Below are 271,687 nucleotides of genomic sequence, written 5' to 3'. Positions count from 1 at the left end.
CTGTTGTATCGTTCTCCTCATTGGCATAACTGATGTTATAGGAAGAAGGAAGTGCTAAGATTGTGTTTGCTGATCATCAATATGTTCGCACTTTCATTGTGAGTATGGCTTAATCGTTTAGCTCAAAATTCTGCTCGATCTCAGCCAACACACCAGTGCATGATGTCTGTGGACTGTGCAGCCCTAAAAATGCAAATACCAGCAAGTAGGATTCGTGGGACGATAGATTCATGGAATTAAACAAATCCTTAAAGTGGAGTATGATGGTGTAAAAAGTCTATGGACTGTTTTGTAAGATGCAGTAAACAATTATCTACAAGACTGTCCCACGGATATGGATATACTTCTTTGTGGAATATAAGGTGCATTGAAAATTCACACTCTACAACTCAACCTATATTCAGCATCACAGAGGCTTAGCTAGATTCGTGTGCTTTTTTTACCCCCAGGAAACCCCTTCACCATTCATTCAGTTGCCATTTTAAGCTAGTGCATGTGTGTCCTGGTTCCATAAGCCGTGGTTCCTCTATCTTTACATGCTGGGTCTATTTTTGCTGGATAGGTTTGCATCTCTGTAAATGAATAGCATGCTTTTGGAGCTCATCCAGAATATGACATACTGAAACCTGCAGATAGAAATGGTTTAATACTTATCCTGGACAAGTTGTACTAGGGGTAACACAATGAGGTAGAACCACAGATTTTCCCATCCCCATATACAATTGAATCACCAATTAACGTGAAAAGCATATCTTGTGCTGTGTGGAAAAAAAAACAACCCATGCAGGCACAGGTAGAACATACAGGCCCAACACAGAGAGGCATCAGCTGACTAAGAGATCCAATTGTACCTACTACTAACTCCTAGGAACCTTTGGATCATCTTTCATTTGTTGATAGTACTATAAACATCTCCGGTGGTCCTAATTTACAAAGAATAAGGACTAGAGCATGACACTGGATTTGGAATCAGCCATATTTTCCGAATGGGTTAAAATAAAATTATAGTCTATTAGTCAGTCTGCTTTTTCTAATCTTACTCACTGCTGTCTCCTTGCCTTTTCTGAATTGCAGCTGGTTGGATGGTAAAGGCCTGGCTGTCATCCCACTGTCCTCTAATGCAATATGTGGCAGCAGCTGATGCCAGTGTTACTAGGCCGGCTGAGTGGGGGATTGCCCTGTGCAAGTCGGGTGGACTTCTGAGGGTGCGCAGCCATGGCTGGCATGCATTTTTGCCCCAGTGGGGGTCCTAGAAGGCCCCGTCCTATGCCCTGCAGGGCTTAAAATAAACCCTAAATATAGCCGCGGCAATGTTCAGTCAACCAATTAAACTGTTATTTTTGGCCAGCTTGATTAGTTGCTATGGGTAATTTAAATTGCAGTTTCTCTTTGGCTGAAAAGTATCAAACAGTTGTGAATTATTAAGTAGTACTTTATTTTTCCCATACATATCATGGAGATGACTTTACAGTGCAGACATGCAGCATATGTCTTTAAGAATGACTGCAGCAAATTCTATTTCCAGTATGCATGACGTGAGAAGCAGTATGGGAAGTGGTTTGTCACATACACGTTTGTGATGAATGAAGTCTTTAAAAAACCAAATGACAAATTGGTGTGTGATTTTTTTTTTTTTTATTTATTTATTTATTTTTTTTTAAATGCTGTGCAACATTTAGTCAACCTGTGCTATGGTTACATACCTTTCTGCTTAACATTGGTTCACCATTGAGTCCCAGTCATTGATTTTCGTAGAATTCTTTTCATCACAACCCTGATTTGAAACAAAATGGACAAAACAGGGCAGAATGAGACTCGCCACGTCTTCACTTTAGCTTAATTTTCTCAGTTTTCAGCTGTTGGTTCTGAAATTTGCACAAGAGTAGATACTGATATCTCTGTTTTATTTATGGAGGATTTGCATCTCTTTCAACTGCCAGGTATTATCTCTGCACTTAGTCTACAGCCACGCCAGCTGCTCTGTGAGACTGTACTAATTACGAGTTCAGGTCACGTTGGATGTTTTGGAAAGGGTAGAGAGATTCTTTTGTAATTGAGTTTGGCTGTGCAAGCATTGCAATTAAAAGTACTATGCAAAAAATACTATACTATATATTTAAAGGATATAAAAGGACATTTAAAAATCCTAAACAAGTAAAAAAAAAGTTTAACTTAAAATAAATGAATGAAGCATAGCTGTTAGCATGCTAACCTACCAACAGTGTTTGTTTTAAGTTACTGAAATAGGGAATTGACATTTAATAATTAGCACTAAACACAAAGAGCAACTGAAGCAGGAACCTCTAGGGCAAAAACTAAGCAAAAGTACTTCTTTGAATGGCCACTTGAGGCTGCTTCAAAAGCATGTTTAAAGACTGGTACAGAAACTAAGCTAGCTAGCAAATGCTAGGTTGGGTTGACGACAACTCCCCAAGCAATACTCTGTCATATCAATATGTTCACGTCCAGTGTCCATCATGGCAACTGTTAAAATGCCAAAAAGTCAATATGCTCCTTGCGCTAGCCTTGTGAAGACATCTCCATGGCTACATCTTTTATCGAGCGATGTCATTGTCATTGACCCTATTCCGTTGATCATTTTGAACTAGCTTCATGAAAACTTCATTCAGTATCAGTTTTTGAGTCATTCATTCAATTCTAGAACAGAATTGAATAGAAATATCCTTTATTTTCTGTCACTGGGGAAATTTAGGTATTCTAGCATCAAAGTGACAGATTCATTTACTCATTCATTCACCCAGACAGGCACAACTTTGCAGTTCCCAAAGTTAGAATGCTGTCTCACATGATTTAACCTACCTTCTGCCACACATGAGACAACTTTTAGAATCTTAAATAATTATGACATCAGTTATATGGTATTCTGGGCTAGCGGTAACATCAAATATGGGCAATTTATTTTCCTTCTCTTGATGCAGTTGGCTGTCTTTTCACTGGAAACTACTCTGGCTACCACTTCTACAAACAGAAAGTGCTGAATTCCTTTTGAGGTCAGCCATACGCAGATGTCAGTGCCAGGTGAAGTGCTTGTGGAAAATGGACCGTTGGTATAAAATCTGTGGATCTGGCTTTTTTTTATGTGTGTCCGTTTACAAATGTATGACATTTTAGGGCTTTCCTCTAATATCAGTGTAGCCAAATGGAGCCCTTTTAGTGCTTTCAGTTGCCAATTATCCACCAATGAAACCAAAAGGAAAAATCTAGGTCATGGAACTTTACTGTTACTGTATTTCCACTCAACCGATGCAGGGCGTGACATTGTTTAGCATGAGGGTCACAAAGGCCCTTTAGCTAAGCTGCTGTGAGAATTGCTACATTTGGGTGGGTTTTTCCTTTTCTTTTTTTAGTTATTATATTTTTCGTGTGTGTCAGCTTCCTGTTGCTTGGGATAGATCAGCAGTGACACACAACTCAATTGAGAAGTTACTTTGGGGCAGATCTTGATAAGTAAAACTCTGCTGGGATCCCTTTAGGGCCTTTTAAGGGAGAGAGTGAGAAGCTTCAGAGGGATGTTTCCCCAGTCTGTCGACCTTCCTGTCAAATAGTCAACAGTTTTCCAGAACAGAAGCTGCTGTTCTTTTATGCCTGAATCTCTTGTGTTTTTTGCCTGTCTGTGTGTGTGTGTGAAGTAATGAGAGCAGTACATAGAGAGACAGAAAGGAGAACAATTAAAAGAAAGTATGTTTACAAGAGGCAGGGAGTGCAATTGGATGCTAATATTTACAGCGATACAATGTCATTTGATCTGTTTATTTATGCTGAATGGGATGGGTGTTTTGCTTTGTAGAAAATCATTTAGAATGATGTTAGCCTTCATGAACTCTTGGTTGAATGTTTGTGGGTTTGGCAGTCACTTCTGTGAGTAATATTAAAACTCTGAAAAATAAATGAGATGATTAAGAAACATGAATTCAGTTCAATTATACAGCGCCAAATCACAACAACTATCGCCTCAAGGCACTTTATATTGTAAGGTAGACTACAAACTGTAGGGAACCATAGAGTATTTACACAAACCTCTGGATTGGCTACACTTGAACTGTAAGAGAGATAGAGAGTTTCTGTCTATTAATTTGGGTTTTACCTTGAAATTAACTGGTTTCGGTAATCAGGGTATACTGTAACTTTGTTTTCACACTATCTAATCATTTAACTTTTATTACTTGGGAAAGAAGAGGGGAATGTCTGGCAAGGCCAGTGACTGTGTAGCCTTGAAATGTTGCATCTGTTAAAGTTTTTGGGACCTTGAAAGTGTCAGCATCCTGACAGATTGGTCTACCCTTGGCTTCAGCTGCAGGTGCATGATATGCACCTAATTTTCTTTTGCTTGTTCTCCAGTTGCACTCATGACTTGTGATTTTTTTTTTTCACTGTGTAGTATTAATTCACAAGAAAATCATGGCTAAAGCTATAAAATGAAGTCAAAAATTGCAGTAAACTGGAATTTCTTTTTGACATCCTAATCATTCAAGGCTCTACAACCATTAATACATTTAGTGTCTCTCCACCTTTCTATAGTGCATGTTTACGGTCTGGTGCAAAAAATGGTTTGGGTTTCTATAGGTTTTTATTGTCTTCTTGGCAACTGTAGTTAATAAATAAATAAATAAATAAATAAAAAAAAAAATATATATATATATATATATATATATATATATATATATATATATATATATATATATATATATATATATATATATATATATATATATATATATATATATATATATATATATATATATATATATATATATATATATATATATATATATATATATATATAAAAATAAATAATAATTTATGAATTCCAAATATGATGACTTCTTGCTTAAACGGAATTATGGTGACCTTCAAACTTCAAGCTTCTAAATAGGACTAACTAGGTCACACAGATCTTTCTTGTGGGTCGGACTGAGGTTCACGTGGTACTGAAGGTCACCTGTTGATCAGAAGGTCGGTGAGTCGACATCCGATACACTCAGGGTTCGATATCCTTGGACAAGATACTGAACCCTGACTGGAATAACAGCGCTGTATGATTGCGTGTGTGAGATTGGGTTAATGAGAAACTTAGGAAGATACATTTTTAGTGCCCAGTTAGAGTAGAAAAGCACTATATGTTAGTAAATTACCAATCCAGAAAAGTTATGCATTAGTGGAATTCTTTGAACAACAGGTGGGTGGCAGCTAGGATGCTAGTTAGTTTTGTGGAAAATTGTACTAACAACCCAGCCAAGAAGTCAGTGATTCAGTTTTAGTGTGTGAAACTGTAATATTTTATTACTCTGACACTTTATTCTATCCAGGTAAAATCTCTTTGCCAAGAGTGACCTGGCAGCAAAGACAAGGGAAAAAAAACACAGCATCCAAATTAGAGTGAAACTTCATTAACACTATATTCTTAATCCTTTGAAATTGACTTAAACTCCCCAATTGTAACCTCTTCTGTCAGTTTCACGCAGGTGTTTCTTACTGTGACTTCACCTTGCTACCGTCTCATCCAAATATGGTCACTTCTTGTCTAAAATTCAAATGGCAGCAGCAATAGTGCTAAACCTGACGCTCCAAATGAGACTTTGGACGACCTTTAGCTTCAAAAGTTAAAATGATGCCTCTGGATAAATGCGTTACATGCATTTGGTCAAAACCCAGTTAGATTCCACCTTTCAAAGTCATTCTCCTCTTTGAATGTCTGACATGCTGAGTCAGACAGATGTGGATGTGCTGTGCAGCAGTTCAGTAGACAGATGATTGTGGCTTTTAACTGTCCTGATGATCCTATTTAATCTGACATCTTGTTTGTTTTTAGACGACGTGAGATCTGCTTGAACAGCAGATTGAGTGGCAAATGTCAGCTCACTCTGTCTTCTCATATACTGGAGCTCCAGACCTTTCAGCTCACAGCTTACCAGGGTTGGACGGCTTTACTGCTTCTCTTTTTAAACAAATAAGGAGTCCTGTGGTATTTAAGCATTTATAGCTCCTCCATGATTTTTACAAGGACTTTGAAACACATGGTTTTGCGGCTTGAGAGGGAAAAGTCAGTGTGGAAAACACATTTGTGTGGAAAATAATAACGTTCTAACACCTGGGTTGTGTCTGACACAAAGAGACTTTGTCTCTGCTGCTTTATAACGGACGGCAGGGCTGTGAGGCTTTATTAAGTCCAGTATTAGTTTGGGACTGTAGCTTCAAGGCTCCAATGAGCTGTGAAAAACTTAATGAGAAGAACAAAACATCCTGGAGCACTGTGCTGCAGCTTACCTGACGCAGTGTTGTGCAAGCATACCACGGCTACACCATATTGTACACATAGTGTAGATGGAAAAATGGCTTTAAAAGCAGAGCCTCCACTTCCAGAAAGAACAGGGAGAACCATCCCTCCCCCTCATTTCCCAACCTTCCCCTCTGGAAAAAAGAAAGAATGAAACTGGATTTTTTTTTTTTTTTGCATAATTGTGCATTTTGTTGTGTTTTAGCAACATTTTTCCCTTTCTTTAAGCATTCACTTTGACCGTGTTGCTAGTTCTGTTATGTGTCTTCATTTTGGATGTTACCATTCAGAGCACAGTTACATATTTCACTTCAGGCCCTGAATCCACCTTGTTACTGCAAACGTAGGCTGAAAGAAAGCAGAGAAAAAACAGAACTGAAAGCTGAGAGCATACACAGAAACCAAAGTCCCATCTGTTTCACCGTGGCTGGAGTTAACAGAAATCTCTGTGCCCAGCGTGAAGGAGCACTCTGTTGAGGGAAGACAAGAACTTTTTGATAGCCCGGAGCAATTACGTTCACATTGAACTCTGTCCAGATTTTTTCTGAGTAAGTGGAAAAAACTCCTTTTTTTGCCAAGCAGACTTCAGGCTTATTATGTTCCAAGTGACTAATAATAAAAATAGTCCTTAGCACATGATCTGATACCTGTTAATTCATATTACCAAGTAATGATGTTTGTGAGCAATCATTTGTGAACGTGTATAACTTTCCATCATTTCCTGACACTCAAAGGCAGTGAGTTTATTGCTGGTCAGTGGTATTCAGAGCAACTGGAGCTGGGTTGTGTGACAGTCACCAACACAAGCCAGGAATGTCACAGCAGGTCACCCCACACAGCTGACAGTGGGGGGAATGTGTCCCACGTGTGCACACACTGTCATTGCACATTAGGTTTCTCACTGATCTTTCCACATGCACACGCTCTCCCTCTGGGACTGCAAGCATACCACAACGAGTAACTCGTTGCATTTTCCTCTGTTAGCGGCTGACTTAATCTCCTCCTGGTCGAAGACACCAAAGATGGAGGAGTGGAGCTTGTTAGCCTTCCACAGTCAGATTCTGTGAGGCTTTGACAGAATATGCAAAAAAACTACCCTAAATGGCAAACTCGACTCCTCCGTTCCACTGAAAAAGGAGCTACACAGACTGGACTTACGTAAAAGGCACGACTTGCTTCATAGATAAAGATGCTTCTCAGATGATAGACTGCTGTAAAACTAAACACGGCCTCTCATGCTTTTGTGTGTCTCCTGCCCGCTGGCTCTCTGAGGGGCGTGTCTGCCCTCCCAGGGACCACAGGTCAACAGCAACCCTGGAAAAAACTGCCTGTTGTTTGTTTTCTTATCTGAAAGTTCAAATTACTGCCAATTCTGGCCTTCCTGTTGGGCTGTAGCTACACTTTGACACGGCTTAGACGCTCCAGTTGCTCCAGGGCAACTTCGAGCATGGTGAGGGCTGCGTTTGAAATGTTTGGAAAGTGCATTTGGAATGAGCTCTGTGCGCAATAATTTAGCCTTAGTTAAGTTGTTACAGCTGTTGACATTGTTAAAAGAAGGACTACAGCCGATTCCATGACCTCCTGCTTACATTATTTATGTTTGGCCTTTACCATCATACCATGAATTCACAGCTGAAGGCCAGGAGAGATGTTAGAGCACATTAACATAGCCAACCGACATACTGCATATAATGTGCTTAAATTCGTGGTAAAATTAAAATTGCAGCATTTTAATTCTACTTTCAACTGATAGAACTGATTAATTTCAACTGATTGTGAACTTTACAGTATTACATTTAATAATTTGTGATAACCTGAATTTCATAGGGGGGGGACACAACTGACATATAAGGGTGTTTTCAACAGGAAGTGCACTTCACATGCAATCAGAACCAGTGTCTTGTATTACCAAACAGCACAGAAGGACACATAAATCAAGTTTAAGGAAACTGAATTAACATGTGAAACATAGCCAAGGAACAGTCAGAAGCACTACTTTTTTCTCTGGTCATGAGACAGAGATCTGCTAAGTTATAGTCATGGTAAAAGGTTGTTAGTGGCCCAAACTACAAGGATTCTCTGTGGCTTCCAGTAGGAGGCAGTGGGCTGCTGGCATCGGTCATGGAATAGAGACAGACTCACTGGTGTCAGTTTTAGGAGAGCTGAAAGCAGCTCTGGACGAATCGATTTAAATCTGTCAGACATGCGGCGAAAGTCCCACCATCCATCCTGGGAGAGGAGCATTACGGGCAGTAGCCAGAGAGACGCCTCAAGCAGAAACTCCCTGTCATGTGTGGCGAAGACAGAAAAAGATGATGAGGCACTCCGAGAGTGTGGGAGAGCAGCAGGACAGGAAGGAGAGAGACAAAGTGCTGAAAGACAAATCAGTTTTCACAAGCAGAAATTAAGATGCAGATAAAGTAGAGGGTAAGGGGAGAGGAGGATTGGATTCTCTCTCCTCTCACTTGGCATCGATCAGTCGTGGTTGGGTTCACGCTCGGCAGCAATTTGTTTAGATGAAGCGGCGTGTAAGGTGGGACCTGTTGTTGCAGCAGGCCTCTGGTTTTAATTTTTGGCCTTTAAAAAGGCTGTTTCTGCCAATTCACCGACATGATGCATGAGCCAATTTATACTCACATTGTTTGGAGAGAAACATATGTGTCACGGTATTAATATCCTCGAGCTAGATATTGTTTCCCTCACTGTTGCTTCTCTGCTTATGTTGGCTGACTGCATCATAGCTTTACAGAGTAAGCACAGCCCCTGGTGGATCATTGTTCTCATAACAACAGACCTGATGATCAAAAAAGCTGACAAATGGACTTTTAAGGAAATCCCCAAGGATGTAAAAAAAAGCTTTGGGTTGACATCAGGAACAGTAGCTGAAATAGATTTCGATTGTATTCCAGAGTGGAGATCAGTGTGTGGATTCCAGGCTTTGGATTAATGTCTTCTGTCTCAATAGCTGATGGGTTTGTTTAAACAAAACTAAAATGACTGCATCGCTCCAGTGACGCTACTTAGTCCAGTTCCAACATAGTGAATCTCAGTGGAAGCCAGTGAGTCAGAGCGTGGGTGGGGTGGAGTGGGGGGGCAGGGGGGGACCTTTGGGGACCCATTTTGCTCCATGTCAACCACTTATACTTTTTCATTTAAATGACTCCCTCTTTTCCTCCTTTCTGTGAATAGAATGTGACTCAGAGATAACGTTCCTGTGCTCGCCTCTCCATCAATTATATTTCCAAATCTCAAGGAGGTAGAAATTTATAAAGGGAGCCACCTGCTGCAGCCGAAGGTCGACACGAGAACTGATCTCTGGTCTTTAGCTGCCTTGTTTTTAAGGTCGTGTTGTCTCAATTCTTCGAATTCCTCAGGAGTCTTGTGTGTAGCAGTATGGTAGGAAAAATCACCCTCCCTGAAGACATTTGCAGGCTGCTTGCTGTTTGCCTGTCAACATTAATGATAAAAAGAAAGCCTCCCGTTTATGCATTTTTCTGCGTTATATACATAGCCTGTGAAATCACAAAAAATAATGATGAGATGGTTTTTAATCAAATTAAAATAACAGCAAACTTGTGATTAACTATGGAAAACAAAATCTGCTGAGATCACACTGGCACGGTTGACAGGCTGTGTTTTGTCAGGTTCAGTCCATTGGCTTAACTATTTTATCACAGACTAACACGCGGACGATCTCTCTTGATGGGGAGCCCGGTCTCCTGCTGACTGCTGCCTTGTGCTCTAAGCCGGTATATTGGGCCGGAGGTCTGAGTGGCTGGGTGACCTCAGACAGTAGGAATGTTTTGTCTGGATTGTCCACAGCAGGGCTACCGGTCTGATGTCGGTGGAGCAGCAGAGCTGAGAGCCAGCGGGACTTTGAAACACTCAAAGGGTGAAAGTATCAAAAATTGTGGTTGGGAAAGTTGTATGGAACAATAAGAGGCCACATAGGAAATAAACAAACTATCAAAGTGGTATCACTGAAAAACAGCTGTCCACGTGCTGCTTTGTAGCCACACAGTTGCACCTAATTTTGTTGCTGAGAAACAAGTGTTTGCTTACCCAGATAGGCAATGAAATTTCAACTGCATCACTACAGGGGAGGCAAAGCTGTCTGTTGTGTTTTTGTAGCTTATTGCTCATGGAGCAAGCACAAGAGTCTTTACCTATAGTAAACATTTATGTAGCACAATCAAATCTAATCCTATTGGTTCAGAGGAAATATTTTCCATTAGTGATCATTCAGAGTGACTTTGGTCTATATGAGATTTTCAGGATACTGAAAACATTACATGTATAGCAGAAATGCCATGGCAGAAAAAAGTAATATTTATGAGGTCTTTGGAAAGGATCATCTTTATCATGTTCATGAGAACTTTTATGACCTCAGAAATGAAAATATTTTGAAAGCTCAGGGTTATGAATGTTTTCAGAAATAGCAGAAGCCACTAAAGTTAATTTTTGGTCCAGCAGCAGAGGTGATCCAGCGTAGCACCAACGACTTACCTTCCATGACATCTATCACAAGATCCAATTGAAGGCAGCTTTACACAACTTTTTATGACCACAATGGCCAGTCTGTGTGTGTCTGTGTGTCAGGAGTTACTTGACCAAAAGCTATTTAAAAGCGACTGTATTGTATTACTATTAATGTAGTCTTAAGTAGTTCTTGAAATCGTTGTCTCCAGCTCTTCTGAAAAAGGAAAGGTTTAAAGGCAGCAGAAGTAATCTGGAAGGCATGCATTGCAATGATAAACTCATCACAGATGGATAGATAAAGCCAACAAGTGACTGTGACTGTTAGCGAAAGGTCAAGAGAAATTTCCCTTACCAGGCCTTGACAAATAAATCTTAGCAATTTACAGGCTGCCCTGTGGCTAATAAATGCTTGTGTAGCTTGGCAGGATACTTCTAAAGCCAGAGCAGCACAAACTGAACAGGAGCTCTGCCTGGACATTACAAAAGTCCTGCTCCTCATAACTCTCATTCCTTTTCGAAACAAGTTATGAAACACTGCTAGGGGCTGAGAGATTCATCCTTGTGTAACCTTGAAAAGCCGAAGAGTGTGCGTTTGACATTGTAGCCTGTATTTGTTCTAGTATGTAACCGCATGAGCAGCTGCAGGCCTTTTTTCTTTTTTTACATTTCTCTAAAATATTTGAAAATATAACATAGGAAACTGCACTGATCCAAATGCCAGGAACTAAATGCTTAACATGCTTGAACCTCTGAACAGTATGTGTTTTATGTTTTTATGTATTGTATTTAGTTAAAGTCCAAAGCAGGTATTCCTTAGACAACAACCTTAGACAACATTTTCTAGATTTAATATAACAAAATCTTCAACCTGACTACAAACCTCTGGCTCATTTTTAATCATACTGGTAACACACGGACACTTTTTGCTCATTTTCTTGTTTATTTTCTGAACTTAACCAAGATTATGTTCTGACTTAAAATATTGTAGCTAAGCTTAAATGCAGGCAGAATCGCGTGGAGGTGTAGACATTAGTCTAAGAAATATGCTTTCTCTTAGAATTTTAGGACAAATGTCCAGTTACTGCTAGTAGTTAGCTTACTTTGATTAGATGTGGATCTGACATCTTCACAGTGATGGTGAGGTTTCAAACTAAGAAAAGAACTTCTTGTATTCTCATCTGTCTAGAAACACAACATATTTTGATTCTGGCTAGCTCGTCCTTTTTTTTTTTTTTGCTCCTACTTGTACTAAGCTAACTATCCTGATGTTGTGTCTGTCACCAAGAGTTTGCCAAAACTATGAAGCCAAGTATTATGAAACTTATTGGAGGAAGAACCTATAAAATGTTGGTGTGAATACCAATCACCTCTTGTACTCTTACTCTTACTCTTAGAGTATCTTCCTTCCTTTCGTATTGTCACAATGTGTGCAATATTTATGTTTAACTTTAATGTTACTTGTTTTAAAAACTAAAGGTTTCATAACTGTAACAAATAACTCTTTCGCAGCTTAATTGAGTGCAGCTGTGGATTAATTTAATCCATATTGACTTTGACATGGTTGCCCATTGCAACTAGTGCAAAAACAGGCTGCACTGATGAGCTGGGTCGTGCTCATCAGTGCAGCCTGACTCAGTCTGACTAGGACGTATTGACTGTTTGCTGTTTATAAATTAGACTGCAAACGTCTCTGTGGATAATTGCAGTGACTCTGAGCTGGACCTCCAGCCAGGTGACCAGTGCAATCACCTTCTCGTGCCCTGGAAGTTGGAGGTATTGCACATTTGACCTCTTGCTGACCAGTTGATCACAGCAACTACTTGCAGTCAGTCACCAAATGTAAAAAAACAAAAAAACAAAAAACCCTGTTAATCTCATTGACAGAATTATAGCAAAGCATGTACTGTGCCTTTCTGTGTGGAGTTTCCCTGGTCTTCCTCAGTACCCCATCAAGAATCTACTGCACCTTTCATTGTGTCAGCTGGAATATATTCTAGCCCATCCACAAACATAAGTTTTATAAGTGGTTAAGAAAAAAGATGAATAGGTCGAAAGCTGATGTAGTGTATTAGTATATATACCTAGAAGTATCTGTAGGGTCCTCTGTTTAAAGGTCCTTGTAAACATCCTTTAGTTGCAATGCCTGGCTTTTCTTAAGGGAACATGTCATAGTCACAAGTGATGGGAGTGGAAAGAGTTTGATGGGCACAGATCCAGAGGGCTACTGATGTCAGCCAAAGCAAGCAGTCAAACACTTTATACGCAAGAAAAACTCAGCTGTGCCCTTCTGTAAATTCACAAAACATGCTTGCATGGGTCTTTTTTCTTGTAAGACAAGTATGGAAACAAATTCTCTAGAAGTACTCCGAAATCTCCTTCAACTGCTTCCAAGAGCTGCACACTCTTGAACACACTCTGAAAAAACACACACACTCGAATATACACACATGATTGAATTCTCCTTGACAGTAAAGAACAGCAAGACTCCCATTTCCCCTGCTGCCAAAAATGTGTCAGTCATTTCCTCCAGACGTCCTTTATTATGTACAAGAGGCCATACAAGAGCTGAATCAAATAATAGCGCTGCAACAAGGCCACCCACTGTCTGAGCGGAGATGGAGGCTAACTGATTACTAGTGGGTGGATTGATTTGCCATCATTTATTTTGTTTAATTTCTCTTTGGTAAACTCCATTTCCTGTGGCTTTTACCACAGCCTGTTCTACTGGGTATCGGCAGGGCTTCTTTAGTGAGGCTTGATCAGTAGTTGATGTTTAAGCTTACGACAGAAGTCAGTGCGGTTTATTGACTAAGGATGGCTATTGATTTAGTCGCATGAGGCACTGATTATGTAGTGACTTAGCCAAGTTAGTCTCTCATCAGTTTCATTCTGATATTAAAGCTTTTCAGCAGATTTTAGGAAGTAATTAATACTGTGAGTTCATTATCTTTGGGGAAGTAGATGTTTGATTTGGGACACAGCACTGGGAGTGTCTTTTGCTTTTTGTTTTCCCTCAATTTGGCAGACTAGCAGCTGTTATTTTTCACTTGTGCTGTGTCTCTGTTGCTTGTGCCCACTGAAGGAGAAAGCACAGGTTTATTGCATTTTTAGAGTGCCTGCAGATATGAAATAGCACATCCAGTAATCATTCCTCTTCCTGTGGTGCAAGCTTTAGCACGCTGGGCAAACAACTTCAGTTTACATGGATAAGGTAGCCAGGATTTTTATTTGTTTTTTTATAAATTGGACAGTTTTGAAAGCACTTCAGCTACTTCATTTTTTCCCTAGCCTAGCTTGTCATACTGGGAGGGCTCTGTTTACAAATTAGATTAGTGTTTTAATGTACTTAGCTAATCAAATACATTTTCTTTAAGGTAAACAGGTATGAAAGAGCAAATTTTGCTGATGGGGACCTACACTCAGGGTACGTGAAAGTCTTTACCCTAGCACAGGGGTCAGCAACCTTTAACACCCAAAGAGCCATTTGGACCCGGTTTCCACGCAAAAGAAAACACTGGGAGCCGCAAATACTTTTTGACATCTAAAATGAAGATAACACTGTATATATTGTTTTTTACCTTTATGCTTTGTGTGAACAACTAAGGTGTGTTGCTTATGAAATCCATGAAGTGCTACAGAGAAAATTACATTTTATTTATGTAATTAACACATTTTGAACTCTTAAAGAAATATAACAAAAGGAACTAAAATGATCCATGTAGCAAACAAAAACTGCTGTGAGCCACCACCCTTATATCGCCTTTGGGCTTTTGGAGCCTTGACCTGGCTTTTAAAAAATAATTGGAAAAAAGCACTATGCTGCTAAAAAGAAAAAAAAATATTTGCAAAATTCTGCCTAAATATGTATTTTACCTGGTTAATGTGTGTGGCGAGGCGTGGTCTGCAGCGCCGCTGCAGGGGAGGCGGACTGAGCGCACCTGCAATCACGCCTCGCTGCCTTAACGTCTGTGCTATCTGTGCTGTTGTGTTGGTGTGTGTCGGGCTGTGAGCTGCAAAGCTACAGCCGGCTGTATGCGTACAGCAACCGTGTGTGAAAAGTGGTCAATAAAGAGATGCTGAAAAGCATGTTCATGGAAACATTGTCAGGTCTGCCATGATATGTTTACAATGGGACTTCTGTTCCTGAACCTCTGCGCATATCCCATATGTGCACAGCGTCTGCAAATCGGGGCTTTACAAAGTCACTTTCATCTTTACGCAGGACTGAAAGCTGTCATCTGTGAGGCGTGAGCGGTGTTTGTTTATAACATAGTTCACGGTGGAGAATAGCTGCTGACATAATGTGGATCCGAAGATCCATAATTGGCCTACCTGGGGTTGAAAGTCTCGATAAATTCACGGTGTTTCAGCGGGTACACCGGCTTCTGCGAGTGTGACGCTTATTTTGAGCGATGAAAAAGAATAGAATATATATATTTTTTGTATTTCAATATCACAATAATCTTCCAATTTAGAACTACAAGTTAAAAAAGAACTAACATAAATAAAATACACTTCAGCTACATACTTCTAATTTATTTTCCCAAACCACGCAGAGCCGCACTATAAGGACTAAAGAGCTAAAGAGCTCTGGAGCCGGTTGCCGACCCCTGCCCTAGAAGGAGTTTTTCAGAAGACTGTATAAAAGATGGACGTAGTTACCACAATTTCACCCATTGGTTTTAGGAGCTTCAGTGTTTTAGTTGCTGTCAAGTCAGTTTTTTGGAGCCGGAAATATCTGGGCAAGAGGGTGGAGTGCAAAGTTATCCGCTAACGCTAGCTAGCTTAGTTAGCAGCTACATCCACAAACTGTAAAGGTGCAAATGGTAAATGGTAAATGGCCTGCATTTGTATAGCACTTTTCTAGTCCCTAAGGACCCCAAAGCGCTTTACACTACATTCAGTCATTCATCCATTCACACACACATTCACACACTGGCACACTCATTCACACACTGACACACATGTCTGCTGGCTGGGGCTAAGAAACAAAATAAAATATTAAAATTTCCCTCACAAACTTCTTGGATGGCCATCTTTATAGTAATTGCTATATATAGGTTTGCATGTATACATACCTCATCTCCTCCTTAAAGGGTTGGACAATCTAAATGAAACTTTGCATGAACATATCACACATTTAACCATTATTGGTTAAAAAATACAATTTTACAAAATATTTATTAGAAATCCCAATTCCCATGATATGCGTTAATCCAGATCATAAAAGGTATAAAAAAAGTTTTGATAGAGGCCAAAACTGTTTGTTTGTTTTTTTGTACCAGGCTCTAAAATATGCTTTTTCATCTTTTTTATGCTGTGAAGCTTAACATGGGAGTGGGTGGGGATTGACTCTCCTTTGAAGCCAGCCTTTTGTGGCCCCTGCAGTCTGTTAGCGTTTCCTGTAATGGTCTCCTTTTATTTTAGCTCCGGAAATTGTTCCTTAATAAACAATAACAACTATGTTCTAACGTGACTGTTTTTGACTGCCCCCTGGTGATTAAAAAAAAAAGAAGTTTACTTACAGTCACAGTAATTTTAGTAGTTTTTGGTGACTTAAAATTCCAGATTTATGTTTCTTTGTTCTGCTAAAATTACACAACTTGTAAAATACTTTCCCATCTATTTCAGAAGAATATCCCTTTGTACTCCAGCTACAGTGTGTTGCTGGAGCATTACGCTCACAGAAAAACCCTTGTTTTCATACAGCTGCTACATGTGCAATTAGTACAAAGCTAGTTTGTTTAGGATTTAGAGCAAGAGTTGTTTTATCCCCTTATGTATTTATGGATGCTCTGAGTGAGCACTGGCTAAACTTGGGAATTACTACAGGGATCTGGGGGTGGTGCTGGGATTCTGTGTCACTACATGGGCATGCACACGCATATACATGTTAAACGTTCACTTGCTTCTACTCCTGCTCTCTTGTCTGTATCATCTGTACAAACTACTTCCTAATGTCAACCTTGTGGAGCAGGCTGATTGACAGATACTCTACTCTGTGTCACGATTCGCTGGTTTGTGACCAAAGTCTTTGTGGCAGATTGTTCACTCAGTCTTGGGCAAAAGAGAAGGTGGAGGAAGAAAAGGAGGGGCCAAGGGAGGGGTTTTGCACGAACAGATGCCGGCACACACAGGATGTTTGTGCGTGTGTGTAAATGAGTATGTGTGCGTGCACATGGTGTGTCACAGGAACCAAAACAGAGGAGAGTCCCGGTCAGCAGACCTGCAGTAGCAAGAGGAAAGTGATCAAAGTAAGCCAGAAAAGACTCTGTACTACTCAGACTTCAGTCACAGGAATTTAGTCAGAGACACCATTAATCCTGTCGTCATTTGAGGGGAAGGAGTCCAAGCTCTTGAATCAGCATCAGCATTGCCAGTATCTGTTATCATCACCATTCAAAAGGAGGCCTAACAGTGACAATGAACAACCCTAGGTCTATCCAGAATGAGATTACGTCTCTAAAAGGTATTTAACATTCAGTTTTTGATTTACAGAAAAAGTGCCTATCGACAGGCTAACATACCAGACAGCAAAGAATGAGGGTCACATTTGATTGTGTCAGTCTGTCTATAGGAAGGGAGGGGTGTCCGACAAAGTCATTGTTTGAAGAGCAGTGGAAGCTCAGGCATGTTTAACTAGCCGCTCGCAATTGTATTTTAAACTGAGAGATACCATTTTACCGTTATAATAATCTTACCTGTGTTCGGCTGTTTTAATATCTGCCTGTCTGTGCTCCAAAATGTGTGCCATTGTTTCACCGTCTGTTAAACAGATAAATACTGAAGGAGTAAAGCAGGCTGGTATTTTGATAGACACACTTGGACCTCACATTTGCCATGCAAACCCTCTATGCAAACCTGGAATATCCATTTTCTTGGCTTATCTAAAATTAATGGTGAAACTGTGCTTAATGATTACACAGGCTAGGCTTTATTTTTGTACAGTAGCTCCGTGAAAGAGTGATGGAAAATGTAGCACAGCATTCTTTGACTATCACGTAAACCAGGGAATGGGAGGAATGTTGTCCACCTTTTCTTTCGCCATGCTTCTTGCTTGTTTTCAGTGTTTGCTTCCTTCCATCACAGTAAATTTTTCATAGTTGCATCATTTCAGCATGTGACCTGTTAGGTTTTACCTTTCTGAACCATTTATTCACACGTGCTGCGTGTCGTTTCTGTTGATGAATGACTTAGAGTTAGCGTAAACTATGAATGGCCATATGCTTGGTAAACTGATAGTAACAATGAAGAGGAAGACAGTGACTAGAAAGATAATAGAGAAGAGTTTTGCAATTTCTTAGCTCAGCATGTTAAGTATAACCTAAAAAACAAGTGCATTTCTTATCTGTCTTTAAACAGAGCTTTATATACGCAAATGCTTCATTAGACAGCTAATAGCAGACAGATAGGTGCAGTAAGTCACCTTCTGTTTATTTGCTTAGAACACAGTCTTTTTTTCTTTATAGGCTTGGATGAAAACTAGAGCACAACCACAAGAGAGGCAGTTCAAACAAACATGAGTGCTGCCTGGCCTGATGTGGTGGCAAATAGAAACGGTGTATGAATATTTTTGTATGCAGAACAAATGCAAAATGCAGAATTCTAGCAGTTAGCTTTTCTTCTTTAGATTATAGTTTTGAGTTTTCGTTTGTGTCAAGCTGTTAGGGTTGGAAAAAATGGTAGGGGACTGAGGTGTTCAGCATTGATTTTCTGTTGTAAAAGGAGCACCATGCTGACTAAAAAATATATCTAATTATATCTAATAAAAAACAGGAATGGTTCCAGACATCCCTCTCCTGTTCAAGTTTTTTAAAGAAAGTGTCTTTAAGCGTGATTTTACCAAATTGCCAACAGTATGTATGATCAGAGCTTTACACATTCTTCCCAGCTCTCAGCTCTTTCAGCTTCTCCCATAATAAATACTTTTGTAATTACAGCTGTGCCACTGTCTGACACTTTGGTTCTTTCTTTAGAAGCTTTCACACAGTCACACTAATAGGAAACTACTGGATCCCGCTGCAATGCAGAAATTGCTTCCACTTATGTGGACAGAGTATCTCAGTGTGTGACGCTCAATCATCAGACTTTTTTATCTGCGGCATTAAGACACTTGGAACAGTAATGTCACACTGCTGCACAGAAAACAGGCCCGTTCATGCACAGTACGCTACCAGGAGAGATCAGTGCAAATGAGAGCTACAATTCCAAGAAGCTGTCATAGGTTCAGGCAGTGTGATTAATGTGATCTCAACGGTAGGCTTTCTCTCTCTGCGCGTCTGTGTCTCTCCATCTCATCTCTAGATTGATTTCGGCCTTAGTTTGCATTTCCTGAAGGAGTCATGCAGCCATAAATTTCCCCGTTTTACTTCATGACACATAGCCACAGACGGCTAGTGTGCTTATGAGGATGAGAGCCGTGGGGCTGTCTCTGCTGGGGCTTGTGTGGGGCTCTGATAAATTATTTTCAAGTCTTGTCTCTTTTGTTTTTGGTTGTATTGTATTTCTTTTGGGGTCAGATCTTGCAAGCATAGGTAAAACCAGAACACTGTGCGTGCAGCTGCACTGCTCTGTCTGGCTTTTTAAGCGGATATGCAGTTCTGTATGAATTGGTAGTAGCGTGACTTTACAGGGTTGCCAGCTTTCAAGTATCAGATTGGGCGGGTGGCATGGTTAACCTCAGCAGGTTATGAAACAGCTAAATGTACTGCCGTTGTTACCAGGAAACCTATTGCAATGCTGTTTTAGTTGCTAAAAAACACAAGCAAACGCTTATAGAAGTGTAGTGTATAACAAATATATGCCAGCCATATAAGGAATGTCTACACAGGAAGCGACTCACTTGTTGTCTTGTAGCCATTTGTATTGGACATTCCAGGGTCTGGTTGCCTAGGTTACCCTCTAATGTATTTACCCCCGTTTCATATGCCAGCATACATCAGCCATTCATCTAGAAGCTGAAAGTTTAACTCAGGACACCCAGTTCACATTGCCCACAGTCTTTTCTCCCGTTGCGTGAAGTCACTGACTCTCTGTGGTCTCTGCTCGTTTTCTGTGTCGACGCTTAATGTATTTTTCTCTTATACACCTCTAAAGACCATAAAATTTACATACTAACGATTTTAGACATCATGATAGTTAAGGTAGACATGCACGCTCACTCTGTAGTAGTCACTGCTACAAATACTGTCTTTGAATTTAGGCATGAAAACTGAAAAAAACAGAAATATAAGAAGAAAAATTGACCAGACTTACTGAGAGGGACTGTGGACTCATCAAACTTTATTCGAAATATGCTCACAACCACCCAGCATATGCTTTCCTTGGGGATCTGCCAAACCTGGTTGTCTCCACCGATCCACAGTGAGGCCTTTCCCAACCCACAGACTCTGGCCTAGCATGCTACTACATTATCAATAAATGTTTGTGTTTTTGTTTGAGGTGCTTGCTCATTTTAACCTGTCTAACCTAACCTATTTAACCTATTTAACCTTTTTTTTTACAAAGTACTGGCTTTCATCTTTATTTATTAGTATTTATTTGGCATGAAATTTGTGTGGAAGCATGAGAGTAGTCAACCCTGCTAATTAGCATAAGCCACAAAACATTGCTAACTCACATATCATCCTATATGTAGTTATCAAAGCTATTTTTAGCCTATATTTACATACATGTTCTTTACACCAACATTAAATATACTCTTTATTTTACAAAAAAGTTCACATAAGCTGTGTGTATTCCATCTAATGCTAGGCTAACAGGACAGTAGTGTTGATGCTGTAAGCTACTGCGATGATACAAAGCCCAGTTTCTCCACCATGGCTGTCATATAATAATATATATAAAAACTGGGTTCTCCTCTCTTTTCAGTAACACACATATTCATATTCGTCACGTGAAACCTTCTGTTTACCAAAATAGCAACAAATAGCAGCAAATAAAAGAAGACAAACAAGGTGATTGCATATCAGTAATGTAATCAGATTCAAGTTAGTCGTTATCTGAAATGTGCTGTTTCAATTAAGAGAACTAAAAATGTTTGATTAAATCTCGACGTTCCCTTATAAAGTGCAATGACACATATGTATAGCGATGCCAAAGTGCAAATTAACAACTGTTAAATTGGTATTCATGGCATGTCTGATGGTGACCTCAGTCTATTTTAACCCATCATAATACTTTTAATAATATCATATCTTAATGCTGCAGTTAACACTGATTGTTTCACCAGCCAATCTGGTCACACATCACATATTTATGAATACAGAAAGCTTTTATGACATTTAGTTGAATACAAATGTTACACAATAATCTCAAGTTGAGCAACAATTTCTTAAATGTCTGCTATGCTCAATCTGTGACAACAAAATACAATAACTGTTTCATTCAAGTATACTTATGCAACATTGGTCTCACTGCTAAGTTTACACTCCAGTCATCTGAGAAAAAGTGAGAATCAGCACAAGGTCCCTGCATCCTGCAACCCCCTGTCCTCTATTGTCTGAAGGAAATACCTTTTGTAATGCAGGAAATGTTCTTAGTATTGCAAATCTGCTTGCATTTCCAACGTGTTTCAAGAAAAAAGATTGAAACTTTTTTTATTTCAAGCTTTGTCTACCAGCCGGCTAAAACACCAGAAGAGTCTGCGCACAGTCGTTCAGAGATGAAATGTTTATTTTACTTTGTTCTTGTCTGTAGAGACTGACTGAAAATATTAGGGGTAAGCTTATAGAGGGATTGAACAGATCCCTTCCTTCCCCTTGTTCTAAAAGCAGTATGGTCTTTATAGTGTCTGGACGGGCCATGCTCCACACTGTACACACATGAATCGGTTAGAGGAAATTCCATGACCTGCTCGTAGGTATTTTGGGAATTACTTCTCACTCATAACCTTGCGTTTATTTCTTTAATTTCCTTTTCTTTTGCCCCTGACCCTTCTGGACAGATTGCATCTGCATTTCTGAAATGTAGCGTATGCTTACGTACACTGATTTTCCTTCTGCTCCACTCTGCAGTTTCTCTGTTTTGATGAAAAAAAAAAACAGTGGCAAAAGATGACATTCAGCGTTCTTTGTCATGAGGTAAAATTAACAGAGAAGCAGCGCAAGTAGGTTTCCACATTATAGTGTAATTAATGAGTGGCAAATGTGAGCATTGGGAGGTTCTCCAGGCTTCCTTCACTTGTTTACCTCAGGCCTCTGAGAGTTAACCTTCTTTGTTCCCTTGGATTTGTCTCCTTTACAAAAAACATTACACAAAGATGTGCAACATTTTATGGGAAATGTAGCTCACAACATGGGAACGACAGAGTGACAGGTATAAACTGGCTGGTCACTCTGTCACCACTTTGCTGATTGCTGAGAACACTGTTTGCATTCAGGATGGTTTCAGGCCTGTCATGAGTGCGGCGCCACAGCGTGGGGTAATGATGAATATATTCCCATTTAACAGCAGAGTGAGAGGTAGTACATCCTCTCAGTATGTTTACCCTGGAGTGTTGCGTTGTAGTGCGTGCATGTCGGATGCATACTCGAGGCTCTGCAGCTGTGTGCTTGTCTGTGTTTTTCTCATGTGGATCATGCCCTTACTTTTGATAACACTGTAGTGATACTTTCCATCTATTCATCCCTCATCACAGATTCTGGTTCTAGCCTCATGAGATTCACTCTAAGAGATGCTTTTATTATCAGGCAGCTCATGGTTAAGATGTTGGATACCAGAGAAATGGGAACACCTATTCAAATTTAAAAGGGGAAATGTCTTAGATTACTGAAATATCATGTCTTAATATTTTTCTTCCTGTTATTGGTGTATGAATGGGGTAGTTTAGATTGAAAAGAACATGTTAGAATGTAAAAGTCACACAAAGTAGACCAGCCAGTCCTGGTTTCTCTGAGGTAAAATCACTGTTTTATCTTATCTCATATCTCTTCTTTGTTCTAGAAGAACGTGTTCTCCCTGTGTGGTTCACTCTAGTATAGTCCAACTATTTGTTGACTTGATATACACTTTTTTCTTTGAGATGCAGAAAGCATAAAGAGTTCAGTTATAAGTCTGTTATAAAAAGGTCACTATAAAAGTAGATATCGATATCGGCAGCACTGATACATGGGTTAGACTTTATTCTCTATTGATATGTGTTGGCTGTAGATGTGGAAGAGGGTGAGGGTGATTATCTCTATGTGTGTGGCTTGTTCATGATGTGCCTTTTACTATATGATAGCCTCCAGTTGCCCGCACAGCCCTGATGCAGGCAAGTAGTTAAGAAAACAGATAGTATCATATACTGACCTAACATTCAGCAGTAGTCGATACCTATCTGCGGTGGTCTGATGAAAGGGAAGAGGAGGAACATCTGATTGTAGCTGTTCCACCTGGCAGCTGGAACCTTGCTTTAAAATATCCTGATGACATAGCACACCTTCAGAGCCCCTGTAGTTTTCCTGCTTGTGCAGTTTGCACTTTTTGGCAGAACAAGAAAGACCAACAGGATATTATCCAGAGGCGTAACATTTTGGCACATGCGTGTTGGCAGATCAGTTTCGTCTTTGTATTACATCAATCGACCACTATCACAAAGCTGTGGCATAGTGGGTTTTTAAAAATCTGTTAAATGACACCCTTTTTTTCCTGTAAGTCTATAGTTTTATTTGTCTCTATCAGTGTAGCTGGTGTTTGAACAAAACAGGTTCTAGATACTGTTTTAAAATCTGATGTTTGGCGTTCTTGTCTTGTTTTATTAACAGTTGTTATTAAGTCTCATTTTCTGGGACCATGATCATAGAACTGAAGACTGAGCACAAAGACAGGAAATGAAAATTACAAATGGTTTTCTTCAAGTTTCAGGAAATCGTAGCCACTTTAAAGCTTACTGTTGATATAATGTTTAAACAATTCTTTTTTTCTTGCTATTGTTCTGCTGTGTTGAAATTGGAATATTTGCTTGTTCAGTATTACAGTAGCTAAGATGAAATCATTGTAACCCATCTTAGCTGCAATTCTTAAGTCAGGAATGATGTTTCTTTGGCCACAGGCATTCGGTCTTTGATCAGAGACAGCTAGCTGCCAAAAAAGGCAGCAAACTGTCTGATAAGTGCTTCGTGTCAGAGGAATGGAATGAGACATCTCTGAAAAGAAGAGATTGAAAACAGTGTAGGATTTCCAGAAATTTGGCAAACAAATGATTCTCATGGACTTAATGATCAGCAACAAGGCCCTTGAACTTGAAGTAAGGACAAGTCTTTACACAGCTCGAGTGTTTTCTCCCATCCACATCCATTCAGTCACCTGTGTTTCATTTTCCTTCAACTGACGATGGCACAGAGAATGACAGCTGAACAACAGCTTCTTAAACTGTATGTAGAGTGCAGAAAGGAAGTGACTCATCTAGTTACTTGCCAATCTGTGTTTTGTTTGCTTTAATTTCTATGTCAACAGAAGATGTCTGATCAAGAAATGACTCACAGTATCATAGGCCACAGTTCTGACCACAAGCAAATGACTTATCTTTTGGGACCGCGTGCTAACTGGCTGCACGATGTCCTCGTGAATTCTCCTAAAATGATAACAAACCTCCTGCAAGATTATCAGTCATGGTAGCTGATAAGCAAAACTTTTTAGCTTCCTGGTGTTAAATTATTTTGCCTTTTGACAGAGAAATAACAAAAATGTCAGCTTATTGGTGACTTAAGACAGACAGAAAATAATGAATAGCTAAATCCTCACTGTCCCATCCAATGAAACAGAACTTCTAAACTACAGTTAACTTTAATTATCCTTTAGTTTTGCTCCAATCACAAACTTCAAACACAGTCTGTTCACAATATATAATACTAACAGGGGATTTTTCTCTTTATCTGTGACACCATGCTTTTGCCATGCTGTAAATCAGGAGTGGCTGCTTGCCTCAAATGTTGTGGCTACACATAAATGTCCCAATGAAGCTGGTCAGTAAATTCCACTCAAATAAAGTTTGCTCCATCGACCGCTGTTGATCTCTTTCGACATCTCCGCACGCCCCAACATTAAGAACAAGCCAAAACAATGCAGATACAAAGACAGACTGATTTATTATCACCCCCTTCTCCCCATTGTGATGGGCGAATTCAGCAGCCAAGGCCTAAATTTGTTTACAATCTTTCAGTCCGCTTCACACAGGAGGGTAATTTGATGTGAAACCCAACTGTGCAGGCGATGGTTTCTGTGTGGTCCGAACCATGTGGTCTGTTTTAGAAGATATGACAGGACAATTGTTTTTATGTGTTTACTTATAACCGTTCCATTCTTTTCTCCCATTTTTTCCTTTTTTAAAATACCATATGGGAGTTATCAAATTCCTGAACTGTTTTCTGCGCGGCATCTTCCAGCTGTCGACCCGGCCCTGAATTCAGAAACACAAGCAGTATTTGTTATGATTTATGCTTTATGCTGTTTGCAAACCCTCCATGCTCCTATTGTCGCTTGTGTCATCTGGGACATCTGCACTGTTTGAAGCAGGCGCTCTGTGGAATCATTTCACACTCATGTCCACAATGTTTTACAGCAATTTGCACACAATTCAAGACATTCCTGTCGTATAGTTAACCCTGCTTCCCTGTAAGGAAATGCATCATGGGGTAGTTTCCCTTCTCTGTTATTGAGCTATTTTTAGTTATGGCTTTCTAGCGCTATGGGGAAAGACCTTATAGTATACTTAAGGAGAGCAACAGCTGTGAAATGACTTAGTGTCTCCCTCATGGTAAACAAACAGAAGCCAGGGGACAGAACCAGCGCTCTCTGCTCTATTTACTTTCTTATCTGAATTAGGCTTAAATATTTCCTTTTTGACAAAGGTTATATTTAGGGATGGATTACACGACCCTGAATCCTCCCTTTAGCTATGCTGCAATATACCTAGGCTGTTAAGGGCTTTCCATGATGATTCACCTCTTTTCTTAGTGTATTTATTAGAGGTGGGAATCACCATACATCCCACAATACGATATTATCACAATACTTAACGCACGATACGATATTATTGCAATTTTTTAAAATATTTTGCGATATTCAGATTCTGTACATAAAGGTAAACTTTATCAATATTCATTTTATCTAATATCAGTCTCACACTCAGTCTTTCTCTCATTTCAGTCAGTTTTATTGTTGACAAACTTGAACGGTTTGTATTACAGTCTAGTCCAACTTAACTGAATGCAACCATCTGGTACAGTTATAGCTATTCTGAACTATGCAATTTCTGAAAACTATGCAGCCCCTTCAGCAACTGAAGAATTTTAAATTAAACAAAACAAAATGTAATTTTACATTAAATAAAAAAGGTTTTAAACATAATTAAAATAAAACATGTCTTAAATTAAAATAAGTAAACTGTCATGTTTATTGCTGCCAAAAAAAAAGTTAAACACATTTGGACAGTGAAGGAATGTCAGGATTCTTGCTCAGAAAAAGGAGCTGATCAACATGCTCTGAAGTCAGAGTCCACAAAAACTTTTTTTGTAACAAAATATCGATTTCTGCTGTCCCTGTATCGATACATTATTAGCAAACAAAATATCACGATACTACACAGTATCGATTTTTTCCCCCACCTCTAGTATTTATAGCACCACTCTACATTTAACCATTAGTATTAATCACTCTTCTAATATCATAAAAGTACTGTTCATTATCTTCATACTGAAAATAACAGTAATTTTAAAAAAAATCCAACAACTTGCAGCCAAAGTTCCTTGTTTTTTTCTCCTTTTCTCCTCCCACGCCTTCTGAATACCTTTAGCTTGGGTTAATGTGTGTGAGTGTGTGCTGTAATTCAGGAAAAAAGTGTTAATGATTAACCCTATGGCTTCCAACACCTGCTTCACACGCAAGCTTTAAATGCAGCTATGGCTAGCATTGACACTGCACTGCAGGATCAAATTCATCATGCATGTTGGCTAACGCCGTCACTTGCGTTGTTACATTTTAGAAGACCCAGTTAAATGGCCCACTTGCATACATATGCTATATATAAATTTGACTCCCTTTCGCCTCGATGACATCAAACACTCGCCACCTTTATCTTCACAGTGTTTTACACAGTGCACATGCAATACAGTCATTTCTCTTTGATTTTCCTGTACTGTGTTCAGTGTCTTTTCGATTAGAAAAACCTGCTGCTGTTTTTGTCCAGCATTTTTGTGTCTCCAAATCAGCAGATTAATAGTCTTTTCACACCCTATCCCAATGCGGGCTTTTCATCCCACTCAAAGCTGCATGAAATTATTATATTTAACCCTCATGCATACTCTAATGTGAGATTAATTATTGAGTTAAACATTTATTTTGTCAGTCCAGCGGGAACATGGAGCAGTGCTGCCTGATTTAATTGAATTTAACTTGTGTTCTATTGTTTTCTTTCATCTTTACGCCCTTGTTTGCCTTTGTTGCTGCCCTGAAATTTTTGCTCTTTGTCAAACACTTCAGCTCCATACACACTCACGTATGAGTATGCACACACATACACACACACACACACACACACACACATACACACACACTGAGAGGTATTATTATGGAGGGCGGCTCTGACCTGTGAGGAGGAGGAGGAGGAGGAGACTGGCGGGGGGGGACTTCTGTTGATCTACGCAGCGTGACGTGTTTGACAGAGAACATAGGCTGCAAGAGAAAGTCAAAAATCTGGAAAGCGGACAGGAGAGAAGAAGATAGCTGTAGGGAAAAGCCGCCGTTAGCAAGCCCTGAGGTTCCAAAGTTCTTCTTGAACGCGTCTGAATCATGGAGTCCTTCTACTCGAGCAAAGGTACGCAAACGCAGTGAACAAACATGCAGCTGAAAGGAGAGAAAGGAGACAGGCAACAAAGCTAAGAGGTAACGTGATACAGGTGCAGGGCCCGCAACAGAGGATTTCAGTGGGTGGGACTGCACATGGGCAAAACTACAACAGTAGAAAACGTGTAACAGGTGTCTCTCTGCAAACATGTGAGAATGTATGGATCAAAGAGTGCAAAAACAAATATATATATATAGTAATCAGGACTGTTAATCAATCTTCCATCTCCAGTTGTTCATATTTGCCAGTATTGGCTGTGTTGTGGGACTTTCATGTGCAAAAAGCTAAGGTGCGACAAGAATTACTCATAGAACAGACAAGGCAACAAGTATGCCACTGATTCAGTCAGAAATGCCTTTGAAAGCCTGAATTGGAGCAGTTGGGGTGGTGGTGGTGGGTTGCAAAGTGGTCTGAAAAGGCTGCAGAAACTCTGTGCAAGCTGAGTTGTAATAGCATAGCCCATATGAGGTGTGCCAATAGGATGAACAGGTTGGGATCAGCTGAGCACACCTGGTTGAATGAGGTGTTGAGATCAACTGATCTGACACGATTGCTAACGGAGCTTGGCTCCTTGGCCTGCCAGAACCAATGCTATCCTCAATTCATTTTCAGTGGTTTATAGCATGCTGTTTCTTACATGGGTGCATTGTAGCCAGTGCAGTTACCTGCTGAAATGCTAGAGCTGAATTTAGTGAGTTACTCATGTCACTGGACTTTACCTGTTGTACAGTAAGTGATGCACTAACACTTGCTAACCTCTGGTCTTGTAACAGAGTGCTGAAGATGTATTAAGCTTTTAGAGTGTAATAAATGGATGCTGACTGTGGCCGTGTGCTCCTGCGGAGATTTACTGCCTTGTCCTTGCTAGCAGCTCCCTAATATGCTACTTTACGTCCCTGTTTCAGCAGCCCGAGCAGTATTTTACCCTCCGTGTGTGCAGTGTGCTGAGTGTGATGCTGCCGTGCTGCTGACTCTCAGTCGAGAACCCACAAAGGAGGGATTTTTCTTGCACTCAAAGGCCTTTTTACTGTCATAGTCTCAGGGATTACGGGCTAAAAACGTTCCCACTGAGCCTCCATCAGGCCGCAGCATGATTCAAAGACCTCCCACAGAGTGTGAAGAAGTGGTGCACTATGTTGGTGCTTCAGAGTGTTTGGTAGGAGAAAGTTTGCCTGTCTGGCGGTGAGCAGTTTTGCACTGGAGAACAGTAAAAGCCCAAGGCAGGTTTCTTGGGTTGTTTTCACTGATGGAAATGTGTGTTGGTGTGTTGTTTTGGGGCAGGGGTTGGTAGTAGCCACTATCAGCTGGTGTGCAATGGAGTATTATTAAATAGGCTTAAGGTTTCAGTCAGTGTCTTTGTGGGTTGTTTTAGTTACATAGTTAGATTTATTTAGTCAGTGAAAGCTTCTTGTGGAATTTCCCTACATTTGGATGATGTCATCGACGCTTCTGTCATTGATCAGATCTTTAGGCTTTCTTTAACCTGAAGTAATGAGGAAGACCTTGTGACAAACTGTCCAGCTGCAGTATGCAACACATGCAATCGTTTTCTTGAAACCAGTTTCTCGCTGTATTTGTTAGCAGATGAAGCTTGCTTAGTAACAAACACATGATTTTAGACTCTGTCTCTTTGAAAAGAGTTATTTTGGCCTTTATGATACAGTAGTATCTGGATAAGGGTAAAACCGAGCCTAGGGCGGTGATGTAGAAAGCTCCGCCCTGCTGCGTTGGTCCTGCACTCGTCGAGCTGACCTGCAGGGGTGTTCAGTTTTTATTAGTGCATAATAGCAGTGCAGTCAGACAGCTTATGCTTAAAATGATGTATTACAGCAATAAAATATAGTTAGAACTTGGAGTCTAGGCACCAAACTCATCACTCACTTCAAATACGTCACATGTAGAAAATGGGGAGTGATGAGTAAATATCTCCCTGGAGCTTACAGATGGAGCATGGGGCAGGGGAGGCTTGTGTCGGTACTTGTGCGTTACTGTTATAGACTGGAAACTGTAGTGGTGCTGCTGAAGAGAATGAGAACAGAAAGTAAGGTCTGGGATGATAATAAATTATCTGCTTTAATCTGTCAATTTGTTTGTACAATAAAAGGGTACAGGGTTCACCAGGCAGCAGCTAATGCAATATTTTGGTAAACACAGTGAATTAAAGCCACAAGTCTGGACTTCAGCCACATCTTGAGTGTTTAAATTACAATTTACTGTGGTGGTATCGTCCTCCAGCTCTTCTGAGTGGAAAGCGAGGCCTTCCCAAGCCATCTGAGAGACATAATTTCACTAGGGTGTCCTGGGTCTGTACCCCAGGCTTCTTCCAAGCAGGACATTCCTGAAACACCTCACCAAGGAGGCACCAAAGAGACCTACAATATTTTTCCTGAAATATTTCTGTGCAGTTTCTTGTCAGCAGACTGTCCATGCAGGAAATGTGACCAGAGGTTGCTCCAGAGGAAAGTCTGCCTGCTCTTGCAGGATGTGTCCTCTCATATCCTGTTGTTCTGTTGTCTTTGAATTTAGTTTCCTTAACTTTTGGTTTGTGACTTCCTGTAAATGGATTTCCTGCTATAAAAAATAATCCAAAAACTTGTATCATGCACATCAACAAAATAGTGGTTCGGTCACACCATCGGTGTTACAGCAAACCTTTGTGTTTTTAACAGATAAATGATCAACTTAGTAATATTTCTGTTAGAATCTTCGATGGGTGCAGTTTACTGTTTTCTAATTTATGTATTAAGCAATTAAAAGAGACGATAACTCTGATAAAATAATGTTTTTTGATCAAGTTTTTTATTAACTGGAAAATGTCTATTTTCACAAAAAAGTATATCAAATGACACAACCCTTTTTAATTTTCATCTCCTCTTGATTGCATGTCTCAGTAACGTCTTGTTTCTTGGAATGTAGCTCCTGAAGATAAAGCCATAAACCAAGTACAAAACGTGAATCCATAAAATCTTAAAATTTGCCATTAAAACTTTACTGCCCTCGCCATTAACACAGTCATTTTTCACATCATGTCAAGCATTTACTGCAAATATTCGCCATAAACTGTTACGGTCAGCTGCTAGAAGCCATACCATAAGTTAGACAGGTCCAATTTTAGAGCAGGTTAGTTCTCATCTGTGTCAAAGGGTGACGATTTAACAACCTTGTGGTTCCCCATGAGAAACACTAGCAGGGTGGCAAGTTGGTAGTCGGTACTTGTGCGTTACTGTTATAGACTGGAAACTGTAGTGGTGCTGCTGAAGAGAATGTCCTACTCAGTAGCAGGGCGATGTGGGTGGTATGATTGGGTGGGGGCAGAGTGGCGTGACATCAGAATAAAGGACAACTGTGTAGCTAGAGCCTTTGATCTGTCCTGTCCCTAAAGGCTGGAATACTTTCAAGCCAAGAGCGTTGGCCTGTATTTACTGTGAAATTTTAAACTTCACTTTATAACTTTGATGAATATAAAGGCAGAGAAGTTAGTTTAGAAAATACTAAAAAATAAAAGTTCAGTATAAAAGGTAGAAAAATAATAATAATTTGTGTGGTATTATTACTCTTATTATTGCAAAAACATGTAGACATGGTTTGACTGTAATGCAGTCTGTATCGTGTTTCATAAGTTGAATGGTGTACAAGTGCTTTGGATGTGCAGATTATAATCTTTATAGGAACCCTAAAACCAGTTTGGATGAGTCCTAATAACATGTGCCTTTGTCCTCTCTCTCTCTCTCCAGTAGATGGTGCTATTGCCAAGTAAACTTGAATTAGCCGCTCATTCCCAGTGAATGCTTTTTTATGACTTCTCTGAATTGTAATGGATGGGCTCAAGATGTTCTCTTTCTTTTGTGCAAAAAAGAAAGAAGGAACTCGCTTGCATAACAGTTGAAGCACGAGGACATAATTCAGCTCTTTCTCAGGCCGACTCTTGAAACAGAATGTTCCCGCATGTGGGACCGGTTAGTTTGAAGTCTTTGCAAGTGTCAGAGCACACATTTACTTTTGGCATGCGCTGCTAATGCAGTCCACATGACAAACCAGTTCTTCTCCATCGTCTTTTTAACTGTCCTGTTTAAAGTTTGCCTTGTGCGTTTATTAGTGAGTTCAAATAAACTCGACTTTTCTATCCTATAGCGTGTGCCTTACACAATTAACACTGCTGTTTGTTTCTCTTTGTTTTTCAGGTGAGTCCCATCTTCTCTTCTGTCTTCTGTCGTGCTGACTGATGACGGTCCAGAACACCTGGAGCTATGAACCAATAAGTACTCTGATTGCATCAATCCAGTTGTAGTATTAGAGTGGAATAAAACACAGGAAATGCGTGCAGCTTGATATTGTAAGAACTATTTTCTGCTGACACATGAATAAAAGCTTCATGTTTTGTTGACTTAGTACAGAGTTGGAGCGCAGCTGGATACACCCTTAACATGTGCTTATATTACTAGTTTAGTGGTGTAATAAACTTTTACTCTTATTTTATGACAGATAATATTTTATCTTGAATCATCACTCTATGAATCACAAGGGTGGGGTCATTTCCTCTTAAGTATATTTGCAATGTTTAGCACAAGGTATGCGAAATGCATGCAAGGGTTGTAACACCTGGGTGTGACCTGTTCACGAGAAGGCCACCTCATCACATTGCTTCATTCTTTTTAGTAGCAGATCAAAGTGTTCTATGGAAAGGATGAGCTGTATTGAAAGCCCGCCGCCTGCTTCGGTGTTTCCCACGATCTTTAAGGAAATTTTGGAACTGCTGTGCCGCAGAGTGCTTGATAAAATCTCAACCTTCTGATCTTGATGAAGTGAATGTGTGGATGTGCGATTGGAGGCATGGGTGGGGGCAAACAATGCTTGTTCAGTTACTCCCGACGTTACTCACAAAGCAAAAATGCCAAAAACGTGTGTGTGTGCTCGGCGAGTGACAAGACAATAGCAAACTTGTGCTTCCACACTTCTTTCTGGTGATGTTTGGTAAGGGATCTCATTGTATTAGTAGAGATATGGCCCTCCTGTAGCTTTTCAGTGGCCTCCAGTGCACGGCGGTTCACATTTCTTTACCCGAGGGGGAGTTATTACTGTTGCCACACCTCACATAAAGGTCCTAAGATCCTGACAAAGCCGGTTGCATGATTGTTAAAGGTGATCCAACTGGTTTGCATTTCTCTCTTGCTCCAGTTCGGTTCATTTGATAGTCTAGTACGTCTAATTACCCTGCAGCACGTTTAGTTCAGCAAAGCAACGTTTACAAAAGGCTTCACCTTCACTACAAGATCACACTTTAAGTGCAGCGCATTTCTATTTGTGTTCAACTTGCACAAGTGGTCCCACATGTTTCTAAAAGTGCATTGATTGATTGATTAAACCACAGCAAACCCTTTAAAAGCTCATTGTGCGGTTCTGTTGCAAAGCCTGTAAGTAACCTGATAGGCTGTTGGCTGTAGTCACTCTGCTGTTTGGTTTCAATGTGGGACATACACCCTCAAGGACAAACTATCAGGATACTTTGCTTCTTTTGTAATTGTTACCTGTAATTGCTTCTTTGTAATCGTTTCTAAATCACAGTTCTTTTACGCAGAAACGCACCAATGCTGGTTAACGAGTGCACAGCTAGAACAGCGCCTACTCATCTGGGTTTTATTATCATTTGGGGACGGGAAGCTTGCCTATTGTTTGGACTCCTGTTCTGTCTTTAAAGGCAGGAGGTTTAGTTTTAGATGTCACAATGGAAAGCAGGATGCAGAACCACTCCAACCACTCCAAGCTTGCAGATGGAAAACAAGCAAGCAAAAAAAAGAAAAAGCCATCTCCTGCAGGAGTGAAGACATGTGAATTGTGGGGTATCCGCACTGGCAATCAATCAAATATGACCCTAGATTTTCACTAACAGTGCATCTTTAGTTTCCAGTCTATTGTACTTTGAACTTGTGTGTCAGACAGTGACCGGCTGATATTTTATTAATCCCGCAGCTGTGCAGCGCTGGGTGTGGTGTATTATTTCTCCTGTGGTTTTGTGCCTAGCCATTCTTATTGGGAATGCTGTGTGAAACAAAACAAGAACCATGGGCATAAGAGAACAATATAAAGTCATTAATTTGCGTGTATTACCACACCCATAAAGTGAGGCGCCAAACCTGCACACGAAATAATTTCTTTTTTAATACCGTTGCCTTGTTGCAGGCACAGAGTTGGCTTTCATTCCTTGCAAGTTTTTATTGTGGCATTATAGTGTCTGGATTTGAGTTACTTCTTGTCCTCGCATTGTTGCATGCGAGGACATGTTGGATAGTTTATTACTCTGGGTAATTATACTCTACTGCCATAATACCAGACAACCAGAGCATTCCTAAGATTATGCAATTCTTGGGAAAAGAAAAAAGAAAAACAAGAAAAACACTTGAACGAGCACTAAAATGTCCATCACCTGCTATGTTTTCTTTCATTGATTGACTTCATGTTATGCTGCTGAGGCAGTACTCTGTCTTGGAATGACAGGATTTCAGGAAGAAAAGTATTATATATCGCTTCCTGTTCCCTCCGATAACCTGAAAAAAAGAGTTCAGACTCTCAATAGTAATATAAGTCAGGAAGAACAACAGCCTGAATCTAAAACGCCACACTGACCCTTAGTGCCACCTCTGCTGCGATTCTTTCCTACATTAAAGAGCCCTCTTGTGGGTACTTTGGCACACTGAAATCCAGTTTATGAAAGTCACGGAGATAATAGTGGTAATGAGTCACCACTGTGTCTGTAACTGGACTCTAAAGCTGTGGCAGAATGGGCCTTTTCTTTGCACACACACTAAATTTACTGCACGTCTTTCTCATGCAGTCATTTTAGTGTCTCTCTCTCTGCCCAGGGACGAAAGAATGCGACTGATTCTTTCTGCCCAGATGGTGGTGGTGTGGCTTGTGTGTGTGTGTGTGTGTGAGGGCTCATATATATGGGTGTGCATGAGGAGTCACCTGTATTGTGTTTGTCTGTTTTATTCTGTGAGTCAGGATGCCTGACTAAAAATAAAGCCGAGGCTCTTCAGGTTACAATGCAAATCTGCACACTGTGACAGAGTCAGGAAGGCCAGAGTCGAGATCCTGTGACAGGCTTTGCTGTTTGATAGTTGGTTGCCCATGGCAGCAGCAGCAAGTCCATGTTCCCTGGGACCTCAGCCGTGGACAGCACATGGTGTTTGCCTAACCTGTGGGCTGTGTTGCTGCAGCAACCAAAGCCTGCATGGCCACTCCTATATGTGGTTAGCAGTCGCTGACTCATGAAGCAGATATTCATCTTTTTTTTTTTTTCTCTGTCTCTCTCTTTGATAAAAATGTTACGCATTGTTTGGAATGTCTTACAGATTTTCTCAGATACACCTTCTGTTGTTTGGTTGTTTTTCATATCATGAATGAGTTACAGTACAGTGGCTGTCTGTGCCTCTGATGGCACAAATAGACTTGCCCCTGCTGGCTGGCACTGCCAGTCCTGGCACTCCCTACAGCCATTTTATACCCTCACTCACCAGTTTGGAGCTCCATTTTGTGAAGGGCCAGCCTTTATTCAAATACAGTTTCAAACTATTGGGTATTTACTGATGGGTGTCATGACCACAAATCATCGTCAGCATATCGTTTTTTATGTAATTAGTGGTAGTTTTTTTGAATGAGTGGGCATTTAAATGTTGTCATAAAATAAAGAAAGTAATCAGAAACAGAATCAGAAAGCATGACGCTGAAGATAAGGACAGGGCAGTAAAAACGTATTTGGCATAGGTTCAGCTCACATTCAGGAAGAACTGGGAGCACAACACAACACAAGCAGAAATGAAAACAAAATGTGTCTCTTAGTAGCACACACAGTTTCTCTCTTATTTTAGTGCATCTCTGCTCTCGTTTCTTCATCTTATGTCTGTCTTTGCTGTTTATTAATAAAGCCAAGGAGCCCCTTCCAGCTTTTAACACCTTGTTATGCTACCTGACTAGCCTGCATTACCCAGAATGCTCTTCAGTAGTGATGGGTCGTTCGCGAACGAAATGGCTCTTAGAGCCGACTCTTTGACGTGAATGACGCAAGCCGGCTCCTTATCGCGAGCCGTCACGTGGGTTTTTTTTTTTTCTTTTTCCTTCTCTCAGCCTCTCTCTCGCACTTTTTTTCCCGCTTCACTCCGCACGCGATCCTTGTGCTTTACGCTGGGCAGAGGGGGGAGGGGCGGTAGTTACACTCAGTAGCACAGGAACAGAGAGAGAGAAAGAAAGCCAGGGACAAAAACGTCACATTAGAAAGGTATAGTAATCATCCACAACTATTTTCGGTTGCAGATGATAAAGGATTCAGAAAGTTTATTCATGCGGGCCCATATGACAGAGAATATGCATCTTTTTTTTGTTTTCATATTTTAATTTATATTTAATTGTGTTGTGGTTTGCAGTGTTTTGTGTTGTTTCACTTTAAATTTGTAAAAGGAAAAAGCTGAAAATTTAAATAGTTAAAATTTGAAATGTGAATAGTTGATTTTTGTATTATATGATTTATTTATTACATTTTATGTGGAGTGAATAAATAAAAGTATATTTACAGTCCCTAGAGACAAAGCACATACAAACTCCAAAACACGTAAAAACACATACAAACTCTGAAGCACTTACAAACTCCGAAGTACGTACAAACTTCGAAGTACGTACAAACTCCGAAGCACGTAAAAACGTAAAAACTCCGAAGCACGTAAAAACTCAAAACACGTACAAAAGACAACAGAAGTGCTCCAGGATGCTGGGCGCAGTGTTGAGCTTTTATTACCTAGTGGTTACACAAGCCAGCAAGTACCAACGACCCGATTTGGTGTGTGGTAGTAACAGGTAAATGAACTTTTTTAAAAATTATTTGAATATATATGAGTGCAGTGTATAAATACACAAACAATACACACATGCTTTCAATTGTGTAATTTAAGTGATCTAGTAGCTCTGCTTTGGAAGTTCAGTTCATGCTTGAAATGTGTTTTGGAGTTTGTACGTGCTTTGTCTCTAGGGGCCACGGCATATATTTATATATAAACATATATAAATAAAACCACTTTTTTTTTACGTTAGTAATTCCTTTTGTGCATAATTTTATATTATTGTTAATAATAAATTAATTAAGGCAACAAAACAACCTGAAGAGCCGGTTCGGAGCCGAAAGAGCCGGCTCTTTTTAGTGAGCCGAACCGAAAGAGCCGGATCTCTAAAAAGAGCCGGAAATCCCATCACTACTCTTCAGATATGTAATTTTGGACATTTCTATTTTTTAGTATTACAGATTTTTTTGTTTTCTCGAATGTGTGTGCTGTCATGTTTTCCTGGTTTATCCTTAGATTATTATTTTTTGATCTTTTTATTTTTTCTTATTTTCTTTCTTTTATTGTCTGATGATTTTTTTATTATCAGAGCTAAAAAGTATATACAGCTATATATATATAATATATAATATAATATTATTAAGTCAATAAATTTAAAGCCTACTTTTCGCACATTCACTGAAACAGTAGTATTTGGAAAATTTAGCATGAAAATGCCACTACCATCCAGGACTACATGTATTTAAATGTATGTTATTTACTTCTGTTCATACAATACTCACATACAGTTAGATTCAGTTTTGTTTACATAGCACCAAATCACAACAGTTGCATCAAGGCACTTTATATTGTAAGGTAAGGACCCTACAATGATACAGAAAAAACCCCAACAATCCCTCTATGACCAAGTGCTACAGCCCTCTGCCACGACCATTTGGGAGTAAGACGGGAGACATACTGCGGAAGAGAGTCAGAGATGAACAATTTTTATACATACGTTCTTTTAAGCCACTTTTAATGTCTTGATACTTATGAAAATGCCGTTTTAAAACTTGTTAAAGTTTGAAGCTAGTTAGCAAATAAAGCATTATCAGCTAACGTTAGCTAGCTTGGTTAGTATTGTTAAATAGACACAGATACCTGCTAATTAGCGCTGAGTGACCTACAAATTAAACTAGAATTGCTGTCTCTAAAACTGGAGCCTATGGTTGGATTGTTTCAGTACGATTTTAATCAAACAGCAAGCCATGTTATGTCAGAGCTCCTGTTCTGTGACTTGGATTAGCAGACATCTTGGTTTATGCAAACTGTAAGTCTTCTTAAAGGATGAGTTATGAAAAAAATTACAGTCATCATAAACGGGTCAAATGGAGTCACATACAATTGTCACAAATTCTTCCTATATAAAAAAAATAAAATAAATAGTGCTGTATTGTAATACGACAAATGTGTTGTTTAATGCATCATTGTGTGAACGTACTCCTTTACTGAAACCTTGTGTATTCTCTTTCAGTTCAGCAGCTTCATACTTTTGTGGTGCCCTTTAGGCCCATTGGAAACATGCCAGAAACAATAAAATCGTAAACTGATTATCTCTAGTCTCTTGAAATATGTACAGCAGTTGGCTGTTTGATAGCATTTCTCCTTTGGATTGCCCGTATCTGAATGCAGTTTTAAGATTAACATGCTTCTTTTTAACAGTTAACAAAAGGCTTAATTGCTTGATGTCTACCAAAATATACAAGAGGTGAAGTAAGAGTTGTTGTTGTTGGGTGTATTTCGGGTGCCTTGTTGTGCCTTTTACAGACTGACTTTTAGTTCTTTGTATTCTGTCTCTGCATAGTTCTCTTGTCTATCCTTTTTTCACCCTCCTGTGTACCCTTCATCTTAACGTCTGGGGCTGTAATTTGCTTGGTTTCTCGAACAAGGTATCCACTGTTCATCCTTCAGCTGGCTGATAATGGAATAAAGCGTGGGCGCCTACAGATGTATGGGACGTGTTGCAGGGTATCCGGGGCAGCAGAGAGGATGTGTCCAGTTTGGCAAGACCCTCAGATTTATAGTGTAGATGTTACTCTGCATTTATGGGACAGATGAAAAGATTTCCTTGTTCCCTTTTTTTTTCTCACAAACACCCTCCCTGTCCTGAAAGTAGCCCTCCACTCCCATTCATTCTCTTTCTTAGCCCCATATTGTATGCCATGTTGATTTGCTGGCCGGGCAGTGGGTCTCTATGTGAAAAGAAGGGAGTAGCAGTGTGGATTTGAGTGTGTGGCAAAAGCAGGAAGGTGTTTTGTTGGAGCCTCTGAGGCCTCTCTGTATGATAGATCAGATCAAAGCAGCATGGAGATAGGAGATCCTCTTGGAGATCGGTTCTGGCTGAGCCCAAAAAAAGGTAAGCAGTTATAATAAGTGCTTGAAGCTGAGAACATTGGCAGCAAGTTAATGATTCTGTGCATTGGTTAGCATTAGGCTTATGTCATAAAGAGGTGTGGCTAAGTAAGCAAGACATCTTTTGTCATATCTTCGAATCTGAACAGATAAATTGGAAGTTCCCTCCCGGTTTGTGCAGCAATATTTAAACCTTTCTAGCTCCTAAATGGCGTAATACATCTTCTCCGTGCTGAGTCTGATCCCTGGCTGCTGTTTAGCTGAGCTGGCATACGCCTCTCACAAGAGAGAGAACAAGAGAGCCGAGAGCTGGTTCAAATTTTCTGTCCAGATCTCACGGCTGGAACTTGTTTACAGCACAAAGATTTTTTTGTAATTGCTGGCTGTTTGCAGAATTTAAGACAAAAGACTGATGTCTATTACATTTTTTTTTTACATCAGACAGTCACAAAACATGCTCTACTTTTAGTGCAAATTTTATTGTTGTCGATTGAAAATCTAAAAGTGACAAATGTGTCCTCTTCATCAGTCGTAGGGAACAGCACTGTCTGCCAGATTGCTGCTTTTTTTTTTGCTTTCAGTCGACTCTCTTACCCCGTCATTGGCGGGCTGCTGTCCAAATTTGAGGGGCTGCCAGGGACATTGTAAGGTTGGGCAAATTAGGAACCCTCCACTAAGATGTGACAAAAAGCTTGTTAGAGTGAGAGTAAGCTGGGATGAACGGGACTTGGCAAAACTTTTTTGGGTGCCCCTGCTCTTTTTTGGCTGGTGAGGCGGGCGACAGGAGACATAATCTGTGACTTAATTTCTTTCCACTCTGGAAAAGGAAAAGTCAGTGTGATCCGAGACTGGTGGAACCTAAGACCCAAGCAATGCCTGTCATTTTTCTTACCTCAGACACTCATCACTTTATAGATTTTTCCATGTGCATTTACGTGTATGTTGGCAAGACAGAAGCCAAAACTTTCCTTACTACGCTCTCACAGTAGTCTGTTTTTTTTTTTTTTTAACTTGTGACGTCTCTGCAGGTTTTATTGGTCAAGCTTTTCTCAAGAATTTCTTTTTCTAGTTCTTTCTATTAGTTACTCATGCCATAATTTAAAAAAAGGTTGTCTTGCTACACGGTTGCTTTTAACAAGGCTTTCTGAACACTAGAGATATTTATAAGTCAACAAAAGTTTGGATTGGCAGAGCAACAAGCAGCAGGTCCCATAGTGCCTTGATTTATTTCAGAACCTTGTCTATTGTTCTCAGTGCAACAAAGCAAACATTTTTCCTCCTCCACTTTGATTTCCCCCCTTTTTTAGTTCAGCTTATCCAAGAACAGTTGATTATTTATTTTTGCAGCAGAGTAGGCAATGCCAAAGACACCCCTCTCCTTCAATGCTCAGCAAACCCTAACACAAAGTGCTTCTTTGTATGGAGCAGTTCTGCGGTTTACTGACTTTTGTGGCTTTGTGTTTGCTTGTTCTGTTTACAATATAAAGAGTTTGGGGTTTTTCTCTTAGCCACCCCTCCAACTATATCTGGCTTTGCACAAGAGGCACAGTTCTCTTCAAGTCCTCAGTCTCATGCGCTCAAAGTTTTCAGCCACTCGCCGTCACCTCCAGGGGTTAATCCTTTCAGCCTCTCTCTTCTTGCATTTCAAAGGCTTGTTTGTCTGCCTGTTTAAGCACTAATTGTTGTTCAGGCTGACCCATCCACAAATCAGTCAAGGTTGTTGCGAGGGTTATATTAGTGATGGGTTATATTAGTGATGCGATTAAAGCTTCATATGCCAGGTTCTCACAATAGTAAAGACAAATTTATATATAGATTGGCTACATAATTTATTTATAGCTTTATTTTTGGGCATAGAAGTCATATATTATGAGTAGGGATGGGTATCGTTTAGGTTTTATCCGATACCGGTGCCAAACCGGTACTTAAAGAATGGAGAACACAAAATTGGTCCAAAAACCTCTCCTGTTCAGCTGTTTTTTTTTGTAAAAAGATAACAATGTTAGCCTTTTCTGCAGCTATGGGGCATATATGGTATCATTCTTGGCTGGAAGCAGTGCTTAAACAATGGAAAAAAACATAAACTTTGTCCAAAAACCTCTCATGTTTAACTGTTTTCCACTTTTTCTTTGGTCATTTTAGCCTTTTTGGCCAGGGTGAAGGGAGTATCTGCCATCAAACAAGAAGACAGCCGCATGTAGCTATGATGATGTTTGCTAGTTCACCTTACATGCATTAATGTAATAACGTGGTTAGCCTACTCAACGTAAATTATACACGAACAACATTAAGTAAATGGCCTGCATTTGTATAGCGCTTTTCTAGTCCTTAAGGACCCCAAAGCGCTTTACACTACATTCAGTCATTCACCCATTCACACACACATTCACACACTGGCAATGGTAAGCTACATTGTAGCCACAGCTGCCCTGGGGCGCACTGACAGAGGTGAGGCTGCCGGACACAGGCGCCACCGGGCCCTCTGACCACCACCAGTAGGCAACCATGGGGTTAGTATCTTGCCCAAGGATATTTGGCATGCAGCCAGGCGGCAGCGTGGGATCGAACCACCGAACTTCTGATTAGTGGCTGACCTGCTCTGCCACCTTAAGCTACTCACGCAGAGAAGAACCGCTGCTGCTGCCATCATCATTTCTGCTACACTGGCAGGGCTAGGGGCCAGGACTCTACTCTCCGGGTCCGATGACAGGCACCACACCCGCAGTAGATGTGCTCGGTGTGACGTTTCGCAGCAAGCTATCAAATACGGCGCATTTCCCGGCTTTTAAAAAAACGCTATGCGTCGCCAAGTGTTTCATCGGATTTGAGGTGTTACCTCCTTTGACAGTATCACAGTATCACCTTAAAGTACTTGTTGCAGGCTGCTGAGTTTGCATATTTTGCTGTGAAGTACAGCCAGACTTTTGACCATTTCGCCTTGGGCATTTTTAATCTGTAGCTCTGCTCTAAAAGAACGTACGTACCTGGACCCGCCTACTATCCTCGGAAACGTAAAATGATTGGCTAGAATCTAAAGTGAATCACAGCTCAGGAAAAAAAAGCACCGAAATAAAGCATCGAAATGTGCGCTGCTTTTCGGTCTGGTTACTACCGTTTATGACAGAACCGGTGCCATCATGGCACCGGATACCGGTACCCATCCCTAATTATGAGTGAATATATGAATAAATAAAATAAAAATTGGCCACTCATTGCTGAGTTGTTTGACAAAATCCTAGAAGTTTTCCCCCAAACTGGAGCACAGTTATCTGAAAAACGCTACGTCCAGATGAACTGAATCAACCTTTTGGGATAAGTTTAAAACGTTTATTTACTATTATTATTGGGGGTTTTTGTTTTGTTTTTTTAAATCAACCATCATACAATTGTTATAAAGGGAGTATTACAAAAATGTGAGTTTTAACAGGAGTGTTATTGGGAATTAACTCACTCTTTGAGCCAGCGAGTCCACGTTAACTTCAGTTTTCAGTTCCGGATGTTTCTATCTGACGTATACAGATCCAAATGTAGCATTCTGCATGAATACATTCTCCCAGTGACGATTCTAGCACAGTGAATTTTAGCAGGTATGTGCTGAACGTTTGTCATCTTATTTTAGCATGTGAGCAAGCTAACGTTTAACAGTTAGATCTAAATACAGATTATGTCCGCAAGTTATGTTGTTGGTCATAAACTAAAGAATCAAACTTATAGGAACACTAGAACAAAATAACAAACCAAATATCCAATGGATGTCTTTTTGCTATGTTATTTCTTTTTTTTTTTTTTTTTTTTTTTTACTTCATGCATGGCAGTTCATTTAATAAATGTCTAGATAACACGGTTACAATGAAGCCTTTAAATGAAAATGTCTTCAGAGCCCTACACAAAACTTGCTGCAAGATCTAAGGCAAAGACAGTGCATGAAAAGCATTGTGGTGATTCTGTTTAGGACAAATTCATATTTAATAAACTGATAAATGATAAACGTGATAAACTAGCCTTCCCCTTCATGTCTCTGAGCATTATTGACTGTGATGGAAACCACTTGGCCAGCATCCTTCTATGTAGGTGTGGAGGTGGCTCAAAAAGATAGGGCAAAATAATTCAGCTATGACCAAGTTCATTAATTAGATTACTCTAATTACTTAGAAAGCCTCTAAATACACTGGCGGCAGTCGGAAACCTCCATATAAAGTTGTTCACAACAACCTCTAACTTTAGCAGATTCCTAGGTCGGGTGTTTAGGCTCTAACATGCACCAGCTATGTCAGGGGCCACAGCTGTCTCAGACTATGGAGTCACTTGCCTAACCATACACAGCTAAGAGGCAAGCTCCTCAAATAAAAACGGACTTATCATCTGGATAAAAATGGGCTCTTGTGCATCACAAAACAATTTGTCACAACTACAGAGACACAAGTCATAACTTAGGGTAGACTAAGGGCCACACTTTGATTTGTGCTTTTGTAACTTTTTACGTTTTCATCTGGCAACACAGTCAGCTCAAATGCTTCAGTGTGCTTTCATTACCAGCTTACAGTATTTTGGACTTTTTGTTTTACAGCTGGTTGTGGACTTTACCCTGAATCATAATAACGTGATAGTTGTCTCTGCTCAGTTTCAAATATAACATTTTGATATGAAACAGTATGTGTGTTTTTTATTTGGAGGATCAGTCAATTTAATGAGTTATCTTTCCTGCTGCAGTTTAGAAGGTGTTTTTAGTTTTTTTAACTTATTGTAATGAGCGTTCTTACATCGGTGGATAAGAAAGGCCTTGCTGACCTTTGCTTTCCCTTGAGTGGCTTGGATCTGATATGAGGGTGGAGGGCACCTGTGAAGCCCTTTACATTGGGCCATGAGCCAGCCACCATCAGCTGGTGCTGACAAGTCTATTTTGGGACTGGTGGAGGCCTGAAACATAGCAGGAGGAGCAGACTCCTAACCAGGAAACTCTTCGGGAACTCTTCCCCAAAGTCCTATTTCTCCATTTCAGTCAATCACATTGGCATTCATTCTGTAGTTGGTCTGCTCTTGTTCTTTTTATAGCCTGAATAAGATTAGTTCTGTATTGCCATGACATTCCCTTCTGGTAGTCTGCTTCTTATTAGAAAAATTGACAATGCCACATCAAGCCTGCAAATAGCTTTTGCAACCAGCAACTCCCTTTGAAAAGCAGCAGCAGCAGCACATCCTGGTGATACAGTGTTTCTTTTGAAGCTTGACAATCTAATATTTGGATGGCCGAAGAGGTCGGGCCTTGAGCCAGGATAAGGGTCACTGTCAGAGGCTTGAAGTTCACTGAACACTTTGTGCATAAACAGTGCATGAAATCACAGTGATATGCAACACAGAGGGCAAGGCACCCCTACACACTGATGCCAATTTCCACCAGTGAGATTGTTTCAGGGCTTGCAATTTAAATCGTAGTGACTACAAATGATATAAAAACTGTGATTTGCATTTAATCCCTAATTAAAAACAACCCAACGACAACTGAGATATCTTTTTTTAAATAAGTAAGGTATGTAAGGAAGTAGTTGCTGTAAGTTTAGAAAGCAGATTCTTCCTTGATGTAGGATTTCATCTGCTCAACTACTTGCGTCCTTTTTGGTGTTCTTTATTTTCATTGTATATTAGCGCTTGTGTTTTTTTTTTGCTAGACTTTTGAATACATGCAAAATGGTTTGGCATTGCCTTGGTGAAGCAAACACGGCCTTAGACTGCAGCCTAATGTGGTTTAAATGCTCACTCACACTGATATTTTAGGATTCTTTCATACACATACACTTCCCTGTCAGGCAGACGTTTGTTTCGCAACTCAGAGGAATGTCTTCTTTGTTCCATAAACCGAAAAAGTCTCTATGTTCTCCGAATGAATGCGCCTCCCTGCTTTTTGGATCACTGACTGTACATACATCTCTAAAGTTAATACCATAACATAACAAGGTATATACTGTAGGTGGAGTACATGGCTTAAGGCTTCACCCAGTCTGAGAGAGATGTCAAAACAGACAACTGCGTAAATCCTGTGTGAAAGGAATTGTTATTAGATAGTAGATTAGTAAAGGTCCAGCGATAGTTATGAGGGGGATGTCTCCCTTATTTTAATATGTCAGTATTTTACATTTGTATATAGTCTTTAAAAAGAAACTATTATTTTGCCATGACATGTTTTTTGCTTTCATGATTACTGATGAAAGGTTGATAACCCGATAATAACTTGTTTGATAATGATGAGATAATGATGTCCTTGCAAATAGCAGTCTAATAAGTTGACACAGTGGTCCCAGCTGCCTAGCCAACAGATTTATGGCCAGCTTCTCCACTGCAGCTCTGAAAGCGGATATGTGGCTTACTCAGAACTGGCTTACTTCATTTGACTGTTGCCATGGTAAAAAAATTAAAACAGTTTTCTGTCTGTGTTTGAATGTGTAATAGTGTGTGTGGTTTCAAACACCGGAGGGAATGCGTCATTTCATCTCTGCCCATTCACCACCACTATAATTTCATGAGTATATCACTGTGTGCAGCGCAGACAAACGAACGCATGCTGCTGTGCTGTAAGCGACAATTGTAAGGTCTCCTTCCAGTTCGGCTTTCGCTGAACGCTGGTCGCAAGGGATCACTCTCTCTGACACTAGGAGACGAACAGGAGACAGATGTACAGGGGAGAGAAGTGATCTCTGGATAGAAAACTGATATCATGTTTCTGGGAGTGGTGAAAAGGTTAGCTATAATGCATAGTTCTTTATATAGTTGTGCAAGATAGATTCTTCTTTCCCAGCTCTAATATTAACTGTCTGAAGTAGCAGTACAACTTTAGGCTGCTTTACAGCCTGTTGCATCACTTTAATGAGCTGCAAAGGAAACACCGATTGGCCCGTCTAGCCTTCTTTTCTTGTCGGCTTGGAGACCCCCAAAACAAACACAGATAAGAATACATAAGATAAGGATAGAATTAAACTTAACGTTAGTTTTGCTATTATTATATAGGCATGGGTCATATTAGATAATTAGTAAGAGTTTAGTCATCTCCTTTCATATCCTTGCAAAGTCCAGTCGGAGTACATTATTGTGATTTATGTAGTTTCTCTTGAAATGTCACCAGCCTTTATGATATATTCTAAGACTGTGTCATATGAGATGTGAGCACCATGCCCTGCACGTGTAGTAAAAGCTCTTCACTGAAACCTGATCGTGAAATGTGTAAAGCTAAAGACACCTTGTGCTTAATAACTTGCATGGGCAGGATCGGATGGATGCCAGCTAGTCATCTTCCTTTCTGATATCTACTCGCTGAAAAGAACAACCCATTCATTGGAGTGTGCATCACACGCCAAAGGGTGTGTGCCACTCAGTCCTAGTGTGCGTTCAGAGGTGTGTGTTTGCATGTGAGTAGGAGCCATTTGCTTTTGGTTGTGGGCGGGACTCTTTGTAAATGTCATAGAGTTGTAGATCACGTGCTCCCTCCATAGGTGTGTTGATCCATTCATTTGACTTTGCTCGAATTTTATTTCAGTTTATTGCAGACACCTTTCCCCCCACTTCTAGCTTCCTGCTGTACTATTTACTCTAGTGAGATTTTTTTTCCATGACAGTTTTTTCCTAAGAGAAAGAGAGAGAAGGTAGGAGGAGCCAGACTGAGAAGTGTGTGCCTTGCTCTCTCACTCTCTTTCTCTCTCTCTCTCACACTCACACACACACTCCCTCTCTTCCATTCTGTCATTGCCATCTCGGCCCGAACAGAGACTGCTCATTCTCAGCCACTCTGAATGTAGGGGGGCCATTAAACTTATTAACAGAGGAATATTTATTTTCTTCACTACAACGAAAGGATCAACAAGAGCAAGGAGAAGAGACAGTAAGGAAAAATCATTACAGGGATTTCTTCTTTCATTTTTTTTCCCCTTATTGAATTAAGAAACACGTGCCAGCCGGTCTTGGCACTTGACTCTTTCTCACAACACAGCGTGAGGTGCTCTTCTCTTTGTTTGCCATTGTGCATTTTAGTTTCACTTTGAGAAAGTTTACTGAATCAAACAACAATGGTTGCTGGAATGCTGATGCCCCTGCATGACCTGAGGGCCATCTACGAGATCCTGTTTCGAGATGGTGTCATGGTGGCTAAGAAGGATAAGAGGCCGCAGATCAAACACCCAGAAGTACAAAGTGTAAGCAACCTACAAGTAATTCGTGCCATGGGGTCTCTTAAGTCCAGGGGCTATGTAAAGGAAACATTTGCTTGGAAACATTTTTACTGGTACCTGACCAATGATGGCATTGTTTACCTGCGTGACTACCTCCACCTGCCCACTGAAATTGTTCCTGCCACCCTGCAAAGGATTAGGAAGCCAGCCGCCACTCTGGCCATTGCTCACCGAGCTGCACGGGTCCAATCTGTAGAAGGTCCAACGTCTTATGTTCCTAAGCCGGGACGCAGGGCTGAAGCAGAAAGAAGAGAGGAACTAGCAGAGCGCCAAGGCTACCGCCATAAGATGGTGGGTTCTGGAGAAAGAGAGAATAACCCCGATAGGACCCCGAGGTTCAGGGGTCGCCCACTGGCTGGAGAACCGGCCAGAGAAAAGGCCTTATGGGAAGTGGAGGGCCAGCCTCAGGACGTTTTTAGGAAGACCACCGGCTTCAGAAGCGAAACAGCAATGATGGAGGATAACAGGGGGAAAAGAGCCACTCACCAGGAGCTTGATGTTTACAGCAAGAAGCCCATAGCATCACCACAAAAGAGGAGAGCACTAGAGGTCGAAAAAGAGAAGCCAACAAGTTCTGCTCCCGCTCAGACAGCAGCTTTGAAGCAGGATGTGTCACAGACCGGTCTGACATCCTCCAAAACAGCCCTACCAGCCCTACCATTAGCTGTGGCTGCTGTTGCTCAGGCCACAGGTGCTGCAGCATCAAAGATTCCAGCTAAGCCCTCTGCTCCCAAAACAAACGAGGAAATGAAGACCAAGGACTGGCCTAATATCGCTGAGGAACAAACTTCTATCAAGCCTACTCAAATGATTACAAGCAAACCAGTTCTCACAATGCTTCCTGATTTTGATACCAAAGAAGACAAAATGAAAATGGTTGTTGTGGATCCAGTTAAAGTTGCAAATGTGAGTGCTACAGCAGCCAATGATCAAGTAAAGCCCCAACAAGTAAAGCCTGTCACTTCAACAGGCTCTGTCAAAGAAACGAGGCTTAAAGTAAATAAGGAATTGATTAAACCCACAGAGGTGAAGGCCCTTCCAGTTTCAGCTGAGTCTAAAATTATAAATGATAAGGCAGAAAAAGTTACAGATGCAGCTGCCACTCAGGACACTGCCAAAGCCAAACCTCACAGCGCCACAAGCAAACCAAAGGGCTCCACTAATGAGGTTAAAGATTCTAAAACTGATGAAGTGTCCCTAGAAGTTACTACAGTACAGAAATCCTCAACACTTGAAGTCAAATCCACCATTACTACAGCAACTCTCGCAGCACCTTTGACCAATGCTGAAGATGCACAGCCTGTCACAGCAAAAGCTGCAGAGATGACTGCAGAAGAGAAGAAAACTAATTCAAAAGCGATTCCCCCAGTCAGAAAAGAAGCCCCTAAAGGTTCCGTGCAGGAGCCCACAGTAAAAGTGCAAGATGAATCAGATACATCTCAGCCTCCTCAAAATGCTGTCACCACAGAGGTGCTTAAAGAAACCAAACAAGCGGTCGAGGGAGGCTCAAAATCAAAGAGAAAGAAAAAGAAATCTCAAGCTGAGGCCTTGAAGAGTGTCGAGAGTGCTGAGGGATCACCTGCAAATAAGACTGAACCAGTGGCTTCATCCGAGCCTTTAATTGTGTCTACCTGCTCAAAGGGAACAAAGACAAACGAGGTTAAAATACATACTGACAGAGAGAAAACACAAGATGTCCCTAAACAAATAACAGCTTATTCAGAAGAAGCCTCACTGCCACTAGGACAGATTCCTGCAGCGCCCCTAGTGGAGGGACAAATAAAAGAGAAGTCTGAGGAAAGCAATGCCGGAAATATTGCACAGGGACCATTATCCCCTAAGGGCGAGTCAAATGTTACGTCGCCCCATATGGAGCCAGTGAAATCTGAGAAAATAACTGTGACCAAAGTGGAAACAGTGACAGTGCAGAAAATAAGTGGAGTGGAGCTCGTGCAAGCAAGCCCTAAATCTGAGCAGGAAAACCCTGCCCCACTGTCAGAATCTCAGAAACCCACAATTGAGGCTAAATCCGCCATAAATACAGAGAAAGCTACACAGGAACCTGTAAAGGGAAAGAAGAAGGGAAAAGGTGGAAAGCAGCCTAAAGAACCAGAGTTAGAGGTTATAAACACAAATCCTGTCCCTTTGCCTGAAGCAGAAACATTGCCATCAACTGACACTACACCCCTGCATGAAGCTGCAGTTAAAGACAGCCCTGACATGGCCTCCGGACTGACAGAAACTAATGTTTCTTTAAAGATGACTCTTGAAAGAATGTGCAGTGAGGAAGTCAGGCAGGCAGCAGCTGTGCTCTCTGAGGCCCCAGCAGACAAAAGGGAGGTGGAGCCAGCCCTGCTCTTTGCAGAAAAAATCAAGCGGGAGGCTCCAAAACCAGAAACATCCTCCAGTGTGAAGGAAGCACCCACAGCCGGAGAATTAGCGTCAGCAGCAAGAGCGCTAACAGCAGAGCCAGCTGCAGCTCAGGCACAGGCCAGCCCACTCTTTGAGCAAGAGGAGCCTCCCAAAGTTGCACAACATTCGGCCGCTCGGGCAGCAGAGTGCAGCACAGAGGAAAAGCTCCCTGTTTCTGAGGCACTAACGCAGGAGGGAGAGAAGAAGAGGGACTTGATAGAGGACACACCCTCTGCCACCGCCACGCCCGTGACCCGTCCTGACCAGCCTCACCAGCGGGACACCTGCAAGTTTGAAACATCTGACATAGACGAGGCCACCATGAAGAGGAAAATAGTAGTAGTGGAGGAGATTGTTGAAGTAAAGCAGCTCATTAGTCCGGAGGCAGCTGGACAGCAGTCACCACCTCCACCTGTGGAGTCTGAGGAGCAAGGCGAGGAGCTGGACCTGGATGTTCTGCAAGAAATTGCTATAGAGCGGGCAGTGTTGGCACAGGTGGCAAGGGGCAAGGGACGAGGAGCCTCACCAGAGGTAGACTGGGACCACTCACTGGGGGAGCCAGAGGAGAAGACATGGCCTAACTTCATGGAAGGTTTGTTTGAATGCATGCCAGCTTACCTACTTCTAATGTCTCTGTGATGCAATCACTCTTGAGTCTAGATTCCCACCTTTCTTCAAAGCATTTGAGGTTTTAGGGTGCACTGTTGGTGCTCTGCACTTATGTACCTTGAATAGCATTACCATTCTGTAATTGTCTTTGACTTTCCATTCAAAGTATTATTTGGGGTGTTGTGATTACAGTTTGTGGCTTAAAGTTACATGTTACCAAGCCCAGAGTCTATTTTGTGATGTGGTGCAGAGGGAGCCTCTTTTTTAGGAACAGTTTCAGTGAGAGACCTTTGAGATGTGGCTGTGATTGAATTAGCTTTGTGTTAGAAGAGATAAAGTGTCTGACACAGTGCTTGCCCCTTGTTGTCCTCCTGCTGTCAGATATCACAGGTTCCTGTGTTTTTTGCTGTGGTAAACACTCAAAAAATAATCTACTGCTATTGTTTCAAGTTTTCACATGCATCAGCAGCAGTTTTTATTTTTAACAAACAATTCAAATGACAAGAAAAATTCCCACATTTCCAGGGTGGGGAATTCTGATTGAATTGTGTAATCAATTATACTCACTGCTGTGAGTGGTAACAGTTATCTCTGGAGCTATCTGGGTGTTTGCCAGCAGGATTAGTGAGATCTGCAGCCATTCCAACTAGGTGGGGCTGTTTTGGTGAGATCCAGCCTCGCCTGTTCCCTGCAGAGACGGCTAACCGTGAGTTAAAGCCAGAAAAAGAGAGGTGTGGTCCTTTTGGGAGAATTAGTCTTTAGTAGTCTCTTTGCTCTAGTCAGGCTGTGTTCTTGGCTCTGGTTTGTGTTCTAGGGTTGTTTTTTCTTTGGAGAGATATGCATGCCCTTTGCATTCCATTATGCAAAGGGCATTAACACGGGAGTTATGTGGGTAATGTCAACACCGTACTGTGCGCCATCCTCCTTTGCTGGTTTAGAGAAATAAAAGTGGCACATGATGCTGCGGTTAGCTTTTGTTGAAGTGAAACTCATATGGCTCATGTTAAATCATGATGATGCTGAGGCACATTCATGTGACTCCAGAGTTTTTTGATATGATATGTAACGTCTCATAACTTCCACGAGCGAAGCAAGTTGTTGCTGAAACCACCATGTAAAATGTTATATCTCCGGAACTGTGTGCAAAACAGACTTTTTTCGGGCGTTGTCTGTTGAGGGTGTGAGCAGCATGCAGATAGTCAGAAAGTTGGAATAAGTTGCTCACAGATCCATGGGTGTGTTTGTTTGGATCCACACGTGACGGGCGTTCTGGATTCAATTAGAAGCCTGGCTCCTTGAGCCAGTCTGTGTTACTCATCAGGAAAATAAGTTAGATTAAAAACTTCATGACAGCTGTACACAAACACAGTCACTTATAGAGCTCATTATAAGCAGAACTCTGCTTCTCTGTAGTGCATTTTGGTATCTAGAAGAAACCTGAATTGTAGAGGAAGCGCTGATCATTGCCATGGTGAACTATCGCAAAGATTTTAATTTGACTTTTACTTCGGAGGTCTTTCTGATCTGTGACGTTTTCACACATCAGACACAGCAGCACACTGCTGACATCTGCTGTCCATGAACAACCATATTCATCTGTCACATAGACCTAATGCTGCAACTCCACTGCAGAAGTCTTTGAAAGGAGCTCAGATTTGCTATCATCTAATAAAAAAGCCACTTTTATTTCTTTTTTGCTTTTAATTTTACCTCATATGGATTGTTAGAGCAGTGGTTTCCAGAAATACTGATTTTACTACCTTTATTCCTAGAGTGTAGTATTCTTGGTATGTTGCTTTATTAAGTGGCAGTCGGTAGACAAAGCTCATCGCTGGATATTTTTGCAGTTAACTATGCATACTTTTGTCCTCCTCCAGTTTCTGTTACAAGCTTACTTTGCATCAGTGATGCGGAAACTAGGAAGGAGGAACGTACTGAATGAAATGTGACTTATGCCACAAAAATGTTGCTTTCAAAGCAGCGACTATAAGCTGGTTTGAATTTCAGAGTAACAGTTTTCATCAAACGTGGCCTTCCGGATGCACTTAAACTAAATCTGTGTGGTAAGCACTTTTGTGTGGACTGTACACACTGTTTAAACTCGGCGCGGACATGGCACCAGGCACAATTTGAGTAAATCACATCACAGACGTGCCACTGAGGGTCTTCCATGTTTTCATCTTTGAAATGGTGCCCTGTGCATACTTGTGTGATTGGATAAATGAACAGCTACAGTGAACTTCAGCTCTGTGCCTCTCATTATGGTGCCACTTCATTTTAATGTCGTGACTCACCCCGGGCGATTTGCAAATTTTGGAGTTGATTCATGTGCGTGACCTCTCTGTTGAAAGAAAAAAAAAAAAAGTAGGGAAAAAGTGAGAGACAAACTCTTGGCGTCTGTCAGCAGACTGTGCTGCAAACTGGCAACTTAATCTCCTGCTGCCGCTTGTGCCGATTGGCCCACGGTGCTGTTTTGCTCAAAACAAAGTAAATGACCTTAGCTGTTGCATGTCTTTAACTGCTGACTCCGCCTGTGAAACCCCTTCTGATATTTAGTTCGGAGTCTCAGAAGATATTGGAGTACACTTCATAAATTATGACACTTGCAGACCAAACAGACATTTTGATAATTAAGGGATGTTGAAATGAAACCTGAGATGATTTCTTCTTGGCTTAAGTGCAAATTTTTGAAAAATGATGGCACAAATATAGAACAGGAGTCACAAAAGGTGAATATTTATGAGGCCTATTTGAAAAGTGAAACAGAATCCCATTCCAGCAGCTGTTTGTGCGTTCAAATTGCTACTTTGAATTGCCATATTTACGTGCGCAGAGTGCTTGATATCACATTTAATGGTAGCAGGAGCTGGAGAGTGATGCAGGATCCAGGATCTCTTGTGGCAGTGAAATGGTTAACTCACAACAGGCTAAACTTTGGAAACAGGATTGATAACATGTGGAATATATTGAGGGTTTGGCCAACATGGTTATGACGTTAGTCATTTCCCAGGGTGCATGTTAGACCTTATTAGAAGACCAAACTAATGTGACTACAGTTGAGTGAGAGGGATGCGAGTTTGGCCTTCATTTTAAAGTTCATAAAACCCTAATTTTATCCAGTATTTTCTCACCAGCTTAGTGAGTAGAGGAGGAGCATTCTTGTTTACAAGAATGAATATCTCCACTACACAGTGTGGTTGAAGAGACTACTGGTATTTTCCCCAGGGACATAAGCTTAGAATACCTTTCAGCCATGTGTCCTGACATGATTCATGTGTGTGTAGAACGCCTGTTGAGTTCAGGAGTTTGGGATTGCTGCGCATAAAGTTGTTGATGAAGGAATTCCCTGCAATCCTGTCTAATTCTGCTCAATGGTTTCTCAGTACAGCTGCTTTCATTTCACTACAGAACATCCATACATAATTTTAGCATTTCACAACAGAATGCAGTCCTCACTCTGCTCTCCAGACAGGTTTGCTTTTGGCAGTGTAGAGAAGTGGAGCCAGTTGTCAGCACTACAATTGCCCGAGCCAAATGCATATATTAGAACTTACTATATTTAGAGAATATCATGCATTGATATGATCCCGCAGCAATAAGGGGATGAACACTGAGGTCACCAGCCTTGCTCTCTAGAGCATCCATCACTAAACTGTGTTTTACTGAACAAGATCCAGTTTAATCCATCTCATCTACTGCCAGACTTTCCAGCCGCAGTATATCTGTGTGTTTAAATTCAGCTTGTATTCGGTTGTATCAGTGTGTCACACTTTCCTGTGGTTTAATTGGGATGAGTACTTACTACTCAAATGATTTGGTTATGTTGAGCCTGAGAGAGCTCTTACATGTGATGTGTTTTCTGGGTGAGAGGTGTGACCTAAACAGTTCCCACCATCATCCTCGAAGAGAGAGAGAAAGAGAGGGAGGGGCGATGGAAGGGCTTGCTTGTGGAGGGTGTCTCTAAAGGACGAGAACAGCCAAGTGTCCCGCCAGAGCGCTTCCATCAGTTTCTAAGTGTGAGCACAGTGTGATCATCTGGCTCTAGTGGATATTTATAACCCCCAGTCAGCTCCAGCCCTCTTTCTCCCCCCTGGCAGCCCTCAGAGAACCCCTCACCCCTGCCCCCTTCCCCAGGCTTGGTGTGTCATCCCTCCTCCCCTGGCCAAAGGAGAGCAGGCTGACGGATTCAAGCAGCAGGCACAGCCTGTCAAAATTCAAGACCAGGGAGAAACAAGGCAGTCGGGGCAAACAAACACGCGCCTCTCTTGTCCTCCTCATTCTCCCTCTGTCCAGCTTGTTGTTTTTTTTCTTCACCCTTGTCCTCCTCTTCTTTCCACGTACCTTCTTTTAGATGAAGATCATACCTGGTAGGTCACACAATTGAAGTTTCTGTGTTGTGTCTTTGTGTCTAACTGTGCTTGTCTTCCTGGCTGATGACCGTTGTTGGGATTTTGGCAAAGGCAGTGGGTAATGTCTTGTTGTTGTGCGTACACACTCACTCTAACGGGACACAGGCACACACATTCCCATCACAAACAGCTACTGCGGCATGGATTGTCTTTCATAGTTGTTCACAGTGTGACTGAGCTGTTGTGAGGAAATTCTTGGCTGCCTTCTGTATTTTCATTTATTTGATGGTATGTAAGTGAAGGAGGGGGAGAATTTGGGAGGAGGGGGGGTTGCAGTACCCCCACCCCTACTATTACCTCTTGTGACATCTGATGGAAGTCAACAATTAGCAGCGGCTCATACAGCGTGTTTAAATGTGCCCTTGTGTGTGTCAGATAGTTGTGGGTCTCTCCTGGCTATTTCACATTGCTGTAAAACTAGCTCTGTGTAATTCATTTAATTGACATTTTTTTCATCCACCCATTTAGCATTGCGCCATGTTTTGTTTTGCAATAATTCTCTAAATCCTCTTCAGTTAAATTAGAATTACATTTTAAAGGAAATCCACAAAATTAAAAAAATAACTTCTGCCTTTTTTTTAGTGTTGAAACAAGTCCACCTTTTCCAAAGTCTCCATATTCATGGACACCTGTTGGCATCCAGCACAATACCAACACATTTTGTTAAGAAATGTCAGCAGGTGGCAGCTAAAGCCCTGGATTTGTACTACTGTTTATATCACCATGTCACCTGTTGAGTTGTTTTTATAGGTCCTGCCATGCAACAAAACGTTGAATTGTCATCATGTGCTGTTTCAGTCTTTTTTAAGTCATAAAACTTTTGAAGGATGCTGTAATCATAACAAAATCCTTTTTCCTAATAAACAAAAAGAATCCTGATGATATAATGATTATAATCACTGAAGTGATTTTAAGTTCTGAAAACATCTTTTTTTGGGGGGGTGGGGCAGAGAGACCCTGCAGTTTCAAATGTCCCTGCCACGCCTCTGCCATCCCTCCCCCTCCCAGTGAAGGCCCACCTGTCACGAGGCGTGTTTCTTCACACCCTTTACGTTATCTCTGTCCAGACTAATGCTGGAAAGCCACCCATGACCCGCTCTTCCCTGGCTGCTCATTTTGGGGCATTTAGTAACCATAACTGTGGCAGGATGTAGGGTATTAAAGCTCTTTCAAAGTTTACACAAAAAAAGCAGTGAGATACTAAAGTTTCAGGGTAAAGCAGCTAGATATCAGAAAATATATTTGCCTCATCTCTTCCTCTCTGTGTCTGATTAGAGATTATATAAAAAAAAATGCTCATTTTGATACTTTCTGTTGATACTCATCTGAAGAAGTCACATTACTAACCCTAAAACTCTCTTCCGCGCAGCTTCACATTTAGCATGTTTACTGTCTGTATAGGTCATGTGGGACCTTGAAAATTTGTCAGTCGTGACAGGTCAAAGGTGCCACCAGGCCATAATGTGCCAGTTTTACGCCGCCACATTTCCCAGACAGCATGAGAAGCCTTTTGCAGGTTCTTGAGACATGTAGGTCTGACCGGTCACACAACATAGATGCGTACTGGCCCGGGCTCCACCTAACTGAACTTCCACAGAAGCTCTTTTGCTGCAGGGTACAGCAGCTGAGCAGTGTTTTGGTAATTCAGTTGCTGGTAAGGCCCCTTCCAAACCTGTTGGGCCATGTTTGCTTTCAGATCCAATATGTCTCTGTCCGTTTTTGTGTGTGGATGTGTGTTCTTGCTGAAGGTTGTTCCTGTATTTCTTTAAAAAGTCCTGTAGTGGTTCAGTACACCTGCTTGGTTTGAGGCACTGCCAATTTCCAAAGCAGCCGGTAGCTTTTGAAACCCTAGCAGTGTTACAAAAGAGATGCTGCATCCATGAGTCAACACTTTGATGACTTTTTCTTTGGATTATCCTGGATAAATGTAGCTTTTGTGTGCTCAGAACAGCTAACAGATAATACAGTCCTACACTAAATAATATTTTGTTTAATCCAATGCCTTTACACGAGTCGTTGTTGACACGATACCCCAAAAGTACTCAATTGCTTAAATTTTAAGACATGCTAGTGCAAGTCTGGCTATTGATCAGTCCAAACCCTGTTCAAAACCCAGGTTTCTAAGATGTCTAAGATGTCACTAGCAGTCCTGATTGATTTCCAAAGTGTCTGTAGTTTAGCTGTCATGGCTCATTGTTGTTATCATGATAAAGTTTAAAGAGTGTGGTATCTTGCTCTTTAACATGGGAAGTGTTAATGTTATCAGTCTAAGATAGGAGTAAAAGGAAAGCGCTTGTTGTGAAACAACTCTAAAAAGAAAGCAGGCCGAGATGCTTTCATGCAAGGCGTAAAGCAAACGTTAACTTCATTTCCCATGGCCAAAATGGCACATTAGGCAACACTAAAGAATGCATTGACCTACACAACACTACGCAAAATGTAATATTCTTCAAAGTTGACTCACTACTCTAAGGACACGAAGACTAATATTTGATGCCCAGTTGCTTTGGCTGTAGTTTCGTGTTATGTGCCCTGACATTTACTCTATGATGTCCTTTTGGATAATGTTTTATTGTCTTTGATACTCAAGCATTAATGCAGCTGCTCTTCCTGCTGATCTGTCCCTTTCGGTCTAGACCCATCAGGGGGCTTTTTTTTTCTTAGCTGTCCTATTTTTCACTGGCACCCAGTCTGCATGATGACAGCTCTGTCCTCTATCCACTAATGCTCAATGGCTCGAGCTATCACTTATACAGGAGTGAGAGCAGACACCACACGGTCTGACCACTTGTGATTTAGCTTCTGGTCTTATGCTATTGACCGTGGTAGGCTGCATGTGCAGATATGGAAACGCTGATGCCGGCATTTTACTCCATCGATGACCAGTATGGAGAAAAATCGTGAGAAGGGTGGGGGCAGGGGAAAAAAATGCTGTGAGTCACACACAAGGTGCCTCACTCTGCATTCTCCTCCTGAGCTTTGACCTTTCATCTCTGTTTGTCTGCCCTTACACAGACAATCAAAATCAGGATGAATATATTTTATGGTGCAACAGAACCCAGATCTGTTGCACTATTTACATTGGCTGATGGCTGTTTTGGAACCAGACTGTTAATTTGCTTAAACTGCTTTGCATAAATGATCGGTTGAGAATTTTCAGGCGTAACATGTAGCTGCTGTAGCTATGGAAAGCTCTTGCTCCAGCACTCTGCAGTCGCCCAGAAGGTGTCAGAGTTTTCACAGAACGCTGTGAAGTGTAACATCCTGTTTGACACGCTAAGCGCATGGATGACATTCAATCGCCAAGCAAATGCTCCTTTAGAGCTACATGTGGGGCCCTCTCATAGTTGTGTGGGCTGTGATGGTTGACTTCTGGTTATGGCTTTGGCTTGGTTCATGGAAAAGCCAGCATTCTTCCTGGAAACAGGCAGGAGTTTTATTCTGGAGCAATCCAATTACTACTTACAATACAGTACACCAGTGTGTGTGGGTTTGTATGTGTCTGTTTTTTCCAGGGCTCGTGAGTATGTAAAAAAAAAAAAAAAGTCTAAATGGCCCCGACCATTGTGGTTGGTGCTGGTAAACCAGTGGGCATGAGTCATAAATTAAACAGTACATTTTTTTCTTAGGGGCTTATGGAAGCTGGTTTGGATACAGCTCTCATGTCCTCTGGGAATAATGAACAGGCTGTGATCAGACACACAGTCAGATGGAGCTCGTATAGAGCTGATTTATTTATGAGCAGCACAGGGATAATAGAAACAAATACTATGATCTGACCCCCTCCTTAAAGCAGATTAATTATGCTTTTTTTTTTGTCATATAGCACAGAAGCGTCACCCACATGCTATACAAATCAAAAAAGAACAACAACAACAAAAAAGAAAGGTGGATAAAGGGACAGTGAAGAGAGCTAAAACAGCTTGTTTTAGATGATATATTAAATAAGCCCGGAATTAAGTCTACAAGTGTTATTTTGTACAGTGAGTCATATAATGCTAATTTAGTAGAGTCCAAGAATCCAGTGTGGCACTGCAAATGCTAGCTGTCAGTGTGAAGGTCTTAATGTCCCTGTCAACATTATTGTTACATTAAACATTAAAGTTTCTTGTAAAATAAAATCAAGGAGGTCAAGTGAAAGTATCCGTATCAGCGTCCGGTGTGATAAGATCCTGGCACACAGGTAGTCCTGGGTCAGAGATCAGTGATCTGCACTTTCCCTTCAACATTTTACTGTGCTTTGCCCCGTGCTAAATATCCAGATCCTAAAGTAAACTGGTAATGGGTAGGGGCATATTCACTGTATTTACTTTTAGGATTATGTGCCTTAGGATTTGTTAATCTGAATAAATACATTGTATTCTGGCAAGATGCAGGCTATTGAAGCTCAGAGCTTTTGCGAAGGTGAAAAAAGCAGTCAGAGACAAAAGTTTCAGGTTAAAGCAGTTGGATTAAATACTAATCATAACACAACAGAAGTCTAGTCTGCTATCTTGGATTAGCATTAAAGATGCAGTGAAGCCTCATAATAGTCTCACAAACCGACGTGCCTGCAGGTGCACAAACACCTCTGTTTTAAATGCTTGTACAAATTGTAAACTGACTCTAGACGAGTGACAGTCTGATAAATGGATGGCTGTAGGGCAACAAAGCGCTTTTGCTTCCAGTTTTACATTTGTCATGGTTCTCATTGAGCAGATATGCTTAACCAAATGACTAATAAGTCAAAGGACGGCATAATTAAACTATGAAAATTATGTTGAGCTACCAGTCTGCTGTCTATTGTGTTTGTCCTTAAAAGAGCCCAGCACTGGGCTGGGCCCTGCCCCCCCTCAAAGAAACGACTTTCTGTTTGAAAGTCATTCCTGTTTCCACTATTTACACCAGCTGGCACAGCTTGCCTGAAACACAAAAGGCTACCTGTGTACACTTCCATTCGCATCAGCATGGCTGGGATGTGGAACTTTGAGCGAGGGAATTATCTGCATGAGATGAGCTCGCATGGAGAACGAACCAGATACCTGTACAGCAAGATGTGTTGTGCAGGTGAGTGGTGAGACTCGATTTATAGGACACGGTAGGGAGGAGTTTGGTGTGTTGTGTTTTTCATTGTGTTGAATGTTACATGGGTGGTACAAGACAGTCCTGCTCAGAGAGACTGACGGAAGGTTGGGGGTAAACTACATTTATAGTTTATGGAATTATGGTAGCTGAATAGTGGTAATGTATTTTAGACTTTCACATAAATATTTCAAGTCCAAATGCAATTAGAAGATATTTCAAAAATGGCAATTATGAACATAGTTGTATGACTTGAAACAAATTTAATTACAGACTCTTTGCAATGACACACACACATATATATATATATGTGTATATATATGACACACACACACATATATATATATATATATATATATATATATATATATATATATATATATATATATATATATATATATATATATATATATATATATATATATATATATATATATATATATATATATATATATATATATATATATACACACACACACACACACACACACACACACACACACACACACACACACACACACACACACACACACACACACACACACACACACACACATATATATATATATATATATATATATATATATATATATATATATATACACACACACACACATATATATACACACAATTAATACTTCCCACCATCACTTCTGTTATAACACTTGGAAATGCTCGTGCAACTCGTGCAACCTGTTCTCTTATCTTCTAAAAGTGTTTTGTTGCTGCTGTGTAATGTGATGTTGACCTTATCTCATTCCTGTGGCGTAACGTCCTTATCTTACTTGATTGGATTTTAGCTTTTCAAAAGTTTGAAGCCTCATTTCATTATGTGTCAAATGTTTTTGATGGGTAACATGTCAGGACAGTGCACAGGCCATTGGAGCATGAGGACTATTGTGCTACAAACCCATGCTGTTGTAGTGTAGCTTTGCATTATCTTGCTGAAATGAAAGATTTTGTCTGGATGGCAGCTTGAATTGCTCCATAACCTATATTGTTAAGCATTAATGGTTCCTTTGCAGATGTCGCAAATGTGCACTGTTGAATTCTGACACCATGATTGATGCTGGGTTCCTATCTATACATTAATAATAACCTGGATAACCCTGGGAAGTCTATGGTTTCCCTCATTTTACCTCATTGCAGCCCAGAGAAGACATGTATGAATCTTGTTTATACATGTATTTTCTTTGTGAGATAGACTTCTAAGTTTAATTTGTGGATTCAGTTATGAGCTTTATTCAGTGATAGTTTTCTGAAGTGTTCCTGAATCCATGGAGTAATTTATTTGCACGAATTTAAAGTGTCTGTTTTGAATAGGGCTGCAATATTGTTTTCTGGACTTCTGGCAGAGATTTCTCTGGTGCCTCTGATTTATTTCATTCTTTTCTCTGGATTGCACTCACTGGAAACTATCTCAGGTACATGTGGTCAACTGCTCTGCTCTAATCAGCCCATCATATGCCAGAAACTTAAATGTAGACATGGTCAAAAATGGTGAATGTGGCATGCTTCTGAGTTTTAATGTATCTGAGTATTTTAGAAACTGCTGATCTAGTGGCATTTACAGAGAGAAGGCTGAAAAAAAGAAAATATCCAGTGAGCAGCGGTTCTCTGACCAAAAATGCCGTGTTGATGCCAGAGTAGAATGGCCAGACTGCGTCAAGCTAATAGGGACGGAACAGTGACTCAAATAACCTCTCATTACCACCAAGATATGCAGTAAGATTTCTGAACACAGAATATGTCGAACCCTGAAGATGGGCCACAGCAGCAGAAGACCACACCCGCCGACTCTCTTTCAGCTAACGGAGCCTCAATTTCTAATGTCACATTTGGATGTTAGGGTAAGAATTTGGCAGAAACAATGCAAAAGCCTGGATCTATCCTGCCTTGTTTCAGCAGCTCAGGATCATACTGGTGGTGTACTGGTGTATTTCCTTGGCACAGTTAGAGCCCATTTGAGCATCATTTAAACACCACAGCCTAGCTGAGTATTGTTGCTGACCATGTCCATCCCTCTATGGGCGTTCGTGGCTCAAGAGTTGGCAATTCGTCTTGTAATCGGAAGGTTGCCAGTTCGAGCCCCGGCTCCGACAGTCTCGGTCGTTGTGTCCTTGGGCAAGACACTTCACCCGTTGCCTACTAGTGGTGGTTAGAGGGCCGGGTGGCGCCAGTGTCCGGCAGCCTCACCTCTGTCAGTGCGCCCCAGTGCAGCTGTGGCTACAATGTAGCTTGCCATCACCAGTGTGTGAATGGGTGGATGACTGAATGTAGTGTAAAGCAGTTGGGTGTGGTTGTACTCTGGTGCCATCTAGTGGTCAGAATATTTCACTACCTTCAGCCAGTGGAGGGCCAAAGTGTCATGTGAGGCAAGGGTGGCGTTTTCCTTTCGTCAAATAGTCAGTTATGGGAAACCCCTCTGTCTCTGCCTAAAAACACACCCATGAGTAAGACTCAGTAATAGTTACCACTGAGAAACACGGTGCTGTATATTTGTGGATGTTGTCATGGAAGCGTCTCTCAAGTTCCCTTTTTTTTTCTCCACATTTTCAAAAAAGTGTTGAGGGTGATTTAGCAGATGGAAATACCACATGTGATACTGACTGTTTTTCGTTTTTAATTCCTAAAAATAATTTCAGCCGATTAGTACTTAAAAAAAAATCTTTTATTTTTTTGACAATCATTAAATGTTTTTTTGATTTACACTCAGTTACATTTTTGATATGATTGCCAAGAATTTAGATAGTTCCATTTACACTATCTTGTGTTATTTAACTTTTATTTATCTGATTTATCTGAAACATTTTCAGGTACTTTTGTTAATGTGTACATTTTCAGCCAAATGACTGCATTGTGACCTGCAGGGGGAGACACGTGCTGCTTTTAAACGTTAGCCGCCACGTGCCAGTCAGTCAACTAAGTTATATCTCAGTCACCAGAATTGCACATTAACAACTAACATGACCCCAGATGCGGTGCTTTCCACAGACTCCTGCAAAGCTCAGGACCGAGCTATTTTAAACCTCAGCTGCTGTGGCTAATCTGAAGGCCTGTTGAGTCTGAGTTAAATTGGGTTTGGAGTTTCATCACTACAGCTGGTTCTGACAACATCATCCAAAGTCTGCTGTCAGGCTGATGATGGCTGGCAGTGATAACTGGACAGTGTGTCACGGCAAAGCTATGACTAACTGTGATTAGAATGGGTCTTACTTGTGTAATGTAGCTTTTTAAAATTACATTGCCAATCATTAACTTCTGCATAACATCTGTTTATATCTGAATAAAGATGTAAAGTGTAAAAATGTAAAAACATATACAGATATCTCTGGTCTCTGGAGTTTTCACTTAATAGACCAGGATTAGAAATACAGCGTTTATCACACTTAGGGGCTAATTTAACCACTGGATTTGATAGCATAAAGTTAGTGCTCTCATTAGTTTTCCATGAATGTAAAATTGCCAGATAGTTTGTGTTATGTCTTTTTTTTTTCCTTTTTATTTCAACTGAATGTTTATAGGAGTTTATCCAGGTAACATTAAAGAGGTTTAAGGTGTGTTTGCTTTGGTGTGCTGCTTGCCTAAATGTTTGAGTCATGTACTCAGTATGCAGCTTGGATAATACAGCTTGTGATCTGCGTGAATCAGAACCTTCTGAAGGATGGTCATGCCACTGATGACTTTGTATGCTAACCGTATCAGAAATATGAGATAACGTGTGCTGTGATTCAGGTGGGCATTTCCTCAATCTGCCTCCTCTTCGCCCCTTTCCTCCTTGTAGCTTCTTGTCATTAAAGAACAACTCGTGAGATAATGCTAGGTGTGTTTAGGCTGCTCCCAGTTTATCATCATTCCATTTTAAAAAGGTGTGGCAACCACATATCACTTTAAACACTTTCACCTCAATTGAGCAAGTGGCCATGGGGTTAAAAATAACGATTAGAAACATGGGAGAGAGAGAGAGAGAGGCATGTAACCTGAACTGTTGGAGCAAACCTTGTTTCGCAGCTTTTTCATCCTCTGCAAAGAAAGGTGTTGTGCGTCCTCCGTCTGTCTAAACCCTTATTTTTCCCTGCGCTTCAGCACTTAGAAAAGACCATAATGACACATTCCTAGAATTCCTTTGTCCTCTAATTTGTTTTGCTTTGTTGCTCCATGGTGCTTAAATGAAGGTTGTTGTTGTTTTAAGTGGTGGAAGGCTTAGCTGTGTCACAGGGATCAGCTAAAAGCACATAAATCCAGTGTGATGGTCCTGTTTCAGTTTTCACAGCAAGAAGGTCCTGGGTTTGAATTCACCATCTGGCGAGGCTACATGTATATATGTGAAAATACAGATTTCTTTATATTAATTTCAGTTCACTTTCATATATCAAGGCACTTATATTGTAAAACAAGGAGCCTTCAACATTATAGATCAAAACTCCAGCTATGCAACAACCTGGTACCATTGGGGAGGAAAAACAGGCATAGAGAGAGGATAGCAAACAGGGCAAAACTAAAATGACACGACCATTAAAAGACACAAAGTTAGCGTTTCAGGACCACTACCACATAGAACTGCCTAACCCCATTATATTGGTTGTCACATGTGTTTATGATAATTATACCAAACCATTTCCATAATGATACGGTATATTAGTGGTAAAAGGAGTAAGGGTCAAAAGCTAGTGGTGCTTTCTGCTATATCAGCATGCACAATAATAAATAATGCTAAATTGAATTCGTAAAGCACTTTTTAACACATAGTTAGAAAGACCATAGCAGAAAAATATGAAATAATGCACAAAATTCTAATTAAAATCAATAACAAAAATACATTTTAATCAAAATTAAAAGCCACAATGGTGCTTTTAGCTAAACACATGTTAGCATTAGCATGCTAACATGCAGGTTGTGGACAGACCATGCAGGCATGATATGTACCATGTTACCAAATTTCGTTTAGCTTATTTGTGTCTGATTTGTGTATATACAAAAGACAGCCTAAGCCTCCTCTTAATGGCAGAGAATAGCAGATACTGTACTATATTGCTAGTAGTCATGCTAACAGCAACACTACATCCGGGACTACTGTGGTAAGATGACCACTGCCCTTATCAAGTCCATCATCAAACTTGTCATCCAAAAAAAGAAAGCAACTCTATATTTTCACCACACTTTCTCCGTTCTCATAAAAAACCCAAGTGTTCCATCTGGTTTTTGATGAAGCCAGATGAAGGAGCAGTGTAATAAGCATGTTGAGACGTTAATGATATGCCTCCTTTTTAGAGGAAAGATCTAAGGACTAAGATGATTCACACTTTCGCCCATTTTCCTTTGGGTCTCCTTTGCTATAGTGTTTCCAGTGAGAGTAAATGGTAAATGGCCTGTATTTATATAACGCTTTACTAGTCCCTAAGGACCCCAAAGCTCTTTACATATCCAGTCATCCACCCATTCACACACACATTCACACACTGGTGATGACAAGCTACATTGTAGCCACAGCCACCCTGGGGCGCACTGACAGAAATGCAGGTCAAGTAGGTGCTTGTATGCTTTTTCCCGCCAGATCGTCACTGATATCTGTTACCATCTACCGTTTCCTCTGCATCTCAGATCAACTGTAAATCAATTTCTTTTCTAACTTGTTTTAGGAGATGAAAAACACCTTTTTCCATCCATTTCAAAATCATATCCTTTGAGTATTTTCACAGCACGTTCTGCCTTTGATAGGATTCCTTTCCTGTTTCAGATTTAATTACCTACCCACATACCGCACCTCAGTTCTGCAGCTTGCCTAGACAATGTAGAAACTAGAAAGGTGTGTCTCCAAATTTGCTAGCAGGGCTCAAATGAGTCAGGCATTGCTTGCACACACACCTCCAAACAAGCACACTGACACATTAAGTGCCTGCATGTCCACACAGGCCATGCTGACTACACTGAAGAAAAAAATATGTACTTTCAGATGCCTGATAAAGAGATGTCAGCCATGGTGGGGCAAATGGGATATATAACCAACCTTAGGCTAAAGATGGGCAGGATTTAGACACACCCTGGCCTCTAGCTTAGCTGTCAGCACATAGTACAGCGACTCTATAGGGGACTATTATGAAAGCAGGGTCTAAAGTTTTCTGATCAACTGATAATTGTGGAACTTTAGACACAGAGCTGGAACTGTGTGAAGCTACATACTGATAGTATGTTACTTTTAAAGTAATCAATAATGACACCATCCTCTTAATAAGTAAAACATGATCAAGTAAATATGACATTGCTTATGTCAAGAGGCCCACTCATTTTGCTGCTTCAGTCTTACCTCATAGTTTATAATGCTACAGGTTCATATGAACAGTATTCCTGTGTTGTTTTGCTAACTGCGTCTTCTGTGGCGCTATCATTAGGGTGCTTTCCAGTTATTGCCACAGGGCGATAAAGCAGAGTGACATTAGTGGAACTTGGAGTAATAAAAATGTCAAAGAGAATTCATTTTTACCTGACTTCTTTTTCTATTTTTTTCTTACAAAAAGAGGGATGTTTTTGCTTGCTTTATGAGATTTGCTGTTCAAAAAGACTCTTGTTGCCTGGCAAAATCATTTAGTTTATACAGCAGGAATTAATGCATCTTTTGTTCCCTTAAATACTGCAGGAGATGTTTAGTGAAGCTGAGAAATGGAGGTTACTTTGGCTAAGTAACCCCCCCCCCCCCCCCCCCCCCCCCCCCATCCCACACACACACACACACACACACACACACACACACACACACACACACACACACACACACACACACACACACACACACACACACACACACAAAAACCCTTTCAATTCCTGAAATAGAATTGAAAAGACGGACGTGTTGTTTGATTAGAAGTGTGAAATACAACACGCTCTACATGGAGACTTAAATAAACAAAAGGATGTATTTTTCCGTCACCAGTAGTGAAAAAGAAAATAATTACACGCACAGACAAATTCGAACATGGAGTCATAATCTCTCAGTAAATCTGAGATGTTTAGGGCGTGGTTTATGACAGCATTTCTCAAAACTATTTCATCCCTCATCTCTACTGTTTTTACATCACAGTGACTGACTGCATGAATCATAAATAATGATTAACCGGAGATGTGTGTGCGATACTCAGAAAATTCTCTTTTACTTTTTAGGCTCTTGTTGGACATTTTAGTCATTTAAATCACATTTAATTCACTCTAAAGTATAAAAGGTCATGAGCATCAGTTTTTATGGCTCTTTATTGCGTCCTCTTACTCAGCTGGTGTGTGTGCATGTGCGTGTGTCTTTTCTTGCGCAAGTTGGGTGAATAAGTAATAGTACATGCAGGTTGCCACACCTCGCCTCTCCTTCTACTTCTTCTTCTTTTTCTGCCTCACATTGCAAGAGGTAGGCGTGTGTTTAGAGCCCCACCCACAAACCTTACTAGTGTGTAGAGTGTCCTCTACACACTAGGGCCACCGCTAATGCACAGTTGCACATCACACATAAGGACAGGCCCAGACGTCATAGCCCACAGGCACCATTCGCGGGAACAGAGTGAGCAACAGAAAAAGAGGAAAAAAGGGAGTGAAAAAAAAACCCACATTGGGAGGAAAGAGAAGGGCAGAGCCGAACCCAGTGAGGGAGCGAGGAGGTTAAGAGAGGAAAAGAAGAAGAAGAAGAGAAAAAAAATCATAGGTTTGTGAAACGCTGAGTGGATTGTGGCCACAGGACTGCCTACTCTGGGACCAACTGTAGTGCTGGAGGGATAGATACAAGTAAAAAGCAAAAGTTCCTGTCAAAGGGGAAGATCACCACGGATATTTTATCATTTAGGAATATTATTTTGTGCCCTGACAAACGGCGACAATGACCTCTCAGCAGCAGAGGTACAGGAATTTCTCCTCTGACAGCTTTGGCAGGGAGAGGGTGCCTTCAGATGACGGCTACTACCAAGGGATGCTGAAGGCCATGGACGGCAGGAAAGGTACCAGTATGGGGGCACTTAGTGTAAAATAGCTGAATTGCAAGTCTTGATCTGTTTGGTCCCACATGTGTGAGGAGCCTCTGGGCACAAATTAAGTGTTTTTTTTCCAGGAAGGGGTGAGAGGTGTAGTTAATTTCCCAAACTGGGCAGAGTTCCCGTTGCAGACCTTTTGTCTGCGAGAGCTTGAAAAGCTTTGTGTGAAACTTTTTTAAACGTTGCGTGCATGCCAGATGATAATCTTTTTTTTTTGCTGCTTATTGTTTGCTTTTATTGTAGTCGCTGGCGTGCATCATGTGCTGCATATTATTTCGCATCCAGTGGCAGTTAGTCAAGCTGGGCTGTGCTGTCCACTCCTTCCATCAGCAGCTTCCTCATTTCACATTGGTCAGCAGAGCCCATTCACAACTTTTGCTGTGTGGCGTGCTGGATGTGTTTTTTTTTTTTTGTTTTTTTTGTTTTTTTTTGGGGGGGGGTGAGTCACTCCAGCTACAGACTGTTTCTCCTCGGTTGCAGCCAAAATGAACGATGTGTCACTCCATGCGTCACATTTCTTTTTCCTGTTTCTCCTTCAAATTGTTCTTTATTCCTGTGAAGATGGATATTTTTGAAGGTTTCCACAAGGTCATTTCTCAGTAAAAGCCTTGCTTCACCCTGCGCATGTCCTCATATAAACCTACCAAGCCTTGAACTTCAAGGATACTGATCATTTTACATTTTACTCAAGTAAAAATATCAATTCACTCACGTACTAATACCAAATCTTACTACATTTTATATTTATTTTCAATGACATATCAAAATAAAAGCGTTTCTTACACTATTGTTTTACCGTTTACAGTTTTACTGAGCCTTTGCAGAGTATACACTAGTATACACTGACTATGTGTTAAAATGTATCTTAAAGTGCTATTACCTGCAAATATAAAAAGAAGATAAAATATTTTCTTCTGAAATGTAGTTAAAGCATCTTCAAGTACCGTTAATTATAGTTCAGAAAATGTAGTTTTTCCACAGAGTGTTTTCTATTATAGTCATATCCTCTTCTGGACCATAAACTCCACCCCTCAATCAAGCATGTTTATGTGTGGTGACAAGTGAAAATTTCACCTTCACCTTTACTTTCTAAAAGCACATGAAAAGAGTTGTAATTTCATTATAAAAGGTAAAACGGGGCACAGCCAATCACAGGTCAAGGTGCAACTTGTAACATTTCCTATTTATGTGGAATTTTGCATCTTTGACAGGAAGTATAAGCGTGGAGATAGTTTATGCAACTATCTCCAATGCTGGTACAGATGAAAAATCCGCAGGCTTAAAGGTCTGGTGGTCTCAGTATGATGTTTCCATGGCAACTCAGTTCCATAACAGAGTTGTCCAGAATTACTGGCAACTTCCTCTAAAGAGGAAAAAAAGGTAGCCTCTGGGCATCTATTTTATGTTAGCACTAAATCACTACCCTTTGCTTTTCATTGCTGGGCGTGTCAACATATATAGGTGGATGGGTCACTCCCATTAAAACTGATAAGATTTTGTGGTATGTCTAGGGGACATTCTAGCATAATCTGAAGGAATTGCTGAGTGGGTCAGTGAAGTTGGGTGGTGCACTTCCTGAACCTGTCTGAACAGTTGAGTAAACCACAACATTTAGATCACGTGGGGTAACGTGAAAGCAAACAGACTCATCTATCTACTGCGTCCATAATAAATAATTGTAGTGGCACACCTTTTTGTGTTTGTGTATGTGTGTATGTTTTCTTTTATTTAAACCTGAACTGAACAGGAATAAGAGGGAGTATGAAGGTTTGTTATGTTAGAGGGTGTATTCCATGCCTAGGCCTTGTTCTTTCTTGTCGGATAATTGCAGACTAATAGTTATGCTATTATGTCGCACGGTTATCACGCCCAAGTATCTTCACACTTTAATAATATTTCAGTTTTGAAGCCTCGATCCTTTCCTTTTTGTTTATGTCTTAAGAGCACAGCTGCCAGTGGTGTCATAGAGTGAGACATGACCTTACAAACCTGTGTTCTAGACAACAGAAGTGCATCTGCAGACCGTGAATAGTCTCAAATGTTCCCTGACTCAGATGCAGGCTTGAACAGGAGCACAAGAGCCGTTTTCCACCCAGAGATGAGTTGTGTTTATTCTAAAGGAGGAAAAAAAAGTCTTGTCAGTCAGTCTTGGGGATTTCCTCCTTAGCGTGCTGTTAGAAATACACTGAAGAAACACATTAATCGCACACCTGATGCTACTCATTTTGAAATTAGTTTTAGCTTTTCCTCGTCTTACGAGTCCGATGTTTAACTGTGCTCTTTCTGTGTTGCAGATGAACGAGACAGAGTCCAGAAAAAGACCTTCACAAAGTGGGTGAACAAGCACTTGATAAAGGTGAGGCCCTATTCTGTTTTTTTTCCTGTGTTGTAACTAAGGCAACATTGACGGTCAGGTTTTTGTACGCACACTCGCTCAATCCATAGCATGACTTAAGGTACAAAGAGGGAGAAACATAAGTCACAGAAGAGTGTCAACAAATTTCCCTTTTGTTCAAACACGTGTACGCAACAAGCATAGCTTTTGTCAGTGTCAAACTGCAGATGTTTGAATAGTGAGTGATTGCCCTGACCCTCATTTAACACCAGGAGGCTGCTGAATAAAGCTGTATAAATGTTGCAACTCATGTATTCTGGGATTATGTCCACGTATGATCATTACATACGTCACTCCATGCATTCTTCCATTCATCCATTTATACAACTGCTTTTACAATTCAGGGTTGCTGGAGCCTATTGCAGCTGTTATAAGGCTAGCACAGAGAAGAACATTCAGACTTATGCACCAAGCCAAGCCAACATGTGTGTTTTTGTACTGCGGTTGGAAGAATGAGCACCTGTAGAGAGCTCAGTCAGGCACAGGGGGAACATGTCGAATCCACACAGAGCTCCAGCAGTCTGTAAGATTTGTGCCAATTTAAAGATCACAAACTCAGGCGAACAAAGAACCACATAACAGCAAAATCTTACAGCAGCTGAACGAGTGTCAGTGTGTGTTCATTGTTAACATCTCTGCAGAAATCATTACCAACACCGCCACCGCGACCCTCACCCCCTCCCCTCTTGCATAAACATACATTAGCTAGACAGGTTTTTGTTTTGTGCTAACAGGGCACCGCGATGGGAAGGCTTACCAGAAGTCTCATCTGTCATCAGCTGAGAGATTGTGTAAGCCGTCCATCAGCACTCTTCAAATCTCACCTGTCTCACTCTCTATTCACAAACTATGGCCCGAAGGCTCACGTGAACAGGTCAGGAGGCGAGTCAAGTCAAAAAGGACTATAGTCCTCATTCCAGACCTCCATATTAAGGTTGACATATTAGCCCGTGTAACACAATACCGCTCTCCCAGAGTGCTAAAAATATTCCTGCTTGTGCCACTTTTCTTCCAGAAAACTCCAATTGGCAGCACTACATTTACAACCATTAAGTGCTCCACTCCACAGACAGAAGGCCCATTCTTTCTTTTTTTAATGGAACAAAACAGAGGAAACAAATGAGCACAAAGAAAGTGTTATCCTTTCCATAAATGTGCAGAGCTATGGTTTCTTTTACCACTGCATGAGAACCTAGTTCAGTTCCTCCCTCTTGTTTCTCTTAAGTGTCCACTGTGAATATTCGAGGGTGAGTCACAGACATCTGGACTCACTTAGCTCCCTCTGAAGAGGCAAATTCTGGTCTGGGCTCATAGCCAATGGTGGGTTAGGCCAACGGTAGCACATGTGCTGCACAGACTACTAGGTAGGGGTGGCTGTACTGGCATCAGTGCACGCCTTAAACTGAAAGGCATGCATTGATGCATGGGGAGTTTCATAAGTACTCCCATCCAGTTATTGTTACAGTTACCCGCATACTGCAACACTACATGAATTTAAGAATTTGTTTCTGCCCTTTCCAGGTACAGTTTTTTCTGCAGACTACTTTCTACCATGACTTGAAAACAAGTGTAGTTAGAGTAAAGGAGAGGTGCTCATTAGATAACACTTATTTTCTCAGGATGACAACATCAATCCGTATATATTCGAATTATATCAGTATTCTAATAGAAAAGTTTGAGTCTGTGTTTATTAGCAGCAAAAAAAGAAGCGTTATCACCACGTATAGCCCAAAGTAAAGAACCTCACTGAAGCAAAATGCACACGTTTGGGAGGGAAAGCGTTAAAGTATGTGTGCGAATGTGCTGATCTGCTCTAGTGAGGTTAAACCGCTGTTAAACTGATTTAATGGCTTAATGGTCGAGTGGGATAGGCTGGAGGTTGGGTGCAACCATGAAGAGCTGTAAAGGGCCATTGAGTGTTATGCCCTCCACCCCACCCAGCTCAATAAATCTCTTCATCTTGCGTAAGACAAGAGTGAAACATCAAACCAGCTATGGGATGAGCATCTGTTTTCTAGTAGATGCCTACAAATTGCTTGTGATGAGGTCTAGAACCTTGAACTGTTGCACATCAAGGCTACTCTGTAAGGATGGTTATCAGATGAAGGATAAAGAAAATGAGAGGAACTCCACAAGATGATGTAAAACCTGAGGCATGTTAAGCATGTTGCTTCCAGACAGTGGATCACAGACCACTGGAAGGACCGCTGTAAGGCATGTGCACTAATGACTTTGTCTTTGAAAGCAGCTCCTTTTTACTGCCGAGGCTGCAGTTTGCCTAGTAAACTTTCAGCAGCAGGACAAAGTAACCAAGGAGTGGCGATAGATGGCTGTGCTAGATTCAGCAAGATAGAGGACAAATCACAGCATTGATTACTTGACAAAGAAAGACCGGATCATCATCGTTTAATTGTGTAAACAGGTACTGATCTGATTGGAGAGAGCCCTGACAGACAGTTTCAGAGGGTGCAGACTTTAACAATATGACCCATCCTAAAAAGTAGAAGAGCTTTTATTGTGCAAACAGTGAACTCTAGTGGCAGCAGTGTTGGTTCCCTTCCCTAAATTTAGCTCCGTGGTGCACTTCGCTTAATCATCTCTCTCTGCAGCATGGAGGAGCATATCATAAGATGGATATATGGATGGTAGGAAGGTGCGGAAATTCTTGCCAAGATGAATCAGTCACTGTTGCAACTTGCAAGGGAAAATATGCCTTCATTCCATTTTAGGGCTGAGGCCCATTTCCCACATGGAAAACACACACCCAGTAGACCAATATATCTGCAGACTACGAAAACAGAGAGTACTTTAATTATTCTGTTTTTCATCAGTTTGTCATCATGTCCACCATCAAATCCTCCAAAGTCCAACTATCACTTAATTTCTGTTCATACGCTTTTCTCGTTCTCTTGTTTCTATCCTTTCCTTTTCCCCCATTACTCATATCATCTCTTCTCTTCTCTACCACCAGCATTCGAGGGTAGAGGTAGGTGCTGGCAGTAAATATGTAGCTGGTCAGTATCTCACTGCATGAAGGCTGTCTCCCCTCCCTCGTGTTTGTGCACCATCACATGTCCCTTTTGCTTTCCCTCACTTGTTTTGTTGTCTGGTTGCAAAAGCACAGCGCATCTGTTGCATAAACAATTAATTCAGTTAACTGAAATCCAAAAGGTTAAATCTTTTTTTTTTAACCCTTGATGATCTCTTATTTTATTTAAAGTCCTATTCATCATGTGTCAGGCTGACAGCTGCCAGCAGTCGGGCTTGGCTGCTCGTGGCTATGCATTCTTGACATGTGTCGAATTGTGCTCAAAGCACTGTAGAAAACTTACAGTACGTGACTCTGCAGGTGTTTTAAGCCGTCAGCTTTCAGCAAACTGCACCACAATTTGAGTTTGCAAATGTCACGTGGAACAGGTTATTCCAAGTTGTATCATCATGAATCCTTTTGACATATTCTCTGCTGTGTTTTCCTTTTTTTCCCCACTGTAACAGTCACAGCGTCATGTGACAGACCTGTATGAAGACCTTCGAGATGGACATAACCTGATCTCGCTGTTGGAGGTCCTCTCTGGAGAAACACTGGTGAGTACAGTCTCTTGATTTTTGTCAGTTATTCTTTCGCAGTCCTCCAGCATCCAAACCCAAACCTAATCCTGACTAACTACACAAGGATTACTTTAATGAGGTCGACCTGGAATGCCACCCCTGTGGCAACAAATTGTAAAATATTAGCAGCCAAGTTGTCAGTCAAGAGCTTAACCTGAGCTGAACTATGCTAAACAAACACCTCTTAACTTTCTTTTCAGTGTACCGTCCTCTTCTTCCTATTTCACTAGCTATATTTTAATTACTTTCTTCTACTTGTCTCTTTGTTTTGCGTAACGCTTATGTATTTCATATCCTGGGGTTCAAAATTGTACACAAAGCTTTTCTGCTGCTGCTGCCCTCCACCGGCTTCAGCTCTGCTCATTTTCACAATGCATCCATAGCTATAACACATTGCTACCACTTTGGACTGTGTGCGTGTTTGTGAACTGTGCTCCTATCTGATCGACGGTTCTTCTTTTCTGCTCCTCCTTCTCCCGTTTGCCTTCCTTTAACCTTCCTCTGTGTGTGCTGATCATTGCCGTCTGGCCTTCGCCTCCTCTCCTTTGCACTGCTCTTGCTGGGGCTAGCCGAGGGAGAGAGACATGGCCAGGAGCGTTCGGTTGGTGAGTGGGTTTGGAACTTACAGTAGGCATTATGTTTTTGTTTTAATGATTCATCGGCACTTTTCCGGTTCTTTGGCTGCGCATGGTATCCACAAACCTCAAGCCATGATGAGTTCTGTTGCTGGGACTTTTTTGTTTCTTGTGCTGACAGGCTTGCTTTCATCATGTAGCTGCTGTGAACGTATACAAGAAAATATTTAGTTAGATTTCTGTTTGTTTGAGAATTTTTCCTTGATTTCTGTTTGAGAACCCCAGAAACAAGCCACGCATCATATATTTGCTTCCTGACAGATGGCTTAAGTTTGGCTTTGCTAATGCAAATTTCCCATAATTTTATTTTTTTGTTTCTCTGGTGAACTAAAGGACTAAGACAAAGAAAGGAGAACCGTTTCATCTCTCTATTAAATGTTTTTCATTTTGATTTTTACATCATACATTTTTTGTTTTTTATTGGTTGCTGTTGGTCCTTTCTAATGGCAGTAGCACTGAGTACTGAGTGTCTGCAATGTAACTAAACACTTCTTTATCTGTTCTTTCACCTCTTCAGCCTAGAGAGAAAGGCCGCATGCGATTCCACAAACTTCAGAATGTACAGATAGCACTGGACTTCCTCAGACATCGGCAGGTATGATATGTATAACGATACATCAAACCCTTAAAAACCCGACTGCGAATGTCAATCGTTAGAAGATGACTCATAGTTTCAGCTGTAATCTTGCAAGTAATGTGAATGTTTTGCTTTCTTAGGTCAAACTGGTTAACATCAGAAACGATGACATAGCTGATGGGAACCCTAAGTTGACCCTGGGGTTAATATGGACCATCATCCTCCACTTCCAGGTCTCCTCTTCTGTCAGTGTTATGTTTCATTATATTATTGCTGTCTACCTCTGTCTCTGGGATTTGAACCTCTCGGCTGCTGCTTCCCATCTCCTTGGAGCCAATCAGAGGGGACTCTGCTCTTCAAAACCTCTCATTAAGGACTTTTTTTTTTAAAATCAATTGCTCTCATTAAATCATATTCTTCATAGAAGTATTATTTTAACATAAAAACTCTAGTTAGGTATTTAGAGTTTAGTAGCTAATATGAACTATTTAAACAAATATAACACTGTCAGGGTGTGTTAGTGTGAGTCACTCTCTCCCTGACTCCCAGGGGGGAGGGCGTGTCAGGTTGGAGTGCACATGCTTGATGGCATCCTCCACGCCCTACCACATGCTCTCCAGGCCTTTCTTTCTGCCTTTCCTGTGTATGCCAAAAGCTGCCAGGCAGAAATCCCTGGGTGATAGCCTAATAGTCACGGCCTCACCCTCAGCCATAGAAAAATGGTTGAGGTTTTGATTGCAGAAAGCTGAAGCAGAGAGGGGAAAAAAAGGTGAGAGTGGCGTGGTTTGATTATGGCATTCTGGTAAAGATAGTATTGTGCCCTCTAGATACACACTGCGTTCCCAGAGTCTTTATACGTTTATACAATAGAGGCAAAATAAGAGAGCTGGGCTGTGGCTGCTGATGAGTCATAAAGGCTCCAGACTAAAAGGGAAGTACTACTCCCCACAAATCTGATCCGATTATCCTAAATTAACTTGATCACAAAGGAAAGAAGATAGTTTGATCCAAGAAATCTTTGGAGGATGATTTTAATTGCAGATTTAATTGCCAGTCTCGAGATACAGTAATGGGGTGAGTCTTAGTAATGAAGTAATGATGGCTTTATACTTTTTATTTTTTTATTTATTTATTTTTTTTTACTGAATTGAATATTCAAAGTGTTATCGCATCTGTAGAAAAGAGCTATTAGAAGAGAATAATCTGAGTTTAGCTTGCCCATTTACACTTTATTTACCCTCAGTTAAATGGGAAAAAAGAGAAAAACCAAGACTGCTATGACTCATCTTTCCTACCATCAAAATCCCCAAATGAAACGTTATCCAGATGCCACAGACACAGTGGTGTTTTCCAGCAATCTGTCAGGCAAAACTCGACTACATCCTGTGAAACACAGACACTCTGTTCTCAGCCATGAAAGATATTAAAGGTGAAATGACTAAGGTGTCAATTAAGGCGGTGTTGAGTAATTCTGTTTAAACTGGACCTATTGTGACTATTTTCAGTTCCATTTTTTAACTTGAATTCCACTAAAAGTTTCTTTTAAACCAGCTTTCTTCTGATTGGCTGCCTCTCGAAAACAGCTATATTTAAGAAAAGCATAATAGGTCCACTTTAAACTGCATCTTTTGGGTTTCCACTAATGATGGATTTCTTCCACATTCCTTGCATTAGCCACAAATCCTCTCTGTCTTCCACAAGTGTTAACGCTCTTTTGCATGAAACTGTTACAGATCTCAGATATTCAGGTCAACGGCCAGTCAGAAGACATGACGGCCAAGGAGAAGCTGCTGCTCTGGTCTCAGAGGATGACAGATGGCTACCAGGGCATCCGCTGTGACAACTTCACCACCAGCTGGAGGGATGGCAAACTCTTCAATGCTGTCATACACAAGCACTAGTGAGTGTGCACAGTTTTTTTAAAGGAAAATAATCCCAACGCCAATAGCAACAAATATGCTAATATTACATAGAACAAACTGAAAAGCCCGCTGCAGGTCCCTGTACCGACCCTGTTCCAAGCCTGCACTGCCAACATAACAAAACATATTTAAGACTGACATAATAGCATTGTCTCCAGAATGGAGCACTTTCTCATGGCTTTTTTGCACGGTCTTGTCATGACACACAACCATCCATAAGTTTTACTCAGTATAAAGTGCACTGGAGCGACGTTGGAACGCTTTCAGATGTCAAATTACACTTTGTAGTGCCAGTTTAAGCCTGCACTGTAATTAAACTCGGCCTCAGCATTGACAGAAAGCATTTTTTTAGACATGATAAGCACAAGTGGCTGTTAAAAGCTAGTATGGCTGATTTATTTTAACTAAGAGACGATAAGTCACAGCATATAGCTCCTTCCTTACAGAGCCTTAACATACTGTGCATAGCTGCAAACGTATTTACTTTGTTTGAACTCAGTGATACAGTTGGACTATTTTTGCCGCGATCTCCCTTGAAAAATGCCTCTTATAGATACTTCTCCGCACCTGACTGTGCACATGCTCATGCTGCTTCAATAAAGAGTCTTCATGCAGATTTCAAGCCTTAAGGCTTAGAATACCTCTGGTAGGTGTTGGCCCCGAGTAACTCTGTGCCTCCTTTGGCTGCGTTATAAGATGGTAATTCCTGCGTTAAATGCAGCTGGCTTGTTAAATTGTTGGGAACCTAAGTTTGAAAAGCTAAATCCAAAGCTCTTTTTGTTGAAGCATAAATATGCTACATCCCACAAATCTGTTGTGGGTCTTCTTAGTAGAATTAGTGGTTGCTTTGTGTGTTATTATCCTGGGAATTGAACATGCGTGCATTTCTCAGGATATCCGCAAATGAAGTGAAGTTTTTTGTTGGTTCTAAAATGACGGTATTCATACATAAGTCCAGAGTACAAATGGGACAAAAGCTACATTTCATAAGACAGAGGTGTATTTCTTTAGATCCATTATTAGAAAAGAAAAGAAAAAAGACTCTTGCAGGGGCAAGTTTTCTTGAACTTCAGCTCGTACCTGCACTGTTTTGTTTTTTTTCTTTTTGTAGGAGGCTGCTGAGGCTGGCTCATTGCTGCCTTTCATGAAGGTCAGGGGTGTGGTGTGTGGGCGTAACTGTAGCACTCTGTGTCTGCTACATGAAAAGTGTAACGTTACTTGGTGCTGAGGCATAACTCAGGGTAATCTACTGTCGAACTGTCATTCATCCGGCGAATTCAAGATTTTCCAGGTTTACTGCACATGTGTGATGGTTTCCAGCGTGGATTTGCAGAGACGCAGCTGAAGTTAGGTTTCAGGGCAAAGAATTCAGGGAGCAGGGATCACAGCTGAAGGATTAAGCAGATCCTCTGAAGATGATGGACACCTGAGACAATGCCAGGATGCATTTACATGCAATGGGCAAGCCTTAAAAAAGATTTGCTCAAATTAAGGCACCTGTTAAGTACAGTCGATACAGCTTTTGGACCTTCTTGTTGATGTTAAAATGCTCAGTGTAAGGAAGAAGTCTAAAAAGAAGAAGGGAAGCCTGGGCTTCATCAGGAACTTGTCAGAAAGTGTCAGCGATGTGGACAACAGGGTGGTCATGTTGTGTGAGGATATCCCATCAGAGGGATCTTCCTGGGACTCAGGACGGGGCTCTAATAGCTCAGGGGCCCGCTCAAGCAGCGAAGAATTGGGGCACGGATTGAGGTCCCGAAGCTTTCACGGAAGAGGGGGTCAGAGCATGAGCAGTCCAACAACGCCAATAAAACAATACTCTCTTCGAGAAATCCGTCATGCAGAGTCTTCTCCTGTGTACAGATACAATGGGGACCATTCCACTCTAACGATGAGAGATTTGTATGTATCTGCATATACTCTCTTTTGCTTGCACGTTTGAATTTGTAGATTTGGAAATGTCTTTAAAACTGCCGATTGAAAATTTTGTAATGGAGATTGCGTGCATGATAGATAAGGAGATAAGGCGAGGCATTCAATCATCCTGCTCTGCACTCTGGAAATTTGAACTTTTGCCTCTTGTAGGAGTCAAGCTGCGGCTGGTTGCCAGCCTAACTTGTGTCAGCTTTGATTATGTTAGCTGCTCTGTAAATTGCATTCCACCTATAGATGCTCTGACATCTGCCAGAAAGCGTCAAACACCCTGAGGACAAAAAGGCAGGTGCTCATGCAGCTCTGTCAGAAACTGAACAGGCGGGCGGGTTCTCCTACAGCATTCAGCCACAGGCAGAGGGTCTAAGACAGGGGCGCTAAACTCATTTTACACCGTGGACCACACATAGCCCACATTGGTCCAACGTGGGCCGGACCAGTGAAACTACATGATAAATGTGTAAAACTACAGAAAATATTCTGGTAGTTCATTGCTCTGACTGTGCTTTTACTATCAAATATAAAGTTTTTATTCATTCACATTAATATGTTTACTGTGGAATCCATGCCCCACTTAACATTTTCTAAAGTTGTCCAGTGGGCCAGACTGGAGTCTTTGCTAGGCCGATTCTGGCCCCCGGGCTTTATGTTTGACACCCCTGGTCTAAGAGGTTCTACTGCTAATATGCTGTATTGGGTACATGTTTATGAAACGTGCTGGCAGAGACTGCATTAATTCTGCAAATGCATTCAGGTGTGATATTTATCTTCTTATCATTTTCCTCTGAGTTGAGGCATTGGTGGTGTCAATTTATATGTGTGCCAAGCTGGAAGCGTTTCTAGTCCTTTCAAATGCAGCTGTTTTGAAGACAACATCCTACTTACCCACTGGGGACTTCTCAGTGCTTTTGAGAAGTCTGATGTTATTAGATGTTAGGATATAGAATCAAATGTTATTGGGAGTTATTCTGAACATCGGACTCGTGGGTCTTGTGGCCTTGTGGGTAATCAGTTGCATTTTTGTGTTCCGTAGTCCCAGACTCATCAACATGGGCAAAGTGTATCAACAGACCAACCTGGAGAATCTAGAACAAGCCTTCAGTGTGGCTGAGAAAGATTTGGGTGTGACCCGCCTGCTGGACCCTGAAGGTAAAAGTGTTCAAAAATGTGTTCAAACAGACACAGACAACTTTTTTTTTTTTTTTTTTTTTTTTTTTTACGACCGATTTCAGCTGAAGTAATTCTGTTACTCACAAACTGCTGGTGACTATTTTACATCACATAAATTTACCATATCCTTTCAGATGTTGATGTCCCACACCCAGACGAGAAATCCATCATCACTTACGTGTCCTCCCTGTATGATGCCATGCCGCGCACTGATGTACACGACGGCATGAGAGCCAACGTAAGGAAAACATGGAGACAGTGAAATAAAAAAAATAAAGCTTCGCAACATGAATGCGCACTTTAATTTGATCTAAAGGAATGCTCTATCAGATTTAATCAGGACTGAAGAAGCTTGTGACTGTGCCTAAACTTAGCTTTTGTTGTCAGTTTTATTCCTATCCTGTGAATGCTTCAAAGACAAATTGAAGTCTTGTGAAAGTAAGTATCACAGCAAATGAACAACCTGTGGTGTTTACAGCTACCAAGACAGTGAGGATTTGAACATTTATTGTCACCCATTGTCTGTTTATAGAAAAACATGTAGCTTCCGCACACGCACAAACTCGTTTACTTGATTCAGTATCCAGAGTTTAAAGTTGAGCTGTGTTATAGTGAATATTGAATACATCTGAGGACTTTTTCTTTTCACATTACTGTCTTCACAGGCGTGGCTATGACCCCACGTACATGAAATCTGAAAAACGCTAAAAAAAACCATGCTCCTCTCTGTCTGGCCCCACTTATTATTTCTCCCACTTTCCTCCTTGAGCAGTCCACACTTTAACAACCTCTCCTCTAGCCTCTGCTTCTTTGTCTACTCGCATAAGACCTGGATTGTTGCTACCTAATTGAGTTTAGGGTTGTGTGTGAGTGAACTAAAATGGAGATGCAGGAGAAGAGCCCTCCTGTTTCTTGTTGTTAAACTTGCAGCTATCTTTTCTGCTGTGCTGGCTGCAGGAGCTGGAGCTTCGCTGGCAGGAGTACTACGAGCTGGTGACTGTTCTGCAACAGTGGATCCGTCACCATGTCATGATCTTCGAAGAGAGGAAGTTTCCTGCCAGCTACGAGGAGATAGAGGTGAGACGATATGCTAAGGATATGCGCTTATTTTGTCTCTAGGCCAGGGATTTTGTTACAGGCATGTTTGCAGTTGAGCAATATCGAAAGACACACCGATAAGTTCTCATTATGTTCTTAAGAAACAATTAAAACATAGCACCTGTGTCAAAAATGGGAATACGTTTGCAGCCATCCATTATTGGATCAAAGGACATGCTTACATAATGTCTGGCTGTAGGCAGATAGAGACGACTATACCCACAAGCATTGTTGTACTGAAGGTGGGGCAGTGCTGGAGCTGAGAAAAGACAGCCATAAGGCAGATAATGCTTAAGTTAATCCTCGGGAGAATCACCACTCCCTGTCAGCACTCCCTTTACAAAAGCATAGCGTGACTTTAGTATTTTTCTACATTTCTTTGAAGGTCTGTATTAGTAGAATATTTGTATTAAAAGTAGCAGGCTAGGGTGTTCTTTTTGAATATACTTAATCAAATTCATTTAGACACTTTGGGGCAGAAAAATGTACGAGGCTAAATGAGTTTATTGTGGTCACAGGAATGTGTAAATACTGTTTCACCCCACTGCTGGTCACAGAACTGTCACAGGATGTGTTACTTTATTGTATTCATACTCATATAATTAAGGTTTTTACCATCTGACAATTCTGATTTTAAAAAAATACCAGGAACTTTTATAGATAATTTGAGGTCTATAAAATTATTAGAATGAATAAAGGGAAATCTAATTTAACAATAAACAATTTCTTTGTGTTTCTTTTTTTCCCCTTAAGCTTCTTTGGCGCCAGTTCTTGAAGTTCAAAGAGACAGAGCTGCCAGTGAAAGAGACTGATAAGAGTCGCTCTAAGCACATCTACCAGTCCTTTGAGGCAAGTTAACCAACAATCATTTAATTTAATAAGTTGAATTCTGTTCTGTTTTTTCAGCACTGTTATACCAACGCTTAACAACTAAATGCTTTCTACTTCCATATACAGAGTGCAGTGCATGCTGGTCAGGTCAAGGTCCCTCCAGGCTACCATCCCATTGATGTGGAGAAGGAGTGGGGTCGACTCCACGTGGCCATTCTTGAGAGAGAACGACTCCTCAGGATAGAGTTTGAGAGGTTGGGACGGATTTATAAGACATATATGATGATTGTGATCAGTTTGCATCAGTTTTTCTTTAGCAAGGACTGCTGTGCTAACAACAAACTGCAACAGAAAAATCCCTTGAGAGCCATATTTAATAAAAAGGTGGTGATATAATTGTCAACCTTACTGGGAATAATGCACAAATATACCAAGTTATAAATAAAACACATGATACGCATTTGTTTTTCCAAAAACAATAAAGAAAAAAATTTAACTCTTCATAGTTAACTTTGGGAAAAGAGCTAAGCTAACATGAAATCCTGGTAAGGGACATATTTTCAACTGGAATCAACAGATGGTAAATGGTAAATGGCCTGCATTTGTATAGCGCTTTTCTAGTCCTTAAGGACCCCAAAGCGCTTTACACTATATTCAGTCATTCACCCATTCACACACGCATTCACACACTGGTGATGGCAAGCTACATTGTAGCCACAGCTGCCCTGGGGCGCACTGACAGAGGCGAGGCTGCTGGACACAGGCGCCACCGGGCCCTCTGACCACCACGAGTAGGCAAATGATCAAAGGCTAGTAAACTAAATCAATTTAAAACACAAAGACACCGTTTATCAAAGGCATTTTATGATAATTGACAAAAGGCAGCGAGCCTGTTGCCTGTCTTTAGCTTTATTAAATTAGCCAGTTATGTTCATTGGGGAATGGCAAAATAATATCCAGTTGCATTTTATTCATTATCTATTAATATTTGAATGGTTAAATAAATAATTACCTTTATTTTCCCCTCTCGGGTAGCCAAATTATTTAGCACATTTGTTCTTTTCTGGTAGCTAAATCATTCTAAGAGTATTTTTCTGCATTTGTGGGTTGCTCTATAATGAGATAAAAGGGTTGTGTTCCCCATAACTGGATGCACATCAAGACATAATTAGGTATGAGAAAATTGTACATTTTTGTGTACTTAGAAAAGCGTTGTGTCATGCTTGGGACAAAATGGGATGGCTTCTTGTCACAAGACAGTTCCGTCATGTTGCAGTCTCGCAGCCTTGTTTATGGAGTTCTCTGGGATGTGGAATGACTGAATGGACTGACCGGACTTCTTTGTAAGAAAGGCATTTTTGTCCCCCTATGGGTGCGTACGTGGCAAAGTAATGGGCGTGTGAGAGCCAAGAAGAGCCAACTTTTTCATAGCTTGAATTGAAATCTGTTGAGAAGAAATGCGATATGGCTTTTGTGACTGACCCTCACAAACTGGAGTATCTGCTGCAACGCAGGGTCCCGTAAGTGTTGTGAAGGTTTTGTTGTGAGCTCTGGCTTGTGTTACACGATGGGCGTTTAGCTATTAAAAATTTGGGAGGACAGTTGATCCATTTTCCTCTTGATTTAATTTGATTGCTCTGATCATATCCAGACTCGAGAGACTTCAGAGGATTTGTGGTAAAGTCCAGAAGGAGTCAGGAATGTGTGATGACCAGCTTGCCCACCTGGAGACCCTGCTGCAAACGGTGAGTTAAACTGCTATGTGTTACTGCAGTATGAGTTGACAAACTGACATGAAATCCAGAAACCGAGTGAATAGTGCACAAAGATAAAGAAAAAAATCGCAGGAATGCATTTTCCAGTCACTGTCATTAGCATTTTTTGTATCCTGATGTGCGTGACCAACTAAGAACAAGGCTAAGATTAATACTTTAATTGGCTTCCTTTCCTCCAGGATATCCGTCTGCTGAACGCAGGGAAACCAGCTCAGCACGCAGCAGAGGTGGAGAGGGAGCTGGACAAGGCAGACAATGTCATTCGCCTGCTCTTCAATGACGTGCAGGTACTCAAGGATGGGCGCCACCCTCAGGCTGAACAGATGTACCGCAGGTGAGTGCTGTGTGTATGCTGAATTTAAGTGAACTTTCAAAATAGAAAGCTGAAAAAGCAAGGGCATTGTCAACTAACTGCTGTCTGTCTGTACTGTACTGTGTGTGTGTGTGTGTGTGTGTGTGTGTGTGTGTGTGTTTTCATTTTTCATTGATAGAGTTTACCGCCTCCATGAGCGCTTGGTGAATTTGCGCACTGACTACAATCTTCGTCTGAAGTCTGCCGTGACTACTGCCCAGGCCCCAATTACCCAGAGCGTCCAGCAGAAGGGACGGCCCGAGTTGGATGACGTAACCTTGCGTTATGTTCAAGATCTCTTGGCCTGGGTGGAGGAGAACCAGCGCCGCATCGATAACGCAGAGTGGGGATCTGATCTGCCTTCGATGGAGTCCCAGCTGGGCAGCCACAGAGGCTTGCATCAGACCGTGGAGGACTTCAAATCCAAAATCGAACGGGCTAAGGCTGATGAGGTAGTGTTTCTATCGGACCACTAAAAAGTCTACATACGGATTTTAAATATGTATAAAAGAGGTTCCCTATTTCCTAATAATGTCATTTTGTGGTTTTCATATACAATAGACCCAATTATCTCCTGTCAGCAAGGGCACATACAGAGAATACCTGGGAAAACTGGACCTTCAGTATGGCAAACTACTGGTAAATATTCATAAATAATCTGATTTCAGATTTTAATCACTCAGCACAAAAAGGTTGAAGCTATAAATAGAAGCTCTGGATTTTTAATCAGCTGTAAATATTCCTTCTTCTTTTTTTCAGAACTCTTCCAAGTTCCGCCTAAGAAATCTGGAATCACTGCATGCCTTTGTCAGCGCTGCTACTAAAGAGCTGATGTGGTTGAATGACAAAGAAGAGGAAGAGGTCAACTTTGACTGGAGTGACAGGAACACTAACATGACAGCTAAGAAAGACAATTACTCGGTGCGTTTAAGAAGTGGAACCAAATCTAAAATTTCACAGTTGCTTATTTTTATCCCCTAATCCTGCCCTGTAGATTCACTGACAGATGTTCAACAAATAAGCAGATTTTCAACTACATCTGTTCAATTCTTTAGGGTCTCATGCGAGAGCTGGAGCTGAGGGAGAAGAAGGTCAATGACATCCAGACTTTGGGAGACAGACTTGTCAGGGATGGACATCCTGGCAAGAAGACCGTTGAGGTAATTTCAGTAGTTAATCCAGCTGAGCAGAAGACATCTGCATGCAGAATATAGACCTAAATGTGTCCAAACTAATGCACTGTCATTGTCATATCTTCTTGATCTCTACCAGTCCTTCACAGCTGCCCTGCAGACTCAGTGGAGCTGGATCCTCCAGCTGTGCTGCTGTATAGAGGCTCATCTCAAAGAAAACACAGCCTACTACCAGGTATGGAACACAGACATTTAGGAATATAAATCTCCAGGATAATCATCCCTCATATTCATAGTCAGGAATATTGTCCGCCTCATGTGATCTCCTTCTTTATAGTTCTTTGCCGACGTTAAAGAGGCTCAGGACAAGATGAAGAAAATGCAAGAGAACATGAAAAAGAAATACAGCTGTGATCGCTCTACAACAGCCACACGCCTAGAGGATCTGCTGCAGGATGCTGCGGTATGTACATGTTCAAATGCATCGTACAAGATAGGGGTCTGCTTTCTTTTACTGTAATCTAGTTTAATCTTCTTTTCAACAGGAGGAGAAAGAACAGCTGAATGAATTCAAGACTGTGGTGGCCGGCCTGAACAAGAGATCCAGGTCAATCATCCAGCTGAAACCACGAAACCCCACCACTTCCATCAAAGGCAAACTGCCCATTCAGGCTGTCTGTGACTTCAAACAGCAGGAGGTTGGATTATTTCCACTGTAGAAATGCTTAATCATTCACCACTGTGATCATGATTGCCACAGATCCTGAGACTACATCTACTTTAATATATCCTGGCTTCTTTTCAGATCACTGTCCACAAAGGAGATGAGTGTGCACTCCTCAACAACTCTCAGCCCTTCAAGTGGAAGGTCTTGAACCATTCTGGACACGAGGCGATGGTGCCTTCTGTCTGCTTCATTGTACCTCCTGTCAACAAGGAGGCTTTGGACGGCGTGTCCAGGTGAGACTATAAAATTGATTCCCTAAGTGACGACGACATCTTGGCTTGATCATGTCAATTATTTAATTCGTTTTTTCTTTTGTCCCCATAATGCACAATCTTGTCCTACTGTAGTCTGGATGCAGGTCATCAGGGAATGGTGTCCATGTGGCAGATGCTCCATATAAACATGAAGAGTCTACTGTCATGGCAGTACCTGATGAGAGACTTCACACAGATACACTCCTGGAACATCACAATGGTTGGTACTAAAGTAAAAGTATCACCTAAAACTTGTAGAGCTGACAAAGAGGGGAGCTTCATTGTGTTTCATTCCACGTTTGGAAATGTAAATTCCATTTCAGTGTGTACCAAGTTTGGTGTAGCTGACGATAAAAGGGGCCTTGTTTGTGCTTTGACGACATTGCGCTAAGTCCTGTCTCCTAATTCCTCCACTGCTTCTCTTCATTGTGTGCAGTTAAAGACCATGAAGCCAGAAGAGTACAGGCTGATCATGCGGAATCTGGAGCTTCACTACCAGGACTTCATGCGTGACAGCCAGGACTCGCAGCTCTTCGGCCCCGATGACCGCATGCAGGTCGAGGACGACTACACCAAGTCCACCCAGCATTTCGACAACCTGCTTCGCTCCATGGAGAAAGGTGAGATCTGATTTTAACAAACTGATTTTAATGATTCATAGTTTTACCGAGGTCAAGTGTGTAGCAACTGAACAGTATATAACTGTCAATTCACCTTTCAGGAATAATGGTTGTTAGGGTTAAAGGTGAGTGACTTAAAGCAAGCACAAACTACTGCTCACCAAACTAATATGTGTACACGCCTTCCAGCCTTTGATGGAATGTCCCAAAACACGTGTTTGTCTTTAGTCATGTGTGAGTGCATGTTGCTTTGATTTTCAATATGCATTTTTTTGTGGCAGCTCTGCACCAAGTAGAATATGTGTTCTGATTTTAGGTACTTGGGTAGTGCATATGTTTTGTATGCTATAGATATAGCTGGAGCTGCGTGTATTTTACACATCATATATGAAGAACTGCATGGAAGGTGTGACACAGGTGATCAAAAACATTACACCGCAACAATGGACAGCATTATCTATTTGTGGACATGACATCTTAGGATGTGTCATATTAAAAGTGAATTGAATGTTTCATACTAACAAGAATAGTTCAATTTCAGAGTGCTTTAATTTCACAGCCATTCACGGGTAATGATCCAAACGCGTACTGTTAGAAATTCGGATTCGGGAGTTTCACTTTGTTGCTGGTAGGTAGCGTAACAACAGCAGTGACTTTTGCGACTCGACATTCTTGCAAAAGTATGGGATGAGTTTGACTATCGGATGGACGTATGCTGTGCATCCAGAGAGGGACACATTGAACACTTGTGAACACTGTTTTTTTAATGTAAAACTTTATATTTAGCAATGTATTTTAAAATTGACAGCAAACTTCTACGTCCTTCTATGTACTGGATATTACTGTAAAAGATAAGATAGTCTTTATTAGTCCCAGAGTTGGGAAATTCAAATATAGCCTTTTTGGATGATCTTTCTATTCCTGCGATTCTAAACTAATACAAATGTGTTCACAGGTCAACAGAATGAGACTCTGTGTAAGAACTACATCTCTGAGCTGAAGGACCTGCGTCTGCGTATAGAGGACTGCGAGGCTGGTACTGTGGCACGCATTCGCAAACCTGTGGAAAAAGAGCCTCTCAAAGAGTGTATCCAGAAGACCACAGAGCAGAAGGTACAGAGCTCAAATTTAAATGTGTTCTGTGCAGAAATGGCAATGAGGCATTAAATGAAACCAACAATAGCTGTGCTGTGGTTAAAAGACCGATAGGTTTGTTGGATAGTTGACTAAATGTGTTATTGATGAGAAGCAAAAGTAGCTAACTGAACCAGAGTCCATGCAGAAGAATGGAGTGGGGGTTGAATTAATGAATCGTTGCAGCAGGTTTAAAATGTGGAAACACAGCAGAGAATTAAAATCAATTTAAGTACTTAACAGCTTATATGTAATTCAATGAGAGCTGGGATGCTGGCGTCAATCCAGCAACTGTACAGCCCTGCTAGTAGGTGAAGTTCAGCTTAGGGCTTGGTGCAAAAATAAAAGTTTTGAGTTATTTGAGTTTGGACACATAAAAATGGGGTTAAATTGTTAACGATGGCAGAAAACTTAGAAGGGAAACTTCTCGCATGTGCCTCTGGTTCCTGCTCTCCTTGAGCTTAGCTTAATTTAAATTTTATATGTTTCTTTTTTTCTTTCAGTTGTTCATAGTCGGCTGGCTTGGATTTGTTTGGGTTTTTCTTTGTTCTTCATGCTTGTCTTCTCTGTTATACAGAAAGTTCAGGGAGAACTTGACAGCCTTAAGAAGGACCTTGATAAGGTGTCTGTTAAGACACAAGAAGTCTTGGCCTCCCCTCAGCCTTCTGCCTCAGCTCCTGTGCTGCGGTCAGAGCTCGACCTCACTGTACAGAAGATGGATCATGCCCACATTCTTTCCTCTGTTTATCTTGAGAAGTAAGTCCCTAAAAACTGACTGCAAAGAGAAAATGTGCTGTTTTCTAGTGCACTTAGATCTCCTTAATTAATTTATTGCTTCTTGTCTCAGGCTAAAGACTGTGGAAATGGTCATCCGCAACACGCAGGGTGCTGAGGGCGTTCTCAAGCAGTATGAGGACTGTCTGCGTGAAGTTCACACTGTGCCCAGTGATGTCAAGGAAGTAGAGACTTACAGAGCAAAGCTTAAGGTAAACAATACATAACTTATTTTCTTGCCAAGTCTCTTTTTACAGAAATCTTACTTATGTTACAAAGAACCATTCTCAATTGATTCTGTGTAAGAAATAGAAGTCACACTTTTAATAGTAGGTTTGCTCAGTTCTGATGTATTTACAGACTGTTTATTGGTCTTCTTTGTACGAAACTTGCAGAAGATGCGCACTGAAGCTGAGGGTGAACAGCCAGTGTTTGATTCCCTGGAAGAAGAGCTGAAAAAAGCCTCTGCCGTGAGCAACAAGATGGCTCGTGTGCACAGCGAGCGCGACGTCGAGCTCGACCACTTCCACCAGCAGCTGTCCAGCCTCCAGGATCGTTGGAAGGCCGTGTTCACCCAGATCGACCTTCGCCAGAGAGAGCTAGAGCAGCTCGGCCGCCAGCTCGGTTACTATCGTGAGAGCTATGATTGGCTAATCCGCTGGATTGCCGATGCTAAGCAAAGGCAGGAGAAGATTCAGGCTGTGCCTATCACCGACAGCAAAACGCTGAAGGAGCAACTTGCCCAGGAGAAAGTATGTTCAACGAGCTAATGTTAGCACCATTATTTGCTTTATTTTCATGTGAAACTGCTGAGATTAACTTTTATTTGAACCCTTTTCTTTCCTTTCAACACAGAAACTGCTGGAGGAGATCGAACAGAACAAAGACAAAGTTGATGAGTGTCAAAAATACGCTAAAGCATACATTGATACTATCAAGGTGAGCCTGAAATAACACTATTCTGCATAGTTTTTGATAAATCTTGCAGTTTAGAGCATTTACTGAAATAACCTGTAATGTTTTTCATGCTAATAGGACTATGAACTCCAACTGGTTGCCTACAAAGCTCAGGTGGAACCTCTTGTCTCACCCCTCAAGAAAACCAAACTGGATTCAGCTTCTGACAACATTATTCAGGAGGTGAGTTTATGAGTACTGGAAATCATTACAGAAAAAAGGTAATATTTTTTTTTAATTGAAGGTTAACTCTACCACTAACCACTGACCCTGTGAAAACAATATTCCTGAAGCTGTTGCATTTCTAAATGTCAATTTTTCTCTCCTGTATCAGTATGTAACACTGAGGACCCGGTACAGCGAACTGATGACTCTGACTAGTCAGTACATCAAGTTCATCACAGACACGCAGCGCCGCCTGGATGACGAGGAGGTGCGTGACAACTGGCCGAGGATCCCAAACAAACTAAATTCTATCTAACATTAACCTAACAAACCAATCAAACTGACATCTAACCAACACAGATGAGAAATTGCCAGTCACTGAACCACAGGCATGCAAGCACGCACGTTTCTTTGTGTGTTTTATGCACACACAAACTCATATATACATTATATTTAATGTACAGGTGACAAATAGATTCTTTACACTGGTTATGCGTGAAACATTGGCCTGCTGTAGCTGATATTTTTTCCAGTGAAATACACACGTAAGGCTAATATCTAATAGGGATTAGTTAAAATGGTATTTAAGGTTATTAAAAATACCAGAAAACAAACAGTGCATAAAGCTCATTCACCCACGTGAATGCAGTATGAAAGTAGATTTGTTAAGTTGGAGTGTTAGGTTCTCCATTTCCATCCATTCTGTGTGTTGTGTCATTTATAGATTTAGAACGAGGGGTTCTTTCTTTCACTCTTTTCAAGCTTCCTTTTTCTTCCTTCACATTAATTCCCGAGGTCAAACCCAAAGTTCTGATCTAAGGTTCAACCTGGTTATCATGGTCTTCAGCTCTCTTTCTTTTTCCACAGTAACACAACTTTAAAGAGTTACATTATTTTCTAACCCTGATGTTTTGTTTCCTTCTTTGCCTCTCTTAACTGCTTGCCAGTGCTTTGCCATGATGAATGCTTAACCTGTGCATTAAAGAGGTAAATTATTCAGTGTTTTCGGGGTACCTACCGACCCTATTACTTTCATCATCCTTTGTCTCTGTCAAACTCCATCGGACATTTTTTTTTCACTCCATTCTTTATATAAACACTGCAGCCATTCATACTGTCTCAAAGTCACTAATATTCTTACTAACAGCTCATCCTGTAAATTTACAACTTTTCTTGAAATTAACACAGCCATAAGCGAGCTTCCTAATATACACTGGGTTGACTTGAGCCTCTTATCATTGACTTCGCCTTTGCTTTCTCCATTTTGTCACAAATAGTGATTTAAAGAACCCCCAGTGCATGGGATGAGATCAAAAAAAGAGTGGTGATTTCTAACATTAAACTATTTCAACAAACCTCACTTAAGTTTTCTCACAAACTTTCAAATGCAGGAAACATGAGCATGAGAAGCTCGCCATAAATTCTATTCATGAGTGTGGGGAATACATTTATAGTGCTAATTTAAACAGTTTAATTGATCCAATTTTATGGCACAGATTGACATAGTTCAGTTACAGCTACAGTCGCATGCCATGTTTTTCTTGCTGTGTTGTGAAGTGATATTTTGTTCCCATACATTAATAGATCCACTGCCATCTGAATCATTTTACTTGCATCGTGAATTTAACATGACTTTAATGAATGTGCATCTAATTTGCAACTAGTGAATGATCTTTTACTAAGCTAATTTTAACATTAACATTGCCTGGGTAATACAGTACATTTAGATGCTTGTTGCAGTGTGTGTTTTGGCTGTGATTACAACAGTAATTACAATTTTAATTCACACTGCTTCGAGCAGGTCAAATGTGATGTATTACCTTTAACCTGTCATGCTTGATTATAATCCTTTCTTTACCATTTGCTTCCACTAATGCAGAAAGCTGCAGAGAAACTCAAAGCAGAAGAGCGGAAAAAAATGGCCGAGATGCAGGCAGAGTTAGACAAACAGAAGCAGTTAGCTGAAGCTCACGCGAAGGCTATTGCCAAAGCTGAGAAAGAGGCTCAAGAGCTGAAGCTCAAAATGCAGGAAGAAGTAAGCAAGAGAGAAATTGCTGCTGTAGATGCAGAGAAGCAAAAGACCAACATCCAGCTGGAGCTGCAGGAGCTCAAAAATCTCTCAGAGCAGCAAATCAAGGACAAAAGTCAACAGGTAGATGAAGCGCTTCACAGCCGGACTAAGATCGAAGAGGAAATCCGCATCATCAGGATCCAACTCGAGACAACACAAAAACAAAAGTATACCGCCGAATCTGAGCTCCAGCAGCTTCGCGATAGAGCGGCTGAAGCAGAAAAACTCAGAAAGCTTGCCCAAGATGAGGCCGAGAAGCTCCGTAAACAAGTAAGTGAAGAGACGCAGAAAAAGCGCCAGGCGGAGGAGGAACTCAAGCGCAAATCTGAGGCAGAGAAGGAAGCCGCTAAACAAAAGCAAAAAGCTCTGGAGGACCTTGAAAAACTCAGGATGCAGGCCGAGGAGGCTGAAAGACAAGTGAAGCAAGCAGAGATTGAAAAGGAAAAACAAATCAAGGTCGCTCATCAGGCTGCACAGCAAAGTGCTGCAGCTGAACTCCAGAGCAAGCACGTGTCATTCGCGGAAAAGACCTCAAAGTTGGAGGAATCACTCAAGCAGGAGCATGGTGCTGTCCTTCAGCTGCAACAGGAAGCAGAACGCCTCAAGAAACAACAGGAAGACGCAGAAAATTCCAGAGAAGAGGCTGAAAAAGAGCTCGAGAAATGGAGGCAGAAGGCTAATGAGGCTCTTCGTCTGAGGTTGCAGGCCGAAGAAGAAGCTCACAAAAAGACCCTCGCTCAAGAGGAAGCTGAGAAACAAAAGGAGGAGGCAGAGCGCGAGGCTAAAAAGAGAGCCAAAGCCGAGGAGTCGGCCCTGAAGCAGAAAGAAATGGCTGAAGAAGAACTCGAGAGGCAGAGGAAGATAGCTGACAGCACAGCCCAGCAGAAACTCACTGCCGAGCAGGAGCTCATTCGACTCAGGGCGGACTTTGACAACGCAGAACAACAGAGATCCCTCCTTGAAGATGAACTTTACCGCCTGAAGAATGAAGTCGCTGCAGCTCAGCAACAAAGGAAGCAGCTAGAAGATGAGCTGGCCAAAGTTAGGAGTGAAATGGATATCCTCATTCAGCTGAAGACTAAGGCAGAAAAGGAGTCCATGTCTAATACAGAGAAGAGCAAGCAACTACTTGAGGCAGAAGCTGCCAAGATGAAGGACCTTGCTGAGGAGGCAAGCAGGCTTAGAGCCATTTCAGAGGAGGCTAAGCATCAGAGGCAGATTGCTGAGGAAGAGGCAGCTCGTCAGAGGGCAGAAGCTGAGAGAATTCTCAAAGACAAGCTGGCTGCGATCAGTGAGGCCACTCGCTTAAAAACAGAGGCCGAAATTGCCCTGAAAGAGAAGGAGGCAGAAAACGAGAGACTCCGGAGGCAAGCTGAGGATGAGGCTTACCAGAGGAAAGCTCTTGAAGACCAGGCCAACCAGCACAAGCAAGAGATTGAGGAAAAGATTGTGCAACTCAAAAAATCCTCTGAGGCAGAAATGGAAAGACAGAAAGCCATAGTGGATGACACACTCAAACAGAGGCGAATTGTCGAAGAAGAAATCCGGATTCTTAAACTCAACTTTGAAAAGGCCTCATCTGGAAAACTGGATCTGGAGCTGGAACTGAACAAGCTGAAAAACATTGCAGACGAAACCCAACAAAGCAAGATCAGAGCCGAAGAGGAAGCAGAGAAACTGAGGAAGCTTGCCCTTGAGGAGGAGAAGAGGAGGAGGGAAGCAGAGGAAAAGGTGAAGAAGATTGCTGCTGCAGAGGAAGAGGCCGCCAGGCAGCGTAAGGTAGCCCTAGAAGAGCTTGAACGGCTGAGGAAGAAAGCAGAAGAAGCCAGAAAGCAGAAAGATGAGGCTGACAAAGAAGCTGAAAAACAGATTGTTGTGGCCCAACAGGCAGCCCACAAATGCAGTGCAGCAGAGCAACAGGTTCAAAGCGTCCTTGCCCAACAGATAGAAGACAGCATCACACAGAAGAAGCTCAAGGAAGAGTATGAGAAAGCCAAGAAGCTGGCCAAAGAGGCCGAAGCTGCTAAGGAGAAAGCAGAAAGAGAGGCAGCTCTCCTTCGTCAGCAAGCAGAGGAGGCAGAACGGCAGAAAGCAGCCGCTGAGAAAGAAGCCGCAAACCAAGCCAAGGCTCAGGAAGACGCCGAGCGACTGAGGAAGGAAGCTGAATTTGAAGCTGCCAAACGAGCCCAAGCTGAGGCTTCAGCGCTCATGCAGAAGCAGCAAGCTGACGCTGAAATGGCAAAGCACAAAATGCTGGCCGAGCAAACGTTAAAACAGAAGTTCCAAGTGGAGCAAGAGCTCACAAAGGTTAAGCTGAAGCTTGATGAAACTGATAAGCAAAAATCTGTCCTAGATGAAGAACTCCAGCGCCTCAAAGACGAGGTCGACGATGCCGTCAAACAAAGGGGCCAGGTGGAGGAGGAGCTGTTCAAAGTCAAGGTCCAGATGGAGGAACTGCTCAAACTGAAAAATAAAATCGAGGAGGAAAATCAGCGTCTGATTAAGAAGGACAAAGACAGCACACAAAAACTGCTTGCTGAAGAGGCTGAGAACATGAGAAAGCTTGCAGAGGACGCTGCTAGGCTTAGTGTGGAAGCGCAAGAGGCTGCACGCTTGAGACAGATTGCAGAAGATGACCTTAATGAGCAACGGGCACTTGCGGAAAAGATGCTCAAAGAGAAAATGCAGGCAATTCAAGAAGCATCTCGACTCAAGGCTGAAGCAGAAATGCTCCAGAAGCAGAAGGACTTGGCTCAGGAGCAAGCTCAGAAGCTGCTGGAGGATAAACAGTTAATGGAGCAGCGCCTGGAGGAGGAAACTGAGGAATATCAGAAGTCACTGGAAGTAGAGCGAAAAAAGCAATTGGAGATCTTGGCTGAAGCTGAAAGACTCAGACTTCAGGTTTCTCAGCTCAGTAAAGCCCAGGCCAGAGCCGAAGAAGATGCTGGTGATTTACACAAAGCTATTGCAGGCCTAGAGAACGAGAAGGCTAGACTGAAAAAGGAGGCTGAAGAACGTCAAAATAAGTCTAAAGAGGTATTGTGTCAAAAATGGCATAACAGAGCAGCTTATGTCATTGTTAACTCTATCAAAAAGCTAACTCACTTCATTCTTAAAGTTTCCTCTGTTCCTTCCTTACACTAATCATATCACCATATTTTTTTTACTGAATATGATTTAATTTTTTCACAGTGCACAGTGCTCATGCAGAAAACAACCTGAATGTCCAGCCGTATCATGCAATGTTGACATGCTTCATTTTTTCTTTTAGTTTCAAAACTCATTTATCCCTTAGCTTGTGACAAAATTAAAAAAAAAAACATTATTATAAATACAGTTCGAAAACCAGATGAACTGTTCAGCAATTTGAGCAACAGAGGGAAATAGAGAAGATCTACACTAACTCGAGGGACAGTATAGCCTTCATTGTGAATACTGTGTTGCCACTGTCCAAAGAGTACATCTTCCATAGAGCTCTCCTAATATATGGAGCCCTGTATGTCCAGTCATAATAATAGTTTTTCAAGCCCCCCTCCCAAAAGAAAACCTCACAATAATAATGATATTGCAATATCTATAGAAATTCCCTATAGTTAGCAAGATTGGTCGCTTTGTCATTAATACCACCAAAAGCCCAATATCCTAATAATTGTATTTATCTATTTAAAAATCTACCATAATAACTTGATAACAAACTGATTGCTTAATAATCCACATTAAGTTTGTCAAACATATTTCCCATATCCTGTGTTACTTTTTTAACAGCAGTCACCAAGAACAAACCGATCTATTGTTTTGGAATTATAGTTTTGTCAGGTATATTTTATGAGTTTACATTGTTTACTCCAATTAGTAGGAGTATTTTTTGTAATATTTTTAAAGCCCCCTCACCTATGGTCATGAAATCTGGGTAATCACCAAGGGAGTAAGGTTCCGAATACAAGGGGGCGAAATGAGTTTTCTTCGTAGGGCGACTGCGCTGACGAGTATCTCTGGAATACTTTGCTTAGCCTGCTGCCACTGTGACCCAACTTAGAAGCACTGTGTCAGTTTTATGACTGGCAGTGGAATATCTAATACTGACTTTGATAAGTACAAGTAGCATCACAAAGCTTTGAGAAAAAAAAAGAGCATTGCCAGCATTTGGATAGATTCTAGAGGTCAGTTGTTATACAGAGATTTCAATGTTATATGTAATAATGCAATTCTGTGCTTCACTTGTATGAAATTATATTTATATTATAACAAATGTGTGAGCAAAAAAATAATCAGACCAAATAATTTTATTTCACAAGCGCAATTAAATTCCTCACATTTAAATTTAACAACCTGTCAAGTAGAACTCAGTCGCGTGCATAAAGAAGCCGTCTTGCATGCGAGAGCTTTGCACAAATCAGAAAGTCACATTGTACAACAAGTAAAGTCATGTGACAAAAATAATGCTGTGTGAGTCCAGGTTTACACTTATTTTTCTCCCTGGAAACAGCATGCCAATTCAAAGAGAGGCAGCTACAGGAGATTCAACAACCCTAACCCTATCAACACAATTTAAAAATTGGTATATAAGTTGAAGTCCACACTTTCAACACAAGTTGAAATAGAGACACAGTGTGGCTGTATCTTGTTGCTATTAGTTGCTTAAATTGGTCATGTGTTTTGGACATGCCGGCACATCCGTCGACCACAGAGGGTTAATTATCAACAGTTATTGTTTGCAGTGCAGTAGTGGAAACACCGACAGCTGTCACTGTATTACTTTAATGTTGAAGAAATATTTTAAACCAGAGGGTTCTAAGGAAGGTTCTGAAGCCTCTGCACTGTTGTCTGTAAAACTGTAGAAGCACGTGCAAAGCAGACACTCTTACACGCACGATGATACCTTTTGTGGGTGCAGTTACTAAGTTCTACGTCTGTGGGTTGCTGAATTTAAATGTGAGGAATTTACTTGCAATGAAATTATTTGCTCGGATAATTTTTATGCTCGCGCATTTGTTATGACATAAATATGGCTCTCTCAACCTCCAAAATGTCAAAAACAAATTCTAACAGAAGAATTCAACATTTTTTCAAAAACATGTTGAATCTCCTGTAGCTACCTCTCTTTGCTCTGAAATGGCATGCTGTTTCCAAGGGGAAAAAAGTGTAAACCTGCACATATTAGTACAGTAGCAGTATATGTGGCTATAACCAAAAGCTATAGTTTTGAACTTTGGGGTGCTAATTGTCATCCCAGCTGCTTCACACTTGGCTGCAAACTACCTTAGTGCAAGGTCAATACAGCCAACAAAACCACATCATTTACAAAAAGCAGATATGAACTCCCGAGGCCACCAAGTTCTTTTTTGAAACTTGAATCAAAATCTCAAAGGCTGTTGCTCAGGTAAATGTATTACTTTTTAATTCCCCTCAACAGGTTCACCCTCTATGGCCCCTTAGACACCCATGCAGATTTTCTATTAAAAATCTTTCCATTAAAACAATTAGTATGATATCAATAATAAGAAGAAAATATATATGATTAACATTTTTCAGTTCAGTTTTAGTGTTCTTTAAATGAGGTGAATGAGATTAAAAAAAAAAAAAAATTAGATCAGAGCTAACCCATCGTTTCTGTAAAAACAAAAGCATCTCTTAGGGACCCCAAACTTTTGAACAACAGTGGGAGTTCTAGTGGATACACATGACCAGGGGTAACAGGTTACATCAAAATGTGTATCAGACATTAGATTCAGGTTTAGCTATGCTAATATGAAGTGACAACTTAAACAAATACACAATATTGTTATTTAAGTAGTGACAACAGTTTTTACGTAATCTTATTAAAATGGTAACTAAAAATAGATAGAAGAAGACGACTGGCTAAAAAATGATAACATAATCATGAAAAAACAGGAACGTACACATGTTCACATTATAATTTCATTTAGTATTTTGCACCATTAGCATAAGCAGAGTGCATTGTATAAATTTGTTGTAATTATTAAACAGAACAAAAGAAAAATAAAAAAACATAGTTCGGTGCCACAGCTATGAACATATTGTAACTTATCTTTTTATGTTTTTTTTTCCATCAGATGGCTGATGCACAGCAGAAAAAAATTGAGCATGAAAAGACAGTCCTCCAGCAGACATTCATGACAGAAAAGGAGATGCTATTAAAGAAAGAGAAACTCATTGAAGATGAGAAAAAGAAGCTTGAGAGCCAGTTTGAAGAGGAAGTCAAAAAGGCCAAGGCTCTCAAAGATGAACAGGAACGCCAGAAACAGCAGATGGAGCAGGAGAAAAAGACACTCCAGGCTACCATGGATGCAGCCCTTAGTAAACAGAAAGAGGCTGAGGAAGAAATGCTTAGAAAGCAAAAAGAAATGCAAGAACTCGAGAGGCAGAGACTAGAGCAGGAAAGGATTCTGGCAGAAGAGAACCAGAAATTGCGTGAGAAGCTACAGCAGCTTGAGGATGCTCAAAAAGATCAGCACACTAGAGAAACTGTCCGTCACAAAGATGTTATCCATCTAACAACGATTGAGACAACAAAGACAGTTTACAATGGTCAGAATGTTGGTGATGTGGTAGATGGTATAGACAAAAAGCCAGATCTGTTGGCTTTTGATGGCATCCGTGACAAAGTACCTGCAAGCAGACTTCATGAGCTTGGTGTCTTACCAAAGAAGGAGTTTGATAAACTGAAAAATGGTGAAACCACTGTTGAAGAGTTAGGCAAGACTGACAGTCTAAGAAGCATTCTCAAAGGAAAGAATGCCATTGGTGGTGTTTTGACACCCTCCAATCAAAAAATGTCAATCTATCAAGCATCAAAAGAGAAGAAAATTACTCCCGGCACAGCCATGATCCTTCTTGAAGCACAAGCAGCCACAGGTTACATGTTAGATCCAACTAAGAACCAGAAACTTTCTGTTAATGCAGCTGTCAAGGAAGGACTGATTGGCCCAGAACTGCACAACAAAATGCTTTTAGCTGAGAGGGCTGTTGTTGGCTACAAGGATCCATACACTGGTGGAAAGATCTCCGTCTTTGAAGCCATGAAAAAGGGGCTAATAGAACACGATCATGCAATCAGAGTCCTTGAGGCTCAGCTTGCTACTGGTGGCATCATTGATCCAATCAACAGTCACCGTGTGCCCACTGAAACAGCCTATAAACAAGGACACTATGATGCAGAAATGAATAAGATCATGGAGAACCCATCAGATGACACAAAGGGATATTTTGACCCCAGCACTCAGGAACCTTTGACATATTCTGAGTTAATGGCAAGATGCACTACTGACCCTGAGACCAGTCTGTTACTCCTGCCAATCACAGACAAAGCCGCGCAGTGCTCTAGTATATATACAGAGGAAGAGACCAAAGATGTATTTGGCAAAACAACTGTGTCTGTACCATTTGGTAGATTCAAGGGAAAGACTGTCACGATCTGGGAGATAATCAATTCAGAATACTTTACAGAAGACCAGAAGAAGGACCTTCTCCGTCAGTACAAAACAGGCAAAATCACAATTGAAAAGATCATTAAGATTGTTATCACTGTTGCTGAGGAAAAAGAGAAGAAAAATGAAATTACCTTTGATGGTCTGAGAGCACCCGTGCCTGCTACTGACCTCCTGGAATCCAAAATCATTGATAAAGATCTGTACAACAAATTGCATAATGGCAACATGACCATCAGTGAGGTGTCTCAAATGGAGCCTGTCCACAAAGCATTGAAGGGCACGAACTGTATTGCAGGTGTAGTCATTGACTCCTCTAAGGAGACAATGTCCTTCTATCAAGCCATGAAGAAGGACATGATGAGGCCCGGGCCTGCCTTGAACTTGCTTGAAGCCCAAGCAGGTACAGGCTACTTGGTCGACCCAGTTCACAATCAGAAGTATACCGTTGATGAAGCTGTCAAAGCAGGTGTCGTTGGTCCTGAGCTGCATGAAAAGCTTCTGTCTGCAGAAAGAGCTGTTACAGGCTACAGAGATCCATACACTGGAAAAGCTGTATCTCTATTCCAAGCAATGAAAAAAGATCTCATACCTAAAGAACAAGGACTCCGCTTACTCGATGCCCAAATGACAACTGGTGGCATCATAGATCCAGTAAAGAGCCATCGCATTCCTCATGATGTGGCTTGCAAGAGAAACTATTTTGATGATGAAATGAAGCAGGCTCTGAGTAATCCAAATGATGAAACTAAATGCTTCTTTGACCCCAACACAAAAGAAAATCTCACATACTCTCAGCTCTTTGACAGATGTGTCACTGACAAGAAAACTGGTCTGCGGGTCCTGCCTCTTTCTGATGAAGCAATCAATGCTAAGGAACAACCAGCATATATCGAAGCCCAGACCAAAGAGGCTATGACTCAGGCTACTGTAGAAGTTAACTCTGGACCATTTAAGGGCAGGAAAATGACCCTGTGGGAAATTATCAACTCTGAATACCTCACTGAGGAAGAGAGACTTGACCTGCTCAGACAGTTTAGGTCAGGAAAAATTACAATTGAAAAGATAATTAAGATTATCATCACAATTGTAGATGAGAAAGAGGCCAAGAAACAAGAACAGTCCAGCTTCAAGGGACTCAGAGCTCCTGTCCCAGCAGACTCCCTGTATGAATCTAAAATCATTGACAAACCAACCTTTGACCTGCTTCAACAAGGCAAAACTACACCCAAGAAAGTCAGTGAAAATCCCAATGTCAGTAAATACCTCCAGGGCTCTAGTAGCATTGCTGGACTCTACCTGGAACCAACAAAAGAGAAACTCAGCATTTATCAAGCTATGAAGAAAAAGCTTCTCCGCCATAACACTGGCCTTTCACTTCTCGAGGCTCAGGCTGCAAGTGGGTTCATTGTAGATCCTGTAAGAAACCAATGCCTGTCAGTAGATGAAGCAGTAAAGTCAGGAGTTGTTGGTCCAGAGTTACATGAAAAACTCCTCTCTGCAGAAAAAGCTGTCACTGGTTACAAAGATCCATTCACAGGCAACAAAATCTCCCTCTTTGAAGCAATGCAGAAAGATCTAATCTTAAAAGAACATGCGATGCCCCTATTGGAGGCCCAGATTGTGAGTGGAGGAATTATTGACCCTGTAAAAAGCCATCGTGTCCCCACTGATGTTGCATATCAGAAGAACATTTTGAGCAGAGATATTGCCAAGACCCTCTCTGAACCATGTGATGAAAACAAAGTTTTCTCTGACCCAGAAACTGATGAGACTATAACCTACAGACAACTTAAAGACAAATGCCAAAAAGATAAAGACACAGGCCTGTACATGCTCTCACTCTCCAAGCCGCAGTCTCCAACTGTTGTAGAGAAGACATACCTCTACACAGAGGAGCAAACACAGAGTGAGCTGTCCGGTACCCAGCTTGACATTCCTATTGAGGGGCTTGCTGATAAACCCATAAATCTCTGGGATATCATGAACTCAAATTTGCTTCCAGAGCAAGAGAGGCAGAAGCTCCTAGATGAATATCGCTCTGGTAAAATCACTAAAGAGCGGATGATCATCATCATTATTGAGATCATGGAGCAAAGAGAGATCATCAGAAATGATAATCCACTGTCATATATGACTATAAGGAGAAGGATAACTATTGAGGAGCTCTACAATGCTCGCATCATTGATTTGGAAACATACAACCTTCTTAAACAGGGCAAGAGAGACATCCGTAACATAATGGAGTTGACAAGTGTAAAGCAGTATCTTTATGGAACAGGCTGTGTTGCAGGCGTCACAACAGACTCGAGCTCCAAGCTAAGCATATACCAAGCAATGAAGAGAGGTTTTATTAAACCAGAAATAGGCCTCACCCTCCTAGAAGCCCAAGCTGCTACAGGATTCATTGTTGATCCACTGAAGAACGAGACGCTCACTGTTGATGAAGCTGTCCGTAAGGGTGTTGTTGGCCCTGAGATCCATGATAAACTTCTTTCAGCTGAAAGAGCTGTCACAGGATACAAAGATCCCTACAGTGGAAAAACCATAGCACTTTTCCAGGCCATGAAAAAGGATCTTGTTCCAGAGGATTATGCTCTCAAAATGTTGGAGGCACAAACTGCCACTGGTGGTATTATTGATCCTGAATTCCAGTTCCACCTGCCAACAGATGTCGCTATGCAAAGAGGCTATATCAACAAGGAAACCAATGAGAAACTGAATGATGATGTGAAAGGATTCATTGATCCTGTCACTGATGAGAAACTGTCATATGCACAGCTACTCAAACGATGCAAGTTGGATGGTGGATTGCGCCTGCTTTCATTGGGAGACCAGCGGCTGACATTCAAGGGTCTGAGAAAACAAATCACAATTGAGGAGTTGATTCGCTCACAAATCATTGATCAGCAGACTGTCACTGACCTGAATGAAGGTCTTGTTTCAGTAGAGGAGATTAGCAATAGGCTATCAAGGTACCTGCAGGGCACAGGCTGTATTGCTGGTGTATTTTTGGAGTCCACAAAGGAACGCCTGTCAATTTACCAAGCTATGAAGAAGAACATGATTAGGCCAGGCACTGCATTTGAACTCCTTGAGTCCCAGGCAGCCACAGGATATGTTATCGATCCAATCAAAAACCTCAAACTGACTGTCAATGAAGCAGTAAAGATGGGAATAGTAGGCCCAGAATTCAAAGACAAGCTTCTCTCTGCTGAGCGTGCAGTAACAGGATATAGAGATCCTTATACAGGCAAGACAATCTCTTTGTTCCAGGCCATGAAGAAAGGGCTTATCCTAAAAGATCATGGTATCCGTCTACTCGAAGCTCAGATTGCCACTGGCGGAATAATTGACCCAGAGGAAAGTCACCGTCTGCCAGTTGAGGTGGCTTACAATCGTGGCTTCTTCGATGAGGAAATGAATGAGATACTGACAGATCCATCTGATGATACCAAAGGCTTTTTTGATCCCAACACTGAGGAAAACCTAACCTACCTCCAGCTGATGGAGAGGTGTATCACTGATCCTGACACTGGCCTGGTGCTTCTGCTACTCAAAGAGAAGAAGCGGGAAAGAAAGACCTCTTCCAAATCCTCAGTACGTAAACGCAGAGTTGTCATTGTAGATCCAGAGACTGGCAAAGAAATGACTGTGTATGAGGCCTACCGCAAGGGGCTCATTGACCACCAAACCTACCTGGAGCTTGCTGAGCAGGAGTGTGAATGGGAAGAAATCACAATGACTTCTTCTGATGGCACTGTAAAATCCGTCATTATTGACAGGAAGTCAGGAAGACAGTATGATGTTGATGATGCTATTGCACGTGGCTTTATTGACCAGAAGGCTCTTGAAACATACCGAGCTGGAAACCTGTCCATCACAGAGTTTGCTGACTTGCTTTCTGGAAACATGGGAGGCTTCCGTTCACGATCATCCTCATTTGGTTCTACCACTGGTTCCACTTACTCCTCTTCAATGAGCCCCCTACCAACAATTAAACCACCTGCAGTCATATGGAATGACCCAACAGAGGAGACTGGCCCTGTAGCAGGAATATTAGACATAGACACATTGGAAAAAGTGTCTGTCACTGAGGCAATCCACAGAAATCTGGTAGATAACATCACTGGTCAAAGACTGTTGGAGGCCCAGGCATGTACAGGTGGAATAATTGACCCCACAAGTGGAGAGAGATACTCAATTGCAGAGGCCACAGAAAAAGGTCTTGTGGACAAAGTCATGGTTGATCGTCTGAACCTGGCTCAAAAAGCATTCAATGGATTTGAAGACCCCAGAACTAAAGTGAAGATGTCTGCCTCCCAGGCGTTGAAAAAGGGCTGGCTGTATTATGAGGCTGGTCAGCGTTTCCTTGAGGTCCAATATCTAACTGGTGGACTCATTGAGCCTGATGTTGAGGGCAGGGTGTCAATAGATGAATCCATTAGGAAGGGTACAATCGATGCTCGCACTGCCCAGAAACTGAGGGATGTCAGTGCCTATTCTAAATATCTGACCTGCCCAAAAACCAAACTGAAAATCTCCTTCAAAGATGCCATGGACAAAAGCATGGTTGAGGAAGGCTCCGGCTTAAGGCTTCTGGAAGCCTCTTCACAGTCTAGCAAAGGCCTCTACAGTCCCTACAATGCTAGTGGCTCTGGATCGGCTTATGGCTCCCGGACTGGCTCAAGAACCGGATCCCGATCAGGCTCCAGGAGAGGCAGTATTGATGCTGGCTCTGGCTTCAGCATGAACTTCTCATCTTCCTCCTTTACATCTTCTTCTGGCTACAGCCGCAGATTCTAGATATTATATATTGACTAAAAACCAGCAGTACTAATGCACTTTACAGTTGCATTTCTAACAGGAAATAAATAGTTAAAGTAACAGAAAATATAATTTATTTGTTCTTCCCTGCATGTGGCCAAAACAAGAATTGTCTAGGTTATTACTTTTTCTTATAACATCAGTCTAAACATACGCTCTAGATGTAGAGACATAACCAGGCATTGCAAAATATATAAAATATTCATATCTTCTGGTACAGATGACAAAGTGAGTTTATATTTTTCAAAGCAAAGCATGCCTTTTCTGCTGTTTGAGTTTATAGTTTTTATATAACACAATTCAAAAGATGTATACTTTATACTTTCTGAAACTAATATATACTTCCTGTATATCAAACAGAAATATTTCTTGAATATTTCATGTTTCCTTAGAAATTTTGTTTATTTTTTATCTTTTTCAACAGTACTGGTAAAGAGATACCAAATGTTAACATAATTCTAATGTTTTTAACCAAAATATTTGGATGCATTTAAAATTCCTGAATGTTTGTAAAGAGTATGCACAGAGTATGTGTTAATTTTTTAATGTTACAAATTGTCTGGGTTACTGCATTATGCACCCAGTAAATTGCAGCACAGAATACATCTGCGACACTACACAAAGAGACACTATAGGAATGCAACAAGTTCCACAATTAAATCCATGTACACTGTTCTGAAATCAGTTTCAGATCTGTCATTACTTTGCTTTTACACCCATTTATATTCAGTATGTGTTTTCATCCTTTGAGTTAACTGCACCATTGTTTTACACACTGCTCATAACCATCATCACTCAAGTGCTCCCACTAAATCCCAAGATGATGTCAGACTCGATCCCGATCCCCTCCACAGACCTGCTCCTGTTATTTTGATTCTTGTAAGTTGAATTTATTATTTCTATTTGTTTTTCTTTCATTGTCCATTTTCTTCTGTTTGTTTTGATCACAACTGATAGCCAGTCCCAAACACTGCCTTTGGTGTCATTTCACTTGTCAACTTTCTCTGTTCATTCTCATTATTGTTGTTTTTCACCATCTTCCTTGTTTTTTCACAGCTGCCTCAGTCACTCAGAATCCAACATCTGGTCACATATACTCAACTGGCTGGAGAATACGATCTTCTAACCTTGGATGGATCTGTGAGTCCATGCCAGCCTCATGCTGTAACACAGGTACAGAGCATAATTGCATCATTGTTTTTCAAAGATTAAGCTTTGTTTCATCAAGATTTGTTTTGCAGTATTCATTTCATTGCTTTCTTTTTAATTTCTCGCTGCATTGTTTGGTTTATTTTGATTACATAGTTTTTTTTCTTTTGCTTCTAGATACCATTGAGTATGTCCTTTCTTCCATTGTACATCACTGTTGAAGGAAGCTGAGGCTGAGTCAACATCATCTTGGGAAGCCTTTCTAGGAACACTTCATTTATTACCATTTGTCATGTATTTATTACTTGAATGCTAATACTGATATTTATGTTATATCCTGGCATTTTTAGAGAAAAGCCACTCAGAATAAAAACATTTATGTGTACATTTCAATCGAGACAATACATCAAGACTTTTTTTTTGCTATTCCTGACTACATATCCAGTTCAACTGAAGTGCCTATGAAAGTAATTTGGAGAACTGAGATATTGATTCAGCACCACATTGCATGAATTTATGTTTTTTCAAATTAATTCCTTTCTTTTGCCTATTTTTTTTTTTTGCTGCAAATTTCCTTTTTTGCAGATTCAAAGACAGCACAAAGAATAATTGTGCTTACAGTTATTTTCTCAAATGACCTATTTCTGTTATGCATCTTTAAAGTTTTACTGCTGTAAATCTTTTTGTTTTCATGATGGTTTTGATATTATGAATGTCTTGCATGTTTTACTAACCTTTTAAAGGATATTGGGGGGAAAAATGTTGGTGTAAAATAAAAGCAACTTCAGTAAGTGTTAAGTGTGCCAATTTAAGTTTCAGCAATATATAAAACGACAAACTAACTGGTTGGATTTTGTTATGGGGCAGATGTTGCTTCAGCGACATGACAAAAAAACCTCTTGTATGTGAACTTAACACTATGTTGTAAATAAACGTGCTCTGAAGAAGCATTCTTGTCATTTGTATATCAGTACCCATGCATTCAAAAAATTTTAAGAGTACTTTTTCACTGCTTCTGCCTCAGTTTACATTAATATAAATACTACGTTAATATTTGATTAAATAAGTATGTATTCTATATAGAACAATTGCTTTAATACGCCTGTAGATGTGATATAATACTATTACCTATGTGATATGATACTATTACCTGAAACAAGTACCTTATCACTGGTAGAAGAGAAGAAAAAAATAAATAACAGTCAACCACATGAGGGCAGTGTTAGACAGACCTACTTTCTGCAAGGAAGCAGCTCAGTCAGGTGAAAGCGCCACAGGTCCAACTCCTGCTCTGCCCTAAACCCACTGTTTATTCTGTTTATCACATAAGTGAGTTTCTGTCATTAGGCATTTCACGACTATTTACAGTCAATTTTCTATACAATTTCTATTTTTCTACCTTTTCATAAATCAGAGTAAAAAGACCCCGGAATGGGGTTTCTGAATTCAGGGTATGCATGTTTGTTTACACCCAAAGTCCTTCACAATACATGCATACAGATGTTTGCTCTGTGTGCCAACATTAGCCAGTGGGTTTGATGGAAGAGCCTGCCAACAGAAGCTCCGGGGCATTCACCACCCTGAATTCTTCACTTAGCTCCCTTGACTACTCTGAATTGACCCCTTCTCTCCCAACTCTCCCTGCGTTTGATGAGCGGGAGGTAAGCACACAGAGAGAAATAAAACACACTGTATACAGAATGCTATAAAATAATGAATTGCTCCATTAACAGTCTCAGCTAAAGCAGAGAGACTGGAACAGGGATCATTTTGTATATTTTACCCACTGGTTTCTTGCAGGATAAAGGCTGCTACTTGTTTGGATCACCAGGAGCTACATCACAGGATCAGAGCTATGGGTATGCTACTGTAAACAAATTTAAAAGCAAAAGGAATGAATGAAATACTCTAGACCACAACAGATAACAATCTAGGCACATTAAAAAAAAAAAAAGAATGACTGCCAGATTGACAGCGGCCACCAACAGCCTGTGAAAACAGTCATTTGTAGCAGCTTTGTGGACCAGTGCATCTCCATTTGTCACAGACACAAAGACAGGGTCTTGAATTGTGTAGTAAGCACAAAGTGTAAAGCATCTGATTGGAACATAGTTAAACAAGAAAACCAGAGTTCCAGCCCAGCAGATAGAGAGCACATGCCTTCCTAATGATGTATTTAAACCAAGAAATCCTGATACTATATCTGTGTAGCTGTAATTTCATTATAATAACAGTAACACATAAGTAGCAATAAAAGCCACAAACAGCAGTGTATTGTGTCACTATCAGGATATAGCAAAATGAATACTGTTATTAGCATGAAACGGTATAACGAACCAAGACAGGCCATCAGTTCACACACACCAGTAAAAGTAGTCATAAAACTGCAAAAAAAAAGAAAGAAAAAAAAGATCTGGCAGGTCTGTATATGAATATTTAAATATTACCAATGAATAACTGTATTTACTTATGAATATTAATGATATTAGCTTTTTGAGTGCCATGTTTGCAATCATTTAGTTCATTTAGTACAATCCTTACATGCATGATTCTAAATTACTATTAGTGGTAATAGTATTTGACTAAAATGTGATCAATACAACTTTTTCTCCTGTTCTTCTCTGATTCAGCAGGGAAATAGAGGACATGAGCCAATGGCAGTGTGAATTCAGGGGTCAAATCAGAGCACTGAGACAGTGGCTCAAGAGCATGGAGATGAGGCTACCTCCTCTGGACCCCAGGGTCAGTTTGCTTTACTGTGTGTGTGTCTGCCTGCATGCTGTTGCCTGCATTCTAAAGTTCATCGTATGACACAGGCTAGTGAAAAAATGCACCTCTGCATATGTTTATACTGTGTTAATATCCCAGGGAGTTGAACACTGTGATGCTCATTTGATGCCACTGGTGTCTCACAGATAGTGAAGCAAGTAGGTTCACTTCTGGGAGCTCTGTGCTAAGCACCAAAAATGTGTAACTGCACAATAGCATTTAAATGTAATGTATAGTGACCGTTCGCAGGTCTGAAGGACACCTTGTATGTAACTTTGAGACATCAGTGACAAAAGAGCAGTATTTGATTTCCAGGGAAGAAGAAAAAAGAGGAGTTTGGCACTTTTATAAAGGGAAAAAAATAGTATATTTAATTAATTGATGTTGTTATTAAAATCTGTAGCATCTTTGAGCTTCCTGCCAAGCAAGTCTACATAATTAAAATCCATCTGTCATGCCTCTGCTTCCTTCTCTCTCTCCCTGACTCCCTGTTTATGCCAGCTACAGTACTTTTACAAAAATATGTTTTGGATTCCATTTTTAATCACACATGAAAACAATTCAGCAATGCTACTTTATTATCAGGTCACAAGATTAGAAAAAAAAAAAGGTGGTTTTCCTCCTCACTGTCGCCAAGTGCTTGCTCATAGAGGGTCATTTGATTGTTGGGGTTTTCTCTGTTTTATTCTACGGTTTTTACTTTACAATATAAAGCACCTCGTACTATATAAATATAATTGTATTAGATTAATAAATAATAATTAAAAAATTATAATAATTAATAAATTGAAGTTGTAGCGGCCGGCAACTACGTGAGTAGGCGAAAATGAGAGATTCAGTTCTGTCCATACTTACACAAGCAATCAACTCGCCCCAGGGTCAGAGAGACACTCCCGTGCATGAACATCATTTTTATTGTTTATCACTATCAATTGTGTTGTCACTCAATGTTGTGCCCTATTCCCTAATTATTGTCTATCACTCTCATGTAATGTCACCCTGTCTTTATGTCTTCTACTTCAGCTGCTCAATTTCCTAATGGAGATTAGGCTCCATTTTAACAATAGTATACTGGATCCTGTAAACGATGTGGAGACTAAGAGAGCAAAGAAATCAAAGGGAAGCTAAACCAATGACTCATGCAAGTCACTATACTGAGACCTTTGAGTGTACTGAAAGAGAGGAGCAGGAGTGTGGAAGTTTGTCAAAATACTCAGAGGGCCACTGAGGTGGTCCTCGTCCCCTCCTGCAGAGAGACTTCTTTAGACCACAGGAGGACAGAGGGACTGGGGAATCAGACCCTATTGTGCCTGGCCTGGACAACCGGGCTAGAGAAGTGCTTGGCACTGGAGGCCCTCTGCACACATGAGCGAACACATTGAAAAGACATCAGACTCAGATGGGAGGAAGAGGCAAGGGGGCAGGAAAAAAAGAAAAGAAAGGAAAGCAGGATTTTTACGGTAAAAGCATTCAGATCTAACTAAGTGGGCATTTACTGAACACAATTAGATTTACTCATACAACCAAATTTTTTACAAATATTTATAAATGCAACTTGTCGCAACCGAACCCAGTTAGAGTTAGCCAGTTACAACCAGGCTTACTAACTGGGTTACTGGTGATTGAGAAAATTGCAAGATAATAATAAAAAAAACCCAAACAAGTATTAAAAAAATGCAGGTCATAGTGGAATGCCATTTTGCTCTTCAAATGTTGGACTCTCTCTTGCTTTTTTCAATAAATGTTAATGCTATTAAAATGTAAGGGTTTCCCTTCAGTCTAAGTGCCCATAAAGTTTGTCATGTTTCCATCAACTGTTACTTTTTAGTCAAATTACTTCAGTTTTATACAACTATAAGAGACCATGTATGGCTAAACTCTGAATGTGAATCTAAATTTGCTAATTTACTATTTCTGCTCGTCTCACAGCATTTTGTGCTTTATTGGCACTTAAATAATTAATTCAGCTTTGAATAAAGGAACATTTTCATTTTGGTTACCCTATTGTCCAGTAAATGAAAGCTATCCCTGCTCATAACATTAACATATTACGACTCTGTGGGATACAAAGAAGGCACGGTAATATTTCATGTGATTATTCCTAGTGAGGGGTGACTGCACCTTTTCAATCATCGGTGAATCGGTTGCACACAAGGATTAAGAGGTGTTTGATGTTTTGATTGATTTCGTCTGGGCATGGGTTTCACAGTCCTGACTGAATTTTCAAGGCATTGATTAACTGAAAAGGAACAGAATAAACCTGTACGTATATCTTTTGTTTTTTATACTCTTTTTTTAAAAACAGAAGCTCTTTTTAGTTATTCATTCTTTAGACATTTTACATTTTCTGTCTGAAAGCGGCTACTGTTTCCTTGGGGACCAACGTCAAAGATACGGCACCACATCTTATCGCATAGCTGGAAGTTTTTGGCGAGCTTTAGCCTTTTTTATTTTTCATACTTCCAATGGCTGAGACATAGCTTGCATTATTTATATTAATGTAGAGCATGAATTTTATACATATCTGGATTTAAAATTATTAAAAATAAAAAAATACAATTGAAATACAAAAACACAAACATTACTTTAATATTAATAATTGCTGTTAATAACCCTGAAATGATAAGAAACACACACACGTGTGTGTGTCTGTGTATATATATATATATATATATACACACACACACATATATATATATATATATATATATATATATATATATATATATATATATATATTCCTGATCTGTAATATTAGGGAAATATTACAGATCAGAAAAATGAAACAACACATATAGACATCCCGTGTACGCTTCACAATCTGCAGAGCAGACATCAAGAGTTACTGGCCGTCCATGACAAAGTACAACAAACAAAAAATGACAAGGAAAAGAAAGTTTGAGAAGAAAAATAATTATTTAATCTTCAAAATGAAACATAGTGAAGCTTTAGTCTGGACCCCAGCGAGAGAAATAAATAAAGGAGTGAAATAAAGGAGTGTCTTTTATCTGTACCATTCCTTTATCATACTGCATCCGACCACAGACCTTTGTCATGGTAATGCTGTTAGTCTGCTGCACTGCTGGTTCCAGTCTGGCCTGAGGGACTTGTTAGTTAGCAGCATGAATAAGGACATCCCTTGGCATCCCCTCCGCCACAATACAGACCCTTCTCCAAAGCACAGGAGAGAGTTACACACCTGCTCCTTAACACAAAACAAGCAATGAAGCATCTTACTCTGTTTTCCCATGAACTCTCGATTACACGTTGAGCTTTAAATTGGACACTGTAAATTATGAATGTAATAAAAATCTAAATGGAATTTTTGCATCTGTTTCTTACAGTCCAGAGAAACCTGAACATAGTTGGTAGTAGTATTTTGGCAGTCGTAACAAGTTATTTGCTAACATTGCAATAATACTGAGCCCAACCAGAGATATACAAGTGTATATTTTTTTTTTAATGGATTAATACTTCTTTGGGAACACCACAGCAGAACATTCTCTACCTTTTTTTACTCTGTCCGACTCACAGGATGATTAATCTGAACTGCATGCTTATCTGAACTTGTAAGTTATAGAATTAAACTCTTTGCTCCTCCAGTCAGTGGCAAAATTTCCAATCTGTTTAACAAGACAGAAACTGAATGTAATTTCATACACTTCTCCGTCCACTTTGCCTTACCTGCACTTTTTCTCACCTCTCTTCTGAACCTATAATACCACTGTTAATTAAATTATTAGCACAATCACCGCACTTTCTACATTTCTCTTTACATATATCACCGTAGAAATAATTTTACCCTCTACACTGGCACTTTAAAAATGAAAACGCATCAGAGAGGCTGAAAACCGCAGTCGCAGCGATGGCAATTTCAACTTTCCTTTCGCACGGTGGCAGAACAAAATGTGACTGACATGTCAAAGTGACAACGCTTTGTCAATAAAGGTTAAGGTCAAAAGTTCTTCTCTCCATCACCCCCCCCCCCAGTCCATGCTGATGAGATAAAGACACTTTGTGTTTTAAAGGTCTCTGGTTTAGCTCAGACTTTGGCAGATTCTGCATCCCAACTAAACCCCGTGAGGATGACTTCAAAACAAACTCAGGAAAGGCAGTGAGAGATCAGAACCTATTATCCGCTCCTCTCTGTCCCTGACAGCTTGCAAACAGTAACCCTCCTCTGACGCTGTCATAACCTTTAGGAAAGACGAGGCTTGTTGCCGAAAAGGCAAACGGATAATCGATTAGGCTCAGATGGCCGTGAAGTAAATTTGTTTATTTTAACTTGAATCTTATTTTGAAAACAATTTGATGTTCTTTTTGTTCTCGTAGCGCATCTAATTCATTTTCATCTTATTGCACTTTGGGTAATCTCGTCCATTACTGACTTTTTGTCCACAGCAGTATGGGGTCTCTTCTTTTACTGCCCATGCTTTCCTCTTCTCAGTATAAAATGCAGACTTATGGCTTTAAATTTTCTCCTCCTGGCAGCGATTGAATCAAATGCATACTTGATGATGTGGCTCAACTCCTCTATCCTCGAGTGGCTGAATCCTTCTCTCACCCACGGGTGTGATTTCCAGTATCCAGGCAGCCCAGTAGGGCCCAAGCAACCCAGCAGGAAAGCCCATCAGCTTTTCATCCACTTTTCTTGGAAAGGACCTCTTTGGTGATAAATGACAGTGTGTGTGTGCTGAATAGTGCTTCTGGTTTGACCCTCAAAAGGGACCTTCTCTTTTTTTTATTTCTTGTGAAGAGGGCTAATTACCATGTTCTGTAGAAGAGCTATTGAGGTCTTATTTAATTTGAAGGCAGCAGAGAGGATGAGATAGGGGAGGAGGGGGGAAAACAAGCCTGTAAAATTAATCTTTTCTCTCAGGTCCTTTGGCACACGGGATCTGTGATCAAATTTAGGCTCCCACTGGACACTAATTTGATATCACATTAATTTGGGCTTTACTCAATTTTCAAACCTGCGTCCACTCCATTATCACATGCATTTTGGGAATCTGGAGTCTGCAGAAGGAAAAATGAGATGATTTCACTACAGTTTCACCAGCTTATTGCATCATTGCATAGCTCAAAGTGCCAGCTGCTCTTTAACCACACCAGCCTTCTTTTTGAGAACTATTTGAAGCTCTATGTGCACCTACTGTGAAATGGAGAGGGGAGATTTTGGCAAAGTATTTAATTAGTACTGAGGGGACTGGAGGATGGTGAAAGCAGGGATCAGGTGTCATGGATTTACAACAATGTCTTCCTGGCAAAGTAGTGCCCCTTTACTGCCAGCTCCTTTCAGAAAAGAAGAAAGGGGGGACGGGGAATGTGGGACTTACTTTCTCATTAAGCAGCTAAAGACAAAAGCTCTCAAAGTGACCTAAGGAAACAGCTATCAATGAATGTGTGGATCTTTTACTGCTAAACCGTCAGCTAAAGGTGTTCATGGTATGTGACTGCTTTCTGTATTACTGTACATTTCCAGGGGTGTGTAATACAGAAAGCCTTTTCTCCTATAAGACAAGACAGCGAACCTTTGAATCTGCACTGGAGTGTTCAGAGGTTAAATAACTTGACCTTCAGAGGTCATTCTATTCAATTAAGCCACTCTCTCACTGGCCACAGTGACAGGCTTTTTTTCAGTTTTTTCCCTCTATGACATCGTCTACTTCTTTCCTTTTTTTCTGGCTGGGGGTCAGAAGTGGGGCACTGTTGTAGGAATTGAGGATCACCGAAAACCTGAAACACATTCAAAGCAGATTAAACAGCCTATTTTTACCATCACAAGACTCTTCATGTGTCATTAACACAGGAAGGTCTTGAATGCTGTTGAGCACAATAGAACAATGACTGTTTAACCAAAATTTCACTGTGAAAGGTTTTAGTAACAGAATATAGCCGTGTTAGCTGTCAGAAGATAGAGGGACAGAATCCTACTGTTAGTCATAGCTCAACCTCACCACATCCACTTTTAATAGACCCAACAGAGCAGTTTCACATTATATGTTTTAATGGCACGTTTTAGGTTATTTACCCATGGGGTCGCCACAGTGGATGGCTCTCCCTGTTTCATTTACCACAGATTTTACACCGGATGCCCTTCCTGATGCAATCCTCCCATTTATCTGGGCTTTGGGACCAGCACTACGAGTAGACTAGCTTGTGACACTCCCCGTATCCTGGCTATGTGGCTCCTTCCGGTCTTGAATCAGGAACATATTATCACTGTATATGTTGTAGTAATGCTATCAAACAGCTTATATACTACCAAGTATTGGTCAGTCCATGCTACATCTCACAAGATATTTCTAAAGATATTCGTTACCTCCATTAATATGGATGAATCCTCATGGTGATTTTCATACGTTTGCGTTGGGTCCAGATGACCTTTTTCTGGTTTTTGGTTTTGTGGTGGTGTTTAATAAGTATTGAATTGATTTAGGAAAAAGAAAATAGTGATTGCGCCTGGTTTGATTGACAAAATCTCAGCAAAAACAGAAATATTTCCAGCAGCTACAATAACTGTTAGTTATCATGGTTATTAGCATGTTAAATACAGGCTAAGATGCTGGAGCTGTTAGCATATGATAACATTTAGCAGAAATTAACATTATTTAGACCTCTGGTTGTGTTGTTTTGTGTTGTCTGGTGTTTAGTCTAAAGTGAAAGTAGATTATCAAAAACTGTAATCTTGGGCCGAGCAATGTGTTTCATTTTAAAGGGATAAAAAAAAGTATATTGTTTATTTTAATCGATTGTAACGCTTTGTTAACGGAGACACAAACTGAATAAACCAGGACTCGGCGCACATCTCATGTAAACAAAGTTTACATTGACAGCTTCCAAGACATTTCTACTCACGTGTAACGCAGTAGGCACTTCACACGAGAACAATTGATATTGATTTTATGATATAAGTACCTGTTCAGTGGAATGCACATTAACATTCCTGCTGCTGTTAAGATATTGCAGTTCATGGCAACACCGGCTGAGAAGTGGGGCTTAGGCAGCAGGCTGAGTGGCAGGTATCTACATGTACGACTGAGTGGGTGTGTACAGGCGAGACAGAGTGAAAAAGAGTGTGTGTGCAAGGTGCATGCATGTGTGCATTTGGAGAATTAGTCAGATGTTTGATTGTTTGGTTGGCTGGAGAAAGATAGAAGGAAAAATGATAAAGAGGGCAGAGCTTGGCCTTGTTACTAAGGTACTCGCATAAAGGCATGTGTTTATGTATCCCGCCTTCACATCATTTCCAGACATTTTTTGGCGTTACCTATGGCATTGGTCATGTTTGAAGCAATACCAGAAATGTGTTAATAACATGGTTGCCCAGATTATTCACCTTAAATGATAAGGATGTATTTTTGTAATGGCGTTGGCATACATAATGCTTGGTGTATTGCATTGCAAATATTGTGACTTCCTTAAATGGGGCATGATAGAATTTCACCATAGGGGTCTTTCCTTGCTGTCCCATGCCAAAAGCATAGAAAAGACTCTGTATTATCTTCCCGTTGCTCTCTATTTTGTGTTTGCTTCCAGCCTCTTTGTTTACAGGGTTGAGTTGCAGTGGCTGGAAGTGAGTTGAAAAGTAATCTGAGATGTTTTACAGTAATTAGTTGTCTTTGCTGCTGCTGTGGAGACTGCTGCACTGCCTCAGAATGGGGAATCGGGGACTGCAAGGGGGTTGGGGTGAATGTGTAAGTGGGTGGATGGCAGGGTGGGTGTGGGTCCCTTCTTTTGTAGCCTGCACTACTCTCCCTCGCCGTCGAGAGAGGGAATGGGCCGAGGCAGCTGTCACTTACCATGTGAATGTTTCAAGGGCGACCCAGGGGTCTTTAGAAAACTCTCCTTTTTTTTGCCCCCCACCCCATTTTTCATGAAGAAGCAGCATGGAGTTTCTGAGCCACAGTCGGACCCAGAGGAGGGGCTTTGTTGGATGAGAAGGGGGAGAGTGAGAGAGAAAAAATAAGCCTGGGGAAGGTAAAGGGGGCACTTTGCTGCCAGGCTGCCCGGTACAGGAGCAACCTGAGCATCAGCAGCACTGGTGGGAATAGCGCTGCTACGCCGTTATATGGAACTGGCACAATTTGACCTCAATGTGAAAACTGCTCTTGGCTGGGAACTGTGGGAGTTCAACTGAGCCGTTGGAATACATTGTCTCCATCTGGGCGCACTATCCCATCGGTGGCGTTAACAAGGAAAGAATTCCTCCATCGCAGCTCCCACAACAAAGAAGAAAGGGAGAGGAGCAGAGCTGGTGGGAGGAGAAGTGAAGTGACGGGAGGGGAGGGGAAGGGTGTACTGTGAAGGGAGAGGAGGGCATTGTTTGCCTGTGACTGTGGGCAACGGAAAAGCATGAGTTATCAGGACATGTGTGAGTGTGTTTAGAAAGTGTGTTTGTATGCGAGCATGTGTGAATGAGTGCACTTGATTGAGTGTGAGCTGGAGGGAGCATGCATGTGTATGCGTTTGGGGAGCCTTCAGTTAGGATGTTGGAGGTGGGAGGCCATTCAAGGGATGCTCAAACAAAGCTGGATTTTTTTTTCTATCTTTGTCTTCTTTTTGAACGGTGATTGAGGAGTAGCTGGATTCCTTTACTCATGCTGTTGGGCTCGACTGTGCTTCGGGGGTAAGTGTAATTCACGTAAGCTTCTAACCGCCAAAACTGCCACTAAGTCAGGGCTGGCCTAGAGAGACTTTGGTTTTGCACTTTGCCGGTCAGGGATTAAACTAAGAGGTCGTAGCAGTGAGAGATCCAACAGAAGGATTTTCTGCATTTACTCAGTTCAAGAGGCAATAAAATATTCCAAAGCATCAATATGAATGGATCATTCAAATGTAAGTACATAAGTGTATTTTATTTAGTTCAGCTATATATTTTTTGTGAACAGTCTCTCAATTTCTTGTATGGAGACATGCCCCTTTTACAACAGCTACAACTAGCACATTGTATTTTATATAGTAGTGCTGTATTGAACATTTAGAGGACAGTGTGCAACCTTGTACATTATCCACCCTAAAATGTTATGAGTCTCATGGGTGAATGCACAGCTGCCATCCCTGATTAGGGACCACTACAATGATTACTACTTCAGGACCTCCCTCAACAGAAACCAGCACACAACAGTGACACAACATTAAGGCTCTACTGTTCTGATTTATGATTATTGTTCGCCACTAATTACCAGTCCACTCGTATCGAGCCTATTACACCAAATCAGTGTATAAATATGATGAAAAACATACAATACAAATATCCTCTATATGGTATTTTAGATGCTCATAATGCATACACACATATAAATGAATATTACTAATTTTGATGTTCGTGTTTTTATACTATATACAAGTCCCTTTACTATAGTCATAATCCATTTCATCAGGAAATGGACTGCGGTCGTGTATCATAAATCACAGCTGAGAGCAGAGAAAGGGCCATTTGAATTAAGGGCCATTTTAAAGGTGGTTAAGTGATGGGATGGTTAGGTCAATATCAGTTAAATAGTAGAGTGGCTCTCTGGTTGCCTGGCTCCCTTTCAACTACCATTGTGCAAAAAGGTGAGAGGTGTATATCAGATCCAGGGATGCTGAGAAGGGATTCTTTCATGAAATAATGTAGGTCACTGTGTTAGTACATGTCCTCCTTAAAAACTGAATGATTATTGTTTTTTTCACTCTATATCAGGTCTAAGGGGTCAAGGCAACATAATGAGAATAAGAATACATAAGCCTGTGTATTTCAAACAGAATCTCCTTTTAACTGTAGCATGTGATGAAAGTGGTCCTCAGCATATCCTCACACAGTGTGCTGTGAGATCACTGTAAGAGCAGCCGTGTAATTTAGTAAACGACCACACATGTGGTGCGGTAACCAGAGAAGGCACACCCTCTCTGCTGAATTGTTAACCCATATGGACAGAGCCACAGACACTCTCTCGCTTCCTCGGGAGACTGCTGGGCAGTGATCTGGGCTAACTGGGTAATCATTGATCTTGAGGCTGGGGCTTTGTCTGGGCACTACTCTCTGATCTGACTGTGTACTCCCCTGTGGTTTCTTAACTGCATCATCTGCTCAGCAGAAACATGCATGATGTAGGTAATTGCTAGCTTAATGCACATGGAGGCATCATACCAACATATTTAGATTCCCATCCAGTTAAACACTGTCAGATTTCATCTTACTACAGCAATCAAGCATATGTAACTTTAGCTCCTTTAAGGGTGGGCCAATTTGAATGAAACTTTTCACAAACATCGTCACACATACAACCATATATATATAATAAATAAGAATTGAGTCAAACAAAAAAGGAGAACCAAATGAAGGACTTTAAAAAGCCCGCCTAAGGCAGATCTGATTAAAATTTGTTTTGTATATTGACAGTAGAGAGAAGCTCTCCTTGGCTGTAGACTTTTTTGTCTAAGAAGCTGCAAAAATAAAGAATCTGCATCTTCAGGCTATTTTTTAGCAATCGGTTATGGCTGTAATATACAGAATAACTGTCTATCTTTATAGCACTGTACATCCACATCCTCCGCATTCTCAGTAGTTTGAGGAGCCAACATCCCAATTTCCTCTTTGATGACCCATAGAGGCCCCCCACAGATCTTTAGTCACCAAGCATGACCTGAATTGACCTCTAATAATTCTGAATGGACCAGTCCAATCATGACTCAGAGGGAGGACCTAACCTCAACAGCACCCCTCCCTGTGCTATCCTGATGGGCTCACCTCAGCTCCACTAGACCGAGATAATTACTCTCACCTTTAACCTTCCTGCTAAAACAATGAAGGCACTGAGCTGAGGGACAGGCATACAGGCTAACACCGTAAACTGTCACTCATGTAGTAATTTTGATCAGGTTAGATGGTGATCAGATCATTTTTGGATTCAGAATTCTGTAGTAGTAGTGTGGTAATAGGAGAGAGTCAGGCTTTAGCTGGTGACCTTTATGGAAAACTATCAGCTTGTGTAATAACAGTGTATACTGTAAGGTATGCTACTGATTGGTGTCTGTTACACCAACAACTCCCCCACTACTCTCATGCTGCTTAGTTTTCCTGCACCTCCTCTTGTTGTCACCCTCTAGAAAGGCGATGTCTGCGTGTTAATGGCTGTCATATTTGATCAGATCCTTAGCGGCTTTCCCAGGACTGGTCCAGGCTGAGTTACAGAAAGCGCTGGCTGATTGCCACTGCTTTTTCTGTGCCAGGCTCAACAGTGGGATCCTCGACAAGCCTGTCACATTGATTTCTAAGCCCAGAATATTTCGGTTGGTGATGTGACATAGAGGGGAGTGCGTGTGTTTGTGGGTGTTTATGTGAAATCTAGACAAAGGGATGGGGAGTATCCTGGCCAAGTATCTCTGATGCATTTTCCTATGGTCCTTCAGTGCCAAGAAAAGGGCAACACTGGCAAAGAAATGTAGCAAATGGAGAACGTGAGACACTGATTTACTTTATTTGTTAGCAGTTTTCTGGACGTGTAAGCTATGCAAGGAGTAACTCGTGCTTTTGAAACTGGGAAGCTATGCTTTTAAAAGAAGTATTATTTTGTTGATTCACAAAACGAGCAATTATTCATTGCATGATGACCCCCTTGTCTTATTTTAGGTAGCTGAAGAAACTCCTGCATGCATGGCCGCTGGCCCTTACCTGACCTATTACCTCATTAGCCACTGGGCTGAAGGATTATGGGCAACCTCATCAGCCGGCCCAGCTGCTTGGGCCAGAAGTCCAAGCATGTCAGGTCAGATGAGGACTTTCTGAAGGAGTGCTACCAACGAAGAAAAGAGTGGCAGCCCGCAGAGCAACATGGGGAGGCCAAAAAGGAAGAGACTGTCAAAGACAAAGCCAACGATGATGCGAGCAAGGAAAGAGAGGTGGAGAGTTACAAGGAACCCCAGGAAATTGATCTTAAAAGGGAGCAGGGAGCTGAAACTCCCATTTCAGATAAACCCCTTCACAGCTCTCCTGCGTCAACAATCAGGAGTACCAGTACTCTAGAAAATGCTTGGCAAGGCAGCCCGTCTCCCATAAAAACCTCTCGAAATGGCACGCTGACAAGGAGGACAGTGCCTCCTGAGTTCGCCAGATCACCTCTGGCTCACCCAGAGAAAACCGCTGCAGAGAGGAGGGCCAGCTTCCAGAGGAGAGACTCTAGAGAAGGAAGCCCCTGGTCCTGGAAGAATGTGGCATCACGTGAGGTCACCGAAGTGACAGAGGTGACAGAGACAACTGTAACAGAAATTGTGGAAGTGACAGAGTATCCACCAGGAGATAAAGGAGGGAACCCGATTGTCACCAGAACCGTGAGAGTCTTGAATGGTGTCGCGGAGGAACTTGCAGAGGTTGAAAAATACACGACTCTCAAATATGAGAAGTTGTATCTGGTTTTCTTTTCACTCTTTCCATTATTCTTTCTATCCTAGAACTCTCTCTGTCTGTACAAGCAATATGTTTTTTGGGTGTTTCTATATCAAAATGTTTATGAATTGACAAAACACTAGGATTGTCTTTACTTTGCAGCTCCAAAGTTCAAGCTCAGATCAGGATCCCACCCTGGATAAATGGAGGGTAGGTTTTACCCGTATCATATTTCTGTTGTAGTTAAGCCGATTATATTTCAGGTGAAACAACCTTGTTTTAACGAAAACATTTTTTATTCACAGTTAAGAAATTGATACTGATATGTTGTGGTCTTTTGTCAAGGGAACAAGATCTGCCTTGGCACTAAAGGATGTTTCTACAGATTCTGAAACATTTCTCCAAAACCTGGAAGCTTTGCTTAAATGGGTCAAAGAAATAGAGGAGCTCACAGCAAATCAGAAACCCCCATCATCAGAGGTGAAAGTGGTGAAAGCACAGCTCCAAGAACAAAAGGTTTGTTATGTTCAACATCGCATCATGTTTCCACTGAGTTCTGCAGTGGGCAAAAAGAATTACCTCTAGGAAGATGTCCTGAATCCATGGAAAATGCTCTAGTGCTTCCGTTTTAAGGTAAATCTGCTCTATTCAGCAGTGAATGGGTGGTGTTTATCACCACAATGAGCTTCAGTAAGTCTTTGTCTACATGTCCTGAGGGCATATAAAAGCAGGGAAGTCTCTCACCTTTCAGCGGCAGTCACACCCATTGTGCGCTCTTTGGAGGAGGTGAAACCTGTCTGGTTCTTGATAATGTAGGTTTGTGAAACAGGACTCCCCCCTCACTGACTGGCACAAAAACAGGAAGAAAAACAAAAAAAGCAAAAATAAAAGGGGAGGCGGCTTTGAGAAATATTAACATTAGGTGCAAGCAATGTCGCTTCTCAGAAATTGTACATAAAATGTTAAGAATAGGTTTTCTGTATAGCAGTATCAATAGTGTTTGTGATTCCACATAATATCACTTCACCTGAGATGTTCAGCTGTTTCACAGCTCTTGCAGCGTCTCCTAACAGACCGGAGGCGTAGTATGACCTCCATGATGTCAGAAGGCACTCAGCTGGTGGAGGCCCATGTGGGAGAAGAAGGGGAGCAGGTAAAGGTCAAACTATCCACTCTTAATCAGAAGTGGGAGGCCTTACAACAGGAAGCAGAACAAAGGTGAACCACTTTCACTATCAATATTGATTTGACAAGACTGCATCACGAGACAAACATCACTCACTGATTACGGGGACTTTCGTAGGAGGGCAAGCCTGGAGCTCATCCTTCCCAGGGCCCAGCTGTTCCAGGAAGGAGTGGACAGCTTGCAGCAATGGCTCATATCTATGGAACAGACTCTAGCTGAACTTCGAAATGCAGAAAGAGTAATGCTGCATCTCACAGAGGCCTCCGACCGGGCCAAGGTTAGAAATCTAAAGTGAATGGACTGCCATGCAAAGTAAAGGTGGATTGTATTGTTTAAATAGAAGAATAGATTTTACAATACTTTTTTTCTTCCTTTAGGCTGTTGTTGAAGAAATTAAAGTTAAAACTGCTGAACTAGGGAAAATACAGAAGTCAGGTCATGAGCTAATGGAAGGATTATCAGGTAATGTTTACATACATCTTTAAATTAGTTATTGTAGATGGATGTATTAATAGAAGTTCTGCCCATGTCTGCCCCTTGTTGTTTGATAACTCCTTCATTAATCAACACTATTATATGAGAAGACTGAGATGTGATCTACCACTCATTCAAACAACTTCAAACCAAACACTGCACTTCCTTGCATCCTCAGCAGTACACCTGCCAAGCGTGATGCTGGTGGTTATTTTGATGAATGGCTACTGTGTAAATCTGGATTTACCTTTTCTTTCAGAGGAGGAAGCCCAGCAAGTACAGGAGAAGATGGATGCTTTGCGTATTCGTTGCTCTGTGCTGAGTCTGAGCAGTCTGGACGTGCTGCAGAGACTGGAACAAGCGCTTGAGGCCTCCAGTCGTTGTACCTCCAGCCAAGAGGACCTCCACCTGTGGCTGGGTCGCATTGAGCGGGAGCTCTTGGGGGCAGCAGGGGCACAGACCCATGCTGGAGATGCAGTACTATGTGCAGCTGAGAGACAAAGGGTAATGTTTTTAGGGTTTATACAAGGAAATACCACTTGATCGCCATTGAAAAGTGGAAGTGCAAAGCTAATGTAATGTGTGGGGAAAAAAAACATTTTCACAGGACTCTGTAAAAGTAATGTGAAGAACTAAGTACACCACCAAATTCAAAAGAGCCATCTAAGCAGCAATAAAGTAATTGCTTCTATATGACTTCATCAATCTGTCATATTATTGTGGAGCTGGGGTTGGCATTTCATTTTCCCAAGAAGAAACTGGGACTGTCTGTTGTAGGTTTCTTGACGTACTTGGGATTGTTGTCTTGTCACCTGATCTAATTTTGACCAAGCAGTAGCTGCCGTCAAGTCAGTGTTGTTGTAGAACAGTCTTGCTCTAATTGCACTTTCGTGAACTTCAAGATTTAACTGAGACCTGAAGACTCTGAGAGAAAGCCGTTAGGTTTTGTGTAATTTCTTTATTGTTACATGTTTTTTTTTACTTAAGATGTTGGAAGCCTTCAGAACATATCTATTTGTATCTGAATGATAATTGTTTTGTTTATGTGACAATACTGTGTATTTTTAACAGTTGGAAAAGGCAGTGGTAAAGGAGATAGCTTGGTTCAAAGATACAGCAGCCAAACTTGAGAAGCTGAAAACTATTGATCTTGATCCAGAGCTCATCGCAGAACAGGTCTATGAGCAAAAGGTCAGGACACACACACACACACACACACAGACATGATATATTATACAGTACATGCTACAGTTTTATAAGTCCATCAATAGGAATGTTTGGTAACTGATTTTAACTTGATATAATGTTGCCTGTACAGATTTTAGCAGTTGAGATTCTACAACATCGGTTCAATATTGAGAAGATGGTAAAAATCACTGAAATCTTGATGACATACAGCGATGAAGGGGAAACTGGCGATCTTCGGGTACACTCTCAACTAAAATTTCATCAATGAAGCAAACACATACACGACTCGGGAGGTTTGAATGTATTTTTTCCACTGTTACATCTCCTGCAGACCCCAATTGAGGCTTTACAAGAACAATGCAACACCACCTCAGCTACCAATTCCCACGTGGTCCTGCAGCTTGAGCATGCTCAGTCACTCCTTCTTCAATTCTCCGAGGGCTTTGCTGAGGTTTCACCGTGGCTTGAAGAAACTCAGACCCTGATTGGCCAGCTGTCCCTGACCACAATTAGCTATGAGGCATTTCGGGAACAACAGGACCTTTTACAGGTAAAGAAACCTGCTTTCCCATATCAGAGTGCCAGCTTTTCTCTTCTTTCATCACCCTTTTTGTGCTGGTGAACAATGAAGTCCTTTCAGACTTTATAGCCACTGCCACTATTTTTCTCTGGGTAAATGTGCTAATCTGTTAAACCACAGTTCATTAATGTAATTTACTTCATGACAGGGTTACTCTTCTGTTGTGTCAGGCCTGTCACTGCAAGTGATACAAAGGGATTTTTTAACCTTTCCCTGTTCATTTCAAATGCTTTCTGGTAAATAAAGTGCTCTCTGCATTGTTAAACATTTTGTTTCTCTCTTGTGCTTAGGGTCTTCGGGAATCTATAGCTGAACATAGACCTTTGATTGCACGTTTATGCTCTCTGGCAAAACGCCTGTCAGAACTAAACTCCATTCAGGGGGATCAGTTCTGCCGCAAGGCCACAGAGGCTGAGGAGCAGCATAGAGCTATTAGAGACCGCGTGAGAGAGACTGCCAATCTACTGGAGGAGTCCTTGCCTCGATTCACTCAGGTAAGAATCCTTGTTTGGAAATGTTCACCAGTTTGTCCTACACTGGTTCACAGCTTAATGTTTTCTTATTCCTCTAGCTGAACGAGAGGATGACTCTTATCAAAGAGAGTCTACACCGCCTGCTCAGTCGCATACAGACACCCACCTTACTTCAAGGTCTCACGCCAAGAATCCAAGAGCAGCTGCAGGACAACAAGCAAACCTTGGCTGAGTTGTCCAAACTTGAGTTAGGCCTCAGCAGCGTCAAAACACAGGCAGATGAACTACTGGCTAACACTCGGGCTGCCGGGGATGGATCAATCAGCACAGGTGACCATATTCTCAGATCTCCTGAAAACAAAACAAAACCACAAGCTGCAATGTTTTTTATTATATGGAAAAGTTTAAATTCTAAGCAGTTTGCTTGCCATATCCTTGTGATCCCAGCAATTCAAGAGCGAGTGTCCAGCTTGTCCCTGCTTTGGGATGAGACACATAATCAAGCTAAAGAGAGGGAAACCTGGCTGCTCAAACTCTTGGACCTTGCCATTAAATACTGGAGCGATGTTGGCGATGTCACAGCTGCTCTTAATGATGCTCAGCAGGCGGTTTTGGATCTCAATGCTAGTCGAACAGACTCTGAAACAATACGTCAGAGTCTTGAAACCATGCAGGTTGGTCTGGAGACTTTAAAAGGAAGCGTGCGTGAAGAACCCATATTGTTAGAAAGACATGTTGTAACTTTTTCCATCTTTTCAACTTATAGACTCTCAGGGAGGATATAGACAGTTTGCAGGGAGATCTGGACAGTCTTGGCGTTCTGGGAATGGAGCTGATGTCAGCATGCGGGGATACTGACAAACCAGATGTCACAAAGAGCCTAGATGAAGTATGAAACATATCTGAAAGTAATTTTTTTCAGCTGATTAAACTGTGCACTGACATAAAACCATATATTTTTGCTGGCTTAAAGCTCTATTGCACGTGGAACAACTTAAGCAAACTATGGAATGAATGTCACAAAAAGCTGGAGGACTCCTTGCAGATGGCACTGCATTATCAAGATACCATGCAGGTATGTGTCCAAGTGCAATACAATACCATTTATATGGTATGCATACATTTATAATAACATACATGTCATTATCACAGCTATATTAAATAACACACCACATCTTTTTACTATCAGGGACTGTTTGAGTGGTTGAAATCAGCTGAGCTGAGGTCTTCAGAGGAGTTCGTGGTAGGAACTGACTTGGAGTCAGTCAAAGAACAGCTATGTGACCTCAAGGTGTGTTCATTCTCCATACTGCCCTAGAACCTGCAATTACATTCATTCATAACGGCACCTTTGCCTATTAAAAGTAATGTGTTCTCTTGGTATATGTTTGCGTACGGTATCCCTTGTTTTAGGAATTGAAGCGGGAACTTTACCAAAAGAAGATTGAGATAGAAAGTCTGAACCATCGGTTTGTGTGTCGGCTGTCTCCAGGCTCAGAGCGTCCAGGCTCAATCTCGCCACTGTGTGACTTCAGACAGCGCTGGGACAGTCTGGAGTCAGAGACTGTCAACAGACAGGTAAGAAGATGACAGCAGGTAGAGTGATTCAATGCTAATGCTAATGTGGCTATTAGCTGCTATATCTGCTGTGCCACAACTTCAAAAGACATTTTACTGAAACAAAGGTGAGCTAGCCTGTAGTAAATGTGTAAAAATGATCTGTTTCCAAAGTTTCTAATGATATGTACTATCCACTCATATCAACAGCATCAGTTAGAGTGTGCTCTGCTGGGTCTCGGTCAGTTCCAAAACACACTGGATGAGCTGCACACTTGGCTTTCCAGGACCACTGAACAACTGCAGGGCAGCCAGCCAATCAGCATTGACCTGCAGGCATGTGAAATAGAGCTGGCTAAACACAAGGTTGGTGGTGGCCTTAATAAATACAGATATACTGTGACTAACATTTCAATCCAGCCTTTCAGTAGGCTACTTTGTCAACGCTGGAAACTTTGTGTGTGTATGTGTGTGTCTTGTTTATTGTATGCTTACACACCACCTATCTGAGTCATCTGATAAGAGTCAGAAATAACTAACACCAGAAAACACTTAGCCCAAAACAAACCAAGCAATACATTGCGGAAATACTATACATGTGCATTAAATCTCTTCCCTCCTCTTTTTTCCTTCTCAAAGGTGTTGCGGAATGATGTTATGTCTCATGTTCGCACAATGGAGTCCCTCAACAAGGCAGGCAGGGGGCTACTGGAGGCTGGGTCCGCAGAAGGTCCACATGGTCTGCAATCTCGATTGGAGCATCTCAATGAAAGCTGGGAGTTTGTCCGCTGTGAGACTGAACGAAGGCAGCTGGAATTAGAGAACAGACTGAGTCAGGTGAAGACAGAATTATATTGTTACACTGGATCAGAAGTGTTTTTGATTGTAAAACATGATTCAGTTTATTTATAACAAATGTTGATGCATGATATATGTTTATTGTGTTGGCACAGGTGCAAGATGTTACAATGGAGATTCAGGACCTTTTACAGTGGTTGGAGAATACAGAACTGAGACTGTCCTCTTCTAAAACCATGTGGGGCATGCCGGACTCTGCAAGTGAAAGGCTCAATGCCCACTTGGTGAGGCTGATTAGAGTTTAAAATTAAAAATGTCAACTATAATCCTGGAAACATACATGTGAAGATATTGGTTCTAATTCTTTGGCTCTCCTAACTTGATGTGACAGGAGTTGTGTAATGAGATGGAGTCAAAGCTCCACACCTATACAGATGTGAAGAATGCCATTCACAGGATGCTGGAGAGCAGCGGTGTTGTGCGGGGATCGACCACCGAACACAGCTTGTCGATTCTTGAACAGAAATGGGCGTCTGTTTACAGCAAAGTCCAGGAGCGAAAGGTCCTTTAATATAGCACAGTCAACACGCTGCCTCATTGAGATTTGTTTTCAGTTCCAGTGTGTTTTATTGCAAATACATGTTATTACAGTAAATCAGAGTGTATGGCTTTTTTCTACAGGCACAGCTCACAGAGGGACTCAATTTGGCCAAGGAGTTTCACAGCAGTGTCCAGGAGCTACTCACTAAGATGAGCAAGTGTGAAGAGTCTATGGGGAACCTGCCAGCTCCTAGCTTTGTTCTGGACACAGTTTGTGCACAGCTGCACAGTCACAGAGTAGGTTTTATTTTCTTTTTTTTAAATACCTGTTGTATTTTTGTTTTTACTGCTTCCAATCCAGAGATCTAAACCCTGTAATATGTATTGGCTTTTCATTTATGAAATGCTTTTATCTATACAGACACTGGTGAATGAGGTAAACAATTATGGAGAGAAGAAGACCACAGTGGAGAACGCAGGCCTCAGACTAACTGAGCTCAGCAGAAAGGACGACTGTGATGTCATTCATAACCTAATCATGACCGTCCAGGATCGATACAAAAAGTTACAGCAGCGGACTTCAGAAAGAGGAAGGATGCTGGAGGATGTTAAAAAGAATGCCAAGCAGGTATATTTCATCTCTAATATACAGAGATATGTAACCTTGATCTTTCTCACGCGTGTACATGTAACTAATGTGCCACACCCACCGAGAGCTTTGTACAAAATGTTTCTATCTCATTCAGTTTAATGAATCTTGGCGCCTCCTGGTGGACTGGATGACAGAGGTCGAACAGACATTAGACACACATAAGGAGATTGCGGTGTCCCACGAAGAGATTAAGCAACAATTGACAGAGCAAAAGGTACATTATAAACATGGTGATATGCTGTGTGTGTGTAAGCACCTTTGCTGTTCACTTATGTGTCACTCATTTGCCGATCACTCTTGTAATTAGGAGTTCCAGAAACTACTGAGATCAAAGAGGCCCATGTACGAGGCAACACTGAAGAGCGGTCGCAGTCTGCATGAGAGAGCTCAAACCTCCCACGATAGGCAGCATCTGGAGAACTTAATGGCTGAACTCAAAGACACATGGGACACCATCAGTGGCAAGTCCATGGAGAGGTACGGAACTGTATACCGTATACAACTGGATTTCTACCAATAAATGAGCCAAACATTCACATTAATACAGGTTAATGACCAAAAAAAAAAAAAAAAGCATACTCAAAGTGTTTGTGTTTTCTGTTTTCTTTTAGGCAACACAAGCTAGAGGAAGCACTGCTGTTCTCAGGAAGATTCACTGATGCTCTGCAGGCACTGAACGACTGGCTGTATAGAGCAGAACCCCAACTGGCTGAAGACGTACCTGTTGGTGGAGACAAAGACATGGTCAACAATCTCATAGACAAACACAAGGTACCTACAAATACAGTTTGGAAAAAATCAGTCTTTGCAACCAACCCACAGGACTTATTCTGTTTTCATTCTAAATGCAGTGTTATTCATTTACTCAATTACATATTAGAGGGTGTAATGCTGTCTTGTACACAAAGTGTTTACTAACAGTTGTATATCACATGTATTATTAATGTATATACGTACAATTAATGTTAAGTGCTACTTGTTGTACTCTGAATTTGCAGCTCCTTCTTTACAGTCCTTCCTCATGAGTAAAATAAGATAGTTGGTTTTAGCCTTTTTTTCTCTTTCTCTCAGGCCTTCCAGAAGGAGTTGGGAAAGCGAGCCGGATGCATTAGGACCCTGAAGCGCTCTGTGAGAGATCTGACCAGGAGCAGCACGGCCGACGCTCACTGGCTGCAGGAGCAGATGGATGAACTGGATGGCCGCTGGGAAGCTGTGTGCAAACTGTCAGTCAGCAAGCAGGACAGGCTGGAGGCTGCGCTTCAGCAGGTGTTGTACACGAATAGTAAAGGCTGTGAGGCTGTCCTGTGTGTGCAACAGCTGTTTTAAAAGTAGAAGCTGGAATTTTGACATTCAGTATTAAATGCTGATCCGACTGTGTCACTTAATCTGTCAAGACATAACCTTTTGCACTGATTTCTTTAAGTTTTGTCAAAAGTCATGAAAAAACACATGATGTAAAGCACTAATAAGGAGCAAAACTCCCCTCCTCGTTCTTGTTAGGCTGAAAAGTTTGACGGGCTCGTTCATTGTTTCATGGAGCGGCTCACCGAGGCCGAGAGGATCCTAAAATACGGGGTCATACCAGAGGAGGAGGAAGGTCTGCTTTCCTTTCGCAAACAGCACGAGGTCAGTATAAAATTTTGTCACTCCCTGTAGAGAATTTTTTTTTTCCCCAGCTTATCAGCTTCCAGTGAGTGCAGAGGACAGACTCTGCTACAGAAGAAGCTGGTGCTGATAAGAGTTTAGTGTTTGGCTGAAGGTCAGTTAAACAAAGCTGTGCTTGAGCGTAGCTGTAAGGACGGCTACCTCGAGCATCAAAAAACTCATCCAAGTCTTTTTATTGCTCCGCCACAGGAGTCGCTGTCTGCCTTGCAGGCTCGGGCAGTGGAGCTTGAGAATATCCAGTGTTTGGGTGAGGAGATTCTTGCCTCCTGCCATCCAGACTCCATAATCACCCTAAAATCGTGGATCAGTGTCACTAAGACACGCTACGAGGAAGTGAGTGCCTTTGTGCCAAAGTAATACACACAAGGTTCTATTTTCCTTTAATTATATTAAAAAACAAATCATTTGATTGTTTAGGTAACTGTTGCTATCAGTCACCAAAATGGCTTGAATGCTGGAAGAAATTTTATCAATGTATAAACAGCGAGCTGTGTAATTTTCTCCCCCTCTTTTGTTTTCCGAGTCAGGTTCAGACCTGGGCCCAGCAGCAGGGTCAGAAGATCCAAGCCAGCTTGACAGCGCTGGAGACAGAGAGAGAGGAAGTCCAAAGACTGCTGGACTGGATCTCATCAGCAGAGGAAGCCCTCAGCCTCAGAGATCAAGAGCCTCTGCCTGAGGCCACAGAGCATAACCAAAAACTCATTGAGCAACACACAGTATGAGTTCTTTTTCTTTGAGAGCACGAGTTATCTACCATGTTTGCACTGCAAAACACTCAGTTTTACAACATGCTTACTGTACTTTGTAGTCTCAGTTATGGACTCCTCTCCGCAGGTATTCATGGAGGAGTTAAATAAAAAGTTCCCAGAGGTAGAACATGCCACAAAATCCTGCAAACACAAGAGCATTTCGAAGCACCAAGTTTCCCCAAGCAAACGGCCGCTCACCAGTAAGCCACTGTGAAAACAGCATTCTGTGCATGCGTTCATAAAGGGTTAAAGGTTGAGTAGCTCACTGCTAATGACCTGTCAAGCACATACAGTATCATTTGACTGAGATGAATGATGACTTTCTTTGTCCAGAGAGAAGGAGCGCTATGAAGTTGCAGCCTGCTATACCAGTCCCCCTGGAGCACCTTGACCCTCAGACCCCACAGCTCAGTCAGCTGGTCAGTGAATGGCAGAAACTTTGGCTCCTGGCTGTGGCGAGACAAAACCGCTTGGAACAACACCAGCAAATGCTCAAAGAGGTCATTGTGCTTTTTGCAACATAACTGTTATAACGTTGAGAGACTCTGGTACCATTGTAGGTGGCCAAAACAATAAAAATGCTTTTGAAATTATTATTAGGAAAGACATTTTGACATTCAAAGATTTAAAAAGGTTGTGATATTTTGCTGTTTCCCACAGATGGAAGAATTTGCAAACTTTGACTTTAACATTTGGCGAAAGCGTTACATGCAGTGGATTAGTCATTTGAAGTCTCGGATCTTGGACGTGTTTCGCAGCATCGACCGGGACCAGGATGGACGGATTAGCCAGAAGGAGTTTATCGATTATGTTCTTGCCTCTAGTGAGACTTTCTTACCAATAATAATCAGTTCATTGCTGACACTAATGTAGCTCTCATTCTGGATTATAGTGCTTTAACTCTTTACGTTAAGATCTGCATGGCTGGTGTTCAAGATAAGGCTTTGTACTCCTTCTGTAGAATTCCCCACAAGCTCTCTAGAGATGAACGCTGTCGCCAACATCTTTGACATGAACAACGATGGTTTCATCGACTACTATGAGTTTGTGAGCGCGCTCCATCCCAGCAGAGATCCCTACAGAAAAACACTGGATGCCGATCAGATCAATGAAGAGGTAAGAAGAGCGTGTTCAAAAGGAATAATTAAGAAAAAGTTAAACTAATGTATTCCTTATGAGGTTTTTCAACTCATGCTGTCATTATCCTGCCTTTATTAGGTGAGCCGACAGGTAGCACAGTGTAACTGTCCCAAGAGGTTTCAAGTGGAGCAAATAAGTGCCAACAGATACAGGGTGAGTCGACTGTTAGTCACTGATTCAAAAAAATATGCAACTTCATATTAAAAATGCTAAAATCCTCGACCACAGAGGAAATTAATGTCTTACATGGATTTCGTCTGTCCATCAGTACTTGTAACGCTGTAATATTATATTATTTAATGTTTGCTCCAGTTTGGAGATTCCCAACAACTGAGGATGGTTCGAATCCTGCGTAGCACATTGATGGTCAGAGTCGGAGGAGGCTGGACTGCTCTGGATGAATTCCTGGTTAAAAATGATCCCTGCAGAGGTTGTAATAGTCATTATTTCCTGCATAACTAAAATGCCTTTCTTTCAAAGACAAGCTGTTACAAACCATAAAGGATCAAACATCTCTTAACATTGCTTTTTCAGCTATATCTAGTTGGCCAATAATGGCCTTTTAAGTTGACATTCAGGTGAATTAGATTAAAAAGTGAAAGGTGAAACAAACTAATATCAAGAACTGACCAATTCATGTTTACCACTAAAAAAAATCAAAAAGATCTACATGTAGAGCCATCAAGGCTAAAATTGGGTTAAATCTGGTCAAAAGTAAAGGTCAAATAGATGACTAGATCACAGCTGGCTGTTGACCTCTTATATTTAAAGAAAAAAAATGCAAACTTTCTGTTTATGATGGGCTCCTGTTGTTATTTGTCACATGATAAGATGATTAGGACAAGCCTGTGGACATTAAAACATTATTTTTCCATGTGGAAAGACAGAACGGCAGATTCCAGGTTTGAATCTGTTGGTTATGGAAAGACTTTGTAAAGGTCTTTATGAGGAAGAGTGTATAATTATACATGTCTGTGAAGGTTCTCAGTCATCCAGGTCATCGTAGTCTAAGGAGCTTGGAAAGAAAAGCATCTGGACTTCTTTAAGTTGCTTGAAGACGTTTCACCTCTCATCCGAGAAGCTTCTTCTGTTCTAAGGGTCAAATGGTGGAGAGTCCCAGATTTAAACCCAGTGGGAGTTTCCCCCCAAAGAGGGAAAAAGGACCCCCTGATGATCCTCTACCTAATCACATGAGCCAAGGTGTGAAAACGGGTGTATGTCACAATCAGCCAGGGTTTCGGGTGAGCTCATTGTGAAACCTGGATCCACCCTATCACGTGATTTCTTGAGGTCAGATGGCCCAGGATGTGAGTGGGTTCAACCGAAAGACAAAACTCCAAAACACAAACTTAACAATGTGGTGTATGCTGTACAGTGCAGCGAGGAATGCCCAGACCTCTACATTGGAGAAACCAAACAGCCACTTCACAAGCGCATGGCACAACATAGAAGAGCCACCTCCACGGGACAAGACTCAGCAGTCCATCTGCTTCTAAAGGACAAAGGTCACTCTTTCAAGGATGCCAATGTTCACATTTTGGACAGAGAGGACAGATGGTTTGAAAGAGGAGTGAAAGAAGCCATCTATGTCCACTGTGAGCGACCATCTTTGAACATAGGCGGTGGTTTACGACACCAACTGTCTGCCATCTATAATCCAGTTTTGAGATCCCTTCCCAGACGCCTTAACGCCCACTCACATCCTGCGCCATCTGATCTCAGGAAATCACATGATGGCGTGGGGCCAGGTTTGGGACCTGATTGGGGCTGATTGGGACCCACAGCCGTTTTCATATCTTGGCTCATGTGATTAGGTAGAGGATCATCAGGGAGCCCTTTGTCCCTCTTTGGGAGGAAACTCCCACTGGGTTTAAATCTGGGACTCTCCACCATTTGACGCTTTTCTTCCCAAGCTCCTTAGACTATAATTATACATATTTTTTTCTTTTGCCCTTCAACCAAATCTCAACATTCTTTAGATATCTTGCAAAGTTGTCTTCAACATATTTTAGCCATCTTTTCACTGAGCTTTTGTTGGGTTGGAGGGGTTGTTAACACAGCCTATGTAAAAAATCTTTAGTCTTATTAATATCTACATGTTGGCTGACTATAATAATAGGTGTATCTATAAATAATGAGAAGTTTTGCCATTTTCTGTAAAATCCCTCTGTTGTGTCTCCAACAGTAAAAGGTCGGACCAACCTGAAGATAAAAGAGAAGTACTTGTCCCCTGCTGGGAGCACCTCTAAAGGTTTGACTGTCAGCAGGTCCAACTCAAGCCTCAGCCTGTACAGCAGTGCCTCTGCCCCCACCAGCCCCATGACACGCAAGGTAAACTTTAAGCTGCGGGTAAAGCAACTTCCTATCTTTCTAATATTGAAATGAGAGAATTTCCATAACAATGTAGGATCAAGTTGCACCTTTCTACCTCTCAAATGAAGAACAGTAGCAACCAGAAAAAATGTAAATGTATTTTATTATGGAGACATTTATCAGTAATTGGTGTAACATATCTGCTTTAGGCATTACTTCGTAGGAGTTTCTCAGGTGACCGCTGCATTCGCCCCAGGAGCTCCATAGCTGCTTTGGGGTCTGACCTACAGTTTGCCACAACAGGGGAGGATAACTCTCCATCACCACCAGGTTATTTTTTATTTTTTGCTTGATTTTTTTAGGCAATCTGCTTTCTCGTGCATCTAGTAAAGTTGCAATATTCACTTTTAGAACTTGAGAAACTTGTTGTGTTAACCCGATTCTGTCTGTTTTCATTCTTTTGCACCTTCTAGACGAAACTGAGAGGTTGCCCACATGATTATCTCTCCTTCTGAGCACCCTGAGTATGCTGCAGCGCTCAACCCAAACAGCCTTGAAGCTCCAAAAGAGTGACAAGCAAAAGTTAGGTGCTAGAAGGGGCCTGAAAATAATGAAGGAAAAATACAGGAAAGGTCACCGAAAGTACTGCTAACAGGCGTGCAGCTTTGGGTAATCTGCGTGAGAAGAATGTCTCAGTGTGGACAATGAGGGGTCGGTCCAGATGCAAGGCAGAGATTTTTTTGTCCCTTTTTTCTCATTTCATATATTTGTATCTGATTGCGTAGAGAGTAAGAATTTCTGCATGGATACTTGCTGCATGATAGCCAGAGCATTGCTTTAATCAGAACTGCTTTTATTTTCCAAGCCTGCTAAAGATGAGCTAAAGTCGGACGGTGTCGGGAGATGTCAGTGACGCTCTGTTACTGATTCAAGGTGACATAGTGCTAAGACTCACATATGATGGCACTGAAAGGTGTTGTGTTATCTGACTCTGCTATCAACATCCAAAAAAAAACCTCATATACCAAAATCATAACTATATAAAGGGTACAGTATGCCGTCCGTCAGCTTTGTAATATTTTTTTTTGTTTTTATGTCATTCCATGAAGAGGATATTGTTGGCAGGGCCACACTTTCTTTTGTTTTCTTTTTTAAATTTTTTTGGACAGCATGTTTTCATATAAATGTATTTTTATTCTTTATTGTAAGGATGCTCTAAACACTGGAGATTGTTTAACGAACAATGCACTGAAGTACGACGGGCCATTGTTGATTTGTAGAGATTCTTTTTCTCAGGACAGGTTGTGTCTTTCGATGTATGTTTCTATGGAACATTACTGTGAACATGTAGATGTGTTTTTTTCTTCATAACACTGTACTTAGAAAAATTTCTTTAGCGCATTTGTCTTTATAAATATGCACTTTTCTGTGTCCAACTACTGTAGATATGTCGTGCTAAGTAAGAGGATGTCTTACATATGATTTACACAAACTATAATTTTAGTTTGGGGTTCATAAAAAAATAATGTTGACAATTTTATGTCATGAGAATGCAGTGGTTGTATATTTAATATTTCTGTTAGTTTCTATACTTTTCTGGCATTTTAAGCAACACAGTATAGTTTTTTTTTTGTTTTGTTTTCTGCCATTCAATCAGTTCAGAAACTCTCACATTTGTTAATTCATTATTTGCCTTCCAAAGATGTTAAAAAGAACATTCAACACTAGTTTCCTTAATAACAACACATGAGCCTGGACATGACAGTATGTATTGTTTCAGCAATAAACAACAAACTACATTTATCTTGAGAAATAATCAATTACAAGTCCACCATCATCATCATCATCATCCACTGGCAGTGTTGCAAAGCTTTTATTCTGTGGGTTAATCATAGACCAGTTAATACTTTACAATGTGTGTAACCACTATGTTTGTAAGTGTCCCTTTGTACTAGATCCACCTGAGGTTGAGTAGCTTCAGTAGCTTATGTCATGGCATTTGGTCTATGCAGTTGTCAACTGAATTTTTTAAAGTCAAAAATGTTTTACGTGATGGAATACATTTTCTCTTTGCCTCGTGTTTGGAGACAGTTGATAATTTACTGTACTGTAAAAAATTACAACAGCCAGATTTCACTTCGATTGCTATGCACCCTGATCTTTCTGTACTGTAAATGTTTCTATACCCAGCACTCATTCTGATGTCTAACTTTAGATGAATGTCACTAATAATTTTACATCCACTTGTATAAAAAATAAAACTTTTGTATAAAAATATGAAATAGTTTGCTATTATTATTATTATTACATTTGCTAATATATAGTTCTAGGGTTGGTACCTACCAAAATGCCCTCTGTGGAGGAGGCAGAAGACCAACTACAATGGCAGAGGTTATTGGGGTAGTTGAGAAGCTCTGTGGTGCCAAGTTGCCAGGCTAGGATGAGATTCCAAAATCCTGAGATGATAAAGGTTCTGGCCATTGTGGGGCTGTCTTGGCTGACACGTGGTTGACGTGGAGGTCTAAGACAATGCCTGTGGAGTGGAGTGGTGGTTGCCATTTACCAAAAAGTGGGTGTGCTTAAATTTTCAGGGTATCAAGATCTTGAAAAAGAGTCTCCGGCTGACTGTCGAACCTCGGTCCAGATCTTCAGGAAAAGCACTGCCAGTTCTGTCCAAACAGTGGGCCAGGTCATCACCCTTACAGGACCTTTGGCTGGATCATATGACTTTGACCCTCCCTTCAATCATGTGTTTTGTTGATTTGAAAGTTTACTGGGGTGAACTGTGAGCGTATGGAGAGTATGTGTCTGTTGTTACAGGCCACGGGGTCTATGTATAATCAAAGTCAGAGCTGTCCACATTTCTGTCACAAAATCAGGCATGTTTTCAGTGGATGTTGGGCTCCACCAGGGTTGAACTTTATCTCTAATCCTATTTGTCATATTCATTGACAGTTGAGGTGGTTTAGGTATTGAGTTAAGATGTTTTATGGGCTGCTCCCTATGAAGGTTTTCCAACCATGCCAGACTGGGAAGAGATCTCAGGGTAGGCCCAGAACATCTTATACTGTTGGAAAGCTTCGTTGTTTTTCTCAAATGGTGCCAAATTTGTAATGAAAAATGCATTTGTCAGTTCAGAGTTGAGGATGTGGGTTGCGTCAATGAAAGACAAATCCTCTCTGTCAAGGCATGCTTGGACGACTGACCGCTATACAGTCAGTTGTCCTGATTGGCTAATTATTTCCTTTTAAATTCCAAAAAACATTTTGTTTGTTAACATTAAACTGAATCTGCCATATTACCTGACATGGTATGACAAAGAAACATCTAAATATTAGGCTAAAAGAACATGTCAGTCACTTTAACTACAGAATGTGTCTGAAGTGTTTATGATAGATTCTCAAAGAAATGTAATCTGTTGATTCTCAGGAACGTTGCCCTCCTGTTGGTGACTCTTTCAGACTCCGTTGCAGAGTACATGCAGTACCAAAAACACAGACATATTTATTTAAACATGGGGCCCAGCTGTTTTGAAAAAGAAAGCAGGGTATTGTACTTCTACACAAATATTCCTTATGAATCCAGGTCACAGGAGTGCCCTTTAGCCTACTTCCAGTCCTGAGTGGCTTTGTGTTTTGGTTGTTTTTTTTTTTCCTTTTTTTGTTTTTCAAAACAACTTGTGTCCTGTGACTGGATATCAGTCTTCATTTCCCAGTGATAAACACACATTTATCATGAGGCAACATTTCTTTAACTGGTTATAAGAATGTTTTAAGTTTTAAGGGTGCTTTCAGACATGAACACCTCTCTGTGGTTTGTGTGTTTTGACATTTTCAAAAACCCGGTTACCTATTTAATGTTTGATGTAATCAGTAGTGTTTGGTGATTGTGGCCAGCATGGTTCTGTTGAAGTCTTTTGACCCAGTTTTTATAGAGTTGACAATGAATTGATAAAGAAAGGAGAGGCAGAGTTTTCTGCACTTTCAGCAAACATTAATTGATATAATTCAACACTTTAAGAAATGTTTATCTGATTTTGGACTCCACATTTATGCATGTGTGTGTGTGTGTGTGTCAATGACTGTAGAAAACAGTGTGTGTGTGTGTGTGTATGTGTGTGTGTGTGTAATAAACTGAAAAGGCTCTTATTTCCCCTTCTGAATATCGTAATGCCAAAAAGATTTTCAGAGCCGAAGGTTACACTTTGATTTTTATCAATAACTGATGTTGCGTGCTGTCACTTTATCCCTGCTTGAGCTCCACAAAAGTTGGTATGTGCTCTGGAACTCCCTCCTTCCTGCTCTAATGTCTAAAAGTCTGACTCTCCTTCTACAATTATAAGTAAAATCCTTTCTTCATCAGTCAGCCCTCTGCTTCCAAAAGTATGTGCATAGGTTGAAAACAGAAGTTAGTAAGTCTTGGTATTAACTACAAACAGTGTTGGGGAGTAATAGAATACATGTACCGGTGTTAAAATACAAAATATGAGTAACTGTATTCCGTTACAGTTACCATTTAAAAAGGTGATAATTAGAATACAGTTACTCTGTTGAAATAAATTGATTACACTGTGGCCTTTTCCTGTTTCATATGTTTGGCTATTCCTTCAATCCAAACAAAACACGCAATAAGAGGCTATAATGTAAGCGTCCTGTTAATGTTGGTGGCGTTAGTTACCAGTGTTGGTCAAGTTACTTGAAAAAAGTAATCAGTAACTAATTACTGATTCCTTCCCCCAAAGAGTAATCCCGTTACTTTATTGATTACTTATTTTCAAAAGTAAGTAATTACTTAGTTACTTAGTTACTTTTTAAAAACACAATTTACAACTTGAATAGGTAATAAAGCGATAGGTCTTTCAGCCCAATTCTACTTTTTCTGCATAAGCCATCATACAAAATGTAATCAAATGGAAAAGTCCTTTTTTAAAACTTGTTTTATTAGTTTTAATCTTTTAACTTTATGCATCAAGCAAAAATTTAATTATATGCAACATTCTCTGACTGGAAGAAATTTGTTTAATATTTAAACCTATTTTCTGCACATTCCAGCACATAAAATATTTTTTTGTGTTTACACTCACTCTTTCAAATAGATGCAAGTAAAACACAGCAGAAAATAAATAACATCAAAAACTAGCGGTCCTTTTGCTCTATTTTCACCTGTAAAGCAGGAGTAGGGTAGGCGGAGGTTTACCCTGGTGCAGGTGTGCTACAGCGGTCAGTGGAAGAATCCGCGAGTTTCTCTGTGAGTTTCCCATTAGGTCGTAGCGCACTCGGTGCTTGCTTGGAAGTTTAGGGTTTTTTTTCGCTGTAAAAATAAGTTTTCTTCCCACGCACAACGGACACTAAAGTTTTTGTCACTTTTTATGGAATCAAACTCAAAGTAAGGTCAGTACTTCCACGCTTTAAACGCTGCACGCTCATACTCTCTCTGCACTCGATATATGATCCATTGTTGCTCTGCACACAGCTGTTGTCACGAATGTCGCACTCCCTTACGTCACTGTCATGAGACATTCTCGCAAAAAATCATGGTTTTAGTAACGCAGTAACGCAGCGTTCCTGCGGGAAAGTAACGGTAATCTAATTACCATTTTTGCAATAGTAATCCCTTACTTTACTTGTTACTTGAAAAAAGTAATCGGATTACAGTTACTGCCCATCTCTGTTAGTTACACAATGGACCCGAAGCCAGGACAACAGAGCCAGCAGTGCATGGGCAGGAATTCATTTCTTACTTGGAAATTCCGACATCACATTTAAAGAAGAAATGGGTGGGCGAGAACTGACCATGCAATGCAAACTCTGTTTGCCTGCAACCAAGCTGCTCTCAGCGTCAAAAGACTCCACCTCCAACCTAAAGAAATATCTGGAAGTAAATTATTTTGAAAAACTAACGTTAGCCTAAGCCTACTGCAACTACCTTGTTTTAGTTAGTGAGATGTGCCACTAAAGTATCTTCGAATTACTATTGCTGTGTGATTTATTACTATTACTGAAGGCTACTCGCCACCAAGCTGACATTGTTAGCTCGCGTTAGCTGAGGTTAGTTCATAGACTGCAGACTGTTAGACTTGATGGACAACATTAACAGCCAGCTTGTTGCAAAAAATCATATGCTAATCTGAAAGCAGTCTATGAACTAACCTCAGCTAACACCAGCTAACAATGCTAGTTTGGTGGCCAGTAGCCTTCACTAATAGTAATAAATCACACAGCAATAGTATATTAATGTAGTTGTAAAAAGCATGACAATATATTAAGTAATCCAAAGTATTCAGAATACGTTACTCTCATTGAGTAATCAAACGGAAACTAAATTTTGGGGCATGTATTCTGTAGTTGAATACATTTTAAAAGTAACCTTCCCAGCACTGACTACAAAGGTTACGTAATAACAGTTAGAACAAGGATAACAAGAACAGAATAACAGAAAATAAGAATCTCATGTTATTTATACCGTTCACCTTGTCTGTCACTCAAACCTGCACAAATGTGCCATCACTAGAAAGCCCAGGATGCCTTTGACAGTACAGTAGGACTCAAATAGACTGCATACATTTTGCTTGATGTAGAGGCCTCACACTCATGTCCCATACTGAGGGCAGAATGAATTGTTGGATCTTAGGAGGATTTAATGTCTTCATCACTGCTCTTAATGGTGATTAGGTAGATCAGAAACAGAGAACATACACTGAAATTCTGTCAATGTCTACTAAAAGGTTACTGAAAGTTATGTATAACTATTATACCATAAACATCATTAGTTGTTATTGCTTGGTGATTGTCCTCAGCACATCTTAAGGCATAATTTTTATTTCATATATTACTGTACAAAACCGATTACCCACATTTCTTTTTTGTCAGGATGATCCTACGCTGCTTCAATAATGTTGAGGTTTAGGCTATGGGGAGGCCAATCCATGACTTGTAGTGTTTTTCTGTTTTTTATTTCATTTGTCATTGTTTGTTTTTCTACCCAGATATGTTTTTATTGCCTTTGCAGTGTGTTTGGGGTCACTGTCATGCTAAAACATGAAGCTGTTGCCAATCAGATGTTTTCCAGATGGCAAGCGTCAGATTCATCTCTCAGGACCTCTGTCAGGTCTTTTCTGGATTTTTTCTTTCAGATACTGTTCATTTAGTGTAGATAGTTTTTTGTTTACGTCCGCCACTTCTTTTATCCTCCACTTGTCCAGGTTCTACAATTTTTTTTCAAGGACACCCTTCACACCATGCCAATATATATCAAGTTTTCAGCTAACAGCTATTTGGGAATCATCTCGTTGGTGCAAAACTGCTATTTTATGTCTATTGTCATGTCTGGCATTTTTCACAGATTCAACTAAAGAAATGGTGACATGTTATATATTTTTGGACAGGCAAACAGAGAAGAAATTTAAGGGACAGGAGAGATTTTCTTATGTAGAATTATCATGTATTAAAAGTAATTTGTTTCATATAACAGTCATCAAATTACAAAGAATTTTGTTTTTCAGGAAAGGAGCATATAATACCAGTCAGTGCTGAGGTGGGTGCAAGGACACTCAAATGAAATGCCGTCCAGTGACGTTAGTAGTCAGCAGGGGTCATTCATTTGAGCTGGAATTTGCGCTGAACAAAAGCAAGACTGACCCCAACGAACCAGCCAGTCAGAAAGCTGTCCAAAGTCATCTTCTGGTTGGCTAGACTGCCAGAATTTACTCTACCCAATTTGGGAAAAACCTTCATGTTGCTGTAATAATGCCATAGTAGATTTTTATACAGGTTTTTATATGACATATAAATTGCCTTTTCCACCCCTTTCTCTACAGTTTTTTTCTCCATGTGTACCTTTTCCTGTTATCCAACTGTTTCTACTGCTAAGAACTTTGGTTCCCAAACTGAACCCCTGGCTCAGCCCTCCTCGGTGGTCACATGACACAGATTCTGAGATCTAGACTTGTAAAGTACAAAGCCCACATCTCACTGTGCATTCATACTCTATAGACAGTATATCAGAAAGAGACTGTGCTGTTACACGTCTGAGCGACCTTCATTATAACTGACTCTGCTTCCCACAAGCAGGTAGGTGGTTCCCTTTGTAATTCAGAATGATAAACAGGTTTAAAGTGATTAATGGAAAGCACTCTCTGTTTTTAGTTTTTAGTGTATTTGGTTTATGTAAAAGGTTAGGAGATGAAGAGATTATTGTTACTAATAATCTGCATTTTAGAAATACAGGAAAAATTCTTTCATTTTTAATAAACAAATAAGGCTTTTCAGCATAGCAGCTTTCCCACAAAGTTGCGTCAGCAGCTGCTAATCTAAGACTTGCTGATAGTTCTTTGGAGTTCATATAATCCCTGACATAACTGTATTTAAATTAGATGTTAAAGATGTGGATGATTTCATTTTCCTTACGTTGATTTAGTTTTTTTTTGTATCAGGTGTATGTGTTACATAGGCTGTAGCTCCAACCTACTCACTTTTGATTTGTCATTTGATTTATTTATGTATTTTTTTTCCATTTAATTTTGTGTAAAATAAATGAACCAAATAAAGACAATGATAAAGATAGTGATATTAATATTGCTATGCAGTAGTGGAACACTACTTCATTTGGCCCGTTCCTATTTTAGCAGTCTTTCCATATATTCAAATTATATATGCCAAGAGTGAAGGTTTTGGCTGCTAAAGTGCCATGTCATGCTGAACTTGACAAACTGGTCTGCTTAGATGAATCACTGCATCTACACCATCTATGACTGTGAAACAGTCATCCATAATCCATAGTCATACAGTAAAAGCATTAGAAATTAGAGAGCAGAAGAATGAAGCCTCAGCTGCGTGGAGTTCACTGTATACTATAAACTATAACTCTACTGACTGTGAATCCAAAGGCAGCCGTAACCTTCCTACTCACTCTGCTGCCTGTGTGTTTAAATGAGGGGAGACCATAAAGTCCCAAGCTGGTTGGAGGAGGAAACAGGAAAGGGAGGAGTTCTTATTGACACCTCCCCCTCCACCAGCTCTCTTTTCCTAAGCTCCCTGAAACACAGAGCGAGCACATGGCTGCCTGGTTTTGAAACCGACCTCACTCATGGTGGTAGAGGACATGTGCGCCTGTGCAGTCCCTCCCCTGCCAAGTGCAGCAGAAAAACGGAAGCAGAATGTAAGCCTGTATGTGTGTGTAGAGAGGTTAGAAAAGGGGAGGGCATACAAACACACACACACATTTGCGGCAGATGTAACCAAAAAAAAAGTCGAATCAGCCAAGAGTGAAGGTTTTTGGAAGGAGAGAAGCCAGGGGAGAGTGGTTTCTTGTTCCTTGTTCTGAAACAGGTAGGATGATGGATTTTTTGTACTTACAGCAGCATAGAAATGATGTATGACGGAAGTAAGGGTGATTGAATTGCCAGGTTATCTTAGATCCTAAAGCCTCAAGTCTTTCAGTCCATCTGTTCTGTGCTGTAGTCCATCTGCTTCCCTCCATCATTAAAAGGTAACAGAAATGAAAAAATGTATATAAAAATGGTTACAAAAGGCACCAGATAATTAAGTTTAGATTGCAGATCAAGATCAGGAAGTTATATCAAGGTACCCTGACGTAATAGCCAGAGATTCTTACTCGTTCCTGATTCACATGACATATTATAATCTTGTGTATTTTAGAAGTTTGACACAATATATTGCGTTTGTGTTATATAGCCAACCCTAAACGTAAAACATGTTTATATCTTTAATTGATTGGCACTAATTGTTCATAGTCATTATCAAGACTTACATTATTTTTAAAGTTACTTAACAATGATTTATTTTTGATAAATATGTTTATGTCAGAACCACATGGTGTTTTTATGGGAGCACTGTGTCAGTGTGCGAAAGGTCAGGCATCCATTTCTAGACTGCACATGTGAGAAGGATGGAAGAAGCTTAGAAAGACAAACGCTGTGAAGGTCAATGGCTCCTACTTGAAACAGTGACTTTAAAAAAGTGTAATCAAATGGCAAATTAAGCTGTAATGATGCAAGTGGGTGACCAGGATAGTAACACAGTATACGCACGGCATATTGACATCCCTAAAAAACAGGGATTCCAGATTAGGGGTTAGTGATTAGAACCTCCATGGGCTTGCCAAGTAGAAGTAGAGTAAGTAAAGTTTATTTATATAGTGCTGTTCAAGAACAAAGATCACAAAACACTTTACAATATAAAATAAGATACAATGACTAAAATGTTAGTAATATATAAAGATAAATAAAACCAAGCCTACACAGTGCGTCTCAAACGTTTTAAGGGTATCATCCATGTACAAAGATCTTGGGCCAGATTTACTAAATGGGCAAAAACAGGGTGTAAGCGCAATCCCAAATAGTGCTTATAGGTGTGTTTAGTTTTACAGATGATTTAGAAAAGAGGCGTGTTTGCTAAACAAAGGAATTGTCAGCTCATTTCAATATGAAACCAAATGCAACAGGATCAGTTGCAGAAATATCAGCTTCCACTTCTTGCATGCAATTTTGTCACTGCTTTATGTTTGTCTTTTTTTTTCTTTTTGCCACATTTGCAACACATCTCAACACCTTAATAACTCTGGTCCCTTTAGTCTAAAGGAACCAAGGTCTATAACTTGGGAACCACAAACAGTTTCCTTTTGTCTTGAACTTAGACCTGGATACCAACAACAACCATTGAACAGCTGAACTCAGAGACCTGGTAGTTATGTGTGGGTATAGTCGTTCACTAACACAGAGAGGCATCTGATCATGAAAAACTCTCAAAAGTCAAAGGACTAACAAATCACAATAATCAAGGCGTGATTAAATAAAGGCATGTAAATTCATTTCCATTTCAGATATTTAAGATGGGCAATGTTCTGCAGATGATAAAAACAAGTTTGTACAAGACAACCAACCTGCTAATCATAACTGAATGTCCGATGAAGTTACACCCAGATTTCTTACAGTTGGGCGAACTGACGATGAAGTGGATCCAAGATTGTCAGATAACATGAGAACATAGCTGTCAGGGACATAGACAGGTGTTCTCTTTGCTATTCTCTTTGCCCACAGCAGCTTCCAAATTTTTTGCTTACAAGCAGACAGTTTGACCAAGATGTCATAAAAGATTCTTCTAACATGTGTCAGGAAGAAATAACACAAATGAGAAAAAGCCTTTGCTGTCCAAAGAGACCCTTATTACAGCAAAATTACAGAGTATTAAGGCCTTGCCAGGAATTTTTTTTTTTTTTAAATCAATTTGAAATCTTTTGGATTTGAAATGGGAAGTCCATGCACAAAAACTCTTGAACGCATTGCTACTGAAGCAATAAAGAGAAATAAAAAGCTTTATCAACCTGGTTGGATATCAGAGACCTAGAGGATATCAGAGGCTGGTTGAAAATAATTCACAAGATTCTCAAGGTTATTTATGCTTAAGGGGACAGTATTAACTTATGACACCAATGCTCTATGTGCTGTTTCCATAGAAGAACTCATCTATTAACTTTTGTGTTGAAACAATGAAATAAAGATGATGAAAAAGCTTATTGTCCTTTTACTGTTGTTTAGTTATGCCACCTTATCTGAAGGTTTTGTTTCAGAGAGAAATGTTTTTACTTGTTTGTTCGAAATCTATCACAAAAAGACTTCCATGGAGTATTATTTCTTTTCATATAACTATTTGGCTCAGGAATTAATATATTGGTATGAAATATGGTGCACAAATTCATGTTCCCTACAAGATAACTTTAGAAACTGTTCAAAAGTAAAAGTTACCCTAAATCACGATGAAAATGACTAACATCATACATGCTGAACATCAGTGACAACCTTTGCTCAAAGCTCCACTGTAATCAGCCTCTACCAATGAAGCCTCTTAAACTGATTGCAGTTAAAAAAAGATACACTCTACAACTCACTTCATTGAAGCTCATTTGTACATAAATGCAATAAAGCAATAATTCATCGAATGCATGCAAAATACACATAAACATTTCTTTGCCTGAAAGTTTAATGACTGTTCTTTTAAATGTCACTAATCAGTCGCGCTTATGCTGTGTCTCTATGTTTCAGATTCTGTAGGTCTTTATTTGCTCACTTCTGCCCGCATCATGTCGCTGCTGACTCACGTGCTGGCGTGCCTGTTTGGAATGGGCTCCTGGGTGGCCATCAATGGGATGTGGGTGGAGCTCCCCTTGATCGTAAATGATATCCCGGAGCGCTGGTTGCTGCCCTCCTACCTCACAGTCCTCATCCAAATGGCCAACATAGGCCCTCTCTTCATCACGCTGATGCACCGCTTCCGCCCAGGGGTGCTCGATGAGCGGCCGGTCATCTACGGCATTGTAGGATTGGGCATCGTTTCTACATTCCTTCTGGCTTTCCTTTGGAAGCACACAGTGACCTTCGGAGAATCTTTGCATAGTGTTCCACTGCTGACATTGAGTTTCCTGCTATCTGTGGTGGACTGCACCTCATCTGTTACCTTTCTTCCTTTCATGATGCGGCTGCGTCCACAATATCTCACAACGTATTTTGCAGGTGAGGGCCTCAGTGGCCTCGTGCCTGCAGTGGTGGCACTTATTCAAGGCGTTAGTGTAGTTCACTGTGAAAATGCCACTTTATCTAATAATTCCAACATAACTGACAATGGAATGCTACAGGCCATCTACCAGCCTGCTAAATTCTCTGCACAGGTCTTCTTCATATTCCTTAGTGTAATGATGGTCGTGTGTCTGGTCGCTTTCCTCCTACTCAATCACCACCCAGCTGTGGCTCGTGAGAGAAAAAGCGAACGGTACTTCAGTGGGGAACTTGATCGTGAGAAGAAAGAACAAGGCCTATCTCTGAATGCCCAAACACCAGAGCAAAAGCCCATGATCAGCCCCTCGGAGGCTGGCAAGAGGGAACCTAGGAGTTCTTTCGGGAGGGGGACATATAGTATCTTTGAGGTGGTGTTTATCTTTGTAGTGTTGGCTTGGGTCAATGCTCTGACCAATGGAGTGCTGCCTTCAGTGCAGTCCTACTCATGCATGCCTTACGGGAACAAGGCTTACCATCTAGCTGCCACCATGGGAGCTGTTGCTAACCCTGTGGCTTGCTTCATCGCCATGTTCATACCAATAAGGTGAGCTATAGAAAAACTACAATAATTATAAAATACTAATCAAAACCATAGATCCAAGAAATGAGTTCTAAGTCACCAATAGCTTGTAAATCTGTTTTCTGTCCAGGTCTCTTGTCTTCATGGGAGTTTTGACCATTTTTGGGACTGGATTTGGAGCCTACATTATGGGCATGGCTGTTCTAAGTCCCTGTCCTTTGCTGGTCCACAGTACCTCTGGAACTGTAGTCATAGTAAGACTCTTTATTTTCTTGCATGTACTTACTGTGTACACAGAATAAAATTCCAGACTTCATGCTCTATCTTGCATCTTAAAAAAGCATGAAGCCACCACCCATTCGCAATACTCACTTAGCATTTATAAGAATTCCTGTTATTAAGGTGTGTAGTGTGACTGACAGGTTTTACAATATAATGTTAAGTCAGCTTAGTCTCATCTACTTGATGCTGTCATGGAAGAGCTGTGAAAGTCCACTGAATGAGTCAATGAGTCAAACATTCAAAAAGAGTACATTGTTTTTGTGCACTGGCACAGGCAACTATGCCACCTAGCTATAAAATGTTATTTTTGCTGTCAGAAGTGCCTTTCCTAATACACTTTTTCGGAGCAAAAGTACTTAATACTAAAATGGTGTTAACTGCTAAAATACTTTTTCAGTCACCAAACTGAATAAGAAACCAAGCAGCTACGCACTGAATGCTACTAAGCTAACCAAGCTCCAACCAGGATATTCTGAGCTCCTACTTATTACTTACAGCAGTAAGAGTAGTAGCAGTAAGAGTAAGTCATTTAATGCACAATTCTAACAAGTTCTCTGTTGCAGGTGCTGGCCTGGATACTCTTTGTCCTCACCCTGTCTTATGTCAAAGTCATCATTGGGGTGATCCTGAGGGATGAAGGCCACAGTGCCCTCGTGTGGTGTGGAGCTGTAGTGCAGCTGGGTTCAATGCTTGGTGCTCTAACCATGTTTCCACTTGTTGGTTTCTATCAGTTTTTTAAATCGGGTGATGCTTGCAACACTAAGTGTCCAACATAGATGTAAAATGTGTCTAAGTTCAACTCTGCTGTACAGAACTCTAGCATTAATTGCACTTGTTTTAGTAGAACTGCACTTATTCCAACTTGTTGTAAAAGAGCTGGCAAGTTATAGATGAAAATCCACCACAGTATCACTCCACGTTTTTACCTACGTTCTGTTTGTAAATGTCATATACTTTATCAGTAGTTAATGATGTATGAAGTACACATACACCCAGTGCTTAGCAAATTATTTGGACCACCTCTCATAAAAACAAGAAAACACAAATAATTTCACAAAGTTTGAATTCACACTTTTATACCCAAATCTGAACGGACAAACTGGACCTTATCTGAGAAGTCAGAATCAAGCACAACATTCAACCACTAAAACAAACTTTTCTGTTCAGTAATACAAGTAAATGAGTATAATTTGTCATCTTAATTTTGAAAAATAATTTAAAAACAAGCTTTATTTCTATTTATTTATTTATTTTTTGTGAAACACAAAATTTGAAAAGTCTACTTGCAAAAATTGATGCAGTCTCCTTAATTCATTAAAGAAACATAAAATAATGATTTTGGTAATTACCAGTATTATTAATATAGAGCTGCTGTGGCACAAACCTTACATTGGATGGTGATCTAATAAATTTGTTAAGCACTATATCCATCTATAGTGTCTCAGACTACAAAAAGACCAAACTAAATAGTGTTCTGCCACTGAATATATCAATATAATATTCAAAACCTTGTCAGTTCAAAAGGTCAAAGCTATTTTACTTGAAGTTTGAACATCATGTGAGATTATGATGTTCAACATATACTTTATTGATTTTGCTTTATAAGAAGTTATGGTACTGTCGCCTTTAAAATGTGCCTTAATTCTATAAAATGACCTGGGCATTTTGGGGGGTAGACTACTGTGTTGTTTAAATAAAACTACAATGTGCTTTGTATATGTTACTGAAGTGGAGAAACTGTTGAACAATACCAAATAAAACATTTGTTTAATTACTGTCTAAAAAAATTGCAAATTTGCATGTTGTTTTATCTAAAAAATTGCTTCTTTTTTTTTTGTAAATCATCCCTACACTGAGCTCTATACATACAGTTTATTCATCCTCTGAACTATTTAGCCAAGGGTTGCAGGCAGTAAGAACCCTGGACCAGGCACCAGTCCTTAACAGGACTAAGGCAAGAAAATTAAACATTCAGGCTAATTTGCATCTTTGGCAAATTTTGAGAGGCAAAATAATGTAAAATTAATGAGGTGGACACAGAATATCATATGTATCAGTGGATTTTTGATTATGCCACCTACCGTTGCAGCACATCCCACAAACTACTCTATTAGTTTGAGATCTGGTAGCTGTGGAGTACATTTGCATACATTAAAGTTACTATCATGTTCAAGAAACATCATTGAATGAGTTCTGGTGCATTATTCTACTGAAAGTGGCCATCAGAGGATGTGATCATAAAGGGATGGACAATCCTGAGCAGCAATACTCAGTTTGTTTAAACGACACTCAACTTGGGCGCCTTAATACCAGCTTTCTTCCAATCCAAGGCCTCAACATTACATCACCACCTAAACCACTGGTACAAGGCACAATGGATCCAGGCTTTCATGTTGTTTGATCGAAATTATGACCCTACCCTTCATAATGTGACAGCAGATATCTAAACTCATCAGACCAGGTGATGTTTTTCCAAACTTCACTTCTCCACTTTTGGTGAGCCTGTGTGGATTCTGGTTCCTATTCTCAACTGACTGAAGTGTCGCCTGATGTGGGTTTTCTGCTGCTGTTGCCCATATGCTTCAATGTTGTACATGTTGCACATTCAGAGATGCTCTTCTGTATACTGTTATAATGATTGGTTAAATAAGTTGCTGTCAGTTCAAAGCAGTCTGGCCATTTTCTTGCAGGAAACTGCCAATGACTCAGTATTTTCTCCTTTTAGACCATTCTCTGTAAAGCATAGAGATGGTTGTTCAGGAAAATCCCAGCAGTTTCTGAAATACTCGAAGCACATCTGGCACCAGCAACAGATGCCATGTTCAAAGTTTAAATTACTTTTACTAGCTAAAAAACCTCTCAATGGTTTGGCCAAACAATACTTCGCTGAGTTGCTCACCGTTTACAACCGAGTTAGACCCCTCAGTTAATCACGTGCAGGTCTTTTAACTGTTCCTAGTTATTGTGGTCCTGTTCTTTGGAACAAGCTGTCTGCAGCCCTGAGATAAATTATATCTATTCATAAATTTACCGTATTTTTCGGACCATAAGGCACACCGGATTATAAGGCACACTGTCGATGAACGGGTCTGTTTTCATACATAAGGCGCACTGGATTATAAGGTGCATTAAGCGAAACAAAACAGTCAGATAAGTCAAACTTTATTCAACTCATTCTTCTTGCTTCCTCCACTTACGTACCATTGATTCATTAAAGTTGAATTCTCTCGCAGCTGCTCTATTCCCATGTTGTTGCAGTATATTAATGACTAACCTCGTATTGTGGATGGATTATCTCTGTTGTTCTCCTGACTGAAGTTTAGTCCGTTTACAGCATCCTGAACATGGCATATCATTTTTAGGTGGAAACCCAATAAAACAAACTTTTGTTTTGTTTTATTATATGTTACTTTTATCACTAACTCAAAGTGTTATAAACCTCCCCTTCTGACTGCACTGAGGCACTGAGCTTCTGCCATGTGGTTGGTTTATTAGATACCACATCAACTAGCACTTGAACCTGGCGTAGCAGCTATACCTAATGAAGTGGCCAATGGTATAAAAGACTACATTCATAACAGAAAAGAAAAAAATATCATCAACAGATCGACAGTTGGCAGCACTGATGTACTCCACAGGTCACATGTGTTTAAATGCAAATCAAAGGCAGGCAAATCACATGAATTTTGTTTTATGAAATCCAAAAGGTAATGCCTTCACATTGGTCTGCTAAACACTGAAAAATGGCTGGCTTAAAGAAAAAAAAGACAATATTTTTAGGCTAATTAGCTGCCTATTTATAGTTGTAATTTACCAAAAACTCTTTGATCTGAATCTTACATATGTATGTCATTCACAAAATCACCACTAGATGTCACTTTTTGATTAAAAATAATAATATCGCCAAGAACCGCTCATAGCTGCAGGCAAGGCTTAACATTCAAATGGCTGTGGTCTGATTTGAGGGTGTGAGCTCTAAAAAGAACTCTCAGTGTTGCTTTATTGAACCTCAGCTGGTGAATGGGGCAATGACGGAAGATCCTCTGTGGTTAAATTGGATAAATTAAGCAAACCTAAATTAGCACTGAGATGTTCAGACATTCACCTGTGCTGAAATAGTGATTCTGCCTAGATATTGGGGTTTTCCCCCCAAAAAATATAATGTGTATATATATATATATGTATATATATGTATATATATGTATATATATATATATATATATATATGTATATCTCATCATATGCTCGTCACATTAAATCGGGAGAGAATGTCTTATGCATGTAGGTGGATGCGAGAATGTGTGTGCGTGCGTTGTTTTGCGTGTGCATTGCACCCGTGTGTGTTTGTCCTTCCTCTATTCCACATAGACAAACAGGAATGAGGAACTCATGGCCAGTCAGAGGCTGATTCAGATCCCAGTGGCTCTCCGGAGAACATCTGGGGTCATCATCTCCTGCTGTCTCATACTTCACCTGCTCTCCTTATCGCTTCCTGTAGTTTCTGTGACTTATGGCGTGCAGAGTTTAAAAGATGCACAATGGTTTGGAATCATTTCAACAACAGCTTACTGTCTGAAAACGGAGAAGCATTTTTTGATGCACTTTTTCTGAAACTGTGTAATGATCCAAATGAGCCAAAGAAAAATGCATTGAGATTAAGATAAGACTTCAGATCAGAAAGCCTGCTCTATATGACTGTGGGTGGGGTGGGAAGGGGGAAGCATGATTTAGGCAACATAATAAGCAAAAGTGTAAGAGTGCAGCCTTTCTTATCTTCGTCTCTCTCTCTCTCTTTCCTTTAAATATTGTGATATCTCCGTTTCCCCCAAGCTCCTTGTCTTCCTCGATTCTTGCATATGGCAGACTTTGTGACAGTAATTTAAATTTAAAACACATGAGGGGAAATCCTAGCCCGCGCTGCTCTTTAATGGGCCGTCATGGGATTGGAGTATGCAGAGAATGATTGAATTTTGTGAGAAGGCCAGGAACGATCAAGTCTCGCCTGACGTTATGCAATCGACCATTCCCCTCTCACAACGCGACGTCTGGTAAAACCTAGCAGGAGGAAAAGGGAGGAGGGGGTTGGATAAGGGTTGGAAACCTCAACGTCTAGACCAAAAAAGAGAAAAACATTTTTTCTTCTAAACGACTCAAGACTTCATAAAAGAGAAACTTGGCTATCATACACACACACACACACACACACACACACACGTATATGTATATTTATATATATATATATATGTATAAAGCCAAACAAGATGTGATGGGCCACATCAAAAGCAGAGATGGATTGCTTTTAATGGTTGTAAATGAGTCTTTTTACACTGTAATGCATGACATCCTATATTTCCTGACAGATGGAAACATGTGGATCCCATACAAAGCCTGTCACATTGTTTTATTTATATGATTGTGTCATGTCTGTTTTCTGCCTTTCTCTCCTCACCTGCTTGGCTCACTTTGACAATGTCAAGGCAGAAATTCAACAGACTCTAAGGCACTGATATTGCTGCACTGTCCAAGCTTTCACACCCTCTGAGTAAGATTAAACCCCTGCTATATATCCTCTCAGTGAAGCAGGAGAGGCTACCTTTCCCGTTAAGTCCATTATATTCAAATAGGCGGGGCCTTTTCTTTCTTTATCTTTTTCTTTTTTCTTCTACGCAAACAAGACAAAGTAATCAAAAGTTAAAAGCAAACACTCAAGGAGGCACTTAGCAAAAAAGAGAAAGCTTTTATGATAAAACATTCATATACAGTGCAGGAGACAGGTAATCTTTGAGGATGATAGGGTTGTCTTGTGGTCAGTTTCTGTATAGTATTGCTTGGGGAGTCTTGTAGATGAATGCTCCTAATAACATCCCTGCCCACCCATCAGCTACCAGAGAATGCAGGCAGAGCAGCTAATACCTGAGTGTATTTCTTCAGGGGTGTGAAGTATGCCTTAAAGAGCTGTTGGAGGCAGCAGTAAAGTAGGGTTCATTACCTTGACAGACTGATGACAGCTACAGTAAGAATGGCTGAGGTGCACACACACACATATAAAGGCTCAGTAATGTGCTATCAGCGATGCTGTGCTATGCACAGTAGAATTTTGCATAAATGATGCCCGAGATGCTAAAGTCAGTACTGCTTTCATTGAGATGCGGTGATGAGCAAGTCATTGAAAAGTACTCTGTGGTAAATATGCTAGGTTTGCATTTGAAAAGGTTTTAGTGGCCAAAGAGTTTATTTTATTTATTTTGTTGTTGAACGTTGGGTGAGTACAGTATATTGACGTCACATCTACCAGCAGCCATGGAGATTAGCAATAGTAAATACTGGAAACATGGATGCAAAACAGCATGATCACTAACATCACAAATTAACACTCGCACAATCTAGGGTACTCCTGTAGCCGGTCCCAAGCCTGAATAAGTGGAGAGGGTTGCGTCAGGAAGGGCATCCGGCATAAAATCTTTGCCAACTCAAACATGTGGATCATCAAGAAAGAGATTTCATTGGGAGTTACCAGGATGGACAAGATTAGAAACAACAAGTACATCAGAGGGACACCTCAGGTTAGAGAGGCAATGCTGAGTTATTTGAGAGGAGGGATGGTGGCTAGCTCTCTTATTGTTAAGCTCAGCTTAGATCCTTACCAGATTACTACACAGATATTAGCAGCTGAAGACGGACTAATACCTGCTTAAATTCCTGCTTAAATTCTCCAACTTGTAGGAACTAGTTTTAATTCAGAGTTATTTTCCATGAAAGATCTAAACATACATCCCTAAAAACTCTTTAAAATCTTTAAGAGCGTTCATATCATCTAAAATACTTCAGTTTTTAAAAATATTTTTGACATCTTCTTTTATTGTTCTCAGTCTTTAGGTTAATTAAACTCAACTGGTTCTGATGGTAACTTTTAATGTTAGTTTAGGGAGCAGTTTAAATTCATATTCACACATGAAAAAGAATTTGTGGCAAGACATTTACTGATAATTTTACGTTTTAAAACTTTATAAGTATAAAAACAACAACAACAACGAATTAATAAATAACTAAAGAAGCAAACTCACAGTCCATTGTTTCGGGAAGTCAGATCGCAGGGGTTGCATCTGGGGTCAGCTTTAGGTCACTCTGGGCATCCATTAGTGGCCTTATTTAGAGTCTTATTCCTTTAAGAGGAGTGATTGGCCAGCAAAGACAAAGAATCATTACCTTTGCCCGCCCCCTCCCTGCCAGCAGTCAATAATGAGGGATCATTAAAATGAATAGATGGACATTCCCCTTTTCTCCGGATCCTTATTGCAAAATCAGTGTCAGGGGAAATGAAGATTGAGCTTGGAGAAGGCGTCTAAAAGCCTCACAGTGATTGTCGTGAACTCATCTGCAGTGCCAGGCTCCTTTATCTACTGTAAGAGTCTGCACCTGCCTGAACTCCTGACTAGCAAGGGCTTTTACTGTAGCCCATTAAGAGCATCCCTAATGCGCGCTACAGCGTACTTCAACATAAACATTCTGCATATGTATCGAAACATTTACAGCAAACAACACAAGAATGATTGCTTTGGATGTCTTGAGGCTTTTTTTTCATCCACGAAGAAAACAGAGCTCTCAGAGTGAACTACAAATGTGATATTAAACGCTTTGACTTTGATGCGGAGGATAAAGTCCCCACGTGATGCGATCGTATAAACAGACACTTTAAGACAATTCTCACTTTTCACATGTCTTAAACTCAAGCATCTGTCCCGTCGCTGAATTTTATAAATCCTTGCACAACACTTCATGCATCACAAGAGTGAGCGCAAATCAAGCTGAATGATTACAGATGGAAAATAAAAGAAGGCACAGGATTTTTCCAGGCCCCATCTGGTTGCCTTTCTGGGCAACCTCTTAAAATGTCTTTTAAAAAGGTGATTTGTCTGTGGATCTGCAATAATGTGATCGTGTCAGCGTGTCTTCTGCTGATCCTGTCACATGTTGAAACCATCCCATAAAAACTGGGTTTGTGTACACCTGTGGAGCTGGGCGGCCCCGCCTCACACACATGTAAACATGTGCTGAAATCCACACACACACACACATGGTCCTTATCTTCCTCCTTTATCATCCTAAAGGTAACTGATAAGAAGGTCTGTTTATAGTCATCTGACATATGTTTCAAACGAATAAAAGCGAAAAAAGTCACAGAAACTGACTCAAGAGACCAACAGACATCAAATGCTGGACAGAGTTATCAAAGGTCCCTCAATGTGGTCAAGCAATTATCTCTTAAAGGATCTCTTAAAGTCACCCCCATGGCTCTCTCAACATGCCCTTCATAACAGAAGTATACTGAGGATTTACTGCTTGCAGGTGGCTCATGAGAGACAAGGGCAGGCGCTCCACCACAATGCCTTTACACTTGCTTTATAAAAGCCCAAATCAAGGGCTCTCTGGGAATACAATAGGGGAGGAAGTGGGACCAAAAAGGCACTATAAATCTGTATAGTGAAACTTCGAAGTCTGAGCCCTCTGCCAGGCTGTGTGGACATGTTAACCTTTTTTTGGGGGGCACGCGCTGCAATCATTATAATCAGGGATTGACATTTGCCTTGTCTGGACTCTTGACTTCACATCAGAGACGCTGTGGCCGTCAAATGACAGACTGTGCTGCGCGTCTGCTGCTCACTGGGGCTGTCTGTCAGCACATCAGCCTGTCAGTACCATTAGCAGTTGATCAAATTGTGATCATTTGGTGAGGCACTTGGTCGAATCTTAATCTCAGGTGGGTTGTTTCCTGCATACACATGAGGCAGCTATGATGTTTTTTTTTATACAAATACATACAATACAATACATGTATTTGATATATTTTGTAAATATAGGATGGAAATCTCCTTGCAGCTAGTAAAAATATGCGGTTGCGTCGATGTTCTTTTTGCATTTGGTTAACAACTGCAAGCAGTTATAGTGACTAACAGGTCACGCCCTTAACCTCTGGATCATCACTTTCAGCGCAATCGCCTGGTAAAAACCAACCGGTCTCCAAACAATTGTAATCTGACTCAGACTGAGTCATTCTTGGAAAAGGTTTGGAAATAACTGCAGTCTAATTAGTAGTTTGTGGATGTGGATTTCTGTGTATGCAATAGATGGAAATGGAATTGCAATTTTTGCAGATTATTCACTGTATGATCACAACCTTATTCGATTTCTAATTGATGACAGAGTGATAGCAGATTCTGTTTTATTGCCCTTTTATTGTTGTGTTAACCCAAAAAAGTCAAAACTTTGAAGACGGCAAAGTGACTCTTGTGCTTTAAGACTACTGACTGCGAGTGGTGGCAGACTTGGTTTTGAAGCAACCATTTCAAAATCAACCAAGTTTGCAATGAATCTGTTCATGCCACAGCCTCCAACCACTCTTCTCCATAGTGTGACTGTCTAGTTAGTAGTTTGTTAGTAGTATGTGGATTTCTGTGTATGCACACGTATACAGATTTGCAATAGATGGAAATGGAATTGCAATTTTTGCAGATTATTCACTGTATGATCACAACCTTATTCGATTTCTAATTGATGACAGAGTGATAGCAGATTCTGTTTTATTGCCCTTTTATTGTTGTCTTAACCCAAAAAAGTCTTAAAGTTATGCTATAAGACTACTGACTGCGAGTGGTGGCAGACTTGGTTTTGAAGCAACCATTTCAAAATCAACCAAGTTTGCAATGAATTTGTTCATGCCACAGCCTCCAACCACTCTTTTTCATAGTGTGACTGTCGCATAAAACTCTGACCTTTGAGGTCAGCGAATGGACATGAATGGACATGAATGCACATGAACCCTTTATGTGTCTGGCAGGAGAGATAGCAGCTTCTTGCAAGAAATCAGATCAGAGGAAATCAGATCAAGAGCTAAACCCAAGGAAGCCTTTTAACTACCTACAAAAGTGTCTACCAGCTCTTCTAAGAGTGATGAGCAAACACATTGTGAAATAAACTGTGTTTAACACATACACTCTCTTTCCCCACCACATTTATCAATTACACATGCTGCCAAATGAGATTTGGTTGCCCTTGGGCTGATTGTGTCTCCTTGCTTCTGGGCTTTTTGCTAAGCTATGCCATGCTTATATGTACGGTGTTTATTAAAAATGAAACAACTTTTGAGTAACTGTTTAAGTTAATTAGGTGCTTATTTCGGCTGTAAATTCTTTATGCTGTGAATTGTTGATTTCCACATCATACAGTCAAAGATTTTCGTGTTTCTGTACTTCTAAACAAAAATTTAACCGATAAGAAAAGATCCTAAAGCTGCGTTTGTCCTTGCGCCATTGATATTTCACTTTTATGGACCACTGCTTCGGCTTTGGAAACCGTAGCCCGGAGTCATTTCGCCACTGTGTCAAAGGGTATGGTGCTGCGAGAGGAAGACTAAGGTAAGAAGGACAGGGTGCCAGGAAAAAGGGGCGTGACTGTATCTGTAAATAGTGGCTCTATTTTGGGCTTACCTCGGTCAAACAGGGGAGCACCGCCTAGGCCTGCCTTCTGTTACTATGGGGATGGGCGCTTCATAACTTTGCTGAACGGAAAAAGTCTGGAGGACTGGCAGGTGGTACACAGGAGCGTGGCACAGATCCCATGACGAGGAGCTGGTTCGCTTCTAACTACCCACCACTAACAATACTCACCGGAAAATACGCATGTCTCCGCTTGTACTTGGCATATCAGCAGCTTGTTGCATTTTATCCTGCAGTGTTGTACTGTGCAGTGTGGCTGGCAAAGAGAAAACTTGCAAGCTCTGAATTTAAAAATCAGTGTTAGAATGCACAGTTTTTCCTCTCACAGACGTCCAGTGATTTAATTGCTGGGCTGGTGCTTTGCTAGTCTTACAAAATTTATTTTAGAGACAAATTTTTTAAAAGAAAAATTTTCTTTGAATGTTTTAATTACTTTTTTATTCAATTCAAACAAGTTAAAGGAAATAGGGACGCTACTACTCAACACAATGCTTTTCTTTCTTTTTTTTTACTTTATTATCAAATATTTGTTAACTTTTTTTTTCAACAATCAACTTACTCACTTACAAATATAACACTGGGACATTTGTTACTTATGGTCACCAATATGCCATTTATTAGGTCATTTTTGAGAACACATTAAATGCACTTAAAACACATTTCATTATTTTTCATAAATATTTAATATTAAAGAGAAATATATTTCACCTTGTGCCTACACAGAAAAGCATTAGAGAGTTGCAACAATTTTGTAGCCAAGAAAGGTAGTAAGGCACAAAATACAAACCTTATTGATAGAGTTTAGTCATGCTATTATAATATATGTTGAAAAATGTATTAGGAAAGCTATCCTGGAAGCTACTATCAGCTAAATGATCCCCAACATCAGTACAGTGTGCATGCTCCAAAAGACAGACGACATGGAAAAGACTGTGTTTATGTGAAGAGTTGACAGAAGCGCGTTTATGACACTACAGTGGAAATCAGTCTACAATATTTGGTCTGGAGGCAAGAAAATCAGCTCTGTGTTTATGGTAAAGTGCATGTCTTTTTTTTCGTATGATGGAACCATCCTATGCTAAAGTCTCAGTCACAGAAAAAAAAAGAAACTTTGACAATAATTTCACCAAAGATAAAATCCTTTGGTCTACTCAGATCAATTATTGCCAGCTGTAAGTAACAGTCCTGTCAGCTCCCCAGTGAAATCACCCAGATGATAAGGAAAACTGAGCCCGTGGTATAGATTATCCCTGTGCCTATTTACATGCAAACCTGCAGAGCAACAAGTAACAGACAAATCTATAAAAGTATTCCCCTTTAAATCCAGCAGGTACATTTACCTTTGTTCAACAATCTCTCAGCTGGGAAAGAATAAAACTGATACCTGCCTTATTACGCTCCTGTAAACCAGGAATTTTGATAGGATATGTACTTTAAAAAAAAATCCTCTGATTGTCCTTGCATCATTATGTCATGATCTGGGTGGAAAACTGGAAGACCAGGAAAGGATGATAAGGAAATAGGCACTAAGGTGAAAAAGTAAAGGTGAAGGGTAGCAGAAATGCTACAAAATCATATGAGGGAAAGACAGGGGAAGGGGCGGGGGGATAACAAACTGCATGATATGAGCATAAGGCATACATATTTTCAAATACATGTTTATACAAAAGAATATCATACATAAAATTCCGTATAAATGAACAAAGATAATAAGGAAGCAGGCAAAACAAAATTCGAATCAGTTGACATGCTTCCTATAGATGTTCCAGCCTTTTTGTTTCCCTGTAAACAAATAATTGAAATAATACAAAAAAATGTCATAGAAAACTTCAGTCGGGTTTTTACACTGAACCGTTTGCATTTGCCTGACTGCTGCTGCTGCTTGCTGTCAATAGCACTGCTGTAAGGCACCGAGTTGGTTGATGCGGACTGACTGTGCAGACAAATGAACCGAAGTGATGAAGCTTGACACTTATTGTCCCATTAGCTTGTCCATGCATTAACGTACAGATCACACTCGAAATGAAGATTGTCATTTGTTAACGACAGAAAATAACTCAGTCTCTATGAGTTGTTTGGTCCACTAAACATCAGCTGCGAATTAAGGCAAGTGTAATCGTATACTTTGCCCCTGATATATCACTTCCCTTTTTTCGTTTCTGTAAATATAACATTCACCTGTTTATTCAAATGGAGCTTGCCAGTGATTGTCAATGTGAGCCTGCAGAGAGTCTGAGACTGACGAGGAGCGGGTGGCATCGATAGTTAGGTGGGAGATCCTGGTCAAACTTTCATTCTTTATAATCTGGATCTCTGGCTGTTTTTGTCCTCGTTTGTTGATGCTGCTTTTGGACGTGTATGTGCTGCTGCTGCTGCTGCAGGAGACTCAAATGGTCTATGCGTGAGTGTGCACCGAGATGCTGGAGAGGTCGTTCCTGATGATCTCATTAACTGTGGAAACAAAAGAGAAAGAGGAGATCTTTATTAACTGCTCCCATTTAATGACACGCTAAAGCATTATTACATTTCATGAAAATACTGGCCTTGAAGGGTTGTTTGTTTGAACACTGACAAAGGTTGGAGTCAGAGCCCCAGAACCTCAGGGGACCAGATGCTCCAGTCAGATTTCAAGTGATATTCAAGAGCTATGCTTACTTTTCATGGTTAATACCTATCTTTTTAAATGTCTCATATATCTTTGATGGGGCTTTCTAAAGTCTGAAGGTAAAACCCTGAAGAAATCACCTAGGCTAAATAAATAGGTTTATTTTCTAGGGCATGACTCATTTTATAGAGTGAAGATCAGGGGATATTGGCTTTTGCAGCTTTTGAAATCAGTCTCTCACCACTTCTCAAAGTGCAGTAGTTGATCACTTTTGTTTTTATTCATTTTTGCCACAAAAAAGAAAAAAACCCCAACAACAACAACTTCTACAAAGCTCAATTACAAGACAAGACAGTGACCCACTCGGGTTGTATTACCTAATCTCGACAGTTCCTAACGCCATATACGATTTTGAGATCTTTATTATTTCAATTCTGTGCTTGTATATCAAACATTTCCAAATTATTATATTAAGTCAAAGTACCATGGTTAGGAACAAGTAATGTCTAAGTGTAGAAAGAAAAAAACATTTCACAAAAAATATGGGAGTTCATACTTTCATATTTTTTAAGGTTAGCCTGGTATATAATCTGCTAACGTCTGATTTCAGTATCACCTCATGACTCAGCTGCATCCTGCATACAATTCCCGCTTGTCCTGCAAGCCACTTTGCAACGCCCTCTGCCCCAAATCTGTGACCTGTCTGTTGCCTTGGATACCTGTCATAGTGTCAAATATAAATTACACGTGTTGGCAAATCCTCTTTTGGCTGAAGTCTTCCTAGCTACTCTAATGTTTTCTTATTAGCGAACTCTTTAAACTTTAAACATGAGAACATCTCAGACAGCAACACTACACTGCATACTTGACATCAGGACATCATGGACATCAGAAGCCACAGTCCAAACATATCAATGTCATTCGCAACTCATTTCGGCTCCATGCGAATATCCCTGTTTTTAGTCATCGTCTTGTGTTTCCTGCACCAGTTCCTGTGCCCGCGCTTTTCCCACAGTCGGGCAGACAGAGATCAGTCCCCTGCCTTTATCTTCTCTGTGTTCTTTGGCAAAACAGAGGGAAGTGACTGAGAAGATGGCGAGGACCCTGAGACCTGTTGCTCGACAAAAACAAGAAGCCTCATAGTCACAGAGCTCGCCTTGATAAGACAGGCCGATGCAGTCTGAGTCTGCTGGAACCACCATCGGAGCCGAGGCAGGAAGTCCACCCACTTTGAAGTTCAGAGTGGGCCTGCGTTTGTTATCACTGCGTACTGTTTGGTGAATTATGAAGCATCAGCATAGATCAAGATAAAAACAAAACTGAGAAAAACTTGTTTGGAGCTCCTTTTGTACTATATCATTTAACTGCTGCTTAATTTCAGTAAAGTGTGATGTTGATGGCTGAGGCGCTAATAAAAAAATGTTTTGCTGAACTGATCCATGCAGAATCAAATGGCAGAACCACCAAGGAAACAAGACAAGACATAAATAATGTTTGATTTAAAAGACACACAGGCTCTACAATAATAGCTGTCCTTGTTTTATGTATGCAAACGCCCACCTTTTCACACACACAAACAAGCATGCACACACACACACACACACACACAAGTTGGTTGGGACTCCCCTCCCTGAACAGGAGGAACTCCCATTGGAAAAACTCAACCTGTGCCAACAGTGTTGGCTGTTTTCAACCCTGTTCCGCTCCGGGCTAAACAAGCATTTACATGCTGTGGTTATTTTTAGATCCACCATTGCAGGACACGAAGGAAGTGCAAGCACATGTATGCACAACGAAATGATCACAGAGAGGTGAGAAAACATCGCCAGCTAGTTCTTAAGAAGAGGTGGGAAAACCCGACGGTTCAGCAGCAGAAATATACCATTCATATTTCTGAGATTAAAAGTGGTGGCTTCTTTTTCTTGATTTCAGTCACGGTTCAAAAAAAGAAAAAGAAAAAATTCGTGACGTCTCTTCCTCCCACATATTAACTGCAGTGTTATTTTGATGCCCTTTATCAACTAATACTTTCCATTGGCAAGCACAAAGATGTTCCATTCTGAAGAAATAGTGACAGAGAAAAGAAAGGTAAAACACTGGCCCTTGTGTTTCATTTATGTACTCTGTCAGCGACGTGAGAATTTTAGAAGCAGGATGTGGCCAACTGTTGCACCACAAGACAACACCAAGATGCTATTTATAGCATCTTAATACTCATGTCACTATTTAGTTGTGACAAGTTCTGGGAAACAAAGACCTTTTAAAGAAAACTCACAGGTAATGTTTTTGAGAGAACCAAAGGTCTCGCATGTCACGCATCTTTTAAAAAAAAAAAAAAAATTAGTTGAAATGATCCAGTTTTAGCTAAAGACTTTTATTTTTACTTTTCTGTCCTGAGCTTATGTATCTTTTTTTTTTTTTGAGAAAAAATGAACCAGAAAGAATTATCTCTCTGTTTTTCCTTTACTACATTTTTGACTCTGTCTTACCGTCCTTGAGGTGACTAGATAACCACAAATATGCAGCAGTGGGGAAGGTTGTCAAGCATTCGGAGGAACATTTAGTTCTAAATGAAATTTGGCTTAAAAAATTCTTCCGTTGCACAACGTGGACTGGCAAGTGTGGATTATAAGATTTCATCAGCAAACCTTGTAAATCTAAGTGTAACCTTTGAAAAAGAGTGCCAGAGAGCTATTTTTCCACTTTCGTGATCGCTATATGCTATTGTTAAAAAGAAGATTCCATGTAATGTTACAATAACGAAAGCAAAGTGGCCTGGCTTCCCTCTCAACAGCACTGGAAACTTTTTTTTTTCTTTTTTTCAGTTGCCCAGGTTAATAATGGAAAGCTGGGAGGATACCCTCTCGTGAACAAACAAAAACAGTGGAAAACTGAGCTCCAAATATTCCCCTGCTGAAAAAAAAAAGAACGAGGGAAACAAAAAACACGTGCCCTGCTAGGCTTAGTTAAACAGAGTGGCATCCTTTATTAAGCTTCCCTGCCAACGCAATCGGCAAACCGCAGCCTGGACCTGTCAGGACCTATACTCCAGACTGGGTGGCTGGGAGATCTATTTCAGGCAGGTGTGAGAGTGACACAAAAATATGACTGCGCTTTACTGTGATGCCAGCCAAGGTGAACAGCTCTATGGACAATTCACCTTTGTGAGGGCCTGCCAGTGTGTCTTGGCAGGGAAAGCTAATTGCTAAATCCCTGCCTCCATTGGGTGTGACTCCGGGCTGAATAAACGTTGACCTCGCTAAAATAACCAGTCTGTATCAACTGTCGTGGAAGATGTTTTTCAACCTGCTAGAAGGCGGTAATGGAGGCAGCTCTAGTATACATCCTGAATATACCGGCGTATGCAAATTTAACACGACTGCTGTCGGTACTTGCAGCTTTTAGAATAACAAATTGACCACGCCTTAAATCACACAAAGTTTCTCTAACTAGGAGTATTATTTCCGAAATTAACATTATATTGTATTAAATTAGACTTAATTTGCATAATTTGTGATTAAGACCGTAAACTCATCAGGAGAGTGTTTGCTAAAGTGTTTGCTGGACTTCTTTTTGCAACCAGAAAGGTCATTAGAATGAATACAAGTTTAGGTCACACTGATTTGCTTTACTTTTCAGAACAGAGGCTACATGCACTATTTTATCTACATATAAAGACACAATACATGAAGAAAAAGTAAAGCTGGTCTGTAGTTATGTCTTACTTTCATCTTTTAAATAATCCAATCCAATAGCTTAGGTAGCAAAAACATCATATTCACTCTGCTGCTGACGTAATTTGGAGGGTACAGTATATACGAGCACTGATATAGCGACAGCATAGTTGCTATACCTCACTGTTACTTACTTACAAATTGGCTTCTTTTTATCCAGTAATACAAGCACGCCTGATATGACTTCATTTGGCTTTTCTAAGAGTTCAGTGTGAACCTGAACTGCACTGGGGATTTAGTTAGCATTGTTACGGGATAGTGCTGTGCACTGGGGTTCGATAACAGCCGGGCTTCCTTAGAGAACAGAGGATGCCCTGTGGTCTGGAGAGATGCGGAGCCTCGAGGCCTGAGAGCCTCTTGGAGGTTCCTGCTGTCGAAACACGATCCCCTGTAGTCAAATCAGGCCTGACTGGCAAACACCTGACAGCGAGAGAGAGCAAGAGACTTCACCTCACCCCGGCCTCCGTACGTGACCTCCGTACGTAAGGTTGCAACAACAGGTTCCTGGCAGTGACTTCTGTTCTGCCGCTCGAAGTCTCTTGATACTGAAGAAGTGGAGGGCACCTTCCTGAACTCCCCTTACTTTCACGTGTGCCAGCTGCAGCTGTGTTAGGGTCAAGGACCTTCACACTGTAGTGAAGGTGATTGTTTCCTGTGCTTGCTCGTACCTCCTGTAGTACCACATCGGGTTTTGTGAGAGAGAAGAGGAAGTTTCCTTCTATTGTGGCCCCGAGACTCTCGGCAGCACGTGAGGAAGTTTGCCTGAGTCACACAAGTTCTTTCATGTAAACACACAAAAATCGAATCGCCACCCAATCTGTACACTACCTCGGAGTGAGTAAAAGGAGACTAGCTGCGAGAAGGACTCACAGTTAAACCTCATCTGACCTCGTACTTTCATGTGAAATTGATTTGGTGGGGAAGCCGAACTAAAGCTCAAACTTGCCGGAGAGAGACAATTGAATTTCCTGGTACATATTACTTTTGTTTCCCCACTATATCAAATCTTCTCTCGGCCTCAGCAGAAACACTTAATGGACAATTTGCTGCCTCCCACACACAGCTCGAGCGGCTGGACGGAGAGGCTCTGACACAGCGTCACTTATCTTACGCTAATCACCAGCAGTGTCAAAAATAGGGAGGAGGGGGGGTGAAAGGTCGGAACGCACACGCGCATAAAATGACACAGACAGAGAAGTCAGCATGGAGTAAGTGAAAGAGAGCGAGCGAAACCGAAGGAGACGCGATCCTTATTCCCACAGATAAACACAAATGGAAAGAGACAAAGCGTTCCGCTCATGCTTCATCGTGATAAAGTGCTTCATAAATTCATCTGAGCCTTGCAGGTAGACAGCTTCTAATCCATTGCAGGGATCCCTTTGGGCCTAATGATGTGATGATATGTACAGACAGTATATTTCATCCCCACAGTTAGGCTGATCTGTGAAGCCCCAGGCTTTCCCATGTGGAATCGCTCAGTCTCCTCAGCTGACAGAGGAGTTGGAGAGAAGAAAAAAAAAGGAGGGGGGGGGGGGGGGGGGGGGGGGAGACAGGGCCACAGTGAATAGGTTTAAGACAAAGCCGAGTTTACCCTGAGAACTGAGGTTTTTTTTACAGCTGCCCTGCAACAGCTGCAGAGCACCGATGTGTGGTGATCTCCTCACACTGCTGAGGTGAACAGCGATCCCACGAAATTCACTTCATTGATTTTGGACGTGGAGTCATGGCTAGAGATAATCATGAGAGAAATAATAGATGAGGAGCGTAATGATAGGTGACACATGCCTAACCCTAAAAGTCTTATTTCTGTCTCTCCCACTTTACTATTTTTAGTTTGATTAAATTTTCTCCCCCTCCCCCCAACAAGATTGCCGGACTATTCAGCTGCCAAAGAGTGGATTAAGAGTAAGCAAGCTATAGACCAACAGTTCACCTCTCAGTCTGCGAGTGAGTGCTGCCTGCAGACACGAGGAGCCTTGATGATGTAAAAATAGTGCAAAAGGTCTGCGTCAATTCTTTTGCTGTTAAAAAGCACTATTATCTTAATACGTTGTCAGTGTGTTCCCATTTAGAGAAAAGCTACTCTGTTGTTTAGGGATCAGGTCTTTGTGGTGCATGTTTTTCTGAGACTACAATACATTTACATAGGCAGATTTACCAATTTTGTGTGTTGTATGCTTAAATCATTTAAATACAAAAGTATTAAATCTTGTGCTGTTTTTTGTTTGTTTCATTTTACCCTCTGGCTTCATGTGCACCCATTTCCACATTGTCCCATCCCTGAATGAACCTACTGAATCACTACTGATGAGATTGAATTAGAAGGAGTAAATTAGCTTTCTATTTTTAATTTTTTTTTTAGCGGCACAAAAAAAAAAAGAAATAAAGTATAGAGTGTAAACAGTAAGTGCTCTGATGTCGCTGAACAGATTTCCAATCAATATGTCTGCTGCTGTTTTTAGACAAGGACTCCTGGCTCAGTTGGATGAGAGAGCTGGAGCAGCCTTGAGAAATAATGATGACATACTCTCTGCGCCTCATGTGGAGAGACAAAGTGGAGCTGGGGTCTAATCTCCACCTGAGTCTCCGATGCGCCTCTCCCTTCCGAGTGCATGCTTTATGGCTCTCTGTAATCAGACGAATCGGAAGAGTTCAGGGTTGCCTGCCTCAGCCCACAGTCACCGAAAAGTATCCAAAATTTGCTAGAGAGGCTGGAGAACAATGAAACAGCAGCATACCAAATTAGAACCCTAAAGACAACAACTTTTACTGAAAGCCCCACCAGTGATATGCTTATTTTGGCCGCCGCGGCGCAGAACCTTTGTCTTTGATCTTGCTTGGTGTGCTCTGCCGCTCCCTATCTCACCTCACTCTGTCTCTCTTTTTGTGAGCCTTTCACTTCCCTCCTCCTCTCATTTCCTCCCAGGCCCAGGAGGCCCGGGTGTACTCGCTTGAGGTCGCTCTCTGGGGAGGATGAGGGGGAGGTGTTTACATGGTTGGAGCTACTCTCTGGTGCCCTCATCACTGACTTCTCTGAATTTGGCGTGTGAGGCGTTACGAGTGCGTCACGAGGAATAACAGTCTTTGTCTGGCGTTATAGTTCACGAGCATTTTACACTTTTTAAGAAGGATAAAAAAGGATGCTGCAGTACGAGCCGCACTAGTCGATTGACAGGTGATGTCACAGAGTGCAGCGCAGATGCTCGAATGTTTAGCACAAAAAGCGCTTTCTGTTATTTTGATTGCAGGGGTCCGCTTGATTGCGTTAAATTGCCTTTAAAAAAAGTTACCGTGGAAGAATACCACAACAAAACACAGCAATCAAAGTGTTTATCAAACAAAAGCAAACATAAAAGCAACACGCTAAAGAGCTTCTGTGTGTACAGATCATGTGAAATCAAAAGCTCCGTTTCACGCAACTAGCAGAGCATGAATGCATAAAGCAAACACCAAAGCCTGAAAAAAATAGCACCAAACCGAGCAAAACTCGCACATCTCAGCAGCTGAGATATGAAAGGAGACAGATTAAAACCCTTTGCATGGCTCATTACCAATGGGTTTATGGTAAAATAACTCGGCCATCTGATAAACTCGCCGTGATTGATTTGGAATTAGAAACGTATGCTCCCGCCGCAGACGGCTCGGGATTTCACAGCTTTCTTTCTTTTTTTTTGAATTATGGAACGGAGTCTAAAAATATGAGCATATTGAAACAATCATACTTCAAGTAGGCTGCAGTCGTTTGGGTGAGAATTTGGCAGTGCACCTGCATATAATATAATTTACAACTGCATTTGTAGTGGGCTTCTTTAAATCACCTGTTGCCTGTCAGCTGAAATGTGGGATTTCAGACTTGTTTTCTTCTGTTTATATATAAATTATATTCTCTGTGTCCAAAAAGGCTTACCTCACTGTGAGCTTTATTGTTTGCTATTCATCATAGATGGATGGCTGGTTTTGGTGTAGCAGCAAGTCATGGTCTTAAGTTAACCCGTCTCTTTAGACATCCATGAAAACGCATTAGCTTTTGGCATGCTAAAGTTGGACATTTGTTGTCAACCCCAGCGTCTTATTGTTTGTTTTGGCTTGAATGCGCTGATGAAAGCAACAGTTGCACTTATCTAGGATCTTGCTGAGCTGGATGGCTGGTTTGCGTAGAGAGATAAGGCACTGAAAAGTATACTAAGCTAACTAAATCTTAAAAAGCTTCTGCTGCTCACGGGAACATGGCCTCTCTCTTTCAGCATCCCCGTGGCGCTCTAGTGATCTCTACTGAAGCTGAGAGTTATCTGATTAACACCCTGTCTGCTCACCCCAACTATTGCCCCTGTAGCTTTAAAGCCTACACTCAGGAGGACACAGAGGGGGAGGCCCTCCTTGGGGCACATCATGGATTTATTCGCTGGAAGGTAGAGAGAGCCAATCGTGGCCAAATATTCTCTTATCTCCTTTCCAACACCCTTGACCTCGCTTTGATTTTCATAGACAAGCGTACATCCATCTGGAGACTGTATAGCTGTCAAGAAACCCAGACTGTCTCAGAGCTGAAGGTGAAGACAGCTACACTTTCGCAGACAGTGGGTGAAACGGAGACATTGTTGGCCACCTGTAAATCACAGACGCACATCTTCACCTGCTTCTGTTCGCGGCGTTTAATATCTTACAAACTCAACAGTTGGTGGTGAGAGAACCTTCCACTTGAATAACTTAAAAGAAACGAGAGCCTGCGCTGCTACTCCATCCTACAGTAAATCTAACTGATCTAATTAAAGTGTACGTGATGTTTTCATTCACATAGAGCTTAGACACAGAGCTTTCCAAGTCCAGCTCCCCGCAGATTCGTCATGGCTGATTTACTACATGAGCAGAAAGAATTAGTTTGTCCTCTAGTAGTAGGAACTGTGGGGTCTATCAGAAAAGTATGTTTGCAGTTTTTAGGGCTGAAAAATAATAGCATTGCTCTCTAGCAGGAGACTCTTTGTAAATGTAGATAATGGCTTTAATAGTGGTTAATAAAAAATTTACCAATGCCAATTAACCACAGAGTTTTTTTTTCTTCTGCACACCCCAAAAGTTAAAGATTAATAGCTTATAACCTACAAGACATTAGTAAATGACCTATAAAGAATTAATGAAGTCATTAGTTACACACTGTATGAAGGGTGAATTATTAAAAAGTCTTACTAATACATTTCTATAGTAACGCTTCATTGAAACTTTCTCTCTTCACCATCACTAACGAGCAGATTACGTTTTCAGAGCCCAAAGTTTAACTGTAGGCAGAATTTTCTTTTCTTTGAACCTTGAAAGAATCTTGAATCTTGAATTTCTTTAAAGTGAAATGAAGAATTTACATGACATGGCTGACAACCAGTGTTGGGGTTAATGTTTTCCAAGCGTTACTGAAAACTTTACGTTTTTCAGTAGCGCAGCAATATAATGCACAAAAGACATAAAGGAACTTTCTTTTTTTTCTTCTTGCACTCTAAAATCAGCTGATTTCAATTCATTTGCAGTAGGAGGAAAATGTTGGAGTGGTCTGCAACCTTTCAGGACTGGCAATATGGGCATTATTTTTAATGCCTGAAAAGGTAAAATACAAACTGTATCTATGACAGAAACAACTGCATTATACTGCTAACACAACTTTGGCTTGTTGCAAGCACCTGCACAGACAGCATGCTAACACAAAGCTAGCAAAGAATCCAGAGGGACGATAAAGAACTTAATTTCTGTGTCTTTACAGTAGTAATTGTCTTTTGTTATATAATCTTTCAATACCACAAAGCTTAATAAAATGCTTCTAAAGGGTTTTCTTATGCTTTTGGAAATAAGCAATCATAGGATTTTCCTTTATGTTACCATGTCGCTTTGGGCTCAGCTGAGTACAATCTGAGAATTGGGGGGCCAGTTGAGGTGTAAAACCTCCATGGGTCATATGTCAATAGCAGGACACTCACAGTTCAGCGGTTACGATCATCCCCTCCAATGAAAGAAACCCATTCACCCACTGCTCTCTGCAAGTGGTCGCTGCTGGGGCAGGAAGAAAATGTGATCTTTCACTTTGGTTGTGTTTTTCTTTCTTTGACTTTCAGTGTCTTGGTTATAACAGCTTTAGCTGTGAAAAGAGCTCATAGTGTCCATCTGTTTGCGTGTGTGTGTGTGTGTGTGTAAAGAACAGGGGCGATGGAAGCCAGGGAAAATCACCAAGATTACATGCTACTTTCTTCCACCTCAGATTTTCCCCTCTTTCTCCTCCATCTCTGTCTGTGTCTCTGTCTACTTTATTTCTATGGCTGACCTGCTTCTCCACATGCTCGCTGAATATTCCTGGATGTGAGGGGATGATGAGCATCTCCTGGCCTAAAAAATCTGAAACTTCTGATAAACTCTTCATGAGTACAGGAGTGCGCTAAGAAAAAAAATAAGAAAAAAGAAGAAGAATGAAATTATGTGCGTCTGTTCCTCTCGGTATATTTACAGTGATTTGTCATTAAACTTAGTAAAAGGAAAGGCCATGCTCGTTTGTCTTATATTCTTTTATGTGTTACTACTCTCTCCTTTCAAAGTTTAAATCTTTATCTCCCACCCTCTTATAAATTCTGTCTTGATGCTCCTTCTCCGTCCTCGTGTTTTGTCTTTTTGACTATCTCCCCCACGTTCTGCTTTCTGAAGCATTTGTGCATAGAGGAGACAGTGTACTCTGCCAACTGTTGCAAAACCCAACGGCTTTCCCCATCCCACCCGCCTGGAACAAACCTCTCTGTTGACATCCGTCGCTAAAGGATACAATTTCACTGACATAACAAATTTCAGATGGGAAGCTGTTATTAAGTGGTCTGGGAAGGAGACCTGCTCCTGTTTACTGATGCCGCAGGTATTTATATCCCCTAAATACATATGCTAGGAGCAAGCATCTCACTGTGGTTACTACTCTACGTTCAAATGGAAGATCCTCGGGCAAGACCCTCTCTAAGCTCCTGGGCTGCTGTCCAGGAGTTGTTCCTGACCCCTGACCTCCCTGGTAAAAGACTAAAACAAAAAAAATGCTTGCTTTTAAATCAGTTGTGCTTCTTGGGTGTTTGTATGGACTGTATGAGTTTTCCATGTGCTCATATTATTTAATGCCAGGAGGAAATATCCAAGATTCAGGGCAAATTTATGGTTTCTGTGACTGCGCAGCATTTGTGGTGTTCAGAGTAAGACTCACTATCTCCACAGAGGAACAGTGTTTTAAGGTTGGTGATGAATTATTGTGGACTGGACAAAATGTTTATGTCATAAAAAAACAAAATACCAGTCGAATCACCGAGATCACTGAGGAGGCTTGAGTTGTGCAACTGGCACGAACCCGCCTTTCCCCACGGATGATGTATACTGAAACAGCCTTGAGTGTCATAAAATGTCAGCTAGAAAATGAACAGATAAAAGCTTGGATGCAGCTGAATTCACAGCTTAAATGCAGCCTTCAGAGCTTCATGGAAGAAGGAGACCTGCTCGGAAATCATCCAGTCAGAGCCGTCAACCACACTGACATTTGTCATGTTACGATTCGGTAATGAGAGTGTCTGGCATGAGGTGGTAGCTCTATGATCACAGATATACACAGGAAGATCCCAAGCCAAGCCACAGGCCCTGTCTCAGTCCTGACCTGCTGTGATCCGTGTGGCTCGGTGGCTTTTCAGCACGTGTTTCCTAAACCTCAGAATGTGAGCCACATAAACCGAGCCTCTAAACGGCTGTGTCAGGAGAAACTATAAGAAATACATGACATACGATGAACTGGAATAATATAGCCTTAATGAATAGACTCAGATGAGTCTGGAGAAGGATGCATCTAGTGCGCCATGTGGCTTTACTCTGCTATATTTGATTGCATGCTTCGCCGAAGTCCGTTTTCCTATTGATGCCAGGTAATATGCTTCCACAGAAGGCCACACAGTGCGCGACGAAGAAAAAATAAGACACCGTTCTTTACGGTAGCAGTTCTGCGTCACGCACTTCTGATATTTGGCAAAAGAAATGCGAAACCCATTCAAAACCAGAATCAAAGTCTTTCATCTAAATGTGTCCGTGTGTAGATCCCAGACACAAAAGAAACCCAATTTGTTTAGATAATTTAGCTGCACATTTTCAGCAGACGCATTCTTTCTCGGTGACTGTGGATATTATGACGGAGCGACTGAAACCAGACCAGATCCTCTGGCTCAGCTGCAAGGGTTTGGGGTGCACACACACACACACAGACACACACACACTCAGGCATTAAAGCCAACCTGTTGCGGTAATAAATGGATCGAATTCGTACAGATTCATCTTGCTGCTTCTATCAGAACTATAATAATATTCCCAATGGTTTTACAAAGAGCTTAAAATCAAAGCACAAATAAGGTAACCCCATTGCCACTGTCATATGTAACCACTTGGATCCAATCATTTGCTAAACTGCGAGCAATCTTGGGCAATAGGGTCTGTAATTGAGTGGGTTTCAAAATGTGTTACAAAAAATATATTATGATCACAACCAGGAATCTACATGCTCTTATGTTCAGCCAGCGGGACAGACATAAAAGAGATGTAAAAGGAAACAGAGCTAAGGTAATCTAGAGGACTTCCACTCAAGTGCAAATGTATTTCTCTTCAGCAAGGACACCACTGAATTCCCTGGGTCCCATTAATGTACCTCCATTTTAACTCCTACACGTCAGATTGTAAATCAGCAAGTTTAACCACACTGTTATGTGCTTTATGGGAATTACTTCATGTATCCAGCTGTGTGCTGCGACAGGGTCTAAAGATTATTATTATTAGTAGTATTATTAGTATTATTTTTTATTTTTTATCACCAGCATGCTATCATCTTTTCCAGTGCTATGAAAATAACTACAATTAACAAGCTCATGGGATCAAGCAAAGCATTTACTTACACTTACACAGCTCATACCACAAGTTGATCTTCATATTTACCGAACAGCATATTCTCTAAAGTGCTTAGTAAGGCCTGTAGTATCTGATAATGGGTAATAAGAGCCAAAGCTGCTCAATTCACACAGTAAAAATAATGGTTTTTAATCTTAATGAGAAGAAATTGAAGCTAATCTATTGCTGATCCCAGATGTGTAGTTGTTGATCCATAGCTTTGATGGTCTTAAAGGCCAAGCCAAGAGTGCACCCACCTATTAATTTTTCCCATGACTGTAAAACTTCTGCAGCAAGCCCAAACTTTTACTTATACTTCGCCACGTCAAGGGCTGCCAGGAAAACGGGATTCCTAATATGAGAAGGCAGCAATAACAATAACAGTAAAATATCCACATCCTCTTTGTGGCCATAAATAATAAAAAAGCCATCACGCGTTTTCTTGTACCCGTCAATATCACTATGTGTAGAAGGAGACTATGTTCTAGGCATTGCACTTAACCACAAGACAGCCTTTCTTTCTGTATACTATTAGCTGAAGCTTGACCTGCTCCCAAAAGGCCAGCGGGTCAGAGGTGGAGTGGTGTGAAAGCACACGATGTCACTTACAGTGCTTCCACATCTAAGCCGAGTCGACCAACTAATAGCGAAAAAACACGCACGCACGTATAGTATACTAATGCTGTCTAAACATACAGGAGTAGCCCTGCTTTAGTGAGTCCCATTAGGCACTTCAACCCCCAAATCTTGCAGTCTTCTGCCCCCCTCCCACCCCAATGAAGCCTTGCGGCACACTCCAATGTTAGCGACTCAGCATGTTTTCAGCGCAGTGAGGACGCACGCTCAATCATCATTAGGGGTTTTGCGGAGTCCTGGGGTCTGGGCACCTTGCCAGGATGTGTAAAAGTTTCCATGAAGAATGCTTTGAGTTGCCTTCAGAAGCACTGGTGGTGGACAGGGATCCTCGGGAAGGCTAGAATTCCGCTTTTGTTGCTGGGGGTTGGGAGTTGGGCAGCGAAGGAAGGAGGAAAGAAGGATCAACAACAATTCTGTTTTCAGTTAGTAAAAAGCACACTAGTTTTGAATTGAGGAGGAAACAATCGCAATCCCCCACCCCCACCCCAACGCTCCCATCTAAAAAACTACCTTGCAACACAAGGAAACCAGAGCACATATGTCAAATGTCAGAAATCAGCAGAGGCTGGTTTGCACTCTGTGTTTTTCTTATTTTAGGGAATAAGGGCCCTCTGTTTCCCAGAGAGGCAGGTGGTAGAAATCTGGCTCTCTGATTAACAGTAGTTCCTTTGCTGCGTGCTGCATTCAGTTACGTTTCATGATATCACCCATCACAGCAGCAGCTAATGAGACAGGACACACGGCAGCAGCCTCATAGGCCCCGAATGCCTCACACTGCCAACACATCGCCTCTGCTCTACTCTACTCTACTCGCAACCACAGCAAAATACCTATAAACAGCAGGAACAGGTTTCCAAGGCAAGAAAAATAAGTCTCAGAATAGTAGCTTAGGTTTGTGTAACCTGTGTTTTTCATATGTAGACCAAGATATGTCACAGGAAGCGATGTCACCAGAAGTGCGCCTTAAAATATATGACAAAAACATGATGTCATTAAAGCTTTCTTTTCTTTTTTTCTTTTTTGGCTTAATTAGTTCAGCTAACAAGACAAACGTAATCCTTCAGACCGAGTTATTCATAAAATTCTATTTGTGTACCCACTGATCTCATTTGACTGCCATTTTTCTAGCTCATAAAGTACAGATAGCGGGCTGCGAGTAAGTACGAAACGTCTGAAATCTTTGCTTTTACAAGAGCCCCACTATGAGTTGTTTACCACAGTGAGTCAACAATGCAACAAGGCGTAGTCGCCTAGCAGAAGGGTGTTTCAGCCTCTTCTCGCCTCCATTCCCTAAACCACGCTGATATTTGGCCTTAATTCCAGGTAGGAGAAGTGAGGCTGTAAGCAGGTGAGAGCCAACATGCCACTGAGTGAAAATGGGAGCTCCAACGGTGATCTGACTGCCAACTGGAGTCTTCCCATAAAACCTCATTGCAGAAAAAACAAAAAAGAACCATCATATCATGGCTCACACTGAAGTTAGTAATGCTTCTATCGCAGCAGAGGGAAGAGTTCAGCACTTTACAATGGAGACTGTGTCTACGGCAGTTAGGGGTGTTTACATCTCAGACCCCCTCCCTGCTAACCCAGCTCCTTACGGTACAGTAGCTCACCGTTGATAAGTTGAGTGATTTCTCAGGGGCTGTGTAAAACCTGGGCCCAGCCAGAGAGACACATTTCCTCTGGCTGATGAGAGTCGGGAGGCCTTAGTGTTAGGGCGTGGGAGGTGCACTGCTCTTGGGGAAGATCAAGTGTGCTCCTGCCGACTCCAAATCACGGGCTCCCCAACTGCTTGGGAGGAACGCTTTTTCTTCATGGCCGGTGTTAAATCACCGCTGCCGCGGTGAGGTCATCTGCTAGTCTTCTTTCTTTAATTGAGCTTGCTAACACACGGCTGTAATGCGTGCGGACGGGGGAGTGAGACGCCGGGTTGAGCTGCCTTCCGATCGTATTTATTTTAGCTCAGGGCTCATTTGAGGGGTTTTGGATAGGGTCGGGCCTTGGAGCAGCAGATGCCTTGGCAGTATGCTGTTACCACCGCACACTTACCAGGACTCCAAGAGTTTACCACAGATGCTTGCACAGACGTTAGGTGATGTAAACGGCAGCACGCTGAGGTTTTCAAGGGGCTGCCTCACTGTCTTTGGTCAATCAATACACATTCCTGTGCGTCCCTAATGTAGCTATAATCGCAGGCTGAATACATTTGGCCACCGGGTCGGAGGAAGACTGAGCTTGCTAAAGTGACAGAGGATGGAGTAGCGGGGAAGAGAAACAAGGTTACTTGGATGAGCACTGCCACGTCAGTTGGTGTAAAAGGACCCGTTTGGCAACCGTAGTAGAAAACTCAAAATAAAGCTATCGTTTTACTTTATTCAATTAATGCCCACGTGAACACTTCTGCTGCCGTAATTATTGAAAGCAACAGGAAAGGATTCAGCTTACATCTCCAGACAGTCCAGATTTGTATGAATTCAAAGAGGAAAAAGTCTAAAAGATTTATTTACTTTTGTTGTTTTTTTAGAGGAAAGAGAAAGTTTCAAATCAGTTTATAGAGCTGATAAGGGGCAGACATCCCTCTTGTGTCTGTATTGTCTGTTTATGAGATAACGACTAACGGGACTCATCAAGACTGACAGATATGCTGACAACTGCTTTTCAACTCAATTACAGTTCCACAGCAAAACTCCCCAGGTCCCCTCATGCCTATCACCCCTGTACTCCCAGAGCTGTTGAGTGAATGCGTATGAGCTCATACACACACATGCAACAACATTAGTTTACTGAACAAAAGGTGCACAGGAAGGGTGATATTCCTGAGTTCAATGCGGTGGCGCCTCCCTCCCCTCTCCACCACCTCTAGTAGTTTGCAGGCAGATTTTAACAGGTCAAGCTGGCTGGATGCCAGGGATGTGCTCTATATCATAACAGCAAGTGGAGCTTCTGCTAACACAGATAACAGGTTGCTGCCCTTAGAGACACAATGTGCGATGGACACAGGAGGCAATAAACCCAACCATATGGTCTCTTGGGTGTGACTGGTTTCATTGCTAGAGGGAGACTGGTGACCCCACAGTCTCCCCTGATGACGACAGCTGCATGGTGTGGACTCCGTGGGGAAATGACGGGAAAACAAAGCCTCTGCCTCCTGCGTCCCAGCATCCCTCCCAGATATTTGGGGGTGGCGATGAGGAGGGGGTGGGCCGGCTCAGGAAACCCCTACCCATTGTTTTGCTTCCTTCATTAGTCGTTGTGTCAACAGTTTGGATCGCTACGCGTGTGCCACTGTTTTTGTTCGGCTGCACCCCGGCTGACCCCAGTGCTGTGATGTTTTGACAGATTGTTTCAAAATCCCATCAAGGCAATTTACCGTTTGAAAGTCAAGCTGCCATTCGGACAACATAAGCTGGCCGGCACATTAAAACCAAAAGCAAATAAATCCGCTGGGCCTAAAATTAAACAAATCTGACGTAAATATGCTGCCAGAGTTTTTTTCAGGAAATACTCTGAGGTGCAGTAGGGTGCGGCCGTGCGTGAGGGCTTGCAGATAAGAAAAAGCTGTTAAATAAATGTGATGTGTTGCGGAAACGGCCAGTTTTGGCACGGACAGTGATCTCATAAAGAGAAACTTATAACTTTATTTAGTTATTATTCTGGATAATGTGCATACACTGCAGGAACTCACCGTCATCTAGGTACATCTGGTCCAGTTCCTGGGGCTCCTGCTTGACGGTGATGGCCATCGAAGGTGGGCTGGCATCCTCAGGTAGCAAGCTTGGTGACCTCCCTCCAGCTTGGGCTGAGCCAACTGCCGCCTGTGCCTGAGTGGGGCTGTAGGCCTGAACGAATGGGCTCTCCGCAGGCCCAACTGGAGTGGAAGGGTGGGACGCTGGGGAAGATGAGGGGCTGCTGTTGGAATAGATAGGGTGGTAGTTATGGCGTCCTGGGCTGTTGAGGTGGTTGGGGCTACCCTGGGAGTGGAGCAACCCTAGAGAAGAGTTGTTATCTGGCGAAGATGGGTGGGCGAGATTAGGGTGGCCAGGGTTGTCCTGAATAGGGGGTGCTACCATGGGTCCCGGTGGTGCTGCTGCGTGGGTGGGGCTGTTGGGGAGGCACTTGCTGAATGCCACAGGAGACAGGTCATGAAGGGTGGGGCTTGAACTGGGGGGTGACGATGGCATGGCAGCATGGCGAGGTGGGCACGAAGGGTAGCCCCCAACCAGGCAGGCTTCAGGGTCGGCCACAGGCATGATGGGAGTGAGTCTTGGCTGGCTGTAGTAGGGAGTGGAATGCATGGAGAGCCCCACAGTACCCAGAGAATCATATTCATCGTGGGGTTCTGTCTTTATGATCGGCACTGATGGGGGAAAGTAGAAAGAAAGAAAGAAAGAAAGGAGAGGTTATAAAACGTGCAGGGAATCCACGTGGCGCAGTGAGCGTATGACTGAGGCTGAGTAAAGCATCGAGCAGGCAGAACTGCGCCTGTGATACCCTTTATAATCCAAACAAACAACCACCAGTGGATCTGGGCTCAGCGTCAACTTGGCAGAGTCCTCTAACAGAGAAATCCTTACGCCTCCTCTTTTGCCACCCATCTTTACCACACCGTGAAAAAAAGCAAAAGAATAGGGAGGAAAGAAAAATGGATGAGTCATCAGTGTGGAAAGCCACAGCTGGCTCCAATAATGAATAGGACCTATTTTCTTTGGACTCTCCTCCAGCTCTGATATCCAATAAAAGTACTTTAAAGCAGTGGAGTGCTGCTGCTGTTGCTGCTGCTGCTGCTCAGGACCCCCAGGTTTCCTCCACACTCCAGAAGTAATTGTTTCTCTCAGGACCAAAAAGATAGTGGTGGTGGGGTGGGGGAGGGGGGTGAAAAAAAGGAGATGATTTGATTTTGATTAGGCTGCCTGAGCTGCTTAAGAGGTTGCAGAGCTGTGCCTGTGGTTTCAGGAGCTTCAGACCTCAGCTAATGCAGAGAGTGCAGTGACCCCATTTGATCATCCTGCCTGCTCCCTTCTAACTTCTAATCCAGTGCAGACTGTCTGCGTTGTTTCCTGATTACTTCTGACTGACAGGTATCACATACTTCCTCTTCACTGTCAAGAAAGGTTTTCTATTAATTGAAAATTTCAATCACAATCCGAAGCCTTCATAAACAGCGGCGTGTTTATGGACCGGGTTGAGTGACGGAGAGGGATCCATATTAACAAGCTCACTGCTGAGTTATTATATAAGTACATATGCACAGGCTGTGCCAGCACAAAAGTAATAGGCCCGTGTTAAGATACCCAAATGCACAGCAAAGGCTTCTGAGTCACAATGGACATACTGTTTATTCCTAGCAATTGTTAAAATGTGTTAATGGGTGTGGTGACTGTTTGGTGCCAGCCATTAAAAAGTTTTTGGCTAAATGTACTTCGTAGTGACATTTACTTGAAGCTGTCATTAAGAATAAGATGTATGTGTGTATGATTTTTGTACATAATAGAACCTTTTACTGACAGAAAAAAGGCAAATTGTCCCTTAGTGTGTCAAAAAAAAAAAGAAGACATCTAGGTATGTGAGAGTTTGGTCTGAAAAGGCACCAAACGCGTCTGTAGCCTCCGGGGTGCCGAGCTACAGAGCAGCGATAACGCGGCAGGGAACACATTTACGTCAGCCTTGTCTGCTTTCAGAGCCCAGAGACCAGGCTTGGTGTCTGGGGCAGCACGGTGAGGCGAGTCCCATGATGCACAGGCCTCCTCTCCGTGGCCTGGGGAATAACAAGTGAGTCACATGCTCACATAACATCCACAGTTACTTCCCTCCAGATTGTCTTTGTCTCCTGTGCCTTTTTCTCTGGTGTGAATGGACAGAAGTGTGCCAAGGAGCCGAGGGTGTGATATCAGAGTGGAAATGTCATAAAATGAGACCATTTTCATATTTTAGCTTGGGGTCCCGATCTGCATTGCTGCCTCTAATTTGAAACACATTTAACCTTCTACCATATGAAATCAGTCAAAAAAAACAAAAGTCCCGTTAAATATTTAAAGAACATCGAGCTTAACGGATCCTGAAAACTGATATCTTGTTTCAAATGTCTCCTTGCAGAAGTTAAATGAAAAAAATAAAATAATTACAATATATGAAAGTTGCATACGTCCAGAGTAATTTATTGCATGTACAGATGCCTTTCACCAAAGATTGCTGTTATTATTTAAGTATCTGAGCACATGTGAAATATACAGCAATTGCAACCTCGCTGTCTTCTATTCTTGGATTATGACATTGACCAGCTGCCAGAAAGAGTGTTTTTACAGCTATTAGACAATTTTTATGAAATTGTGTCATAATTAGTGTATAAAGTCTTGCGTTATAGCCCAACATGTGTTTTGTAAGCTCACTGTGACCTTGACCTTTTAAAACCAAGTTCTAATCAGGTTGTCCTTGAATCCACATTTGGGCCTGGTGCATCGCCGTTATTCATTTCGCATTCAGCATAATGGGACGGCTGTTTGACTCATGTAGGAAAAGGCTGTTCATTAAGAGTAAAGGAAATTCTAAGAATTGTTTTTTACATTAAGCAAAACCTCCACCTGCCTGTTCTCCAAAGTTGCAAACATTTTCTCCAAAATTCAAACTCCTCCCTCCTCGATTTATAAACAGACGTGTTTCCTCCAGTTTGGTCCATCTCTGTGTCTCCTATCCACTTTATATGAGAACTGAGAAAACAGATTCACCGGGCCCAGTGCAACTTCAGCTGGCTTCTATTTCCTCCCAACCTGTGGGTTATGGCCCACAGACTGTTGATGCTCCGCACATGCTTTTCTCTCCATTTCTGGCAGTTTTCCCTTCTGTCTGCTTGTATTGAACTGATCAGGAATGATCTAGGTATTTTACTGAGCACTTGTGGGATGGGAATAGGGACAGTGATGTGTGTCTGTATCTGTTTATTTCATTAAAAAAAGCAAGCAGGGCTTATGTGAGCTTTATAAAACACTTTCTAAAGAAGAGCATCTGTACTTCTGGCCAAATTCAAGAGGTATTTTAGGATGCAATAGGTTCTTAACACTCTTTTCCACTGGTAAAATATGATACTATTACGCCACTGTGAAAAACATTTTAAGAAATTCTGGACACACCTCATACTATCGGCATGAATCTCCCGTGACATTTAACATGGAGCAGGTGGTAGTTCATTAACTCAAAGGTACCTCGTGCACCGTGTCCCACTGTGTAGGCAATCTGGACACACAGCATACCGTGGGCTTTGGTATACTGTAGGTTAGTGTAAAAACACCCAAAGCTGCAGACCTGACAGAAACAGTTCAGTCATTGTCCAGATTTTTTTTTTTTTTAGAAAAACATGACTGTGCAAATATTTACAACAAAAGATCAACGTGTGGTTCATTAACTTTTCCTGTATGTGTCACAGAACATGTTTCTGGCTCTACCCTCTCCAGCTCCAACCACAGACTGATGCAGTGATGGTGGGGGAGAGCAGGCAGCCATTTGCGTTAAGAATAGAATAGAACTACAGAGGAATCTCCAAAAGGCCTGTAAAAATAAAGGGGTTCCGAGAAGTTCTTGGCCCAAGCATTGGTCACTGCCAGCATTTTTTTAGCATTTGTTGTTTAATGTGGTTGGTGAAAACTGTTTCTTATTTGAAGAGCAACACGTCACATCTCTACACACGCAAGAATTATTGGACGGGAGCTCGGAAAAGGGAAGCTCATTCTGGGAACCAGACGACAGTTGTTCTGCATGTACATCTCATCATCACAGACAGGCACTTAGGCTTCAACCGCAAATGCTGCTGATGGTATATTTAAACAATAGCAGTCTTCTCGACTCATCGGCTAAATGCACCTATACCTCATAATCAGTACATCCCGATGGAGAAACATTTTTTCCATAACTGGTATAACTCTTTTTTTCTAAAGATTCTAAAAAATAATCTTTATTTTGTTCTGTGAAGGGAAAGGTCAACTTGTATTCACTTGGACACAGGCGGGGGTTGCTTTGTGTATATCATAGACTGCATATAAAAGATAGCTATCTGGTCTTTAAGTCTAACGTCATTAGCTATGTCTGGGCCCAAACACTGCTGCAGGTCTCCAAGTCAAACGATCACTGCAGCATTACTGAGAGTTGAAAAACTGTCTAAATTCTATCATCTGTAATAAAATGATCAGTGTGGCTACTCTACCAGGTGTAACAATTAAGTTTAAGGCATCCATGAACAAAGAATTTATGAAGTTTAACAGAATTAGAAGTTAGCAGGGAGTTAGCTCGCTAGCTCGCTAGCTGCCATCTAAATATAATATACCATGTTCAGACTGAGGGAAATCTGAAACAAATTAAGACGTACAGCTCTGCTATCACTTCCAACATAAATGAAGACAGAAAACTAAACAGCAGTGAGTTTTGTAGGGTTACTGAAGTTTGGCTAGCTGGTATATAATGATGTGCTACGTGATTGCTAGCAACACAGCTATGTTAGCATAATATAAACAGTAAAGTTGGAGGACGAACGCTAACAAACGGAGGACTTTTTTCCACTCAATAAAAGTTGAGGTGAGGGTTCCCGAGGGTTAGGCGCAAATGCAATCTCATGGCAGGACGCTGTAAACGGATCAAACTTCAGTCAGGAGAACAACTTAGATAATCCATCCACAATACGAGGTTAGTCATTAATATACTGCTGCATGGGCTGAGCTGTAGTTACATCGTAAGGTTTAAAAAACTCAGCTTTAAATTGAATAGTGGTAACAAAAACCGAGAGAGGCCGACAGTGATCACTGACTGTTTTTAGGGGCTTGTTGAGATTAAATAGAACAAGATACAAAGCATTAAAACATGATAAAAGCACAACAGCCTTATTAAATGCAGAGTAGTTTGGGCCCGGAAGCAGGATTCATCACATCATCACTTAAAGACCGGATAGCCACCACAACAATCTCTTAACTTTAAAATGACAGCCATCATCTCTTATTTTCTTCTTTTGATGTAAAACATGACTATATTTGGACTAGTGGTTTGATTGCTAAATTATCAACTAATACTATGAAGTTTGGTTATCAAGGGTGTCTCCTGAGATACCTTCTAACTACAAACATATAAATAATATACTGGAATTTTACTCACCAAAACTGGAAAGCAGACTTCTTAGATATGTCGTTGATGCAATTGTGTGCACAGAAAGTCATATGAGCGACGCCACAATCAGGACAGAGAGGTCCAGTTTAGCCTAGCGGGCAGCTAACAGTCCAGCTAGCAGCAGCCAAATGTCAGTCACAGTTGTCCCAAATAATTAAACTTTAAGCCTTAACATAATGTGATACATAAAATTTATATAGTCAGAAATTAGGAATTAGACATACAGACCAAAACAGTTTTTGCACTATTTCTGCTAAAATGTAAGTCTATTGGTATTACCGACCCATCAGGTTGCGGCAGACAGCCGCCCCTCCCTGAGCCTGGTTCTGCCGGAGGTTTCTTCCTGTTAAAAGGGAGTTTTTCCTTTCCACCATCGCCAAAGTGCTTGCTCATAGGGGGCCATATGATTGGGTTTCTCTCTGTATGTGTTATTGTAGGGTCTATCTTACAATATAAAACGCCTTGAGGCAACTGTTGTAACTATGACTGTGTTGTGATTTGGCGCTGTATAACTATATTGAATTGAACTGAACTGAATTATTACCTTCCTTAGCAGCCAGCCTAAAGGAACTGCAGTAATTGGCACTTCCTCTTCCACAGTTTTCTGCTTTGTATACACAATTCCCCTCTTCCTCACTTACATAGAGCATGTCCATTTTTTTGCAATATATTAGCATGGCAATGTCTCAAAATTCCGCAGCATCCATCTATTGCTATCTTTCCACTGCATCTGACAGGCCTAATATAAACTTCTTAATTAACAACAGAGGCAGTGAACATACAGATCTGCTGAAATAATGATGCCTGTTGAAATAATATGTCTGGTGTACTTGCGGGGCAAAATATAGCAAACAGTTTGTTTGTTTTATTATCCCCCCCCTCCGGATGTGTTTTGTTCTTCAAATGCAGGTATCAATGTTTAGCCGCAGTATTGCCAACCACATATGCATTAGTGTCAAAGAATAACAAGATGGTCACATGACCTGAATGGAAAATAAAGGTGGTTTTCACTAGCATCTGGGTCCCAGAGAGTGTTTGCTTCATCCTTCCGCTGTTTTAAACAAGTTGGGCTATTTTAAGGTTTTGGTTTGCTTTTTATAGATGAACAGACAGCAGAGTGTGAAAGAAATGTTCTTTCTAAACAACGTCAGAGACCACAACTGTGCTTGAAGTGGGACATAGGGCCGGAAGAGTCTTTTCATACGAGCGAGCAAAAAAAAGAAGAAGTAAAAAAAAGTGTCGACAGCAATGTGTGTCTATGCGTGTGTGTGGGTGTCCTCCTCCGCAGCCCACCCCGAGTACATGGCCGCAGTGTTGGTTGTTTCACTCACTGTTGACACACACACACACTGAAACCCTCAAAAGCAAACAGCTTCACTAGGGTTTCCTCATTCTCTGCTGCAGTATTGAAACTGTGAAACTATTGCAGTCATCACTGTGCACACTGTGTCTGTTTGTGATAATTAGAACAATTTTAAAAATTGGTCAAAAAAATAAAACCAAAGTTTTTACCAGGTAGATCACAACTATGGAACTCAAGCTCTGTGTTCTGCTTCACCTGCTATCTCCCAACAGAGTCTCTGTTTTTCATATGATCAGCTGTACTTTTTTAATGCGCACGCTGTATCTGAAAATAGAACTCAAAAACCTTGTCGTGGTCGCTTTGGCTGTAACACTTGTAAGTTAATTAAACTTCTTTGACAAGACACGGGCCCCGCTTGTGTGGTCCAGGCTGTACTTGTGGTTTATTTGGCAGCAAAGGAAAGAACACAACAAGCCATCTTTTAATTAGAGCTGCGTGCACGCTCAGAGAACTGACTTTGAGATGCGCCGTGGATGTTGAAAAGCCTTTGCATCTCCTTTTCTTTCTGTTTCTTGCTATATGAAACGGATGAGCAGCTATATATGGCCACAGTTTGTCTTGTCCCACACTTGTCCGGTTACCCACAATGCACTTGTTCATCATATTATCAGGCATCTCCAAATAGGGCTGTGCTCTATTTGTTCTCAGAGCCTCATCCAAAATCCTGATCACTTATCTCCCGAGGCCATAAATGCATCTGCTGATAATCTAAATGTCACATCTTATTAACAGCTCTGGTCTTTAAACACATTGCTTGCCTGCTATCCCAGAAGCATTAGACCCATTAGGCTCTGATCAATGAAAACAAGATACCACTGTTTTGATCTAATGGATTTCGCTGGTTATCACAAGGGGAATGCGTGCCTTGTAAAAGCACGGTTGCTGGTTAGAATTCCAAAACCGGCTCGAGCAAATGAGCTGCAGCATTTGCTAAGTCTGCCTTCAGCAACTACTGTTTAAAGAGGCAGAAGAGTTCTCTGGTGTCTTGAAAAGCTCTTAACTGCGTCGGTGCCGCTTCTCAGCAGACCAACAAGCAAAGGACTTACTATAGCACCATATTTGGAAAGCTGCGGCTTGAAAGAGCAAACCGGCGCAATAAAATAATGCTATTCTCGTGGGATGCTCGAAAGCGATACTGAAGATGATATTTCACCTGTGCCTACTGTGAAGAGCAAATAGCTCGCAATGTAATTTCAAGGCTGAACTTTTTAACTCTTAACAATACATTCTTCAAATTCCAACGTGAAAGCCGTCTATAAACACTGAGGCCAGGGGCTTGTGATAAACACACACACACACACACACACACGCACACACACAGACAGAGGTATTTCTGGGTTTTCAGGTTGCTACATGAATGATATGGCAAAGCAATGGCTGGCTGTGTGTGTGCGCGTGAATGTTTTTTTGTCAATTCATAAGTGTGCTGGAAGAGAATGTGTGGGGCCGGGTGTGAAAGTCAGGACGCTGGGAGATTGACTCCTCTACATCAACAGTGCTCGGAGGCTCTGTCACTCAGTAGGTGCACCTCATGGCTGGGGAACGTGCTGTCACTGCAGAATAAACACACTTCACACCTTCTGCACTCGCTCAGAGGCTTCAGCCAAGTGCTGCCACTTACAACGTCAAAAACATTCACACAAAAAAAAAAGGGGGGGGGGGGGGGGGGCTACAAATTTCACGTAGCACTTTAACAGCTGAGGTAAAATAGGACGAATGGCTGTCAAGGCGTGGAAAGGCACACAGTTGCAATAAAGAACACAAAGCGTGCAGCTTGTGTAAAGCATATGAGTGTTGCAGTGTCACTGGTAATAGAAAGGGTGGGTGGATGATTATTACCATTTGGAGGAAGGTAGGTAAAGCGCTGGGACTGGCTCCTCTTCCTCTTGCCGTTGCAGACGTAGAAGTTAACCTGCACCGGGCTGGATATTCTCTGGTTCCTATATGGTGGGATCTCCACAACAAGAGCGTTCTAAAACAGAAATATGATATGATAATAAAAACTCAGGTGTGAGACGTCATTTCGATTTTCACATTTCCTCTTAAATAACCAACTTCTTTTTAGTACTTGTCCACCTAGCTTTGTAGTTTAAACGTTTTATTTCTTGCTTTGTCTCAAAGTTAGGCTGAGGCGTTTTTGCATCTTTGGAAAGCTTGGGATCACCACAATATTTTCAAAGGAAGTTCTGCAAATTTAAAAGACTGGAAAGACTACACAGCATGGGTTTATAATGACTGTACACCTGGGGGAATTAAGAGGTTAATCAACAGCTATGTTTGTTTTGCAGTTGGCCAGTATTCAGGATACTGTTTCCAAGAGGCTGGACTGGGAGCAGGTCTAAATGAGCACGTCTGGACTGTGTAGATGCAGCACGAGAGCTCAAGAGGTTGGTCCAGTGCCTGTGTTTGTCTCTGAGGAAAACCCAGGAGCTTTAGCATCGTCCCTGTACTGCACGAGAGGAGGGAGGCAGCCAGCTTATTTGTTTGTACAGCCGTGCCTTTGCTGGCTTGCCTGCTTGCCTCCTCTGCATCGCTACACCACAGCAAGTCTGGATGGATATGAACTTGCAAATATATTGAGAACATTGCAAAAAAATGATCCCGGGGCAGCTATGACTCTCCTCTGGATCTAAACAGGCTCAGAGTGAAGCATTTTTTGACAGAGAGCAGGTTTCTGTTGGTCATTGCCGCACTTGAAGGAAGGTGGGGGGGAAGTCGGAGGTGAGCTCAGCACCAGTCTACCCTCCAGATAATGACAAAGAAAAACATGCAGGTGGCAGACTTTAGGGTGTTAAGTGCGTGCGCACCGCTTTCCCTCGCTTCCCAACCCCGTGAAAGTTAGCACACTCTGGATGGCAATAAAAACACAGTCGAGCAGGCAGTCAGACTGGAGCACTTTAGAGTAGTCTAGTCGCAGCTGGCATAAGAAGAGGGCCTGTTCTCGCTCGCTGTCTCTAAGTAATTGTTTATTAGATTTACAAACACACTGTAAGATTTGTGTTTTATCAATGCTGACTGCTAATTTTCCAGCATCCGGGACTCTAGCCATCACGCATCAGCCGGCCCTGCGGAGCAATTAGACACCACACTCCATATTTGTCCTACTGATGCAACCGAGTCATTTACCCGAGCGAAACAGCAGCAGCAAACATCCCGACTTGCAGACTTTAGTTGGGGATAGTTAACTATGTGCGAGTGTAAATCACCTCAGTTAGTTTACAGTGGCTTGACACAGTTGATGAAAAGAGTCGGCATTTCAAAACATGCTGTCATCCTGCACAAGCAAACAGGTTCTGTTCTTGACTCTGTCCACAGTAAAAAGCAGGCCTAATGAACCTTGATGAAATCTTAATTAAGTCCAGAGCTCAGGCAGCTCCCTGTGACACATAGAAAAACATTTGCCTCATTCCCTCTGTTGACGATTCCCTTTTCGCTTGCTTTTACATTAACAGTCCGACTGAGCGTCAGTTAAACGAGTACACTGGTTTATTTTCTCATTACCACCCTCATGAAAGGCAGCAGGTAGGGTGCGATTTGCACTTGGCTGCACGGTCTCAACGTAGATGAGGTGTTTGAGCCCAATTCAGCACGCCTCACTGTGAACTAAACGTCTGGCTATGCTAGAAGGATTGTGTGTGTGTGTGTGTGTGTGTGTGTGTGTGTAACCCATACATGTGTATCTTCATGGATTAGATGCAAAAACAACATGACAGCCTGCGTCTAATTACTTCCAAGAGGATAAGGAGATTTTGTGAAAATTCCATTCAGGATTGCATCGGCTAAACATCATTGTCTATGTTGCAATTTGTAATAACTTAGCAAAGGTTACATCATTACAGGGGACAGATGAGGAAGAGACAGAGAAAGGAAAAGGAGAAAAAGTCTCACGGGAAGGTGGGACTGGAGACGGCACGAGCATTTCAAATAAATCATGCTGGTAAGGTGCACTCACTGATTTGATGGAGTCCTTGTCAACTTTGGCTTCCGTCTCCCAAAGATGATGCCCATCTGTTTTGCAAAAAGAGAAATGCATTATTTAGCAGAGGTCCTTACAAACTGCATCAACATATAGATGAGATGGACCTCACCTGGAGTGTGGCTACAGACTTTTGGACTTTGGGGAAAAAAAACATCACGGTTTCGACAGAAATTCAATAAAGAAATTCTGTTCTCTCAAGTTCTTGTTGATATGTGCTGTTTTGGATCTTTTTATTTCATCAGTTTCATTTTCACACTGTCAAAGTCATCTCATTCAAACGTTTTTGTCACTATTCTTTCCTATAATAGACCTGCTCCGGTTCTCTCTAGTGTTATTTCACTCCCCCTTTCAGGCTGTCTGTCACGCACCCTCCTCTTTGACATCTCTAAAATTAGAAACATCCTGTGTCACAGTGATGCTGAAAAGCTAGTTTATGCATGCATCACTTCTAGGCTGGACTATTCTAATTCATTATTATCAGGCTGTCCTAAAAGCTCCCAGAATAGCCTTTGGTTGATCCAGAACTCTGACTGGGACTAAAAAGAGTTCTGGATCACATATTTCTCCCATGTTGGCTCCCTGTTAAGCCCAGAATTGAATTTAAAATTCTACTTATGACATGCAAGGTCTTGAATAATAAGGGAACATAAACAGAGCACTTGATTGTTGTGTTGGGGTTTCTTTCTAATATTGTAGAGTCTTTACGTTATAATATAAAGCATCGTGAGACAATTGAAACTCGACCAGATCCAGGTTGTTCCGGACATCAACTCCAAAATCTCCATCAATCACCTGCTTATTCTCCTCTAGCTACACCAGTTTCAATGCACCAGAGGGAGTCTGCCCTTATTTTGACTCTATTAAGTTGCTTCTAGTCGAATTTTTCAGATTTTATTATTTAATTATGAACTAAATATTTCCCTCTTCTTTCAGATGAGCTCCTTAGTGAATTGATAATTTATTAACTTTCATTTCTTAAAAACAATTTTAACAATTTTTGCAGCTCCAGTGTAAGAATGTGTTGCTTATCTAAGTCTGAAGTGAAGACTTTAAGGTTTTGGACCAAAGCACAAAAAAAGGGGGAAGCCGCTTTGATTTGGTATAGCCACGAGCTGGGTTGTGTTTGTTCTCTAACGTTCGACAAGGAATGCATCCTCTCTTTTCTTCGTCTGTCTCTGTAAAGTTCTGCACTATTTCTGTCCCGACGTTAAATCCTTGATTAGATTTTTTTTTTCTTTTTCTATTTTGCTCCCCCTACTTCTTTTCCTCTCTTCCCCGCCCTTCTTTTCTTCTTGTTGTGGTGAGGTTTCCCCTCGCTGCCTCGCAATAAAAGGCCTGTGTGCCGCTGCAGCTGTTGGGAGCCTGCAGAAGCTCAGTTCACATTCTTTGCGTCCTCTTTGTGATTTCACGCCGCACCTTTGTGAACAGACGCTCTGGGCTCTGTTACGGCAATCAACACCAACCACACTGCAATTTTTCGCCTTTTTTTCCCCAGCACAAACCATGAGTCATTACTGCTGTCATGAATGACAGTGACACAGAACAGCTTTTGTTTCAGTGGCACACCAGGTGACGCAACTGTACGGATGGGTAGTGTGGCAGTGCTACTATATGTTAACAGGCGCAAGTAGGAGTTTGCAGATTAAACAGAGAACTAGAGTTGCAGCGTCAGGCGCAGGAAGCCATCAGATAAGATAATCAGAGACAGTTTCCACATAAACGACAGCAAAAGCCCAGCAGCTCTGGAAGATGTAAAACCCTTGTTTTTTTTTCCCAAAGCATTATGTTTTTCACATCATGCACAGAGCGAGAGAATAAAGGATTCCAGTCACGGCTGGCTTATTATTGGTGAGATGTGGTAGTGGGGGCGGGTGGTCAGCTTTATTATTCAGAGAGTGAACATCAGTAGATATATCTTTCCAAAATGGCCATATTAAAACATGGGGGGAAGAGAAAAACAGACGGTGGAGAGATCAGATAAGGGTTTTTTTTGTATTTGAACTGGGTGGAAATAAGAGTTGCATATGGAGAAATGTACCTCACTGCAATGGAGATGAAGTGCATGACTTGGGGAATAGCAGTAGCCAGGGGGCACAGTGTGTGATCCTGTGCATGTGGCAGATGATTGAGGTACATGAAAGAATGAGGCAAAGGTAATGCAGTGTAGTTGTTCAGAGTATGGAAGGGTGATTAGAGCAAGCACAGGCTCAGGGAAGGTCAGAGAAAAGGGGAGAGACAGAGGCAGACAGAGATGAGCGTTCCTCATGTTACGTCTAGGGGAACCAAGAGGGAATCTCACCCGCCTCCGCTCTGGGAGACACTCCAAGAGGGAAACCTTAGACTCCGACGTCAACCCCAGCCTCCACTAGTAAACATGTTTTTCAAACTTTTCTCTCTGCCTCCCTCTTGATCTTTTTTTTTTTTTTTGTCTCACCTTTGGTAGCTCTAAATCAGTTTGTTCTGTCAAACTTTTTTCAAATCACACTGCATCGTGTGAAGCAAAGCTAAGAGTTTGATGGAATTGGGATGGGGCCACCTGTGGCATGCTGTTTGGGTGATAACCACAGGACTTTCCATTCTCTCCATCTTCCCTGCAACATCTGCAAAACGCTTCTGTTCCTGACAACACCTCCTCTTTCAAGCAAAGTCCACCCACGCGTAATGCACGCACACCGATGCACACATATGCACACATGCAACCACAGCATCCTTTACCTTTGTTCTGGCCTTCAACTTGAATTATAACAGGGGAAGCACAAAAACAATGAGTGGCATATAAGAGCTGTGTCTGGAGAGCTCTAGGTACGGCATAATCTTGCCTTGGTCAAACAAAGAAGTGAATGAACACATGCATGCACATGGACAAATGGAAGCACGCTTATTTTTAGACTTTGTGCTCAAATGTTAACCAGGCAGCTTTTCTATATATGACTCACTCTTGCAAATCTGGTCCACAAAGACTAGCACTGCACAACCAGGACAACATGTTCATTCATCAGGCAACTAGACAGGACGTAGGGTGAGGCCTCTTCGAGTCATTTCTTCTTCAGTTCTTGACAACAAACAATATTGTGTACCTGTCTGGTGACAACCTGGCAACAGAGCTGCTGTTGTAAAAAACCTCATAAAGTCCAAACCCTTCATTTGTGTTATTTCTAGTTTTATATACTATAGTCCTCCTTTTGTTACTACCTACCCAAGTTAAGAACCCTAGATAGCTGAGTAACAGTGTATCTGACCTCCCAATGAACTCACAGGTTTTAGCATTTGAGCGTTTTCTTTTTTCCTTTTTTAAATTTAACTTTTTTTTGTATACTGACAGCCAAAGGTGATTTTTTTTCCTTCCAAAAAGCATTGTGTAGTGCAAAACAGCTTCCACTGACCAAGTTCACTTCAGGATTTTTGAGAATGGAAACTATGAATCACACGCTTAAATGCGGAGGTTGTCTTGTGAAACAACCCAGACATATTCTGCAGCTACATCTCTTTTCCAGAGAAGATTATTTTAGAGTATTTATATCTCTTTCCTGTTTACCTATGTCAAGTTTATTTTCCATTTTATAGCGTCTCCATTGCCACCTTGAATGAAAATGCTTCAGTAATTTTATGCACATTTTTCACAGCATTCGCCTTGTTGCCCAATGAGGCGCAAAGCCAAAAAAGCCCAAAAGGGATTCCACCGTGACTGATCCCAGCTGCGTTTCCCGTCTGGAGCGACTGGATTCTGCCAATCTAAGACCTGGTGAAATTGGAGAAATGTGGGTCTGCTTCAGATCGAGGGGCTTCCGTATAAATTACGACTTGACAGTACATTTATGATGGGTTTATAGCCAGGAAGTGAGTTATTCTCGGTGTATAACAGGGAAAGCGTGAGCCGACGTGACCTGGGGTTGTAGCCTGAGGAGGATGGCGGTCAGCGGAGTGAAATTTTATGCTTCTTTTTAAGAGTCCAGCTGTGTGGCGCTGAGTTTGAAAATGATCTGAAGACTCAGAATGACGGTGGGAGGATCATCTGCACTTGTACATTTGGATAGTATTTGTAGAGTGGATAGCATTAGAAAGACATCAAAGCTTGCTGCTCTTAATGGTGTGTTGCACGTTATTTCACAGCCTAGCGAGAGTCACAGCGAGAACCGCACTTAGAAACTGAGTGAATGGTGAAAAAGAATGCAGGTAGATGATCATTTGATATATCAGAGCAGGGTCGCTCCAACAGCTTGCAGCCAAATCGGTCATAAAGACCCATGTAGTGAGCCACATTTCATTAAGGTATATCACTATTCTAATCAACTGGAGGGATATTAAGATGTTTCCCTGACAAAAATGGCCATCATTCCACAGTTCGAGAGACTGTTCTGGCAATTACATGTTCAAACATGTCTAAAGAGAAGTGTAGAGGCCACAGGACAATGTAAACATTTTTCTGCTATCACACAACTGGTTTCTTTGATGTATAGATGTTCTCAAAGCCACTGCACAAATATAGCTTTAAACTGCAGATAAGAAACAAACTTCCATTTCACACATTCCTCATGATGCTCTTCTAGCAAGGTGCTTGAGAGCTTAAACCATTCTAGCAGTGATAAATAGTTACTGATTTTGAAATTGAGGGCAGTATACCATCCTAATGAGACAGTAAGATCCCAAATCTCATGCCTGAAGCAGGGGTGGAGGTTGGTCTTATCGTGCCAAAGTGCCAGAACTATGAGCCAGTATGAGCCATGAAGGTTATTCTAGCCTGAAGCCAAAGGACAGTCTAGACATACTGCTACAAGTACAATACATCGACCAGTTTGTCTGGTGTTTAAACTTGCCCAGGGTGGAAGAGTTCAGCCAAGTATAAACAGTGCATGAACGAACTCTTAGCAGTTCAGGTCATAGCACTCTTCTAACTATGAAGGTATGAATATCCAAACATTTCAGTCCGATGCTGAGGAGCTTTTACACATGAGGAATATTAGCTCGAGCTTACTGTAGTAGATCATGTTGTTCTAAAGTTACAGATTATGCTAGAGCTAAGAAGCCTCTCTCCAGCCTGAGGCAGAGGTAGAGAGGACCAGACTTCTCCCTGCTGCAGACCAGGCTGCATGGTGCTGCTGAGCTCCAGGCAACGCTCCAGTCCTACCAGATGTAAAAACTATCCGGCTCACCAGGGAATTCCCTTACCTCCCCTCTGAGTCAGAGTGTAGGCTTTCCCCAGCTTGCTCTCTCTCCCTCTCTCTCTCTCTGTTTGTCTGTCTGTGCCTCTATTTTCCCTGCCTTTAGCACTCATTCCATCCATGGAAAGCAGGGCAAGCCAGAACACACATTGCAATAGGTGCGCCAGGTATGTCTTCCTAATCCAATGCCAAAAGAGCGGTTTGGGTATACCAAAAACACAGACACAAAACGCAATACTAATAACAGAAAACTGAAGCAAAGTCAACAATGCAAAAAAGATGGAAAGTTTCACAAATGCCCATATTGTGGTTCTGGGAAAGGCACTACTCTGTGCTGAGCAGAGAGCAAAAATGAAATAGACTGTTATTATTATTACTATCAACAAAATTACTCTTGAAAGGAGTTTTTAAACTGCAACAGAAGACGAGCACCTATGTTCCTACAGTCTGAATATCTTGCACTATCTGATGGAGCAAAACCATACATACAAAAGTCACATGAACAAAGAAAACCTTTCGCTGGGGCGTGTGGAAAGTGATCTGTGGTCTTCGAGTCCACTTTGGACCATAACATCTGATCATTTCTATGCGCCAATATCTCAAGAGTTCTACGGAAGCCCCGCCCATTTCTGCACCTCCTATTCCTCTCCCCCCGCTCTACTGTCTAAGGGGTCTTGTCTTTTCCGATTCACCCCTTCTACAGGGAATCCTTTGTGGATGACTCACTGCAAACACTTCCTACTGAACAACGCAAACAGGCCCGCAGGCTAGCAGCCGCAGCGGGTACACAACAACAAACACACACACACACACGTACTGTACACATGTGAATGCACCGGTTTGCATCAGTTATCCTGTGGGTGATGAAGTGGAGCAGTGGGGATGGACATGGCATCTAAAAAGTAGAAGTAATTATTTTTCAAGGTGCATTAAGGTTTCCCGCAGTGGCAACAGCTATGAGCTCTGCTCATTTGATACTGCGGATGTCTCACGGGGGGACAGACAGACAATCAAAACAACAGAGAAGGAGAGGAAGGTTAAAGTCGACAAACAGAGCGGCGCTATGATTTAAGAGTACATGTGGGTCTGATTTATTTATTTATGCTGTTGTACGAAACAATCATTTGCTCTTAGATGTATTACTGTGTATTCACGGCATGATATTTTGCTCCTTGTACAGAAGATAATGCCAGTGGCCACATGTGCCAATGATTTTCTAAAGACTACTGGATGCCTGTGTGTCTCTGGTGTCCTCATTTAACCACAAACTGCAAACAGCAAATCTCTCAAATGTTGATGGCATCCACTAACAGAGCTCTGTAATTAATTGATATCTGTCTTTGTTGCGTTGGTGTTTCAGACAATTCAAAAACATCTGCGTGTATGCCAAAAACAGCTACAGCCTGCACAAAAAAAAAACAACACAACAAATGGAAACAGTTAGAGAAGTAGATGTATTTATGATTTATAGCTCATTTGTGCTAATAGGCTTTTGTGCTCTGTGTGATCTGCCCCCTCACTCCACTTGGAGGATTTTGACTGTACACAGTTATTCACACAAGTTGGATTAGTCGTCCTAAAGCAGCCTGTTGCTCCTTAGGATTTGTGGAATTTTCTTGAAGGTGTTTATTGGAGTCAATTTTGGAGAGTGAGCAGCCGTCCTGACCTCTGATGGAAGCAACAGTAATGGCTGTCACCACTGAGGCAAAATCAGTGATTGGTGTTGTGCCACACAAAGGCCTTGGCTGTACGTACGCATGACTGTGTAAGCACATGTCTGCGAGTGGTAATTATTGCGGCGCGATGCTCTGTATTTCATGGATGCATTTAGTCATGAACTTTTCCAGAGGAAAATAAAACCAAAGTTATAGAATAATTCTGTAATATAATTATAATTTTATTGGTTTCTTTTTTCCTCATCCCAGTTTGGCCCTTCTAAATCAACAAGTCTAAAACTTCACGAAACACCAGGATTCTCTGATTAAAATGCCAAAGGACAATCTTTTGCAGTATATTTAGGACATAAGTATTTTTCCGTGCTCATAGTTGCTCGTCCATAGTTGCCATTAGTGAGTGATGTGTGTGTTCCTGCGTGCGCACGTGTGTTTAGGGTGTGTAGGTCTTTCTGTAATGGGCTTCTTGACTTAGGAGACCCTGGAAATGGTGGGTCATTAAAGTTCACATAAAAGCAGACTAAGTAGTAGACAGACAACCTCCCTTTCGATCTCTCTCTCTCTCTTTCTCCCTTCTGGACACCACAGAGACGGAAAACAAACCACCGAGATGTCAATGGCAGCCACGAGCCCAGAGATCCCGCTAGCGTAGAGCTCCACAGCTCCTAATGTCTTTAGCGGGTATCGGGGATAGAGGTGAGAAAAAATGAGGGATGAAGGAGAACAGAGGAAAAGAAGGAAACAGAATATCAAGGTAAAGAGAGTGGGGAAAGAACGGAAATACTACCAAGAAGGCAAAAGGTGTGCATGTATGGGCTTTCCTCTTCAAGGGATCCCCCACACCCCTCCATGACTAACTAAAACCAGGAGAAGGGATACCCCAAATTACCAAGTTCATCCACCTCTCCTTAACCCATTGCTGCTTCCTCCTTAAGCCCTTAGGTCCTTAAGAGTAGACCATTCAAACAAGCTAGGGGCAAGTAGGGAGAGATCCATGCAGTGAAGAGTAACGAAATCTTTCTTCCTTCCAATTTTGAGACTGAATTTTATTTTTATAACCTTTCTGAGGAAAATAAGTAAATAAAGGATTCACTTTTTATTTCTGCGTTCACTGACCACTTGCTAACTTTTACGGCAGAAGTGTGAAGTGTTTTGGAAAGTGTGGATTAAGTGTGATAATCTTCAGCAATTTTGAAATTCATGGTTAATGAGCTGGAAGACACAATTATCTCATTCTCACAACTTTGTTTATGTTGCTCCCTTGTCTTAGTTCGTGTGTTGCTCAGCAGCAGCAGCGGCAGCAGTCACGTCGTGCTTCAGCTGACTTCAGAGCTACTACTGCGCTTGACCTTTGTTTTGATTTATTGGGTGCAATCAAGGAAATGATCACAATCATTATTCAAACTGAAAACCTGATCACTAGTGTTTCTACTTTCACAACCCACCCACCCACACAGGGGAGAAACATATGGCCAAAAAGTTTAGACCAAAAAAAAAGAAAAAGAAAAAGAAAGAAATGGTTTCCGACAGCCGGCCAGGGTGAGCGTCTGGCAGAACAGGGCGGAAGAAAGAGTGACGGAAAGCAAGCGAGCGAAAGGGTTAACTGTCGAAAGCAGGGGGAGTCAGGGAGGTACGGATAGCGAGGGAAAGAGGGAAAGTGAGAGAAAGAGACGTTGCACATGCCCTGGTTGTGATTCATTCCTTAACTTGTGGCGAGCGCCGCTGAACAGGCAATGGAAACTTCAGCAAATGTAAATACGCTTTGGTTAAAAATATAGTGGCCTAATGCACACCACATGTGGCTCGCTGGCAAGTCTTGCTCTATTTTGACGGGAGGAGAGACTAAGAAAATGCAACTGACGAGAGTGGGGGAGAAAGAAAAGAAAGGGGTATTAAAAAGGGAAATTGAAATGCGGTAAACATGGCCCGGTGACTGCAGCTTACCCTGGGCCTTCTCCACGAATACCACCTTGGACTCGGGCAGGAAGTTGAGTCCGTTTAGAAGTATCATTTTGCCTCCCGTGGCAGGGCAACTGTCCATACTTTGCTTCTCGACCAAGGGAAGCTCTTGAGCCGAACGCTGGGCTGTTGAAAGAAACAAACAAACACAGGTTTCAAAATGGTGCGCAAGATTACACTAATACACCGCCTGATCCCCAGCTACCCCGGGAAGCACAAGGCCAGCTCACAGCCAGTGAAACAGCAGTTCTTGGTTAGGGAAACAGGCTTATCAACTTTATTATGATGATTTCATGACCCCCTAGCAAAGAGGTTTGCAGCCAACAGCTGCTCTTTAAATGACATTGAAAAAAAGGCGCACAGATGATCAAAACAATATTTTCATGGTTGTTATGGCCAACCACCTGCCTCTGCTTTGCATGAAGTGATGCCAGCAAGTCACCTCTGACCTGTAGAATTCGGTCACCACATTCACAGCCGTATAGATATACAGTATCACCTTGCATCTGTGGATCTTATTTATAAATCTGCCCTTTAAATAACTTTAAACTTCACATTTAAATATGATGCACCAACTCACATTAACCTCCACTTTGGACCATAAACTATAACGCAAGCTCTGTCTCACAATCTGAGTCTAACTGGCTTCCTTGGGCGCAAATAACATCACACCCCTCATACACAAATGAATGACAAAGAGAACAGAGGTTTCTTTCAATGTGCTCACTCAACCGTGCCAAAAAGTGGGGCTGGCAAACGACCTTTGTGAAACCTGCGCTAATGGGGTAGTGTTACCAAAATAACTTGTGCATTCAGTCGTAAAATGTGAATTTAAGATAGATAGCACGTGTGTTTGGCATCGTGCACAATGCATCTATTGCTTTGGCAAAGACCTTTGATCAAATAAAGCTTATTGGGTGCAGATGCACTGAATTTGCTCCAGTAGGCAATAAAATAGTAGCTCACTTTATTGGACTACAACAATAGATGCCACCCGAGTGCAAAGCCAACAGAAAAGACATGCCAGGTTTTGTGTTTATTTCTGTGCGTGTGTGTGTGTGTGTGTGTGTAAGACTTACAGCATTCAATGGGGTTCGAAGTGGCCTGTAGGGACACGGTCCTGCCATTGGGTTGGTTGATGTGCACGCGAAACACAAGCCTCACACGTGTGTTTTTACGTCCGATGTCCGTTTCCCCTTTGCGAAGCTCAATGTCTGAATTTCGCAGCTTCAGGATTCCCGCACAATCAATTCTAGAACGGAGAAAAGCACACGCACAATTGAAGACTATATCCCCGAGACAACATTACACAGGCAAAGGTGACGGAAAGGTGAAGTTCACTGTTTACTTTTTCCAAGCCAGAACAATTTCTATTACAGCATTTCAAGAAAGCACCGATTTCTTTCTCTTCTGTTCCACACCCTGAGTCACAGAGGGTAGCTTTCAACGGGATGCAAAAGCATGGAAAAGTGCGACCAAGGGTTGAAACAGGAGCCTATCTGATTTACTCTTGGCTGTGAAATCGAAAATAGCTGCTACGCATCGGGACCAGCAGTGAAGTCCCCACTGGTGTTACAGATCATGCACTGGAAGTTTATCGGAGCATGACCGTGTCATTATTAATCCAGCATGTCATCAAAGGAAAAGTTGGACATTAATGAGTTTGCATCACGGTTTTAAATGGCCAGAGTGGTCCAAGTATTCAGAGAAATCTGGACTGAGCGCACCAGTATCACACACGTTCTGTAGGAGTACACCAAGCCTGCCTTGTCCGTTCGCACCATTCACTTCATGAGTTTTGGGTTTAAAACCGCTGTTAATCATTGCCACATGTGCTAATAGCCCCCTTTTTTAGCTGTCTCTCTTTATTTATTTCATTTCACAATTTGGGAGGTAAAGGTGTAGAGTTTCTTTCCCTTTTCTTAGTGGAAAAAGGGCATTCATTCGCAGGCATGGCCTTTCATAAATTTACATAAAACTAGTGTGGCTGGTAAAAAGTGAGAGAATACAGATGGGATATGGTTTGGCATTTAAATTATTTTACATGGTAGCTTTTTGGGAGCGATTCCTGGAACATGGTAAATGTCAGGTTTTATACCAATCCATTTTTCCCTTGACTTTGGTTTGTACAATTCAAAGAAAAGAAAAATAACAGATACAGGCATGCTGACTACCCGCTGCTTATCAGCACTGAAAAACGAGCAACATAAAGGATTGGTGTTTTGGTGTTCTAACTATCTTGCACTTTAACATAACATATGATGACATTTTTGCACTATCAGAAACTTAGGATGACGTATGTCTGCTAACCAACCTATGGAAATCTAGATGAAATGATCGACTGACACTGAGGAAAAAGAAGATAACAAACCCAAACATATTAGACAGAGTTAAAATATGTTAAACCAAATCTTTTGGATTTTAAACAAACCCTTGTGGCAGTAGAAACCTTGTTTCTATGAAAAATCCTGCAGTGGTTGCAGATAGCATGGTAAGAAAGAGCGGGGGGACTGCAAATATTAGTCATAGCCTACAATTCCACAGGGATTATCAACATACAAACTTGATGTTTTGCCCAAATTTACTAGATCCAGATCTGTAACTAGGTCAAGATGTAGTGACGGCAAAAAATAAATAAAAAAAGCTGTAGCATACGACCTAAATCAGTTTCAAGCTCATCAAACTATTCAGTGAGCCCTTATCTACCAGGGACTGAGACGTTAAACGCACCATTTTCATCAGGAGAGAAACACTGCATTATAGAATTAAAGGCGATCACTCAAATGAACCATTCCCTTTTAGCAGACAAGATGACCAAATGACAGCATATGAAAACCACCACAGATCCACTCAGCGCGAGTCAAGGTTTCACAGCTTTCTACTAATATGCCACCAGTCTGTGGTTTTAAACAAGAGCAAGATGATGGGCATAATAAAATTACTCTAGTCATAACCGTCATCCTCTTATGAATGCTTTCTCGCTTATTAGGTTATAGTAGTTAGAATCTGCAGAGGTGGTTGGTGTGCTTGAAGATAAAACATCTTAGAAGCGGAAAGGGAAAAAAACAGATTGAAGCTTTCTGAAAGTTTGACTGCAGCTCTTGAGTGTCTGCATCCCACACAAATGATAACTGGCGTGTGCACAGCGAGATGGATTCTGCATTATCAAGGCAACTTTTTAACAGCTTGGTGGAGAGAGACAGTTAAAGACTTTTCTCCATCTTTCACTGTTTAGATAGTCAGGAAGAAATACAAAACTTTAACTCCTCTTCTTGTGCGCTGACGATAAAAAGAGAGAAAAAAAAAACTTCCTCTTGAACGTTTGGTTTGGTATAAAATCATAGCCTAGGGGACACATTAAGCAAAACAGGCCAACAGTATGCTTTAATATGTTACAATATGAAGGATATTGAGGAATTGTTGGAAATGATATTGTAATGTAATACAAATGTTAAAATCATCTACGCTTCGCCAAAGAGGGCCACTGTCCGGTCAGGAAACTCTCATGTCCCATAAATCTTCATGATCCCCAACATTTATACAAACATGAAACTGTGTCATAGAGATGCATCACCTATAGGCTTTTCATTTAAAAACACATATGCACTTAAAGTCTAAATGGTGACGAATAAACAGTAAGAGGTAATTGCCTTATGTAACCTGTGCTAAGATACAGTGGCTTTACCAACAACACACAGCTCTGGGCCACAGTCCAACAAATTCACTGCTGCCTAGTCTAAACGGAGCCCCAGGACAGGAGCTACTGCCTGGATACACTGCAGAGCAGAGCCGTTGGCTTACTGAAAGTCTAGAGGGAGGAAGACAGAACCCGAGCCTGACTTTTCAGCCCTAGAAAACAGATGCTCTGCTCCTTAAGATGGAGCAAGTTTACATTTAAAACTACATCAAAAACATCGATTTTTTAATGCTATGAATAAATAGGTGATTACTTTTTTTTGTTTCATTCAGTGCTTCTTCTATGCTGAGTTAAGCTGTAAATTTGGTCCACCTGCAGCACAGAATTTTAGACAGTGGTCCCCGTTTTTATGTTAATCAGTACAGATGGTAGAAGTTACCTGCAGTAAACTATTTAAACTTGCCTTGCTCGTATCATCCAGCAGCTCGGCGACAAAGACTTAATCCTGGTCTCCACTGTAAGTCCTAATCACTAAACCCTCTCTTACTTTATTTTGACTTGACTCTAAAACATGTTTCACGCTATTTTGGGTTTGAAACTTTTGATCAGATGTGATGAAAGCATATTTGGAATTCATCATCATCATGCCACCATGCTAAAGCTAACAACTTTCTATTATTTACCAATGTTAGATTAGGCCTATCTTTTCCCCTTCAGTGTCAAGATTAGTTCATCATCCATCTTTTTTCTTTTTTCTTTAACAGCCTCCAGACTTTCTCTAGAAATCCTGCGTTGCCCCAAAACCTCGTGGACTTAGTAGGCAAGTACAGCAAAACTTTGTCCTTGAGTCTCAACATTGAGGTCAGACACTTATGACACTTTTTGTCATTTAAAAAAAGCTATTTGTTCTTTATCTCTTGGCTACACTGTTTATGTGACATATGTGATATGTGACACATGAAGTTATGTCCAGTTTAATTTCATAAAAAGAAACCATTTTATGAACTTTTTACAGTGTAAAACGACTAAAATATAAGATGACCGGTCTACTGTTGCGCCAGCTGCTTCACGAATGACACTGACATAGCTCTGTCCCAGAAGTTTCTGTTTGGTAATGGTGCAGCAGACGGCCACTGCTGTCCAGCAAATGACGATGTTGACTTTTCAGAAGACTTTCTGACCCATTAGAAAAACACAGGTGTGCATAAAGTGGCTTCCATGATGGTTGGATCCATTTTGTTGGGTTTTTTTTTTTTTTTTTCATTGTGCACACCAGCCAGCCAGCGGTCAAGGAACAATTGAAAATACAAAACTAACAATACAAAATACATTTCTAATTTTAAAATTGCTTATTTTAGTAGTTGACATTGCTAAATTGGTATCAGAATTGGCAGTTATGGACTTTCTTAATACAAACAGGCCAATAAAGTTACTGTTTGCTTCGGGTACTGCAGGCTACATGAATGTGACTAATTGCCCTCCAAGCCCAAATCATTCTTTTCACCAGACTTGTTAGTTCAGTTGGGATGTTCTAATTTGCCTCATATATTTGTCTCGGTGGAATATGTTGACCAAGCCAAGTGTAACGGGACCACATTATTCTGGTGGATAACGGCACTCCAAATGCAAGCCTAAAACTGGCCATATCCACACTGGGCCGAATTAAAGCACCCATGAACTCGGCGCTTGCTTTTTCTTTAACATGTGTGCATCTCTTGGGGTAAAGGCATGGAACTCAAATTTGAAGGCCTGTTTTGAAGTGAAAGCTCAAGAATATTTATCATTAAGCATCCTCATCCTATAGAGATATAACAAAGAGAAAGGTGCAGAAAGAAAAAGATTGTGCACATTTCTGCTTGTGTTTTGAAGTTAATGGAAGAAAGCGTGGATAGCACTCACATAGCTCTCATGTTATTCTCAGGCAGCAGAGGGATCTCCAGAATTTTGGTGTTGGATTGCATGACTTCATGGCTGGCGGTGGAGACGGTTTTGCCCGTGATGCGGTGGACCTGGTAGAAGGCATGTGGTCGCAGGAGGCGGTCGTCTGCGGTCCCTATGAACAGCTGCAGGGTGAGCGGCTCGCTTTCCATGTAGCCATAAAGCTGGCAAGAGAACAAAGAGACCCAGGTAAGAGGCAACATCAGGTTTTAAGACCTCCATCTCAGGCAACCCCTCATTTAGGAAATCGAGACTGGACGCACATTAGCAACTGTTAAAGGAACCTTTATTGATAGCTATGACCAGGCAGAAGAGCTGTGAACATGAGCTCTTTTTCATTGTTTGTTTTTTTCTGGTTGGATTGGAGGCTCTCTCTCAGTGGTCTGCTGTTCTTTTCTGAGTTCTTTTCTACATTCCTTTAGAAAGAGAAATCAAAAGATTTTTTTAATGTTTCTGGGTGTTTGAGCAGGAAACACAGAGACAAAGACTGATAAAAGTTTCACAGCTGATACTTAAGGAGATGACTGGGAAAATGTTTCCAGTATAACGGAGGGCATTAAATAGATGAAATCAAAACTCAAACTCTTACTTAAACTGTTCAAAATAAATAAATAAACAGTACAAATCAATGGTTTTTCTGTGACGATTATCAACACACAGTTAGCTATTAAACTTATTAAAACTTTACGCCTGAATGCTCATGAAGCAGGGAGTGCAGACGTGTTCCAGCCCCTTTACCTTTGGGCAGTTATGAACATGCATTATGATTTCCATTAAAGCGCGCAGACTGTGTCCCACTGTGATGAAAGAGACTCCTGTATCAGAACCACCACTTCAAACAACTACCACTTCCTCTAGCAGCCTGCCATTAGCCGCTACTGCTTAGCTAATAAAAAGATCAAATCTTCAAAAAAAAAGGAAAAATAATCCATGCCTGTGCACACTGTTGAATTTGGGTTTAAATGTACTTCAAATATAAACTGTAACTGTCAATTTAAATTCAATGTCCCGGTATAATTTTCTGTCTGTGTCTAAAGTAACATCATTCGATCATTTAACCAAGTGTGTAATGGCTCAAAAACATTCAAATGCAGGCAATGCTTTAAATTCCAAGATGTGGTGAAGGGCAACTGATACTTTGTGAATGATTTCTGACCAGAATAATCCACTAACCAAGTTATTTCTAGCGTGGCCGAGTCTTAACACCATAGACCTCCCAGGATATAGTTTCTCTTTGTAATGCAAATTGTTCCTATGGCTTAGAAATCTCTCCAAACCTAAACACTATCAAGAAGCCGCTGAATCCATCTGGTATACATAAAACCCCAAAAAGCCTAACTTCTGATCGGGTGGACCTCCACAGATCCACCCAGGTGGCTACTTGACCGCATGTGACGTTTACTGTGAGGGATCAGTTACTTAAGACCAAGGCTCAACAAGCCATGACCATCTGAAAAATCCCACAAATTGGTCAATTACTCCAGTGCACCGCTTCAGACCAATTTTGTTTGAGCTCCATCCGAGTGAAAACAGTGGTAACGTCAAATGGAATAAAAGACCCCTGTTGTTTATCTAACAGACTGAGTCATATAATGAAATGAAGACCACATGTAACCTATGACATAATCTGATTAATGGGTTTATAATTACCTTTGAGAGGGCAGGCAGGAATTGGGGGGGTGGGGGTGGTGTAAAGAAGAGCAAGACTGGTATAAGACTGGAAAGTTATTCTGAACCTGATTGGGTGTCTGTGGAAATTAGTACCACAGTGTCATTGACACCTAAGGCCTTTGATTTGAGAGCAGATTTGTCTGGATACAGAATCAAAAGTCATTTGGTCTCATAATAAAGACAAGGATTAAATGGCCTTGGTCGGCACTTGATGACAGCTCTGCTGGATGCAAGACAAGGCAGAGGATGTGCTCTTTGTGGTTACACAATTTTCATTATTAATTATCTTGAATGGGAATAGAATATGACCAGTCACGGGAGTAGATTATATATCCATATGCTTCAATAACCTAAGCACCGGTGGTTATCTGGCTCGGTCTTTGATTCAGATATCGAGGGAGTGCAGAGGGAGTGGTAAGACTAAGGCTGTCATTCATCTCCAGTTCCAACCATCATATTTTTTCTTTTGAGCTCCCCATAGTGTCTCTAGCAGCTGTCTTGACCTGGAGCTAGTCACACATGCTAGTCATCAGTGAGTTAGGCCGAGGTCAGGAGCTTCTTGAAGTCTTGGCATCTCAAGGGACCACTTCATCTATAGAGTGATCTCACCGGCAGACGCTGTTCCCTTGTTATATTTTACTTATGGTGTCACCAGAAGTAATTATCCATAGCCACACATGCTACCAGTTACGGGCGCATTGAATCAGAGGAGGGCCACGGTGGAGCATGAGGTACAAATCTGAAACATCGGAGCGTTAAATTGCATGACGTTGCCTTGTGATTTAATAAAACGCTGGCAGTCGCACTACAAACCCGTGTCATCTGCGGCGATGGACTTCTTTGGATTTCTCTTTGACCTCCAAAACATTACCTCAGCCGCCACGTGGCGAGGGCCACAAAAGAAGCAGGAGGTAGAGGAGGTTCTCGCTCCTCTCATCCTGCTGTGGCGCACGGCAATGGCGGCGGCATCCTCGCTCAAAAGGAGGAAGTGATTAATGAGGTCAGGTAGTCCTCGCGGTGACGCTGCTCTTCCCAGCAGCAAACGAAGGCAGCGTGATCCCCCCTGAGCGACCTCACTCAATTCCTTTACCATATGTGCTCCCCTGACCCTCTCGCTACAGTCTCCCCCCATCCCACTACTTCACCTCTGCTAAACTCCTGCGATGCTCCCTCAACTGCACGCCACACGCACAGTGAAAAATTCACTTCTTCATTTTATTCTCAAAGTGGGAATTAAGACAGGGGGAGTCAAGACTGTGTAGACAGAACTTAAACACCTGCGACCTCAGCTTTGCATTTGTGTCTGACGCTGTCTGTTAGAGAGACACTAATTTTGACCAGATGAGCTTCTTCTTGCTGTAAAATATGGCCCATCGGGCTGAACGCTCACTATATGTTTATTTTGAGATCATTCACTGAAACCAGTCTTACATTGAGGCAGTTGTTCCCGGTGCCAGCTTTTGCCACTGTGTCAGCTTGTTGTATGAACCGATTTCTGAGCCGACGCTCAAGTAAAACATCGCGACCATGGCAGCTGAGGCATTAATTGCATAATAGTGTGCAGCTGTATTGTCTAGGTCAGTTGTGATGATAAATAGAGAAGAGGAGGGCACATTCTGGGTGCTCACCGCCATTCAGCTCCCATCTGCCTTTGGGTCTTCTCAGCTCCATCAGCAATACAGAAAGCTTTAGTCCTTGGGAGACAGCCCCAGTTTATTTCTTTTCTTTCTCCCCCCCCATTTTCTTATTTGCTTCACTCAATGAAAGTCACATGTGATCAAATAGCGACAGAGAGTGTTTTTATTCCAATAAATATAATGTATTTTTCATAGTGGATTTTATCCTCCAGCTTCTTTAGTAAAAGTGACATTCTTAATGCTGCTGCAACCATTCAAAGTGGGGATTTGAACATTTAAAGTTTAATAATGACTTGGTGGTAAATTAGATTTGTCTGGCCTGGCTAGAAATTGAGTGTGAATACACTTCACAGGCCCCGCAGCGAAGGCTGCCTTCTATCCCTCTGCGGTGATTTCATCACCGCCTGGAGAAATGTCATGACTCGTAGAAGTCCACGTGGCGCAGAGAATCGGGGGGGGGAGGGAGAAGACAACTGGAAGCAGCAGAGGAGGGGTTGAGGGGGGAGGAGAACTACAACAGCAGATGCAGGCTTTTTCCCATTATCACGCTCTCCTCTCTGTCAAGTGCTGACACACTCACACCAGCCAGCCTTTGCTGTACCCAATTAGACGTACACTCATCCACGCTGTCTCTCCTTCCAGACTTTACTCCATCGCCCCCCTGACCCTCTAATGTCTCCCGTGTCTCATATTGAATGCATAACGCAACATATGCAATCCTTTAATGTGCACTGTTTCCATGGCTTCACATGCTGCAACTTTTATAAGCAACCAAACAGCTATATCCTTTAAAGTTTTTATTTTTTTTACTAATACTTTGAGTATTGAGGGTGTAGCTTTGAGCACAGGCCCATGTCTAGACTACTAAAGGTCCAAATTTTATGTCAAATAACATTTTTTTAAATTTTGATTTTATCAGCCATTCATAAGACCCATCATTAAAGCCTACAGAAAATTTGTGCAGGATGATGCACAGATCACTGCTATGCCCCTAAGTAGCCAGATTACCCACTCTTATCTTACCTCATAAATCTGCGGTTTGGTTGTCACCTCAAACCAGTGAAAACGATGTACACATCCCTCAACTTTTTCCACTTGTTATTAACTTGTAATTAGTGGCAGCCCAATACCAGTGCAAGGGAAGCCCTGCAGATGGAGAACCACAATTTGAGAGTGGCATAAATGCCCCTTTGGGCAGTAAATAATAGCCTTGACTAAGCTCTAACAGCACTACAGGGTACACCAATCCTTTTGAATATCAAACATAAGGCGGCGGTAGATTTAATGAGCAATTAGCAGCTACAGTATGGAGTGCTGTAGATCAGGGTGTTCTTCTTTTGAGACATTACGCAGCCAGCAAGGACCAGATCCCAAGGTGAAACCGCACATGCGAAAAACCCGAGCACGTGTTTGCTTAAGTCTTTCATGTCATCATGGCGGAAATATACTGCAAATTTGATGAGCATTACATAAAGTTGCAGAGGAAGAGAGATGAGTATTAAGTCACGCACACGTTAATAGGGATGATGGCCACATCCTGAAATTACAACATGTGTGTTACTGCTTTAAACTTAATGAGAAAGTGCTTGTATGTGTGTGGGGGGTGAAAGCCCTAAAGGCCAGTGATTATTCTATATGAATTAGCCATAAGCAATTCTGCTCTGTGTGCTGCAGGACAGGTTTAATTCTCCACAGGTGTTGTTTGCTGTTACCAAGGGCCTGGCGGATGTCTGTTTTCCTGTCTGTGGTTGAACTTGAAAGCTGTTGCAATATCTTGATCTGAACTAATGTTAGATCGGTCACTCTATTGTCAATGAAAACTTTACAATTGCAGTTGTCTTTTTTGAATGGTCTACTCAGTTAAAAGAAGAAACAAACAACCAAATAAATCAGTGTTGTGGTTATATTTTAAGTAAAGGTAGACCAAGTTGTTGGTTTTTCCTGAGCACGGCTTTAGACATTAAACACAGCTGTGGTAAAGCAAGGGGGAAAGTCTGGAAGAGTGTGAGAGGAACTGTTAGAGTACCCTAGATCCCCTTAATGGTGTTGTGGTCTGATGCAGTAAGTAAAGTGGAAAAGCAGCAGCGGGGGTCACAGAGTGGACCGGTGATGAGAGAGGGGGTTAAAAGGCTGGAGATGCAGAGGAGAGGAGGTAGGGTTGGAGTCTGACTTCAGAATAGATGACCTTGATTTGGAATGGAAATTGATGAGACGAGTTGGTGCAAATGGTGAAAGGCTAGGGAGTCATGGTAAGCCAGGATTTTCATTGGCGTATGACTGGAGCAAAGACCTTCCATTCTCTGTGCAACCACCCATCACATAAACACCTCGGTGTGTCAAGGAAAAACAAGACAGCAGTAAATGTGCACACGAGCGTCTTGGTTTCACTGTATATTAGCCGCTCTCTCTACGGAGTACTTTGTCAGTGTGGAACCTGTGTATCCCTGTATGTTCTTCATCATCTTGCTGTTTTTCCTTTTCTTTTTTTTGGGTGGGGGATTCATCCAGAACTGCTTTCCAATACACATGTCACGATTGCTCATAGCACGTGTGTCTGATCATCCATGACCTAAAAAAACAATAGAGTTGTAGATGGCTAGGTTTTAACCGAGGTAGGCCTGCTGGTGTGGATTTGGGAGATGGTTGAAGGATGAACGGTTCACAGGGAGTGACAGCCTCGGGCCCACCAGGGAGGCAGAGAGGCACCGGTGCATGGAAAGAGGAGGTGGCCTCTGATGGGTACTGACTCCCGTGCACCACTGTCATGCTTAGCCAACCTCAGGGCTACTCAGGTCCTAATCAGCAGGATACAGAGCATCTCTTGGGGCAGGCAAGCCAAGCCACAGCTGCCTGGTGACTCCCTCTGCCCCTTCTCTTTCCTTCTCTCCAGTCTCAAGAATCATGAAGAACACACACACACACACACACACACACACACACACACACACACACACACACACACACACACACACACACACACTGCCTTAGCTTCTTCCTACACTCGTGCCCTTGTGTCATTATTGACTCATTCTCCTTGACTGCACTTCACCCATCCAGTGCCTGCCACTCATTACCTCAGGGCACTGGGGACTACACCACGCGCCCTATCCTCCGAGATTGTAACAACACAATTTCTTCACATCACCACAACAAAGACAAAGGGAGTGCTTAGGAGTAAAAAAGTCAGGTTTTAAAAAAACAACAACAAAAAAAACACCACATTTTTCTTCTATCCTTTACCCTCCAGCATGTACACATGATTGCCTAATCCTCATAGATTCATCTTCCTGCCAATTGCCATGCTCGGAGTGGTTTCCACTGTTATGAAACCCTCAAGATATCCCAATTGACTGCACAGGCAATATCGGGGTCATAAATCACTCCTCACCAAGAAAAGAAAATGTGAGGTATGTGAGCAAGCAAGCAGGTGTGATGGAAAAGCATCTGTCATCGTATTTTCATCTAATATTTGGTCAGGGCGCTCAGCGAGGGTTGGGAATATCCTCAGAATGTTGGCGATTTTAAATAACAGAATCAAATCATGAGCGTGAATATTGACAGGGCCACGTGTAAAGACACTCAGGAGTGTTATTTATGAGTTCCTATTCGGCCTCCGGGAGAGAGCAAGTCAGAAATTGTCGTGACCTGAAATCAAAACGAGCCTGAGTCTGCTGGGCCTCTTACTGTAGCACAGTGAACTGTGAGGGGTAAAGTGTTGATTCACCTGCATGTTGATATTCAAAGGCTTGTAAAGAAGGGGAATAATTACCTGTATTTACAGAAAAAACCTGCAGGTTGACAGGCGTCTTTATAACACAACATTCGCCAACAGCTGTCAAATGAATTTGACATTGTGCAGACCAGGGTGTGCTGACAACATCTATTTACAAAATAGCTGCGGCGCTAACAACATTTAAAGCTAAGGATGGACCACCAATTAAACTTTATAGTTCCAGGAACTTTTTTTGTGTGTTTTTTTAGGCTTGCAGAGTCTAGCTGCATGGAAAGCAGGCTATCTGCCATCTAAAACTATTCAATCCCTTCTCTGACAGAGCCAGCAAATATTCATATAGTTAGTAGGATAGATATAGTTTAAATGCAAATAAGCTGCTTCAAAGACAAGTTTACCTTAAGGACATGCACACACGACTAAATCCCCACCTTGTGTAAACTGAGATGTCAGCACAGCGTGATGACAGCGGAGCTGAGAAAGGAGCTCTGTGCTGTGCCGCTGGTGAGACTGACGTGTGCTCCTTAAGTGTTTGCCAAATACAATAGCGAGGGGCGATGGTTCTCCTCCAGTCAGCATGCACCGCTGCTGGTCAGAGTGACTTATTACAGCAGCAGATTCACTGTCAGCTTTAGGGGACATTTAAAAACGCAGCATACAAGAAAATGCTGAGATATACAGCCTGCAATGTGCAAGTGCTGCACAGCTGCTGTCAGAAGTTACAAGAAAGGCCTGCATTTTTTTAAGCTAGCTGACTGGGGAGACAAATTTAATTATTATTTTTTTATCTCTGTGCATGTGGTTTGTGTGTAGAATAGAGTGACCTCATTTGTAATGCCATTTTATACTCTTTGGTTGTGTAATGACATATAAAATGATCTGTAAGTGCAGAAGCTCCATCCATCTGCTCTTCAAAGCCTTCTGTTTACAACGGGCAGCGAATGGGAGGTCAAAAGCAGAGGGAAGTTAGCTAAAACAGCTTGATTCATATACTGAGTAAACTGGGGGGCCGTACCAGGGTTCACTGCCTGTGAATCTTGCAAATCCATTTTAGTGGTGTCTAGAGCTGAATGTCATCATAATAGATCCATTTTAATCTTAACAGACAGAGGCACTGTGCTCAACTCATACTCATTATTCCAATATTTGTAATCTGATTTGCCAAAAACAGCATTAAAAGATTACTGTAGCTAATCATTTCTGGATGGTTTGAGCAGCAGTCGCATACAGTAGTTTGTATTTAAACACAGTCTAACCAACCAAATCTGATTTCGTCGAGAGAGAGAAAAAAAAAAAAAGCAAACGAACATCAATGTTGTGACTAATGAAAGAAATGTCAGGGCTGTGTTGACTTTGCTCTGCGACTACATGCTGTCATAAAATAAGCAACAGCCAGACATTCATGTCACCAGATTGGCGTTGGATAGAAAACTGCTGTTAATCAGCATGCACTTGTTACCTCTCATGCTGTAATGACAGCAAATTATTGCACAGTCTAAAACTACAAAGCTAACTTTGTCTCTGGGTAAATACAAAAGTGCACAGCAGCAGCATTTGTTGTTTGAACATTAGTGCTGGCAGCATACCTGTACCACAGGGTGTCCTCCAGACAAGGCCTTCACGGCTCCTCGGCTCCCCTCAGTCTCATAATGGGCCCTGTGGTGGGACTTTGGCTGCACTTCTATCTGTAGGTTGTAAGGGCCGGAGCAGGATGGAAGCTGCCAGTCAAGTGCTGGCAAAGATGGGCTGTAATTACATGACACATTGATTGTTATTAGGTGAGAATAAAGCTATGTATCATTCCCACCTTTCAACAGGATAGTGAATTCACATTTACACGGTCCAAAGATTTTGCCTTTCTGGGCTAAAACCCCCAGTGTCTGGCTTTTTCTTTCCTGAAAGAACAGTGAGTTATACGTTTCCACTTTGCTTGGAACAAATAAATGAAGACATATGGTAAATGATTGTCTTTTTATGTACATTCTGTTTTCTCTATTTTGGTTTTCATCTAATTTGCCAAAGTATGAACTACCATATTTTTTTTTCCTCCAAGGATCCAGAAGTCTGAATCTAAACTAAACTTGCTTTAAATTAGCCTGAAATTGGGACACTTTGTTGTAATCCAACTGGCTTGAGCCCTCTCCATTTCATCATGGTCTCTAATCTAATCAATTGAAGTCATCCCCCGACTGCGTGTAATTCCTTGGGTCTGGGTAATAATTAGTGGCCCCCGCTTTCCCCCCCTTTTTTTCTTTCTTTTTGTGAAAAATAAATGAGAGACAAATGTGCCCCGGTTAGAGCGCAGCATGTTTTGCATTATGGTGTGGCAGGTGGAAAAAGACGCAGCGAGTTAAGAAAGTGACAGTGGGAGGAAAGACAGTTCTGGGGCACAAAAACAAATCTCTCACCGCCTGGCAGTCAGGCAGCTTTTTTAACACACACACACACACACACACACATATGTATATATAGATATATATGTATGTATATATAATTCAATTTTAAATTGATAACTGTAAAATTCTAAAATACAAAAAGCTGGTGTTGAAGACAATGGTGTTATGGAACAAGGTCAGCCACACACCTTGCCTGGGAGCATGATATCTCTTTCTCAGAGCTACAGCTGGCCTCCCTCAACATCATTGTTCTCCTGATGGGGAGTCAAAGCTTCCCATGTGAACACCGTGGAGATATCTAAACCAAAACAAACATGTGCAAGACAATATTTCTCTTTGCCGGATGCCTGGTAAACGCAAACCCCTGACCTGAAGAGTGGCTCGACTGAAACCAATCTCTGGCATCTTTGTGGAACTTGCGGGCTGTTTGTTGACCCAAAATGAACTGATTTCCCCCCGCAGGACTTTATCTGCCTATTCAGTGCATGACATCACTTTAGCTACACAGAGAAAAGATGGGCCGATGGCGCGACAAACCAGTGGAGCGCGCCGGCTGATTAACTCACAGGCTGCTTCCCCTTCAGCCAGCCCTGTCACCATTGCTTCCTGTTGCTCAGTATCTTAATCAAACACTTGATTTCCGACAGGAAAGTGTGTTATTGGCTTAAGGGGGAGGGGGGGGGGGGGGGAGGGGGGAATACCACAAGGGAACAAAAAGAAAAAAAACCCCGCTTTGCCCAATTGACAAAAATCAATACTATTGTTCACTGCAAGAGTCTATTTGTCTGAGTGTGTGCATGTGTGACTGTATTCGTTGTTATATTTGTGTGAGGGTTGCGATGGCAACGGCGGCACATGCATGCTGGGCAACTCCTCAATGTGAAATACGATTTATGAAATAGTTCTGATCTTCAAAGGGAACTCCTTTGGAAGTGAAGGGCATGTAAATTGGAATCTCTGCCTTTTGAAGATTAAAAACTAAAACCATCTTGTTCTCACAATAAATAAAAAACATTATAAATGTGGGGAAAAAGAGAACAATGGAGAAATGGAATTGATGAAATGTGATGAATAGTAATATGTAGAAAATCCTGACCAAGCGTTAGGATCATAATTCTGTCTTAAGCAGAGACACGTAGACAATTTTCGTTTGGCAAAATTGCTGGCTATTTCAATTTCTGAACATTTAGACTGTACTTGATAGAGAATTACTAAATTTATTTGAGACAGCAGGAGCTGGTTCAGCCTACCTGAGGTAAGGCTTGGGTTTAGACCAGGAGTATGGGTGCTGAGGCACATCCAGGAACCCCCCACAGTAGCTCTCCTTCTTGAGGGCCAGGCGGGAGGGGTAGTCCTCGTGGCAGAGGTCTCCATCAGGACCAAGCTCCTCGCCTCCAGGTTCCACCTTCAGACTCATGGAGGCTGAGTGGTCCAGCATCGTCTTCCGCGTCTTGACTGGGATTCCCTCCCCCATGTCTACCACCCCATCTGTGGTTAGAGCATTGATTGCAGCCACGATGGCAGAGTTGGTGTACTGGTTGGTGTTGGCAAGCCAGTTATCATCCGTAACGCTGACCCTGGGGGAGCCATGGGGAGAGGGTGTCGCTGACTGGTTGGGTGAGCAGGGCGTTTGATGGTAGGAGGTGCCGTTGAAGCTGTACTTTCTCTTCCCCATGCTGCCACCGCTGCCTCCACCGCCTCCACCGCCTCCACTGTAGGAAGGGGAGTTTGGTCTAGAGCCACGAGGTTGTGCCGGCCAGCCTTCCTCAGCCACGGCTCCAATTTGAGGGGAGGTGGATGGTGAATTGTGAGGGGACCCTGCGGGGCCACTGGCATGTGGGCATGACAGAAGCATGGATGATCCTCGGGGAGAAACACAGGGAGACTGCCAGGGGGAGTTCTGCGGGGAGTTGTCGTAGTTATAGAACCCTGACTCATAGGACGACGCCTCAGAGTTGCAGCTGCGTGACGAAATGCTGCTGGCAGGGCTGAGGCAGCTGGGATCACGGTACCCCTCTGCATTGGGGAGCGTCAGTGTGACAATGGAGTTGACCCCCCGTTTGACGATGTGGTCCTCACTGCTGCTCTCTTCAACCTCATCCTCAGGGTACTGGCTGTAGGCAGTGATCTCAATGCGGGGGCTTTCCAGGGCTGGAGCACCATTGGGTCTCAAGCTGTGCGGCAGATAATAACCTGATGCTGCATGATTGTCACTGCTGTATCCCGTCTGGTGGCAAGAGGAAACTGAGATGACTGGACTGGACTGTAAGGTATGGTACTGAGTGGCCAGACAGGGGCTGCCCATACCCAGAGGAAGAGACAGGCTGACGTTTGGTGTGTAGCTGTATGCATCTGAAAAATAAGAAGTATATTTAAGAAACAGAGAATCACAAATATGTGTTACTTTCCAGAGCAAATCAGAGGATAGCTAAGTTAATTCCCATCTTATTGGGAAATCTCAAATAGAACATGTTATTTAAACTACCTCATCTTGCATAAAGTCGCAGCTGCCTGTGAAGTCACTTTGCAAAGCCACCTTTGCCTCAGCTCCTCCATTTCAATCTATACAATCTATTTCTGATGTATTCATGCTCCCTCTCAGTTGTGTCTGTCCCTGCTGCTGTTGTCACTGTTTTTAGGCTTTCCGTGTTTGTTTCTCCCAGAGGTTTCTTCCTCTAAAGGGGGAGTTTTTCCTTCCCACTGTCGCCGAGTGCTTGCTCAAAGGAGTTTGTCTGATTGTTGGCATTTCTCTTTATTATTGCAGAGTCTTTACTTTATGATATTAAAAGCTTTGAGGTGACTGTTGTTTTGATTTGGTGCTATACAAATAAAATTGAATTGAATTGAATTTGTCATGTTTTGCAATGTTAACCAGTCTTCTGAAATACCACAGGGATGAATGCAAAACTTCTTGGTAAAAAATAAACTGAGAAAACATGTTGAAGAAAAAAATGTATTTGTGAAACACAATATGACTAAACGTAATTTTGGAGAAAACTATAGCCTAACTGCGAGGGAATGTAATTTCTAGAACTGGTCACATTTAAGAACAATACCCCTACACAAATCTCCCCAGTATGTTTTTCAGATTCTGACTAGCCCACTTCTTTATAAACATCTGGAGAAGCTTAGCAATCATCTCAAAGCGGTTACTGTATGAGGCTGCTGTGTAGTCGCAAGTCGAGCAGCCACTCTGTTTGTTTGATCAGTTCATCTAAGGCTTTATTTGGCACACCCTGCTGTCATATGTACTCTACAGGAATTCCTCCAGCAGCACTGATGGATGCTTTATTTGATTGATTGCATCACTCACTGAGTGAATTAGGCCCTCCCCTGTGGAAAACTGACAGCACTCTCGCATCGCTCTGAGCATGTGATTAAGTCAAGGAGAGTTTGCTTTTGCGCTACACACAGATACACCACCGGTACACACATAAACAGAGGACAAGTGCAGGCAGGTACACAAGGAAATCACGTCCAGTGCAACAATATAGAGCCCAGATAGCTTGGAAGGCAGGCATGCCTCTTCATTTAGCCTTGACACGGGTGGCTGCTGTGTCAACAGTTGTAAACCTCACGCCTGCCTTTTATTGATAACGTCAAAGAGGGTAAAAATAGCTACAGAAATAAAACCATTCAGTCTGAAACCCAGCAAAGGGCATTCCCCTCTCTGAACCATACGATATTTGTTAACCACAATACTGCGTATCACATGAAATGACAGATCTGTCACATAACATAAAATATGTGGGTAGGCAAGGTAAAATTAGCTTATGAGACTCTATTTTCAGAGGTAGTAACACTACGTGCGGAGGACATGTTTAATATTCCAGGAGATGTGCATGTATTGTGACAAACACCCAAACTAAATTGAAGTCGTCCTTTTGAAAACTATAAGACACATTTATTCACTAAACCTACAGACTTGGAAAAGTTACTTTTTATACGGGGTTAGAAGAGGCTAAATGTCAAACCCCTTTAGAGCCTACTTCACAGAATTACAATGTCATAATAGCAGATCAGTACGCACCTTTCTCCCCTTCCTTCTGGACACCTTGGCTGTACTCAAAAATGTAATTGAAATCAAACTCTTGCTCTTCATGCTGAAAACTCATTTCTGCACCACTCATCGTAGTCTTTCAAAGTAAGGGCGAGTGAGCATTCAGCTCAGTCTTCGCTGATGCTCTTTTTCTCTGCTTTGAACAGATGATAATCTCCTGCCCACTCTAGCCCTTGTGACACACCTCCTCAGTTCAGGCCTGACTGACTTTGCTTACAGTTGCGGCTGTTTTTTTTTCCCCCTTCCTTTTGAATGTGTGTGATCAGTGCACTGCGCTGCAGCACACTTCACTTCTTCTAACACCCACTCAAACACACTAGGGCTTTCACTCTTGTTTGCTGCATGATCTTGAAACTTGGCTTTTCCGGGTGACACGCATCACAACTGCCGAATAACAAAATTGGGAAAGCAGATCAGATTTTGTTGGGGTGAAGCGAGTAAAAGAGAAATCAAAATGAGTCACTAACAAGAGGCAGTGCCTCCCCGGTTGTTTGCAATGTGCTGAAAATGCAGTGCAAGCAGATTTAATTTGAAAACACAAATTATAGCGTGCTCTCTTTGCACTCCCCAATTTTTTTCCAATTATGCTATTGTGATCAAAACACATTCTCTCCCTACAACCAAACTAGTCTGACTAAAGAATGGACGGGTTTATCCGCAGGCATTGTGGTCTAGGCTGGGCTAAGAGTGACGGGACCTCATAGAGAGATAGGTGGTCGCCCACAAAAGTCATCTGCAGCCTCTGGAACTAAGAACTCTGGGGCCACTTATCGCACATGGCTGAGTATGAGCTATGGCAGAACACCAGCATGGTCTGTGTGTGTGTGTTTGTGTGCATCTGTGTGCTCGCGTTTGAGTGTCTGCGTGTCTGAGTTTATGTGTGACACTAAAGCAGCCCTCGCCACACTGCTGGAGCTGTGTGTGGTTAAGCACGTCTCCTTGTCAAGCAAGCTACCCCAGCATCCCTGCATGCACAGATCACAGTGCTCCCTCTTACTCACAAACACATGTATATACACGCACATCTGTTACAAATTATAAAGCTTAGTATCAAGGGACTGAACTGAATAATAATACCGCCCGCACCCGTCCCTCTCTAACCTCAGAGACAAAATTAAATTCCTGAAATCCAACAAAAGCCAGTGATATCACCACTATGAATTAAGGCTATAAGTGACTTGTGATCAGATTTTGCCCTCTCAATCTGAATCACAAAGCTATAAATAGAGAGTTTGCTTTTGATTGCATGGGAAAGCAAATAATATTTAGCAGCCTCTGGGCTATCTGACCCTGAACTTTAACATCTCACTTGGCTCATTTGGAGAAAAATTTCAATTTTTATTTATTTATTTATTTTTTTTAAAAGGAAGTAAAGTAGAGAAATTGACATGAAGATCTTAACAAAGACTGCAGGTGACAGCAACAGCGTAACCCCCATCATATTTCACTGCACATAATGAGAAGCACCTGCAAAGATAGCTGGAGACACTTAATGGTGTGCATGTAAACTGAGCTTATCTGCTGCTTGTGTATTACTTGCGTGTTGTTTTGTGCGTTGTTTTTTTAAAAATAGAACAAGGGGAGGTAAATCGTAACACCATCAAAAAGGCCAAAACGTTTCTTTAGAATTTGATATTTTTAGCTTGTTATAATTAAACATATTTACCAAAACAAACGCTTAGACAATAATTTAAGACGTCTATAAATTTGCAAACGTCTATAAACTATTTTAAGTTCTTAAAATATGAGGGTATAATGCAGTGACAGCTCTCAGTAATATTATCTCACAGAAGGATTAACCCCGAGTTTGCCCTGATGCGCTCTCCATTAGTTTGCATTAACTGCAGCACCTGGTGTCGATACATCTTTAAATAAAAAAACAGCTAAAGCGAGGTAATACATATGTATACATATATGTATGTATATAGGGGTACAGTGCTGGTGATGCGCAGTCATGTAGGGTTCTTTACCTTCTTCTGCAGACTTCATATCGGCGGCGAGAGAAGTAAGTAACTGGAGTCCCCGCTCCTTGCCGGTTGCTGCTCCAAAGCTGAACTTGGAAGTGACGCTCAGGCAAAAGGTATCCTGCATTCAACAAGCGATGCGCAACTTTCACCGGCTGCGAGGCTGTAATGTGCAATGAGAGTATTCAAAACACCACTGATTCTCTAGACAAACGACTAAACAGGAGCATATTTCGCAAAAAGACTCGTTGGAAATCGAGTGTACAACTTTGAACCACACGGCGATGGACTGCGCACCAAAGGAAACGGGAGCAGGGGGTTAGGAGAGCCGCGCAGGTACGGCTGCTAAAGGGACGCTGGTTGAGGTGAGTTTTGCTCTCTTCGACCCAATGAAGGTTTTAAAGAATGTCCACAGGTCTGTGACGCAGAGCGGTTTGTCGGAGGGGCCGGCTCCTGTGCTTTTAAAGTTGGAAAACACCCTCCGTCCTCCCGTCAGTGCGCCGCCCATTGAGGGTTGACGCTGCCGGCTTCTGCAACCTCCTGGACCGCCTGATGATGTCTTTCATCCTGGGATCCCAGCGGAGGAGGTGGGAGGTGTGGTGTGTGTGTGTTTGTGTGCCTGTGTGTGTTTGTGTGTGTGTGTGTGTGTGTGTGTGTGTGTGTGTGTGTGTGTGTGTGTGAGAGAGAGAGAGAGAGAGAGAGAGAGAGAGAGAGAGAGAGTGAAAGAGAATGAAAGCCCACACACAAGGTTAACGTTGTGTCAACAAGAGGTCCGTTCTTCACATTTTTATGATAAAATTAGCCAACAAAACAATCGCAGCGAGTATTCATTTCCTTCAGCTGCTGGAGGCTCAGATTGTTTTCGAGGGATTTCAGAAGTTTTCTTCTTTTTCTTACTTAAATCCCACTGTAGCCCCTCTTATCAGCAAACCACATTGGGTAGTTCTTCACTGTTATCTGTTATGACGGCACACAGTCTTTGTCCCATGTTTTTCTATGGATAAACTTACTTTACTTGTGAGATGTTACCTAAGTTTGGGTAGTGGAGTTGATGGGGGTATCCTACAGCAACAAAACATCATATTGTATATATATTCATATGATTATTATGGCCTTTCCCATTTACATTGGCAGTCAAGTTATTATCTACGTATTTCTCAGTAACCTGGTCACTGCTTAGTAGTCATTGTTTAAAAAATCCATATTATAAAAAAAATCTTTATTATAATTTTCCACATAGATAAATATTATAGTGCACCATTGATACATACTATTTCCCATACTACTTTAAATTACATTCTTCTGAAATTATTACTCATTTTATAGGTACTGTATTTCATAGATGCTATGCTGAGAAGAACCATGTGGTAAATGTTGGGACATTTTTTATATAAAAACTACCAGAACTTAGCAAAGCAATGTACAGAGAGTTTACTGGGTAAATCACCTCTCATTAAAAAGCAGTGAAAGTTTTGTATTTAAATCACCACCATTAAATCACAGAATTTAGCAACAACAATGACGTTGTTGCTAAATTCTGTCACAGACTTTAGGTCAGTTATCTCTGACTTCCATGTCTTCTTAATCTCTAGTAATCAGGGGTTGCATTTAAATGAAATAATAGCCAGCAGAATTTCACTCTGGACACTACACGGGTATTTCTTCCAAAACTCCTTCAAATGACTTTGTAAGCACAACCCAGGTGTCCAGTTCAGCGTCTCTAATCATCTAAGATGAAAGATGATGATGTCTTAGAGAAAGCTGGCAGATACAACCACCTGTTTGTCAAAGCAGTCACAAACTTCATTATGTATAACTTTAAAGCTTAAGCCTTAGACATTTCAATGTAAGCATCTAAGCAATTGTAAAGACAAGGAGTGCATATGGGATAGTGATATCACTGTGTGTTGATGCCATGGGCATGCTTAGCAATGCCTTGGATGAACTCTCCTCTAAGGTTTCTTTACTGATGGAGCAGGAAAAGTATGTTTTCCACAGTGTTTGTTGCATGTTTGACTCGATGTTGGTTTGTCTTCTTGTCCGTCAGCAACATTGTGCAAAAGCAACCGAACAGAATTCCATGAAACCCGATGAAGAGGTGGCACGTGGCAAAGGAAGAACCCATTAAATTTTAGTGAGACTCCAGATCAATTTCTATAAAACAGACAGGGCATTGGTCTTGGCATGAGGATGCACTCTACAAGAGTCTCTCTAGCTCCTTTTGAGTTAGGTCCAGTTTTTTTTTTTTTTTTTAAAGACTCTGAATCTGAAAAGTAGCTGGCAAGCTTGAGGATGATCACACATAATCAGAAGCAGACTGTCTTTTGGGAGCAGGCAGGCATGGTGTGTGGACCCGGGGGGGAGGGGGGGGGGCATGTGTAAGCAGTCTGCACGAGGGGAAAGTAATAGTACGCTGTGTTTTCTTTGCCTGCAGTAGCTCTCTGGCGTCAGCTGCGGCTTGGCTGATGAGCATGTGTGAGCTCAAAGATGAAAAAGAAGAATCACATAGTTCGGGAGACGAATTATGATACAAACCAGCGGTAGGAACAAAAAAAAAAAAAAGGAGCTGCATAACTGATTGGCACTGTCAGCGGCATGGAGCTACGCAAGTTGTTGAACAGCTTTAAAGCGACTGTGGTGGGGCACAGTTCAGTGGCAGTCAACAGGCTTATCTTGATGGATTCCGTGATACTGAGTGAAGTGTCATTAACTGCAGTCTGTCAACAATAGTCAGAGTTAGAACATCAATAGTGACAGACAATATAGCCCTCGGGTTATTAGGCAGTCTATAAATCATGTTAAAAATCTCATGAATCTCATCATGTGTGCATTTATAGTAACTATACCTAATTAAGTATAAGTAAGTAACTTTCACTTTTTGGGAAATACTATTTCATGAGTTTGACTGTGTCTCTCTCAGCAGTGTAACCGATGCCCAGATTTAAGTACCCACTAGAGTTTAAGCATGAATGAGGTCAGATCTTTATATCATAAAGATCTATACTCGTTCTCTGTTCACTTGCCAAAATAAACCCTGTAGTTCTGCTTTTTTTCAACAGAAGCTCAAATCCATATTTGTCACCGGGCTAAATAAGTTTGCAGAGTGTTTAAACTTTGTCTATTAATGCTACCGTGTCAAAAAAGGAGTACTCAATCTAGAAAACATTTGAAGAAGTTGCCTTCACTTTGCATTTTCTTTGGAAAAGTACGATTATACATTATAGAGTTCCTACATCTGGCCCTGCGACACTGCACGCACTGAGCAGCCGCAACAGGTCTGCAGAGAGCATTAGAGAAAAAGCACATCTTGCGCTCAGATTTATGAGTGGCCTGCGCCTCGCTCGTGTATTTCATAGAAAATGACAATTTCTTGTGTCCTTGTAAACACACAGATGCTGCTTTTTACATTTGCACAAACTGACTTGTTGCCAGTGTATTTTGTTTTGCTTTTTCCTCCATTAAAAAAAGAAATAAATCAGAGGTATCAAGATCAGGAGCGTTCAGTGCAGGGTACAAATTCCACTCCTGTTTCCTCCTGGTTTCTTGTGTTTGCTCAAGCTTCGGTGTGGCACAGAACTGTAAAAAGCCGGAGCCTATTTGTCGGTGCTGCTGCTGATATAATAAATGACATGAGTGGCTTTTGTAGCTGAGTTCTCTACGTAATGCCAGCTGCTATAATGTTTACTACTAGTGGTTTGGCCCAGGAGTCAGGCTACATCTTGGCATGTTTTTTTCTTAGAACTCACCATAAAAGATTTACACTTAAAAGACAGACCAAAAGTTAACAGGTATAAATAAACTCATCCGAGGCTTTCCAAGCGCTGGGCTTAGCCTTGTCATATTTGTTTGTCTAGACATCAGGGACGCTACCACTGGGGGAAAAAGGGGGAGCCTGAAGCAGATGTTAATATGGACGTAGACACTAATAAGATGCGTAAACTCAGAAAAGTGTTGCTTTTCTGGGTGAATCTTTGTAATACACAAAACTCAAGGCTACAAACCCAAGCACTTCCCTCGTAGCTGCACAGTTAATCCTCTCCTTTTACAACGTATAATTCATGTTTGACATATCCGGAGAAATGTGCACACTGGCATTTTGAGTTCCCTACACTATTATTAAGTATTTTCTACGTTTTTCTATGAGCCATAACTTGAATCGGGCTGCTTTTAATAGCCGTAAATGCTCATTTGTGTGCGCTGTGTTGATACAAGTTTATTACTCAGCCGTAATAAACTGCAGCATGAGTGGCAGTTACCACATTCGCAGACGTGGTTACCAGTCATCTCTTGATTTTTTTTCTTTCTTTGTCTAACATGAATGAGTATGCTGTTAAATGAAGAAGTCTGTGGTTAATGAAGCCCAATTTGTGAATGGCTGCGGTCAGTTCCATACTTTGTTATGAGCACACATACACAAATCGTACGCACTTCCCCACTTCTCCTTTTCCTTTGATAGTACATACACCCATGGAAATGCATACTTGTGTACTCATAAAGGAGAACTGCTTGGAGCTATCTTAGGCATGTCTGGACACCGCTGTATGTTTAGCTGCTTTTTTTCCCCCCAGAGATTCCCCTTATGAACAGGAAGTAGCATAAATGTCTGGCTTGTAAGCCAAAGAAGCAAGGCTGTCATTGTCACAAGGCCATTGACTAAGTTTGAGTGTTTGTAGAAAATCAGGAAGAAGCAGTGTGAGGCCGGCACTTTATCACTGTTGTTTACTCGCTATTCTGGACAATGATCTTTCTAGCCATATGTCTCTGGTACCATTGTTGCTGTGCTATCATAAGTGGGATTAATACACCACTTAAAATGATTGCTACCTACTTAGTGCTGCACATCTTGAAAGTCAATTTATGAGACTATATTGCTTTTAAGAAAAGACAACAGAAACTCCAATGGGAAGGGGGGGAATTTTTAAACTATGATAATGTTCTTCTTCTTTGTTATTGTCTAGATTGAATGTGGCTCTATGGGGCTGAAATATGTGAACTGTGTTTTGCTAGCTAATGATCTATTACTGCGCTCCGTCAGTGCTGTTTTCTCTGCGACTACTTTTGCTGACGGTGAAAGTTGTGATAAGAGCCCCGCCACGGGTACTGTATCTTACCCACATGTGTGGCTAATTCAAAACCTGTGGCCAATAACAGTTTCTATAGGTCAAAGGCGCACGGCCTATGAGACAATTTTCCTACACAGATAATAACACAGGCAAGACATCTGACGAGAGCCATATTGTCAGTTTCAAACAAAACAGTATGATGCAAGCGCTGCCCTTTTTTTTAATTTTACTTTTTCTATCCTCAACCAAAATGTGTATCCATTCAGTTTTGTTGCAATCCCAGTAATGGTTATGGGATTATGAGGGCGGATGGTTTCATTTTTCTAGCCTATGACTGTCACATCGAGGACCATTACCGTGATTTAAACACAAGCGTATATGCCAAGGCCATTTTTACTGCAGGGCTCTCCAACTTGGCTGCTCTACATTAAAACCCATTTATACAGTCCAGCACAGCCAGGGTTCTGGTTGTACGAAAGGGTCACTCACAAATCTGAGTTTGATCTCGGTGCGTCTTGAATCATCCTGTCGACTAAATGCTGAGAGATGATTTGTCACAGGCAGTCACTGTTTCCATTGTTATTCTATTTAACTTGAAGATGACAGGAGAAGATTTTTTTACGCGACACATTGATCATTCTAATTGCATGCATGTTTGGAATCAACAAAGAAAAATGAGTACTCTGCAAATGTGGGTAGTATTGAATAAATGCAAGTGATAAAAAAAAAATCATTGCACTCCTTTCTTTTTTTCCACTCCTTTTCATATGCTGATTGCCGCTATTTGATGGATAATTCATTAAACCTGAGACTGCATGATGCTGCATTTGTAAGTCAGGATCAGTCATTGTTCCTACTGCCAGAGATGCTTTGTTACCGTCCCTACGAAATTTGGGATGACAATTCTGGAACACTGATAGGACCGAAATTAGATCATACCACGCAACTCATCTGAAAAGTTTTTTTAGAAAAATGCACGAGAAGACATAGCCCTCATCTTTCCATTAATTATGAAGTGCATGAAGCCAGGTGAGCCAGACTGTAGAGGATTTATTTTGGCTCTATCTATCTATGCCTCCAATAATGTTATTAAACTATGTTTAAATAACATTATTGGAGGTCACTTTGTCAAGCCAAGAATTAGTGTGACACGTCGGCAAATTGTTTTTGTTGTTTTTTAACTTTTATGTTGATAGATTGGCTTCCCTTATTTCCAGGTTTAATGCTAGGCTAAACAGCCTAGCATTAAACAGCTATAGTAAATGTGAAGGGGTGCATAGATTTTTAATTTTTAACTGTATTTTCATACGTTTTACAAAGTAATTAACTAACAGATAACCAAATAAAGGATAGAAAAGCTACTGTTTTTCCAAATATTAATCAACTGACTGTAAAGAAAATACCCCCAACAAAAATCAAATAAAAAAAATCTTTATAGTAAATTAACAAAACATTAATTTTTATAATTACAGAGCAGTCTGTACTATAATTTCACAACTGTATCATATTGTTTCACTGGTTCGGCCCATTTAAGATCACTTAACATCAACCTTGTCTGTATGTGGCCCACTATGTAAAATGACATTGACTTCCCTGGTCTATACAGTATCTTTCTCTTGTACATTTCACTGCTATTATTTCCAACACAAAGGTGAACATGGTCATTATTTGTTTCTCTAATCATTTCCACCTAGGAACTCGGGACAGTGTCGGGAGAGGTCAGACTGCTGTCAGAGGTTGCCCTTTCTCACATACACTGCAGGACATAGTCAGCATGAGCCTCACCAATGGCTGTAGGCTACTTTGTTTGGCTTGTGTGATGGTAATCACCAGGTAGGGCATGCAAGGGACAGGACGCTCAGGCTCAGGCAAATTCTCCAGGCCTGGTCAAGTGTCATTTGGGATTAATGAGTCATTACACAGCCTCTTGTTTCTTATCAGGTTGCAGGTTTTTTGTGATCTTCCAAAAAATAACGTGATTGACATGAAATCCTAAGAAACTCTCAGACTTTGGCATCAACAGGCCAATGTCAAGCCCCTAACACACACACACGCACACACACACACACACACACACACACACACACACACACACATAAACGCAGCTTTTCATTTTAGTTACTTTTTCCAAGTAACTAAAATGAGATTCATATCATTCATTGAGTCTAACAGTGTACATGCTAACATGATACAGTTGACCTTTAATGCGTATTCAGAATTATGAATGAAAGAGGCTTTCGTGCACAGACCCAGAGAAAGCGTGACACGGATCACCTCCACTGCTGTTTCTGTGATTCTGTGACCTGTCCTTTGCGTTGGTATTGACATGTCATAAAAAGATTAAAAATAGCTAGATCCTGGCTTACAGTGCTGCAGAAAGTCACAACCTTGTTCCAAGATCGGACGACTGTCATTCTAACTCTGAGAGTCAAGAAAAATAACTCCTGCTGGACATTTACAGTGAGGGGGTGAACTGAAATACCAACCTTGTCTTCTTCCTATATTTTTTTCTCTCCTTTTCCTGTCTCTAGTCAGTGCCCTTCCTTTTTGATGGGATCCCCTCTTCTGTTTCCTGCTGTTTTTGTTAGTTGCTTAGAGACCACAGCAGCTGTCCAGTTTGAGAGGAGTTTTTTTTCTTTTTACTGGAGTGACTTGAGAGGTTAGAAGGTTACAAGGTCAGCAGATAGATGTTAAAGATAGATGCTGAGGGAATCTGAATAACATTATTCATTTCGGAGTATGGTTGATGTATTCCTACATACTCTGATTTCCTCTACACCTGTGTCTCACTGCTTTAAAACCACATAAGTTAGTGTATCTGCATTAAAAATGGGGTGAAATTACCTTGAAAGTGACTCGAAAAGGAGTCAATCTTGTAATGAAACCAATGTGAACTTATAACCTAACTCTGTAGAGCCCCTCATTTCCTTACCCTCTTTCAGCTCATTGTTTTGCGACCTGCTACACTGCCATTTTGGGTCACTCTTACTACTTTCATCAGCTTTATTTACAGCCACCACAAACACCTGTTGTCACCTGCAACCTGCAAACACCTGCAAATCTGATAAGCCCACCATATGCAGCCTGTCCTGCACAAAACACAAAGCCCAGACATCACCTCTGAAAAATTTTCATGCCTCCAAAACAATCCACAAGACCTACTTAGCTTCTTTATGATACTGTAAGAAAAAATACCAATAATTATAACTGACTGTTTTAGTAATAATCCTTTTGCCTTCAGTAATCTTTGCTCAGCATGTACCTGCTGTGGCCATAAGCATTGTATCATAAAGGCTATGTCAGGCTATTCAGTCTACATGCTAAAACATCTTTGTATACTGGGTGCAGTATAAGCTTTTTTTAAATTTTGTATCTTTATTTTTGAATGTAGAAAGTTCATCTTGACTGAGCACACATAGCTTTTCATCCTCCATCAATGTATTTTTATGCAGTTGTTTATATGGATCAGGCGGTAGAGCAGGTCATTTATTAGTCAGAAGGTTGGTGGTTCGATGTCTCCAATCTGCGAGCCAAAGTATTCTTGGGCAAGATACTGAACTCTGAGTTGCTCCTGATGCACTCATCGGAATGTGAAAGTTAGATAGGAAACACTTGGATGTAGAAAAAAAGTGTTTGTCTGAATGAATCAAAGCATGCTGATTTCTCAAGTAGAGTAGAAAAGCGCTATACAAGCCATTTACCATTCATTTGAATTGTCTTTAACTTGAATCCAAGTTTTGGCTTCTTACAGAGTCCCCTCTCTCATTGTTGCTTGACAAACTTTTATTACACTGTAACTTGTTGATAAACTGATGTAAACTGCTGCTTGCTGATAAACAAAATTCACATTAGAAATTTCACAGAAACCTCTTTCAACCATTAATAATTGTACACAGAGTCTCAGCTAAGTTCTGTTAACAATGCAGTGTGATTCACACTTTACTATTAGTCAGCCATCTCTTTGATTCACCCCCATCTGGCTGTGATATGAGTGGGCCTCATGTGTCACATGAGGAATAGGCTACATAGTGTGATGTTTAAGTGCTGGAGGAGTTCAGCGAGGCTTGACCTTCACGAGCCCCACATGATGGCACTGGTAGATGTCAGGTTTAGAAATCAGGTCTTTGCTCTGATTTTAACTCTCCTTACAAGGTTTAACAGCAAAAACAGACACATTTAAAAGTACGTGTACAATGTGCACGACACAAGCCAGATTAGAATGTGTGCATCCGGATGAAAAACTCATCAGGTCAGAATGACTCATGGGTGGCTGAATAACCACGAACATATTCACAGGCACATCGACTGCAAAGTGGGGGGGGGCGATGTCAGTTGATCTTTTTTTCACCATTAAAAGTACTTTGATTAAACCCGACCTTTAAAAAAAGTGCCTAACTCAGGGAGAAAACGTGTTGTGGGTCGTTCTGAAGTCATTCCCTTTCCAACCTGCAGCCTCAAGTGTCTCCCAGGTTTCAGGGAACTTGATCTGGTAGTTTGTTTTTCACTTGAATGCTGCAGTGGTATTCCTGACCTCAGACAGTGATCCCAATCAGAAGGAATACCCTGATGCTGCAGTTTGGGCCTTTTTTTTTCTGAAACCAAATAGTATAATCGTGTAATGAGGGATCCCTCTCCAGGAAACATAGTCAAGTAGGAAAACTGGCTGCTGTTCCTGCTGATAACTTGCATGGGTTACTATAAAAGCACAATTTCAGTAAGTAATAGTTTCACTTTACAAATTACCGAAGGATCTGGGATTAATTTTTTGGTTTTTAGTTGTGGGTGCCAAGGTTACAGTCATATTTGCTTTACCCACAGTACAAATCAGCATTTTCAGTTAGAACAATGTCAGACTCTTTTTCTTTTTCTTTTATGTTTCCAAGTTGCTCGAAATAGGATGATTCATGAACTCCAATCCTTTTCCAACAAGTAAACACTGATCAGTGTCTGAAAAATGAAAAAAATGGATGTGGTTGTGTGGTTGTGTGGTTGTTGTCTAATATGCTTTCATCTTAAATTCAAGGGTTTTAACTAAAGCATTGCATTAGCTGCTTAGGAATCACAGCCATTTTAAACATACTGCCCTAATTTCAGAGACTCAAAGTTGATTGGATAAACTGAAGTAATTTTAAATATAAGGATTGTTTTTAATGTTTGGATAAAAATCCCTTGCAGTCAATAATTACCTGAAGTCTAGAACCCGTGGACAGCACTAAATGCTATGCCTTTTCTCATAGGATGTGCTGCTAGGCCTTTATGCAGCCAACTACAGTTGCTGCTTGTTTCTGCGTCTCTCTGCATTCAGTTTTGCATTTAATAAAAGCTCCTGTCTTGGGCTGCGATCAGGTGGCAATTGAAAAATATTCCAATCCTTTGAAACTCTTGAGTTGCCTTTGCAGTATGCATTGGCTCATTATTGATCTTGTGTTTGAAGCACTAGCTGATCAGTTTTCATTTAGTTTAGTTTAGTTTTACCAAGGAAAGACATCTGTCATCTTTGGTGGTGATTTCTGTGTTGCTGAGTGCAGTGCCAGTGCATTCATTCTTTATGAGAACCTACCAGATCTGTGATTTAGTCACCAAAGGTTTTGCTGTCTTTGTGAGAGGTTTATGGTTTTTCCATCTAATGATGGCCTCCCTCTTTTGGACATCTTTTTTGGACCTCATATTGAGAGTTTTCATGAACAGCTACCAAATGTTCAACACCAGACCTTTTATCTGCTTAATTTGTCATGGAATTACAAAGGTAAATACCTCCACTGGCCATGAAACCTCTTGTCAGTTAATTCTCCATATACTTTTGAGCATCTGAAAATCAGACGCTATGGCAGTAACTCCTGAACAGATAATGCAGTGTTTTTGCAAAACCCCTTGAATAACAGCTAAAAGCCTATACTCCAGTCACATCATTGTCCAAAGACATATTGGCTTAACTTTACAAAACCATTAAAGAAAACTTAAGTGAATGAATGCACATTTCCATGCTTTTTCAAGAGGTTACTCCTGCGCTGTGCAAGTAAAAGTAAATCTAGGACTAGCTTTGACTGGACTGACTGTCAACACACAGAGCAGGATTCCATGGTCACCTTCCTTGTGTTGGGCGTTTCTTTATTGACACTGACATCCAGAAATTTTGTGATCTTATTAAGGTAACTCAATGCATACTAAAGTGTTTTCTAAGAGGGCATGGCTACACCTGTCATTTGTGTTTACTTAGAGATCACCAATTATAAAGCTCGAGGCTTTTTAAATTATCCGAAGTATTAGTGAGTTCATGAGGTTCAGTTAGAGAAAGCATATTTTTTTCTGCACATGTGGATAAAAGCCTTGCATGTAGTATAATTTCCACCAGAGCATATGCTACAATGTGTTACTGTATAGATACATAATGGTTTTTTGTTATTATGACACATTCCCACCAGTAAAAGAATTGAGATTGTGAAATCCCGCATGGTGTCGGTACTGGCAACAAGAGGCAGTGTTACTCAGCAGCTCCCATGTGTCACAACTGGTATGGCTTCTGAGAAACCGTCTGGATCCATAATCATCCTCCAGTAAAAGGAGATCCGCAAAGGAAAAATCCACAATCATGCTGAGAAATTGACATAAACACAAGCAAATGCTACCAACATACGAACTGATGTAAGCCACACATGTACACGCACTCACACCTGTGCACACATGTCAAGGAAAGTTTGTTGCCAAATATAATGGGTCTTTCTTCTTTTGCAGTAATGGCTGCATGTGTAAACACATCTGGACAATATAATTTCACACATCATCACCACCACCCCCTCCCTTTCCTTCTGCTCCATAAGAAAATAAAGCCCAGGTCTTGTCAGAGGGAATCCCTGGTAGCCCGTCTGAGAATACACATTCCCTTTTGGCCCCCTCTGACATAATTCTCTTCCAACAGCCTGAAACCGCCTTGACCCACCGTCTAGAGTGACTCAGTTCCTCGGATTCCCGCATTTCCCAGAAGCCTTTGCCAGGCCACAAGTGAGGAGACCTCCAGACAAATGAGGTTTCCCACTTTTTCAATCGGTCGGGCTCTAGACTGGTCTCACATCGGAACACATTAGTATTATGTCTGCGTGTGTGTGGGTTCACTTGTGGGCTTTAAAGAACTCCAAGATCCTTACGGTGGAAAATGAGCCCTGAAAGTATTTACATGTCGTCCCATGAACCAGATCTGTGTCCTAACTTCACATTAGGTACAGAGCGCAGACTGGCTGCTACCGTGGCAGACAGGCAAACTTGTGAAGTATAGAGGTTGCTATACCTACCATATGGTTACATAAATCGCTTTGACTGGTCAGTAAGACTAGAAAAGCTCTTCATAATGCGAGTACACATTACATGATGCAGCCTGTGAAGTTCCATATAGAACAGGTAGTTTCACTTCGGATGATCATTGTAGGCAAATGAAACATGGCTGATACAAGCCTGTTAGAACTATACCACAATTTACCACTTATTCATAGAAATGAGTTACCATACCTTCTTATCAAAAAGCTTGTCTTTTGTTCCTTTTGTAGGTTTTGCTTGAAGGTTTCAGTGCGATTACTAATGAGAGACATTCATTGTACCAGTTTTGGGAAGCTGTCTCTCAGTTTGATTAAGAGACAAAACTCAAGGCTCAGCATTTTCAAAACGAATCCTATAGGTATTAATTTTCTTCTTTTCCAACGGCAGAAATTCTGTTCGGAATCTTTAAAAATAGAACAGACACAATTACGGAAAAAGTAACTGATTAAATCAAACAGTTGTGGATTTTGATGTCTGCTGAACTTCTGAAGTTGCTCACATTTCCAATCAGCAGGGAAAATCTTGTCAAACCAAACCACGAAATTTGTTATTCGTGCAAATCTTTCAGATTTTCTGTTTAGATAACAGTTATAGTACAGCAAGTTAAACCAGCTGTAGACTAGTTGAATTCACTGTCTAAAGTCTATAGACAGGCAGCACGGTGGTTAGCACTGTTGCTGCCTAGCAAGAAGGTCCTGAGTTCAATTCCACCATCATTTTGGGGTTTGCATGGGTACTCCAGCTTCCTCCCGCAGTTAGTGGGGATAGGTTAATTGGTCAATCTAATTTTGCCCGTGAGCGCAAATGGTTGTCCGTCTCTATGTGTTAGCCCTGAGACAGACTGGCGACCTGTCCAGGGTGTACCCTGCCTCTCACCCTATGACAGCTGGGATAGGCTAAGCAAATGGGGATGGGAAGTCTATAGACAGTTGATTTATGTCATTAGCAGCTCAAAATCTCAAAATACATGAGCCTAACAAACATATCTTCTGGAAATCACTTGTTGTCTGGTGCAGTAAATATACATTTGTGCTTAAAGACAGTTATATGAACAAAGGCATTTATACAGTACACAAGAAGTTCTTCTCGGCAGTTTGAGACAGGTGATGGCGAATTGCTCCACTGATAGAACCTGACATTGTATGAATCTTACAAAATGTAAGATTAGTTTATATTACACAAAGAAGAAAAAGAACGACAAGAAGCAGCACCAACTCACTTGTCTGCAAAACACTAACTATTAATATTATTGTTGTTGTTGTTATTGATTTGTTTTTTATTATTATTGAACTGAATGGAATTGAAATAAATTGAATTGTGGTTATAGTGACACTGGTTTGTGTGTTGTTGCTGCCATCTGCTGGGTTACTGATATATTATACCATTATTTTATCACACACATAAATGTATTTGTTTAAAAAAAACAAACAAACACACACACACACACACACACACACACACACACACACACACACACACACACACACACACACACCAAAAAAAAAAAAAAAACTACTGAAAAAACATTATAAAAATAACATCACAGAACACAGTCCCATTTCTTATTCCTTTAAGTACCTGCAGGAATATTAAAAAAAATATGACAGGAAGAAGCCTTTGAGCATTGTGAGTCTTTGTGTGTATGTGCTATTTTTAAAGGTTTACCATAAACCAGAACCAAATGACTTTGTTAGTCATGGGAGTGCATGTTGCATAAAAAGAAGTGAAAAGGGGCCCAGTGTCTTGCGCCATCTAGTGGAGAAACTGTTCCTTATTATCTGTCACTTTAATACCAAGTGAATTTAGTCTGAATTAGCATTAAAGTTAGCATTTCCTAACCAAAGAAAACATTCCTCCTAGGTTAAGCGCTTCTCATTTCAAATCTGTTTATTATGGCTGCAGAAGCTCTCGGGGTGAATCAACCTAAAATGTCACTATTACTACACTTACTACTCCTCTTATATAAAAAGCACCTGCTTCCTCAGACACAGTGAACTGAATTTCTTGGCTGCAAAAACTCTCCAGTCCTCTTCTTTCTGCTCTGCTCCCAGGTGTTGTTCTCAGGGACCGGTCCCATTGGATATGCAGCAGTATGGCACATTCCACAGACGCAGCGTGTGTGAAATAAGGGAAACGTGATAGTCATTGAAATTCAAATATTTTGCTCATATTTCCTGCACTGCCATTTATGTGTTTTAATTAAAAGCAGACATAGTGATGTCATGCATGGAAAGGGAGAGGAGGAGCAGGTCTGCCTTTCAGGCTTATGTATGTCACATTGCACAACTGCCAAAATATCACATAACTCACTATAGAAAAAAACAGGATGTGTGGTACTTATGCAGATGTAAGGTGAGCTAACCAACTGAGAAAATACCTAGAAAGGTAACAGAAAGGACAGGCGCTTTACAACTATAACAGCTCTCATAGAATTGTGTTGCATTGCTATTGTTAGCACCTATCATGCTGAATGCAGACTGAACTAATCCAATCGAATTATTAGCGCTTGCTTTCAGTGAAAGCTGCCTTTTCATCAGTTAAATATTGTGTGTCTATTCAAGTTCAACTCATGCCGCTGTCAGGTCTGTTTGCTTCTGAATGACGACCCTCACAGGGCACCAGATTGGTCTCTTGTGAAGCAACACTAACTGATAATGAGCATCCATGTCCATCAGCTACTGGTCTGATACATGACTAATAAACATGCAGCAGGCTGTGTGGGGCTATTTAAAGGCCCAGAAACGGAGGCGTTGAAGAGAAGAGGGTCTTTTTCTTGTCCTGGTGTCAGACTGTGTCAGCCACGTCGGCAGCATTCATTAGCATGGGTCAGATCAGCCCCGTCAAACATGTGATGGCATACACATGTACGAGCACATCAGAGCACACACGCATGCACACGGAGACACACAGAATGTATGCGAATGCAAATTTACACATGACTGCTGCTTTGCTGCCATCATGTGGAAATGGCATGACACATCTTCCTCATAGGTACCAATGAGATGCTGATGGATCCAAATAAAACACATGCATTTAGAGACTTGCGATTACTGTGGTCTATGTAAGCGTCTTAGCTTTAAAATGTGCAATTAAGTCTTTTGTATTTTTTTAATGGCTTTGTAAAAAAAAAAAAAAGTATGCAGAATAAAAATGAGAATTTGGTTACATATTGTGAATTGTGACCTCACTGACTCAGAACAACAACAAAGTTTATTTTGTTGCATTTGATTTTTTTGTACATTTGTGTAAACTACAATCAATTCTGTGTTCTATACTGTATGAAAGAAAAGCCCTACTATTAATATTATTGCAGTTGCAGCATAACCAGAACATCCTAAGATGATCATATAGCAAATTTGCTAAATGTAGAAAAATGTAGTGGGATGAATGCAGCTAACAAGCACCCACGATTCTTGAAATGTATAGTTACATATGATGAAAAGTAAACAATCACAGTGCGAGTAAGACTGTGAAATTTCAGCTAAGGCCCGAACACTCTCTGACTGAAGAAAGGTCAAGAAGAAATTATTCTTGAATATAATCAGCACGTTTAACATTTTAATTGTAAATTGTAGTCTTGAGGGTATCATTTATCACCATGGTGTATTTGTATTATTTCTTTATTTTAATAGAAAACACATTTATATGTAAATTATGTCTAAATAACATTTTCAAATTAATTATTTTGCGTGATGATAGGTTGTCAGGTTTGTGGTGTAATACTTAATTTAAAACAAGAAAAACACAAACATCAACCTTATTCATTTATTTATTTACTTATCTTAAGGAAATGACTAAATGTCAGGTTCGCTCTGATTTGGGTGGTTTATTAATGCTACGGACATAACAGAGAGCAAATAATTGTATTATTTTTTTTCCCTTCATGCTTTGAGGAGATATGAATATATGAGCCCCAGGGTGTCATATATTCATGGCCTGTAAATATAGTCACATGTAAACAAAGACTATCTATTCAGGGGATTTTTATTAACAGGAAGAAAAGAACAAATATAAAGTTAAAGGGGGTGAAATGTGTTTTATTTTGAGGCCATTCAAATACTAATCCTACGCCATTTTTCATTCTCTCTTTACAGTTTGTCAAAAGCCAATAAAATCAACACCGCGGGCACAGCATGCATCAACACACAGTAATTTACCACAATGATTAACAATGACAAACCACAAAGGGATATTACTTTGAACTGTTCATCATTTGTGCCGTTGTCATAATTATGACATATAGTCTGTACTCACTCCAGGGAAAGTAGTCTAATCAACCTAATGTATAATAGTGTAATTAAATCAACCTGCCCTGGGCTCATATTGATTCACTAATATGGCCGATACAATATGACTGTTATGACCTGCTGCTCTCAGACAGCCATCCATATATGTTAGTCCAGCAATAATTGGCACGGTTGAATTAGACTGTAATGTACAGAGCAGCCCGATAATGATGTAGAGAGTCATATGCGCACATATGGACATGTTGTCATACATACAGTAATTAAATGGATCAAACGGGGACCACTGGCAATGCATCACCTGTATTTAACATCACAAAAGAAAACAATAATTACTGCACTCCTGCACAGTGTGTAATTTCATCCTGAGATCTCAATGTACAGTGATGCTAAAAACTCATAATCCTTTTAGCAGCTTATTAAATGCACGCTTACTGGAAGTGCGCTGGGAAAAGCCTGCAGGGGCATGACAGTGTTGTTTGCCTCATGGGAAAAATATCACAGATTTATGTGATTAATTTTTTTTTTTTATGTTTTCAGAGTGTGTTTAATTCACTTAAATATGTGGGGAAAATAAATCAGTTTTGTTACAAACACTGATGCAGAAACAAAACAAAACACAGCGCAGATAGAAAAGAGGTGTTACACATGTACTTTACCCCACTGGTGACTTTGCTATAGCCAGTTATTAAGGCTAAGAAACACTGAAGCTCTTATTTTACACACAAACACATTGTTTACTGTTACAGATATTCACGGAACAAAACAATAGTCCTTATTTTGTGTGTCTCTGACTGGATTTGGAGTGAGGGGATGATTGTGCCGGGGAATTCAACAGCTGCTCTGTGGCCTCCTGTTGCAATAATAACAGATACAGAGATGGAACGACTTGGTTATATGTCGGAAAAGAAGACACTCCACTCATCAGCTGGAATATTTGATGACCATATTTTAGCATTGTTTCATAGCGAGTCAACTAAACATAAATAAGTCATTGAATGAATATACATGCAGTGAGGGAAATGTTTTTTAATACAAATTCAATTTTTATATATCCTATATTCATATATTTAGTTGAGACTGAAGTAAGGTTGTTAAATTTTTAGGTTGTGGATTTTCTCACTGCTGCCTCTTTGTATTCTCTGACCATAAGCATGTGTTTTGAATTTAGCACAGTCGCAATATTTACACTGCTTACAGTAAAAGCTGATTGAGTGAGGATTTGGTTTATGTTTAATTTTGCATGTCTAAATTTGAAGCTGTTACGTAAAACTCCCTCCCTTTCGTTCTCTAAATCAGGCAGTCTACTCTGTTATGTCATTTAATGAAATCAATTCTTTATACAGTTATTTAAAACTATAATAAAATCTAATCAGGATGTATCATGTTTATCTTGACCTACAGATGATTTGAAACCAAATGACAGAGAATGTATCTCCATGTGTTTAAGAAACGCATACACAGGCATACACACACAGACAAGGGGATGATGGTCCTCAGCTGTGATGATACTTCTGAGCAGCGTAGCCTCGCTCTTGTTTTACACAATAGCCTCTCACAACTGTACAAGAGCCCCTCTGTGTGGTGAACGCAGCACTCTCCCTCATCACTGAGAGAATGAGCAGGAGTGCTTGTGTGTGTGTGTGTTGTGTAGAATGAGAGCGAAAAAAATCTAAGACAGACGGAGAGCAAAAGTGACAAGAGGTAGACCTCCAGCTTCTCCTCCCCTCTTTCTCCTGTGTCTCCTCAATATGAGGTCACCAGCATGCATTCTGACATCCAGCACAGTAGAGTGCTTATTCATGTATTCCAACCTAATCCCTAAATGATTCAATCTGTAACATGATTAACCGTGGAGCAATTTAGAAATAATCTGTTAGCATTCAGAACTAACACAGCAGCCTTAATCATTATGGGAAGTAAAGGAGGGAGCTGTGCCGCATTCATGACGTCACTTTTCCTTCTCTTTCTGTTTTTTTGAGCAGCACTAAATCTTTATGGGACTGGACCCCCGAGAGGTCACAGCTGGGGTCAAATGTCAAACTGCAATTGATGTCACAATGCTCACATGGCTATGTCTGATGCATGATTAGTTAGATATGTACATTTAGATAATGTGCTTGTCTCCTAATCTATTAGGAGCAGCTCTGCTCTTCACCCTAGGACCCTAATGCACTCCAATGTATTTATGGTCAATAATTAAAAGGGAAAAGCATGCATTAAAACCAGTCTCTACTTAACAGATCTTAACTAATGAGATTAGGATAATGAATAGGCCACTTTACCAGCTTGGCCCGGTACAGTGGTCATTTCGCTGACAGCTGCTGAATATGACAAGGTTAGCATCATAAGCCTTTTCTTGCCGCGGGGGTTTAAGGCATGGATTATTGCCCCAGGAACAGCGAAAAAGAGGCCAGTCTATTTGTATAAATGCATTAATCCAGGAAAAAAACACTCATTTGTTTTTGGGATTTCATAATTCTATGAAAAATGAGTGGCATTTTGTTTTGCAAGCGGAATCATCTGGGAATGACCTTGCATTTTACAAGCTGCAGCAGAAAAACTTGGTTTATGGACAAAACTTTTCAAACGTGATGTATGACGGAGACAAAATGTGAGAACAGGACAGCCGCAGAACTCAAAGTCAGTGCACATTCCACTCGCTCAGCGCTCCATCTTAGTCCCGATTTTCTTGCAGCAGGTCTTGAAGAGACAAATGAGAGAAACAGCACAGAGTCATAAATACGATCCGACTTCATCGCTACCTGTTTCCGGCAGCTTTTTCTGCTGCAGCTAGAGCGCCTGCAGTGCGCGCACAACATCAGCTGTGAATCATTCAGTAACACGAAAGGTTAATTTTCAATTTGCACAGTGAAGGGTTGCCATTACATTTTGACCTGCAAATTGTATCTGCCCTTTAATACCCTATCATTTCATTTTGGGGTCCCTTTGTAGTTTGAACTGGAACTGGCTATATTTGGTATTGGCCATCTGTTTATTATTTAGCTGGTTCTTGGATGTGCAGCCTGACTGCATTAGGGAGAGAGAGAGAGACGGGTAGCAGGAGAACAGCACTACCTGGCCCTGGTAGGGTCTTTTACCGGTCTCCCTGGACCCATTAAAATCCTGTTAACTTTGATAATCCCTGGCAACAACTTGGCCTCTGTGGGCCACTGAACAGGACAGGAATACTTTAAAGTGCCACTGTTTAAGAGGTCATAACATCTTGTAAAGCTGCGTGTAGTGGCTGAGGGTCTCTGAGAGAACACACAAAGGGCAAGTTGTCAAGTACCAAATATGATTTTACATAATCTTTGCAGCTGGCAAAGTCTTTTTCCAAGTGATTGTAAGACAGTGTTTTGAGTTGTCACATTTCTTTTATTAGGTTCATTTAAGTTCTGTTACTTAAAGTGTGATGCTGTCCCAGTTCAAAACTTTACTCTGTTATTATTTGATGATGTGTACAGTAGTCTTATTTTCCCCAAAATGTTCTTTTTGGGAATTGTTGGGTCTCTCAAAGCTGAGGGATCTGCTGAAACATGAGTAAACAGTAGGGGGAATGATCTATAGACTGTCTTATTTATCTTTCTCACTGGAGAGTCACATTGAAAAGTAGTTAGTCAGCTATGAAAGCAACTTGTCAAATTACTTTACCTTTGGAACTTACCCCAGCTTTGACAAGGGCAGTTGAACTACTCCAAATCCTACAAATAAACAAAAGACAGCAAAGAAGCTGTTAGATGTCGAACTGCCAAGGGACTACATGAATTAGCACACTAAATGTGGGGTAATTACCAAAGCAATCTATTACTTTACTCACAACCACATTAGTACGTATTATTAAGAAATGTGTCTCTGCCCCAAAGTGGTCACAGCATAGGTAGTGCTACTACTTTTGGTCTCCAACATCAGAGGCAGAATCACCTGGCTTCTGCTCATGCCCGATCTGTGTGTTTAGAGGAAGACTAAGCTGAACACTGACAAACCACAAAACTGCAGCTGACACAGACAGAAACTGAGCAAAGACACTTATGCCAGTTTGATCCATTTAATTTTTTGACTTGTGATTGCTTCATATTCATAAAAACTTCTAGACTAGACACAATGACAAAAGACAGTTTAGCAGGATTCAAGCAAGACTGCAACACTGGTTCATTGTTCAAATGTTACAAATGACCGTAAGCTATCTCACAGACAACTAACCTCTTGTGTAGCGAAAATAATAATAACTTTTAATTACTAACCAGTCCTGTTGTTTTCTAGTGAGGATAGTTGTGTGTCATTCTCAGTGTCATTTTTTCGAAACTATAGAATTTATGTGTGTGTTTTCCTGAAGAACAATCTCTTGTAGTCAGACAGATAATGACAGAAGCCGGCGAAACCTGGAGAGAGCACGTATGGTGGGGTTGAACTCAGGACCTTCTTTTGGTGAGGCAAGAGTGCTAACCACCGCACCACTATGCAGCCCTAAGGTGTTGTGTTTTGCCAGTGCAAAATGGGATTTTGTGTGAAAAACTATTGTTGGTATTTACAAAGAGAGTACTTTGAGAAGACTATGTGTGAAGGCGATTGCAGTTTTGAATGGTCTCCAAATAAACATTTCTTTTTCATTGCAAATGAAATTCAAAATTTTTCAGAACTTGCCATGTAAGGTATACACATTCAAAAAACAGGCTGAAAAAAAAAGAAGTCGACATCAAGCCATGATGAGCTGGTCCTGATGTTTCTAAACAAGAAAAAGTAAGAATTGAAGATTCTGGGTTCATCCAAGTCTCACCAGTTTAACAAAGCTGGGACCACATCTGAGCGGTAAGAGAAATGTCTGAGGTAAAGTATTATTATTTCGCTATTTCTATTATTGTATATTCAGGGCCGCATTTTTAGTTAAAGCTTAAACTTGTTGCCAAAGTAGTCTGATTGGTCAGATCTGTTTATTCAGATCAGAAAAATCGAGCTTGATTCAAAAAAATGCTGCAAATTCGTCCAGTGAAATTAGACGTGAATGGCTGACTTAAGAATAGGTGAGTCCGAAAAATAGTTTTTACGAAATATTCACACAGAATTTTGGACATCTGGTGTGTAAAGGCCTTTAGAGGTGTGACCTGAGAGATTTTTGCAACTGACCATGTTCTCGAGGTGCAAAATATGCGGAAGAGAAAATTTAAATCAAGCACAAAAACGGTTTTACTAACGCTTGTCAATCCCACTTTACTGCAAAAAAAAAAAGAAGTATGTACTATTTTTTTGCACATGATATTGAAAAGATATTAACTGCACCTAATTTTGGAAATCACCAGTAAAACTAACTATGCCTATGAACGCTAAGGATTGTGCTCACACCTATTGTACCATAATTAGTAAATCTGGTTAGCTAAATCTAGCTAGCATTGGTTAGCTGTGGTTAGCTAGTTCCGGCCTCAAACAGCAAAGGCCATGAAGTCAAACTTGAGGCTTCAGAATGGTACCTACTACTGTATACTCTCACTAGACAAATAAACCATGTCACCCCCCCTAAAAAAAACATAATCTTTATTTAACTAAAAAAAGCTAACAGAAAATAAACTGTCATGTTGCAGAAGAAAAAGGACTCTTGACAGGTTTCATTGTCTTCCAAATAAGATTAAATATAAATGGCAGCTAGTGGCATAGCTTCACTTGGGATGTTTTCTAAATGACTGAAGTCTTCAGTGAGAATAAGTCAGTTTGGTTAAGCAGAGTAACCATAGCAAATGTCTGTGTTGATGCTGAAGCTGGCCCTAACAGGTGTTCTGAGGGCTCCAGCATTAACACCAACACCTGGCCTGGAGCCCCAGAGACCACATGCTGCACAACACGATTAGTTAGCTATGTGGATCACAGATAGACAGAGCTAAAACTGGCTGCTGCCACTTCACAGAGAGTGAGAGACCTATAAAAGAATAGCACGCCCCCCCCCCCCTTTTTTTTTTTCATTCTCCTGATAACATTTTATCACTTGCTTTCAAAGGCTTTAGGGATATTTTAAAGCGATCCAGACATTCTGAGACAGGAACAACTTTGTGAGAGTAATTTCTCCTCTCTGTGTATGAAAATTTAAATTCCTCCCTTCTCAATGGGAAGCAGAGGTTGAAACGAGCCAGAAACCACCAGCATGTGCAGAGAAATTCCCTTCTGGTGGTGATTACCAAGCGGGGGTAACTGGAAGTGAGGGGGTGGGTGGGGGTATAATGAGTGCCATAGTGGCACTGCCCTCTATCTAGAGAGAGCCTCAATGGCCTGCGGTCAAAACTATCAGCATCCTTTCATGATCATCTACTGTATTGCAGCACTGATATTGCAAGGAGCAAAACAAGGATGCTTCAATTTTTTTAAGTGACTGTGAGTATGCTTTATCCACAGAGAGCCATTCAGCATTCCTCTGTAAAATGGCATCCTAAAAAAAAATAGCTCTCTTGTGCAGCACACTGCTTTGATGCCTAAAGTGAGCTTAGACTCTGATTTGTATCCAAACATCTAAAGCCATTAAACATAAAACATAGAATCTGGTTTCTAATCTTTCCACTGTGTAACTTGTATGTCAAAAACAAGAAAGGACTCAGTTCAGTCAGTATTAAATCAAATGTATGGGTTAATTAAAGAGGGCTTTAGGGTCAGGACAATAATGACTTATGCCATTGACGACAATTCACTTGTTTCAAATACATCGACAAAAAGACATGATTAGTTGAACCTGACTAAGCAGTTGTCTCAAGGCTTTATTGGCAGGACTGGGCTTGGGATTTTTCATTTTGGAACCACAGCAAATGATGGGTTTTCACCCTGTCACTGCTTAGAGTTTTGTTTTGTTTTTTTGACACATGCAATTTCAATTTCAGGGCTTTTCAAGCAATCCTATTTTTACTTCTGTTTCTTTTCCATTCTGTTCTTCAAGCCTACATATTGCATAAAGCAAGCCCTCTCCGTCTCCAAAGTGAAAAATGATCCATTGATTAGACTGCTCGGTCATTAAAGGGCATACCCAAGCACTGGGCAATGACCATATGTGGTCAAAGGTCACCAAAGGGCCCTGCTCATAGCAAGGGCTTCCTCCTAGAGGGCACAGAAACTCCCTTTATGATCCTTCATTACATTAAAGGTTAACCTCAGTCCTTTTTTTCCTACCACTGGGGTGAAGAGACCTAACAAGCACCTTTGTTCAGCATGAAGAAACAGTCGTTAACAAAGGAACAGGAAGAAGGTGTGAAAGAGAGCTGGTCTCGGAGAGAGAGGAATGGGATGAGACAAGAAATGAGGGAAGGATGAGGAAAGGGAGAGGATGAAAGAATGAAGCCCATATGTGGAGGAAGATTTCCTGAGTGTCACTGCAGCCCCGATTCCTCCCCACTACTTCTCCCAGAAAATTAAATATTGATCAATCTCACAGGCCTACTAACAATGAAGGAGATAAAGAAGAGTATTAAAGGAAATAAATAAATATACACTTGTATCACCTGTCCAAGCTGTGCAGAGGGGGGAGGTTGAGGAAGTGTAGCAGGGATAGGGGGGGATGGTTTTCTGTTTAGGGAGGGGTTGGGGGGTGAAGGGGGGTGATTTCCAAGCCTGGGAAATGCAGGCCCATCCATCAGCCACACCCTGCACATGGGAAAGGTTTGGCGGGGAAGGTCTATTCTCTGGCAGACACAAGGATAGGGTCTTCTTTATCGTGCCTCTTCCTTGACAGTGAGCAAACATGCCCTCATCTCTGATCGGCTTTATCGGTAAAGCTTCTGAGGCTGCGCAGCCTTTTAAATAATTAACAAGGAGTACATTTCTATAGCTCTCCCGATGAGGGATCTGCATGCAGAGGTGTCCTTTGAAACTAGGCCTTTTAGAAGAGGTAACTAATGCAGTTGCGTAGTTTCAGCCGCAGAATAAAATACACAACTTGGACATCAGCAAAATTCCAGTTTGTTTTATTAAAACATCTGTCAATAGTGTTACAAATGTTTTAAAGTTGTTTAAAAGAGTGTAAAAGTGGTGTAAAGCTGCAATAGAGTCAGAATCACAACCTCACATTAGAGCACTAACATCTCAAAACAAAACAGAAATAGGTACATCTGCCACATTATCTGTGCACTGCATAGGTTCAGATCCATGTTTCATACAGTCATTCAGGGCTGGGACATGTTACATAGAGTTATTGTGGGGTCTCTGGACTCTTTAATATCAAGAATAATACTTGAGTGTATCAGAAAAGAGCTGCCCTTGCACAAACGTTACTGTACTCGCAATGAAAGTCACCCATTAACTGTTAATTCTTGTGTTTTGACAGTTTGGCTTAGTTTTATTTAGGCTATACTGATTTTATTTAATGCATTTATATCCTCAGCATCCTCACTGTGTCTCAGGGCCATGATTTACAAAAGCTCAGGCTTTTCCTCTCCTGCTTCACAAAGCACACGTTTGAGTGCCTCCGTGTTGGAAAAGTAAGTATGAGGAATCTGGCAGATGCACAGGGAAACTTGCTGGCTGCATGAGGTGGGGCCTGAGTAGCATATTCATAAATTCATGCACGTTAAGTAGGCAGAGGTGTAGAGTAAGATGTAAAGTAATTGTATTGTGGAATAAAAACACATTTTTTCATGTGTCATTTTGATGAATAGAGATAAGGTGTTAGGGATTCAATGTGTAACATATTCCATGGCATGCTGCTGTTTGTTGAAAACCAGCTGTCTTCAAAATGTAAACTTTTCATGACTTTGAAATAAAATGCACAACAACACGTAGATATATTTTCCTTTGAGTATATATTGTGTATAAAATGTTAGTTTCTGCATTTTTAATAGCTTGTTTTGCTAAATCTGTGGCAGTTAGGTTAGGTTCAAACTTTAAAAAATTCTCCTCAGCTTAAATCTTTTTTTTTTTAAACTTACGAACAGTTATGCTTTACTTTTACTTTATCCGCTAGTGATCTGAACAGACTGAAAGCATAAAAATCATATTGACAAACCCATAATGCTTTCTATCTAAATTCGAACCCTCTTTTTAACCTCTGAGTGCAATTTCTATTCAATTTACCACTTGTAATTTTTATCCCAAAGTACACGAGTCAAACACTGGACTAAACCAAGTTTATGGGCTTCAATCTCTGCTATTGATTGTCAGTGTATTTAATAAGATAAACATCACCAATCATCACAAACATGGCGCTCCCGGTAAGGATTTTTAAAACCAGTTTATATGGCAGTGTCAGGGGAAGCTCTTATGGCTGTGAGTGATCTAAGCCAAAGCCCATTTTGCTTCGCTGAATAATGAACTGTTTGCATTTAACCCCCTCCCACGCGGCATCAACAGTCCTCCAAGCGGCTACGCGATGCGGGTCCTTAAACAAATTATGACAGGAGATCTTCCTCTCCGATCAACCTTTGCTGACCTCTTATATTGCTGATATTTATTTCTCCTGATAACACTGTGCCTACACTGCCAATTGTGCGTGTGTGTATGTGTAAGGTGGTTAGTAAATTCTAGAGAGGAGGCAGTCAGGCAGCTGGTCATAAACGCCAGCGCTATAGGATTTCCACATAAAGAAAAGAATTGCAACAGCCTCTCTATACCCCCCCCAATGCCCCTGTTCCACCGCCTCTTCTTCCCTTACTGTGAGACCCCCACCAAACCTCCCGCTACCGTTCCACTGATGATCCGGAGAGATGTTATCGCTCCATTTAAGAAAGGAACAAACAAGATTATACTGTAAGTTATCCTCGATTATGGCTACAAATCTGGTGCTGGAGCGAGGGCGCTGGGGGAGGGTGGGTAAGTGAAAGATGATAAAGTAAACTGAGTTGCTTTTCTGTTCCTCTCAGTCCATCTCCTTTTATCCGCCACGCAAGCAGATTTATGGGATAAAGAAGAAGAGGCTTTTGTGGACAGTATATCTTTCAAAAACAGTCGGGCCTTCTAGGAGGAGAAGAAGAAAAAACGTGACAATGATACATGTTTTCAGCAGCTGTCTCTGTCTTATTGTGAGCGCGTATATGTGTGTCTGACTATGACATAATCCCTCACACAGAGTCAACACCATGGTGAGTATTTCCTAAATAAACGTAACCTGACTGATAGGTGGGAGAAAAAAGTGGAATAAAATTGTCAGGCCTTCAGACTGTGATTTGAAAGGCCTCTGTAAAGGCGCCCTGTATGTCGAGCCGCAGCGCGTTCCCACATCTTCGGGCGACACGCGCTTTACATCTGCGCCGCCTGGCATTCTGACTGCGGCTCATCACGAGAACGACAGAGCAGAAAAAAACCCACACACACGACACCTAGAAGTCTATTCATGTCATACAGTAGACCGAGGGGGCTTTTCCCCCCGTCTCCTCTGCAGCTACAACCATCAATTTAGCTCTGTGGTGGCCAGTCAGCCCCTCTCTGTCCCAGCTGTGTTTGACACTATTTATCTGCTCTAGTGAAGCAGATCATTTTTGATTATTAACCTCCCACCCCACCCCACCCAAAAAAGAAAAGCTCCCGAAAAAGGTTAAGACGCAAAATGACAACCTCACACGACTGCCACCCGGGCAATCAAACACTTGACTGTTACAGCTGCCGAGCCACTCCATCAAATGTTTCTTTTAAAGCAAACACACACAGACCCACACAAGCGCACGCACACATACTCCAAGTCTTTCTTTCTCGCCCTATCCCTCAATATGTTTTCACCCCAGCCTTTTCAACTCACCCCCTTTCCATTTGACTCCCTTTCCATCTCCATTGCTTTCTTGCTATCTTTTCATCTGTCTTTCAATCTTATCTTTGTCTTCTCTCTCCCCTCTCTGTCTTAAACGCCCCCCACCCCCTACGTCACCCTCCCTCTTCATCTCTCTCAGTCCATGTGTGTACCCTGCCCATTAAATTACAGTCCTCTCTAATAAAAGGTTGAACTTTCTTTACCCACTCATGTGGATGAAGAATCTGCCAGTTTCCTGCTGTTCAAATTCCTGCCTCAGAATATTGAACACACACTCACACACACACACTCACACACACACACTCACACACACACACACGACGAACAGCAAGAACAGAGAATATCCTGCTTGTGCCTCATCCTTAACATTCATCCTTCTCACTTAAGGTGTCACAGATGCTAACGTAAAAATACAAAGACGGGCACGCACGCATGCGAACTGATCACACATTTGTCACACACACCCCCACCGCTGTTTCAAACCTGTCTCTCTGACATCTTCATTCTATACACACCGGTGCCATTATGCCTGCCCATCCAATAAATTAAACCCATTTACTCTTCTGAATTATGTTATGTTTATTGATGCTCGTATAATTTAATTTCACACAAATTCCATTAAAGATTATGCTCTCTGTCACAGAGCGCCGCTTCCAGGAGAGGGGAATCTAATCGGGTTATAATGGATCTGAGACATGCATTACAGTTGGGACACACACACACACACACATACACACTACACACAGAGAGCACACTTCCACGCGCACAATTGTCATCTTAATAATGCAGAGTCAAGCAAACAGATCAATGATCACTGTGAAGATGCTGTCAAACCGCACTAAGTGACAGGAAGCTTTCAGAGCTCACTATCAAAAGGAAGTCATCTCAGGGGGATTATACTGTCTTCTAGCCCTGTGGGGAATAAAATATATCGCCTCAGGCGTAAAGCTGTATCAATATTTGTTCATACACAATACTAGATTAAAGGATGTGGACATCAAACACCCTGTTTAAACTTCCAGTAAAACAGGTTCATAATAAACCTCACTAATACTTATATGAAATTCCATTAAAGTCACCACATTTTTATTTCTGCATACTGGAATCGCAGTCATATTGGTTATAAGCCATAATATTAATGAAAAGGATTATTTCTAAACACTTCCCAATTATGTCTCATGTCACAATTCCCAGCTTTTCTTATAGAAATGCCTCTTTCTTATCAAATGTACGATTATGTGGGATATTATGCACTATAATAAGTGCACTTGGACCGCTGTGGATTTGTGAAACAGATTTGCCTTCTGATTTCAGACTTGCATATGTGGACAAACATGCGTGACCAGGTGTGTAACTTATTTTATGAGTTGTTCAGACAAAGTCACAAGACAGCACCAGACGTTGTCATCAGTGCGCTGAAAATACTTCTGCACTGTATGCATCACTGGCGAAAACAACTAAGTGGTGCACAAACAAAGGGATGAGATCGTTTCGTTTAAAGCTCCGCAGGTTAGTGGTAGGTAAGGAAATGTGTTATACCTTTGAATTTATTAGTATATTTTTAGGCATTTCATCCCTGGAAACATGACAGTAAAGAATTAGAGTGGGAATACTGTGTAATAGAGGGTGGGGCATAACATGAAGCACACGCCCTCATAGTGCATATACTGGGACTGTTTAACCCTGAGCCACTCTATGATTTGTCTGATTACTCATAGATGGGAAAAATGTGGCCCATCCATGAGAAATGTGACCTGGTCCCGACAAGTACTGACAACGGGTGGAGTGTAGGACATTTGTTGGTGTAAATCTTCAGGTGTCAGCTGGATTCAGATTTGGGATAATTAAAGCGTTGCATGTGACAGTGTGACAGGCACATTTGCAGCCATGCAGTTATAAAGTGTATAATCCCCTGCACCAGCATTTATCAACAGCACTTAATTATTTTTTTGTACACACATTGCAAATGCATGCAAACACATAAATGGCAATGCACAGTCTTTTATTTCACAGAACGTGTTAATGCTTGGCATTTGTTTAAGATGCATTAGCTCTATTTGCAGTGCGCACATTGAATCACTCTTTGTATATTCAATACTGCTAAATTACTTTATAATTGCATTCATTTCCCAAGATGGGTCTTGGAATTCAGCACTCCTAAATACAGGAAGTCCAAATTAAAATGTTGCCAAATCATGGAAGAAGGACTTGTTTTAAATGCACTGTATAATCATTTGACATTTGGTAAGATATTTAGTTAGAATGGATTTATAGTTCTGGTAACTTAACCTACTTATTGTTATTTTTTCCTTTTTGTTAGTTAATGTGTTAGTGTTTGTCCTGTATGTCTATGTTGATCTGACAGGTCAGTATTTAAATTCCCCTTTAAGCGCTGTTGTTAGTGCAGTTTAGTTTATGCTGTTAGTTTGCTGTGTTACTTTTGGTGTTTTTTATTTTACGATCAAGCCTCATGTGATTTACCTCTTTTATGAACACAGAACTTAATGTATACTTTTTAGTAAATTGCAAATACAAACATTGTTTACCTGTAATCCCCGTGCCTTGTTGGTCAATGGGAAACTGGAGAGTCCGAGTGTAATCACTGCAGTGCATTAGCCTGGCATTTTAATGGACAGAAATGGAACAAATAAACTCAACCTTTTATCAGTGGATGCTCTTAAATCCTGAGTGTATACTGAAAGTATTGCTTGCGAGAGTTGATAAACCTAACTAACCATGTAGACACTACAATACTAATCTGACGAACAGTACAGCACAAATCTTTTCATAAGAGACACATTCAAACTGTTGTACTGCTATAACCTGATATTTGGAAAAGGGTTACATACCAACACTTTTTTACACTTTTGAGAGCTGAAGCTAGTTTCTTTTTTTAAAGTAATATCTTTTAACAATGCCAAGTTTTCACTGAAGTCATTTCTTGTTTGCTGTGACCTAAAATGTAGGTCCCTCATCCTTTATTAGAGAACAAACCACTGATCCCCATCATGCGACAATTAAAACTGAATAATAACTGCAATTAGGAGCCGGTTGACAATTCTGGCCTCCTGGAGCGTCGCGTCAGCAGCTCATGAGTCATTGCCCCAAACCATAATCTTCCACAACACTTCATGATTTGTCTTTCTTTGTATTGCCAGTGAGTAAGACCTTAGTCAGAAAGATGAACAAAAAGGGTTTATCGTGGTATTAGTCAGTATCCTTTAGTGGGAAATAATTAGACATTTTTGGTAGACTCTTGCATTAACTTTCTATACAGAAAAAATGTGTAATCTACCATTTAGGTTGGTTTTTTTTTTGATAAATGAGTTTTGTTTTTGTTTTTCTTTTACTTAGTTTAGGAAGTTACAGTAAAGCACTGCCATCAATCAGTTTGTGTAGAAGGTATTTGTGTGCCTAGGTCCATTTTTCTGATGCTTACACTTCCCTTGTAAAGTGACAGGCTTATTAAGAATAAGTTTATCCTACATCTCCCAATAAGCCATTTGTAAGGCTTGAGGTGGATTTTATCAAGGGCCTGTAATAAGAGGCATGTAGCCTAGGTCCACTGTGGCTTTGTCTTCATTTACCTGCCTGTACATGTGTTGTATTCAGGATTAATTTGCTGCTTTGATGTATTAAAAAGAGCCAGAGGATTTCCAGTGGCATGCTCCCCAAGGTGGACGCCTTTAAAAGGAGCTTTTTCTTCATTCCAGCACTTAGGTTTATTACAGATCCCCGGACTGTCCAATTTTAAAGAAATATGCCTCCAAAATAGCAGGATAATTGTTTTTACTTTTTCCTGCAAAGCAAAATCAAACAAGGCAACCCAGTTATTTTATGAAACCTGAACAGTGGTGGTGCATGACAGAGAGGTTAGAGTTTTGCGGGGTTTTTTGTTTTTTAGTTGACCGATGGAAGCTGTTTTTAGAAGAGATTTAAGCATTTAAGAGAACATAATCACACTTTACTGCTCCATCTCCACAAACATCATTGTCTAACATTGCATGCAAGCCTCTCAAATATTGTGGTTTGCGAAGCCCTATCATGAAAATTATATTCGCAATTATTGTCTGTCATTGCAATAACAGATGCTAGGATGACTAAACAAGCAGCAATCCAAACATTCACTTATCTGTGTACATCTCTCGCAAAAAAGTTTACACAATTTCAAAACAAAAACAAGAGCAGTAACATCCATAAACCCATATGTGATGACACATCAAACCATACACCAAACAGAACTATTCTGTCATACACTTCCTGTTGTTTTATTTGTCCAGTTTCTGTGTTTATAAGAAGCAGACACAAAGACGAGAGGAGCTGTAGAGCTTCAGACAATATGTGGACACATCAGAACCGAAAGTAAGCATCCATGAGTTTGTCTGTTCTTTGTACCTCTTTTCCCCCCTCCAGAACTGTGTAATATTAAGCGACAAATCCATTAACAAGAAATCCATGCTTTCAAAGCACCATCTGTCTTCATATTAGTCTTGCACCTTATATTCTCACCCTCCCCAATAAAGGTGAAACAGTCCAATTTGCTAATGCAGTTCTTTTTCCTTCCTCCAGGAGCTGAAAATTGTGCATGACTTCTTTTAATGCTTCTGTGTGAACATACTGTATGTTCACTTAAACACATATTGTATACACTTTGATAGGCAGCTCCTACCAATACTGACTTAAAAGGATAACAAATCTCCCTGAGCAGGTTACATCTTGTAATATGTTATAATTTACTTTGATGATAGCATGTTTCTTCACCCTGCTGTGCTAACAAGTTGCACTGAGCTGTGGGTTTCACATGTGGGTGCAGTGAGCAATAGTGCTGATGATAGTGGAACGACAGTTTTTGGTTTTTTTTCCATCTTGTTTTCTGACACTAAATGCACATCACTAAGTACAGGGCGTTCCAGTCAACTATAGTTAAAGGACAATTTCTGTGTAGTTGACTGATCTGTAATAAACTCTTTGCTTTAATTCCAGGAGTATAAGATAAGATGGCTAAGATGTCTATATGCTTAAAAAAATAGGATAATACTTTTTAAAATTAAAATCTACACCAACACACAAAAAGTTTAAAGACCTTTTATTTTCTATTAAGAAGACCAAAGGCACTACCATTTGTTATATTATAATTTTAGTTTTACTTTAGCGTGTTTATTTTTGAAGTATCTTAAAGTTCCCATTACCATACTTGGATATTAGGCAATCGGTAGTAAGCAGCGTACTCCGTGTCAGGCTGTAGCAATGAAATGCCAAAGAATTGAAGGAGTCAAAAGAAACACATCAAGCCTAAACAAAAATGTAGCAATAGCTGCTAACAGATGCTCTCAGACATGTGAAGGTAAGTTAGCTTAAAATAATAAGCAGAGCTCAAGAAGTAAGAGAAAGTAGCTTGATTCATGTTGTGTTTATAGTGTAAACATAGTGTAGTTCATGATTGTTACATTTTTCTGTGAACATGAAACTGCAACTAGCAAATGTTAGCTTGCAGGCTTCGCTTACTTACTCCATAGCTAAATTAGCCAGAGCTGTTAGCATTGTGACTTACTTAACACATGGTCCAGAGTAGAAAAAGCACTGTGTACTGTTAGCATTGAAGCATTCTGTGTGAATATTGTGCCGCTTGCCTTCTGATGAAAATTTAGTAACTGCATATCTGCATTGCCTTACTTTGCTGACAGTGTTCATTGTTGTTGTTAAATTCTATAAAAGTGGCTCCACTTGAGATTTTTGTATCTTAATAATGTGATTTCATGTCTGTGGATGGCTGTGCATTTGTCCTTTTCATCTTAGTACGGGTATGCTGAAGAAGGTAGAAATATTTTAACATTTAGTTACCAGATATTTGCAACAGACATAAACATGTCACACTGTCCTTTTAGTTATAAGTTTCACCTAGATGTGGTTCACCTAGAACACACTGATAATGTTCAGCCGTATACAGTCTTTCATCTGTTTTTGTCACATTATCACAATTTGTCTTCCTTTTTAAAAAAAATAATCTAATGATTATTTGAAAGAACAGTTTGACAGACATCCTTGTTACTTTTATCTGAGTAGATTTTTACCTGAGTATTATTTCACTTTGTACCTTTACCTCACAGGTAAGGTGTAAAGGTAAGTTAAATAGTAAGTCTTATAAGCATAGAGTGCTATTTTTCCCCTGAATCTTGGCACTCTATACTTCTATTATAAACCACTGATGATACTGTTAATAATAATCCCCACAAGTGAAATGGAAACTTTGATCAAAAACCAAAATATAAGTTTGTACAAATGTTCCACCTGGTCACCTATAACTTTTATAGATTTTGTTTTAACAACTGTTTAGTTCATCTGCCGCAGCAGTCAGTGTCAAACCTCCTAGCATGATCTCACCGAACAGATGTTATGTGTTGACATACGTGTCCACGTGCCTTGCGCTATGCTTTGCGCACAACTGAATGCACAAGCGCATCGCTATGGTAACTTCATTCATCTGCAAATCTCACTGGAAACGTATTTGCCTCCACCCTTCACCCACCACCACCACCACCAATACCATCCCAATCAAACCTAATTATACCATATTGCTTTTCTTGTTCAACAATAAGGAAGGTTGCTGGGGGTGTGTGAGAGGGAGAGATTTAATGTAATTATTGAGACACTTCTTTCTGTGCTCGCTGGGCAAGAGTGAGATGCGCCGTGATGGACGCTGCTTGTCAAAATGCCTATTGATGAAGCGCAAAAACCCAATTTGCAGTCATAAGGCAACTACCTTCCAATTATGTTAGTGCCAGAGCATTCCTCAAGCCCAGCAACTCCAATCCTTCTCTCTTTTCTGAGTGGCTAGACCATTGCCCTTGGCAGACAGGTACCAAATGGGCTGCTCTCTGCATGCTGCCTTTAATGTTTTATTGATTTGCTTAGCATACGCCCCGATTCAACTCACATACTCCAACACTATTGCCCTTTGTACTCACAGCCTGACCTGCCCCACATGAAAATTACGTTATTGAAATATGTTAAATGTGTCACCCCCCTCTTGGTGAGAAAATATCTCACCTATTGATGGATCTTTCAGGGGCTAGCAGATTGGTAATATTAGATCCCCACCTCCTTAATGACTTCTATTACTACGATTCCATCACCCTCTCAACCAATCAATCATATGAACTAGGTAGCATATCAAAGCCATGAATAAAATCAAAAGGGGATTAGAAGATATATTTTCCAATTTTTATGTCAGATACAGCAAGAAGTATGAATAGCTGTGGAGACGGCGCGCTCAGGAGTTAATCTGCTGAAAGAAAGAATAAAACATTTGAAGTGGGAATTGTGAAATCACTTACCAAAGAAAAATGTCAACTTGCACAACAGCAAAACACGCTACCACAATAAGTATTCAATCGTTCCATCCTACTTAATAAGAGAGCTTAAAATAATCATTCATATGACGACTGGGCTTCCAGTTACCTTGATCTAAAGATCAAGCATCACAGATGTTTCTTTCAAGATCCCATTTTAAGTACGAAAAATTATTAAATCTAACTTTTCTTTTGACTTGTGAGTCAAAAGGCATATAATAAGGCTACGACTTTACACCCGATAGCAGAGGATGCTTGCATGCATGGGAAAGTGTGCATGTCTGTGTGCCTGTATGCATCCAGGCTCACTCAGTAATGATGAATATGTGTCTGCCATGTCCTCAGACTCCCCAAGCAGAGGAAGGGACCCTCAGACAGAATACACAACAGGGACAGAGACAGCTTATTCCCAGACAATGTCAATAGCTCAAGGGTAAAATCATTTGTCACAGCAGCGAAATCCCTCTAAATGTATACATTTATTATTGTCGTGCTTTAATTGATCGCAGGGCGCCAAGAGAAATACCAAGGGTCTGTAATACTCGCCTATCTCATTTACAAATCACACTTTGCAAGGCTTCAAGGACATGTGTGGCTCCTCTAAGACAAAGAGGGAAGAAGTATGTGGTTCTAACCCCAGCTATAGTCAGGTTACACGTTAATTTGGCTGTACCTTACAAAGCGGATTACACGGGCAGAAGGTTATGAAAATATTTGTCGTCCTTCGTACTTGTGCAAATTTTTGTCCATTTTTGTAAACAGTTAAATTAAAATTAACCCAGTCTTCTTCCTGTTACTTTCCTGTGAAGAGATTTTACTTCATACCAAAAATGCAAAGCTGCTGAGTAGAGAAAATTCACATTTAAATGGTGAAATTGGTTCTGGGTTAAGTAGTTTTAAGAATTACTTGAATTACTCTGTAAGTTAGAATGAATAAAAAAAAAATACTTAAATTACAAAAAACAGTGTTTTTCCTGAAATGTGTAGAGAAACAACAGACAACAGAATTACCTGTAACTCAGGAGGTAGGTGGTTTGAAAAGTTGGTGGTTTGATTTCTGACTGCTCCAGTCTACGTAGGCTCCTTATCCTACTCCGTATCCTTGGACAAGATACTGAAACCCCAACTGCACCTTTATAAGACCCAGTCCAATAGGCAGATGAAAAGAGAATTTCCCGATGCTATAAAATTGCACTTAATTCCTTTCAATATGTGTAAGACGTCTATATTGATGTATTTTTATTGGGGCGCGGGGGGGGGGGGGGGGGGGGGGGGGGGGGATTGTGATTGCCCAATCACTAATCAGCTGGTGTGTTGTTACTTCTCATCCCAGGTTCCCACAGTTATTAGGGCGACTTCCTGGCAAGCATAAGGCCCCATTGTAAGACACTTCCATCAATCCTTCCAGCGCTGCAGGGGTTAACAGCGCTAATTTTATATTATCAATTATCACCACTGTGCTGTTTCTATATTTGTCCATGTAGTCAGATGCATATGGATTTATATGCACACGTGCACATATCATGTACTCTGTTTCCCCCCTGGGACCACCCAGGTACAAGAAATAATTACTTCAACAACTCTGGGTTACATCAACATCCTCAACCTGTGTGTTTCATACTGTAACCCCCAGCAAATATTATGTCATCCACTTTTCTGCATGTCCGGATTTATGACTGGGGACTCTATCCTCGCAACAGCAGCTCAGCAGCGAACGTGCCCGTGTATTTGGAGTCATTTCAGCTCACAGATTTTCAGCTTCTTTCACTCCTCTTGCGGTCGAAGAAATTATTGTCATATCTAAACATGGGTGCAATTATCTCTCCCATTTGGCTGCGTTGGTAATGTCAGCATAAAGCAATAATGTGTCTGACATTCAATGCGTATAACAACATCTGTTCATGAGCCATGTAGCATCCCCTCTGATATTCCTATTGTGATCATTTTCAATTGATTCTTTATGAGTCATTTCAGAGCTAATGACTTGTAAGCAGCATGTTGAAGAGAGGACCTTTGGGAGAAGGTACGCAGACTGACACGAGATAAGTCTCATCCATAGCGAGACCAAGGGGGCAAAGGCAGAACAAAATGATCAACAATCTGCTGAAATTTGTGTATAAAAGACCGCAATCACACAGCTCTCGTCCGTGATTATATTCTAAAGTGCCAATTATGTCGCATCAGAAAACTACAGCGAGAGGTTGACACTCTACAATAAAGCAAATAATTTCCAGTTGAAGGAACAGAAAAAACGTTAATATGAGGGGTGGAAGATAGGGTGAGGAGGATCTCAGTTAAAGGAAGTAGCTAATAAGGTTTAATGGTGCATGTCAGGAAGCCACAGTATGCAAGGGAAACACAGCTGGCTTCATTTTGTAAACTATTTGATATACACATCTATCCCGCTCACAATTATCAGCTGCTCTCAGGCCACTAGGGACAGTTTAGCAACTCCAATCAGGAACATTTTCTCACTGCTGTTCAACTGTAAAGAAAAGGGCATCGCTGCTGTACCAGTGGCCTGTTTGGGCTGCACTCAGTGGTCCTATAGATATAATGTCCAAAACCAGTAAGAAAATATAGTCAAAGATTACTAGATGAGCGTAATTATGGATGTGCAAAAAAATGAGACGAATGTGAAAAACAGGATTATGGGAAGGACTGTTTTTAGGCAGATGAGGTTAGATGGAATTTCACAGTCCAGATGTTTGACATCACCACAAATGAAGCCGTACAACAAGCAGCTAATGCTGAGTGCTATTTTAATAACCATTAGAAAAACAAATCAGTGGCCTTTACGTGAGTACGAGTATTAACACTCTGTGGCAAATTAAAAATCCTGCAGTGAATACGTTACCTAATTAAAAGTATGAGGTTAATACAATGTTTTGGCAGTCATATTCTAACATTTAAGAAGTTACAGTCGTGACGCTGTCAGTTAAAAATAGTGCAGTGAAATGTATAATATTTGACCATGAAATGTAAAGTGGCATGGAAATACAGTACAGCACTGATGTTAACATACATAGTTACAGTCCACCACTGCCAATAAGTAACTGATTGTCAGTGCTCACTTTAGCCAGTCAGGCAGACTCCTAACAAAATTTGTTTAACAACAGATAAATGCAGTCTAGGCTCCTTGACAAACAGAGAAAAGTATTGGTGTTTGTTGGCTGTACTGCCAGAATGAGCAGCAAAGCTCATCAAAGAGATTTCAAATACAAGCCAAGCGTGACCACAAGAAATCCCCTCCCTGAGCTTCAAATCTTACACTGGGTTGGAAAAAAATGATTACAAAAAAACAAAGTTACAACGTAAAGTGCAACTTTAATAAACTCCTGTTTTTAACTTTCAGGGAAAAAAAAGCATAAGCATTATTGTTGATATTCTTCAGAAGTATTTTCCATATACACACATTCTGTAAATAAACACAACAGAAATTAACCACTTAGCTTTAAATTCAACTAAATCAAACGTTAACGTCATTATAGCTAAATTACACAATTACAACTAAATGGAAAATGTGAAGAAACGTGAAGATGATAAAAAAAATACAGTTCATTATAGTTCAAAAGTAGAACGTGATACTCCTGTCTTGCAAAAAATTACAAAATAGCAATGTGTGAACGCCTAAAACGCCTTTAAACACTTTTTTTGGTTGTTGTTTTTCTTTATGACTGTCTGGACATGTGCTTCAAACTCGTAATTGCTTTGTCTCCAAACTCCAGAATCTTTGAGGTTTTAGTTGTTGAGTGCTTAACTTCCTCACAACGGTCAAAATAATTGTCAATGTCACTATCAGATTTAGTAACTGAATCACTGGAGGATAAACCACTAGAGGGGACACAGCTATATTCTCTGGCTGGGAGGATTTACACTGTACTGCAAGCAAGGATAAGCCCATCATTAAATCATTATGATTGCAACCCTTGACTGCTAGGGTTGGTTTTTCCCCCCTTTTTTTATGTAACCCACCACAGCATGTGAAAAAAGTATAGTGAACTTTAAAAATTGGATGTTGTCTAACAAGCCTCTTTCATTTGATGGGTTTAATTTAAACTATTATCTTGTGGTTTCCTGATCCTATTATAAATATTTGAAGGGAAGTATTTATCATTGAGATACTGTATATCAGCACAAATGGATTTCCTGTGCAAGCAAAGGTCAGTAATTTAGATGCATAAACATGGAAATGGGAAACCTTCAGTGCCTTGACCTGTGAATCAAAGCAGTAATAACAAAGTGGTGATGTGGCAATATTAGTGGTAACAACAGCTGAGAGTATACAGGTATACACTCAGGTGCTGTTCTTGGAGATTTGTGAAAAGGCACATCATACTTCAGTCAAGCCCTTGCATGTTGCCTTGCCTTTTTTTCTTTCTTTCCTTTTCTGCCAGCTCTCTACCCCACCAGCTCTGGGGAGGCCTAAACAGGCGTTGTGGTCTGGAGCTGTTCAATGGTAACACCAAGTGTTTATCGCTCCGTGCAATGTGCAGGTGACAGTAATTATCAGCAGATGACAGTGGCAGTCCCCAATGTGGACCAGATGGTGATACAAGGGTCACGCAAGTATAGCCACAGGGGTGAGGGCGGGCAAGAAAAAAGGATAGAAAAGGCCAAGATAAAGGTGGAAGAATGCAAAAGCAAAGGCACATTAGGAGACATGCTCCCTGTGTTTCGGGATAATACCACGAAACGGAAGCCTGATTTTGAAGCAGCTTGAAAGCAAAAGAACCTACAGGTGACTTTTGGATCAGTGTGACGTACTGAGAGAGGTTACATTATAAAATAGCCAGCTTCCTGTTGAGGACATTTGCCCTGCATGCCACGTTAGCTTTCAAAGCCTGTGCATGCATTGTGTAAACTTTATTCTTTGGGTAAACGCTTGCATATACAAACATATATCAAAGCCCAGTGCAGCCATAATCATAGACACTTAAGCAGATGTGTGATCAAAACTACACAAAGCAGCGGTTGCTGTTTGAAGTCGGTGAGGGGTGCATGTAAAATGGAAGGAACATTAACAGATGCTGATAATATACTACTGCAGGTAGCTGGATGCGGACTGACCCTGCTTTTTGTGTGGAGATTGTCTGTTTGCTCTTGGCTGCGGGTTGACACTTAATCTTCATAAATATAAACTTGAATGTTTGCTACATATTTGTTGGGTCGGTGAACAACACTGAACAACACTTTTACTAAGCTAAAACGTGCTGAAGCATGTTAAAGAATATTTGTACCCATACAGAGAAATAAAAAAAAAAAATTTTTTTTTAGTGGAGATGCATCGATTGACTGGCCAGGGATTGAATTTTCCAGCATTCTTGACCCTGAGTGGTGACCGGTGACTTGTGTAAGTGAGTCTTACTGTCCTATTACATTAATTACATTACTATTACGGTTCTTTAATGTCCAGTTACAAGCCAGTTCACTTTATGCATGTACATACATGAACATACAGGCAAATAGACACGCTACCTTGTTACTATCAATGAAATGCTTCACTATAAGTAAAAACACAAAGTTCGTCAAAGTAAAACTATAGGCGGGACTACCACAAAGAAATGTGCATAACGACAAACCCAGTCAGACACTTGGGTCACACCTCCGTCCAGCTGGATGCTTTAAAGAAGCTAACAAATACAAAGTGGCTAAAGCTAGCCATAGTCACAAGCTAGCCACCTAAATATGAGCAAAGGATCAAACCAGATACAAACAAAGTTACAGAGATTGCTGAAAAAGACAAAATGTTTGATGTTAACTGTTTAATTTCTAACCATAATAGAAAATGATGTAAGCACTTCACATTTGCTTTGTCCATAAATCTGCAAATGCTTGTGTGTGGTAAGCTAACATACATTAGGTAAAGGTTGGATTGCAGCAACTCATTTTCAGTTATATATTTGTATTTCATTCAGTAGTAGAGCACTTTATTTTAAGTTGTATCAATAAGGGAAAACATACTGCACTTTGTGAGAAATTGTGACGTGTCAGAATTCATTTTATTATGTATGTAAAGTTTTACATTAAATACAGTTATTATTCAACATGATTATTGTTAGAAAGAAAAATCAGAATTCAGTTTTATCATGATTCCAACACTCAAGATGAGTCATCTGATATAAGATGATGTAATATCAAATATCACAACACCAGTAGTATAGTTGTGCTTGTTGGTGTCCTTTCCCAACATAAGTTAGATAAACAACTAGCAACCATGTAAATTAGAGCACCTGTTGATAGAGTGGAAGTTGTCATGTGTCTTAAGTGAAAAATGGTTATTAACCAAGGCAATCAGGGCATTTTCCAAGCCCTAACCGAATGCCTAAACCCAACCAAACAGTGAAGCAAAGTGAAAGCCTTGTATGATGAGTTAATAAAATAATAAAAAATAACAATTTTGTTAGAGGGCTTGTTCACATATCATGTTCTACTTTTCAAGAGTGTCAGTTTACCAAGGATAGGAGACAGAGCAACACTCTGACCAAGTCTCACTTTAACTAACCACACCACTGCTCACACCTTAACTTTGTGTCACACAGTGAAACTGATCAGATGGTACAACCTAGGCACTAATGACCAAGATATAATCTAGTGCCCATTCTATACCATGAATCTAACCTAGGACACAATAGAGCTATTGTTATAACACTGGAGTGTTAATGTTATTATACTGCCTAAAATTCTATCATCGCAAATGTCCAACACCTGCATGTCTGCCATCACTGTGCATGAGAACTGTACACCAAATAAAAAATGTGATACTGTCCCTGTTCTTTCCAAGAGATTAGGTGTCTCGTTAAATGCCACTCGAAAACCGCCATTAGTTCATTTCCCTCTTGGTTAATTAACATCTACTCCTGACCTTTCCAATGGGTAGGTGCAACTTTATCTTGAAAGTCAAGGTTACAAAACTATGTATCAAAGCAGATTGATTACTGATCACCAGTCTGAAGGAGAGAGACTTTGGCTAACTACTCAGGCTCCAGTGACCCAGCCGGGGGTCAGATGTATATGACATAACTAATCAGGAAGATACAAGACGGAAATAACTATACTTGTTGCGTTGTATGTCCATTTGAAAATGCAGTTTTTAAAAACCAAAAGACAAAATATTCTAAATCAAACTGCTAAAAATGTCTGTGTTAGTCTCAATCTGAATTATATGCAGTTTTATACACAGTATACAGAGGTATAATCATTAAAAACAAAATAGGCACATCATGAGGCAACACTGGTTACACCCTAGGGTACTCTTGGTCCTGTAGAATGGACTTCTACTTTTGTGCCATTATACAACCATTACAATGTAGAAGGACACTCATCAGACTTAATGAACACCAGCTCATTACATTACATATCCATTTCCATGCTGAACGCTGACCAACATTTGGTTGCTCAAAGACGCACTCTACTGATTTTAGACACAGAGACCAGATTACTTGTTACGACAAGTGCCAGTGACATAATGCCTTCTGTAGCACTCCAAGAGCCTTTTTTCTCAAGTCTGTGAGGTTACCTCGGATTAGACGTGAAGCTTCATAGTTTTCGATAAAATCAGTGACATAGATAGGTGTTCTAAGACAACATTAGTTATCCATGCCCCACATTAGTTTTGTGATCACAGATTTGGCGCAACTCCTTTAAATTTAAACAGTAAGGGAGGCCTCGCAGACATTTTATTAACATTTTGACAATATTTCAAGTAGTTCTTTTCACAAAGTGGAAAAAAGTCAGAGCATGGATGACTCTCATGCTTGTAATTATAGTGTCATTCATTTAACGGGAATATGGTCAGCTAAAACATCCAATCAAATTGGAAGAATAGAGAGTGTGGCATGGGAGAGCCATGGCCCATTCTGGGGATTAAGTTACAATATGTTTGCTTTTACTGGACAAGTTTTTGTTTACTTATTTCCAGCCATCATTTCTAGGAATTTCTAGAGTAACCCATTATTGTTGTTTCAGAAACTTACTTACTTTAAAAAGACTAAATTGTCTTTTTAAAGACTCACTTATGTTGATTTTAATCTATCTATCTATCTATCTATCTATATACATATATTATATATATACATATATATTTTACCTCAGTAACAGGTTTTCTACCAGATGCCATGGTTCTCAGCAGTGTCGGAAATTTGCCCGTTCTATTTATTGTTTTGCCATGTTTTCCCCCCCTTTAAAATTATGTTAATTATATTTCATTTCACTGCTATAACAGTCAGCAAAACAGCTTCCTACATCTTTCTCTGTCCTGGACTAGCCCTCCCCACCGCACCCTCGACATGAGAATAACCAGTGATGTATGAAGCATGCCGTGTCTCCATCATCCACACAAGTCGTCCTTAAACCAAGACTCTGATCCCTATTCATTACGTCAAAGTGTGGAAGAGACATTTCTATTACCACACCAGATGTCCAAATCAACCATGTTGTTTCAGCGCTTACTGTGCTCAGCCTCCCTCGTCCCACCGTTTATTTACGTAGGGGAGCTCTGGCCGCCGGGGGGGAGTCCTGGCTAATTGTGAGCAGCTGTAATATCACAGGGCCATCATTAAGAGGGCAACGGCTTTGCACATGCATTCATAATCCACACTGAAATGCAATAGCAGCAGCGTTCGCCGACCGCTACTGAATTACCAGATTGTTCGTGTGGTCCAATTTTTACGCCGTGTTTACAAAGACTAAACCACTGGACATGATTAGCACCCACAACCGTGTGATATTTCTCTGGAGAGGCAGTCGTGGGCAGGTTAGAGGCCCGATCTGCAACATACGAGGGATGTGCGAGCCATTTGTGTGCGGAGTGGAGAAGGGTTTGCAGCACTCAAACTGTGTAGAGACTGAATGTAATCGCTCGGTAGTGTTGATGGAGGTTTCAACAGGTGGATCTAAAAACAAACGTAATTATTATTTAATCTTCTTCCAAAATCCTGAAATCATGCTTGCTCAATCCTAAAATGTCCATGTCGTAAAAAAGTAGAAATGTGATTCTGCTGCTGTTGGTGGTGTACTGTGCAGGATCAAGAAGAGACTAGAATAACCCGAAATCCCCCACCTAGACTCACTCCCTGGAATTCTAGCTGTTTATAGAGCAAACCTGAAAATAGAATGATGAAATATAGACAGAAAGTGTCACAATAACCTTCAATTAATTTACTAATGCTGTTTACACGAACATTGGCAGAGTGCTTTTGGGTGCCCTTTTTTGTCATATCTCCTTGTTGATGTTTGAATTTGTCAGTGCATGTCAGGACTCCAAAATGTTTTCATAATCTGGTTTTATTATAAGCAACACTGGCCAATGTTGAAAAATGAAGTCAAAAAGACAACAACGCGGCCACCGTGGCCATCCGCTCGGCAGATCGGACCGAAGTGGACCACACACAGTGCTTCAGTAAAGCTTTGCATAAAAGAGTTATTAGAATGCAAGCAAACTGCAAACAAGCCCGGTCCCACCGCTCGGTGCACTCTCTGTGCACGTTTTGATTTTTCTAAACAACGGCGTCATCGCAATAGCATGATTGCAAATGCTTCTTCTGAATTTTTTTTTTTAAACTTTTTGGTATTGCATGTAGACAAAAACAAACTTTGGCTATTGGAACATCAGAAGATTCACATCCTGTATTTCAAAGTGTGTTTTGTGAGTGCTGTCTGTTTGCTGCGTCTGTGTGTATGCATGAGACACAGAGGGAAAGAGACAGTGAAGCAGGGACATAAAGGGGTTCAAATTCATATGATAAATATTTACAGACAGCTATTTAAATTTGTTTGATACCTGGTAAATATTATATCAGTACAGTTAATTCACTCTGATATTTTACTTTCAAATACATGCGAAAATCTGGGATGTTTTTTTTGTGTCCATATTTCCAGCAATGCCAAATCACCCCTGAGTCGGTGCGATACTGAAGAATCAACTCGCCAGTGACATTTAAGATATCAGCCTGTTTTCTGTTTAAGCGACCAGACATACAGGGTTATTTCAAGTGGGCCCTTCTCTATTTTCACGAGAGAGCGTATGCAGATTATCGTCTCTATCAGCATCCTGATCTCAAATCAGCCCTTTCATTACCCGAGCTTAGCTAAGAAGAGACAGCATCAATATTGGATGTCAATGATGGGAAGAGGTGGCAGGCAACTCATAAGGTTATAGGCACGTTGTTCACAACAGGGCCAAGATCCCCGCAACATGAGAACGTATGAGTCATGATGGATGACCTGTCATGGCAATATAGGGACCATAGATACTTCAATCACCAACAGCATTTTATACTCCGGATGTGTGTTCATTTCCCTTAATAATACGTTCAACCATGTCTCCTAACAACATAATGAGGCAACATTTATATTGAAGGTATTTGATAATATTCACTGGCACACAAAAATGGCAAAATATCTCCAAGACAGTACACAGAACACAACAGTAACAGTTTGTTTGTATCTCATGTACCTATCATTCATTTAACCAAGTGTAAATCAAGTTATGTTCAGTTTACCTGTGTCTTTTAAAACTTTCTTCAGTAAGAAATCATCGAGTTTTTTCTCATATTTGCAATCATTTACCTTCTTTTATTTCCACTGAGCATCAGAGTGTTTTTTGTTCCTCCTATAGCCATCTACAGAATACATCATACAGGCATGTTTATGACTTTGACATCAATTTGTCCCCCTTCTTACTCTCATTTCATGAGAGTTGTTACGCTTCAGTCCGTGTGCTCGGAATGCAACTGCAAAGTGTTCCAGCTGGGCTCTCCAGAGGCAAAGCAAGGTCACGACAGGAGTTGCAGGGGCAGTGGGACAGGGCTATGTGTGTGTTTGTGTGTGCGCGACTCGGGGCTGGGGGAGGTAGACGGTGAGAGGGATGCCTCAGGACCCTGACGGCTCCGGTTGCCTGAGCCATGACCGCCGGGGTGGGGGAGGCCAGCCGCAGATCGATCGTCGCGGAGCTGGATCCCTGCAATAGGGGGGCGATTGGATGCAGCGCGCTGGGACTGAATGACATAAACCCAGACGTCTAAGTGTCCCATTAGCAAGACAGCCGCCCATGTCATGGTCCCTCCCGCCCTCATGCTGCTGGCATCATATGGAAAACAGCTCAGGTGTTCCCCTCAATTGCTTGAGGACAACTGCAACACAGAGGACAGCGGTTGACACGGGTCTCTGCATGTGGCACTTCTGATCCTCCATATGTAACCATAGCAATTATATCTTTATGGCTTAAAATGAAGAAAAAAAATCAGCAGAGGAAGCGGCAAACCACAGTGCATGTGTGTGTGTGTGTGTGTTTACATACATGTGTATCTTTGTATTTGTGTGTTTGCATATGTTCAAATCTAAATGGAGGAGGAGGAACCTGGGTCACAAGTGTACTTTCTCCACATTCAGCTCACAAGATGACACACTGTGGTCAGATTGTTGTGGACAATTCCTAAACACATAAGAAATGATGACAAAACAAGGAGGCCACACACAGAGATGCTGCTGCGACACACCGCCTGCCGGGCCCAAACACAGAGGCACAGCCAAGCTTAACGAGGCTCTGGTGAAGGAACAGCCCGCATGTTTTATTACTCTTTCACTCTCGACAAATGAGCATATTTAGATGTCCTCAAAATGAGCTTCAGCTCTGGGATCGCCTACCCACAGTGTCCATCAAACTCTTTGGCAGACACTGATTATAACATAGTCACCAATACAGCGTCAAGTAAGGGATTTGTAAGTAGTAATATTCTCTGTCATAAACATAAAAAGCTGTGTAGTTTCATGAAAATAGAAGGATTTTAGCTGAGGAGCCCATGAAAAAATAAGTTGCATGAAATGACCCTGGGCAGACCAAGTAGGTGCTAAAATAGAATCCTTTTTTGTGTGTCAATTTTCACAGAATTGTTAGAAAATTATTTTGCTACTTTGATCACTTTTACAATTAATTTCATCTAGTTTTAAAACGCTTTACTTACAAGTACACATTATGAGTTCACCCCCCACACACAAACAGACACACACACACACACCCTCAAATAGGAGACCACACATTCAAAGTGTGGTCTAAAGTTCAACTTGTGCTGAATATTGAAAAATACTTCCAAACACAGTGAGATTTATAAATGGGTGCTATCTGATTTCACTGTAAACCAAGATAAGCTAAATGACTCAAATCTACATTTTGACGCAGGACTCTTTTACAAGACGGAGCCCCAGCGTGATTTAGGTGATACTGTTGTTATGGGTATGTGTCACTGCTGCTCTTTGTGTACTGGTTTACAGGTTCATGATGATGCAAAGGTCTGCCTTAAGTTTTTTTTTTTTTATCATACGAGGGTGAATGTGAGGTTTTATGCAGACCATTCACATGCTTTATAATTTTCTGTTTCCTTTGACTTCAATAATATTAACTTTGCATGTGTCCTTAAGGTGGACTCCAAGTGGTCATGACAAAAGTGGTGCAACTACTTATCCATGGTGTGCATAGATGCTCACATCCACCTCCTCAAATAAGTACAATCCCAACAAAATTGTTACATCATATAGTGCATTTTATATTATATAAGTGTATATAATAAGTGGTCCCTAAATGACCTTAAACACTAAGCTCTCATCCTAATGATTGTGTCTTGAAATTCCCTCAAAATCTGCTCTTCAGTTAAGAAGAAGCAATTGTATAAATATGCTATACACTGATTATGTAACTAAGATGTCAGTCGTGTGTATTGCTGTTTGTATTTTGACTTGCCTGGGTCCAGGCCTTCAATTCTGTCCTCTTGTTTGTCTGGCCTCTTTACAATGAAACCACCATTTTTTGATTAAAAAAAGTAATCGGTCCAATGAGCTTAGTAGTAGGACTAGCGATTAGCCAATAAGCGCCTATGGTTGGGAATAATTCCACAGACAAAAATGCTGACAAGCCAAACATTATGCTAGGGATACAGTGCATCTGGAAAATATACACAGCTTCACTTGTTCCCCTTTTTGTCATTTTACTTCTTTGTTCTAAAATGGATTCAATTCACTTTTCACCACAATACCCCAAAAATGGCAAAGTTAAAAAAGGTTGCTTAAAATGTTTTGTAAATGTATGAAAAATTTAAATACAAGAATACAATATTGTGAAGATTTTTGCGCTGCAGCTCGTGTGGAGCTGAGTGTGAACCCAAATGCAGATGACACGGAAACACAGGAACGAGTTAACATAAAATGATTTGGGCTGAACATGAGAGTACAAAAAGAAATACCAAAATACAACAGTTAACCTAAACTGGGAAACATGGAACTAGCGAGCCATAAGGACAGATGAGAAGAGACTCTGGCAAAGGACAAGGATAGACTGTGACAATATATACACTAAGGGGTGATTAGGGAATTGGAAACACATGGGAACACAGCAGGAACAGACAAAATGAGACAAAAACTAAACACAATGCACACGAGACAAGGCCTAACAAAATAAAACAGGAAGTAGCATGGACACAACATACAGAGGGAAAGAGACAAACGGGGGAACGTTAAGGAACAAAACACAGAAGACTACAACTGGCGGAACATGACAACGAGACTGACTTAGTAAGAAAGATAATAAAACAAAGAAATAACTGAGGGACAAGAGGAAAACAGAAGAGTAAACTAAACAACCTGAAGTAATCAGAATTACCCAAGAGGCAAATAATAAGAGAAAATTCATAAACACAAGGAAATTATTATCACAACAGTGATCAGTAAACAAGGATTCAAAAGTCCAAAAACAAAACACTGGGTGAAAGACAAAGAATCATGACAAACATGTACAAACACACAGCCTTTGCTCAATAGTTTGTTGAAGCACCTCTAGCAGCAATTACAGCCTCAAGTCTGTGCTCTGGCTGGGCCATTCAAGGATATTCACAGAGTGGTCCTGAAGCCACTCTCTTGGCTGTGTGCTTAGGATTGTTGGCTTGTTGGATGACGAACCTCCAGTTTGAAATCCAGAGCACTCAGGAGCAAGTTATCATCAAGAATGTCTCTGGGCATTCATCTTCATTCATTCATTCATTCATTCATCTTTCCCTCTACTCTGACTAGTCTTCCAGTTACTGCGCCCAAAAAACATCCCCAAAGCATGATGATGCCACCACCATGCTTTACTGTAGAGATGGTATTGGCCAGGTGATGAGCGCTGCCTGATTTCTGACCATAGAGTTGAAACTTTGTTCCATCAGATTTTATTTCTCATGCTCTGAAAGACCTTCACGTGACTTTTGGTAAACTACAGGTGCCTTTTACCAAGGAGTGGCTTTCCTCTGGCCACTCTACCATACAGACCTGATTAGTGAGTGCTGGAGAAATGGTTGTCTTTCTGGAAGATTGTCCTCTCTCCACAGAGCAACGCTGGAGCTCTGTCACATTGACCATCCAGTTCTCAGTGAGGTCACCTTCTTGACTGATACCCTTCTACGCCAATCGCTTAGTGACTTGGTGGCCAGCTCCAGGAAGAGTCCTGGTGGTTTCAAAGTCTTTCATGTTTGGGAGCTCACTGAGCTCATTGGGACATTCAGTGCTCTAAAATTTTTTGCTATACCCTTTCCCAGATCTGTACTTTCATACAATCCTGTCTTTGAGGTCTTTGACTTTATGCCTTGCTTTGAAATCTGACATGCATCATCAAATATGGAACCTTATATATATATATACAGCTGTGTGGCTTTCTAAATCACATCCAATCAAATTAATTTACCACAAGTGGACTTTAATCAAGTCGTAGAAACAACTGCTTTATGATCAGTGGAAACAGGATATACCTGAGCTCAGTTGTGAGTCTCATTGCAAAGGCTGTGAATACTAATGTACATGTTATATAGTAGTTAGTTTGTTTTTTATTTAATCAATTTGCAAGAATTTCTGACTTTTTTCACTTTATCATTGTGGAATATTGTGAATATTTTGATGAGAAAAAATAATCTATGTCATCTATTTTGGAATACGGCTGTAAAACGTTGAACAAGTGAACCACTCTGTGAATACTTTCCAGATGCACTGTATTTCAAATTTCTATCGATTGCTTGTTTTAAACAATTTCAAGGCACAGCTACTGAACGATAAATAGAGGAATGTGGTGAACTCTTTAAACTTCACTCGACTCCACTTTAAAATCCCTGGGAAAACCAGTGTGTTACCATGGCTACACATTGGTGTTGACTTTAAGCTCTCTAGTGATTGAATTCTCTCCCCCACAGAGGCAGTGTCAGCCTTCAGGTGGAAACAAATTGTAACAGGTTGACAATACCGTCTAATATCAGGATACTTGGGGACAGGACCAGGTTTACTTTTCAGAAAGTGTTCCGTGCTGCTTGGTACTCGTGATTAATACAGTAACTGGTGTGACTACATTAATGTGGGAACATGAGAATGCCGGTAAAAAATAATGGAAGCATGCAGCCACAGGCGTATTTGATTTCTTTTGTTAACAGAGATGTGACTTACACAAATGATGGAGTGGAGAATGAATCAGTACAGGAAATGCTCTCTTGCTAAGCCCTGCGTGTGGCCAAGAGAGACGACCATAAACAAAGCTCCTCTTTGTTTCTCCCCTCCACTCGCTCACTCTCTACTGCTCTCTCTCTCTCTCTCTCTCAAACACACGGACACTTACATGCACATCTGACATCTGTCCGGTCTTAGAAGTTCCCTCACGTATCCTAACCATTTTACACCACTAAAATTTATAATAAATTGCATTAAAATAACTTGGGCAAAAAGTCCCCAAAAAGCCAATGGTATCAAGTAGTCACATTGAAGGGAACCACGTGCCTGCATAGATATGTGGGACATTTGAGAAAGCAAAGTGAAAATAAATACTGTCTGTATCTGAATTATGTAAATAATAAATACACCAAGGAGCATGAACTCCAAAATCTCTGAGCAACTGCAAACACCAAAATAGTCTGAGAGAGCTCTGATCTTTGGAGCAGATGTTCAGGAAGTTACTCTTTTAGCCTTTTGGAAATTACCTATTACTATACAGACAAATAGTTTTTGCAAAGCTGCATACAGTAGGCCTGACTGTATGAAGGCAGATGAGCATCAAATGCATTTTAAAGTAAAATAAGAGACGTGTACGTCCAAATAAAAGCAGTAATTCTGAAAGTAAAGCTGCAATAATTTGCTTGAAGAAAAATAATTTTAATAAAAGTGAATGTATCCGTAAGACCATAACGAATAGTACTAAGTATATACTGAGGTTATGCTGTCATCCCATTATGAAACTGGGTTATAGGTAAAGTCATGTTTGAGCATCAGTTTAATTTCAGGCCTGTAAAGGTGGCTGTCAGATAAATGCATCAGAATATATATTAGTTAGTTAGGCGGTTATGCTCTACAGTATTTTTAGAAAACTTTAATAGACTGATATTTTGCAGATATTTAGTTATTTGAAATTATGACGTCTTGTTTGGCCCTACCATTTGCTTTCTTTCTAGTTTAATTTTGCATCTCAAGGAACTGCAGTGATCTTATCATTTTTTCTGCCCTTAATTGATTGATAAAAGGCTATGGAGCGTTGAGTTAATGCAGGTATTCCTAAAAATCAAGGGCACGAGGAGAGAAAAAAGCAGTAAGTTGAGAGCCAAATAGATAATATTGCCTTGATCCTCTTCCTCTAACACTGGCATAATGCATTCTCCCCCTCACTCACTGTAATTGCAATACAATGATGTCAGCATGACAGGTGAGACTGAACGCGAGACAGCGTTGAATAAGCTGCCACCACAGTATCAAGAGCACAAAACGTATCTGAGACACTCTATGGGGTGTCAATTTAATCATGCTTAAACCAGGTATCACCTTCCTCCATGAATCTGCCATTGACAAAGAATCCAGCATACTGCGTTGCACTGAGCAGAACTAGGGCCTCAAGCTTGATAAGGTATCTGTGACTGACACTCACACGTACACACAACACTTCCCAGCAAGCAATTGACAGATGGTGACATGGTAGATGCAGCCAAGCTCTACGTCAGCAAAATCATCCCATGAAAATACCAGAATAATTCTTCCCAAAAAGTTGATTCTGTTACGTCCAGGTCGAGAGTATCAAGTTTTTGGATTTTCCTTACTTAGATGGTTGCGCATGCATGATTACAAGAATAATTCATGTTAAAACCGCTCTAAATTGTTAATCAGATGCAACTAAACAAATTAATTAATTAATAAAAACAACCAATACAGCTTTTAAATAATTCAGTGATGAGTGTAAAGTCACCAATGTGACTCATAAAAGTAATCTTAGCTATGCTTTGCGCTCCGCTGGCTCTATAATACCTGTAAAGTCACCTGAGTCACAGTCATAGCACCACCAAGTTACCTTCGACCCATCCCCAGCCCCCATAGACAGTAGTCCAGGCAAACAAGAAATAATTCATACAGCTTCCCACACAAGAGTGGGTGTCCTGTATCTGCCTGTTCGCTCCACTGCCTGTCTGTTATCACCTGCAATTGAAGTAATCCACAAGACTATTATACTCCAGCTTATTGTACAGGGGAATATAGCTGCTGCACTACCTCCAGTGTCACCACCTCCCAAGTCACAGCTGAATCATACCTGTGGAAAGCTGACACCTACATGACCAATACACTGTTGGCATGCATTGGCTCCGGGCTATTGCACATGTATTGTGTGCTTTATGCATATACAGATATATTTATAAGTATTAAAGTACCCATCACATAGCAGTGTGATTATTATTATTATTTCAGAGTCAGTCCTCTATTATTTCACATGTGCAAATAGGCACATGAAAAAGGAATATACTATTAATAATTATAATTATGATAAATTATGACATAAATATTATATTTATTATTATTATTTATTGTATTTACAACTATTATCAAACCTGGAAGTATTTTGGTATAAGGTGTCAAAAAACAACAACATACAGAACTTTTGTCCTCACAAAACTTTGGTGTTGTAGAGACCCGTAAAAATGGTGAAAAATGACAAACTAAAGTTATGCTTTGTGAACCACAGTTTTAACATTTGAGATTCAATACAGCACAAATTTACACAGTTTTTATTGCACTAGTACTTTTGCCCATCCTACAGTATTATTTTGTCTGTGATTTTAGTCCATCCGTAGGTGGTTGCTAGGCAACACGATGTTAGATTACATTATGCATGACAAAAGTTTGGTGGATATAATTTACATGTTACTGATGGGACGTTAAAATATTTTTTTACAAAGTGTTACAGGTGAACAAACACAACAAATGGGTCATTTGCTAGGCAACATGATAACATCACAATATCTGATATAGAAACTTCAGGTGCCTAAGATGTATCAGAGTAAAAACAAACAAACATTTATAAGATATTATATAGCCCATAAACTACAGACCTGACTGTAAAAAATATATTATTATCTTATGATCTCGATAAGTTTTGTAGCTTTATGTAAAGTGTTAAAAATCACAAGGTTTTCATTTGAAATATAACCAGTACAGACAACAAGGTCCTAGAATATGTAGCACAGCTACATGTGACTTTGATTGACTATTTAAAGTATGAAAATGTACAGATGTTTCAATTCTATGTGTAAACAGTAGTCTAGTTAGGATGCATTTCTCTGTTAGATGAACTAGAACTAGATAACTATTTTCCCAATAGTTTCCTATATCTTTAAAAATCCCTTTAGCCTGGACACACAAAAAAATGACATGTTCTCACTCTCCAATAAAACAGCATTTGAGGGGTTTAATTATTCAACACACTAAGTTGCAAACTCACACATATCCATGCTCACACAGCCTCTCATGTTGCCACAGGGCCAGAAATGCATTGTACTGGGAATTGTCAACATTCCCATGATGAGCCTGTAGGCCCTGTGGTCCGGGGAGGTGTCGAGATGAGGTGGGGCCAGAATTGATTGTAATTGCTGAATTATTCAACCGAGCCCTTCGCCATTTGAGGGAGTTTCTTCGGTTACGTTCAGAAGAGCTTTCATAGCAAAACAGGAGAATATTATCTTCCCCAGGCCTCCGTGGAGGCCCTGAACGCCGCTCATTAATGAGACAAAGCATCTAGAGCCCAGACACTGACACAAATTTACAAATGCACACAGGGAGAAATTCTGACACACGCATGCTAACATGCATGCCGAAAGTGCTGCTGACACTGATATCTTATGGCTGTACTTCTATATTGGCCAACTTCCAAATTGTGCAAACCCACTGCATAGGATTATAAAGAAGAGGGGAAAATAAATGAGCGTGAAACTGCTAAATTATCCAATTTTTTGAGCTGTTTATGAGCATTACAAGTCTCTCTACACTAATCCCTTGAAATACATAAAAAGCTCATCAAAGTGTCGCTACTTTGATATGCTCCATTCATTCAAGTGTAACTGAGAAGCCTCTTGCTCACTTGAACAGCAGATAAATTTTCAAAGAACAAAAAAAG

The 271,687-nt window shown here is 41.0% G+C and overlaps 4 protein-coding genes across 14 annotated transcripts; 3 read left to right on the top strand and 1 right to left on the bottom strand.

Moving 5' to 3' along the window:
• Nucleotides 1–46,443: 46,443 nt before the first annotated feature.
• Nucleotides 46,444–106,024, top strand: plecb (plectin b). Of its 7 annotated transcripts, none has more exons than XM_087848098.1 (37): nt 46,444–50,032; nt 69,817–69,878; nt 72,889–72,903; nt 73,413–73,502; nt 74,096–74,131; nt 74,679–74,756; nt 74,879–74,983; nt 76,472–76,638; nt 79,626–79,741; nt 79,897–80,000; nt 80,720–80,839; nt 81,614–81,709; nt 81,818–81,945; nt 83,343–83,436; nt 83,646–83,800; nt 83,958–84,270; nt 84,380–84,457; nt 84,578–84,739; nt 84,874–84,978; nt 85,091–85,186; nt 85,289–85,414; nt 85,497–85,649; nt 85,757–85,911; nt 86,026–86,152; nt 86,369–86,552; nt 86,654–86,677; nt 87,508–87,665; nt 88,264–88,442; nt 88,534–88,672; nt 88,856–89,212; nt 89,316–89,399; nt 89,496–89,600; nt 89,752–89,850; nt 91,462–94,689; nt 97,728–104,807; nt 104,985–105,101; nt 105,255–106,024. In XM_087848098.1, the coding sequence occupies exons 1-35, from the start codon at nt 46,867–46,869 to the stop codon at nt 103,905–103,907; spliced, it is 16,584 nt and encodes a 5,527-aa protein (XP_087704224.1). In that variant the 5' UTR covers nt 46,444–46,866; the 3' UTR covers nt 103,908–104,807; nt 104,985–105,101; nt 105,255–106,024. The 7 variants fall into 7 exon arrangements, with proteins under 7 accessions (XP_087704224.1, XP_035765423.2, XP_087704225.1 ...); XM_035909530.2 differs by having other exon boundaries at nt 46,445–50,032; nt 74,879–74,971; XM_087848099.1 differs by lacking the exon at nt 74,096–74,131 and having other exon boundaries at nt 46,446–50,032; nt 74,879–74,971.
• Nucleotides 106,025–106,600: 576 nt separating this feature from the next.
• macf1b (microtubule actin crosslinking factor 1b) lies at nt 106,601–135,767 on the top strand. Of its 2 annotated transcripts, XM_006794863.3 has the most exons (41): nt 106,601–106,738; nt 106,878–106,936; nt 107,708–107,819; nt 120,376–120,423; nt 120,559–120,729; nt 121,265–121,431; nt 121,517–121,676; nt 121,777–121,861; nt 122,133–122,377; nt 122,945–123,064; nt 123,192–123,299; nt 123,393–123,611; nt 123,932–124,135; nt 124,213–124,444; nt 124,562–124,788; nt 124,881–125,003; nt 125,088–125,189; nt 125,304–125,405; nt 125,528–125,692; nt 125,882–126,037; nt 126,311–126,508; nt 126,625–126,753; nt 126,861–127,031; nt 127,151–127,306; nt 127,431–127,637; nt 127,756–127,875; nt 127,969–128,138; nt 128,273–128,432; nt 128,733–128,927; nt 129,162–129,287; nt 129,516–129,659; nt 129,854–130,042; nt 130,161–130,275; nt 130,409–130,575; nt 130,736–130,898; nt 131,037–131,191; nt 131,294–131,368; nt 131,528–131,645; nt 133,401–133,546; nt 133,738–133,858; nt 134,002–135,767. In XM_006794863.3, exons 1-41 carry the CDS (start codon nt 106,616–106,618, stop codon nt 134,025–134,027), a joined length of 5,979 nt encoding a protein of 1,992 aa, XP_006794926.2. In that variant the 5' UTR covers nt 106,601–106,615; the 3' UTR covers nt 134,028–135,767. The 2 variants fall into 2 exon arrangements, with proteins under 2 accessions (XP_006794926.2, XP_035765431.2); XM_035909538.2 differs by lacking the exons at nt 106,601–106,738; nt 106,878–106,936; nt 107,708–107,819 and adding an exon at nt 118,975–120,197.
• Nucleotides 135,768–141,504: 5,737 nt separating this feature from the next.
• On the top strand, nt 141,505–148,669 carry slc52a3-2b (solute carrier family 52 member 3-2b). Of its 3 annotated transcripts, none has more exons than XM_035909502.2 (4): nt 141,505–141,597; nt 145,587–146,640; nt 146,747–146,870; nt 147,462–148,669. In XM_035909502.2, exons 2-4 carry the CDS (start codon nt 145,625–145,627, stop codon nt 147,672–147,674), a joined length of 1,353 nt encoding a protein of 450 aa, XP_035765395.1. In that variant the 5' UTR covers nt 141,505–141,597; nt 145,587–145,624; the 3' UTR covers nt 147,675–148,669. The 3 variants fall into 3 exon arrangements, with proteins under 3 accessions (XP_035765395.1, XP_087704223.1, XP_006794927.1); XM_087848097.1 differs by lacking the exon at nt 141,505–141,597 and adding an exon at nt 142,456–142,684; XM_006794864.3 differs by lacking the exon at nt 141,505–141,597 and adding an exon at nt 142,715–142,854.
• Nucleotides 148,670–157,907: 9,238 nt separating this feature from the next.
• Nucleotides 157,908–218,077, bottom strand: LOC102796279 (nuclear factor of activated T-cells, cytoplasmic 1-like). 2 transcript variants are annotated; one of them, XM_006794865.3, is made up of 10 exons: nt 217,599–218,077; nt 212,819–213,920; nt 210,759–210,918; nt 202,096–202,298; nt 197,639–197,811; nt 196,545–196,685; nt 187,742–187,797; nt 185,629–185,761; nt 176,971–177,642; nt 157,908–159,842 (listed from the first exon to the last, which is right to left on the bottom strand). In XM_006794865.3, the coding sequence occupies exons 1-10, from the start codon at nt 217,717–217,719 to the stop codon at nt 159,787–159,789; spliced, it is 2,817 nt and encodes a 938-aa protein (XP_006794928.2). In that variant the 5' UTR covers nt 217,720–218,077; the 3' UTR covers nt 157,908–159,786. The 2 variants fall into 2 exon arrangements, with proteins under 2 accessions (XP_006794928.2, XP_087704222.1); XM_087848096.1 differs by lacking the exon at nt 217,599–218,077 and adding an exon at nt 215,599–215,781.
• Between the last annotated feature and the right edge of the window lie 53,610 nt (nt 218,078–271,687).

Source organism: Neolamprologus brichardi, chromosome 11 (assembly GCF_056152115.1).
Source record: "Neolamprologus brichardi isolate AB-2024 chromosome 11, ASM5615211v1, whole genome shotgun sequence".
NCBI lineage: Eukaryota > Metazoa > Chordata > Actinopteri > Cichliformes > Cichlidae > Neolamprologus > Neolamprologus brichardi.
The sequence above is the reverse complement of the archived record's forward strand: the minus strand, read 5'-3'. Positions and strand labels throughout refer to the sequence as shown.

Excerpts from the sequence above, each read along its gene's own strand:
- plecb (XM_087848098.1), top strand. The coding sequence starts at position 46,867 with ATGGTTGCTGGAATGCTGATGCCCCTGCATGACCTGAGGGCCATCTAC. Across the intron at positions 74,984-76,471 it reads ACTTCCAGGTCTCCTCTTCT|ATCTCAGATATTCAGGTCAA; the intron begins GTCAGTGTTATG and ends AAACTGTTACAG. Across the intron at positions 89,851-91,461 it reads GCCGCCTGGATGACGAGGAG|AAAGCTGCAGAGAAACTCAA; the intron begins GTGCGTGACAAC and ends CCACTAATGCAG.
- macf1b (XM_035909538.2), top strand. The coding sequence starts at position 119,541 with ATGGGCAACCTCATCAGCCGGCCCAGCTGCTTGGGCCAGAAGTCCAAG. Across the intron at positions 120,424-120,558 it reads CCACCCTGGATAAATGGAGG|GGAACAAGATCTGCCTTGGC; the intron begins GTAGGTTTTACC and ends TCTTTTGTCAAG. Across the intron at positions 130,276-130,408 it reads AAGCAAACGGCCGCTCACCA|AGAGAAGGAGCGCTATGAAG; the intron begins GTAAGCCACTGT and ends TTCTTTGTCCAG.
- slc52a3-2b (XM_087848097.1), top strand. The coding sequence starts at position 142,456 with ATGAGGGGAGACCATAAAGTCCCAAGCTGGTTGGAGGAGGAAACAGGA. Across the intron at positions 142,685-145,586 it reads CAGAAAAACGGAAGCAGAAT|ATTCTGTAGGTCTTTATTTG; the intron begins GTAAGCCTGTAT and ends TCTATGTTTCAG. Across the intron at positions 146,871-147,461 it reads CCTCTGGAACTGTAGTCATA|GTGCTGGCCTGGATACTCTT; the intron begins GTAAGACTCTTT and ends TCTCTGTTGCAG.
- LOC102796279 (XM_006794865.3), bottom strand. The coding sequence starts at position 217,719 with ATGCAGGATACCTTTTGCCTGAGCGTCACTTCCAAGTTCAGCTTTGGA. Across the intron at positions 185,762-187,741 it reads ACAAGGACTCCATCAAATCA|AACGCTCTTGTTGTGGAGAT; the intron begins GTGAGTGCACCT and ends TTTCTGTTTTAG. Across the intron at positions 159,843-176,970 it reads CCAGATGTACCTAGATGACG|TTAATGAGATCATCAGGAAC; the intron begins GTGAGTTCCTGC and ends TTGTTTCCACAG.